Genomic DNA, 288,358 nt, shown 5'->3' with positions numbered 1-288,358 from the left:
GCTATCTGGTTGCTATTGCGTAAGTACCCTAGTAACTAGGCAGCAGATCAGAAGTCAAATGGAAGATATGCTTGAACAGGTAAATAAGTTATGAAAAATAAAAATATCAATAAAATGAAATCCTTTGTTTCTGGGTTCGGTGTCCCTGACAACAGGATAGTATTATTGCAATTGCAAACAGAAATAATTAAAAAAACATGAAAAGTAAAGAGTTAAGACCAACTGAAAAGTTGCTTATAACAGGCCATATATACCGTACTAAATGTTTATGTAAAGGTGTACTTATATTTTAAGTTAAAACTTCCATGCAAATAAAAATAAAGATAATATAAAAATGGCATATTAATTTCATAACTAAAAAAAATGCTAAATACAGTATACTTAATGGAAGGACTGATATAGATTTGGAAACCATAAAAGGTAATTACCAAAAAGTAACAACTCCAGGTATTAAATTCTTACCTCCTGCAGATCACAGTGAAAGTCAGATGGAATGTTTTTAAGCCTTATAGGAATGTGAGCTCCAAAGCTTCTAAATTATGAATGAGTCTAAATTAATTTTATCGTATTCTGCTTTAAAACGCCTTTAAAACTGAAGTGTGCCGGCTCATTTTTTATGATCAACCATTATAGTATACCATAAGCTCTCACCTTGCTTTGCTGCAAAATTCAAGTATTTAGCTAACATTCATATACAGTGTCAGACTGGCCCACCGGGATACCAGGAAAACTCCCAGTGGGCCCAGGTGTCAGTGGGCCCTCTTGCCTCTAACCATTTAGCCTATTTCATGGTCATTTCCAATTTCTTTATGGGGGGAAAAAAGCACAATAATGGAAGAACATAAATTAAATAAAGTAGATGTAAAATACTAGGAGAATAAAGAGGTTGCGTGAGGAGAGGAGGATTAATAGTTTGGAAAGTGGTCCTTGGTCTAAGGTTTTCCAGTGGGCCCTGGCATCCCAGTCCGACACTGTTCATATAACCCGCTTTTCAGTCAGTGACTATAAGGGGGCCCACATGGGACATAACTGTTCAGTGAGATTGCAATTGATCCATAGCATTCAGCTCAGATTCAAAAGCAACAGTTATGGCCCATGTGCCTCCACCTCAAGTCACTGGTTACTCCCTGGTAACCAATCAGTGGAAACCAAGCAGGATGTATTGTTCTGGCTATTATGTTACACATCCAGTCACTCCAGCCTTTATACATTACTTTTTTGGCTAACTAACTATATTAGAAGCATTTTTTATTTTGCATTGTCCATCTATTTACTCAGTTTTTATTTTTACACCGAACAGTTCCTTTAAAGCTATCTAATGTATCAGGCTGTATGACTGAATCAGGGAGAGAATTCCACATCTTTACAGCTCTCACTGTAAAAAACCCCTTCCCCCCCCTGATATATTTATATATAGTTATCATATCACCTCTTAAGCACCTCTTCTCCAGCTTCAACAACACCAACTTGGCCAGTCTTTCCTCATGGCTGAGATTTTCCATTCTTTTTACCAGCTTAGATGCCATTCTATGGACCCTCTCTAATTCAATAATGTCCTGTTTGAGCACTAGAGACCAAAACTGTATGGCATATTGTAGCTAGGGCCTTACCAGTGCTCTGTAAAGTGGAGAAATAAACCCCTCCTCGTACAAATCTATGCCCCTTGTAATACAGCTTAATACCTCATTTGCTCCAAAAAGAAACATCTTGGCACTTTGGATTCCTACTACAAACCAAGGCCAACCAACCCGAACAGACCTTCAAGCTGTTCTTTCAGGTGCATCTAGGCAAGCAAAGTAACATCCTCTCCAAATGTCCGGCAAACTTACATCAGGCTGGGAAGCCATTCCACTACTTCAAGTTCCCACAGGGAGGGCTGTTCCATAGTTGGAAGCCACTTCAGTAGACTATGTGGCTCATATAGGAACAATTGCCAAATTAGTCTCAATGCAGTTACTTATGGCAACCAAGCAACAATTATTTTTCATCAGTTTGCTGCAGGTACAATACTAAAACACACTAAGGAACTCCCCTACCCTCTCAACCACCCCAAAGTTGTATCTTAGGCTAACTATAAAATTATCGGGTTGGGGCCCCGCAGAGCCTGGGAAGGCAGCAGTTCTGGGTGTGCGGGGCCTATGAAGGTTGGGGCCCACCAGGTTTTCTTATGGTGTGCCAATGGCCCAGTTCAACTCTGAATCACGGTTTAATTGGCCTTCAATATAGGATCCCAGGAATACCCACTGACAAGATCATGCAAGGTGTGCCAGCCCACAGTTTGGGAACCACATGTGGTGTGAAACAGTGACCTCTAGTTGCTTGAAAATTCTTGCTTAAATTACCAATCACTAATATATTTCAAGCATGGGCATACAATCGTTTTGCTCAGCAGGAAAATACAAACATAAAGCTGTAATTACTCATTATAATGTTCTTTAAACACAACCTTTTAGCAGTTTTTAATAACTTTATAATAACTTTTTTAAACGTTGTCTCACATGTCTATATGCTGGAGCAAGGGTTAATTACTTTGTGGATTTAACATTCTGCTGCCAGCAAAAGCAATACAGAAGGAAGGGGTTAGATTAAAGTGCCCAAATTCCAGGGGGAATTATATTTAATGTGAATGACGTGCAGCGATTACACTGCTTTACTTTCTATGGGCAAAGTGGTTTGAAAGTTGCAATAGAGCACCCAGGATATGGACTGATGGAATGAAATAGTGCAGGGTGCAATAAAGTAATCTCCGAATCTGTGTATCTCCAAGATGCATCAGGGGAAACAATACACACCGGTGATCTGTTGCTTCATAAAGATGTCACAAGAGCGGGAGGTACCTGGGACAGGTAAATAGCTACAAGCAACATTATAGAGGCACTAACAGACAGGCAGTACAGTGTTGGGACTCATTTCAATAACGTCATATAGGTGACAGGTTAATCAGAAGCTGTCACACAGTGTGGAGGTGTTATAACGGCAATAAAGCAATGATAAGCTGCATGGGGATAGTAAAAGAGAGGAGATGGGTTGCACAACATAGGTAGGTTTTCCCTGACAAATGGCTGAGTAGGGGGGTATGTTTGATTTCTATTTTTCAGAGATAAGGCGGTCAAGGAGCATTTGGCTAATCAATTTGTTAGTGAATATTTAACCCCCCCCCCCAACCTCTACCCTCTCCCCCTTCCCTCTCACATTTTTACCTTACTTATTTGATTGTAGGACTATAAAGAGGACAGCCTAATATTAGATTCAGAGATTGGAAAATCAGAGAAGAACCCCAGGAGAAGGTACCGAGTGGAAAAGCCACAGCAAATGTTTAGTTTGAAGTGGCTAAACGGAGCACACAATGACCATGAGCTAAAGGCTACAGAAGAAGAAATATGTTATTTGCTGACACTGAGTTATACCACTAAGACACTCAAGAGACTGACGTTATCAAAATAAAAAAAGGGGTGTTTTGTACAAGAAGCAACAGCAACATGGCGTCTGTAGGCCTTCAGATGATGGGTTACTTCATGGGCATCCTGGGACTGATTGGCACTGTTGTGGCCACACTTCTACCCACCTGGAAGGTGAGCTCCTATGTTGGTGCCAGTATTGTAACAGCTGTGGGCTTCTCCAAAGGGCTGTGGATGGAATGTGCTTCCTATAGCACAGGCATCACGCAATGTGACATATACAACTCCATGCTGGGGTTACCATCTGATACCCAGGCTGCTCAAGCTCTCATGATCACATCTTGTGTTCTGTCCTCACTAGCCAGCTTCTTCTCAATCTTTGGCATGAAATGCACCATCTTCTCTCAGGATACCCCTGGGAAGGATAAAATAGCCATTGTTGGAGGGGTTTTATTTATCCTCGGAGGTATTCTATGCTTGGTGCCAATTTGCTGGAATCTACATTCTATCCTCAGAGACTTCTACAACCCTATCATCGCTGATTCAATGAGGTATGAAATTGGACCTGCTCTCTATCTGGGGATTATATCCTCAATTGTCTCAGTGCTTGGCGGCACCATTCTCTGTACTTCATGTCCCCCGAGAGAAGAGAATCAGGGGTTTTACAGCAGGTACCAGAGGAAACCTCTAGTAGCCAACAAGGGACTAAATACTACTGTCATAACAGAGACCTCCAAGCGTGAACAGAGTGGATACAATCTTACGGGTTATGTATAGGAGGTTAGTAAAATGGAAAGGCATTATCCTTGCTCACACTGACATCTTCTTTCCAGGATCATATATGCCATATGAACAGAATATGCAAGAAACTTTTACCCCATTGTACTGCTGGACTACTCCTTGTGCTAGAGAAACATTTGTGAAGAATGCACTGATACAAATACAGGCTCCAAAACTAAAGGTTGTGGGGAGCTGGGGGGGGAGGGAGGGGGGAAGGCGGCTAGGGGTGGAATTAAATTGAACCTGATTTAAAGATATCAGAGATTTATAGTTAAGGTAATTTATATGTACGGTTATGTCTTTATTATAGATTATTAAGTGCAACCTCAAAATGGTTTGGGTCCCTAACTGATATTCTTGTGTGTATTTGCAGATTATATGGAAATAAGATAGATTTTTGTAATGTATAGTGCCAGCTAGAGTGCAATTGGCAGATTCTATGCGTAACATGCAACAATTACTTATTTGGAGCACCATGAAATACTGCATTCCTGAACTATAACATGTATGGATGGAATTCTATCTGCAGGTTGTGAGTGTCAAACTCCAGTCAAGGAAACTGTTAACTAGGCAGCCTCCCTGTATTCCATTTTACTCTGCAGTGTATATATAATGTCAGACTTAATGGCACAATAAAACTGATTAATCTAAATAAGTACAATCAGCTCATTCTTTCATATCACAATATAAATACTCATTATCATTAAACAGCATGGTGCATTTGTTATAGGATTGGTAATAGAATATTGTCTTCATTATAAAGTAATGACGGATGATTTCTGGTAATGCAGAGCACTCTTTTTTTCCTTCTCTCTTTCTCACATTCCTCCTTTCACACTTAAATCTTACCTGAGGTTTAAATAATAGTCTGCTACCGCTTGGGTGTCGTTAGGCTCTGTAAAATGTTGCCTCTTATACAATGTAAAAGCACAAAGTATTTTCTATTTAATCACATCACCATTTTAGATCAGAGAATGTACAATAATGGGGAATACATAACAATATTTATGTTTCTTTAAATATAAAAAATAGAAAAAGTATAGCTTCAGCAATCTCTTGCAGACGAATTGAAAAACTTTCCTTCGGCGGCAGCGCCAGATAGGTTACCAGGGGCAACAAAAAAACACTCCTGGTACCTTTAAGAGCTGAATTTGTGGATTTTTAACTGGCTTTACCAGTGCGAGAGCACAATTGCGTTCTCTGCACTAGTGTTGTGACCTCCCCCCAAACAGATAAGTGAGCGAGGGGGGGAGGCCCATGCCTCAGAAATGCCGCTACAGACATAGGTGCATAGTTTTAAAATCTAACCAACAGCTGCAAGCTCATCGCGTGCTGCCCAAGGGCATTCAGTAAGGAATATACTTCAAATTTCATCCCAATTGCCATGCAAGCTGCCCCTCTTTCCATTTCTCTAAGTTTCTAAGAGGGTCCTGCCCCACTGTTTGGGAATTTCCAGTATAAGAACATTGAGAGCAAAAAAACATTCCCTCTCATTATATTTGCATTTATCCCCTATATACATACAGTATAGGTACATATACATAGTATTGTGAACTGCCTAATTACTTAATGCTTTGCATTCATTGTATACCTCAACAGAACAAGCTCTAGCCTCTCTAATGATAAGGTCTGTTTTAAAGCAAGCAGTGTGTTTAATATGTACAAAGTATCTAGTATAAATAAGGCTAGGGGCAAGAGCAGATGGAGTATTGGCTCTGCAGTTCTCAGTGTGCTTATTTTTTCAGACTGAAAGAAGCAAATCCACTCTGTGCCCCATCTCCATTCATTTGAACCGTTTCCTCTTGCATGCAGTCATCCTCAGCAGAGCGGAGCAAAAGCAGGCCTAAAATGTCTGCTTATGCTGAATCTGTCTGTGCACAAGTGGACGTCATTCAAATGAATGGAGATGGGTCTTGGAGCGGATCCGCTTCTCTCAGCCTGAAAGAAATAAGCAGGCATACAGCAGCATAGCCAATGCTTCATCTGCTCTTTGCTTAAAGCAGCTGGACTTTCTGATTTCTGTTGTATATCATGACTTGGATGAAAGAACGTTTTCATATAATATGCATATTAATGGGCAGACATTCTATCTATATTTAATTATTCTGTTTACTATTTATGCAGAGGAATTAAGAGATGAATGTTTAATTTCAAAAATATAAAAAATTCCCAGTGACACTGGTTATTTCCCGAGTCAGTAGCAGGTCTTTGATCTCCCTTTTATGTCACACATATCATAGCACTCCAAGGGGCAAATTCCCCAACCGGCGAAAATTCACTAACGGTGGCTTCGCAGCCATCACAACACTTCGCCATGCGTAAATTCGCTAGGACAACGGCAATTCACTAAGTGCGAAGTTGAGTCCAGGGCGCCAAACGCTGGTGAATTTTCGCTAGTGTTACTTCGGCTATCAAAGCGAATAAGCGATAGCGTTGCCTAATTTGCATACGGCGGGAAATGATAAAGTTACATGGACATATATGTTGTAGCAATTACATTACATTACACAAGTCCAGGGAACCATAATAAATAAAATAGAGTTGTTATAATGCCCTACACATGAGCCCAGTGTATAGTTTATGTTCCATATGTTAGAAAATGGAGGGGGGAACCTGGTTATCCAAAAAAAAAAAAATTAACGGACCTTTGTAGGCTATCACTCAGAAAAAAGTTTTTGGGACAAAAAATTTAGGAAGTCCTATGCACTCCATTGCACTTCGCCTGGTCTAAGCTGGCAAAGGCAAGTCTGGCGAATGAGGTAACATTCAGTAAAATCCACATCTTAGTGAATCTCCTTCGCTAGCGAGGTGATGCCTGCGCCAATTCGCCAGGAGTTGGAGAAGTTCCGAAATGACGTCACTCTAGTGAATTTTCGCTAGCGTTAGTCACTTTGCCATTTAGGGAATGCTATATATATATATATATATATATATATATATATATATATATATATATATATTCATATATACAACTGAATTAGGAACGCACAACCAAAAGAGTAGTCCAAATGCTGGGTGCCAGTCTGTAAACTTTTATAAATATCTCCATCGATGACGGCACTCATCAAAGAGATTTAGGTGATAAGACCTGTCGGGAGGTCGGTAATTCCCAGTCCAGCCTGTGCTAGGGCATAGCAGCTGTGAACCGGCAAAACCAGGCTGGACTGGGCATTACCAACCTCCCGACAGGTCTTATCACCTAAATCTCTTTTGACACGATGCGCATACACTATAAGGTAAGGGGGCACTTTAGGAACTTGCGTGTTTTATCTCTCTTTAGCACCTTACACCTCTTTTTTCTGACACATGGGTTGCTAGGCACCCTAGCAACGAGTATTTGGCGCCATTTTCTCAGTTTAAACTGGCTGTGTTTTGGCACTGTTCTCACCCTGTGCGGAATTGAAACGTTGGTCCACCAATAAACCTAAAAAAGACTTAATGATTTGTTCAGTTTGATTGATTATGGTGTGACGTCATCGATGGATATATATATATATATATATATATATATATATATATATATATATATATATATATATATATATATATATATACAGTATATATAGATACATAAAGGTATGGGATCCGTTTTCTGTAAACCTGTTATCCAGAAAGCTGTGAATTACGGGAAGACTGTCTCCCATAGACTCCAAATAATTCAAAACTTTAAAAATGATTTCCTTTTATCTCTGTAATACTACAGTAGTAGCTTGTCCATGATCCAAACTAAGATATAATTCATCTGTATTGTAGGCAAAACCAGTCTATTTCTTGTTTGCATGATTTTCTAGTAGACTTAAGGTATGACGATCCAAGATATCCAGAAAACCCCAGGTCCCAGGCATTCGGGATAACAGGTCCCATACCTGTATACATACAGTACATACATATACAGTCATATGAAAAAGTTTGGGAACCCCGCTTATTTCTTTGGAGTTTTGTTTATCATTAGCTGAGCTTTCAATGTAGCAACTTGCTATTTAATATTTTTTGGTATGACCAAATAACTAAATTTTTGTCTCATCCATCCAAAGCACTTTGTTCCAAAATGACTGTGGCTTGTCTAAATGAGCTTTTGCATACAAGTGACTCTGTCTTCTTTCTCATCACCCTGCCATACAGATGTTCTTTGTGCAAATTGCACTGAACTGTAGAAAGATTTACAGATACACCATCTACAACAAGATGTTCTTGCAGGTCTTTGGAGGTGATATTTGGGTTGTCTGTAACCATTCTCACAATTCTCCGCATATGCAGCTCCTGTATTTTTCTTGGCCTGCCAGACCTTGGCTTTACAGCAACTGTTCTTGTGGCCTTCTATTTCCTGATGGCATTCCTTACAGTTGAAACTAACAGTTTAAACCTCTGAAATAGCTTTTTGTAGCCTTCCCCTAAACCATGATACTGAACAATCTTTGCTTTGAGGATCCCATGCTTCAGAGGAGCGTCAAACAGAAGCACAACTTGCAATTGGCCACCTTAAATACATTTTCTCATGATTGGACACACTTGCCTATGAAGTTCAAGACTAATCAGTATTGAGCAGTTAAATGCATTTAAATTAGCAAAATATTTGCACAGCCAGTTTTTCACATTTGATATAATTTCATACAACTGAATATTGCTTCACTAAAAATCTTTGTTTAGAAAGCACTCCCGTACTCAGATGCTCCTGGGAAATGAAAGACATACCACTGTTATCTTTTTCGTTGAAAGTGGAGTCAATTATTATGCAGGCTGAGAGGGGTGCCCAAACTTTTTTATATTACTGTATATACACCATTCACAAAAATAATTTAGGACATAGTTTCCTTTAATAGTGCGTGCGTTCTTTTTTTAGGGAAATATGTACTCTATATATATATATATCTCTTCTTTCAAGTACTGAAATAGTGAGTGACGAAGACAGGTAATGGTTATGCTGCACTGTTTAATGACGTAGAACTTTAGAACTAGAAGAGCCCATACTGCTTCCTCAGTTAAGGTAAACCTAGTCAACTTACAACTACTGGCAAGATTTTGCACAAAATATTTGCTAATCAGGGATATAACTATAGATACAGGACGGACAAGACAATGTGTGTGCAAATCAGACCTTCTTTGCTGCGTGGCCTGTTTTTTCCCACTACTCTTATTTTTCTACATATTATAGAGATACAGACCAGAAATGCAGTCTTTTCTTACATCTATCCTAGCATTGTCTCTGCATGCTATTTATAATTTGGCCATAAAAGTATTTGCCTGATGCTTTTACATTACTTATCTTACCCCCATGTTCTTCCATATATGTGCAGCAGTAGTCTGTTAGCATTAGACTCTATAACTAACAGGCTGAGAAGGGACAGTCAGGTAGTCAAAACAGTCAGGTTTAGGAACTTCAAGTAGCAAATACTTACAAAAGCAAGTCTATTGGAAAAAAACGATCAACATGACCTATAGGCAATTTTTAATGTACATTAATATTGTGAAGAGTAGTTTTTTAGTGTCATTATCACTTTATGTACATAATACAGTATTGTAGTAATGTAACAAAAGGGTGCAATGTTTGATACTGGTCTAATAACCCATAGCAACCCATAGCAACCAACCTGCATGTACCATTTACTTTCAGTTGTTTTCAAACATCTGATTGGTTTCTAGGTGTTACTAGACCTTGGCAAACTTTAAGTGGCCTATTTATCAAAGGTTGGATTTTACCACAACCAAACTCTAAAACTACGAACGTCATGAGATTTTGTAAAAAATCTGAATCAATAAAGTAAGAACGGAAAATTACACTGAACAATGCACTAAAAAATGAATACATTGATTTGAAGTGTGTGCTAGAGAAGGGAATATTCCACACCAAGTCTCTATATTTTATAAGTTAATAAATAGCTTGAAATGCAAAGACCAACTTATGCACATCAATGGGAGGTTGAATTGGATACGACTTTTACTGATTCTGAGTGGGCCCATATTTACCAAACTAATTCCCGCTGTTCTATTAGTAATACATACAAGGAATACTTCTTTAAATTACTATCCAGGTGGTATAGAACCCCTGTGAGGCTGAAACAAATGGGTCTGTGTCCAGACGATCTATGTTGGAGGTGTAGGATGGAAACAGGAACTTTATCACATATCTGGCTTAATTGCTCGTGTTAAACTCTTTTTGGGTACATGTATTATCAGACTGTAAAAGAATAACTGGAATTCAACTATCTAAATCTCCGTCGACCCTACTATTGTTACATAATATTGATTCTTTTGACCCTTCAAGGACAAAATTATTAATACAGCTCCTGCTGGCAGCTAAGTCCTTAATTCCAATACATTGGCGGAGCTTACTGCCACCTACTAGAGAGGAGTGGTATAAAGTTGTGAGTGAAATATATCGAATGGAGGAATTGACGGCATCCTATATAATAAAGTTGAAGTGTCTCTGCGTCCAGTCCCTGTGTCCGTGGGATTGCACTACTGCGCATGTGCCCCACGGACCGTCTCTGGCGAATTTAAACTCTAAAATGGGTTTTTATAAATGTTTGACTACATATGTTCTAGCGCCCGGGCGCACGGGCTTAATGTCTAGTATATAAATAATACCCATGAGAAATTTGCGGCCAACTGGTTCTTGTGGATGCAATTTATAGAAAATAAAGTAGAAACAAGTACTCATTGACACGATGTAGCTTGAAAGTGTTGCTATATATTTTTCACTATTTTATATAGACATATTGCCTTGCCTTACTCATTTAGTTATTTTCTTTGTTTTTTGTTTTTTAATATTCATTCTTTCTATATTTTTACTTTTCTGTCCTGTATTTTACTTCTTTATATTGAAATGTATACCATCGACAGCTTTTGCATTTATTGAACTCTTGTTTATTGATGCAATGTGAAACATGTAACAAATAATGTTGACAATTTTATTTAAAAAAAATTGATTTGAAGCAGTCCAATAGGATCAGCGCAGCTCCCATTGACTTCTATAGGACCTTGACAAATTTTACCTGGAGAAGTTAGAGGTTTTGGTGGTTTTTACAGTTCCTAAATCTCAAATTTTTAGCTTTTTTCTTTTTAAAAAAATGAAAAAAAAACACACATTTTTAGAGATTCTTGAAAAAAAAATGAAATCTGATTTTTTTTTCTATAAATTTCTACATGGAGGTAGATAATGCTTTAGGGCAATGCCACAGGGTGATTCCAAATTCTGTGTCAACTATGTGTTTAGTAGCTATGGGGATAAGGGCTAAAATACTTGAAAGCTGTCTGCAGCTTTTCCATTGACATGAGAAGCCATACAAGTGAATGAAGGGTAATTTAAGCTTGTATCCTTGTCTAGAGAACTAGGTAATTGCTACAGGGACATAAAGCTTAGAATTAAAGCACTGCGTATCTTGACAGCGCTATATAAATAAATGATGATGATAGACCTGAGAATCGAGGATTCGTACGATTTTCGGATCGTGTGTGGAGAGTGCCGACATCTTTCGTCCGGCAGATATCCGTAGTTTGGTCGGTTGGACAGGTTTGATTTTGACCCGACTGATCCTGACGGAGCCGATTGCGCATCGTAATCGGATCATTCGGCCATAAGGCCCAACGTTCAGATTACCCCCCATATAGCCATGCTCGTTAATGGCATATCGGGGAAAGATCAGCTCATTTGGCGATGTAGCCAAATGAGCGGATCTTTGCATCTATGACTACCTTTAGACCTTTACCTAACACCTATTAGATAAGGAAGCACAGCAAGTCAAAGAAAACAAGTCTACAGTAGTTCATAGGCATACAATTTAATGGAAACTAAATATATTAAATAAAAACTGTCCATAAAAAAAAGCTAAAATATATTCCAAAATGTGACTTTTTGAAATGGTACAATCCATCTAAGCACCAATTTGTTGAATTTTAGAGTTTTTTTATACCACAAATTAACTCATAACTCAAATGGTTTCTAATTTAAGAAAAAACATGAATGGAAAAAACTTGAATCAGCGAGTTCAGGGTTAACAACCCAAAAACTCAAATTGATTGGTGGGAAAAACTTGAATTGCGTAAATTGATTGAGTTTTCGGGCAAAATCCGCAATAAAACTCGGGCATCATGAAGGCTATCAACATCTTCAAATGGATCAAGGGACCTCTGCCATTGACTTCTACATGATCTCGACAGGTTTTAGATGGTGTATTTTCAGATTCAAGCTATCTCCAGGGTCAGGGTATAATAAATCTCGAAAAATTCAAGTTTTTTTAACCCTGAAAAATTTCTTTTTGACCAAAAAAATAAGCTTGGAAACTCAATTTTTTGTGGAAAACGCAACTCGATTCTTAATAAATCTGCCCCTTAATCTGCATTTTAAAAATTGGATAACTTCCTTAGCACAGTCATTGAGCAGAGAGAGAGAGAGTAGTTGTAGCCCTCAGATCAATGACACAGGTTAGCAAAAGGGGAGAGGTATGGATGGATGGAGTCATGGGGCAAGAAATACAGAATGAGCAATTAAAAATTTATATAATCTGTATGTTTATTGTATACACCCATTTATTTTACAATTTTACATTTTCTGCAGAATAGGCTAGCACTTTAGAAAAATGTGTTTATTAATAATGATAACAATAATAATAATACCTATACTAATAAATATATATGAAACGAGTACATAAACATTTTTTTAACATAATAGCTGTATAAGGTTCTAATGAAAAGACAATGTGGCTAGCACGAGTGGAACAAACCATGCATGTAGCAGTTGTGCCAGGGGCAATTGTCTGTGCAGGTTGTTCTCTGCACTTTGGTTAAATAAAAATGGGGCTTAATGTGCTGTTCAGGAGCAGGGGAGTCCAATACTTTATACTTGGCATGGTAATTACAGGGTTCTCCTAGTCCTTGTGGGCACAAGTGTTTCCTAGTCAGCATGTCTGAATAATGTGCAGGTTGGAAGGTGATTATGCCCTCCAGAGTACAGTGCTGTATACAATAAAACACAGATTTGTGGAAAAATATACTTAAATCAACATACATCGAAATCTTTGGAGCCCTTGGTTAGACTTGGGGTAATACAATTCTGGGTGGTGGCTTTTGGATCACAAGCCTCAACTTGCATGTCCCTATTGTAGATATCTAGTTTAGTGGTGGGTAATCAGTATAGTTCTGCAGTACCTGATGTCGCCAATACCTGGGCTAATTATTTATCATTTTACAGCTCATAATAAATTAATTTGCTGCACAGAAACTCGGCATCACAATATGGATCATAAATTCATTCATCGGTATCTGAACACTCAGCAACCACTCTGTTCTGTTTCTCTCCCTGTATTGCGTACTCAGCATTACATGCTTATAACAACTGGCCACAAGGTGGTCTTTGTTGCTTTACCTTACATTTCATTTTGCAATTCCCCACCCTTCAATAACTTTGTGATAAGTTAGGCCTTTAATCTGGGCCCCGCTGGCCCAGACCCACTCCTCATCCTCGCAGCCTGGCAGGTGTGTGTGGGGGGATATAGCAGCCCAGTGAGCCCCATACCACCAATATGATGCTGGATGGGTCTCCTACTAGACTGGATGTCACTGGCTAGCAGGCCACTGGGCTGGACAGACAAAGCAGCATGAGCAGCCAGCCCTGGAAGATATGCCAGTATGAGGGGCCCAGTAGGTTCAACTGACTTAAAATGGGCCCTGAACACATTTGTAATTGATACTTAACAATACTGTTGAACAGAGGTATACAGGCCAACTTTCCATCAAATGGATATTAAAAGTAACTGTGGAGTTTGGAGATCATATAAAGGAATAGGGTGACAGTGTGAGTGTCTGTTATAAAAGGAGAAAGAAAAGTATCCCTTATTTACCAATCACGTTAATTCACTAACACGGTTTCTATAAAACAACTGGATGCTTGTACTTTCTATAAATTAACGTTCTATTATAATTAATAACAAATGAGATACATTGTAGGTGAAATTAAATTTCCTATAATCAATAAAGTGCTGGTGTACTGATATTGTGAGTTAAATTATGTCTTTATACGCACCTAAAGTGCATAAGTGCCAAGAATTATAAAGTGACTTGTTGCTTGATCAATCCATAAGGATTTTTCAAATTGATTAAAAATTCATTCTATCTGTTGTATTCAATTGTGTAAAAAATTATTTACAAATATAAAGTGATGAAGTGCTTAATAAAATCCCAATTAATCCAGAAAATTCCCATATTAGGTAAAGGATTTTTTTAGCAGAATAAAAAGGAAACCGTTTAAAAAGAATTTCACTAAAACACCCCCAAAGGAATTCAATAAAATGGTATAAACCGTCTATGTAAGGAAGCTGCCGACGCGCTTTTTCGCTAGTTAGCTTTCTCAAAGGCAAAAGAGTGTGAGTGTCTGTATATACATCACAGAACTATGTAATTCCTTCTATATATCCTTATAGTGTAAAATATGTTAAAATATGGGGAATGGAATTTATTATAATATAAAAGATTCATACTTTTGTCCTTACTAATGAATACACTGAACAAATGCACTTTTTAAAAATTTCATGAAATACACACGAGAGATGTATAAGAGACAATACATTAACAATGCTTGGAAATACTGCATAATAACTGAAATTTTAAATGGCAAAGGAAAACTCCAATCTAAGGGAAGTGCCAAATGTTAGGGCACCCCACAAGGATTGTAAACTATACTGGCACTTGCGAGTGATTAATACCCTTCCTCTGTTCTTTTTTCTTCAAAATCCAGTGGCCGACGCATGCCCAGTAGTGATCAAGACAGAAAATAAATAACAAGCACATCAACCCTAGACACATGAGTAAGATCACTGCAGAATGAATAGTGAACATATTTACCTCAGACATGGCAGTAGGATTCCTGCAGAAATGGATTATGAGCAAATTAACTACAACCAGACATGGCAGTAAGATCACAGCAAAGAATGAGCAATAAACACAGTAACCCCAGATATGTCAGGAAGATCACTGAAGAAAATGTATAGATTGAAAGCATTACCTGGCACAATGGCACAATCTTTATTCTTTCTTAGTGTTAATGTGCGGCTTGCCCAGCTTTGTCCCTACATAGCTGAAACTACCACATAGTGATTAAAGATGACCGTGCGTTCCACAGTGGAATCTTTCCATTTTTTCATCTTGTAAGAAGAAACAGGCAGCGTGTCACAACAGGGTCATAATAGAGGTAGGGAGTGGGCTGTCAGCTGCCTAGTAAGACAGCTAGTGAGCAGGGACTTCGGCCCCATTATTCAAAAATAATTCAAAATTTCAAGGGGGGCAAGTGCAGACTGTCATGTGCCACTGTGCCATCTGATCTTTTACACTACTTGGAATGGCCAGTTGTACAAAGTAGTGGTTGCTTTTGGACCTCACCAAATATAAATGAGGAGATTCTCATTCTACCCCAGACTGCCCTCAAGCAGGTAAGCTAAATATATTAAGGCAGACAATAAAGAAGTAGACTGTGATTACTAGAAGCAGAAGGGAGAACCTGCTGTGCTTTCTATAACATACAGAATTGGCACTTTGTCCTCTGATTATATTCTCATTTTTTATCCATTCAAAGACTTTATTAGCTTTTACAGCAGCTATCAGGATCTAAGTGCCGCTACCAAGTAATGCCTTTTCTATCTCTGATTGGCCTAAATATATCCCATTTATCTATTATTAGTTTTTTATTGCAACCTTACAACTACTCTCACCACATAACCTCATCACTATTCACACTGTGGCCGAACAAATCCTCCCTGCCTATACTCAGCAGTGCACAAATTTTCTGAAATAAGAAAATGGTCAGCGTAATGTTGTTAGAACTTCAGTTTCCTTTATACTCCTGAAGCAAAATTGACTTCTACAGAGGAACAAGTGTTACCAGATGAAGCAGAATGTGTGCATTTGAAACATACCAACTACAATCTACAATCAATACATACACGCATTGTACACCTAGCACTGTGGAATGAGTTGGCGCTTAGATGATAATAATAATCTAAGTAATTTACCATTCATGTGACCAAGACATAAAGGAATGAGAATGCTGCCCTTGTTATGGCTTTTTTGATAAAAAAATATTTTGAAGCCACACCTTTTTGAGATATAGATATATATATAGAGAGAGAGAGAGAGGTCCATCAAGGACTTATTTATCCTGAATAAATCGATTCAGGTTCCAAGTGTTCAGTGCCCCCTGCAAGATACAGTATGCGTGTTCTTTAGATCTCTTTAGTTTGCTGTGGTACAAATAACAAACAGATGAAGATATTGGATATGAACTGTTGCCTCTTGGCAAGGCCAGTGTGTATTCTTGCACTCAGGACCTTTAATCTGGGTGTGTGACTTTCTTCAATCTCAATGGAAAATGCCTTTCTTGGGGCCAGGGTTACAGGTGACAGGATATATGGTAGGGGCTCTAAATATGTGAAAAAGAAAAAAGGTTGTATCTGGTTTTTGCAAGGCACCGGGATTCATAGGATTTTCCAAATTCAGTTGAAATCCAGTCGTAAAAATACATGCTAAAATTTGAGCAGTTGTTTTGCAAATTGATGGCATTCAGGTACCAATTACATCAAAAATGTAGCAATTGCAGCTACGGAACCATTGAGCTACTATCACCTTATAGCTGGGATCCCCAAATTGTTACTGCCGCTTCGAGTCCTGCACACCCCACGGCCACCAGCCCCAGCCACAACCCCCCTCTGCCCTATGTCATACCCCCTGTGTACCTTTGTTTATCTTGTTGCAGCTGCTATCGGGGCCGGGGGTAGGTAAGGGTGCAGTGCCCAGGGAGCCGGTCTGGGTCGGGTGGACCGACAAGGGCAGGGTTTTTTTTGTTTTTTTTCCTGGTATCCCGATGGTCCAACCCTGCACGTGCCAGTATTGATTGTATCTGGTAAGACCAGTCGGTGTGATTTGTCTGGACACTTAGTACCAACTTTAGGTAGAGCTGTCATTAGCTTGCAAGGTAATTCATTCTTCTATCCATCTATAGTTAGAGACAGTGACCCATGACATCCAAGTCATTCCTGCTTTAACACTACCTGCTATAGCAATTACATGAAAACAACCCAGATCCCTGCCATCACATTCAGGCAATGCCCTATTCTTTGCCTAGCCACAAACCTCTGACTGCACTCCAACTGTTTCTGAAGATTGGGGTGACACATCTATGCATTTCAAAAGCAGGAGTAAGTGGGGATTACTTAGAGTGGGTACCTGGGTGAGGGGGTGTTAAATCAGAGTAAATCCTGAAAAATATGGGTATGACGTCTAAGATTGTTGCTTGGAAATGATTCCAAGGCATAATTGACAAGTATTTGTACAAGTACTTTCAGGTATGGCAATGGTGGCAATTCCTGGAGGTTTGCCATTCACCCTAGAGCTAAACATTGTGGGTGATCAAGAGTTTTGCCTGATGAGATTCTGGTAAATGACCAATATTTATTTAAATCCTGCAGATATGTGGTAGTGAGACTTGATAAATTAAATTATGGGGTATCCAGTATTCAAAATTCAACCTGTAGCGCTCAAGGCCTTACTTAATTATTACTCCCAGCATCCCCTGACAGCCACTAAGCAACAAAGGTTAATGTCACATGTGTTTTCTCTGTTGGTAGTATGTGCCAAGGCTAAAAGTATCTGTGAGAGGTTGCCAATCAGCCATTTATTTGTGTATACGGGGCAGTACTTACAGTAGAATGCACACTGGTTATGTTGTTGCCCCTTAACTCAAACCAATATTATGGTAAATTGATCAACAAAGTGTATTCAAAGGTATTTTAGGCCCAGAAGAAGTTTGCTTTGAGCCATGAGAAACAGGGAATACATGTTGCTAACCCTTCCCTTGGCCACTTCTGAACAAACTATGGCATATCATTTATAACTTCATATCTAGGCATTAGTTGTTTCTAACACTAATAACGCTCACACGCTGCAGTCTATTAGGCCAGTCCTAAGGACCAAAAGTTATTGGAATACAGCCCCCAGCCCAAAAGGGCACAAATGTAAGTTACAAAAAATTATACTCCAAAATGTTCTATTCAGTATTAAAAATCAATATTTATTCCATACAAAATTTAAAAAAGTAGGCATACAGACCCATTGATGCTCCGCCTTATGCGTTTCATACCCACTGGTACTTAATCATAGGCTCTAGTAATGCTACATTTGGCTCCAAAATTTAAACCCACGGAGATCCCTCCCCCAAAACCAATCACATGTTGCCACATCACTCTCTCATGTTAAAGCAACATTACATATAAGATCAATTAGGTCACATTTCCTTTTCGTATGCCCTTACTTTAAACACATTAGCAAAAAAATCCCTTTCAAGTTTGTAGAGAATATTCATATTACATATCAGTGCCAATAAGAACAGTAGAGTATATCATACATATCCAATGTCATTAATTAACAATGAAGAAAGACTAGTAGTACAATAAAATTTTTTGAATATTTTAACCCTGTATCCTCTGTGATCATATATTAAGTAAAACATGTTACGTCAAACTCATAGTTTAAACCAAGTGGCAATCTGGTATGCAGATAAAAAAATCCAAAATAATTCCCTCTTCATTAAAAGGCAGATCTCCTCCACTGCTTCCTAACCTTGCTTTTTCAATGCCCTGTGCAGAGCAATAACCTACATCACTACTGTTACATTGTGCAAAATGTCTTGTTATATTCCTTTTTTCCACTGCTTTTGCATTTTTAATCTGGCTCAGGTGCTCACGTATACGCTTTTTTAGTGTTCTATTTCTGCAGCCCACATATTGTTTTTGACATTTTAGGCATGTCACCAAATATATCACCATAGATGATTGTATTGTAATCCTAAAGTTCTTATTAGTTACAGTTGACCCTGTATCCTCTGTGATCATATATTAAAGGGATAATGTCATGGGAAAATTTTTTTTTTTCAAAATGAATCAGTTAATAGTGCTGCTCCAGCAGAATTCTGCACTGAAACCCAAAAGAGAAAACAGATTTTTTTAAATTCAGTTTTGAAATCTAACATGGGGCTAGACATATTGTCAATTTCCCAGCTGCCCCAAGTCATGTGACTTGTGCTCTGATAAACTTCAGTCACTCTTTACTGCTGTACTGCAAGTTGGAGTGAGATCACCCCCCTCCCTTCCCCCCCCCCAGCAGCCAAACAAAAGAACAATGGGAAGGTAACCAGATAGCAGCTCCCTAACACAAGATAACAGCTGCCTGGTAGATCTAAGAACAACACTCAATAGTAAAAACCCATGTCTCACTGAGACACATTCAGTTACATTGAGAAGGAAAAACAGCAGCCTGCCAGAAAGCATTTCTCTCCTAAAGTGCAGGCACAAGTCACATAACCAGGGGCAGCTGGGAAATTGACAAAATGTCTAGCTCCATGTCAGATTTCCAAATTGAATATAAAAAAATCTGTTTGCTCTTTTGAGAAATAGATTTCAGTGCAGAATTCTGCTGGAGTAGCACTATTAACTGATGCATTTTGAAAAAAACATGTTTTCCGATGACAGGATCCCTTTAAGTAAAACATGTTACGTCAAACTCATAGTTTAAACCAAGTGGCAATCTGGTATGCAGATAAAAAATCCAAAATAATTCCCTCTTCATTAAAAGGCAGATCTCCTCCACTGCTTCCTAACCTCACTTTTTCAATGCCCTGTGCAGAGAAATAACCTACATCACTTCTGTTACATTGTGCAAAATGTCTTGTTATATTCCTTTTTTCCACTGCTTTTGAATTTTTAATCTTGCTCAGGTGTTCACGTATATGCTCTTTTAGTGTTCTATTTCTGCAGCCCACATATTGTTTTTGACATTTTAGGCATGTCACCAAATATATCACCATAGATGTATTGCAATTTATATAGTCTCTAATCCTAAAGTTCTTATTAGTTACAGTTGACTTAAACTCCTTTGATATTTTTATATGTTGACATGTTATACATCTACGGCTGCCACACTTATAGCACTCCTCCACCCTTAAGAGGCCCATGTTCCCTACTCTATCTCCTTTATATGAATATTCTCTACAAACTTGAAAGGGATTTTTTTGCTAATATGTTTAAAGTAAGGGCATACGAAAAGGAAATGTGACCTAATTGATCTTATATGTAATGTTGCTTTAACATCAGAAAGTGATGTGGCAACATGTGATTGGTTTTAAGTTTTGGGGGAGGGATCTCCATGGGTTTAAATTTTGGAGCCAAATGTAGCATTACTAGTGCCTATGATTAAGTACCAGTGGGTATGAAATGCGTAAGGCGGAGCATCAATGGGTCTGTATGCCTACTTTTTTAAATTTTGTATGGAATAAATATTGATTTTTGATACTGAATAGAACATTTTGGAGTATAATTTTTTGTAACTTACATTAGTTGTTTCTAAACATTTTTAACACTCCTTTAAAAACACAAGCACAAGTTCAAAGTACAAAGTTGTCCTTGCAATTTGTGCCTTGCACCTTTGCACCAGTTTAGCTTGTTTTGATGAATTGTGCACAACCGCAGAGAACAAAAGAGCCCTGGAATTAACACCCAGCTTGAGGAGGTGAAACTTTCAAGGTGCCCTTTGCATGTTGCACCCACACAGGCAGATGACGTGCACCTAGTGAATTGCACCCGAATGACAGTTTTGCAGCAGTGCACATCAGCAAACCAGAAGAGATGCCATTTGCTACACTTTTCCTAAGGAACTTCATTGTGGAAATTGTGCACTACTACTGTAAGTAAGTTCTGTGGTGTAATATTTTACATTTGTTACATTTATTAATAGGGAAGCTTTGGGATGTTATTGGAACCCTTTAACTATGCATATTCCATGTTCTTTCCCCACACATATATTCAGAAGGAAAAAAAACAATTCAAAGCTCATGCCATAATTCATTTACTTTTATTGCCTGGTACAATAAGGAAATCATATCAGAGAATGAACTTACTGATCCTGGAAAACACTGGCACACTCATCTCAAAAACACATCAAAATAAATGTTATCCTCAATTTCACTTCCTTTATCAGACTTTATAGCAGTTATATATCTTCCTTGCCAAGCCAGAGTAAAGGGAACATTGCATTCTCTATCTGCTCTTAATCACTGAATCAACTGATTACACTACACTTTTATAAAGCAATGCCCCTGTTCTTTCCATACCTCCAAGGGCAATGGCACACGGGATGTTCTTAAGCAACTTTTAGTAGCAAGGGTGGGTGCTAAATCACCCAAAATTGCCCACATTGCCTGCTATGGTAATCTCTGGATTATGTTTGAGGAAGTTGCTGTGTTTACAAGAGACAATCACCTGACAACCACAATGGGGGGCTGATTTACTGCTGATCCCAAACTACTAAGGGCAGAAACACATGTGGAGATTCGGGGAGATTCAGGCGAATAATATACCCAAACTGCCTTCCCGCCAATTAGAATCTAAATTGCCGAAGTCGCCAGAAGTTTCCTCGTGAGTTTTCCAGTCTAGCAGACAGGAAGGCAGTTCGGGGAGTTTAGTAGCCCAAAGAAGCGATTTGTTGGTGGGCGACTAAATATCCCCAAATCTCCACGTGTCTCTGAGTGGAGGTAGAACCTGGAGAAAAATAAGATCTGTTTCCATTATTCTATATTCAACTTGCAGCTGTCAAGTATTACTGAAATAGTCTCAGCATCCCCAGACCAGCATCTCATAAGTAGTGGCAATGTCTTATTTGCTCCTCTGCTCTCACACTAGAATCCATATCCACATGTCACTCTGTAAGATTTTATAATATATTAATAATAATATATAACATCACCCCTAGGGTTTACAGTTCTTTTAAACACAAGCACACAAAGTATCCACACCAAATGTATTGAATAGTAAATCAATGGATTGTTATGACAATTTAAAAATTACAATTACAATCATTTACAGTTACATATGATTATATAAGTCTACATTATTACCACTAGGCCCATCATAGTTTCTTTCTGGTCATCTGTTGGTTCTTGCTCCCCTCATTCCAGTCTGGCCAGCTCCTGCTCTCTTTACACGCAAAAGGCTTCCCGTCACATGGCTCTGTCTCCCCCCAGGCTGCCTCCACAGTTCACCTCCCAACTGATTAGATGTAGAGCGAAAAAAAAAACAAATTGCCCAATTCCAGTTGAGCAAGTTTCTCACATACAGAAATTAGTTATTTGGCTCCATTATCACCATACATCCCCCTTCCATCCCCAAGAAATCCTTTGAGAAAGGCTTCTGATGGAGCCGAAACGTTAGTCTTATGCTGTTCTACAAATAAACTTACTTCACATTTTTAAGTCCTGTGAGTGCTGATCCACACACACACACACACACACACACACACACACACACACACACACACACACACACACATTTATATTTTAGGCAAGCCCTTGCAGTGTTAGGTCACCTTGTGTATTAGACCTTTTGTCTAACAAAATCCATTTATTTCCCCCCTAGTCTTTAGTAGCTAAATTATTTTCTGGGACGAGTATTTGAGATTCCTGCTAATCAACTTGTTTATTATCTGGGATTTGTCTGTTGCATAATGAATGAAATTTGTGTTTGGATGCTTTGCAGCCCCCCGAGGGACTTCTTTCAAATAATGCAGAAAAACTTTAAGATAGAAGAGACTTTTTTTTTGCTCAGTGGTAGCTGTGAGAAAAAAAAAGCAGTAAGAAGAGGACATACAGTAGCTTACAGGCAGAGCAAATGGCCCCCCAAATGCTATTAAAAAAAAATGGAATGTATATTTGATGCAGAAGACGACTTTAATGGACCTGGATTTCTTGAAACCTCAGAACTGCACAATATTTGCATAGGTATCTGCTTAAAGGAGTTGTTCACCTTTGAGTTATCTGTTAGTATGATGTAGAGAGTGATATTATGAGACAATTTGCAATTGTTTTTCATTTTTTATTATTTGAGGTTTTTGTGTTATTTCGATTTTTATTCAGCAGCTCTCTAGTTTACAATTTCAGCAATCTGGAAAAAAACATGCATCGGTTTGAATAAGTGACTGGAATAGAAAGAAGAGTAATAAAAAGTACCAGCGTGGCCAACAATGCTGAACTGAAAAGATGTGTTCCATCTCAGCTCCGTAACACAGGGGGGACATAGCCTGATTTCGGCTGATAATTAATCAGCCACTGGGGATTTCACGTCATAGCTAACCAACACGATGCCTAAAAGTGGGAAGCACAAAAAACAAGCGGCTCCCAATCGGTTTGTGTTCTCACCACCCTCATCTTCTCAACATGCGGCCTCACCCAAGATGGCTACCAGTGTGAGCTCCTCGCCGTCCCAAGGCACTCCACGCTCTGAACACAACACAGATCTGGGCGAAGAAGAGCTAGAGCCCGTGGAAGTACAGCAATATTCGGGTGATGCCACACTTATCAGCAGATTTAAACAAATGCTTCAAATGGAACTGCGGGAGGTAGCGGATACCACCATAGACACAAAGATTTGATCGTACGAATCAAGGATTTGTATGATTTTCGGACAGTGTGTGGAGAGTCCCAACATTTTTCGTCTGGCGGAGATCGGCCGTTTGGTCGATGGGACAGGTTAAAAGATTTCTGTCGGCTGCCGATTATATCTCTGCATGTATTGCCGATAGTACAATTATCAGAGGGAGACACTAGCTTTGGTCAGACATAACTTTCGTAGAATTGCTCTCAGGGGCAGAACATCGGCTGATCTGTTCTTTTACTACTTTATTTGATCTGAATGGTTAGTGGCAGGTCGGAAGATGGGAACGATCGGATCTTTGCGTCTATGGCCAGCTTAAGGCACCCACACGCTTCTATAGAGGACAAAGTAGACAAACTGGTCACTGAAACAACAGCACACGCGGACCTGCTCTCAGACCTCCAACAGCAAATTAAAGGTCTCCAAGACCGAATGGAGGATGCAGAGAATAGGTCCCGTAGGAATAATATCCGTATATGGGGCCTACCGGAGACTATTCTAAATCTACAGGATGAGATCCCATGCTGGCAGAATTGGTTCGGGACATACCACGAGACAAGCTGCTACTAGACAGTGAGTGAATTAGGCTCTGGGACCTAAACGTGACGGAGGACCCCCAAAAGATGTAATTGCCCGCTTGCATTATTACACCACCAAGAAGTAGCTTACTTTATGGTTTGTTTTCATGTTGTGAATTGTTTTTAATTTTTTATGAATCCAAGGGGTATATTCACTCATGTGAATGTTATCTAGAAAATGTGACTGGTTTAAGCTTTGTTTTCTATTGGTACTATGGCATTGACATGTGCATCTCACAATACTAAAGGGCTTAATTCTCTTCTCAAATGGGCAAAGGCCTTCCGCCAATATCATTCTAATGCAAGAGATACATTTCTCTCAAAATTCAGAACCAAAATTTTTTACCTTGAGTGTATACAGCTAATGCAATAAAAAACATTGTGGGATAGCAATATGCTTGCATAAAAGATTGAACAATCAAATTCAATCAACTGTAGGTGATAAAAAAGGGAGATACCTAATCATAACTGGTTTATTGCAGGATACTGTTGTAACTCTAGCAGTGGTTTATGGCCCGAATGATCACCAAAAAGTCTTTTCGCTATTCTTGAGAAACATCATATAGTTCATCTCATATTAGGAGGTGACTTTAATGAAGTGGTCAACCCAACAATGGATAGACAAGGCCCCAACCCAAACAGTCAGCAACGCCACCCCAATTACTTCTCTGTACTAATACAAAATTTATCTTTGGTGGACGTATGGAGGGAAACATTTAAAAGAGACTTTACTTTCTTTTCCCATCCCCATAAATCCTACTCGAGAATAGATATGATCCTTGTTAATAAACTTGGCCTCTGCTATATCTTATACCTCCATACATGTTTGCCCTTGGTCTGACCGTTCTATAGTTAAGCTTCAGCTAAAAGGTATGACACTAAGACCACAGCAATACACATGGAGGTTGGATGATACCTTATTATCTCACCCCCAACTAGTAAAGAAAAAAATCAGTCCTTTTTTCAAATAAATAAAACTCCTGATATCAAGACATCTACTGTACACTCTGGGCTACCCATAAGGCTTACACCGAGGCCTACTAATACAAGCCTCTGCAAAACGTAAAAGAACCAACAAAGAAAAAATGTCATCCTTGATGTCTCAGCTGACACAACTTGAAACAGCAAATAAAACTCGATCCACTACCATGATCAAGCGAGAGATTAAGAAAATAAGAACGGAATTTAATTTATTAATGACTGTACAGGAATATAAAAAGTTACTATGGGTGAAGCAGAAATACTTTTACAAGGCTAACGAAGCAGATACAATGTTAGCTCGGAAATTAAATAATACATGTTATCAAACCCCATTCACACAAATTAGAACTGGAGAAGGTGCCTTAACGGCCAATCCTGACAAAATTGTATCTGAATTTGCTTCTTTTTCTAAAACACTGTACGAGAAAAAAACAAACCCAACCCCGCAAGTTATTAATAACTTCCTTAACAGAATTCCTCTCCCTAAGTTAACACAATCCCAACAGGATAGTATTTCCAAACCAATTGAGGCAGACAAATAACAGAGGCTATCAAGGAACTCAAATTGGCTAAGGTTCCGGCCCTGATGGGTTCACTGCCAAATATTAAACTATATACCTCTACAATTGCCCCAATCTTAGTATCCTTATTCATTAATATAATGCAGGGTAAAGATAGCTTTGATCAAGACCTCAACTAGCCCATATAGCAGTAATACCTAAGCCTAATAGAGATAAGACACAATGTAAGAATTTCCGCCCCATATCGGTACTCAACATTGATCTTAAACTGCTAACCAAAATTCAAGAAGGCAGACTGAATGTTTTTATCAGTGACCTGATACATAAAGACCAAGCAGGCTTCATCCCTAAGGGTAAGGGCACACCTGGCGATTCAGGGAGATTTAGTCGCCTGGGGACTAATTGCCTCTTCTTTGGGGCGACTAATCTCCCCGAACAGCTTTCCCCTGTCTTCTGCTGTCTATAATGAAAAATCGCCTGAGGCATGGCACACACGATGCTTCATTTTCCAAAGTCGCCTCACGAGGAAACTTCGGCATCTTTGGAATACGAAGCACCTCGTGTACCATGCCGAAGGCAATTTTTCATTATAGCCAGTGGAAGACAGGGGGAAGCTGTCCGAGGAGATTAGTCGCCCCACATAAGAGGGGATTAGTCACCAGTCGACTAAATCTCCCCGAATCGCCAGGTGTGCACTTACCCTAATAAGCAAGTTACGGATAACATCTGCAGAGTTATCAATTTGATACACCTCAGAAAAAAAAAGAACATTCCATCCATGCTTTTGTCGCTGGACCTGGAAAAGGCCTTCGACACAGTCTCCTGGCAATACCTGACGCAAACTATACTAAAGTACCCCCACCTTCTTCCTAAATGTGATATGCTATTTCTATCCAAAAAATTTCAGATCAAGACAGGCACCCGTCAGGAGTGCCTCTCTCTCCCCTTTTGTTCGCCTTAATAATAGAACCACTGGCAACCCATATTCGTCAGAACAAGTAAGTATATGGCCTCCCAGTCAGGAATACACACCACAAATGTGTGCTATACGTGGATGATTTACGGATTTTGGTGTTATTTCAAGCCTGAAGGTTAACTCTCAAAAGTCAGAAGCATTAAATATTAATTTACCAATACATGTCCAAAAACTGCTAGAAATACATTTTGAGTTTCAGTGGCAGCCTAAAAGTATAAAATACCTGGGTGTCCAGATCACTCCTGACTATAATAATCTATCTGCAGCCAATTACCCAAAGACTTTTAAAATAATATTTGGTAAGCTTTGCTCCTGGGAGAATCTGAAATTATCTTGGCTGGGTAAAGTCCATGCCTTGATAATGTCCATCCTCACACTTCTCTTATGCCGATTTCGGACACTCCCATTTAATCCTCCTATGAATACGCTATCCAAGCTACAATCACAGTGTCAAAAATTTTTGGGGGAGGTAAGCAAGCAAGATTGAAAGCAAGTGTGAATCACAGGAAAATAAATAGAGGTGGCTTGGGAAACTAGCTCAGATGGTAGAATGACATGTCATAGACAGTTCACCTCTCTGGACAGAATTAGAACAATTCTCGGTGGGAAATATTCTCCTTAGCAACTTCTTGTGGTCCAAGGCTAACTCATATGCTTCTTTCTCTCCTATGGTGAATCATTCATTGCAAATATGGAAAAATACCAGAAACACACATCCATTGATCTCTCTTCATCACCCAGTACTTTCCCTGTTAAATAACCCAGAATTTCCCCCAGGACGAGAGAAGGGTGCCTTCAAATGGTGGCAACAGAACTACTTTCATACTATACATCGATTAACATAAGAACAAAGTTTCATTACTGTCCAAACCCTCATTGAAAGGTATCATATGCCCACCTCAGAAACTTTCAGATATGCCCAGATACGTAATTATTTCCTGACAATTACAGGGAACAGATCCCAAGGTCTACCTTCTCCCACTATTTCTGAACGCTTATGCTCGCATACCCTCCCATACAAAGGTGGTGTTTCTAGAATTTATGATATACTAGTTAACCAGCAGCCGCTGAAAGAATTATATTTTGTTACAGAATATAAACAAGCGTTACATACTACCTAGAGGAAGAAAGTGTGCTTGATAGGTTCCAGGATATGAGTAAGTGCTCCCCGAGTATTTAAATACAAGAAACATTCCAGAAAGTAATGACAAGGTGGTATCTGGTTCCTGAAAGAATCTCTAAATGGTACCCATCAGCGCCTTCCACTTGCTTTCGGGGGTTGTGGTCAGATTGGTTCTCAACTTCATATGTGGTGGTCCTGTCCTAAGGCAGTTAGATTCTGGACCAGAATCTACACAATGATTACAAGTATTACAGGGTTAAATTTAAAGAAATCACCCCAGAAACACTGCTTCATGGTAGAGTGTCAGGAAGCAACAAATATGGTAGGAGGTTAATAGGCCATATTTTCTCAAGCGCCAAGCAGACCATAGGTAAGGCTTGGAAAACACCTTTACTTGATTTCCAACAAGTAGACTTGATAATTACCTGGTGATGGAAAAACTTGCTTATGTAACTAGGAGAGAACTTGACATCTTCCATAAGACCTGGAATTTTGGACTCATTATAGAGGTTTAACAATGTGATAAATCATTAAAGTGGACCTGTCACCCAGACACACAAATCTGGGTGTCCAGATCACTCTTGACTATAATAAGCCTTAGGCATAGAGGCAGAGCAGTCACTTTCCATTCAGCATTTCCTAGATGTCACTGCTCTTCACATATACCCCTGTTTTCTTGTGTAACCAGTGCATGGGGTTGAACATCGGGTCCCCCATTCTGGCGCACAAACAAGATTTTGAGATGATGCAAGGCTTGCCTTAATGACAGTGTCCACAAAATAGCTCCTGCCTGCTTGCTGTAATTATGAATTCCCAGACTGAAGGAAACAAGATTCAAATATATCATATAGTTTAATTAAAGTTCATTTTGCTTGACTAATGTGACAAAATAGGATTTTGAATATTTTTTTTGGGTGATGGGCCCCTTTAATGAACCACATTTCAATGGCCAACACTATTACTCTTGATTGCCCGTAATGGCTTCGCCCAACCCACAGAAACAGCGACGGATTTGCAAAAAAGGCACCCCTAAGTTGGGCGACTCTTGTGCCCCCAACACACTCACACTACAACTGATGCGAAATCACACACTACCCCGACACGCATCACTGCACGCTCGCACATTCCTCCTACCCCAGCTCACAATGATAGCTCATCTCCTGCTGATTCCCACTGTAAATCCACTCCGGGTGTCCTGCTGCAACCCGGAAATATAAATGCAGCTGGGTGGAATGCCGCCCCTACAAATGTGCTGCCCTAGGCCTTGCCACGAAACCAGGTCTGCACAGAAATATATCAGAGTGTACCCTTATTTATACTGCTGTTACCCCAATGGATACAACCTTAACAATTTGATGGTTGAAAATGTTCTTTATTGTATTTATTTATTTTTTTTTCTTTTATGTTACAATTTTCTTTTTATTAACATTAAACATAGGATTAGTGACGGGCGAATTTATTCGTCAGGCACAAATTTGTGGCGAATTTGCGCGATTCACCGCCGGCAGATAAATTCACGAAACAGCCGCGAAAATTTGCTGGTGTAAGTTTGCTGGCTTAAAAAAAATGGACGCTGGCATCCATTTTTTGGACGCAGGCGCATTTTCGTCAAAAAACAGACGCCGGCATAAAAAAAACGGATGCCTGCGTAAAAAAAAATGAGACGGCTGTGCCGTTTCGAAAATTTTTCGCTGTTTCGAGAAATTTGCGAATTTTTATACCACTGTATGCAGCAGATACTTCCAGGGGTGATCCTGGGCAGCACCGGGCCACTCGATAGGCACGCATGCGCAAATACATGACAGCCAGATGGAAGAAAGGGGACTAGACTGGGGGCAGGAGGCAGAGAAGGTTCGTGCTTGCCCCCCCCCCAAATTTGCTCCCAGGCATGTGCCTACTCTGCCTACCCCTAGTTCCAGCCCTGATCCTGGGGCTGCTGCGGCCGGAGGCAGCAGCCCTATTGCCGACCCCTCTCCCAGTAGGCAGTTAAAGTCTTCAGAGATGGAGCAGGTCAAAGGGTCATTGCTAGTGCAATTGCAATGCTCTCTCTGCAATAGCAGAGACTAATTGTCAGGTTTTTGCCGCATCTTGTAACTGGCCGTTTACTGCCGCCTGAGGCAAGATTCTTACCCTGCCTCATGGCAGGAGCAGCCCTGGATACTTCAGTAATGCAGCTTAAAGGTCGATACTTTTAGATTATACACTCTATTGAGCATGGTCCTCTTTTTACCACTTGTAAAAGGCATATTTGTAGTGCATACAGGAAACAGAAAAAAAATCGCTGGCGCTCAGTCACATTGTGGTGTTGACCAGCTGCTATAAAAACCATTGTGCCAGCGTTCGGTCTAACCCGCATTCTGGAGTTGACCAGCTGCTATAAACAATAAAAAGCCAATATTTGTACATAAGAGAAAATAAGTCATTTGGCCAAAGTGTGGTACTTACACCCCATTTTCTCTTTTTCTTTGTGTACAAATATTTGTATATAGATGAAATATACAGGTTACATACAAAAATACACTGGATAACCAATTTATGTTAATAATAATAAAAAATAATAATGGCAATAGTTGCTTATAAAAGCTTGCTTTAAGCTGCCTTGAAGCCCTGCTTAAAGCTGGCCATAGATGTTGAGATTTTTAAAAGATCAGATCCTGACCGTGAGACCAGGATCTTTTACCATCAACTAAAAAGACCAATTTGCCAGGAAAACGAAGGGGAGCTGCCTGCTTGGCCCTGCAAACATAGATAGATTGCACTGGGACCGACAAAGATTTTTTGACCTGGCCGATCAATTTCCTGACAGATGTCGGCCGAAAAATCGTAAGATGTACGATCATTCGAATCCCACTAACCGCACGATAATTTTGAAGGATTGGTCGGGCTTCCCTAAAACCGGTCGTTCGGCAAGAGAAATCTTTGCATCTATGGGGACCTTTAGTCTCATACACGGTACAGTGCCTTTCCATGAATGTGCCATGGTAAGAGAGTGAATTAGCATGACAGGAACTGTGAACGTGTGGCTTTGTTTAGATGCAATTCCATTTATTCGGAGCCTCAAGCAGTGTGCCTGAACAGAATCTGTTGTGGCAGCTCACAAGGATAAGGCAGGCAAAATATAACATATAAGTTACATGGTGGTACTACACTTCCCAAGCAAGAGAATAGCAGTGTTCAGCAATGCCTTAGTCAGCATAAAACACGCTATGACTGGAAGGGATGGTGAGAGAGGGTAAAGTGGCAAGGGCCTCCTGCAGGTGTCCACCCATCACAGTGTATACATGTGGGGCAGGGGGATTGTGCTAGGCTGTTTGGGAGGCACTCTAAATCCCTGGTAGGACAACTGAAACAGGTGGATTATTGGGGGACATGTTGCATAGAACAATGATATAGCTGGTTCCTTTTTTTGAGTATTACTACACAAGCTGGGGCCACAAAAGCAGTAGCCTAGAAGATGATAGTACTGCAGATAATACTGGGCTAATCCAAGTGGATATGAATTTAAAACTGTTGACTATAATAATGTAATAAAAGGTGCAAAGTATGCCCTGATATAGTAACCGATCAGATGCTTCCTTAATAAAGGATATTAGACAGTAGAAAAATTAATAGATTATCCAACTAGAATCAGTTGTCATGGCTGTCATTTCACATCTGCAAAAAGAGCTGAAATCTTTCAAAAATGACTGGGGGCTGTTGTTAAACAATATCTGGCAGGCTGCAGATTGCCAAGCCTTATTTAATAGAATACTGTAAATAATTAACTGTAATTAAAGCAATAGAACATATTTCAATACATGTCCTGCAGATCAGGTTAAAGTTTCTATTATTCTTTTAAGGGCACCATTTAGTCCTCATGAAACTTGCTTTAGTTGAATTCAGTGAATGGAAGAAACCTGAGATAATAAGTAAGGAGATTATTGCAGCATTCACTATTCAGCACTGTATAAAGGAAAAAGAAAAACACAAACCTGTGAGCAGGCCTACTGTGCAAGAACATAATAAATGGAAAATGTGCTCTGATTTATAAAGCCATTCTCCATCATTCAGAGGAAAATTATGCACACTATTAAGTCCTGGGGAAATTCAAATTAACAGAAAAACCTTTACACCTTGTGCTCACCACTAATTATTAATATATTTAAGACATTGAGACATTGTGTGCATACAGCTACTAAAAAATGCCTTACCCTTTAAACAAAAGAGGGATTGTTTGTCCATATATTGCAATATATTTAAGCTGACTAACTGTCATAACTCACCCTGCAGCCCCCCTCGGCGGGGACCTTCGGCGTGCAACTTCGCTAGAACTGAGAACAGGGTGCTTAGCACTGTTTCTGAATTTAGGGTGCCGACCGTGACACTAACAACGTCAAGGTCATCCCATATCTGGCCAGTCCTCAATTTTCATCTGATTCATTAAGAATGCTTTTGTTTCATTATACATTTTACACTGGGACTAAGTTTTACCTGCAAATTACTTGCTGCTTTCAAGGTTGAAACTCCCAAACATGGTGGCCCTTTTATTGGCCACCACTGGGATCACCCTTTGTTTCAAGGGTAAGTAATTTTTTAGTAGCAGTATGCACAAAATGTCTCAATGTCTTACATATATTGATAATAGGTTGAGTGCAGAGGACCTCTTGTATTTGTATATATGTATTTTGTGGTCACAGCCTTATTGCACCCCCACCTAATGGTTTTTAAAAATGAGTGGCAAGCACAACTTTCCCTTGTTTGTTATAGTTTATACAGTAGCAGTGGCCAGCTCCATGTTGTAGCCCCCACCCTTCCCAGGTATAGTCAGGTGATCCCAGTGGTGGCCAATAAAAGGGCAACCATGTTTGGGAGTTTTAACCTTGAAAGCAGCAAGTAAGTTCCAGGTAAAACCTAGTCCCTGTGTAAAATATATAATGAAACAATAACATTATTAATGAATCAGATGAAAATTGAGTGTAGGACTGGCCAGATATGGGATGACTTTGACGTAGTTGGCCAGCTTAAATAAATTGCAATATATGGACAAACAATCCCTGTTTTCTTTAAAGAGTAAGGCATTTTTTAGTAGATGTATGCACAAAATGTCTCAATGTCTTAAATATATTCATAATGGGTTGAGTGCAGACCTCTTGTATTTGTATAGGAAGAGTTTTGAGAGAAGAATGTGTGAAACAGTAAACTGTGCAGGGAATGATTTTGCGTATTTTAAGAGAGCATTACATGGGCTGACACAATATATAGGGGCAAATTCACTAAGCGCCGAAGTGTCTAACGCTAGCGTCAATTCGCTAGCGTTAGGCATCGTTACTTCGCAAATTCACTAACGAACGCTGGTGTAACTTCGCTAGTGTTACTTCGCACCCTTACGCCTGGCGAATTTGCGCAATGGACATAACTACGCAAACTCACTAACACGCGCATTGTACTGAACGCTACCTTTTACGCTAGACTTCCTTCGCCATCTCAGACCAGGCGAAGCGCAATAGAGTAGATAGGGATTGCTTCAAAAAAAGTTAAAATTTTTTCTAAGTCCCAAAAAACGCTGGCGTTTTATTATGGGTGATAGGCTGAAAAAGATCGAAATTTTTTCTGGGGCTCCCCTCCTTCCCCCCTACATTTCCTAACTCATGGCAACTTAACTATACAGTGGGCACATGTGTAGGGCAAAATAAAAATTTTATTTGATGTTTTGAAGGTTTCCCAGGCATTTGTAGTGCTGCTACATATTCCTCCATTGAAATTTGAATTTGGTGCCGTATGCAAATTAACCATCGCTAGCGTAACTTCGCTTCGCTTAGCGAATCAATGCTAGCGCAACTTCGCAACCTTACGCTACCCCTGAGCACAACTTCGGATTTTAGTGAATTTGCGGAGCGCTGGCGAAACTACACCTGGCGAAGTGTGGCGAAGTGCGGCGAAGTTACGCCTGGCGCAACTACGAATCTTAGTGAATTTGCCCCATAGTGAGCATGTGCATGGGGTGAAGATGGCCTCAAGTATTTTAAATGATAACATGTGATAATGAGTAGAGAATGAGCAGAGAGCTATTGGCATTTAGCACAACTGATTCCGATACTGTATATAAGCTGCAATAAAAACACAAAAACCAAGAATAAACGGAGGCCCATTTATTGAAGGTCGAATGTTAGTGGTATTAGAGCTTTGCCATGAAGGTTATTCAAATATCCAAATATGCTGAACGATCTGAGAAAAAAATACAAAAACTTCTAAAAGTCTGAATGGATAATCCAATAGGATTAGCACGGACCTCGACTTCTGCATTTTTTGTGTTTTTTCCACTTCATAAAAATAAATAGAATAAAAATAGAAATAAAAACAACAATACATTGTTAGAGACAAAATACATAATGTGCAGGTCAACACCTGACCCTAACCGTTAATAAACCCACAACTGACCCGGCAAGCCATGTGTGTTTATAGACCCATGCCTGCCTCACCCAGGATATATCTGATTTGGATGTGTGGATGCTGGCTGCTAAACAGGGTTAGGGCAGGCCATGCTAATTTAGAGGTCATAGAAAGATAATCCTAGTCCATATTAGTACAATATATTCACCCTAAATAGGGTATGCAGATCTAAGTTTGGGTTCTAACCACGATAACTACATAGCTTTCTAGATAAATACTACATATACAGCAGATTGAGTGACTGTAGGGGGGACTTGGAGAGTGGGGTCTGCTGTATGTTATTCCCCCTCCCCAGCCCATTAAGTTTGCTGCATTCCACAAGCAGGTGAATGGAAAATTGGTCAAGGGGGTAGACCAGGTTTCAACATAAGTGAAATAGATTCTAAAAAAAACATTTTTAACATTATTAATACAGGTATGGGATCTGTTATCAGGAAACCCGTTACCCAGAAAGCTCAGAATTGTGGAAAGGCTGTCTCCCATAGACTCCATTTTAGCCAAGTAATCCAAATTTTTAAAAATGATTTCCTATTTCTCTGTAATAATAAAACAGTAGCTTGGACTTGTTCCAAACTAAGATATAATTGATCCTTATTGGAAGCAAAACCAGCCTATTGGGGTTTATTTAATATTTACATGATTTTCTGGTAGACTTAAAGTATGAAGATCCAAATTGCGGAAAAACCTGTTATCCAGAAAACCCTAAATCCCGAGCATTCTGAATAACAGGTCTCATACCTTTATAAGCTTCTACAACTATATAAAAAGCAATTGAGACAATGTAAAGCTATTCTAAGTGTTTATTAGTACAATCAGTGATGTGGGTATGTAAATGTATAGATGAATGGGCCATCGACCATTATCTGTCACAATATACACATATTGTCCCATATCAGTGTGATACATAACAGTGCCCGAACTTGGGTCTCCACACCACACCATTCTAAGCTTTCCTTTCTTCTGACAGGTTCTCTGCATTTTCAGTTAGTTTCCAAGTTCATGGTGCAGTTAATGGAAAAAATATAGCCATTATTTTATCAAAGTTTAAAGTTCGAGTATGGGATAATAGGTGAAAAATCTCTGCAGATCTAGTAACCAGTACCATCAGGCAACCATACACTGAACCTGTACAGTAGCCTAACTTTTGGCCTTTGGGCTAATTAGATAAATCACATATATGGGGACACAGTATTGATAAATTGATAATGTTCTGTTCACTCAGGCAGATCATAACAAAGGTGAATACGCCACATATATCGCCTTTTATGATATTCAGAACAGCACAGGTACTGACGTTGAGCTGCGGCTTTAAAGGGGTTAAGTTTTAAGTTAACTTTTAGGCGTTATTTATCAAAATCTGAATTTTTCAGATTTTTTAAATAAAAAAACTCAGACCAAACTAGAATCCACGATTTGACCGTATTTATTATTTAAAAAGCTCAAATTAATTGGTTTGAGGGAAACCCATAAAAATCATATTGTAAGTTTTTTGCGGGCTTTCCCCCCCGAATCGTATGATTTTTTCAGGTTTTTGCCTAAAAAACCCCAAATGATCGGATTTTCAGGCTAAACCCATCGCAGACCGCTTTAACTTCTAATTAGGATAGGGAACTCTCCCATTGACTTATATACAACCTCAGAAGGTCTGAGATGGCGGATTTTCTTAAATTCAGACTTTTTGCAGCATCGTGCTCTAATAAAAAACCCAAAACATTAGTGTTTTGCTTCAAAAAGCCCAACCAGAGTTTAGCAAATAACCCCTATTATGTTATAGAATGGCTAATGCTAGGCAACTTTTCAATTGGCCTTCATTTTTTGTTTTGATAATTGTTGAATTATTCGCCTTCTTCTGACTCTTCCCTGCTTTCAAATGGGGGTCACTGACCCAATCTATAAAACGAATACTCTAAGATTACAGATGTAGTGGTTTTTTTTATTGCTCATCTTTCTATTCAGGCCCTCTCCTCTTCATATTCCAGTCTCTTATTCAAATCAATGCAGGGTTGCTAGGGGAATTTGGACCCTAGCAACCAGATTGCTAAAATCACTGAATAAAAAGCGAAATAACTCAATAACAACAAATAATAAAAAATGAAAACAAATTGCAATTTGTCTCAGAATATCACTCTTTGCATCTTACTTAAAGTTAATTTAAATACAACCCTTTAAAGGAGAACCAAACCCTAAATAAGAATAAAATGCAAACGGTTCAGCATCTGTATAGTAGTAATGATCCAGGCCTTCAAAGTTGTCACAGGAGTTTCCCATATTGGATTTTGTTAGGAGTGTCTGCGACACGCACATGCTCAGTGTGCATTCAGCAGCTGTTAAGAAGCTCAGTTTAGGGATGGTCAGAAATCATCAAGCAGAAAATATATAAGCAGATGCTACAGGGCTGATTATTGCACTTGTATTAACTGTGCTGGTTTCTGAGCTGCCATGTACCAATAATCTGAATTATTTACTGATCAGATTTATATTGTGACATGTATATTAAATATATATTCAGTCATCTTGTGTGTCGGGCCCTAATCTCAGTAAGTGCCAGCAGCATAGAGCACGTGCTCTAATATTCTAATTAGGATGTTTCCATATATATATATATATATCTATATATATCTATATATATATATATATATATATATATATATATATATATATATATATATATATATATATATATATACACAAATATCTAAGTGGCATAAACACAGGAGTTGATAAAAGACTGTTTCAAAGTACAAAATCTAAACAGAAACAGGAAAGCAGGGAAATCAACACAATAAAACAATATACAAATGATACAGATGCACAATAATATGTAATACTCAACTCATCAAGGTCGTGCGATAAACAAGATCACTGCCCTTTGAATGTTTCACATGATAATTCAGTCATGAAAATGTCGTGCAAGGGTCCTTTCTGAGTACAAACATGATAAAAGTGCAAATTCTTTCCATAACCAATCCCACTAAGTGCTATGAACCTGGCACAGGTTTTATGTGAAAAATAAATTGACTCCTGTCTTACTTCTTCAAATGAAACACTAAACAGTAGGTACACATTAGTCATAAGTTCTACAAAACAGTATTTATCTAGATTTTTCTTATTGGCACTCTTTAATGTGCCAAGTACCTCATAAAATGTTAAAAAGAACACCAAACTGCTATTTCTTAAACGATTGTATTTAAAAGTACAGGAAAAGTAATCTTGGGAGGGAAACCCGATATAAATTCCAGATTGTTCTATAGTGCCAGATGCAATTCAGTAAGAAAAGTTTATGAAAACTTTGTTGTAGTCTCTGGATAAAGCTGGCCTTCAATTTTAAGTGCCCCTGACGAAGGACTCCTGATCATTTTTGGCCCTGCAATTTTCAGTTGCCCGGACGATGGCCTCCTGATAATTTTTGGTCCTGCAAATCTCAATTAACCTGACAAAGGCTTCCTGATAATTTTTATCAGGAAGTTTAAATAGTTTAAATTAAGGGGCACTGTTACAGCAAGTGTTATACTGGGTTTCGTGGCAACAGAAACCATGTGCAATACCGCCACCAGAGGCTTAACTTGTTACGAATTCCCTCTGTCGAGGTGTTGGCTGCGTTTTAATAACTATTATCAGGGCATTTTTACTGTTCACTTTGCACGGTGACTAGTATATGAATTGAGCACTTGACCAACAGAGTTTTGTGTACAATACACGGGGTAGATGATTGGCATCACGCATAGAAATGAATTAATGACACAGACAAGACTGATTATGTATGCTTTATTGATGGTGTATATATGATACACAAAAGCCATGAATATCTTGTAAATGATATCCTTATAAATGGTGAGTTCTGATGTCATCAGTTATAAACGGTGAGTTCTGATGTAATTTCTGTCACATGGCTCACTGAAATTTGTGTATTATAATAAATAAAGTACCCCCAGTTGCAAAATATGAGGATATTAGATGTTACCTCAGAGTTCCATGACCTGTATAAAAACACTCGGCCTTCGGCCTCGTGTTTTTATATGGTCATGAAACTGCTAAGTAACTTATAATATCCTTATAATTTACAAGAGGGGGTACTTTATTCATGATATAATCTCCAAAATGTAAATGATTTATTAAAACATCACTCATGTATATATATATATATATATATATATATATATATATATATATATATATATATATCCTGCACCTTACTTTCTGAATGTCTAAGCTGTTTTTCTTATCACAAGTGAGTTAGAATGGGGATTCCTGAAAAACATGAGATATAAAGGCAATCAGGGATCATTTAAACTGATAAAAGGCAGGATATATAGGTATTGAGCATATGGATCAAAGTTCACTACTGCCAGAGCATTATTTGTAATTTGCATTGCCAAAGACTCCTCGTTATTTGAAATCTGTATTACCAAAGAGGGGTTCATTTATAAACAGTGGGCAAATTTTCACCTGGGCAGTAACCCAAGCAAGCCAATCAAAACTATGCTTTCATTGTTCAACCTGCACTTAGCAGACAGAAGCCAGTCACTGATTGATTTATTAAAACTAAATCCCAATAAAGGCCAAACAAATCATAGTATGTTACTGTAATAGCCTCTGTTTGTAAGTATGAGTTTGATGTAAGTCAGGTGTATGTAAGCTGAGGACTCCCTGTAACATAATTAAGTGGTCAGTGCAAGGTATTAGGTGAATGGTGTCAAAACACATAAAAGGGGTGGTTCATCTGTAAGTTAACTTTTAGTATGTTTAGAATCGCCAATTCTAAGCAACTTTTCAATGGGCCTTCATTCTTTCTTTTGTATAGTTTTTAAATTCTCTGTCTTCTTCTACTGACTCTTCCCCAACTTTCAAATGGGGGTCACTGACCCCATCTAAAAAAAATATTTGCTCTGTAAGGCTACAAATGTATACTTACTGCTAAGCGTTCTAGTCAGGTTCCTTCCTATTCATATTCCAGTCTTATTATTATTCAAATCAATGCATGGTTGCTAGGGTTATTTGGCCCCATTCTGGAGTTGCAAACTGTAGAGCTGCTAAATAAAAAGCTAAAAAACTAAAAAAAAATTGCAGATTGTCTCAGAATATCGTGTTCTACATCATACTAAAAGTTAATTGAGAGGTGAACAAGCATTTTTAGATAAATGCAACAACAATTGACAAGTCATAATATCCCTAAATAAGATATTTGAAATGTAAATGAAAAGTATATTATTGAAATGAAAGTAACAACTTACATTGTTAAAAATAACATAAAATATTGGCTGGTTAATTTGTTTTAAAAGATGCTAGATAGAAAGAGCATTTTGAGGACCAACAACTATTTTGTATCATTGTGAACATGTAGAAAATCCATTCCTCATTATACCTTCAATTACAAGGGCTATTAGATTTCCATTAGGAGAAAGCGTAGATGCAGTGTAAATGTTTACAGGTATGGGATCCGTTAACCGGCAACCCGTTAATCAAAAAGCTCCAAATTATGGAAAGGTCATCTCCCGTAACTCCATTTTATCCAAAAAGTCCAGATATTCCATGCATTGCCATGTAAATCATATGATTTACAAGGCAATGCATGGAATAGTTTGTGAATCTAATGCAGATTTGTGAATCTAAAGCAGCCACATAAAATGGCTTGCACCATAGATTGTATATAGAATCTATGGTGCAAGCCATTTCATGTGGCTGCTTTAGATTCACAAATCAGCATGTTACCATATTATTTAATTTGTTCAATGAAAAGGGGTAATATGTTTGCTCATGTTCTTTGTTAGAAATGGGCCTCTTAGGGCCCTTCAGCAAACTTGACATAGAGGGCATCCCTCACAACAAGACCAAGGCAGTGCCAGCATTATAGCAGTGCCAGCATTATAGGTGTTATGGCTGTGGTAGAGATAAGAAATAGCAGAAGGGAACTATCCTAGGATGGGGTCCTCAAACTAAGCCTGCAGTATTCTGGCAGGTCAGTTTGAAACTGTACATACTGTAGTAATACATCACAAAATATTGCAGAAAACATTCTAGAAGTGGCAAATATTTGCTGTATTGCCAGCTGAAATTGGCTATGACTGGGGTTCAAAATGCATTTGGATAGGAGGAATTAGCAATTCTGTGTCCTCAAATAATACAAAGAGTTCTCATCAATGCATTTGAATCACTATGACAACACCCTCCTTTTGCTCTCTAAACAATTAGAAGAATAATTAAAGTGGTGATTTACCTTTAAGATGACTTTTAGTAATTTAGTTATAGAAAGACTAATTCTAAGCAAATTTTCATCTGGTCTTCATTATTTATTTTTTATAGTTTTTGAATTATTTGCCTTCTTCTGACTCTAAAAAACAAATTTGTAGGGCTACAAATGTATTGTTATTGTTTTGTTTACTCCAAATGTATTGAAACCAAATGTATTGCCACAATAAGCAGGAGAATCCAGGGCGACTGTAAATTATATATGGCTGGTGGGGGAGTGTAAATCTAAGAGTAAAGCTGGACATACATGGGCTGATATAAGATGCTAACAGACTAAGGGGCACTTTTACTAAAGGGTGAAGTGGCCTTCACTAGTGAAAATTCACCAAAATGATACTTCACAGGGACATCGCCAATATACTAAAAGGCGTAGAGGACAATTCGCTAGTGAAAGAGCTCAGCGCTAATTTTTGCGCACACGGATGATTGTTACTCTGCAAATTCATCAAAATGTGGACTTTCCACTACGTTACCCTTTTCATAAGATTGAACTACATCCTCAACATTATGTCAGTGACATCATATCCTGCATGCCGAAAAGTAAAAGAAAAGACAAAACGCTTTTTTTTTTCATATTCTAAAGTGAGATTATGTTTAAAAGTTGTAACTGTTCAACATATTTTTTTTAACCATTTGAAGGTCATGCCACATTCAGGGTGGGCTCATGTCTAGGACAATAGAGGAGCTCTTTTGTCTTTATTTTGCAGCAAGTTGTAAGATTCTATGGCACTGTTTCTCTACTAGTTCTTTTGACTCCCACTCTTAAAGACAGGTGGGCTACTCAGTTGGGATAACTGTGTCACTGGGAATCATGAAGCCAACTGGAGAAACTTCACAGGTTAGGGACAATCACATACAGTATCTATTTAATGTATCTATTGAATGCATATATACCTCGCACTTTACTATCTTTCTAAGAAAAACATGAATGTATAAGCTGTTATATTATAAGTGAGTCAGAGTACAGATTCCCCCACACAATGACAGATGTACCGGCAATCAGGAATCATTCACATTGATAAAAGGCATACATTGGCAGTCCTACATTATATATATATATATATATATATATATATATATATATATATATATATATATATATATATATATATATATATGGAACTTATGGAACTAACTTCACTATAAGCCAGTTTATTTGTAATCTTTATTGCCAAAGCCACTGCTCTGTGAGCGTTAAATAAGCCATTGAGTTTACAGCCGGTAAATCAGTAACCTCTGAAAATCCATATCTCGAAGTGCCTGGAACAGGATTAACGGGCAGGGTATGTTTATTTACTGGAAAGTATTTTAATAAATGGGTCAGTGCAGTGTATATCTCAAATGGTTTAATTCTAAATGGAAGAGCATTATGATGACCAGCTACTTCGACCTTCGACTACGACTTCGATTCGAACGATTCAAACTAAAAATCGTTTGACTATTTGACCATTCGATAGTCGAAGAACTGTCTCTTTAAAAAAAACTTCGACCCCCCACTTCGCCACCTAAAACCTACCGAGCATCAATGTTAGCCTATGGGAAAGGTCCCATGCAAGCTTTTTTTGATAAAGGAATTTCGTTGGATTGATGGATTAAAATCCTAAAATCCTTTGTTCGATTGTGCTAAATCCTTCGACTTCGATATTCGAAGGATTTAACTTCGACAGTCGAATATCGAGGGTCAATTAACCCTCGATATTCGACCCTAAGTAAATGTGCCCCTAAGTGTACAGATATTGGACCTTTAATCCAAATGCTTGGAAAATATTTTTTTCTGGATAAGGGGGTCTTTCCATAATTTGGAACTTCAGACTTGTGGCCAGATTCATCTCGTGGTTTCTCACGTGAAAACTCATGGATAAGATTTAATTCGAGGAGAGAAAACTTTTCTCCAAATTCAGTTTCAGTTTTTTCCATAGACTTCAATAGAGTTTTCACGTGATAAATAGTGAGATAAATTTTTCTGAATTGAATTGCATCTCAAATTGAATCTCATCCATGAGTTTCTGAAAACTTGATTTCATAGAGTTTTTACTGCAAAAGCAAAAACCCAAAATTCTTCGGATTGTCCAGTGCAGATCATGATGTCAGGAAACAACTTCAGGGACTTCTGTCAATGACTTTACATGACCTCGACAGGTTTGAAATTGCGTATTTTCGGATTCCAATTTTTAGCAGCTTTGGTGTATGATACATCTCTCAAAATGTTTGCCCATGAAAAATTCTAGTTTTCCCCCTTTAAACCATGACCAGAAAAAATTGAGGTTTAATAAATGGGCCCCTAAATAAACCCAACAGGCTGGTTTTGCTTCCAGTAAGGATTAATTATATCTTAGTTTGGATCAAGTACAAGGTTCTTGATCCAAAAGGAAATCATTTTTAAAAATGAGGATTATTTGGATAAAATGGAGTCTATGGAAGACAGCCTTTCTGCAATAAAGTATAACATAGAACTTATTCAGAAGGAACAGCACAACATTTCTTGTGGATTACATCATTTATTTAACAAACTTGTTAATCCAATGTTTTGGCCCATTAGAGCATTTATCAAGGTGAAAACTACAAAGATCTTAATTCCTTATTAGTCAATAATGGCTTGGTATCTCCCATATTTCATATACTTTATACCTTGCGCTTTAGTATCTGGCTTAGAAAAACATTAATGTCTAAGCTGTTATCACAAGTGAGTCAGAGTGCGGATTCCCCAAACCAATCTAAGATGTAAAGGCAATCAGGGATCACTTACATTGATAAAAGGCATAAATGAGGTTTATTGCAGGATATATATGGTACATAACTAAGTTCATTATTAGCCAGATCATTATTTGTAATCTTTATTGATGCCATTGCTACAGATTCAAGACCTTGTGACTCCTGTAAAGCCACTGCACTGTGAATATTAAAGAAGCAGTCACATTTGCAGCTGGTAATTAGCAGCGTGGAATCTATAATGGAGAACGTGCATAAAGAGACACAGTATAAGCCTACATAGTGAGCAGTACTGTCATTAATGATTATAGAAAGGTATTACGTGACACAGGTAATGACAGCTAACGCAATTTGATTCTAAATGGAAGAGCACCCATAGGCAACTATATTGTAGCATTTGATTGTGAGCATTTTGTGGCTGCTACATTTCCAGATCAGTGGGCGGCAAACTGCTTATAATAGCCTTGAATTGGAATCATTTGGACCCTGCTGGTGCAGAAGTGGATTGGGTAATTATCATCTGGAAACACTCACTTCTATGTTTGCGAGAAATATTTGCCTTACCTATAAGTGCATGGCTTGGGCACAGGAAGTTACCATTCTAGGCAAAGGAGGAAGGCGATTTCGAGCATTTTGCTACCTGCCTGCTGGTTGGTAGAAAAGACTTGCAATTTCCACAAGTGCAAAAACCTAAAGATGAAGAATTTCTTAAGGGTGGTTTGTGGGTTCTATAATTAGTATGAGCAAATTGTCTATTAGAGGCTTATCAGAAGTACTAGAGATTAGTGATGTGCAGGTCGCGAAAAACGCGACCTGCACCCCCCTCCTCCCCGCTATATATAGACTTGTGCCGTCCCGCCAATGTCCTCACAAACGGGACAGGGCGAGCAAGAAGGTATAAAAGAGAGTGGCAAAAGCAGGAAGCAGCTGTGTAAAGGGTGTATTGAATTCGACCCAATCAGGCCAGCCCCCACATCACTACTAGAGATCATTTCAAGAGAGGCTGGCTTTCCATATTGAAACTTTTGACCATGGGCACATAAACATAGCAGTATTCAATGTAATACATCAACTACTGAGTGGCCTGTAAAACACGTGTAATGGACTGGAAATTATGTAGAAGAGTCAGCAGCCCTCATTCCGAAATAAGTCAGTTAAAGGAACAGTAACACCAAAAAACTAAAGTGTTTTTTTTTTTTTAAGAAAACAATTTTTATTCGAGCAAAAGTTAGATACATTTTCTACAGCTCCGAAAGTGCACAATGATATTTTCGTTACAACAGTTGGCATAATATAGGTGTAGAGAATAACAGTGTCATACGACAAATAGAAACACAGGAAGCATTATGCATTGACATTGATGGTAGTTACTATCTTGTACAAATAAAGTTACCAAAACGTCAAGTAGAAATGGAGATGTAGGCAGTGGTACATGACATGAAGCCATGCGAATGGTCACCGCAAGTATTCATGGACTGTTCAACATATATAACATCTAAACCATTTTAACAACCAGTGTGGAAGTGATGACCAGTACCGGATCTCTATGTTTGTCGCTATGTCTCAGAAGTGCTAGGTGTCGCAGTGCCGGAGGTGCCAGTTACCCACGTTGTGGATGTTCGTCACAAGCTAATAGGAGGATCCCCACTTATAGTTCTCAAGGAAAACCATTCTGTGTGTTGGAAGCATTCTTGTAGCCTAACCTTTATTGCCTGTGGAATGATGTCAATAAACGTCTCCCACGTTTCGAAAAATCGTTGAACTATTGTGTTTTTATTTAAGGACGATTCTACCCAGTCCATATAAAAAACTCTGACTAATTTCTCCAGAAATATCTTGACAGTGGGCGGTGTATTCAATATCCAGACCTGAAGGATCGTTTTCTTAGCTACTGCGGATATAATTACTAAAGTGTTTTTAAAGTAATTAAAATATCATGTATTCTTGCCCTGCACTGGTAAAATAGACCTGCTTGCTTCAGAAACATTACTATAGTTCATATAAATAAGCTGCTGAATAACAATGGCGGAAATTAAAAAAAACGCTATATGGCACAGGATAAATATGGATAACAGATAACATTATGTTCTACAGAGCTACATCTGCTATCTGTATTGTTTCTGAAGCAAACAGCAGTTTTACCAGTGCAGGGCAACACTGTATTATATTTGTATTACTTTAAAACAATTTAATTTTTTGTTACTGTTCCTTTTATTTGCATCCAACATCCAAGGCCAAGGTACTCAATTATAGTGCCACTGTATTCCAGACTTTATAGATATTATATAGGACAGTGGTGGAAATAAGAAAAGCCTGATGGGAACTGTCTATGAGATCCTCTGAAGTGATGTGTGGGGTCAGCAGTGGGACAGGCATGTTTGGGACACAAAATGGGGTTGCTTGCTCTTCAACCCCTCAGCCCTCATAAAATCATTGCCATGGTCCCTCCCCAGTGATGTCACGTGAAGTTTTGTGTTTTATATTGAATAGGGTTGGGCTTGTATGTGTAGTTCAGTGTGTGGGAGTTACATAGTTACATACTGTACACACTGTAGTACTGTACCACAAAGTATGGTAAAAGGCAATTTGGAAGGGATAAACATTTGCATTTTTCAAGGGATAAACATTTGCTGTGCTAAGACCCAGTCCAAGAGCACAGAATGACTGGGGTTCAGAATGGGTTTTAATAGGTAGCAGAATCCATTACATTTTTGAATTTTTATGTATTTCATACCTTCTGGTAATTAATCACAGGCATTAATAATACCCAATTCAACCACGGTATTTAAACCCATAAAAATCCCTCCCTTAATATTTAAAACCAATCGCAAATTGCCTCTCTCTCAGAGCAAAGTTATACATATACATAGTTAAGGTTCTCTTTTTCAGTATGCCTATAATCAGCATAAATTATAACATAAAAAGAAGTCTATCAAAAGAAATTCTTTTTATAAGCAATATAAGTGATCTCTGGTTAAAACATTTAAAATGGCCAGTACCATAAAATGCAAGTATAAATCAGGGTAAATTGCTTCACTAGTAGTCATCTCCATAATAATTAAATCTACTCACATTGTTCAGCTACTCTCCAATACAGATCTAATCCACATATTCTTTTGAGCAAATTACTAAAATATCTTTGATTTATGAAAACATGTCACGTCAAATTCGTAATTAAGACCAAGTGGTAAGCAGAAGGCCTACCAGATCACCTCCTCTCATGCCTAACCTCATTCTTTCAATCCCTTGTACAGAGAAAAAGAGTGTATTGCTTCCATAACATTGTGCAAAATGTCTCCCCACATATTGCTTTTGACACTTGAGGCATGTCGCAAGATAGATCACTGTAGGCGTATTGCAGTTTATATCGTTCCTTATCTTGTAACTTGTATTTGTCACTGTCAACTTAAATTCCGTTGACACTGTTATATGCTGGCATGTTACACAACTCCGGCTACCACATTTATAGCTACACGTAAGTGCCAATGGGTACATCTCTCCTCCTTTTTCACCTCTTCCTTCTTCCCTAAACATACTTGGTGATAGTAAATCCTTCAATGTATGAGCCCTTCTAGGAACACTATTTATACCTGACTTCAACAAATTATAGAAATTGTCATCTGCATATATCTTAATAATATCGAAAATTGCATACAATTGCTCACTATATCTAGTTACAAAAGGGACCTTATCAAATTTCTCTATCTTTTTCCCATCTAGTTTTTTAACATTCAGTAGTTCCCTCCTCTGAGTTTTTTCTGCCCTATGATAGGCTTTTGCCACGTCTATATCCTCAATCTAGGAATCTCCTTTTCATGTCGTCCGCCTGCTCATGAAAGGCTTTATCCGTTGAACAGTTCCTACGGAGCCTCAGGAACTGTCCTACAGGTATTACACCAATCAAACCTTGATGATGCATGTAAAAGGGTATTCCCACTACAGGAATTTCAAGTTCAGTTCATTATGGTTTAACTAGTGAACAAAAGCCACAAAGCTTGTCTCATCTCCCTGCCAAATGAAAAGTAGGTAATCAATGTACCGTAGGTGCATTTTTAAGCAATCTCTCATACCTGCAGAGATGCGGGACTCCTCCCACTAACCCATATAAAGGTTGGCGTAGGATGGGGCAGGATGCCTGAAGATGGCCACCCACAGATGGAGCTTCCTCTAGGTGTAGAGGCCAGATTGCTTGTTCTTTATAGAAAAATATAAAAGATCTTCTGCACATGATCTGTTAGCCTGCACCTCTGGTAGGGGAACCAACTTTTAGGCGATAGGTACACTTTAAGCCTGTAATCACAGTATTTACTGAAATAAAAATGTAAAAAGAGATGTTAGACAGTCACATTGGTTCTGAAGATTCAGTGTCTATTAATACTTTTTTTTTTATTAACAATATGCAGCAAATGCAAGGAAGCAATAAAATGCATGGCTGCAAGTAACTATATAATTGCATGCATACATTTAACCAGGAAAGGACAAAGGTTGTCAGTTCAAGAAAGGCATGCTTCTCTTGTAGAGCCTGCAGCCCTAATTCAGCATATACATAATTACATAATAGTACAGGCATGGGACCTGTTATTCAAAATGCTGAGCACCTGAGGTTTTCATACCATACATACCATAAGTCTACTAAAAAATAATTTAAACTTTAAATAATTACAATTTTAAAAAATTCAAAATCATTTTAAAAAAATGTGAATTATTTGATTAAAATTGGCTATGAAAAGTTGGCTTTCCCGTAATTCTGAGCTTTCTGGATTATGAGTTCTGAATAATGGATCTCATACGTGTACAGTTTTATTATAACTTATTATTAATAAGTCATTAATTATTATAACAAAGTAACAACATTAAGGGGGTTATTTACTAAACCTCGATTTTTTCTGGTTGGGGTTTTTTTGGGCAAAACTCACATTTTTAAAGGGAAAAAAACTAGTAATCTTTAAAGATTTATTATACCCTGATGCTGCTAAAAGTCCAAATCTGAAAATCTGCCGAGGCCATGTAGACAGTAGATGCACCTTTTACAATTTGAACATATTGTGATCTGCGCTGGGTTTCATTCGATAATCCGAAAAATTACCCAAAAATAACCCAAAAAGATTGAGGGATTGAGTGTCAAACCCGAGGTTATGAGTTTTTGTTTTATTTTATCGAGTCTATTCCCGACACAACTTTATCGAGTTATTTTATTGATAAATAAGATAAAATCTTGGTTTGGGAGAGCTTGGTTTAATAAAAAGATGAGATAAATTCGAGTTTAGTAAACAAGTCTCAGGGTCAATAAGTTTCGTATAGTAATTTGTTATCAGACATTAGCAAAATCACCAAACTTGCTTTGTTTTCGTTTGAAAGGAAGTGACTGATTGTTCCGGTGCATAAATACTTTATAAAAACACATCCAAGGTCAGCAGAACAAATTCTCATGGGAACTATTTCTTCCCACGATCATGCAATTACCGCATGGCTGTGTCTAGTAACTAGAGGTGAGCAAGTTTCAGCAGCAGCAAAGTAAGGGCTGTTTGCAAATAGATAACTAAAGTTGGGGAATTCCTTGCACAGACAGGCTACAAAAGCTGATTATATTAATCAATGTAAGAATTTATTAAACAGTTGCATGGAAACATACTGTTTTTCAAGATTATGTCTGATTATAACACTGTGATTGATCCAGAATAAAACCTGGCTGGAATAATATTTTTTATTATTTTCTTGGCTAATGATATAGTGAATAAAGTACCCCCTCTTGTAAAATATAAGGATATTATTAGTTACCGAGGAGTTTCATGACCATATAAAAACACGAGGCCGAAGGCCGAGTGTTTTTATACAGGTCATGGAACTCCGAGGTAACTTCTAATATCCTCATATTTTACAACTGGGGGTACTTTATTTATTATAATACACAAATTTTAGTGAGTCATATGACAGAAATGACATCACTACTCACCGTTTATAACTGATGACATCACTACTCACCGTTTATAAGGATATAATTTACAGGATATTCATGGCTTTTGTGTATTATATATAATATAATAGATGTAAGAAAATAAAATCACTCTGCTGAGACAGTAAATAAACATTTCCCCCAAATCTAACTCTACAATCCATGGGGGAAATTTACTAAAGGGCAAATTTTTGCTTTGGAAGGCAATGCCACACTTCACGCAGCACATACGTTTATTTATCAAAATGCAAAGTTACATCTCGCCAGACGAACGCTGGTGAATCGTCACCAGCGAAAATGTTGTCATTTCATAGAGAACTATCGATATTGTAACTTTCTGCCTAGCGAAACTTCATTAACACGCTTACGCTTAGGTCAATTTGAATAGGGTGGGTACACATATACAGTATGTCATTATAAGTGATGTTGGCGAAATTGCTTGAAGGAGCCACTTATTATTAAAAATGTTCAAGGAAGCAAAATAAAGACAAAAGAGATGCTGTATTGTTCTAGACATGAGCCCACCCTAAAACAAATGTGGCATGACCTTCAAATGGTTAAAAAAATTGAAAAAATGTATATTATATCTATATATATATATTTAACAGTTACAACTTTTAAACATAATACCACTTTAAAATATAAAAAACACCAGCGTTTTGTCTTTTTTTTATATCTTTTCAGCATACAGGATATGATGTCACTGACATAAGTTGAGGAGGATGTAGCTTCATTTTATCAGTTCACCAGCTATAACCAGCAGACTCTTGCGAAATGGGGTAACATAGTGGAAACATCCACACACTGATAAAATGCCAGTTAAAATGCTTTCAATTGTAGCTCTATTAAACGTTATTCGTACCTTCTGGTTGACTCCACACCGCTTCTTCAATCTTCAAAGGAAATGAAGACGCTGATGAGCTTTTTGGATTATGACTTTGGTGTTGTTAAACCATTTTAATGTATTTGTGATGGGTAGACATGGAATTTGATGCCCTAAACCTGCTCAATTTTGAAATCTTCAATTTGTAGAGGTTCATGTTGACATAGTCGTTTTCTGAAATCTATGATTATCTCTTCAGTTTTTGCTGTATTATGAACCAGGTCATGTTTTCTGCTGTACTTAAAAATTTCACACATACAAGCTGTCTGTACCCTGTTTCATCATCGTTCTGGAGGCCGAGCACTGTTGTGTCATCTGCAAATTTGAAGACTTCTGCAGTCTTCTTCAGTTTTCTACAGGAGATGAATAGTCAGAAGTGTATAGTGAAAAAAGCTTGGGACTAAGTCAGCATGAAACCTTTACAAACTGTCATCTGTAAGTAAGAAAATCAAGAATCCACATTCTCTAAATTTTTTCCATATTTCACTGTTGAACCACGGTTTTTGGTTGAGGCAAGCTGTAATTTCTGTACAGGGAACACAGATGGAAGTACACCCGTTAATGTTACAGCTAACAGTGTCTGCATATTGGTGAATATTGTCAGCTGTGTCTTCAAACATGGACCATTCCGTGGACTGATCAATAGCACTGTGTGTCCACTTTTATACTATCCTGGTTTGGGACAATGCTGACTTCAGATGCCTTTTATAGACTGGACTCTATAAAAGGCATAAGCATTGCACAGTGATTAGACCTGCTCAAGTTGGGCTTAAGAGTGGCTTTATATTGTTTCTCTAAGTTGGTATAGCACTGGTAAAGTGGTTTTGTACTAGTCATAGGTGTTCGTGTGCTATCATATATACAGGAGCAGGGGCCAGATCCATGTTGTAGCTCCGATCACTCAATCAAGTGATACCAGTGGTGGCCAATATAAAGGGCAACTCCATATGGGAGTTTTAACCTACATGTATAAGGTTCCCCTGAGATCCAACAGTTTAAAAATCCTGCTCCACATATTGTTGTATAACTTTGGAAAGCAAGTTGCATGTAGATTTTTGTATACAATGTATAATATAGGCAGAATTCTTAAAGGGGAAGTTCACCTATAAGTTAACATTTAGTATGTTACAGAATAACCCAACTTTTGGATTGGTCTTCATTATTTATTTATGTTTTTTAGTTTTTGAATTATTTGCCTTCTTCTTCTGACTGTTTCCACCTTTCAAATTGGGGGTACTGACCCAATCTAAAAAACAAATGCTCTATAAAGCTACAAATGTATTGATATTGCTACTTTTTACTACTCATCTTTCAATTCAGGCCTCTCCTAGTCATATTCCAGCCTCTGATTCAAATCAGTGCATGGTTGCTAGGGTAATTTGGACCTTAGCAACCAGATTGCTGAAATTGCAAACTGGAGAGCTGCTGAATAAAAAGCTAAATAATTCAGAAACCACAAATAATAGAAACTATTTCATATTCTACACTTTGCTGTATTACAATGTTGTATTCAGCCTTATGTAATATTTGAGATTAATCTGTTTGTTTTATTATTACATATCTACTCCATTGATTATCATACTTTGCTTTTGAATGTTTATGGTAAAACCTCAGTAAAAATGTCCAAAACAATCTCTGTATTTTTGGTAAACTAATGCATAAAATATGCCCTTGATATATTGATAATGGGTGAGTGCCAAGGATTTCTTGTCTTTATATGAATTTGGTGGTCACAGCTTCATTGCACCCCTGTCTAATGGTTTCAAATGTTTTTTTTGCTATATGTACTAGTCGTTTTGTTTTGTTATAAACATTTTTTAATCTTTAAAGCTTGAATTAATTTCATAAATCCAGTAAAGAAACATCTGGGTATGTAGGTATAAAAAACTAATTAGATATTAACCTTCCCAAAAGCAAAATGAAATTATATTTCCTAAATAGAAGCTGTAAGAAGGGTTGTATCACCTCTTATAAAAATAAATTTGCTTCTCAAACTGAAGATGTTGTAGAGTTCTTTCAGCTGATTAAAATACACTATTGAAAATAGCTTAAAAGAATATGAAATTTCCAATTTTTCACCACACCAAGCAACTGCCCACTTCTTTCCCAAAGGGCAATAATAGAACCGTATCTTTTGGCTTCAGATAAAGCATTAAGGTTTGAAATGGAATACATTCCTCTCAGAAATTGGAGTTTTAATCAGTTAAAAGGATTTAATATAACACTTTTCATGAAAAATGCAACATAGCTCCATTAAACTATTACAGCTGTGAATGTATTCCCTTAGGAAAGAGATATAGAACATAAAGTCCCTGCCGATGTAGCTTAACTGAATTGTAAGGTACAACATTAACATAGTAAGTTAGGTTGAAAAAAAGACACACGTCCATCAAGTTCAAACTTTTAAACTCTATAACCTGCCTAACTACTAGTTGATCCAAAAGAAGGTAAAAAAAAACCCATTTGAAGCCTCTCCAATTTGCCTCAGAGAAGGAAAAAAATCCTTCCTGACTCCAAGATGGCAATCGGACTAGTCCCTGGATCAATTTGGATCAATTTGTACTATGAGCTATTTTCTAAAATAAATTGCTACATAAATTGTTACGACCCTTTAAGATTTAGCAATTTAGTTTCCAAGTTGAAAAGTCTCATACATGCACAGAATGTAACCTGTGAGCAACATTCAGAAGTAAAAGTAGTTGGGGAGCAACACTAGCATGAAAAATGTTCTTGGGGTGCCAAAGAAGTGCTGTGATTGGCCATTTGGTAGCCCCTATGTGGATTGTCAACCTAGATTGAGACTCTGTTGGGCAGTACACCTGGTTTTTATACTACCAAAACTTGCCTCCAAGGCTGGCATTCAAAAATAATCACCTGCTTTGAGGCCACTGGGAGCAACATCCAATGGGTTGGAGAGCAACATGTTGCTCACGAGCTACTGGTTGGGGATCACTGCTATAGAGCATAGACCCCACAGAGTAGTTACTTCACCTGTAGTAGTACAGAAGGCTTAGCACAAGTAGCCAATCTTTGATACAATCTTTGCCATTTTGGCCTAGGGCAAACATGGTGACAAAAGCCCCAAAAGGCTCAAATGTTGGTCTCCAGTAACATGAATGACAGGCTGCATGACAGTATACAAGTGATTCTCCACATACAAGTGATTCTCCACATGATATATGACTTGTGCAAAGAGTATTATAGTAAGGTTGCTTGGACTTGGACTAGTTATTTATAAGTGAAATAAAACAAACATCAGACTACAAACTAATTACAAGGACACAAAAGCTGGTATAAGTATACATCTTTATCAATTTATATATATTTGCCTACCTACAAGCCCAAATATACACCAGTACAACCATTAGACATCTATCCAGTGTCAAGTGGAACAGTGTTGGAATGAGGGAGGCAGGCCAACCAGACAACTGTGTTAATGGCCCCACTGCCCCATTACCCCAGATAAAAGGCCCACTGCCCACCCCCCAGCTAAAGGGTCACAACTCTAGGACACTGCCCACCCCCCATGATTACCTCTGCCACAAGTGCCAATAATTACAGGCGTATTTCCACAGTCCATGGCACTGCACTCCACTGCCTGCCCATGTGCCTGGGCCCATGGAGCCCAACAAAACTGGGGGTCACCAGATTTCTTCCTGGTGCCCTGGGGAGCCAGTCTCACCCTGGAGTGGAACAACACTCTAGATAATTTTCTATTAAACAAAAATCCAATAAAGTGAGCAATATCTCATAACTAAAGAATTGGACATAGAAGTGTTGTTAAAAGCATACAGCATTAACACATCCTACCCTATAGCATTTATAGGCAAATATTTCAAAATCTATTTCACAGAACTTAACTAACACCACAAATTCATTTTTAAAATGCAAAACAATGGCAGCAACTGCCCAAAATGTGAACAAACAAAAGCATACTTAAGTGGGCAATTTGGAGATGACCCCTGGTATTAATGCTAGAATGACAAAGGGAACTAAAAGGTACTAATATTAAGGGGCAGATTTATCAAGGGTCGAATTTCGAGGGTTAAAAAACCCTCGAATTCGACCCTCGAAGTTAAATCCTTTGAATTCGAATATCGAAGGATTTAGCGCTACTTTGATCGTACGATCGAATAAAATGATAAAATCCTTAGAATCAAACGATTTTAAGCGATCGATTTTTTATTCGATCAAAAAAAGGTTACAAAAGTGCTTTGGAAGGTCCCCGTAGGCTAACATTACAGCTCGGTAGGTTTAAAGTGGCGAAGTATGAAGTCGAAGTATTTTTTAAAGAGACAGTATTTTTTAACTTCGACTATCGAATGGTCGAATAGTCGAACGATTTTTACTTCGAATCGTTCTAATCATTCTATTCGATTGAATTTGATCGAATTTGACCAATTTTGATAGTCGAAGTACCCAAAAAAATACTTCGAAATTCGATTTTTTTTTTCATTCGATTTCTTCACTCGAGCTTAGTAAATCTTCCCCTACCTGTAGCCAAAAAAAACTGACTCTTTTGTAGAAATTGGTTAAGGTGTTCAACATGAACTGGGCGGAGGCATCTTATTTTTTGAAATGTGGGAAACGTGTACTGATATTATTCCACAGACAATGAAAAATAAAGTTCATGCATGCTTTCTATCAACTGCCTAGTACATACTACAGACACAACAATATCCTTGCATATTGGATAAATGCAGTGTGTCCACTGTAACTTAGCTAGGGAAGACCTCCAATACCAAGACAGGAAATTTTAATGAGCCCCAGAGAATTTATTGCAATTGTTTTTGTCTTTGTAATTATTGATGTTATTTATGGTTTACACAGGTATGGGACCTGTCATCCAGAATGCTTGGGACCTGGTGCTTTCCGGATAGTGGATCTTTCCGTAATTTCGACCTTAAGTCTATTAGAAAATTATTGAAACATTAACCCTTTCCCTGCCAGCTGATTTGTCATAAATGCGAACATCTACTGCCAAGCAGTTTTTAGACATTTTGTACTCTTTCCCTTTAAAGACCTTTCCTGGGGGTGTCTATTAGTTTACCCAGGAAAACAATATTGTTTTTTTCAGGACAACTTGAACTTTAAAAATATGCTTAAAATTTGGGGTATTTCCTTTGTAAAAAAAATATAGGTTAAGTGAAGTGAAGAGCCTAATAAAATGAAAAAAAAACATTTTTCACATATTACAATCACATATATCTGAAACATAACTAATTTAATGTATGAGAACACAGCAGATTTAGAAAGGTATATGTCTCCTGAACGCACCAATACCAAATATATATAGTTTTTTGGAGATTTCTCCCTCGTATAGATCAAAATCTCTAAGCAGTACACTACCAAATTTCTAAAGCACCGCTCCACAAAACAGCATACTTCTGATGTCAAGACCAAACACTCCACTAACAGTAGGTTTACCTTATAAAACAATGCATTATTAGAAAGAGCAGAATCTGGCAAATTATAAATGGGTAAATATATCTATGTACGCCAAACTACCAAGTTGCAATTCTTTCCTAAAGTTATAATTTTTTAAAGAAATTGGTGAATTTTTTGAAAAATTACCTCAAAGCTTCCAAACTACAGCATCATATTCCCCACACATCATTAGGTACTAATGTAAAACACCCTAAATATGATTGCCAGGAATCCACTGAACAGTTTGATGCCCACTATGTATAGGTTTACCTAAGTATGTGGCATATAGGGGCCCCAAAATATAATTCCAGATACTGCAAATCAACACATTTACATAGTTTGGGGTATACAAAGGTAGAAAAAAGTACATTCACCCCAGAAAACGTTATATTTTCAGAAAATACACATTCCCCCGAATCCAAATTGGGTATGCATGTCTTTCTACTCCAAAGCACCAAGCCGCAAACCATTCCTAAATTTGGTGATTTTTTTCGACATCTCAAAAATGTACCTCAAAATTTCCACCTGCAGCATCTTATTTCCACAAATACTTTTAGGTATCATGACAATTCACCCCAAATATGAAAGTGTGGGGTCCTCTGAACAGTTTTATGCCTAATGTGTATAGGTTTACCTAAGCAGGTGGCATAAAGGGGCCCCAAAATGAAGACACCCCATTTGGTCTGTCATTTCAGGTACTGCAAAATCAACACATTTACATAGTTTGGGGGGGGGGGCAAAGATAGAAAAAAGTACATTCACCCCAGAAAACCATATATTTTTGGAAAGTACACATTTCCCCGAATCCACATCTTTCTACTCAAAAGCACCAAACCGCAAACCTCTCCTAAATTTGGTGATAAAGGCAGCGGTTTTTACATTTCTGAAAATTGTGTAAAATATTGCAATTGGCCACATTTATCTCACCCAATTTCTTACATACAACTGGAAAACACCCTAAATATTGACACCAAGGGTCTACTGAACAGTTTGATGCCCACTATGCATAGATATACCAAAGCAGCTGGCATGAGCAGACCCCAAATAAAAATAGCGTATATGAATTTTCTTGGCTGCCGATTGGCCTATAAACAAAGGTTTTATGTGCCACAAGACCATCCTTGCACAAAGACCCCCAAAACTATATATTTTTGGAAAGTAAACATTCTGATGAATCCAACAAAGATAAAGACGTCTTTATACACCAAACTGCCAAACTGCAAAGCTTTGTAAACATAGAGGTTTTTACGACATTAAATCTCCTAAAAATGTAGCAATTTGCCGCATTTCTCTCACAATGTTTTACGAACAAAGAAAAATCACCCTAATTATGGACGTCACAGGTCTACTGAATAGTTTGATGCCCAATATGCATAGATTTACCAAAGTACAGAAAAGGCATATGTGCTAAATCAGTTCTTTTCTTCAGTGTATACAATAGAGGAGTCTGACTTCCCAGGCTCACTTTATAGCTGTACTGATGGCTCAGCTCAATCTAGTCAGTGGCTGACTCCGGATATGATCCATAAAGCTTTAATAAAAATGTATGTAAAAAAGGATCCAGGGCCTGATGACATAGACCCCCCATTTCTAAGAGAGCTTAGTTCAGTTTTAGACCAAGCCCCTATTTCTGATTTTCTCAGATTCACTTTCATCTGGTATGGTACCTATGGATTGGAGAAAAGCTGATGTCATTCCAATATTTAAAAAGGGATTACGATCTCAGCCTGGCAATTATAGGCCTGTCTGTTGCGCTTAATGAAGTCGTTTGCACATGGATCGGTAACTGGCTATAGGATCGGGTACATAGGGTGGTTATTAATGGTCCATTCTTTACTTGGAGTAAGGTTCTTAGTGGGGTCCCTCAGGGCTCAGTATTGGGTCCACTTTTATTTAACTTGTTTATCAATGACTATGGGGAGGGTATTGTAAGTAATGTATCAGTGTTTGCAGATGACACAAAGCTATCCAGCCCAATTAATTCCATCCAGGATGTGGCATCCTTGCAAAAGGATCCTGACAAACTGGCAATCTGGTAGCTAAGTGGCAAATGAGATTCAATGTTGATAAATGGAAAGTCATGCACCTGGGATGTAAAAATATCCAAGCCACTTATACCCTTAATGGGACTGCACTAGGCAAATACATTATGGAAAAGGACCTTGGAGTCCTTGTAGATGATAAACTTGGCTGTAGCAAGCAATGCCATCAAGGGCAAATAAGGTATTGAGCTGTATTAAAAGGGGCATTGATTTACGGCAGGAAGCGGTCATTCTTCCACTTTATAGAGCACTGGTAATACCCCATCTAGAAATTGGTCTACATCTTTCAAACAGGACATTTGTATTAGAGAAGGTCCAGAGAAGGGCAACTAAGCTGGTAAAAGGTATGGAAAATCTTAGGTATGAAGAAAGACTGACCAAATTGGGGATGTTCATGCTGGAGAAGAGGTGCTTAAGGGGAGATATGATAACTTTGTATGAATATATAAGGGGATCATATAATAATCTCTCTACTGCTTTATTTACCAGTAGTTCTTTCCAGCTAACACAAGGTCACCCATTCCTATTAGAAGAAAAGAGTTTCCGCCTAACTCTAACGTTTTTTACAGTGAGAACTGTGAATATGTGGAATTCTCTCCCTGAATCAGTGGTTCAGGCTGATACATTAGATAGCTTTAAGAAGGGGTTGGATGGCTTTTTAACAAGTGAGGGAATACAGGGTTATGGGAGATAGCTCATAGTACAAGTTGATCCAGGGAATAGACCGATAGCCAGTTTGGAGTCAGGAAGGAATTTTTTCCCCCTCTGAGGCAAATTGGAGAGGCTTCAGATGGTTTTTTTTTTGCCTTCCTCTGGATCAACTAGCAGTTAGGCAGGTTAAAAAAAAAAAAAGTTAAAATGCTGAACTTGATGGACGTGTGTCTTTTTTCAACTTATCTTACTATGTTACTATGTTACTTTGTATGTGGCATGTACAGACCCGAAAGTAATGATTGCAAGACCATCATTTTATTGTGTGTACTATACTGATATGATCAAAACTATTTTAATGATGCCGATATGATGATAGTTGTCTTGTTCTGGAGATGACTTAACAATGTACAATAAATGCTCAAAATAAATAAATAAATAAATATAAAAAAATTTGGATCCTCATACCTTAAATCAACTAGAAAATCAATAGGCTGCTTTTGCTTCCAATAAGGATTAATTAAATCTTAGTTGGGATCAAGTACAAGTTAGTGTTTTATTATTACAGAGAAAAGGGAAATCATTTTTAAAAAATTTGGATTATTTGGATAAAATGGAATCTATGAAAGATGGCATTTCTGTAATCTGGAGTTTTCACTCCAGATTCAATTTAAGTCCCCTATCGCATTCACACACACTAGGGTCAGTTTTATCAGGAATCAACTTGTTTGTCCACAAAAACCCACCTAGACACAGAAAAAACAAACAAACTCGTGGCAGATAATGCCTAAACTGGAATGAAAATCAGGCCGCCAGTGCTGCAAGGCAAAAGTACTTGAACTTGACAGACATATTTTTGTTCAACCTTAAACACTGTTACACGTATGTTAGGATGCCAATTCAGATTATTTTCAAAGCATGGGGCTGTTTAAAAAATTAAAAAGCTTCTTGACTGCTCCGGGTAACTGCACCAGTACAATATGGCACCCATGTTAATCAGCTCCTGTGTGCACATTCACATCTAATTTGCACTAGCCAGTCAGATTTTTTTTTACAATCTCAAGTTTGCACAAGTAAATTGTCCTTATTCACTGCCTTTTAATTAATGGCTCACATGGGCAAGCAGGTAGTTTATTTGTCCAATATTTATGCTTGCAAATGTCTCTGGTTACTGGTATACATATTAATGAGTTCATTAGCTGCCATATGCAGAGACATGTGTCTGGTTGACATAGAGCACAGGCTGGTAAGACTCTAACAACAAATGAAGCATCTCAAATTCATGACTTATGAATTGTATTTACCTTATTTTATTTAGTGCCGCCACCCATGTGCATCATATTTATAAACAAAAGTTAAGATTTCCCTGAACAGCAATAAAAATCTATTTAATTCTATTTATTTATGTGCCATTATAGTCAAATCCCTTTGTTTTAAATTGGCACAATAATACACTATCAGTAAGGTAGAAATCGAGAAAATGAAGAAACGGATGGATTGTATGGAGGTGCCAGTGAAGCTGATGATCTTTTGGCTAAAAATTAACTTTATTACCCTTGAGGCTGTTCCAGCTGGGACCAAGCTTGTCACTTCCAGTGAGACCAGGGACTGTAATGAAGGGCGATTATTACCCCCACCTCGCTAACATATCCTGCCAAGAAAGATTTAGCAAGATATACAGATGATCATCATGCAGCTTATTCTGCTAGTAATGCCCTTCTGTGGTATTTATGCTTCCAAACACCTTATTGGCCCTGTCAAATCTCTTTATGCTTACCGAGTTGCAAGGTGCCTGATGACCTCAGTTAAAAGTTTATTTTGTGTTATTAATGTATAAAGCCAAATACAGATTTTGTTTTTAACCTAAAACAATTTATTTATATATTATATAGAATGTTTCTCTCTAAAATTCAGCAATGGGCACATACAGAAAGACAATTATCTTTAGATAGCAGGTTATTTCTATTTACAATATGAGATTTATGTACAGCTTGAGGCCCATGGACTGTAAATAGAAACATCTTAATGGCCTTAATGGCTAAAAGTTTTTTAATTTTATCCCTTCTATCCCAAATACCTTTACTCTATTTACACCTTTACCAAAATCTAGACTTTGATTTGGAAGTTCTCATCACTTTTTGGACGATTTTAGAATTGCCAGGGACTGGCAACTACAAAAGCATTCACTGTTACATAGCGGGCCCTGAAGGGGACGTGTAGCCTCTTGTCACCCTCACCATGTAGACAATGCATAGAAAAGAAAACAAAGAAGTCCAGTGCTGCATCTGCACTCAATTTAAATTACCATCACCCCATCACAAAATCTAGTGAATTAGGGTTGTCCGGCGAATTTTCGCCTGGCGAAGTGTGGCGATGTGAGCAAAGCTGTCGCTGGCGAATTTATGGAGGTTAGTGAATTTGCCCCATTGTTTGAAGGAACTCAATCCACAATAAAGGTAATTGTAAAAGGAGCTTGTTTGGCTAGGTCGCCAAACAAGTGAATCTTCCCTCCGACAGACCTTGGGTGGGCGATATTGAGGTAATGCGATTGTTTGGCCTAGGGCCAAACAATTGCATTACAATGAAGGGGATAAGGAAAGTCAGAGAGAGGACCACATGAATGAGCTGATGCGGTCCTTGATCTGACAGAGAAAGCAAGCCTCCCTGATTGAGATCTCACCTATTGTTGGCCAAATATCGATTGGGGAGGCCTGTTGGCAGGCCCCATACATGTGCAGATAAACTGCCAAATCTGTCTAAAGGACCTGAATTGGCAGCTTAAATCTGCCTGTGTATGGCCACCTTAAGGGCTCTAGCATTCAAATAATCAGTTGTTTGTGTATTTTACCTTATTGTAAACACTTGAATCTCATAGCTGCATGCAGAACTCGGGCTTGTGAAACCAGCCCAGAAGCACAGAATATACTAGAATAATTACCCTACTGTCACTAACCTCTATTGATAACTCAAATAATCAAAATATATTTTTAAAACTAGTTCTTTGGTATTTTAGCACCACCTTCAGGAAACCACTGTGCACACTATTAAAGGCTGTGAATTCAAGAAGCACTTCATGTTATTGCACTGGAGTTCAAATCTCCCTGATCTTATGCTTTGCCAAGTTTATCCCTGAGCGGATGTGCAATTCATCACAAATATGAGGGACCCAATACTGCCTTCTTTTTCAAACAGAAATATGTCCTAAATCTTGTGCTGCAGCAGGAAAAGACAATCAAAAGGAACAAATTGTGTTAGACCAGCTAGTCTTTGATAGACCTTATTATTATTTATGGGAAACCTACACCTTAACCCCATTACTATAACTGTTTTTTTTCTCTATGATGTACCCCAGTATGGCTAAATATTCCTTGCCCAAGCCTAGCTTTCTAGTAGGGTTGCCACCTTTTAAAAACATTTTACCAGCCAGTGGGTGTCAGTGAGAATGGGCTGGATGTGATGTAAAGGGGGGTAATGCCACAAGGGAATGGGACCATAATGCAAAGGGGTGGTGTCATGACAAAATGGGGTGGAGTGATGCAACAGACATAGATTATAGAGATATTGGGGAAAGGTTAAAGTGGCCCAGTCTTTGGCAGGGCTTTTAATAGCTATATGGGTCAAATATGGCATACCATATTCAAGCCATTTTCTCTGTACTCTTAGTACACCCATATGTTCCCTGGCATAGATATATAGTATTTGTGATATTTTTGGAGTTGCTGTATGTTTAGATGCCATTAAGTACAATCAGTATATATACAGTATATATAAAAAGCCTCCTAACATTTCTAGAATATTGCAGTCTGTACCTTTTGATTACGTCTTGGGCCTACTATGTGGTTACACTGTGTCACATGTATATCTTATACAAGTTGTTACACTGTGTCAAATTAATATGCAAGGGCTGAAGGTGTTGGAGCTCCAGGCCTTTCTATTAAAACAGGCCAAATGAAAATCCTACGTTTGCAAATGTGGGTTTCCATTTACAGCAGGGCTACATAATTGGGTTGAAAAGGCACACCCAATTTATTTAAACATATATGGGACCTATTATCCAGAATGTTTGGGACCTAAGGTTTTCCTGATAACAGATCTTTCTGTAATTTGGATCTTCATACATTAAGCCTACTAAAAAATCATCTAAACATTAAATAAACCCAATAGGTATGGTTTGCCTCCAATAAGGATTAATTATATCTTAGTTGGGATCAAGTACAAGATACAGTTTTATTATTACAGAGGAAAAGGAAATAATGTTTAAAAATTGTTTAAAAATTGTAATTATTTGGATGAAATGGATGACAGCCTTCCTGTAATTCGGAGCTTTCTGCATAACGGATCCCATACCTGTATATGAAACCATATATAAATACCTATTATAAACTAACTAACTGTAGAACTTGAGCTCAAAATAGCTTTGGATATTATGCCTATCCAAAAAGACATTCATCCCACTCTTAAAGGCATTATTAGAATTTGCTATCACAACATAACCCAGTAAGGCATTCCACAACCTTGCTACCCTTACCATGAAAAGCCATTTGTATTTCTTTAAATGGAATTTCTTTTCTTTTCCAGTCTAAAGGGGTGGCCTCTTCGCAAGAACCTTTTCTTGAGAGAAAACAACCCCAAACTTGAAAGTCTACCCTTATAATTTAAATATTCCGTCCTTCTTAAAGGGATCCTGTCATCAGAAAACATGTTTTTTTCTCAACACATTAGTTAATACTCCAGCAGACTTCTGCACTGAAATCCATTTCTCAAAAGAGCAAACAGATTTTTTTATATTCAATTTTGAAATCTGACATGGGGCTAGACATTTTGTCAATTTCCCAGCTGCCCCCAGTCATGTGACTTGTGCCTGCACTTTAGGAGAGAAATGCTTTTTGGCAGGCTTCTGTTTTTCCTTCTCAATGTAACTGAATGTGTCTCAGTGAGACATGGGTTTTTACTATTAAGTGTTGTTCTTAGATCTACCAGGCAGTTGTTATCTTGTGTTAGGGAGCTGCTATCTGGTTACCTTCCCATTGTTCTTTTGTTTGGCTGCTGGGGGGGGAGGGGAGGAGGTGATATCACTCCAACTTGTAGTACAGCAGTAAAGAGTGATAGAAGTTTATCAGAGCACATGACTTGGGGCAGCTGGAATATTGACAATATGTCTAGCCCCATGTCAGATTTCAAAATTGAATGTAAAAAAATCTGTTTGCTCTTTGATAAATGGATTTCAGTGCAGAATTCTGCTGGATCACCACTATTCACTGATTGATTTTAGAATTTTTTTTTCTCCCATGACAGTATCCCTGGAGCCCAAATCTGCACTTCATACTCAAGGTCAGGCCTTCGGAGGGACCTATAAAGAGGTAAAATGTCTGTTGTTAAAGCCCTTTTTATGCAAGACAACACAAGACAAGACATTTAATTTAGTAACCACTGACTGACACGTTCCATCTCAATTTAAGATTCTTAAACCATTTAGTGATGCAGGTCACTATGGCATTGTCCTGCTGTGTATTACTGTGCTATTTTACACTGGGGGATTTGTACTGTACCATTTACTGCCATGAGTCTCTGATGTGGGTAAAGACACAGTCAAATTCCATGGGGATATTCCATGGAGTATTGTACTGTACGGGTGATATAGGGGTAAATTTATCAAAGAGTGAAGTTCCACCACTAGAGTGAAATTCCGCAGCTCTCAATTCATTTCTATGGGATTTTGAAAGGCGTATTTATCAATGGGTGAAAGTGAAAGTTCACCCTTTGATAAATACGCCTATAAAAATCCCATAGATATGAATGGAGAGTGGCGGAATTTCACTCTAGTGGCGGAACTTCACTCTTAACTTCACTCTTTGATAAATATACCCCATAGTGTTTACTGCTGCGGGTCATCGTACCATTTACTGTTGTGAATAAAGGCACAATTTAATTTTTTGGCTTACTGTGTCCCTTACTGCTATGGCTCATTGTACATTTTATGCTTTGGGTCACTGCCATTTACTGCTGGGAATTATTGTGCCATTTACAGCTGTGGGCCCTGTACTATTTTATGCGGTGGGACTACCATTTTCTACTGTGCATCACTGTGCTATTTATTTTATGATGCAGATTGCAGAGAGCATGCAAAGATCATGGGCATGCTCTCCATAAACCTCTAAAAGGGCAAAATTTCAAAGTACTTTACTTTCAGGGATCACAGCGAAATTTACAGATACACATCATTTAGGCACCTAATCTAGACCTAGGCTACACTTAGTCAGCTGTAGACATGGTTTAACCTATTAATCCATTCTGCCTCCTCCTGGCCTTCATCCACTGACAGATCCATCATTTCCATTCAAAGTAAAGATACAGGCCTGACACTGTGTATAGCTACTGAATCTGGCCTGTGTGCATGGAAGCTAATAGGAAAATGCTCACTAAGGTGGCTTTGAACAAAGTAAACTGCACATTGTTCTAACAGAGCTACTGTAACTAAAAGATGTTTGTTGATAATTGTACCTGTACAAGTGGAAGGAAATGTTATACAAGTATAGGATCGATTATCTGTAAACCCATTATCAAGAAGGCACTGAATTAAGGGAAGGCCATCTACCATAAACTCCATTAAACTCCATAATCAAATAATTCAAAAGTTTAAAACATGTTTCTCTTTCCTCTGTAATTGTCAGGACTGCCAGAAGCACCCGACGGCGCAGCTCACCTTCCCGGCGGTCGCAGTGAAAATCCAAGATTGAACACATGGGTGCAGCGTTGCTGCATGATGACGTCATCACTGGTGCCAATGAAAATCCAAGATGGTGGCGCCCATGTTGAACACATGGGTGCAGCGTCTCTGCATGATGATGTCATCACTGGTCCCGGGATTTTGTCATAAAAGGGCGTCCTGGACACTGAAACCCTGCCCAATTATAGGTATTCTTGCCTGCATTGTACCTGGGTGTTTCCTGTGAAGATTTCCTGTTTGTTCCCTGATCTTGATCCCTGTTTGTTCTGGACTTTGACCCTTCGCTGCCTGCCTGAAGAACTTTGCCTGTGACCGGACTATTCTCTTGTTTAACCCTTCGGATACCTCGATCTTGGACTCTTGTTCCTGGCTTCTTCCTTGGTCCATACTACTCCCTTTGGGAGCCGATAGGCCCCCTGACAGTAATTACTTGATCCCAACTAAATTATAATTAATCCTTATTGATTGTAAAATTCAATTGGTGTTATCTTATGTTAAAATGATTTTTAGTAGACTTAAAGTATGGAGATCCAAATTACAGAAAGATCTCTTGTCCGGAAAAAAATACAGGTCCCGAGTATTCTGAATAATAGATCCCATACCTGTAACACATTTAAAATTACCACCTGGTCTGTGCAGGTGGTAACAATGCCAACAGTACTATAACATCCTGCATGCTCTCACTTCTTCCCCAATAAAATGTTCTACCAACACCTTGCCCAAAGACGAGATGAGAAATAAACTGAGAGATAAGTAATTAATTCCCACCACAGAAGCAAAAGGTCCACAAACTTGTAGCATGTGTATACAGCAAATTTAAAATATGGAATATCAGGAGGGAGGGGTAGCTAAAACAAAACATATTGGTCTCACTGACTGTCTCAATGGGAACACCCGCACAAGGGAGCAGACTTCAAATTCCTCATTATTGTATTGCAACTGGCTTGAGGGAGCATATGCAGGGAATATCATAAGGCAACATGTGCATTGTGGAGGTGAAGAAAATGCTATTGTTCAAGAGGGTTCCTTTTTAAATTGATGATTACATTTAAAGTTTTAAACACTATGGCATTTCAATGGTATAGTTTTAACCTTGTTAAGCTTTTGTGTCTACTAAAACAGGGACAGATCCTTAAAATGTACAAAATAAAACATACTTTGTTGGTGGGCCTATAAAAAATATTTTGACATTTTGGGGGTTATTTATTAAAGTACGAATGGCAAAAATTCAAAAGATTCCAGTTTTTTTTCACTATAAAATCAGAATTTTTAGTAGATTTGTTATACCCTGAGGCTACAAAAAGTCTGAATCTCGAAAATCCACCAACTCAGACCTGCCGAGGTTGTATATAAGTCAATGGGAGAGGACCCTATCCTATTGGAAGTTTCTGTAGTCTACGCTGGAATTAGCCTGAAAATCCTTCTTTTTCTGGCTTTTTCCGAAAAATCTAAAAATCTTCCGAAAAAGCCTGAAGAAAATCGAGTGATTCGGGGAAAAAATCGGAAATGATCTTATGATTCCGATTTTTGCTCGATTTTGTTGATTTTTTCGCTGATCCAACTACATCTAGCCTTTTTAATAATAAATAAGGTCAAATCGTGGATTCTAGTTTGGTCTGACTTTATTTAATAAAATAATCCAAAAAATTTGGATTCTGATAAATAACCCCCTTTATGTCTTGACTCGTACAAGCACAATTAAAACAAATCAGTATCTCATTATACAGTAGCTTCTCAGTAGACTGCTGATTTGTTTGGTCATGGCATACTATGGCCTCTGCTTTCAATAAAAGCAAACCTTAAGGTTACAGTGTTTGATGAAATTCTTGACAATTCGGTGCTTCCTACTTTATGGCAACAGTTTGGAGAATGCTCTTTACTTTTTATGGGAGGAGTACTTGTAGGAAACTCATACAGAAGCAGGGGGAAAATAAAAGTTTTTACTGATATGCAGCCTAGAACTGAACCTGGGTTCCCATGCCACCTCAATACAACATTTATAAGAGACAATGCACCACTTGCTGTTATATATAAGGAGAGTAGCTGTCACTAATGATTTGCTACATAACTACTCAATGTTACAAATACACCTGTAAGATGCAGATTTATCACATATCTTCTAGCTGGCACCCAAATCAGCAACATCTTCAGTGCTTCTTTACACAGGTCAGGGCTGATCACCAATGGGGTGCACAAATTCTGACCCAAGCGTGGTATCATTAGCACACAGAATATAGTGATGCTCTGTAAATATATATATGCTCAGGTCTATATTCAGACACACTGGGGTAAAATTATCATAGAGTGAAGTTAGAGATCACCACTGTCCTCTAGAGTGAAATTCTGCCACTCTCCATTCATTTTTATGGGATTTTTGAACGACTATTTATCAATGGTTGAAAGTTCATCCTTTGATAAGTACGCCTTTCAAAATCCCATAGAAATGAATAGAGAGTGGCAGAATTTCACTCTAGAGGACTATGGTGATCTCTAACTTTGATAAATATACCCCATTGAGTCTACCTGGTCTGGCTCACCATGTTAAACCCCTGCTGCATGCATTGTCCCACTGTCTGTCTGACTTCGATCGTCCATTGCCTGCCAAGATGTCTGGATTTTCCTGGAACTCCTCCACTGGTTACAGTTCTGTCTCAGCCCTCAGACACTGTGTATCCTCTGTGAGGTGTAGTAGAGGCTTTATTTTCAAGGTACTGATAGAATGAGCCACCTTGATGGATTGTCCACCTTGATGTAGGTTTGGACCCAATTTGACTGAATGCTATGAAGCTCTCAGAGATGTCCTCTAAAAGTGGAGGAAGTCATCAAAGAGGTTTTGTGTAAAAACAGTGGGCTCCTACATGCAATACACCTGTGTATCTCAGATCCCTGACTTCAGTGTTACGAGAACTCATTCTTTTGTACACGGATAGCAAAAATATTTTTAAGGACCATCACCTTATCTGGAAGGAGGTGAATGACTCTTTTTTTAAAACAAAACACTGGTCATCAAAAATGGCAATTCAATCTAACTAATCCGGTTCTGGCATTCCATAGCTTACACCCACTTACAACAAACATATTTTAAGGTGTTTTCATAGGTGCTAAGCTTCAATTACAGTTTGTTTTCCCGAAAAATGCATGCTTACCCAATAGGATTGATTAATTTCATTATAGCGAATATCTATTCATCACATTGTTGCAAAGATGAAATATGTAAGGGGGTTTCAAGAGTGCTGAGCCTATTTATGCTGTGTGGTCCATTTGACTGAAAACCTGATTAGTTTCCAGGGCAATGCTGGGTAGAAGCCTAACTACCTACTTTGCAGAATTCCACAGGATTGTAAAATTCCACCTGTCTGTAAGAATTAGTAGCAGACACAATTCAGCTGATAAAATGGGGAGAGACAAGAAGCTAGTCTAATTTAGAGCTTCTCAGATAGTCTGCAGCAATAAACATATTTTCTGGAATTGTGCCTCTCTTTTCCTATAATGGTTGCACCTTTGGCAGATGCTTCTACTGCCTACCCCTACTCCAACCACCACATAATGGCCACGTTGCATTCTTTTCATCAGAGAACAGTGATTTGACAGCTCACTGAAGAACAAAAATGTAAAATCCTAGTGATGGTAAACAGATTCACATAGCTCTAAAAATATATATGTGACGTCAGTGATACACTGTCTGTTGCAGACCATAGTATGTAAAATAAACGAGCTTTTAAATCCTGAGTGAGAGACCTTAACGCTATGACATCGATGCTTTGCACATGGACAACCACTAATCAGATGATCTTTTTTTTTTTAAAGGAGAAGGAAAGGCTTGGTGCACTTGGGGGTGCCAAATGTTAGGCACCCCCAATTGATTGACTTACCTGAAACCCCCGGGCTGGTGCTCCTATCAGCAGAAAACTGCACCGGCCCGGATTTATACCAGTGAGCACCACGGAGTGATCTTCGGTCTTCCTCTGTCTTCGCGCGGCTGTGCATGCACAGTAGAACTTTAACTAACTCGGCTATTTCGTTCAACTGTGCATGCATGAAATTTGAAGAAAGAAGGTAAGGTAAGTCAATACAATCAATTGGGGGTGCCTTTCATTTGGCACCCCCAAGTGCACCAAGCCTTTCCATAGGCAGAGAAGTTTTTTTTTATTGTACTATATGGTACCGGAATACTTGGATGCCTGGAGTTCCATAGTCACAAGTGAGAATAATGATTTATTTTGTTAACAGGAAACTCATAGGGACAGGGAATCAATGAGATATGAGCAGCAGCACTTAGAACAATTGCTCACTGGCATTCAAAGACACAGCCTGCAGAACCACAGTCAATAAAATACATATCCAGCTGTGTTACCAGTCACCTAAGGTCTGCACTTCCATCAAGGCTTGCCAACAGTAGATTTCAGGCCACTTCCTATGTGTCACTGTGTTGTAATCCTCTGTGTGTCTTTAAAGACAATGGTGTTCAGCCATTTCTTTCATTGCATTCAGGGGTCCATCAGGGTCAGTCCAAGAAAGGAGTCCATGCTGTGTTTCAATCTTAATTTTGCCATTGCCAGATGTATGCTTGAAGAAAGCAAGAAACTGCCTGACTTTATCCGATTCGATTTTACATCAGAGGAGAATCATCTGACAAAATCGCAGGCTGTACATGACTTGATTTTGTGGAATAGACACGTCTCTCCAAATTCAGCCATTATTTTCAGTGTGACTGTTCTGCTCTACGAATGGTTTGAGTCTCTCCATGGCAAAAAAGCCCTAAGGATTGTTTAGAAACCACTAGGGGACTATATACAGTGGTAAACCCAAGGGATACACAAATATATACAGTTGTATGAAAACGTTTTCGAACCCCTCTCAGCCTGTATAATAATTTACTCCACTTTCAACAAAAAAGATAACATTGGTATGTCTTTCATTTCCCAGGAACATCTGAGTACTGGGGTGTTTTCTGAACAAAGATTTTTAGTGAAGCAGTATTCAGTTGCATGAAATTAAATCAAATGTGAAAAACTGGCTGTGCAAAAATTTGGGTACCCTTGTAATTTTGCTAATTTGAATTCATGTAACAGCTCAATACTGATTAATGGCAACACAAAATTGGTTGGATTAGCTCGTTAAGCCTTGAACTTCATAGGAAGGTGTATCCAATCATGAGAAAAGATATTTAAGGTGGCCAATTGCAAGTTGTGCTTCTGTTTGACTTTCCTCTGTAGAGTGACAGCATGGGATCCTCAAAGCAACTCTCAAAAGATCTGAAAACAAAGATTGTTCAGTATCATGGTTTAGGGGAAGGCTACAAAAAGCTATCTCAGAGGTTTAAACTGTCAGTTTCAACTGTAAGGAATGTAATCAGGAAATTGAAGGCCACAGGCACAGTTGCTGTAAAACCCAGGTCTGTGAGTTACAGACAACCCAAAGTCCACCTCCAAAGCCTTGCAAGAACATCTTGCTGCAGATGGTGTATCTGTTCATCATTCTACAATTCAATGCAATTTGCACAAAGAACATCTGTATGGCAGGGTGATGAGAAAGAAGCCCTTTCTGAACTCACGCCACAAACAGAGTCGCTTGTTGTATGCAAAAGCTCATTTAGACAAGCCACAGTCATTTTGGAACAAAGTGCTTTGGATTGATGTCAAATTTGGTGGAGGTTCCATCATGCTGTGGGGCTGTGTGGCTAGTTCAGGGACTGGGACACTTTTTAAATTCGAGGGTCGGATGAATTCAACCCAATATCAACAAATTCTTAAGGATAATGTTCAAGCATCAATCACAAAGTTGAAGTTACGCAGGGGTTGGATATTCCAACAAAACAATGACCCTAAACACACTTCGAAATCTACAAAGGCATTTATGCAGAGGGAGAAGTACAATATTCTGGAATGGCCGTCACAGTCCCCCGACTCTAATATCATGGAAAATCTATGGGATGATTTGAAGCAGGCTGTCCATGCTCGGCAGCCATCAGATTTAACTGAACTGGAGAGATTTTGTATGAACGAATGGGCAAAAATACCGCCATCCAGAATCCAGACACTCATCAAAGGCTATAGGAAGCATCTAGAGGCTGTTGCATTTGCATAAGGAAGCTTAACTAAGTATTGATGTAATATCTATGTTGGGGCACTGAATGCCGACAACATTTGTTGAATAATCTTAACTGTATACTGTATGTCATTTAGAGTAGACGATATGACACAATAACTTAACAAATCTTGGCTGCAAGAGGTGCAACAAGGTAGATACCCCAACCCTCACCAGTTCAGAAAATCTCTTCTGTTTTGCTGCTCTGACAGGCGCAAAGGGGATGCAGGTCTGGGTACAGTCGCACCCCCTGCTGTTTCATCACTGGTTTGAAGTGGACTAATGAATTCCCTGATAAATGAGTTTAAATCAATGAAGGCCATGCAGAGAAGGCAAAGTCTGCATACAATAAGGGATGGTTTGGGATGCATTTTAAACCAGGGTCCCTGTTAATAAGTGAATGAAATGGACCTTGAAACATTAAAGTCAATCACGTACAAGTACACCATTTCCCCTCCTTTTTTAATATATGGGCCTTTTGTATGATGCACAACCACGGTTATGTATAGACCCTGTATACAGCACATGAACACTGACAGTTACCAATGTTATAGAGGTAATCAGACTTTTCTGTTCAAGATCCCTTAGGAAAATCAACTCCTAGTCAGGACTCCCTTAGCTCTGCAACAGGTCTGGACTGGGAGTCAAAATAGGCCCTGGCATTCCAAGTACAGAGGGGCCCAATCAACTCCCCACCAGCCCACTTAATATTGACTTTCAATGGCATGTTATGGCAGCCCCTCTGGAATTTGCCATAACCCATAGATTGCCAGTCTGGGCCTGCTCTGCAAGGTTGCAGATATCTGAAAACATTGTTGAACCAGTTATTCAGCCATATTTCCAAGAATATCTAGGACAGCAAGTATGATTTTGCCTCAATTGTTACCCAAATTAACCTGTAACTGCACCCTAACTGCACAATAGTCTGAGCTCCCTACCCCCTCCAGTATTCCATGTCCCCTTTTGGAGACCAACCCCACAGTTTAGGAACCAATGTTCTAGACATTGCCGTAGGTATAAACCCTGCCAACATTGTATTAGCCTTTATAGCAGATGTCTTCTCCTTAAACATTTTTCATCTCTGTTCTGTCTAAATCAACTCACTTTAATGTAGAAGCAGAGTACTTATGTCACATAACACTAATCTCAATGGTCTCTTCCCTGTTCCCCAAGTAATACAAATGGGGTCCGTTTTAATCACATTTTAATCCTGCACTGATCTCCCCAACATGACTTTACTGATCAATATGCCTAAAACTCAAGGGGGGGGGTCATTTATAAAGTTTGCACAGCGCATATTTATTCACAAATGGTTGTATTTCCCATGCTTTTTCCTGAACTCAAAACTATTGCACTGCTGTGCCCGTCTTTCCGTTTTTTTGCAAATACGCATTGTGAATACATTTTTGCAAATGGCTTGCAAATGAGATGGGTGTTTGCGTGAGTGAGCCCAGTGTGCGAGGTTGTTGTTTGCGAAAATAGCATTGACAGTAACTGAAATTCGCAATTTGTGAAACTGTTTTGAGAATATTTTCTTCGCCACCAAAGTTTTGACTTAACTCAAACGCAATTTGCATTTTTTTGTCATATTTAAAAAAACTCTTATGGACATTCGCAGTACAAAAAAAAAATCCTCTTTGCACATTAAGTACACCACTCTTATCCAGCTTTATAAATATAACCATGCAGAGGGCAAATATTTTCGCTGTGCAAAACATTCTGCCCCTGCGCGAAGTTTATAAATGAGCCCCATTGTCTGTCCCACCCAATAATTCTTCAATTCTCCTTAAAGGTTCCATACAATTCATAAGAGGGGCCTGTTCTAATGCTTTTAATCAGCATGTAAAAGGATTGCCCTGTCCTCTAATTTCCATACGCACAGTAAAAACGGCCAAAGGACACTGTGCAGAGAGCAGTCATCAATGTTTCATTCCCTAATTGAAACAAAGTTAGAAGTGCTGTTCTGCAGGGCTCTGCCTTGGGACCGCTTTTATTTAATTTGTTTATTAATGACCTACAAGCAAGCATCGAAAGCAACGTCTGTGTTTGTAGAGGACTCTCCACATCATGCACAGCAATATATACTGTTCAAGTCGCCTCCTGTTTCGCAGGATAAGTCATAAAATCTGGAAATTTTTAGCATCTAAGTGGCAGATGAGATTTGAGGTAGGTAAATTCAAAGTTATGCATCTGAGGTATAAAACTTTCCATGCAATGAAATGAATGGCTGATGGAGACAGATCTAGCAGTGCTCACAGGCATAGCTGGATAGCAAGAAATGTCATTCTGCAGAGGTTTTCACTTTCAGTAATATCAAGTTTAAAGTTATTTAGGTTTTTACAATTGTATATGGAGATGGAGGGCAGCCATTCCACCTCCTCCCTTCCATAATGTGCCGTGTACATCCTCACAGGTGCATATGTCAAAAGAAAGTTGTCTACGTGGCAGTGCAAGCAGTGGTACCCCACCCTAATCGTTTTTTTGTAATGGAACACAAAGAGATTGGCCTGGGACTGTTTCCATGCAGAGTGGAAATAATGAACTGTCATTTGGCCCTCTAGATTTATCGTATTTCTGGGAAGGATCTGCAACCATCGGAAAGCCTTATGATGTCAGAGGAAGGGGCTCCTGTACAGGTATGGGATCTGTTATCTGGAAACCCGTTATTCAAAAAGCTCCAAATTGCAGGACTGCCAAAGACCCCTTATCCAGAAATCCCAAGGTCTGGCACATCCTGTATAACAGGCCCCATTCCTGTGTATGAGAGCTGACCTACAGGTTTGATTCAATAACAGCTTGGGAGATGAAGGGTGTGTTATAAATAATGGGGACCTTACAAAGGGTATTTTTCCCCACTATTGACAACACTAAAGACAGGCCTGAGTAAAAAATTTTGCTTGGCCTTTAACTATGACGAGCCGCTGTTTGCACTTTATCGGTTTACCCAGTGTGATATCGGCATGAATTTTCACATGGGAGAGAAGCGGGTGTGTGGGTGGAAAGGATGGATTAGACTTTAGCTGACACCAGTCAACCTTTGCCTATCGATTGAACAGCAAGTGAAAATTATCTGCAGGTGGGCGTTCTGTGCATTGGAAGTTCTTAAAGGCGTTACAGTGGAAAGTATTACTGGGTCTGCTTCACAGACTTGGAGTCAAAACATGATTATAATTATATTATAAGAGCCCATGCTAAATAGGAACTTAACTGGAATATCCAGAGGAGCACTCCTTTATGGACCTCTATTTGCTCTCTCTATTATTTGTGCCCTATACTCAATTTTAAAAAAAACAATATATAACCATTAATAGTTTATAGTCTATGTGTTGCTGTATTGTGTTATCAAAATCTTTCCAGCAGAAGTAGCAGACTATGTATTTGTATAAAGATGCACCCATATATTAACATATGGGCATGCACCCCACCCATAGTCTTTAACCAGTTTGTCAGATCACAACCTTCGCCTGCCCCGTCATAGTTTCCTCTCCGCCTTTCTCATTCCTTCTTCTCCCCCGTCCACATTCCTTCTTCTCCCTTTGTCCCCTCAGCCTTATTCTCCCCACATTCATTGTTTATTCCTCTAACACCAGTATACGCCAAATCCTCCCCCTCCCTCTGTCTGCCTCTTCTGCTATAACCTGAATGAATGAGTCTCTCCTCCATTTCTCTTCCTTGAATCCTCTCCACCCCTTTTTCTCTCCTTGTATTCTCTCCCTCTCTCTCCCTCCCTCCTTCCCTCCCTCTCCTCTGCACTGGCTCCCTTTCTAACCATCAGACCAAACACAGCCTGGACCCCCAACCCTGCACCAGCCATCAAACAGGTAACATTGTCTGAATAGGAATTGCTTTTTGCATATGTGTTTCTGCGTGTATGTATTAAATATAATTTCTTGTAGTTATGCCAGTACTTCCATTTTATATAATATAAATATACATATATATCTATATAGGCAAATCAGTATGTTCTGTGTGTTGATGTATGCTGACTATACAATTATTGTATGTGTGTTTGTGCTTTCTATGTGTAATTACCCAAACACCCACACACAGTGTATTGCAGTATAGTTTGTATGCCATCCCCATATTAATGGGTTCAGGTATCATTTAACCCCTGTGTTTCCCGTACTGCAATAAAATGCTTGGCAAGTGGACCTTTACATGAAGAATATACGGACAACCCTGCACTGTGCAGTGGGGTCTGTGCATGCAATGTTGTCACTGGAGCAATAAAGCATTGAGACGAGGAGCTGGGGTAGATGTGCAATAAAACAAGAGGAACTGTTTACCGGAAAATAAAATTTTCTGAGAGACAGGAGTGATACAGTGAGATATTGTACCTTCAAATTGATCACGGGCTGTAACAGCAGTAATGAGAGATTAGAGCTGGGTTACGGCTCAAGGCTACTGGCATGGCCAGGGGTTAAAAAGATAAAATGGCAAATTGTAGCCGGGAGGAATTATTCAAAAGGAAATGAAAGATTCAATAGGATCTAGGATATTATAGAATAAATAGGCCCATAGACACTGATCTATTAGGATGAGATATTATAGTTGGGGCTAGGGATTTGCATGGGCAGTGGGTTCAGAGCTGCTGCAGAAGGCCAAAAGACATGTTATATGGGCTATGATATACTAAGCAGCTAGACTTGCGCAGTGACATATTACATGGATTAATGCAAGGACATAATACATGGACAATAATGCACTAAGATGGATAAATGCAAGGGCATGTATACTGAGCAATGAGCAGCTGGAGAATGTAAGATATATAGTCACTGGACACTAAGTAGCTGGACATATGCAAGGCCATGTACTGTACATAGGCAGTAAGGCACTGAGAGGCTGCATTGGTGTGAGGTCCTGTACATGGGCAATAAGGCACTGACTGGCTGGAACAATGCAATGGTTTGTATGTGGGTTGGAGTGGTGCAAGACTTTCAACAATGGCAATATCGCGAGGCCTTGGATTTTCAGCTGTGCACAACTAAAAAACTGTTAAAATGTAGGCTTCCATCAAGCAGTTCAGCTTATCCAATGAACACAGGCAATAAGGCACCAACTGCCTGATAATATTGGGGATTTGTACATAATAATAAGGCACAGAGTGATTGTATATAGTTAACAAGGCATTATTATAATGGATTATTGTCAGTACTTGTACATGGGCATGGGTGGGTGGATTGATATGAGAACTTGGACTTAAGTAACATAGTAAGTAAGTAAGGTTGAAAAAAGACACACGTCCATCAAATTCAACCTTTTAGTTTTTTTTTTTTTAATCTGCCTAATCAGACTAGTCACTGGATTCCTTCCTGACTTCAGAATGGCAATCGGACTAGTCCCTGGATCAACTTGTACTATGAGCTATCTCCCATAACCCTGTATTCCCTCACTTGCTAAAAAGCCATCCAACCCCTTCTTAAAGCTATCTAATGTATCAGCCTGTACCACTGATTCAGGGAGAGAATTCCACATCTTCACAGCTCTCACTGTAAAAAACCCCTTCCGAATATTTAGGCGGAACCTCTTTTCTTCTAATCGGAATGGGTGACCTTGTGTCAGCTGGAAGGACCTACTGGTAAATAAAGCATTAGAGAGATTATTATATGATCCCCTTCTCTGTACTCTATCTAATACAATAATGTGCTGTTTGAGTGATGGAGACCAAAACTGTACGGCATATTCTAGATGGGGCCTTACAAGTGCTCTATACAGTGGAAGAATGACCCCTCCTCCCGTGACTCTATGCCCCTTTTAATACAGCTCAAGACCTTATTTGCCCTTGATGCTGCTGACTGGCATTGCTTGCTACAGCCAAGTTTATCATCTACAAGGACTCCAAGGTCCTTTTCCATAATGGATTTGCCTAGTGCAGTCCCATTAAGGGTGCATGACTTTTTATCAACATTAAATCTCATTTAGCTGCCCAGATTGCCAGTTTGTCAAGATCGTGTTGCAAGGATGCCACATCCTGGATGGAATTAATTGGACTGGATAGTTTTGTGTTATCTGCAAACACTGATACATTACTTACAACTACCTCCCCTAAGTCATTAATGAACAAGTTAAATAAAAGTGGACCCAATACCAAGCCCTGAGGGACTCCACTAAGAACCTTACTCCAAGTAGAGAATGTCCCATTAACAACCACCCTCTGTACCCGATCCTGTAGCCAGTTTCCTATCCACGTGCAAACGACTTCATTAAGCCCAACAGACCATAATTTAGAAAGCAGTCATTTGTGGGGCACAGTATCACTTTGTCAAAATCCAATAGAAGAATCAAATTTGTCTGACATGACCTATCCTTCATAAAGCCATACTGATTGCTGCTCATAACGCCATTCACTAGGACAAATTTTTGAATATTGGAATAACATCAGCTTTTCTCCAATCCATAGGCACCATTCCAGATGAAAGTGAATCTGAGAAAATCAGAAACAGGGGTGTTTGGATTGATATGAGAATTTGGTCATAGGTGATTAGATTGATATGATAACTTGGGCATAGGTGATTGGATTGATATAAAAACTTGGGCATATGTGGTTGGATTGATATGAGAACCCAATCAACAGGTCGAATTTACTGGTTATCTGTTTAAAAGCAAATGTCTTATTGGTTGCTACAGGTTACTGCTCCTGGGCAAACTTAGTGCCTTTAATATGTTAATATGGGGTAAGTGAATAGATACTTGCACATAAGTAATAAGACACTGAGTGGCGAGTACCAGTACGCATACATACAATAAGTCAATGGGTGAAGGTTTGGAACAAGGAGTTTTACTTGGACAGACCTGTACTTGGATAAAAAGACAATGTGGGGCTTGTTTGAGAACACTGAGCACATTAGCACCTGGGCAGTAACCTATAGAAACCAATCGAATATTAGTTTTCAATGTCTATCTACAGCTAACTCGAAATAAATTAATCAACTGATTGGTTGTTATGGGTTACTGCTTAGCTGCAAATTTGCCCAGTGTTTACAAATGAGTTGCTCTGCCTCTTGGTAGAGGTGAAAGTTAGTACATAGACAATAAAGCACTGGGGGTTATGTTTGCCCACGGGCAGTAACCCATAGCAACAGGTAGAGTTTGTTAGTCACCTGTTTAAATGAAAACATTTTATTGGTTGCCATAGGTTACTGCTCCATACATATGGGGATTAGTGGCTTGATAAGTGCCAGGACTGATGGTCAGATATTCACTATACAACCAGTTCTACAGGTATATCACACGCACTGAAGATCATTACAACCTGACATTTAAGACAGTAAACCATTAAAGATCAGACTAAAAGCACAGATGTACTGTAACATGCACATTCCTCCAGGGAACATCAGGAGAGGTGCACAGACATGTTACACGGCTAATAATTGTCTCAGGAGCCAGACCGCCTAGAGAGAAAGCAGAAGATTAGAGAAGACACAAGCCAGATGATGGCAAGGACAAAGGCAATAAATTAAACGTTTCCTCTGAGTGTTCTGTTTAAAGAATTCTCTGGAACAAAAATGGTTTAAAAATGGGAATATCACAGAGCATATATATGTCACAGTGGACCTGGGCTTCTGCAGGGAGTGTGGGCAGATCAATAAGAGATGTAGTGATGTAGGCTGTTGGAGCCATTAATGGGGGGGGGATTTTTACATGTACTTTGCCTTTAGTTCCTTCCACACATGGCTGATATTAAAATTAAGTGAACAGGGTGTATGCACTGGAACCCTATCAGATGGGGCCCCTTGTTCAGGGTGCAAGGTAGATAAACAGTACAAAATATAATTGGGGGGGTAGATGGGAGCTGTAATTCTGGAAGGCTGTAGGTTGAATATCCTTGATTAATAAAAATGCTACCCACCTCAGCTGTGAGCCCCCAACACTAGCAATGGTTGAATCTCTTAATAGTTTTTAACCTTATTAAGTATGACAGTGCTATCAACTGTTTTTCTACATCAGCACGGAAAGCTCTGGTAAAACTAGCAACCCTGACCCACTGTGCCTTCCATTTCCATGGTGCATTCTGGTAGACACTAGCTCTGTTGGATTGCTGTTAGCTATATTTATATATATACATTATATATATATCAGCCCATTTATTTAACTGATACCTAGTATTATCATCTAGCACCTGTAGTAACACTTCCTGAAGTGCTGGTGCCTCTGTAGTATAACAGTGTCTGCACCTGGTGTTTATATTGCAGAATCATTATCATTCACTGGGAGTGTTAGCTGTATGTGTTCCTTGGTGCGAGCTGTGCACTCGCTGGTGACATGTCTGTACGCCGCTTGTACTGTACCTCTCTGTAATTATGTGTTTGTTTAGCTCTGCCTACGTACACTTGTCTCCACACATTGCATCATCATGAGAGTGCCCTAGCTTATTCCCATGCTCATCTCTTCATCTAATCAATTTCTATGAAATACAGCGGCCGCTGTCTTTCTAGGAGCACTGTTTGAGTGTGAATACAGTAGATGCTGGTTATGGGCAAGTAAAGCTGTTTTAGTAGGCGTGTGTTACAGTATGTTCAGAGGACGCTAAGGTTGTTGTTGATCATTTGGGTAAAATTGCATTTTTTTGCAGTTTCTAATGCTGCTGTATTCTAGCAGACAGAGCAATCTTTACTGTTCACTGACAAAAGCAGTTTAAAGAGGCAGAAAAAAAAAGTGTTTTTTAATGAAATATAGGGGGCCTATTTAACGTACACTGGGTTTTGGGCCAAAAACTTACAGTTTCTGTAATTTTACTCAAATGGGCTTTTAGAATGAAGAAAAACTTCAGCAGAAAAATAAATTGCGGAGGTTTTTTGGCCCAAAACCTAGTGTTACGTTAGGAATCTCCTGCAGATTTGCACCCTGTCCAGCACAGCACAGATCTTTATGCTCCAGGATGGAAAACATTTTCTTTTATATCACAAACCAGAAGCCCAATTATTATTTCAAACCATAGATATGTGGGTGATAAGAACATAAATAAAAGTCTATCAGAGGGACTTCAGCTCAATGATAGCAGCTTGGCTGACCTGATAGGGAACTAAAGCCTCTTTTCTTGCATGACTGAGGCTGTGACTGGCTATCCTCTTCCTATTGTGCTTCTGGCAGAGACCGTTAGAACAAGCCCACCTCTCATTTGAAACAAACAGGGACCATAGCAGATCTATAGGGAGCTACAATATAGGGACTGTTTTTGAAGATAATATACACTTTTAGCCCAGAGTAAAACCAGCACCATATATTATTCATTATTGCCTACGAGATTAGTCGGTTTTTACTCATCCTATATGTCGCCTTTGAAGGACACAGTTATGGTGGGGAAGTTGTAAGAGATATGGTTGAGATGGAGGAGTGGGGACTGTGAGCTGGGCTTAAAACATATAACACAAAGTCCTGGAATAATGCAAACACACTGATCACTTACCAAATAAGAATACATTTCAAATGTAATGAATAAATAAGTTGACTCCCACATTTATGAAGGCTAATTGTTCATAGTTATACCAGATGTCTGCTACATCTATAGTTGTTGGAAATCTCCCTTCCCTAGCATGGTAGGGGATGCTGTGAGCACAGGGCCCCTCTGACAATTTGTTGGCGGGGGTGGTGTGTTGTAGTTACACCAATGAACATATTCATTACACTGCTCTAGGGCTAAAAGGCAACATTTCCGTAGCAACACATGACCACTCAGATGTGTGATTTAATATGAATAAACTGGATCAGTGAAAGCAAATATTTGATTGGGTACCATGGGCATCTGTTGTGTTCAGGTATAGGATCCATTATCTGGAAACCTGTTATCCAGAAAGCTCTGCATTACCAAAAGTCTCCCATAGACTCCATTTTATTCACATAATCCAGATTTTTTATTTATTTATTTATTTTTTAAAAAATGACTTTTTCTCTGTAATAATAAAACAGTAGCTTGTACTTGATCCCGACTAAGATATCATTAAACCTTATTGGAAGCAAAACCAGCATATTCGTTGTTTTAATGTTTACATTATTTTAGTAGGTATGAAGGTATGGAAAGATCCACTATCTGGAAAATCCTAGGTCCCAAACATTCTGGATAACAGGTCCTATATCTGTATAGTCATACTATATGATGTAATAGGAGTATTTGGTGGATTAATTACTATTAGCGGATCTATAGTGTGTAACTATTCTGTTAAACTGGTTTGTGCGGGTGAGGAACCAAATAAGTTGTATTAGTTCTCTTTGTTCCCTTCATCAGGCTAGTTTTCATGGACATACATTGGCCTTACAGGAACAAAAAGTCATATGTGCTATCTAATAGGTTGTCTCTATGCATGTTATTAGTAATCTGTGGAAATAGGTTTATTTATTTTTTTCAACCTATACGTGGGAATAGCACACTTTGATCTGTCTGGGTAATAACACTTTTTTTCTGGTAGATTTTGTAAGAACAGTATCACACATGAGCTTAATCTCCTTATGAAGAGATTCACCTGCCAAATGCATTGAGCCCAACACTTCTGGTCCTGTCATGCTGTTTAAGATAAATCCATTGCTGACCTCCTGTCTATTGATATATTGCAAAGATTTCATCCTGATGATATCCAGATGATGGCATCTGGATATATAGCATATACTGTGGTCATTTCTTTATATGCATGCATGTGGTTCATTATATCTTAGAATATACACAAGGCCCTTTTTATTAAGACTTCTTCTTGTTACTGTATTGCAAAGGGGACCCAAAATTATAGGACAGATGATTATGCCATTAGTCTTCTGAGACTATAGTGGTGATTTACAATAAACGTGGACATAAGTGCTTGATCACTATGGGGCCCAGAGCAAGACAGCCTTGTCCTTTTGGTTTAAAATTATCATATATAATTTATTGAAACCTTGTACGCAGCAGCTAATAATCAGAATGGCCATAGGAAATAAGATTGTACTCTGGGGCAACCCTGCCGTCAGTAAATAACCAATTACATACAGAAAACCATTCATAAAGCTTGTTTAGTTCTTTGCTAGGAAGAACATAGAACAAAAGAAGAGATATAAACAGCATGTCATGCAACATACTGGCAGAGTACTGTTTTTTTTCTTAATTAACCTAAATCCATATTATTTTAATATAAATATACCTTTAATTTACTAAAATCATTGCAGCAACAGGAGCTAATTCATCCCCATCAGAGCAGCCATAGGAAATAAGATTGCTGTCCTGACCAAGCCTTTGTGGTTAATTATCTGCAAGGTGCCTACATTTACTTCATTTTCTTATTTATATTCTACTCACAATGAAAACCCCACTAGACATTTTACTAAAGTCTTTTTTTTTTATTTCCACTTCTCCTCTTTGCAAATCCCTTTAAAATATGCCCCATTAATCAAAAATAACAATGAAAGCACCATGGTCTTTCCATTTACTGTCATTGCAGTACTGCTTTGGATAATATATGCTTTTATCTCTTAAAAGAGGAACATAACTTATTTATAGGAAGGGTGGATTTCTCATTACATTTCCCATAATGGGAACCTTTTGATCATAATTAACTGTATGCACAGAAGATTATTAATCTGGATATCTGCATTTCTACTCCTGAGCAGGTACTGTCATATTGCTTGCCTGGGGCATTCTTCATATACAGGTCAAGAAACTTAAATTTAATTGCTCATAAATCTTTTTTTTTCCATGGCAGAAGTGGTTAGGGCTTAGAAGTAAGGGCCCCCATTTACTGACCACCAAAGTAACAAGGGGCAGCAAGACACTGGCTTTTAGGGGTGCTCAACTGTGGGTCGGACAGGCCTTTCAGAGGATCTCCATGTGGGCCTCAGCCAAGGACAATTTCCATCAGCCCTTTCTTGCCTCCACCATATACCCATATCCACTATAAAACCATTTACAATCACCATTTTCTACATGTAACTGCTATGAGAGTGCGCTCTCAATGTCAGGTTCTTTGATGAGCTGTAGGAGATCCATTCTGACACTTGGGGGCCAATTTACTAACGTTTGATTTCCTTTTTTTCACGTCACAATAGTATTTTTTTTTTTTTTTTTTACAATTTCTCTAAGACTCTACATATTTGAGGTTTATTAAGTGTAAAAACCACAATAAGCTCTAATACAAAACTTCAAGTAAAAGCAGTCGAGGTCACATAGAAGTCAATGGGAGCTGCACTGATGCACTTGGCCATTCAGACTTTTTAGAGGTTTTCTGGGTTTTTTTGCTAGTAATTATCTAAAAAGAAACTAGAATTTTTAGGGGTTTTAGAGACATTCATATTTTTTCTGCATTTTTTCCTTTCGTACTTTTTATATTCAGATTTTCCAACAACTTTCATGGCATTTGTGGTTTTAGAGAAACAGAGTTTTAAAAGGCTCTACTACTACTAAAATTCGACCTTTAATACATGGGCTTTTTGGTGTTCAGCCTTAAATAAAAAATGATACAGGCATGGGACCTATAATCCAGAATGCTCTGGATCTGGGGTTTTCCAGGAAAAGGGGTCTTTCCGTAATTTAGATCCCCATACCTTAGAGAGGTGACTATCCTGTAATTGGGTGTTTTCTGGATAACTGGTTTCTGGAGAACAGATTCCATACCTTCTATTTTGGTAAATGTACAGAATGGCCCCAACTGATCCTTACAACATATATTTTATTTCAGAAGCCTCTCATTAATGCGCATTCACTAGATCTGGAATAAGGTATAAATAGTTGGCTTCATAACCTGCCCTTTGACCTTGGACTAATTAAATTGCTTTCTAAAGATTGCCAGAAGGCAATGCTAAGCGCATCAGCTATCTCACTGGTCTCTCATTTGTGCACCCAACGCAAGAAAAATCAGCTTTCTTATATGCATGTGCTGTTAACTGTTTCCTGTATGATTTATTAACCTGAATAAAACCCAAATAATGGTGTGAGAACACGGAAGCATTATACAGAGGTTTTCATTTAATTCTATCTATCATTGATAGAACTGATGTCTATGGGCTCCTGCACTAATGTTTGGTTTGACCTGAAACAATTCTGTTTTCTTGCAGTTAAATTAGTTGTAGTGATTATAAAGGAATACAGGTATGGGACCTGTTATCCAGAATGCTCAGGACCTGGCGTTTTCCGGATAAGCGATGTTTCTGTAATTTGAATCTCCATAACTTAAGTTTAATGTTAATTAAACCCAATAGGCTGGTTTTGCCTCCAATAAGGATTAACTATATCTTACTTTGGATCAAGTACAAGCTACTGTTTTATTATTAAAGAGAAAAGAGAAATCAATTAAAAATTTTTTTTAATTGTTTGATTAAAATGGAGTCTATGGGAGATGGTCTTTCCTGTAATTTGGAGCTTACTGGATAATGGGTTTCCAGATAACGGATCCCATACCTGTACAGGCTTTGATCTCACCAGAATTCCCAGCATTTAACTCAAGGGGTTACTTGCAGTAAAGTACTTAACCCTTGCTGTATCGTGGGTTTAGAGGCTTGGGCTAATAGCAGAGAAAAGGTGCTTGGCCTACAGGCCACTGAACATGACATTTGGAGGTGTATTTATCAAAATCCACATTTTTCTGATTATTTTATTTAAAAAAATCCAACCAAAGTAGAATCCACGATTTGACCTTATTTATTATTTAAAAAGTTTGATTTAATTGGATCAGGGAACAATCAGAATCATATGATTTTTTCCTGAATCGCCGGAATTTTCAGAATTCCAGCGCAGACTACAGAAATTTCCAAATAGGATAGGGACCTCTCCCCTTGACTTACAGTATATACAACCTCAGCAGGTCTGAGATGACAGATTTTCTGATTCATACTAGTTTTTTTTCCAATAATAATTTGGATTTTATAGTGAAAAAAAAATAAAATGTTTTAGAGTTTTTGGCATTTGGATTTAAATAAATAACACCCCCCCCCCATGTGAAAGCCATTTTGTATTTCTGTATACTACTGGAAATATATCAGGGTGAGAGCTGTGACAATTTCTTCATACTGTAGATCTGTTAACTTATTATTAGCTATGATAAGCATGTCAAATGTTGGACACTAAATGGGTATTCAGATCAAACTAGAGTATATCCATTCCAGACATAGCATCAATCTGGATAATCCTTCATCCACTCCATGATACACCCGATGGACCAATGTTCCAGAATTGAATGTGGTACATCCTGCACCATGCATTTAAATGAACTGCTAATTACCTGTGCAGCATTTGGTTTCTTTTAAAGGGATGACCTAGCGGCCCTCCTAGCTGTAATTACTGAAATGATCAGTAGTCTGAGGAATGATGTCCTACATTGACTCCTCTTATTGAGGCAATTGAACAGTTGCTTCTCTCCATGGGATTCTATACAGTCTGCATCGGAACAGCTGCCTGACTGGCAGGAAGGAAATAAAAATGTTTCTGGCCATTTCAACAAATCACAAGGAGGGGGAGAGCCGATCCTATGATATATCAAAAATAACAGACAATAAAGGTATTACCTTTAAATCACATCTAACCGCACATACAATGATTTCAATCCTTTATAACCCCAGGGCCCTTCTGTCTGTCACAATCCAGTATTCTAATTAGCTGGATGAAGGGGCCCTGGGGTCCAAGAAGATTGCATTTAGTTAGACAATGCAAAGAATTAATTGGAACCTCTTTTATTATTCTTTAATATAGCATGAGAACCTTCTACCCTCACATATACAGTGCTGTGCTTGAGTTAGTAAATCAATGGCAAAGCAAACAAGGTTTCTATCATTGTTCTTACTGCGTGTGCCATTCCAGGCCTATAATAGTAATGTCAATGTTAACATACCACCTTAGGAGCTCTTTATCCCTTTTATTGCTGCTTGTCTTTGATTATGCCAAGCATTGGCAGTAAACACACAGAGAGGCAGAGATCTACTGTAAGAGAAACCACAACTATAGCATCTACAGCAATGGCACTATGGTACTTTTATGACAGTGTAGATTCCATGGCAGGTGGCCTAAATAGGGGTCAATCCAAAATATTGTAAGGCCATATATTCTTTACACTATGGGGCAGATTTATCAAGGGTCGAATTTCAAGGGTTAAAAAACTCAATTTTTGAGATTTATTAAATTAAATTTAAAAATTAGCAAAACGCCTGAATCTGAAAATCCGCTATTTTAGACCTGTCGTGATTGTGTGTAAGTTAAAGGGGAGGTCCCTATCCTATCTTGAAATTTTTGTGGTCTGCGCTGGAATTAGCCAGAATATCTGACCTTTTCGGGCAAAGATCTGAAAAATGTGGGCTTTTTGGGAAAAAGCCCAAAAAATCAAGCTATTCTGGAAAAGACTGCATGATTCAAGTCTTCGCTTGATTTTATCAAGGTTTTACCCAAACCAATTAAATCAATCTTTTGTAACAATAAAAAGGTCAAATTGTGGATTCTAGTTTGGTCAGAATTTTTTTATTTAAAAAATAAAACCCTAAATGTAAGCATCTTTCAGAAACGCTTGTTGTGTTGCCATATTGTCATTTATCCACTCCCACAGCTGTTGGTCCTGGGCGGTACACACAGAGTTCATGGGGCAAATTTACTTCCGAAATACCTCAGAAAATTGCGCCAGCTGCGCTGACATCGCAACACTTCGACAGGCGTAGATTCGCCAGGACAGCGCTAATTCATGAAAATCTGAAGTTGTGTCTAGGGCGCCGAACGCTTGCGAAGTTGCGCTAGCGTTACTGCAGCAAGCAACGCAAAGTTATGCTAGCATTGGCTAATTTGCATACAGTGGGAAGTTAAAGTTAAATGGACGTATATGTTGCAGCCAATACATTACACTACACAAGCCCAGGGAACCTTAATAAAATAAACTAGAGTTGTTATATTGCCCTACACAAGTGCCCACTGTATAATTTACGTGCCATATGTTAGGAAATGTAGGGGGGAAGCTGGGTACCCCAAAAAAATTATGATCTTTTGCAGATCATAAAAAGTAAAAGACGCCAGCATTTTTTGGGACTTCGAAAAAATTTCAACTATTTTTTTGACCAAGTCCTATCTACTCTATTGCATTTCTACCTGGTCTGAGCTGGCGAAGGCAAGTCTGGTGCAAGAGGTAACATTCAGTCAAATCTCAGTCTTAATGAATTAGCGTAGTTACGTTCATTCGCCAGATCACAACTTCGACCTTGTGCGAAGTACCGCTAGAGTCTATATCTACTTCGCTAGCGAAGTTAAGCCAATTTCTAAAATTACGTCACATCGTTAGTCACTCCGCCCTTTAGTAAATTTCCCCCTCTGCTGCAGGAAGCAGAAAGTCTGCCTTATTATACTGAAGCCCGTTTACCTGAGGATACAAATTTATGGAGCAGTTGTCCCCATAAATGGAACCCATTGGTCCTAGGTCAATAAAGCAGCCCTGCCTAACTGCTAATTACCCAGGCAGCAGTAGCGTAACTGGAGGGGGGCGGGCCCTGGTGCGTGACGCGCAGCCAGGCCCCACCCCTCCGTACTGCCCGCATTTGTCAGTGGCGCACGGGCTGCCGGGGGGGCCCTGAGGGGGTGCTGGCCCTGGCCCGCTCGCACCCCCTGCTCCTCCGGTAGTTCTGCCACTGCCAGGCAGCATGTGGATTTTATATGTGTCATGTTTTTCAAAGCATGAGATGTCAACCCAGTTGTGGGGCTGCCATCTGAGATGTCCCACAGCTTTTGTCTCTCATGAGAGGCTGGCAATTGAGTCCAACAACATTTGGAGGGCTAACCTCACTGCAATATGCTGCAATGAATGTTATTCCATGAAAGAGATATAGAAGAATGGGAAACAAGAACATTATTGGCAGTAGCATTCCCCATACACATTAGATAGCAGACTAATTAAAGTCTTAGCACAGTGAAGGCCACTGTTACAATTAATCACTGGCGCTCACTAAGTACAATCCAGAACAGCTGGGAATTTGCTTCAAAAAAAGGAAAAAAAGCAGGAGAGAGATGTTTATGTCTCTTTATATGAACCAAGCCAGTGAAAACCATTTGCCGTTGGAATTAGAGGAAACGCTCAGCAGAATTGTGACAGTAGCTGTGTATTTGAAATAATCACGGGTGGATTGCATTATTTATCAGGAGTTAATGTCCATGTATGGTTTTGGATTCTCGGCCGCAACCTGAGCTTCCAGAAGAAACGCATACTTAAAGAAGATAGACATATTGTGTAAAACGCAAGACTGCCAGTGCATTATATTCCCCTAAAAATAGAAGGTATGTGCTTAAAAAAAGTTGTGTTTCATTTATTGAATATTTCTCCAAAAAGTGTACTAGTCCTGCCCATCTGTTACACTTTCTGTTGCCTCCATTCCCAGGCTGTACAGTGGAGCTGGCAGCACTCAGCACACTGCACTGTAGGATAGGAACCAATCAGCAGCTGGGCTGACCTGATTGAGAAGCCTGTCTTTGCTTGTGTGAATGCAGGGCTGTTATTGTCTGTCCCCTCCTATTGTGCTTCTGGCAGGGACCATTCGAACACCCCCACCCCTCATTGGTAACAGGGACAGGGACCATTACAGATCTATAGGGAGCTCTCTTAAAGGGGCCATTTTTAAAGAGAATGATCATTTTTAGCCCAAAGTGAAACCAGCACCATATATTATTTATTATTGCCTACAAGATTGGGGGGATTTTTAGTTATGCTATATGTCTTTAAAATCAAGGCAGACTTGGAACTCAGCAGAATGGCTTCAGTTAGTGCTTAGTGAAATGAAATTATAACTGCATTAATCTGCTGGGTTCCAAGTCACTCTGACTTTCCCTACTCTGTATTACTGTACATGGACAACTTGGTACCTGTGTTTTTTTTAACAGAAAACATACAAGCTCCTTGCAGATCCAGGTGCCTAGGTCAATACTGAACCTAAGTGAAAGGTACTGGAAAACTCCTCTCTGGCAGTGCCTCTACCTAATGGTGTCCCGGGAATACATTTGGAAACAAATCAATCACATGCTTTATTATATAAAAATATAAACTTTATACAAAGAAGTGCAATTTTATAGGGGAAGTAAACTGTAACATTATACACATAAATGCATTCAACGCATGCCCCACTACCCTAGGAACCTGTAGCAGTCCAGTCCTGATAATTCCCTGCCAGGAAAAGTCCTGCAACTCGATTTTGGCAGCCCAAGAGTCTCCATCCCTTGTCCCTAAAAAGTATCAGTCCTAGGTAGCGCTACCTGCCCAAATACCTTTCCCGATGGAAAGTATTTGCTCCCACGTGGCAGGCACACAAAAAGCCTGTTTCTCCAAACAGGAGATCGCTGAATCCTTATCCTTTCCTACCCCTTCCCTCAGGTAACACTCACCCCAAAGGAGTCACACAGACGGGTAGTCTTACAGAGCTGACAGCATCCACAGTGATGATCTTTTTATAGGCTCCAGACTCTCCCAGTCGAGCATATAACAAGGCTTGAATCCTTCGGGTATTTGCTCCCAACACTGTCTATAGTGTGAGCTCTCCTGACATCCATTGCTGAACTGCAGCTCTCAATACTCTCCATAGTGTGATCATACAAATCTGAATATACAAATCTGGAAATACAAACTCCAAACCCTCCTTGGTTGAGCTTTCAGGCTCTGGGGGATCCTGCCCAACCTTGGCAGGCCTATCGAAGCCCCTTTTGCCGTATAGGCTCAGCAAGGTTTAGCAGCAAAATTGTAAAACTGTAATCTGTAATGGCTGACTGAGCACATGGCATCTCCTTTTATATTGTTGCACAGCGACACCTTGTGGCTGCCTTTGGGATCAGCCATGCTGCACCAATCACAAGGGCTCTGCCCCTTAGGAAACCCTGTATATACCATGAGGCTCTGACTAAAGGGGAAATTAACCCTTAAGGTCCCTACATAGAGAAAAGAGTCTAGGAGAATAAAGAGGTTGAGTGAGGAGAGGAGATATAATAGTTTGGAAAGTGGACCCTCAGCCTAAGATTTTCTGGTGGGGCCCTGGCATCCCAGTCCGACACTGACTCTAATATACAAAACTTCTCCATTTAAAAGCTAGCAAGGTCAAGTAGAAGCCAATGGGAGCTGCCCTTTGCAAATCTTTTGAAAATTCTTTGGAAAAAGCCTCTAAAACTACACAAATTGGGAATTTGATAAATAGGCCTCCTAATGTCAAGCAAGGATTATAGGTCAATTCTGCAGCTGATACAGCCAATTTAGCTTTAACTTGCAAAGCTGTCTAGATACTGTGCCTGAACATAAACTCTATTTCTCACAATTCACCATGTTTTTTTTGCCCACAATACTATATTCTTTTCCAGAATTCCATCTTAATGGAGGTACTCACCACACACAAAGGAGTAAAATTTTGTGCCAGACACTAGGGGGCAGATTTATCAAGGGTCAAAGTGAATTTGAGGGAATTTTTGAAGTAAAAAAATTCGAAATTCAAAGTAATATTTTGGATACTTCGACCATCGAATAGGATACTACAACTTCCAATTTACTTCGAATTCGATTTGAAGTAAAAAAGTTTGAATATTCGATAATCGAAGTACTGTCTCTTTAAAAAAACTTCGACTTCAATACTTCGCAAAATTAAAGCTGCTGAAGTGCTATGTTAGCCTATGGGGAGCTTCTACAGCATTTTCCTAAGTCTTCACACATCAAAGTAAAATCGTTCAATCGTACGCTAAAATCCTTCAATCGTACGATTTTACTTTGATCGTTCGATGGCCTAATTCGGTGAAAAATACTTCGACTTTGATATTCGAAGTATTTTAATTCGATGGTCGAATTTCGAAGTATTTTACACTTCGCAATTCGACCCTTGATAAATCTGCCCCTAGGTATGTAACATGTAGATGGCATGCAAGGGGGCTATAGATGTGCACTCACATGTTCCATCAATGGCGTGTGCTTCAACTGGCAGCTACAGACTCAAACACATAAAATAAGCCTTGTATTCACCCCATTTACAGAGCAGTTATCTACAGTGCTCCTTACAATTCACACATTAAAGTAGATGCAAATAGGAAATTGATGCACCACTCTACATTAGCCTTTTTTTTTTTTATAAAAAAAGATGACTGGTTTCAAGCCAAAAACTTTTTTGCATTAGGAATGTAAGAAAAAGTACAGCCATTTTCAGCAACTTTCCAATATACATTAATTAAAGGAGCTGTTTACCTTTAAATCCACTTTTAGTATGATATAGAGCGAGAGATAGTCTGAGACAATTTGAAATTATTTAGCTCTCTTCAGCTTGCAATTTCAGCAACCTGGTTGCTGGGGAATTACTCTAGCAACTATGCACTGATAAGAATAAGAGACTGGAATATGAATCATCAATAGCAACGAATCTGTAGCCTTACAGAGCATCTGTTTATTTTAGATGGGGTCGGAGACCCCCATTTGTAACATGGAAAGAGGTAGAAGAAGGCAAATACGTCAAAAACTATAAAAATTAAACAATGAAGGCCAACTGAAGCTTTGCCCTGAGCATTCTGAATAAGTCCCATACCTATATATTATAAAGTAGCAGCTTGAAACTTCCATTAGTAAAAGAAAAAAAAAAAGAATTACATTTTTTAGAACATTCTTTTAAACAAGCTGCGAGTCCAGCAACAGAAATTGCCAGCAAGTAATAATGTGCAGGAGCATGCTGATTGCCTTAGAAACAAACCAAAATAAGGAACAGATTTTGCAGTACTGTGAATATGGACTCCCATGGCTCTCTGTTGAAATAAAGTAAGCGGGAATTGTTACACACTAGTTCTGTTTATATTTTGTCTCTGCCTTTCTACCAAGGGTAACATCACCAGACTCTCTTTAATAATTCTGTTTGATAAATCAGCTGTCTGGTGTGTTTGATGAGCTAAAGAGAACGCGGAACGGTGTGAGACATGCAATCGGGGAGATACCATAACATTGAGCTGTCACACTCGGCTTAGAGACTTCATTTTATATCCAAGATGACTTTGTGTCTTGTTAGCGCTATTAATAGCCATTCTGCTTCATTAGATCTCAAGGAAATTCTTTCAGATTTTGCATGTCATAGCAACTTGACTTTTCCGACACAAAATAAAGACCAAGGGTACAATTTAGCATGCTGAGTGAAATCTATCCCTGCCGCGTTCTCTCTCCACTTGTTCTGGTCACAAACTGTTCCTATGCAATTTGGGCTGCTGAGAAGAAGGGACTTGCTGAGGGCTACTGTGACCTGATATCTAACTGACAGAGTCACTCTCTGCTTCCGGAATGAGCTTCTAATGCTTTCTTAATTTTTATTTGTAAAACTCAGTTTTTTAACCAGGATCACATGATTTATTGAACAGGAAGGTACTTCTATTGCACACCACTATTGAAGGAAATCGGTAATTTTCACACTACATGTGTCTGTCCCCATTGCACCAGGGTCCTCACAGTGTGCCCCAAATTAATTCACTCCTATACCTAAGCCCTACCAACCTGAATCCTTTCAGTCTGCAGGATATCACCGAGGTAACTACCCCAATACTACAATCTCCTTGGTGGAGCACAAACTGCTCTACTAGCTAGTTCTGACTGTTAAAGGGTATTCTGTCAAAACACGTCAGTTAAAGGAACAGTATCACCAAAAAATGTAAGTGTTTTAAAGTAATGAAAATATCATGTACTGTTGCCCTGCACTGGTAAAACTGATCTGTTTATATAAACAACCTGCTGTGGAGCAATGGCGGAAATTGAAAAACGGCTATATGGCACAGGTTAACTAATGGATAATAGATAACACCATTAGACAGACAGAGCTTATTTGCCATCTGCTGTGTAACCTGAGCCTTTTCTCCTTTGAATGGCTGCCCCCATTGCTACACAGTTGCTTATTATATAAACAATAGTAGTGTTTCTTAAGCAAACACAGCAGTTTTACCAGTGCAGGGCAACACTGCATTATATTTTCATTACTTTAAAACACTTTCATTTTTTGACATTACTGTTCCTTTAATAGTGCTGTTTCAGCAGAACCCTACACTGAAATCCATTTTTCAAAAGAGCAAATATATTTTTTTATATTTTGCAATCTGACATGGGGCTAGACATATTGTTAGTTTCCCAGATGCCCTCAGCCATGTGACTTGTGCTCTGATAAACTTCAACCACTCTTTACTGCTGCACTACAAATTGGTGTGATATCACCTCCCCACCGCCTTTCCCCCCCAGCAGCCTATCAACAGAACAATGGGATGGTAACCAGACAATAGTTCCATGATACCTGCATTGCTAAAACACTCCCAAGCCCCATCTAGTGGTGATAATAGTATTAAATAGTAAAAAAAAAGTCCCGCTGAGACTCTGCCAGTAACATTGAGTAGGAAATACAAGGGAACTGCTTTCAGATAAGCATCTGTTAAGTGTTAGCTCTTTCTGAAATTACAGGATCAGGCAAAATGCACTGTAATATTAGAGCTAAAAAACTCAGATGTTCTAAATTGTTCTATTACATGTGCTATCCTGCAACTATCTTCACTTCATTCATGGAGTCCCTTATACCTGACTTTGCTAAGGCACCCAAGGGTTACCTTAGAGCACATTGTCTTACTGAGACCTCAGGCTCTCCAGCAGCATCCATCCCTTCTATAAAGAGCAGTCCAAAAAGTCAGAACCATGTGCTCCCTCCCCTTATATAGACTACAGAACAGAAACTAAGCACTACCACTGGACCTATGGGAACACATCCCTCCCCCTAGCCATAGACATACTTACATTAACATTAACAGGTAACTTGCCCTACAGTTCCAAATTAAGACTATATTATTAGGTTAGATAACTATCAATTCAATAAACATTTTTTGTCTAAATATAAATACATTTTTTTTAATAATACAAAATAATACCCAACCTGTCTGATTATTCTGAGCTCTACAGGTATTGACCTTTGCCTGCCTGACTATTCCCTGAACGCTGCCTGTACCAACCCCAGCCTGACTTCTTTTGTACCGACCAGTGCCTGTTTGAACTCTGCCTGTACTGACTCCTGCCTGCCTGACTACGCTTTTGGTCTATTCCCTGAACTGTTGCCTACTGTCCAAAACCTCTGTAATGATCGTGTCCTTTGCTTGTCCAGAGCTATTGCTCTTATTAAGACCTGGCGGCATCTGAGTAGCTGAGGGCTCCTCCCGAGGTGAAAGGCGGCTGTTAAAGGCGGAAGCAAGAGCTGAGAACAGGGTGCTTAGCATCGGTTCTGAATTTAGGGTGCCAACCGTGACATCCAGGGCCAGATGGTATTCATCCCAGGGTACTTAGAGAGCTAAGCTCTGTGACTTCAGGATTTTTTGGCGAATTGCTAATGTGGGGCCGCTAATCAAAAAGGGATCCTGTTCTCAGCCTCAAAACTATAGGTCAGTTAGTCTGACATCAGTGGTAGGAAGGCTTTTCGAGGGGTTAATAAAGGATAAGATACTGGACTTCATAGCAAATCATAATACTATGAGTTTGTGCCAGCATGGTTTTATGCATAATAGATCTTGCCAGACTAACTTAATTTCTTTTTATGTGAAGGTAAGTAGAGACCTCGATTCTGGGATGGCAGTGGATGTGATTTATTTAGACTTTGCTAAAGCATTTGATACAGTGCCACACAAAAGGTTACTGGTTAAATTAAGGAATGTTGGCCTGGAACATAGTATTTGTACCTGGATAGAGAACTGGCTAAATGATAGACTACAAAGAGTGGTGGTAAATGGAACATTTTCTAATTGGACCAGTGTTGTTAGTGGAGTACCGCAGGGCTCTGTACTAGGTCCCTTGCTTTTCAACTTGTTTATTAATGACCTGGAGGTGGGCATTGAAAGTACTGTTTCTATTTTTGCAGATGATACTAAATTGTGCAGAACTATAGGTTCCATGCAGGATGCTGCCACTTAGCAGAGTGATTTGTCTAAGTTGTAAAACTGGGCAGCAAACTGGAAAATGAGGTTCAATGTTGATAAATGCAAGGTTATGCACTTTGGCAAGAATAATATAAATGCAAGTTATACACTATATGGCAGTGTGTTGGGAGTTTCCTTAAATGAGAATGGGGTTTTTGTAGATAACAAGTTGTCTAATTTGAAAACATGAAAACATAATTATGCCTTTATAGGTCCCTGGTAAGGCCTCATCTGGAGTATGCAGTGCAGTTTTGGACACCAGTCCTTAAGAGGGATATAAATGAGCTGGAGAGAGAGCAACTAAACTGGTTAGGGGTGGAAGACTTAAATTATAAGGGTAGACTGTCAAGATTGGGGTTGTTTTCTCTGGTGTGGTTCTTTACAGTGAGGTCAGTGAGGTTGTGGAATGCATGTGATGTTGTGATGGCTGATTCTGTTAATGCCTTTAAGAGTGGCTTGTATGATTTCTTGGATAGACATGATATCAAAGGCTATTGTTATACTAAATTTTATAGTTAGTATAGATATGTGTTTCTATCATTTATCTGAGAGTAGGAAGGGGTGTGTGTGTATGGATGCTGGGTTTTCATTTGGAGTGGTTGAACTTGATGGACTTTGTCTTTTTTCAACCCGATTTAACTATGTAACTGCTTATTACTAATGGGGTCCTTTGAACCCATGCACAAGGCAGAGGCTAAATGGCAATTTGTAAGATGAATAGTAGAGGATGCAAAGTAAAGTACTGTATTATAATAATTAAATTTAAACTCTACTTTGCCCAGGTTCCCTGTCCTTACAACTTGAAACTTGGCTCTGTGATGGCTGGGGTCCTCCTAATAAGTCTACCCTTTACAGATAGTTCTTTAAAGGAAAACTATACCCCCAAAATGAATACTTGAGCAACAGATAGTTCATATCAAAATAAGTGGCATATTAAAGAATCTTATCAAACTGGAATATATATTTAAGTAAATATTGTCCATTTACATCTCTTGCTTCGAACCATCATTTTGTGGTCTGTATGCTGCCTCAGAGATCACCTGACCAGAAATACTGCAACTCTTATTGTAACAGGAAGAAGCGTGGATGCAAAAGACATAACTGTTAATTCGCTCATGTGACCTAAAATGTATGGTTTGTTTGTGTGCACCGTGAATCATACAATCCCGGGGGGCCGCCCTTATTTTTTAAAATGCCAATTTTCTATTTATGATTACCCAGTGGCACATACTACTAAAAGTATATTATTATGAAAATGGTTTATTTTCATGAAGCAGGGTTTTACATATGAGCGGTTTTATGCAATATATTTTTTTATAGCGACCTACATTGTTTTAGGGGTATAATTTTCCTTTAATAAATCTCTAGATTACGATCAGCTACAATATACAGTACATGACAGTGTTCCTTTAGCTCCCAGCTCTGTTTGGGAAAATCACTTAATGATGTAACACATGAGGTCCCACTCATTGCTAGTGTGGCAGGAAGCTACCTTCTCTACTGAATTTTGGGGGGGGGGGGTGGCTAGTAGCACAATTTACACAAGGGCCCAAAAGGTCCCAAGTTAACCACCATTGGTGTGAAAGATGCTGGCTGCTGTTGTCCTGGATACTGACACTGGACACAGAAAAAACAACTGGAGGCTTCTGTGCCCTATTGGTATTTGGTATATATTTGTGAATTCTCATAGTGAGACAAACCAATTTTGTATCTGTACTAATTCATCTCTGTGCAATCAGAAGTTGCTCTTGAGAGTTTATAATGATTTTGTGATTTATTAAGATCCTTTACCTTCTGCTGCATATAGCAGAAAAGATCTTTATTGCTGTATATGTGAGCTTACTCTTGTCTTAAAGACCTTTATTGCTGTGTATGTGAGCTTCCTCTTGTCCTAAAGACCTTTATTGCTGTGTTTGTGAGCTTCCTCTTGTCCTATGATTATGTATGCTCCTACTGTAAGTCTTCCTGTCCTCTGTGGCTCATACACATATAATACACAAAAGCCATGAATATTTTGTAAATTATATTCTTATAAACGGTGAGTTCTGATGTCATTAGTTATATACGGTGAGTTCTCATGTCATTTCCGTGACATGACTCACCGAAACTTGTGTATTATAATAAATAAAGTACCCCCAGTTGCAAAATATGAGGATATTAGAAGTTACCTCAGAGTTCCATGACCTGTATAAAAACACTCTGCCTTCGGCCTCGTGTTTTTATATGGTCATGAAACTTCTCGGTAACTTATAATATCCTTATATTTTACAAGAGGGGGTACTTTATTCACTATATAATATACATGCTAATTATAATTGATAGAAGTTTCTGCATGTCAGTCTTCTGATACTACTTACCCTTTGATTAAGTGATCCGACTATTTCAAACCTTTAGTAACCTGTCTCTGGGATGGTGACTAAAATGTCTTCCTTCCCTCGGTACTATAAAGAAATAACCAAAATGCCTGGGATTCATTGTTGGGCGATTTATATGCAGTAAAAGCTCTCTTGGATATGATGTCATCTAACAATTGGTAAAGGGTCACTATCATCTTTGTTTTTTTCCATTGATTCCTTTGCTTTTGACTATTTAGATATATTTTCCTTCTTTTTATATATTTGTAACCCCAACTAGATATATTTTCCTTCTTTTTATATATTTGTAACCCCAACTATAAATATTAATATCTATTGACAGATTCTTTATTATGCCACTAGGCGGTGTATGTATTTAAAACACTCAGCAGAGAACTTTCTTGGACAACTGCCTTGCTGCAAAGGCTCTAGATATTTAAATCAGCCCTCTTATCTAACAAGTGGGGTTGAATTGCACCCTGTTTCCTATTAACCTTTGCTGTATCACTCAAAAAACATACAAAAGGTTAATTGGCCCCTAAAACTGAATAAAGTATATGTGATAAGGACTTTGGTTGTCTTTAAGGCTTATGCCACAGAAGGCTAAAACTCTGAAACAGCCCCTACACAACAATAAGACCTTACCTTGCCCAAAATCATAGTGTCAGCCTGGGTGCAGGGCAGCACATGTGGCAGAGCTTGGTACAAAGATGCAAACTCTCACATTTTGCCACCAATATCCTCTGTGTGTGCCTGCACCCAAGTTGACACAATGGTTCAGGGTACAGTCAAGGTAAGGGGCTGAATGCTGTGTAGGGGTTGATTTAGCCCTTTGTGGCATTAGTCTAAAGCATTGTGGCATATGTTGGAGCAATGTAAGTTAAGGATAATAAAAATAATATTTACTTCCCCTAGATAAGTTACAATACCAGGCTGAATCTATGGAAGGAGAATGCTGTTAAACGAGATATAGATGGTCCAGAACTATGGTTAGGCAGGAGAGACATGTGCTTATGATGCAGCAGGGTAGGGGGGCACAATTGCCGCCCTGGGAGGATTGGGGGAACTATAACTGGGAGTACGTGTAAACCAAGAGGCAGGCCGGAATGACGTTAAGGACATGGTTTGAATAAACAATTGATCGGCACACACAAGAAACTATTTAATTCAGGGACCACCCCTGTCTTTATTCCGTCACAAACAACATTTTGGGTGGACAGGCCCCTTTGTTAGAGATACAGACATAGTAATAAGTAAGTTTAAATAAAGAGCTGATTCACAAGGTGTACTCTCACATGACACAATAATGCACTACAGCAAAGTTACAATTACAGAATAACACCATTCTGTCATTCATAGTGGTTCGACACTAAAAAAATTACAAAATCTCAATATGTTCATAAATAGTTGTTAGTGTCCATAAATTGCCCATACAGCTACTTAAAGTTGCTAGTGGGGTGCCAACCCTCCTAGACTGAGCGCCAGGCTGCACTGGATGAGGAGACAGGATGTGTAGTTGCAAACAGGAAAGGCTGACTGTCCTTTTGCATCCCTTATTTCTCCTGCACCAGAGGTATCTATAAATGAGCCCTGAAGTGGCCAAGGTTTGAAACCCCTCACTTGCTGGGATATATCAACTGATTATCAACCATCTCTGCAGTGTGGGGCTTTTATAGGTGTTGTGTTTGAAAAGAACAAAGACTTTGTTTCCTAAACATTGCCATAACTCAAAATGAAAAACACACAATGAGACTGTTGTTGAAACTCTTTGCCATTATGTTATTTGCCCAATGACTCTTTGGGGTATATTTATTAAAAAGTTAGATATCTCCACACTGGGAGGAAAAAGCAGCCCTAGCAAAAGTATCAAAGCAACCCATGTATTCACGCACATGATAAATATTTTTTACTGTTTATTAATAAATAGAGCTATATTTCCTGGACCAAGCCAGGGTCCATTAGCATAGAATTCCTAGCATTATTATATACCCTGAATATATGCTGAACCTGGCCCTTGCAACAAGTATCTCACCACAGTTTCTATCATGGCTATTCTTTTCATTGGATTAGTAGCCCTATACTTACAGTATATTCCCTCAGTCACTCTTAGAAAAAAACAGATTTTTTTTCAGCCACATAAACTAGCCTGTCTCTAAAGTTTGGCCCCAGTTCCATGCCTGTGTGATTGTGAAGCCAGATGAGGAAAATGAAACTGCATCAACTCAGCACTTAGCAGCAACTCACCCCATACAGCATGGACCCCAAAAATAATGCGTACATTCTGCTCTTTTCCAATTGGGTACTAAGGCTAAGGGGAAGGCAAAGCTGCACTGCTTGTTGGATCTTAGATAGGTAAGGGATGGGATTAGTCCTACTAAGTAGAGATTGGATAGCAGAGTTCCTGGTCCCACCCCATAGCACCTGCATATGCACTAACAAATACAGGCATCATCTTCACTGTGGGTGTATGTTACATACAACTCATTTACATTTCTAAAGCTATCAGCTCTTTTACATATTAAATATGGACCTTATTTGCATTTTAAGGTGAGCCTGAACAAATGTCTCATACAATTTGAGTTACAGCCCACACAATATGTGTCCAAATGGGGTACGTGATTACTCGCCTTGAAGGTAAAGCTTTAGAATAGGCATCACCCTTGTGGGAGAAGAATTTCCCACTAATTCAAGATGCCAAAGCTTTTCTCCAGTCATTCCACACAATCTTTGATGCCCCTGGTCGGGTTACTACCGCCTCTTCACTTCTGCTGCAGATTCGTCAAGGGAGTCAGAGTGCCAGACTTCCGTCCCCTTGCGACAGAAACAAATTGGAATAATGAGGCTTACCATGCTGCCTTTTAACAAGGACTTGGTCTCCTGTGATCTACCTGAACAGTTGGAAGATCTTGTCGCCCTGGTCATAAAGATAGATACCAGAGTGTGTCAGCATCAATCTGATAAAGAAAGAAGCAAGAAATTTCAACCCTTGCTGGCTCCACGTTTTCAGAGACTTTTCCTCCCCAGGAGACGTGCTGCCTGGTTATGCTTATACTGTATTGCGCAGGCAAAGCTCACTTCACTTTAGGGATGCTCCGAATCCACTATTTGGGATTCAGCCGAATACTGAACCGAATCCTAATTTGCATATGCAAATTAGGGTTAGGAAAGGAAAAAGTGGAAATAATTCTTCTTTTGTGACGAAAAGTCACGTGCTTTCCCTACCCGCCCCAAATTTACATATGCAAATTAGGATTCGGTTTGGCCAGGCACAAGGATTAAGCTGAATCCGAATCCTGCTGAAAAAGCCCAAATCCTAGCTGAATCCTGAACCGAATCCTGGATTTGGTGCAGCCATACTTCGCTTACAACTGTCCAGTTAAGCAGGGAAACTTCCAACCCTAGGTTAGTTTGGGGAGACTCACCTAGGCGGAATTGATCCCTTTCCCCACAAATCCTCTCACGGATTTCTGCTTCCTGTGCAGCTTCAAGTCTCGTTAAAGATGATCATGGCTCAAGCTTTCCTTTATTCCGGTGTGGATGGGACCTTCCTAGATCAGTCATTTGCTTAACTCCATGGTATTCCTCTGCAACCCTTGTCTGGCCCTCTACGGATTCTGGTGATTGACGATAGACCATTATCCATTGCCTTCCTCTCTCAAGATGGAATTACCAGTCACAGTTGGAGCTCTACATAATGAAAGGCTTTGCTCATCATCAATTGTCCTTCTACTCCTGTGGTCTTGGGGTTGCCCTTGCTTCATCTCTATAATCCAACCATCGATTGGTCCGAAAACCAGATATCACATTAGAGCCCTCACTGCCAGCGGAACTGTCTTGCATCCAATTCCTTACAGAAGATGACTTGTGCCTCAGTGGATCTTCGCTCTCTTCCCCTTGTTTGTGTTTTGTAAAAAGTCTGCAGAGACCCTTCCCCCTCATCGGCCCTACAATTGCCCCATTGACTTACTACCCGGCACTATGCCCCCTCGTGGTCGTACATATCCGCTTTCACCATCCAAAACAAAAGCAATGAAGGACTAAATCCAAGAAAATCTTCAGTGTGGATTTATTTGTCCTTCTTCTTCTCCAGCTGGGGCCAGATTCTTTTAAGTGGAGAAAAAGGATGGCAGTCTATGACTTTGCATTGATTATAGAGACCTCAATAAAATTACCTTGAAAAATCGTTACCCTCTACCCCTCGTTTCTGAACTTTTTGATCAACTCAAAGGGGCTTGTCTATTCACAAAATTAGACCTCAGGGGTGAATATAATTTAATCTGAATCCGGAAACGTGAGGAGTGGAAAATCTTCCACTCGTCGTGTTTCCGGATTCAGATTAAATTATAATATAAATTATATATTGAATACATTTCAATACTCGTGATGGACATTATGAGTACCTTGTAACGCCATTGGGCTCTGCAATGCGCCCACAGTCTTTCAAGAGTATGTCAACGACATCTTTAGAGACTTGCTTGGACTTGGACTGTGTTGTAGTTTATCTGGACGATATTCTCATCTTCAAGAATTTGGATGAACACCAAGTCCATGTTCGGGAGGTCCTCTCTCATCTAAGGAAGAATGCACTCTTCGCCAAATTGGAAAAATGCAATTTTGATCCCTTTTCTGGGTTACATCATATCCAAAGTAGGCTTTGAGATGGCTCCAGCCAAAATCTCCGCAATTCAAGAGTGGCCACTTCTCACTAGTACCAGAGCCATACAAAGATTCATCGGCTTTGCCAATTATTACAGACAATTCATCAAAGGCTTCTCTTCTAGAATTTCCCCAATATTGGCCCTTATCTGCAAAGGAGGGAAGCCTAACTGCTGGACCCTGCAAGCTTTGGAAGCATTTGAGTCCTTCTGCCTCTGTTCTCAAACATCCGGATCCTCTTCTTCCATTCTTTATTGAAGTTGACGCCTCCGATGTGGATGCCGGTGCAGTTCTAACCCATAGACAACTCAGTGATGGAAAACTTCACTCTTGTGCCTTCTTCTGTAAGAAATTCTCTCCGCTACAAAGGACAAAACTATGATGTTAGCAACTGTAAGCTGCAGGATCCACAACAGACACTTTTTCTTCTCTTTAAGGCAGTTTATTTACACACAGGGGTGACCATTTCAGGATACAAAACAAACCATAAAAATAAATCATGCCCACTGGGCTCTACCTTCACACATGAAGAGTTCCCTTACTAAACTGGGCCCCTTGCGGACTACCAGTAAGCAAACACATAAGTAGGGGTCACCCCTGTACTCATGAATCTCCTGGGGGATTGCTCAGCCTCCTGGCTTTTCTCAGACAGACTCTGTGTGACTAGGTCTCGTCTCTCTCTGCACCTTGCAGTGGCAAATGGCACCCCAGCCCCTCTGGGAGTTCCTCACACAGGCAGTATACTTCCTTCTCTGTGATCTGCTCTGAGAGAGATTCCTAACAGGCCCACTAGAACTAAATACCTTTCCACTGGACAGCCTTCCTGTGGAAGGTGAGCTCTAATCCATGAGCTGGACTTCTGGATCGGAGTACCTGGCTTGCCTGTTCTTTCCAGAATACTCCAGCTTCCAGGACCTGGCCGCCAAAGCCTTTAAACAGAGAACCTATTCTCTCTTTAAGAACACCCTTCCTGGTGCCTACCTCTCCCACTAAGGAGAACTTAAAGGGAAAATACACATTTTCCCACATTGTTATGGTCACTCTCCAGGCGTCAAGTTTCTACTGGAGGAATGGAGGTATCTTCTGGAAAGTTCTACGATACCAGTACAATCTTTATGGATCACAAAAACCTAGAGTACATTCAAGCTCTTAAACGTCTTAACCCCAGACAAGTTTGATGGGCACTCTTCTTTTCCCAGTTCAATTTCATCATCACATTCTGACCTGGTTCTAGCAATAGAAAGGCTGATGCATAATCTAGGAGTTTCATTCCTGTGTATCCTTGCCCTAAAAATAATCACCCTATTGTTCCTCCAGCTAAAATTGTGGCTACATTGTTTCTTTCAATGGCCCAATCTTCTGCACCACCCAATACCCCGATTGGAGTGGCTTATGTACCGCCTGATCTTCGTCACACTGTTCTTTGCCTGTAACACAATTCCAAACAAGCAGGCCATCCTGGCATCAAGAAAACTACTGATTTGTTGTCTCGTCTTGTTTGGTGGTCTTCAATATGGAAAGATGGCAGAGACTTTGTATCTTCTTGCTCTATTGGTGCAGCTCCCAAATTCTGTCACTCCTCTCCCAAAAGACTGCTTCTGCTACTACCCATTCCCTCACAACCCTGGACCCATCTGGCCATGGACTTTATTGTAGATCTTCCTTCTTCTTGGGGCTACATGGTCATTTGGGTAGTAATTGAAAGATTCAGTAAAATGGCTCATTTTATTCCCCTCCGTAAATTACCTTCAGCGACTGAACTCTCAAAATTATTCATTCAACATATTTTCCACCTCCATGGCTTTCCTGCTGAAATTGTTTCAGAGAGAGGCTCTCAGTTCATTTCGAAATTTTGGAGATCCTTATGCAAATCTCTCAATATCTCACTTCAATCATCCTCAATATAACGGAGCCACAGAACAAGTTAATCAAGCACTAGATCAATTTTTAAGATGCCATATATCGCTGTGTCAAGATGACTGTGCTAATCTCCTTCCTTGGGCTGAATCTGCTCATAATAATTCGCTACATACCTCTTCCGAGATATCTTCTTTTTTTTGTGTATATGGTCAACATCCTTTGGCATTCCCTAAAGATTTACTCCTCACCAATGATCAAGTGTCCCACATGTCTGCAATTAGGCAAGCTACTAAGTCCAACCTAGAGTTCTGTTTCTCAAAAATGTTATGCCGAAAAGAAACGTTCTTCTCCTCCTCAGTACTCTCTTGAGGACAAAGTTTGGCTTTCTACCAAGAACATTCACCTCAAAATTTAATCTCCTAAATTGGACCCCAAATTCATTGGTCCTTTTCCTATAATTGAACAGAGATCTGGATTCTGAACGTGTTTCATGTATCCCTCATTAAACCTGCAATGTTGAGTCATTCTTCATCTTCTCCTGCTCTTGTAATTGTAGATGGTCATCAAGAGTATTAAGTGGAGAAGATCTTGGACTCTTGAATTTCCAGAGGTTCCCTTCAATACTCCATGGAGAAGGGAGTACTATAAAGAGCACTAATCGGTGCTTCTTACTGCTTCGGCGTGTTTGGCAAGATGGTGTGCCCAGGGGAGCAACGTGGACAATGTGACGTTCTTACGCTGATTTGTCAAAACGTGCGATTCATCATGACAACGGCGTCAAAATAGCAACAGCAACACGCAACGTCAGCGTGTGATGTCATGACACACGTTTTTTGACCGAAAATCTGCCTTTAAAAGGGCACCTGAGGCCTACAGAAATTTCGAGATAATAGTTTCTACTTTTTTGTGTTCCTGGGTGCGTTATATTGATATTCTACTGATTCTGATCCTGACCTTAGCCTGTTATTTTGTCTATTGAACCCTTGCTGCCTGAACTCACCTTTTTGCCTTGATTTGACTTCTTTATTCTCTTTAACCATTGGATACTTTGAACTGTGTTTGGTGCCAACTGCTTCCTCCTTGGTCCGTAATACCAACCTGAGCCTTCAGGCCCTGACAATGTTATAATGTTCTCCAGACTGGGCACAAAACCATATGTTTTACTGTATAACTTAAGAGGATACAATTGTTTTGAATGCAATTGGTGTATATTTTCAGCAAATATAAGAAAACTATATACCGGCTTATTATCCAGAATACTCAGAACCTTTTTTGGATAATGGATCTTTCCGTAATTTGAATCTTCATACCTTAAAGGGGACCCGTCACACAAAAAAATTATTTCAAATCCTATTTTATCATGTTAGTCAAGCAAAATGAACTTTAATTACACTGTATAAATTATTTGAATCTTGTTTCCATCAGTCTGGGACACTGTTATAAAGACAAGTCTTACATCATCTCAGAGTCTTGTTTGTGCACCAGAATGGGGGACCCAATGTCCATCCCCATGCCCTGGCTACACAATTAAATGGTTAAGAGAACTGGGGGAATGTAGGGAGAGCAGTGACACTTAGGAAGTGCTGAATGGAAAGTGAAAGTAATTGCTTGCCCCGCCTCTATGCCTAGGCAAAGAGGAGGGGCAGGCAATATTTGATTGACAGCTGATATTTTTAAATGAGTTTACAACAGCTATGAATGCTTTAATAAAAAAAGAAATTGGATTTCATATTTAATTTGAAAAGGACTTGTATTATACAGATTTTTATGTCTGGGTGATGGGTCCACTTTAAATCTACTAAAATATTTTAACATGAATTTAACCCAGTAGGATTGTTTCGGTTGCAATAAGGATTCATTATATCTTACTTTGTTTCAAGTACAATGTCCTGTTCTATAATTACAGAGAAAATGGAAACCATTTTGAATAAATCGGATTATTTGGGTAAAATGGAGTCTATTGAAAATGGCTTTTCCATAATTTTGGAGCTTTCTGGATAATGGGTTTCCGGATAACAGATCCCATACCTGTAACTTGCACCCCTAGCTATACAAGAGTCCATATTTGCAGGCGACACTGATATAAGAGCATTAAGGGGGTGTACAAACAGTATACTGAAAGCTCCTGCAAAGTCTTGTAAAACAGAGCCCTGGATAAGAAGGGGAATTGATTTAACCTTCCTTAGAAATATAGAATAGACTGTGAATTGAGTAAGGTGCCACAGAGGATCTGGAAAAGGGTCAGAAAATGGCACACATATTTATTTATAAAAGAAGGGTCTGACAAAACTGCATTGTTAAGATTAGAAAAAATGTGCCTGTTCAATTTATGGAAAGCACAAGCCAGAGATGATGGCGACTGAAAATAGAAGAAAATCAGTTTACAAGTTCTATAAGAAGGAGTCAATTGAAATGGTTACTATGAGTGACTGGAAGGGGTAAACGTCCCCTTGGTAACACATAATCCCCTGAAAACACTGGAAGGCAATGTCTGGACTGATATAGAAATACCTAAGTAAGTGCAGAAGCAGGTGATCCTGTATGATCCCAGTAAGTCAGGAAACAGACAGACCAAGCCAGCACTCAGTCACGTCCCACACCAGCGTCTTTCCTAGAGCCCTTCCCATGAGCATGTGGATCAATCACCGACTTGCTCCGTTTGACAGATTCACAGGGTAATAAAGTACATCTGCTCTCCCCAGGACTTCCCCAGCCATAAAATGTGTAGCTTACTTCAGCTGTCTGATCAGCTTGTTTGGCGAGGGCTACAGTCTCTGCGGCACTAATCTGAAGAAATTTATTTTAGCCACTGGTGGTTTAGACTTTGTGCCTGATGTATATAAAAATGCATTTATTAGTAGACAGCTGCTATGAAAATGTAAAAGCTCAGTAGACAGTACCTACATGCAACATGGCCTGCAGCCAACACAAATAGACTTATAAATAAAGGTGTTTCCCTGTTAAATGTTATTCACAGAAGACACTTCCTCTACTAATAACTGCAGTAGACCAACCAAAGCTAACTGCTGATTTCTACCGCTGTTACTACTGGTTACTGCAATACGGCAAAAAGGGCACCTTAGTTCATGCATTTCCACGTCAATGTTCGCCTTGAAAGGAAATTGATGCATCTGTAGCTCAGTGTTATTGCGAGCACAAACTTTTGAGTATTGTGCAGTGTTGTAATGGTCCAACCTAAAGTCAGTGCAGTCCAGACCATTAAATAACAGCACAATGCTGATATAAGAGAAGGTTGAGCTTGAGTTGCTGCATCTTTCCACCCCGTTTAACCATAGTGCCATCCTGTGACCATGCACACCACACCCTGACCATATATCACAGCAGGGGGTAGCTGCAAACATCATTGTGACCTTTTTACAGTGATCCTTCAAATACGAGTAAGCTTAATCAATTGGCCAGGGCTGCATTTTAATATATAATAAATGATATCAGTAGGCATGGCTTTAGCTATGTAAATAGGGTGAAAGCCCTCACACTAAGACATTAACTGATTCTCATTCAGTGTTGGATTGGGCTGGCGGGACATCAGGAAAAAACAGTGGGCTCCAGCCTTCATAGGCCCTGTTGACATAGACCCACTCACCTGCCTGGACTGTCCCTTCTCCTCTCCCATGGCCAGACCTGATCACAGGGGAGGAGGTAAGTATGTGCCACCACTGCAGTCACACATAGAGGAGCTGGAAGTGGTGCAAGGTTGAGCTCTGGAAGGAGGACCCTTATGTTTGCAGGGAGGGCCCTGACAGTTGCACTCCCTATGGGCCCCGGATGCACCAGTCCGACCCTGTATTCATTAGGGGGCAAATCTGTCCATATGCACCAAGCTATGCAGTCACTAAGCAAAGGAAAATACTTTGGCTTGTGAGTGGGTAGCAAGAATTGGATGATACAACAGTAATTTGCATTTACCGACAGGACAGCAGTTTTAATCTGGCCAGTGCCCAAGCAATAACCTTGGCAATCACTCTCTGGCTTTGCAGTTGCTCATTGGTGACATTTACTACTCAACCACTCTTACCTGAGGGACCTCATTAAACTCTATTTTATGTAAGATTAAATCCTCAGTGAATATACTGCATGTGAGCAATTGTGCAAACCCTTAGCCTTAGCTGAAAAAATTAGTTAAGGGAGCTCTTTTAGGTTGAATCGCAGAGCTACAAGGATTTAAGTCCACTTCATTAACCTCAAGTAATGGCTTAATTTGAGAGCAGCAGCTTTGTAAAGCAGACTTTTTAAAGAGCCCTCACTGAAATCAATCTATAATCAACACAAAAACCGTATTGTTGGTCAATTATTAGGAAGAGTATTGACTTACTCAAAAATAGCCACCTGCTGTTGTTTCATTTTGCTTACTATTGTTGAAAAACAACAGACAGAGATTGTTCCAGTGCAGGTTACTTAATGCAGGGAGGGTCTATTGTTGCTTAGCAATGTGATGTCATATTTGACCTGTAACCCTGTGTGATTTCTTCTTCCTCTTCCTGTGTATGCTCTCTATGAAAAGTTCCTGTTGCAGACATGTTATGCTGAGTTCTATAAAGCAACCAAGTTAAGGAGGCCATACACGGGCAGATAAAGCTGCCGATATCGGTCGTTTGGACCGATTTGACAGCTTATCTGCCCGTGTATGGGGGCTTCCGATGAGTCTTCCCGATCGATATCTGGCCACGATATCGATCGGGAAGGTTGGATTTTTAACCGACCCGTCGGAGCCCCTTGGCGCATACGGCCGAACGTTCGAATTACCCCCGATATAGCCATGCTGTTTAGTGGCATATCGGGGAAAGATCCGCTCGTTTGGCGATGTCGCCAAACGAGCGGATCTTTGAGTCTATGGCCACCTTTACTGTTCACACAGAAGTTGGTGTGTCTGTCTTCACTTACACTCTGCTAACAGGTTATGGGCCCAGATCACAGCACCACTGGTATCTGATCTTGAGAATCTCTGGAGAGACAGACAGAAGCTGAGCAAATGGTAAAATGGCAGCTAGTCTGGAGTTCAGTTCAGGCATAGCAAAGCTGAATAACAGCTAAGGAAATTTAAGGTGGAAATGCTTTTATGTAAGGATGACCTGTGGGAGGTACTCAGCACAGAGAAACCAGAAAACAATCCTTAGGATTGGGATAAAAGAAACAGACAGGCTAAAGCAGTTATTAGCCTACTGTTGGAAGATGATCAACTGATTGCACTGCAGGCACTCCATGAGAGATCAAACTTAAACAGTAAACTGTACCTGCCGCGTAAGCTATACAGCATGAGACTGCAGGAAAATCAGGAAATGCAGGAACATTTAAACAGCTCAGAGGAATTGGAGAGGTAATTAAAGACCGCCATTTAGCAGCTCTCCTTCTATGCAGCATTCATGAATCATATAGCCCTCTGATAAATGCCATTGAAGTCAGACCAGAGTCAGAAATAACTCTAGAATATGTCAGAGGCAAGTTAATTGATGAATATAATCGCAGAAAAGAAAACAAAGCTGTGAAAGAAACTAGCACCAGAAACAGCTCTTAAAGCTGGAAAAATTGCAAAAGGAGATGAACAGAGCAGAGTATGTTTTCGCTGTAAAAATCTAGGCCATTTAAAGAAAGACTGCTTTATATGGAAAAATGAACAAAAACAGGCAGTGGCAAAAAGAAATTTCAAAGGGTGTTGCACATAAAACATAAAAAATATTATAGATAAACAGTGGAGTGGATGTTTCAAGCTTACTCAAGATAACTGCTCATCAAACTGGTGTATTGACTCAGGTGCAACGAGTCACATGACAAGTGATAAGCATTTCTTTGATCACAATAGACTGTGATACTGTGAGAAAGTGTTCCTTGCAAATGGGGACAGCATCACTGTGAAAGGAATTGGTCAAGGCTATGTGAACTGTATCACAAGCACAGGACAAAGACATAATATACTTGTAAAGGATGTACTGTATGTTCCAGAATTAGAGAGGAGCCTCCTGAAATGTTTAACAAATGCAGGGTGCTCTGTTCATTTTAATAGCAAAGTATGCACAATTCAGAATGGTTCAGAAATAATAGCTGAGGGAACAGCAGTGTCAGGAGTTTACCGGTGATCCGGTATCGGGTCGGCGGGTTCAGTGCAGGGTGGCAGTGTGGTGCTTTCAAGTGACATCATGACGTGGGCGTCATGGTGCCGGCTCCAGTGATCCGGGTGGCACAGCGTGATGACGCAGGCGACACTACTTCATCCAGCGCAGAGATTCTCCCAGTGCTTGGACATTGTTTTCCTGGCTACACTTTGAGTTAAGTGACTTTCTGATTTTAATTGGACCTGGTTTTTGACCCTACTTGCCTTTTGACTACTCTATTGCATTAATCCCTTAAAACTTTGCTTGGACTTGATTCACTATTGCCAACCCTGCTTGCCATTTGACTACTCAATTGCATTAACCCTTGGAACTTTGCTTGGACTTGATTCACTGTTGCCGACTCTGCTTGCCTGACTGATTATGCTCCGGATTAACCCTTGGTATCCTGCTTCCGTGATCTTCCATTTACAACTGGGACATCTGCCTGACCTCTCTGTGTTGCGGAGATACGTGGCCTACTTTTATCACCAGTGCTGACCTTCATATCTGCCAGCTCACACTCCAAGATCTGCTAGCGGCTGGCGCTAAGGTGCTTACTGAAACCTTCCTTCTGTGTCTCCAGTTTCCTGCTCTCTGCTGCTTTCACCGCTAATCTTGCATTTCCTGTACTCATTTGCAGCCATGTTTCCCGGGACCTAAAGCACACCACAGGTCGGTACAGCTTCTAAGATTTGCAGGCTCCCATCCTCGCCTTCACTAGCCTCCCTCTGTACCTAATTGAGGGTGTACTTGTGGGGGCTGTAAGGGTTGTCTTCCTCAACATCAGTGGTTCCCCCCGGTTCGGTAAGTTTGACAAGCAGACAGACACCTTTATGAGCTCAAATGTGGAGAAAACAAGGCTAAAATTGCCACTCAATTGCCTCATCAAAAATGCATTCATACATGGCACAGATGTCTGGGACACAGACATCCAGATGCAATACATGAACTGTTAAACAAAAATATGACTTCTGATATGGATAACTCACCATGCAATACAATCATGAAATGCTTCTGCTGTATCAAAGCAAAGGCAACAAGATTATCACTACCTAAAACAAGTCAGAGCAGGGCAAGTCAACCCTTAGAGTTGATCCACAGTGATGTGTGTGGACCAATGAGAACACAGACCCCAGCTGGAAACAAGTATTTTGTGACTTTCATAAATGATTACTCCAGATACACAAAAGTATATCTAATGAAGCGTAAAAGTGAAACACTGGATAAACTCAAGGAGTATATAGCAGAATCCACAAACAAAATCCTGTGACACTAAGAACTGACAATGGAGGGGAGTACACAAGCATTGAAATTAAAGCATATCTAAAGGAACAAGGCATTCAACATCAAACAAGTGCTCCATACACTCCAGAATAGAGTAGCAAAAAGAAAGAAACGCACATTTGTAGTGATGACAAGGTGTATGCTAAATGATATCAACCTCTCAAACACATTCTGCCAACCTCTCAAAGCAATAAGCACAACATACCTACAAAACTATCTATCAACAAAATCTATAGCCGCTACCCCTTACGAGCTGTGGAATGTTAAGAAACCTAGTGTAAATCACTTGAGAAGATTTGGTTGCAAGGCATATGTGCACATTCCAAATGAAAAATGCCACAAACTGGGAGACAGAGCTACAGAAGGTGTATTGGTTGGATACAGTGAGCAAAGTAAAGCTTAAAACCTGCAAAGTGACAGTAAGCCACAAAAACCATGATGCCTGAATCCTCTGAAGAAACAGCAACAGTGTCTGTTGAACCACTTGCCAAAACAGGTGACTTTATGAAGCACATGATGGAAAATTCACAAAGTACACCTCAACAACCAAATGTCATAGAGGAAACTGAACTGCGAAGGTCAACTCGCACCACAAAAGGGATACCAGCTCCCAGATACTCCCAATAAATATTTGAACCAAATAGAGATCAATCAGCTACCAAAAAGTGAAGCCAAAAAATGGCAAGTTTCAGCACAAGAGGAAATTGATTGCTTGAACAAAAATGTAACATGGACTTTGACTCAGTTACCTCAGGGTTGCAAAGAAATAGGTTATAAGTGGATATTTAAAGTGAAATGCAATGCAAATGGAGAAGTTGAGTGTTACAAAGCTAGATTAGTCACCAAAGGTTACTCACAAAAATTTGGTCAGGACTATGATGAAACTTTTGCTCTAGTAGTGAAACATACAACTGTGAGAACACTCTTAGGTATGGCAGTCAGCAAAGCTATGCAAGTAAGACACCTTGTGTCAGATTTCACAGTGAGTCTGAAGGTATTAGCCTCCCCCACGGTTCCCACTGAGCTGCGCCCTGGAGATGAGACAGAATGATCCCAGCTAAGGAATAGCAGGAGTGCCGGTGAGCCCACGGAATAATAACAGTCTATGGAATAAGGACTCAGCACTAAACTGCAGGCAAAGACGGAGTCAGGAACAGGTCGGTCATACACAGGTAATTCAGGAATCAAGCGTCAAACCAGGGGTAATCAGAAAGAGTAGTCAGGAGTAAGCCGAAGTCGTAATCAGAAGTCTCTCAGAAGATTCTCAGAAGTAACAACACTCTCAGGGGCAGATTTACATAGGGTCGAATATCGAGGGTTAATTAACCCTCGATATTCGACTGCCAAATGTAAATCCTTCGACTTCGAATATCGAAGTCAAAGGATTTACCGCAATTAGTTTGATCGAACTAAAAATCAAAGGATTTTAATCCATCGATCATTTTTCTACGACTAAAAAAACCTTAGAAAGCCTATGGGGACCTTCCCCATAGGCTAACATTGCATTGGTTTTAAGTGTCGAAGTTTCTTTTAAAGAGACAGTACTTCGATTATCGAATGGTCGAATATTCGAACGACTTTTAGTTCGAATCGTTCGATTCGAAGTTGAAGTTGTAGTCAAAGGTCAAAGTAGCCAATTTGATGGTCAAAGTAGCCAAAAAAAACATTCGAAATTCTACGTTTTTTTATTCTATTCCTTCACACGAGCTAAATAAATGGGCTCCTCAGTGTCAGTAAGACGATCACCTCGCATTGAGCCTAGGCCTGAACGTCTCTTTAACCAGAACGTGCGTCTGCGTCCGAACGTGCATGTGCGTCAAAGCGCACGTGCCCACCAGCAATTAGCGCGGGCCATCATACACGCGCACCTGCGCTGGCACACTCTGCACTTGTCCCACTAAGTCCTGACACCTTGATGTGAAAACTGCATTTCTTTATAGTGAAATTGATGAAAACTAGTCTGTTATGAGCAAGAAGGGGACAGTGATGATAGTGTTCAAAGACTAAAGGCAAACTTTGAAATGAAGGATTTGGGAAATGTCACATATTACCTTGGAATACAAATTGAGAGAGATGAGGATGGAAGTTTCCTACTTAATCAGAAAAATAAAATTCAAGATCTGATAACCTATTGTGGAATGGAGGAAGCAAAGGAAGTGAAAACGCCTATGGAAGTTGAATATCTGAAAGGCGACAATGGTGAGCGATTGTTGAAAGACAACCAACAATATCGAAAGGTTATTGGCAAATTTTTGTTCATTACGCAACAGTGACAAGACCAGATATTGCAGCAGCAGTAGGAATATTTTGTAGAAAGGTTTCAGCTCTATCACATCGTGATTGGAATGCGGTAAAGCGTATCATAAAATACCTGAAAGGGACTATCAATAAGAAGTTGAAATTTCCAGCAGTACACATAGCAAAGTTAACTGGTTATGTAGACTGGGCAGATCGCAAGTCAAGCACAGCATTTTTGTTTCAACTTGGAAAAGGCACCATATGAAGTAGAAAACAAGCCACAGTAGCCTTATCATCAACAAAAGCACAAGCTTATCAAGAAATGATCTGGTTACATCAACTCTTGAAGGACTTAGGTATGGACATACACGAACCAACCCTACTCTTGGAAGACAACCAAGTATGTATTAAGTTGTCACAAACAGAAAAGGTGAACCAGCGTACTAAACACACTGATGTGAAATATCACCTTTTGAGGGACTCTAAAGACTAGGGCATCATTGAATTGCAGCAATGTCCAACAGAGACTATGGTGGCAGATGCATTAACCAAATCATTATCCAAGGATCATTTTGAGAAACTGATTGAAAGAATGAATCTTGTGTAATAATCTCCATACTGTTGAGAAGGGGTGTTGAAAAACAACAGACAGAGATTGTTCCAGTACTTAATGCAGAGAGGTCTATTGTTGCTTAGCAATGTGATGTCATGTTTGACCTGTAACCCTGTGTGATTTTCTTCTTCCTCTTCCTGTGTATACTCTCTTTGAATAGTTCATGTTGCACACATGTTATGCTGAGTTCTATAAAGCAACCAAGTTACTGTTCACACAGAAGTTGGTGTGTCTGTCCTCACTTACAGAGAAGCTGCATATGCAGTTCAGATCAGCTCTCTGCTAACAACTATATGAATAGCTTGAAGGAATCATCACATGTTATTTTGAATAACATACAGTAATGTGAGTGATGATCTAGCAAAAATCACATGAAAATCATATGTCCTGCCACACTGAAACACATATGCACCCAGCTATTAACGGGACAGCGTAACATAGACCTCCTGGAACTGAAATACTTGGATAAACGTATAGGTGTTCCAAGGACAATGGTTGTTTTTCACACAGGAGAGTAATTGCTTTGGTTAGCTGGGGTCTGTTTTTTTCCTGCTACTTTATGTCTTTGTGTTATAAATTACAGTCTGCCCAAATCAAATTATAAGCCCATACCAAATCACATGTATTTGGAGGGAAGAACAGCTGTTGTTCAGCCACCAAGCCAACTCGCTCAATCAGCCATAGAGTCCTGCAGATTTGTGATTTGATCAAATGGAAAGCTAGTGGAATTTCTGATTAACCCTGTAGTGGCTATTGGGCAGTGGTGTAATTTTCATATTTTAAAGCAGTGGTCCCAACCAGTGGCATGTGAGCAACATGTTGCCCACAACCCCTTGGATGTTGCTTCCAGTAGCCTCAGAGCAGGTGCTTACCTTTGAATTCTTGGCTTGGAGGCAAGTTTTGTGCATAAAAACCAGGTGCACTGCTAAACAGAGCCTCCTGTAGGCTGCCAGTCCACAAAGAGCAACTGAATAGTCAATCACATCCCTTTTTAATGCTTATTTTGCTCCCCAACTTATACATTTGGCTCACTGTGATAAAGGTTTGGGATACCATGCCTTAAAGTGTAGCTCAAACCTGTAATCTAGTGATGTGCGGGTTGGGTTTTTCTTGACCCGCACCAACCAGACCCCACCTACACTCCTCCGTCCTATTTATAGGCCTGCACCGACCCGTCGATGATCCCACAAAAGGGGTGGGGTGAGCGTGCGCCTATAAAGACAAAAGCCGGAAACAGTCAGTCTAAGGGAGCGTGTAGATGCAGGTTGCAGGTAAGACATTTGGGTGCTGGTATAGATGTGGGTTGGTAGATCTCCAGGTCTGCGGGTCTTATCTATAGCAATTTTTACTCCTTTACAAACTTTCTAAAATGTTTTTTTCTACCCCTACCCACTTATCATGATGTTACTTCCATTTTGCAGGAACAGCACTGCCTGTTTAATGGTGGTCAGCGGTTTGTGGATCAGGTTGCAGATAAGGCAGTTGCGGGCAAGGTTGGTGGCAGGTGCAAGCAGGAAAAATGTGGGTTGTGGGTCCAGGTTTCAAAAATCAGCTCTGCACAGGACTCTATGTAGGGACGAAGTCCAAAAGTACTAGGGAATGTAAAAGCATATCCCTTAGTGCTCATTCAGGCAGCACTTCTTCCCTTGATCTGGCTGTGGTCTGTACCTCCTGGCAGCCCTGTCCTTACTGCCTGCCACCCCTGCCCTCATGAATACAAAGCTTGTGAAGGCAGGTAGCAAGTATTTATGGGGTGGCTGTAGGTCCCAGCTCCAATTCTTTATTCAAAAAAAAAAAAGGCAGTGTGCACAACTTTGCACATTGCCTTCCCAATAATATAGGACCCCTTTTGTTCTGGCCATTGTCTATTTAGGGTCCAAATCTTGGGTTTGACGTGCAGCTGTATAATACAGTAACTTTATGGACAATATTACATAGCACACATGTATATTGAAGCTTTTACTTTCTCTTTAAAACACATTTTTTTAAATCAATTTTTAATTTCAATATGACAATGAATTCATTTAATTCTTTAGAACAAAACAGACCTCCAAAAATTTACAAGTGTGTCAATAAGGTTTCCCACTTTGCTTGGCTATCACGAACTTGATTCAAACAAACCAATACAAGGTTAAAGCATCTTACTATGAGCACAGGAGTCATCAGAGTGTGTCAGCCCAGATGTACATCTGCCTGGGCCATAAAAATCTGACATGTACAAATACAGCTAAATCGGCCTTGGGTACATAATGTACATTTTTATATTGCCTCATTTAGTCGACGGTGCACATTTTTAAAGGCAGTTGACTAGACTCCACATTCTTTTTAATTTGAATATAGAAAATAACACAAGGAACTAATAGAAAGGCAGGTCAATTGACATGGTTTATTGTTGTAATAAAATGTCTGTAAAAATCGGCTTATATCTGCTGAACAGTGCTATAAAAAATCAGGTCCGTATTTGCTTTGACTAATGAGGATCTTCTTCTGTTAATTTATTGTGGCCATGGACGTCATTTAAAGTGATAACATTTTCCCAATAAGATGGTGAGAAGATGATAAGATGCTTTTATTGGTCCATGCTCCAGTGGAGCTTACAATCGAAGGCTCCATCACATCAAAGCCATGCACTAGGGTCAAGTTCATCAATTTCACCATAGCAAACAAGCAGTCCTGTAAACATCATACCACCCCTATAGCACAATCTGAATTCTGACAGCACTTCCCTTTGATTACACTGCTCCGGTGCAGGGTAATGGCGGTGCAACATTTAAATATCAAAGGCCCTTTAACACCAATAAATGCTGCATATGGTAGGTACTCCTGTTGCTCTTGAATTTTCTATTGTTATTGATCATCTGGTATTGTCTTGGGCCTGCTCTGACCCTGCCTTCATCACTACCTGCCTTGAACCATTGCTGAACTTGGACTTGAGTTTGTTAACCTCACTGTGTGCCTTGCTGTGAACTTTGCATATCCATACCTACCTGCCTTGAGTTACATCATCTATCCCTGCTGTACCCATCTTGCATTGCAAGTTAACCCTGCAGGCCTTTTGTTTTGCTGCAGTAAAGAGGTACCTGCCTGCATGTGTTCCCAGTTCAGCTTCCTCTTGTCCTCACTAAACTCTTAGAAGGACCATGGATGGACCCTGGCAATCAATTGAGGCTCCTGGTTTTGGACATTGTCCGCAGCTGTCAAAACCCCTGGAAAGCAATATAATGTAACCCAAAAAAGATGATGCCAGCAACCACAAAATTAGCCTGCGCAGTGTTGTGGATCCAGCACTGAGTTTTACTAGCTGTTATAGTTGCTTGGGAGTAAGGTTCATCAGTTTATTATTCTGCATGAAATATTTGTCCTTCTACAGAAGTTTATGCCATTTCAATACCTGTTTTCTATAGCCCTTCTTATTCAGTACTATTAAACTATTCTCTTGAAAATCCCCATTTAGGAGCATCTGCTCATTAATAGTTGTTTTACTCTTAATGCATATTGCATAGCTTTTGGTTTAGTGCATCCTATAATACTTTATGCACAATGGTCAGAACAATTACATTCTCTTGAAGTCAAGTTCTGAATGTGGATATTTACTGCTGACTGTGTCTTAGGCAGTATCACATGGATACTTTGTAAATTACGGAAGTGATTCTCCTTAGCCATTTTAAGCACAAATTAATTATATTTTATTCTCCCTCTGCAGACACTGGTATAAATTACTTTTATAATTTCATCAAGTTCTTGTGGGCATGTGTATTGTAGTACCAGCCATGTTTCCAAAGCCATATTATCAGTTGAGACATCAGCAAACTGACTGTCCTTTCAGAGATAATGTTCCAGGTTTGGTTGTTGGGAGTCTTTATTATATATACTGGTGGCATGGAGTTTGTTGCTGCATTTGCATAAGGGGATACATTTTCATTGCACAGAAATAAGAATATTTCATGCTGATCAATGACCAAAATCCCTCTATCCCTTAATATTACCAACAAATCCTCAAAACCTGGAACTCACAAATGGATAACATAGGTGGCTCATGTTTGTAAGTGTCTGGACATATCTTCAGTACCCCAAGCTTACTCTATAAACATTTCTGTCTATAACAACCTCTTCAACCTAGTCCTTCTAGTAGAAGAGTGTCAGGGAGCCGGGAGCTCCCTCCAGGGAGGTAGTCAGGATCAAGGAGGAAGCCCTCTTGAGGGCGCAAGGTCACGGTATCCAAAGGGTTAAGCAAAATACAAGGTCAAAGTCCAGGCAAGAGTTCAAAGGCAGGCAGATCAGGATCAAATAACAAGAGTCCAGGCAAGGGATCAAAACCAAGGCAGGAGCAGGAATCAGGATAACAGAAACCCAGGTTCAGGGTAGCAGAACCTATTCTTGGGCGCCCTTCTGGCGTCCTGGGCGCCCTTTTATAGTTGAACTTGGCGCCATAGTGACGTCACTGGCGTGCTTGCGCCGGCGTCGGCGTTGCGGCGCTGGCGTCTCAGCGTCCACGTGGGCCGACTGGGCGCCGCCATCTTGGATCCTTCGCCGCCGGGAGCAGACGCGTCTCTCCATGCTCCCGGCGGCCTTGACAAAGAGGTCACCAGTCCCCAGTTCAAATCACATTTATGGCATAAATATATATGTACAGGTATGGGATCTGTTATCTGGAAACCCGTTATCCAGAAAAGTCCAAATTATGGGAAGGCCATCTCCCATAGACTCCATTATAATCAAATAATCCCATTTTTAAAAACGACTTCCTTTTTCTTTGTAATAATAAATCAGTACCTTGAACTTGATCCAAACTAACATATAATTAATCCATATTGGAGCCTGCTTATTGGATTTATCTAGGGGCAGATTTATTAAGCCTCGAGTTGTTTTTCACGAAAATTCTAAATTTCAAGGTTTTTTTTGGTCATAAATCAATTTTTGGGCTAAAAAAAAAAAACTAACATTCAAGATTTATTATACCCTGACCCTGGAAATCCAACAATACGCCTTCTAAAACCTGCCAAGGTCAGGGCCGGATTTACATAGTGGGTGCCCCTAGGCCCACTGCCGTTCGTCGCCCCTGTCCTCTCCCCTTTATTTGTCCCCCTAAAATCCTGCCACCATAGGCCCAGTCTAGGTGGCCTTTCCAGAAATCCGGGCCTGGTCAAGGTCATGTAGAAGTCAGAGCGAAAGCAGAGGTCCCCAAATCAATTTGAAGGTGTGAATAGCCTTCATGAGGTTTGGTTTTTTTTCTGAGGGTTTTGCCCAAAACCTAGATAAATTTGAGCAATTCAAGTTTTTTTCGCCAAAAACTTGATTAATCGCCGAAACCTGAGTTTTTGGGTTTCACAACTCAAACTCATTGAATTGAGCTTTTTCCATACAAGTTTTTGCTTAAATAAGAAACCATTTGAGTTGTGAGTTCATTCAAGATATAAAACAAATTAGACCTTTGATAAATAATCCCCCTAATGTTTACATGATTTTTTAGTAGACTTAAGCTACGAAGACCCAAATTCTGAAAAACCTGTGATCCAGAAAACCCCAGGTCCCGAGGAAAATAGGTCCCATACCTGTATTGCAAAATGTTTTGGAGTAGAAGGAGCTTAACAACATCCAATAATTGTGCAGTTGTATAGTTTTGTATCATGAGACTTTAAATACTAATTCATTGCTATCAGTACAAACTACTGCAAAAGATAAGTTCACTGACAAGTCAGTAATCCATTTTTCTCCACTTTATTAAGAGTGGAACAGGAGTATTAGTGTGAGCCGCCTATTTATTTTCCATCTATTATAGTTATTATGGGTTCATTCATGAGCCATTGCTGCTTGATTTAGATTCCTCTGGGAGCTTCAAGATGTATTGCATTCATGGTGATAAGACAGAAATTTTTAATTACGTTGCTGAAGAACAACTTATCCGCAGATCTTTATCTCTGCATTTATGTTTTAACTGACATTATGTTCATGGCCAGTCCTATAGATGAATATAGTACTTATTTTGTTTCGATTCCCCACAGGGATCTTCGTCAGGAGTATACAAACAAACATGTTTGTTTATATATATATATATATTATGTGACTATATATATTATGTGACTATTTCTATGTCTATATATTGGTATCTTCACATAAAAGTTTTAAAACTGACTTTTGGGTTTTAGTGAGGCAGTTCTCTGGCATGTCGCCATGCTTATTTACAAATATGAATTCTGCAGCCTTCACATGCAATGTTAAACTAGAATATTTAAGATTGCACTAGGCCCTTTTTACTTCTTATATTAGTTGTTTTTTGAATGTAAACTGTATGTTCAATGTATATATATATATATATATAACAGTCTAATTATGGTTTATTCTGTAATTTCTGATATTGTTAATACATCACTAACTCAGGGTTGGCAGCCTGTCCACCATGGGCCACTCCTCTATTTCTAAAAACCCTCTACATGTATGCGACCAGTTATCCAGAATGCTCGGGCCTGGGGTTTTCCGGATAATGATCTTTACATAATTTGGATTTTCATACCTTAAGTCTACAAGAAAATCATTTAAATATTAAATAAATCCAATAGGATTAATTATAACTTAGTTTTCGTACTTAGAGACACTCTGATATCTGTACTAGCTGGAGCCATGTTGTCTTGTCTCACTGTGTATTCGTATACTGCTGAGATGACAATAAAGTTTACTTTGACTTTGGATCAAGAACATAGTACTGTTATATTATTACTGAGAAAAAGGAAATAATTTTGTGTTCTATTGTGTTCATAATGTGTGGAATTTATTAGATTGACTTGTGAATGAGTGAGTCATGTGTGTGGAAATCCCAAATTGTGTGTTTTGTAGATTTCTTTTCTGATTGGCCAATCTTAGTGTACAATGTCAGTGGTTACTTTCTTTTTTTCCCAGAGGAGACCGTAACAGCTTTGAGACCTATCTGATGCTTATATAAAAAACTTATATAACGGAGAAGCTTATATAAAGGAGGAGGTTATGTTAGAAAATGAGGGGGCAGAAGTCTTATGGGTGGAGTTAATCACCAATTGTAAAGAGTCCAGCAAATTAATTGTAGGCGTATGCTATAGACCCCCTAATGTAAGTGAGGAGGAGGAGGCTAAGCTCCTGATGCAAATAGAAAAGGCTGCTAGTTTGGGTAAAGTAATAATAATGGATGATTTTAATTACCCAGATATTGACTGGAGCAGCAGTACTGCCAGATCAGTTAATGGGAACAAGTTTATAAACTTGTTGCATAACAATTTTATGGCACAGGTTGTTGAGGAGCCTAACAGAAAAAATGCTATTCTGGATTTAGTGATCTCAAATGACCCAGAATTTATAGCAAATGTGCAAGTCATTGAACCCCTGGGTAATAGTGACCGTTATATCATATAGGGGCAGATTCACTAAGGGTCGAATTTCGAAGTTAAAAATACTTCGAAATTCGACCCTCGAATTGAAATTCTTCGACTTCGAATATCGAAGTCGAAGGATTTAGCGCTAAACGTTCGTTCGATCGATCGAAGGATTTTTCGTTCGATCGAACGATTAAATCCTTCGAATCGAACGATTCGAAGGATTTTAATCCAACGATCGAAGGAAAATCCTTCGATCAAAAAAAGTTTAGCAAGCCTATGGGGACCTTCCCCATAGGCTAACATTGACTTCGGTAGGTTTTATCTGCCGAAGTAGGGGGTCGAAGTTTTTTTTAAAGGGAAAGTACTTCGACTATCGAATGGTCGAATAGTCGAACGATTTTTCGTTCGATTCGTTCGATTTCGTTCGAATTCGAACGAATTTAACCAATTCGATGGTCGAAGTACCCAAAAAATACTTCGAAATTCGAATTTTTTTCATTCGAATCCTTCACTCGAGCTTAGTGAATCGGCCCCTTAATGTCTGTTGCAAAAAACAAATATATACTGGGGCAACAAAAAACATGAATTTTGGAAAAGCTAATTTTAGTGCCTTGAGGGCTGCCCTACAGAGTATTGATTGGGGCATTAAGTTTTCAGCTAAAAACACAGAACAGAAATGGCTGTCAATTAAAATGATATTAAATCTACTGTTCTCAATTTATTCCCTTAAGGAGTAAATGTAGAAGCTCTAAGCAGGGTCGGACTGGGAGGCATGGGGCCCACCGGGGCTACTGCCCCAGGGCCCCCTCCAGCCGCCACTGCCGCTCCGGAGTGCTGCAGGCGGCTAGTGCGCATGCGCGCGACGCCGCGTTTGTGCGCATGCGCGCGGCGCCGCGTCTGTTCGCATGCGCGCGGCGCCGCGTTTGTGCGCATGCGCAGCCCTTCTATTCTACCGCGACCCCAAACAAAGTGGGGTCGCGCCGCCCCACTAAGTAGCGGATCTGGGCCGGCGGGGCCCACAAGAGCCCGGGGCCCACCGGGGTTTTTCCCGGTGTCCCGCCGGCCCAGTCCGACACTGGCTCTAAGAATCACCCTATGTGACTTAATACAGAAGTAAAGAAGTTAATAGGAAAGAAGAGAGAGAGGCATTTAAAAACTACAAATTTGTTGGAACAGAAGCTGCATTTAATGAATATAAACACTGGAATAAATGTTGTAAATCAGCAATCCGGAAGGCAAAGAAAGGAAATACAGAGTTAATTGCAGTGGAGATGAAAACTAACCCTAAAAAGTTTTTTAAATATATTAATAGTAAAAAGATGCAGATTGAGAGTGTTGCTCCATTAAATAATGGTACCAGTATGGTTGTAACAGATACAGAAAAGGCAAATATTGGTCTCCATCACTCAAATAGGACATTATTGTATTAGAGAGGGTACAATGAAGGGCAACTAAGCTGGTAAAAGGTATGGAAAATGTTAGCTATGAGGAAAGACTGGCCAAATTGGGAATGTTCATGCTGGAGAGGAGGTGCTTAAGGGGAGATATGATAACTATGTATAAATATATAAGGGGATCATATAATAATCTCTTTAATGCTTTATTTATCAGTAGGTCTTTCCTGCTGACACAAGGTCACCCATTCCGATTAGAAGAAAAGAGGTTACGCCTAAATATTCGGAAGGGTTTTTTTACAGTGAGAGCTGTGAAGATGTGGAATTCTCTACCTTAATCAGTTGTACAGGCTGATATATTAGATAGCTTTAAGAAGGGGTTGGATGGCTTTTTAGCAAGTGAGGGAATACAGGGTTATGGGAGATAACTCATAGTACAAGTTGATCCAGGGACTAGTCTGAATGTCATTTTGGAGTCAGGAAGGAATTTTTTTACCCCTCTGAGGCAAATTGGAGAGGCTTCAAATGGGGTTTTTTTGCCTTCTTCTGGATCAACTAGCAGTTAGGCAGATTAAAAAAAATGTTGAATTTGATGGATGTGTGTCTTTTTTCACCCTTACTTACTATGTTACATGATCAGCAGTGCATCATGCAACCCTCCATGAATTTATACGGCACAAAGATTGTAAACCATTCACATCCATACCGGCTCCAGTGGAACTTACAATCTAAGGTCCCTATGAGATTCACACAGAGCCAGTTTAATTTATCAGAAGCCAGTTAACCTGTACATTTTTGAAAGGAGGCAGAAATTCCCAGAGGAAACCCACATATTGTAGGCACAGGGAGAACTCAGGACCCCAGTACTACATGGAGAACATACAAGCTCCTTGCAGATAGTGCCCTGGCTTAACTAAGGACCCCAGCACTTCAAGGCAACAGTGCTATCCACTGTGCCATCTTGTTCTCCCAATATCTGATGAAAAAGCTGCCAAATATCCATTAGGCAAGTTTAAAAAAAAAACATCTTGAGCAATTTGAAGCAATTTGGCCTATTGATGCACTCCACTCCAGACAGATCTGCATAGGACCCTATAATAACGTAATGATGTGATGGACCCAACAATTGGATCAGTCCAATATGATCCATCATGGAGGTCACCAAAGCAGGCAAATATCAACAGTGACATTGCCCCATGTGCAGATCTCTACAGAAACAAGCAACACTACCAGACCAAGGGGTATATTTATCAAAGAGTGAAGTTAAAGATCACCACAGTCCGCTAGAGTGAAATACTCTCCATTCATTTCTATGGGATTTTTAAAGTTATATTTATCAAAGAGTGAAAGTGAAAGTTCACCATTTGATAAATATGCATTTTAAAATCCAATGGAACTTCACTCTTTGATAAATATACCCTTAAGAATAAATGTCTCTCTCCTTTTAGCAAGCAAAAAAAACACTGCCAAGATGCAATGTGGCCCCTGCCTCTTTCAAGCAGCATAAGGCATAGTAACCATGTGCTTATAGCAGCTGGAGGGAGTGGGTGTTATAGTGTCATATTAGGTAAATTAAGATTATCCAGCAGCTTTTACCATTTTATATCAGACCAGACTATACATATTGTCAACCCACTTAACTGAGACAATCAGTTAAATGGCTTACCCTCAATACAAAACAGCCTGTGCTATTGTCTATTTCTGCTGGTTTCTATTTACCAGTATGTCTTTTCTTGGGCTTATCAACAAGACACGTCTCTACTTTAACCACAATGGGTGCATTAGATGGCATTTGTGCACTGTGAATATGAACAAAAGGCTGTATTTATAAAGCTTCAAAATAGTAAAATCTGTCAAAGTTTGCAGATTTTGCCAATTTCTTCTATTTATAAAACTTTAAGGATGACAGGAGTTTTCATGCCAGTACAACTTCTAGGCAGCTTTGACTATTTCTTTTTTACTTTGCCTTTTTTGTTTCAGCTTCCATTTCAGCTAAAATATCTTTGACAGTTGTTTGCTGGCTCAGACCGTACAAAATTCCATTATTTTACACAAAGAAGTCCTTTTCTACAGAATGGGAGTCATAGTACTGTATTACACATCGTTGTTTTCATCATTGCTATTAAACTTATGGGATTTTGGTAAATTTTAGTTCTGCGACTAATCTCCATCTCTAGTTTAGTTTACAAAGTAATGAAAACACTTAAACTCACATCTTTTAATTTCGTTATACCACCAAAAAAATTAATTTTAAAGGAAAACTAAAACCTAACAGCGAATATAGTTAGAAATGGTGTATTTTAAATAAACACATGCTGACATGTAAGCACTGTAAGCTTTGATCTGACCTCCAGAGGAAGCGTGTTTGGAAACCTGAGAAACGCATAGAGCAGAGCTCTTTTTTGGACTTTTAAGATTTTAACCATACAGGTATAAGATCCATTATCCGGAAACAAAAAGTTCAGAATTACGGAAAGGCTGTCTCCCATAGACTCCATTCTAATCAAATAATCCAGATTTTTAAAAATGATTTCCTTTTTCTCTGTAATAACGAAACAGTAGCTTGTTCTTGATCCAAACTAAGATATAATTAATCCTTTTTGGAAGCAAAACCAGTTTATTGGGTTTACTGATGGTTTACGTGATTTTCTAGTTGACTTAAGCTATGAAGATCCGGATCCCTTATCTGGAAAACCCCATGACCCAAGCATTCTGAATAACAGATCCCATACCTGTATTGCACTACATGGACTTCTGATGAACAATTTAAAACACATATGACTTTCATGGAGAATGTGAGCAGCCACTTTTAAACTTTTGTATTGTTACAGCTAATAAAACAGTATTACGCGATTTTACTTTCTGCACATTTATGTTTGGCTGAAAGAAGTACCAGGAAAAGCACATTCATTCAGTGAGAGAACAACTGCTGGGTAAGAAGTCTGCAACCCTGATTAATGCTATTGACTTACCCAAGAGTGGGTGGATCCCCAAAAATAATCTCGCTAATGTTTTATTTACCATTAGGTTTTTCTATCTGACACAAGGTCATCCATTCTGATTAGAAGGAAGGAGGCCCTGTGTAAATATTTTGAGGGGGCTTTTTACAGTGAGTCGTACTGGCTAGTAAATTAGATAGCTTTAAAGTGGACCTTTGCAAATTAAACATGGACCACAGTCTTTTTTTCATTAAAACATCCATACCTGTTAAAAAGGTGTTTAAATATCAGAGCTGTCAATCATATATTGCTTGCCCTGCCTCTATGCCTGAGGCATAGAGGTGGAGCAGTCAATTACTTTCACTTTCCATTCAGCAATTTCTACATGTCACATTCTCACATTGCCCCTTCCCTCCTCAGGCTCTGTAATTGTGTAGGACATTGTGCATGGGCATTATGTCCCCCATTCTGGTAACATACACAAGATTTTGGGGTGATACACAATTTGTCTTAATAACAGTGTTCACAAAATGGCTCCTGCCTGTGTGCTGTGATAATGTGTGTGTGTAATTCCAAGACTAAAGGAAGAAAAATGTAAATAATAAATATAGTGTAAGTAAAGTTTATTTTGCTCAACTAACATGATAGAAATGAATTTGGAAATATTTTTTAGGGTGACAGGTCCCCTTTAAGAAGGTGTTGGATGGCTTTTTAGCAAGTGAGACAATAAAACGTTATGGAAGATAGCTCATAGAACAAGTTGATCCAGGGACTGGACCAATTGCCATCTTGGGTCAGGAAGGATTTTTTGCCTTCCTCTGGATCAACTAGCAGTTAGGCAGGTTATATAAAGACTTAAGGTTGAACTTGATGGATGTGTGTCTTTTTTCAACCTAACTTATTATGTTACCATATGTATGTAGGGTGTTGTTGACCTCCACATTCCCACATGGTGGTTTCTTGGTTCCCCCAAGGGATTCCTTACTTTTTACCATATATAGATGGTGCTCCACTATCAGTTTTCTTTTAAGCGCTTCCTTTTAGATACTTTTTTTTAGATACTTGGACATTTATTTGGAGGTACAGAGGAAGACATGCCAATCTGAGGAGTCTGTAACACAGACTTTGAAACCCTTTTGCGCTTGGCTTTTTGTTTTTTCGAATATATATACTGAACCTACTTCGCCAATCTAAAGGTTCAGCATCTCTTTAACAGTAAGGAGTTCAAAGTTATGCACAGGAGCTCCCATTCTTGGATTTTGCTAGGAGTGTCTGTGACACTCATATGCTCAGTGTGTTTGGAGCAGCTGTTGAGAAGCTAAGCTTAGGGGTCATCACAAATAATCAAGCAGAAAATGAGGTTTGTCTGTAATAGAAACTGATACTACAGGCGTGATTATTGAATTTTGATGCTAATTTCACTCATTTGTGAGCTGCCATGTAAGGGTAATCTGATTTATTAATCAGCCTTGTATTGTGATATTTATGTGGTCCCTAAGAACAGCAGCACAGAGGATGTACACTGAAACAGCAGAAAAGAATTTGGGGGACATATTCAGAGGCACAGTTCTTCACTGCTAATGGGCTGTGGTTGCCTTGGGCTGGTACAGAAATCCAGAACACAATGTGCAGTATTTCTACTCCTTTGTGGAGCTTAGTTCTCCTTTAACTCAGTTCAAAGAATGCCAACTCTTCTCTAACTTGTTGGGTTCACTTGAAAGAAACATATTTATGTTCAGGTCCCTTAAATATTAGCAACCCAAACACCCATGAAAAGCATTCTAACACAGGGGGGCCCATTTACTTAGTCCGAGTGAAGGAATAGAATAAAAAAAACTGCGAATTTCGAATGATTTTTTTTGGCTACTTCGACCATCGATTTGGCTACTTCAACCTTTGATTCAATTAGGGAAGGGAGACAGGGGCGCTCCAACCCCCCGCCGTGTGTTTGATATTATATATTGGAATCCTTTTCTGTCTAGCGGTTAATTGTTACATTCATCAAAACTTGCTCACCGCTGTTCTAAAATGGTTCGGGTGCACTTGCCCCGAACCCTCCGATTTAAACTTTCCAATATAGTAAATTGTGGGTCACTCACCGCTCCTGTTCAGTGGCCCGGGTGCTGCGCCCCGAACCCTCAGCATGGGGGAGACATCAAGACCTGGAAATTAGCATCTTGGCACGCACTCAGCAGGACTTTCGACACCACCTGTCTGCTACATACAATGCTGTTCTAACATCTGTAAACCAGCAGTTTTATAACACAACCATTCATGCAACTCTCACAAGTAACACCTCTGTCTAGGAGTTGCATGACACATTGGATAATCCTATCACAGTAACTACACAGAATCAACAACTCTGTGAATTTCTTCAAATGTCACCTCTTTGAAGAGCAACAATGGGCCGTTGATTGGATTAGTGGAAGAGTTTATATGCTGAGAACTTCCCACACCAGTCAGTTGAATTGAAGAAGCTGCTCGGATGAGTAGTGAAATGTCTTCATTGATTACTCAACAAGTCCAGTTGTTTTTAGATTTACCTATACTAGATATACCATGACCTGGATGAATAAATATCTTCATAGTCATATAAATTTTAAGGTCGAAGAAAAATCGTTCGATCGATGGATTAAAATCCTTCGAAATGAACGATTCAAAGGATTTAATTGTTCGATCAAATGATTTTTGCGGTAAATCCTTCGACTTCGATATTCGAAGTCGAAGGATTTACATTCGGCAGTCGAATATCGAGGGTTAATTAACCCTCAATATTCGACCCTATGTAAATCTGCCCCTTGATGTGAATAAATCTGTCATGTTATTTATATGGCAAATCATTTTGTCTAAATCTAATACCCATTAAAAATTGACCACCAGTTACAACTCATATCTGAATCGCATGCAGAACTGCTGTGATGCTTATTGTAAATCAATTCAGATTGATCTGCAAATTTATTTGAATGTCATGGGTCACAGTGGCTCATACATTATTTCAATCATACTGAAAATACTTGCTTATCTCTGTCTGGCCACCCATGGATGTTGAAGCAGTGAATTGTAGTGTTTCTATGGAATGTCACTGTATAGTAAGTGAGCCCAGAATGTTCATACAAGTGTTTTTTATTTATTATGATTTATCACAAACAGCCCGAGGATTTGAGCAAACTCCATTAGTGTTTCAGTATATGGCTTTGTATCATTTTATATTAGAGTTATGCTACTTTAGCATTAGCCTAGTTAAATGACAAAACAATGCTCATTTTGCATGACAAATAATCGGGTTCTGCTTCACAAAAGTAGTAGAGGTATGGGACCTGTTATACAGAATGCTCGGGACCCGGGGTTTTCCAGATAAGGGATATTTCCCTAATTTGGATCTTCATACTTTAAGTCTACTAGAAAATCATTTAAACATTAAAAAAAACCCAATAGGCTTAATTATATATTAGTTGGAATCAAGTACAAGCCACTGTTTGGATAACGGATCCCATACCTGTACTTGTATATATGATGGATAAATAAAAAAATATAAATATAATTTGAGATTTTTTTTATTTATCCATCATATATATAAGTTGTGAGTAAAATACTGTATGCCCTTGTTTATAGGGGATGGGTTCGCTTAGTTAGTAGTCTTGTAATCAGAATGGGCAGATCTCCCTTTGTTTGGAACGGCCTGATCTAGAACAAGGAACCTAGGTTGCACTGGCTGCTACTCCTCCAGGTTGAGCCACAAAATGCAGTGTGATTTAGGCCCAGTGGATTATGTCAAGGACTTTCCCTCTGCCCCTGTATTCTTTGGGTGACACCTGTGATCCAGTTGCAGACAATTGCCCATTTAAGGGTCTATTTAAACTTGCTTCCTTCCTATACCCTGTGTAAATCTGTTTCTGCCCTGACCTTGTACCCCAAATTTTCGACTCCCTGATTTGTGATCACTGGCCTGTTACTTAGATTTTTGCTAGAATGTTGCCTGCCCAGACCTCCTGCCTGTCTCACAGACACTGTTTGACTGCTGCCTGCCCTGACCACTGCCTGTAAACTTGTTTTTCTGCCTGCTTCTTCTGCCTTTGTCATTCACTCACTTTGTCTCGCACAGTTTTTCATTAAAGCTTTTAATTAAAACATAGTTGTTTTTGAAGCCTCAATAGGTCTGTTAGTACTGACATGGCACTCAGACTTCTTACAACCGAGTTCGAACAGCATCTTTTTTCTCGCCATAAACTCCTTCAGGTCATATTGCTCCAGTTTATTGTAGTTGTTTAAAAGAGAGTAATAATAATGCTAAGAGGTTTTGGTGATATCTGAAGCCATTCGAACAATGCCATTTTTAGCAGAAAGTTTGTTTCTGATGTCTTCACGATTAGAGAACAATATTGTCAGCCATAATTGTAAGTCAATATTTGTTTTAATAATAAGAACAACAATCCCATGTCTTTATAAAAGCAACCTGCCTGGTGGCAGAACTTCACATTCCTACTGCCCCCAACGTAATTTTTCCTCACCTCCCCTCCCCCGGGGAATGGATGCAATAAGTAGGGCTGCAGGCAGAAGGAGGGAGGTTTTGCTGAAATGTGGTTACACAACTGATCTTGCCTGTTCTTCAGTGGCTCCAATTCAAAAACATGCTAATTATCAAAACATTCACAAAATAGTAGAGTAGTGTACATTTCTAGTCTGAAGAAATGTTACACACACACACAGTCTAGACACCTAATTTAGTTTGCAGTGGTCCACTGAATCTAGGAGCATTAATATAATTGAAATAAATACCAGTGACTGACCTATATTATTATAGAGTTATATTGTATGATGAAACTCACTCAAAAACCTTTGTGAACATAAAAGGTATTATATATGGGGTCTCTTTGCTGCCAAATTTAATTGAATTATGTTCATGTGTGGGAACTTAGTTTTAAACTAAAATTCTTCAAAACTGTTTGTGGATGCTGAGGAGTGTCTCTCAACTAGGAATGCACAGATTTGGTTCAGGCTTCTGCAAATCCAAGCCCTTTTTTAGCAGGATTTGGGCAAATCCAAGAGCCTGGCCAAATCGAATCCGAACCGTACATAGCTGTAAAAATTAGCTTTGTGCACACCGGCTTTTTCTGGCTGTGCACCGGGAATTTCCCGTGCTGCAGAAAGTTTGGATTTGATTCAGGCAATTTGCTCCAAGTTATTGTAGTTGTTTAGAAGAGTAATAATACTGCTGCAGAAAGTTTGGATTTGATTCAGGCAATTTGCTCCAAGTTATTGTAGTTGTTTAGAGTAATAATACTGCTAAGAGGTTTTAGTGATACCTGGAGCCATTTGAACAATGCAATTTTTAGCAAAAAGTTTGTTTTTGGTTCAGTATTTAGGACGAATCCATTACCAGGAATTCAGGAGTTCAGCTGACCCCTGACTACAGGGTTTGGTGCATGCCTACTCCAGAGCTGTCACCTCCCCCACACATTTTTTGAACTGATTTTGTCCCTTGCCCCTAGTCTCCCGTCATCCTATGTCATTCTCCTGAATTTTAAGCATTCTCCTGATTATGTGCAGTAAGCATACAGAATGCCTTTTGGAGTGTGCGGGTACAAATGAGCAGCTTCAGGAGAGTGATTTGAGCATGTACATGAAATCACTTCCAGGGATGGGTGGATGGGTGACATCACTTCCCCATCTACCATCCACAGAAGTTGAGCTATTACGTAATAAAATGTAAAGATACATATATATATGCTTTATACATATATATACGTATATATATATATATATATATATATATATATATATATATATATATATATATGTATATATATATATATATTTTGTTTTAACTGTCTAGGCAGTCTGTATAAAGTCAGATCTACAGAGCCTGTGAACAAAGGTCAAGGGCATATCTATCAAGAAATAATATCATCAGCTTTGCTAGTTATAAGGTTGGATAATATTAAAAACAAAAGATCTCAAACCTTGGAATTTAATTTCTTCTATCCTTCCGGCTTCCGCAGAGCAGATGTATTGCATTAACTGACAGTCACACTGGTAACAAAGGAGTTAATTCACACATCTGCCACTTTAATTAGTTATTCTAATGCCCAAGTGAGAGAGCACTGAGCTCAGAGCAGATTGTCTGTTCTGCATGTGCTATAAAAATCTGGCTACTACCTGTGCCTTGATTATTCATGTACTATGCCTTATATAAATATAAAGGTATACATATTAATATAACAGCAGGAAAGGTTGTAAGAAGATACACACCCCAAGGTTCCTGTAATATCTCTAAATGCAGGTTCTGGATATAAGCCGCTAATTTGTTGCACTCATGAAGGGAATGAGTTTGAGCTCTTGCTGCTGGGTGACTGAAATTGCATATGCACCAGACTATAGATCATTTAGTGCAGGAATGCAGAGCAGGGTGCAAAATGCAAAAAATAGCCACAATCTGCCATCTTTTATATGCTTTTGCTGACCTTAGTGCTCTTGCAAAAGCATCCCGGATCACAGTACATGGCCCCTTGTAAATGAAGAGGTTAAAGGCTTTTTGTGATACTATGGGGCAAACTCACTAAGCCGTGAAGCGAATTAACGCTAGCGTTCGGCATTTTCGCTACTGCTCAAATTCACTAACGAACGCTGGCGTAGTTTCACTAGTGTTACTTCGCAACCTTACGCCAGGCGAATGTTCGCTAGCGACGAAACTACACAAATTCACTAACTTGCGCAGTGTACTGAACGCTACCTTTTACGCTAGACTTCCTTCGCCACCTCAGACCTGGCGAAGCGCAATAGAGTAGATAGGGATTGTTAAAAAAAAAGTCAATTTTTTTTCTAAGTCCCAAAAAAACGCTGGCGTGTTTTCTACATGATGGCTGATAGGCTGGAAAAGATCGAAAAATTTTTGGGGCTCCCCTTCCTCCCCCCTACATTTCCTGACTCATGGCAACTAACCTAGACAGTGGGCACATGTGTAGGGCAAAATAAAATTTTTATTTGCTGATTTGAAGGTTTTCTAGGCATTTGTAGTGCAGATACGTGTTTCTCCATTGAAATTTGAATTTCGCGCCGTATGCAAATTAGCCTTCGCTAGCGTAACTTCGCTTTATATAGCGAATCAACGTTAGCGCAACTTCGCAACCTTACGCTACCCCTGTGCGCAACTTCGGATTTTAGTGAATTTGCGGAGCCCTGGCGAAACTACGCCTGGTGAAGTGCGGCGAAGTGCGGCGAAGTTGCGCCTGGCGCAACTTTGCATCTTAGTGAATTTGCCCCTATGATACAGGTGGTGTCAGGTTTAACCCCCCAGACTCGTAGCTAGGAAGCTGCTGTGCCAGACTTGGCAATGGTCTGTTTTTTCTACATTTCCTTTTTTTACCCTCATGTATGCTGTTTTCCTTACCTACAGACTAGGGGGCAAATTAGGGTGAATTTTCGATAGCGGCCGATTCGCCACTTCACTAGGCGCAAATTCTTTACCACTATGCTAATTCCCTAAAATTTCTCTTACGCTTAGGTTAATTTTAATAGCGTGGGTACCTAAAAGTCGTATGGACGTCTTTAATAGTAATGCTGGTGCAAATGCTTGAAGTGGCTACTTTTTCACATGTCCAATGAGCTATAATAAAGACAGAAGAGATCCAATAATTCCCTAGACGTGAGCCCACCCTTAAACAAATGTGGCATGCCCCTCAGATTAGTTTAAAAAAAATTCTTACATAAATCTTTAAAAAAAAAAAAGTCACCAGCGTTTTTTACAACTTGAATGCATTTCCGGCACAAAGAATATGATGTCACTTTGTTTTATCATTTTGCCTGGTCTGAGGTAGCGATGTAAACTCTGGCAAATGAGGTAACGTTCAGTAAAATTTGCATCTTGAATTTGCGAAGTAACGACCGCTCGTCAGAGCGGTAGGGTGCGAACAAACGCTAGCGATGGTCTCATTCGTTAGTGAATTGTCCTCTACTTCTGTTAGTTAATTGGCCATGTCTCTGCGGATGGGATTTCTGGCAAAATGTCGCTTACGTCGGCCACGTCGCACTTTAGTGAATCTGCCCCTAAGAGTGCATTTACGAAAAATACGTTGGAGTAAACTCACATCACCAGTTTATCTCCATTATTCTGAATATGACTTTCCTAACTTCCATTTCCTGGAGTTAATAATGCCAAAAACTTACATAGACTTCAGATAGCATAAGTTGATAGCATTGTATTGCTAATGTGGTGCCACTATTCAAAAAGGGATCATGTTCTCAGCCTCAAAACTATAGGCCAGTTAGTCAGTGTTGACATCAGTGGTAGGAAAGTTTTTGAAGGAGTATTGGGATAATATACTTGACTTCATTGCAAATCATAATACTGTGAGTTTGTGCCAGCATGGTTTTATGAGTAATTGATCTTGCCAGACTGATTTAATTTCTTTTTATGAGGAGGTGAGCAGGGACCTCGATTCCGGGAAGGAAGTTGACTTTATTAAGTATTTCATACAGTGCCACACAGAAAGTTACTGGTTAAATTAAGGAATTAAGGAATGTTAGCCTGGAACAGTGATCCTAAACCAGTAGCTTGTGAGCAACATGTTGCTCCTCAACCCTTTGGATGTTGCTCTCAGTTTCCTCAAATCAGGTTCAATGGAGGAAATTTGCATAAAAAACAGGTGTCCGACAAAACAGAGGCTCCTGTAGGCTGCCAGTCCACATAGGGGCTACCAATAGTCAATCACAAAACTTATTTGGCACCACCCAGGAACATTTTTCATGCTTGTGTTGCTCCCCAATTCTTTTTACATCTGAATGTTGCTCAATGGTGGAAAAAGGTTGGGGACCCCTGGCCTGGGGGTACATAGATAGAGAACTGGCTGAAGAATAGATTACAAAGAGTGATGGTAAATGGAACATTTTCTAATTGGACTAATGTTGTTATTGGAGTCCTTGCTCCTTTGTTTTTCAATTTGTTTATTAATAACCTGGAGGAGGGCATTGAAAGTACCGTTTCTATTTTTGCTGATGATACTAAATTGTGCAGAACTATAAGTTCCATGCAGGATGCTGCCACTTTGCAGAGTGATTTGACTAAATTGGAAAACTGGGCAGCAAAACGGAAAATAAGGTTCAATGTTGATAATTGCAAGGTTATTCACTTTGGCAAAAATAATATAAATTTGAGTTATACACTAAACAGTAGTGTGTTGGGGGTTTCCTTAATTGAGAGGGATCTATGGGTTTTTGTAGATAACCAGTTGTCTAATTCCAGGCAGTGTCATTCTGTGGCTACTAAAGCAAATAAAGTTCTGTCTTGCATAAAAAGGGCATTAACAAGGGATAAAAACATAATTTTGCCTCTTTACAGGTCCATGGTAAAGCCCCATCTGGAGTATGCAGTGTAACTCCAGTCCTTAAGAAGGATATAAATGAGCTGGAGGGAGTGCAGAGACGTGCAACTAAACTGTTTAGAGGGATGGAATAGCAGGGGACCTTTTTACCTATAAAGTGGATCTCCACTCCAGAGGCCACCCCTACAGACTAGAGGAACAGAACTTTAATTTGAAACAGCATAGGTGGTTCTTCACAGTGAGGACAGTGAGGTTGTGCAATGCACTGCCAGATGATGCTGTGATGGCTGATTCTGTTAATGCTTTTAAGAGGGGCTTGAATGTTTTCTTGGACAAGCATAATATTATAGCCTATTGTGATATTACATTTTAGAATTAGAATAGATTAGTATATATAGTTTATATGAGTGTAGAAAGGTTGGTGCGAGTGTGTCTGCGTATGTGCATTGGGTTTCTGTCACGTATGGTTTCCCAAACCCAGAACATACGTCAAGGTTCCAGTCACAGTTCCGTATTCTGTTTCGGGATGCTACTCGGATGCCGCCAGGTCTTAAAGTCAGAGAACCAAGGCGAGAGTTCAGGACAGGCCAGGGAACTGTAATATGCAACAGGAGGAACAGGAATAGGGCAAATCGCATTCGTAGAACAGGTCGGGGTCAAAACCAAACAGTGCAGTCAGGAATCGGTAGCCAAAAGCATAGTTGAGGATACAAGCGGGGTCAAACCGATCTGTAAATGCAGTACAAAGTCAGGATCCGGAAGAATAATCAAATGCAGGCAAAGGTCGTTCAGGCAGAAATACAAGAGTAGTCAAGAACAGGCAGGGGTCAAGAACAGATAAACAGACTAGAATCACATCCAGGAACTATCAGAAACAGCATGATGATGTCACGTGGTGTGCCAAGCGTGATGACATCATGTGGCACGCCAAGCATGATGAAGTCACACGCACACCAAATGAAAAGACCGGGGCGTCAACATGCCCACTGCCTCCCAGGTATTCTTACAGTTTCATTTGGAGGGGGTTGAACTGGGTTTTTTTCAACCCAACTTAACTATGTAACTAACTATACTAAGAAATGTGGTACTCAGAATTGCAGTTCTGGAAATCTCCAAAGTTAAATGGAATAAGACTTTTGTGCCATTTTTTTAACCCCAGTGATATTTTTTAATCCAATTTCAGTATAGTCAACTTTTGTGAATCGACCCCCAAGTCTACAGACTTAAGAGAACCCTGAACTACAGTCCCTCTGCTATGCTTAGAAGCAAAAATACATTTGTAGCCTCTAAAACCACAAATCAAAGAAAGATCATCCAGTTGTAAAAACAACATCTGCCATTGGGGCAAATTCACTAAGATCCGAAGCTGAGCCAGCGACAGTTTCACCACACTTCGCCAGGCGTAGTTTCGCCATCGCTATGCAAATTCACTAAAATGCGAAGTTGCGTTCAGGGAGGCAAACAGTAGCGAAGTTGCACTACCGTTACTTCGTTAGGCAAAGCGAAGTTACGCTAGCAATGCCATGGGGCAGATTTATCAAGGGTCAAAGTGAATTAGAGGGAATTTTCGAAGTAAAAAAATTAGAAATTCAAAGTAATATTTTTCCCTACAAATGTGCCCACTGTGTCGTTGAGTTGCCATATGTTAGGAAATGTAGGAGGGAAAAAAAATTACGCTATTTTTCATACTATCACCCTTAAAAAAGTAAAAGACGCCAGCGTTTTTTGGGACTTAGAAAAAATGTCAACAATTTTTGGACAAACTCTTATCTATTGTATTGAACTTTGCCTGGTCTGACCTGGCAAAGTAAAGTCTGGCACAAGGGGTAACGATCAGTAAAATGCGCATCTTAGTGAATTAGCGTAGTTACGCTAGGGACCTTAAGTAAATCGGCGGATTTCCAAAATGACGTCACACTGGCGAATTTGCGCTAGCATTAGCTGCTTCGCGCTTTAGTGAATTTGCCCCATTGACTTTTACATAAATTCGACAGGTTTTTGCTGGAGTATTTTTGTATTTGGAATTGTCGCAATTTTGACACGTAATAAATCTACTGCTTTTTCAGATTTTTGGCATCAAAAAGCCCAATCTAAAAAAAAGTTGGAGCCTATTTGTAAATCTAGTTGTAGTATACTGTTCATATATATAAATCTATGTTCGATATACAGTATTTGTTGTAATTTTAAAGAAAATATAGGATTTAATTTAATAGAAAAGGGGATATAGGCTTCTTTTCAGGCTATTGTTGGAGTTCACTAAGACCTACTGCATATAAGGTTGTATAAAGTATAAAATATGAAAATAACTAATAGTTATTTCACAAAGTTATTCTATACTTATAGACTAATTTTAATATCAAATGAGGGGGCAGATTTATTCATTTCCACAGTGTGTAATATGATTGGCCAGATACCTACATATTTTAGTATTTAAAGTACAATGTAAATCCATATATTTCTTCCTTCAACAGTACTCGCCTTAGCTGGATAAAAGTATACAATGGAGATCTGACCACAACTTGAGTTTGGGATTTCATTGTAGACTCTTATAGCAATACATGTTAAAAATATAATAATGTATATTTAATAATACAAATTATATTACTACTAAAGGTATTGGATCTGTTATCCAGAATGATCAGGACCTGGGGTATTCCGGATGTGGCATCTTTCCACAACTTAAACCTCCATACCTTAAGTCTACTTAAATAATTTAAACATAAATTAAACCCAATAGTATTGTTTACCTCCAATAAAGGTTAATTATGTTAAGTACAGTATTGTTTTCTCCAACAGAGGAAAAATAACTCATTTTTACAATTTTTAATTATTTGATTAAAATGGAGTATATGGGAGATGGTCTTCCTATGATTTGGAGCTTAGTAAATTATACCTCTGATCTTTATCTTCTTTGAAGTAAAGTGTTTTCTCTCTCATAAAAGTTGTGTTCTACTTGTTGGCAGAATGAGTACAAGCAGTAAATTACATTTACAGTACCCTTTATCAAATAAATATTATGCCATTTCAAAGACAGGTAGTGTGATGATCCAGAGAGAGATTTTATTGCCCTTTTGGGAAGGAACATTTTTATGGAAAATACACAAGCTTCTATTTGCAGTTCATATTGGGAGTGACCAAAGATGAGCAGAATGCTAATTTTCTTTTGGTAGATTTTTAAGTTCTGATATCTGTATTGCACAGGGCACAAGGAGTATGTGGTCTATGAGGAGTATAGACCAGATAGCATTGTAACTTCCAAAAGTCAATGGCAAGTAGAAAGAACATCTCACTCCAAAGAGCATCTAGGCAAGGCATTAGTAAAGATAAATAGTGAGCCCCATGGCCCTAAAAAAATAATGGGAGACATTTATGAACACTGGGCAAATTTGCCTGTGGGAAATAACCCACAGCAACCAATCAGTGATTGTCTTTTTTTCGCGAGCTGCAGCAAGTGCAAAAATTATATGGGTTGCCATGGGCTACTACTAGCCAGGGCAAATTTGCTCAATATTGATAAATGACACCCAATGTATTTTGCATTAATATATAGAAACTGGGCATCATTCTGCACCCCCACTAGGCTTTTATAATTTGGGGCCCACTTGCAACTGCTGGTTCAGCTGTCTTCATTGTTATGCAACTGCAAGTAATATTTATTAAACATGTCAACAGAAAAATATCATTTAATTGTATCCCTTACGCACTTCCAATGTACAGGCTGACCTACCTGAGTAGAGGTTGTCCAGACAAATTTGCTAAAATTTGGAATGCCTGGACCTCATGTCAAGACACCAACACCGAAATGGACTAACTCATTTGGCATAATATGACTCCTGGACTGTCCAACGGGTGGCCCAACCACCAATTCCCCCTCCCCCAACCATTTATTAATTCCCCCCCCTTTTTAATTTCTTTCCCACTGTATGCTTTGTGTTATTGTTAATGCAAAAATAAAAGCTATAAAAAATTGTATCCCTTGCTTGAACAGATTTCCTTTCTAGCAGAATGGAGGAGCTGTAGTCCCAAAATATTCACTATTACTTGTGTAACTCTAGTTTTTCTCAACTTGATTACGTTGGCTCACTATTGTGGGTTTGGCTGACTGTGACTGTGAAAGCAGGAAAGATGGCCCAGTAGGCAAGAAATACAACAGGTGATTTTATTTCTATGGTAAACACAACAAGTGTGTTGTCATTCAAGGGACAACTAACACTAATTAGTTTAATTCAACGTTCATAATGCTAAAAATCATGTATTTAACTAATTACTCTAAACCACAAAAAAATCTATATTTATTAAGTGTAAAAATCGTGAAAAACTATAATACAAAAATTTCCATCTAAAAGCTGGTCAATGGAAACTGTCTAAAAACCACGAAAACCTCTTTACAAAACGTTGCCAGGTAAAAGTTGTCAAGGTCCTATGGAAGTCAATGGGAGCTAACGTTTTAAATAAATTCGGACTTTTAGAGGTTTTTGGATTTTTTTGCTGCTAGGAACTGTCCAAAAAACTAGAATGTTTAGAGTAATTTATATTTTTTGGCACATCATTGAGTGTTATTTTCCATTCCTACTTTTTTTATTTGGATATTTTAATAAATTTCATGACATTTGTCATTTTCGAGAGAGTGAGTTTAGCCGTAGTTTCAAAAACCTCTAAAATCAGACATTTGATAAATAGGCCTCCAAAACTACACACATTTGAATTTTGATGAATAGGCCTCTAACAAACATTTTCTAATGACTTTCAATTACTATTTTATCAGTCACCCTGGAAAACATGCACTCAATTTGGATGGGATTTATAAAAATGTATGAATGCCCATAGGGAGGTCATGTAGAAGTCAATGGGAGCTGTTTATATCTTTATTTACTTCAATGTTTCAGTGTTTTTATGCACCGAATCCAGGATTCGGTTCAGGATTCGCCCAGGATTTGGCCTTTTTCAGCAAGAACCGGATTCGGCTGAATCCTTCTGTCTGGCCGAACTGAATCCTAATTTGCATATGCAAATTAGGGGCAGAGAGGGAAATAGCGTGATGCATTCAGTGCATCCCTATTTTTTTCACTTGTAATCACACAACATTTCTTTAAAAAATGAGGATTTTGAGGTTTTTGTTGTCGTATTTCTATCGCTTTTGATGTTTTATAATCTGAATTTTTTATTAAAAAGAAAGGAGGCAGTCATGCTTTTTTAAAATGTGAGTTTAGTAGAGTTTGAAAAAACTCTAAAACTAGACAAATCATGAGTTTTCGAATATATAGCATGGGTAAATGACATGAAAAACTGATCTGCTGCATCCCTGTGCTCTGACAGGCACGAGGTCTGTCTGTCAGTGCTCACACAGAGGCAAATTTCGAGCAGAAAACAACTATGAGGTAAAAAGAGTCACAATGGTCTCTAAAAGGTCAAATATTGTGAACATGGAAACCAGTAATGTGATTTATTTGGACTGCATCCCGCCCCAAGATACAAAGTAACACAGAGGGCAGTTTATCAGCTGTCTCCCTTTGCTTGTTTATTAGAAGTTGTGAAACTTGCAGGAAATTTTCAAGGTGGGAAACTGGGATATATATTGTGGGCATTCTTCAGATTCTATATACATCCATATACAACAGGAACTGTGGAGTAGAATTTCATTTGGAGGGGTCAAAGTTTGGGTGCATCCCACCAACCGGCCTGCATAAAAATTGGAACGGGGGGGGGGGGTAAAAATTCTGTGGATTCCACAGGCCTGGCTAATTTGTAAAGACTTTGTGATAAGGCCCATTGTTACCCCAGCTTACAGGAATATTGTGCAGTAGGCAAATAGAACATAAGCAAAGCAGTAGGGTCTGAGGAAATATAGGCAGGCAAAGTAACGAGAAACTAGGGCCTACAAAAGTGCTTGGTGGACCACAAATACTTTCTGGAGAAGTAGCGGGTTAAAATCTGAACAATATTTGATCCAGAATAAAGAAAGATTATAAAGGAAAAGGAGGAAAGATTAAAAAGGGAGTCAAATGAAGGAAAATTTAAATAGGAAAGCAAAGGAAGAAAGGTTAAAAGGGAGGCAAAGGGAGGCAGAGGAAGGAAAGGTTAAAGAGGGAGGCAGAGGAAGGAAAGGCTAAAGAGTGAGGAAGAGCTAAACTTTAATTGCCAACCATGAGGAAAAGTTGCAAGGAATGGAATGGTTCTCACAGGACAAAACAGTGAATGCTTAAGAAAGATTAGGTAGGCAATATTTCTGGCAGTGTTAACAAGTTAAGCAAGCATAAAGAAATGAGTTCATGGACACAGTAACAAAACCTGAATGAATGATATGAGTGTGTGAGAAAAGGGGGGTGTTTTATTGTGGGGGGAAAACAACAGTAGTTAGTTACAAAAGGCCTTCAGAGGAATGACAGCAAAATAAAGTATGAAGAGGACGATTCAAAAACATACACTGAAACTAATAGGATTAAAACATAAGTTGAAGAGGTGGTTCATCTTTTCATTAACTATTAGTATGTTATAGAATGACCAGTTCTAAGCAACATTTTAATTGGCCTTCATTTTTTTTTATATAGTTTTTGAATTATTTGCCTTCTTCTGACTCTTTCCAGCTTTCAAATGGGGGTCACTGACCCCATCTAAAAAACATGCTCAGTGAAGCTACGCATTTATTGTTATTGCTAATTATTATTACTCATCTTTCTATGCAGGCCCTCTCCTATTAACATTCCAGTCTCGTATTCAGATCAGAGCATGGTTGCCAGGATTATTTGGAACCTAGCAAATAGATTTTTAAATAACTCAAAAACAAATAAAAAATAAAAACCAACAGCAAATTGTCTAAGAATATCTCTACATCATACTAAAAGTTCATTTAAAGGCAAACCCCCCTTTAAGTGGAAATAAATGTTTAGGATTGTAACCGTCCGCCTGAATTTTACAGAAGCATTTACTGTTCAGTCAAAGGCATGACTTAAGTATGACTCAATATCGTTCCAACTCTTTATCAACCCCACCAAATAATTACCATAAGACTTAGTTTGGGTGAAAAAGGCCGCAGCTTGTTTTATTCCATAACCTTATTCAAACTTGGTAAAATATCCACCAACAAACCATCTTTATTCTTATTATAAAACAAATGAGTAATAATTTGACATGTGTAAAATACAAGCCGCTGAAGGCTGAATACAACATTTAACAATATCTTTGAAATAACTTAACAGTATTCCTATTAACCTACATGTTTTCCAGCCTAAGGCTAATCCACCATCACTTGTTTTCATACCTGCTGTGCCTCCTTGCCCCTAGGCCTAGCCCCGGGCCAACTCACCTTGGCACTACCACCCCCTTTTGGCTACCCAGTAGGGCAGCCCCACTACGCCAAGCTGCGACTGAAATCCCCCCCCCACACACCCTGTCAGGCGGGCGGGAGGGAAACACTGTTGCCCCTTGTGGTCCTTGCGGTAAGAATGCCTTTTCCCGCCTCACTCACCTCTATTTAACACCTAAGTTCCTCCCCTTTATCCTTGCTTATCTTTTCCTACAATTCCCAGAATGCCTAGCATACAAAGCACCCCTCACTATTGTCCTACTCATCCCTCAGTCATGCCCCTTCTCCGCTTCACCTGTCCCAGGGTCGCTCTATGGGCTTCTAGACATATATTTATATATTGTTGTGTGTTGTTAGTTTAATGTAGTGTTGCTACATTAATGTAGATTAATGTATAGGGGTGATATCTTTTCTCCCTCAAACCATAAAAATTGGCAGTCTAAAAGTTCACTTCAGCAAGTCCCTTCCACCTGTTGCCAAAAATTTTACTTTTATATAGATGTTGATCACATCATTTCTCTCTCTGCTAATAACATCATTACCAAGGCATTGTCACTTGATGACAAAATGTTATGCGTAAACACATAAATGTACTTATATAAATTGAAGGCAATTATGCTCCCCCTTTGCATGAGGACGTGAATGCAGTCTGCAGCTACACCAGCCTCACCTTGTATGTATAAAAGTGGAAGTGGTTGCCATATACATTTGAAGGAACTAGAGATTTCTGTCAAATCTTTCCTTTTAGACAGATGAAGAAACCACTTTGAATTGAAATGACTCTATTTGTGATTCTATGTGTAATTTTATAGGAAGAAATGTCTAAATGTGAAAATGGAGTAAATCTGGTGCCTGCTATGCATTAAATCGCTGTTGCAATTATCAGCAGAAAAAGGATTCTTTTACAAATACAGAGCAATCACTCATATTTATCTCTACAGTCTCATATCCAGTCTAAGGGGGTTAATTTACTAAAAGACTAATGGTTCCTGCAAGAAGCACAATAGGAGGGGGACAGCCAATCACAGGGCTGGAATCACTCAAGCGAAGACAGGCTTCAGTTCCCTATCAGGTCCACCCAGCTGCTGATTGGTTCCTATCCTACAGTGCAGTGTGCTGAGTGCCATGGGCTGACCTGCACAGCCTGGGAAAGGTGGCAGCAGGAAATGGAACAGATGGGCAGGGCTAGTTTTCATCTTGAATAAATCAACCAGAAATATCTTTTATAAGCACTTTCTTTCTATATTTAAAAGATTATGTTGTTTTTCCACAACATTTCCATTAACTCATAAGGTTACAGATACAGGAATACATTGCTATATTAGCCATTTAACCACAGGACAGCTAATACATTTTCACTCCAAATCTTTCTCTATTTGACCTCTAAATTAGGCTTTCAGGTGTATCAAGGAGAGCAAAGAATCATTATCACCAAGTAAGACCCTCACTGGCCTTCAGGTTGAATCCACCCTGCAACTGATCCAGGTCTCACAAAGGGAGGCAGCTCCATAGTTCGGGAACTACTGCCTTAACTTGTGGATGTTCAGCTGCTTCTGAAATATAATTTAAATAATTCCTTTGATAAAATAAGTCAATGAAAAACATCTTGGTTATACCAGCATCCATCCAAAATAATTTGGCATAGCACAACACACCATTTTCCCTTTAAAATAAATGTCAATCAGGGTGTCCCTTCTTTGGGTCAATGCAACATATTTTACCCTGAGAGGCATGTTTATTTTAAAGTATTACAAGATACTGTAAAGATGAATTAATATTTGATAGCACTGCATGGATGCCTGGCTGGCTATTAAGCTGATGTTGTCATGTTTTCATATTTATTTGATGACAGCACAATGTAGAATGTGTGTGCTAATATAAATACCAATCTGTTTATTTTAGTTACAAACTAAGGCATCCAGTACCACTTAAATGACCCTCAACTGGTCAAGCTTGGCTGCTAGACATCCTTTGAGTTTGGGAATGGCCTAGGCTGGATTCAAAGCCCCAACGTCAATCAATTATTTCACTGTTCTGGCAGAGGCAAAGTGTATGGTAAGCATAATGCCCTTTTCTAGTTTATGGGTGTGTTTGTGTATGTTTGTAGATGTATACATAAAATATACAAATATATGTTGTTTATACAGATCTAAGAACAGCCACATAAGAGGTCTGAGGAGGAACATACTATCCAAAATTCACACCTGGACATCAAGCATCTTGTGAGAGCAGCAGAGACTGAGCCTGATCCTAGTTTTATCCAGGTACAACTTTACATGATAGAAACAACACAGTACCAGCGTAAGATGTAGGTGGCATATATTTAAACAGAAATTTTGATCTTTGATAAGGACCCACAATTAGGTTCCTGTGCTGTTTATGATTTTAGTAAAGTGATATTCCTTTCTGAAATAGGCAATAGTAATTAAACATTTATTACAGGAAACAGTTCAGAGCCTAGGGGCAAGAGAAATTTGTAGAATTTGTGAAGACTTGGCAAAACATATCTAAAAAACATGGGCTGTTTTCCATTGGTTTGTTGGTATCAGTATTCATTATTCTCACAGTAATAATCTTACATAATGTCCTTCTGGTGCCTAGTAAAAACTATGAAGTGGATCTACAGACTGAGTACATGTACTGTATCTGGCACACAATTTCGGTGTTAGGAAGGTGCCTGCATGTTAAATTATATTCTCATCACAGTAAGGCTCAGCTCCTTCCTAAATATTGAACTAAAATATTTTCAAACCTTTACTTCTGCAGATATTAAATAATTTGTTTTCTATTCTGACTTCCAAACTGCTATCTGGTTGGCAGAGCAAATAAGCCTTAGCAACCAATGCCACAGTTGAAAACCAAATGAATTGGTTTCTATATTATTTTAGTATGCAAACCCCCACACTCGCAAAAGCCAATTTTGAAAACATCTGCCTCCTCATGTCTTTAGAAAAAGACATATATTGAACCATGTACCTATTAACTATATTTGTTCAATATGTCTGTGCAGTTGATTAATTACAGTTACAGAAATTATACAATGGTTAATACCGTTAGTACGCTGGGACACTCATCCAGCACCGCTGTAACATCTAAATTACATGAATGAAGCATGACTCCCAGGGCATCTCCTCTCTGTTAGTATCATTATCTTAAAACAAAACAGCTAAACCATCATACAGGTCTCACATATTAATAATTCAACAAATTAAAGCAGGACCTTTCTTTTTTTATACAGGAATGGAATCTGTTATATAGAATGCTCAGGACCTGGGGTTTTCCAGATAAGGGGTCTTTCCGTATTTTAGATTTTCATACTTTAATGGGTAGATTTATCAAAATGTGAGATTAAAACTCACTTTCTATTCATTTCTATGGGAGTTTGAGAATCGGATTCATCAATGGGTGAAAGTTCAACATTTGTCAAAAACAATTCCATAGGAATAACAATCAAGGGAACAGCACTGAGGGGAGTAGGTGAGGGAGATCTGTAATGCTCAGTTGCACCAGTGGGACAAGAAACACTGCATCGACATCAAGACAAAAACCATTAATCAACTGTCATCAGCCAAGCAGAACCAAAAAATACTGAAAACTTCATATATTTGCTTATTATTGTATCTTCTGGCTACAGATGATACAACTTTACAAATCGATTTCTACTCAAGCCTATTTCTCATTCTTTTTATTACTCCATGTAATCTTGGCTCACCTGTCATGAGGTTCAGACAAAATTTAATTTCCCATGCTCTTAGTCTTGGTGGAGACAGAATATCAGAAATATGAGGTCTGTTCATTCTGACACTAAGGATTCCTCTGGCTTTTTTGACCTCATGTTTAATAAAAGGCAAAATGTCTCAGTAACCATGTTTGCTTTTAAACAGGGGACTGGTATATTCTACTTGCTGTTTGGTTGCTAGACCTGTAGCAAATTTGCACCTTTCATTAAATAGCTCAACCTTTACCTTCCAAAACTTAATTCCTTTTCCAAAGCTCCCTATGAACAATTTGAACTGATCCCTGATTTTTCCATTATGTAATTCTATGGTGGTCGTGCTTCTTTAATAGACAGGTGGTGCAGTTAGCAACATGGTCCTCATTTGATACTTTTTTCAAAGTTTGCCATAGTCTTCATTTGCCATGCTCTCCATCTCTACTTTTGTCTGTTGATCTATTACAGCCATCGTCTATGAAACAATAAAACTAATTTACAAATCATATGCTTTCAGCTGTTCAGTTTCTAAACCTTGTTATTTGGCTTCTCTTGTCCTTGGCTTCTATTGATCAACAGTCCATCACTCTTGCTGACTTTGCCATCCCCATTGACCCAGCTAGCGCTCTCTTTTAACTCTTTTAATTAACCTATTATTTTGCCTTTCCTAGAGGAAATGATCTCTTACACTCCTAAGATTAATATAATTTTCTTACTTCTGGAACAGAGAACATCAGCTTCTCAGTCCCTGTTTCTTGACAAAAATCTTCCAGCATGCCTGCTTACCAAACCCCTCCCACGCCCTCCATCAACTGCTTGCTCTTATAGGAAATTTCTTGGGCTTAATCAATTGTAATTCTCTTATTCACAATATATTTTCCCATCTGTCACATCAGCATTCTTGTTCCCAGTGTAATCTATCTTTATAATGATGTGCACTAGATAAGAAATTTCTTGCATAACGCCAGTGTCCAGATGATATGGAAATGAAGCCCATAGACTTCTATGGCGTTGTGTGTCAAAAAAAAAAGACGCGCGTGAAAAAATTTTTTTGATGCCCATAGACTGTAATGGGCGTTGGCGACATTTCGCCGGTGGTGAATTTTTGGCAAAACGGGTCAAATTCGTCCATCCCTACTGCTGAATAATGTTGAAAATAATCCTGCTTTTCTATACATTCAATTTGTTTCATCCCACTTATTTATATCTGATTGTGTAAACTAGCTACATTCTTATGGCATTTAGACTTTTTATATGGAAAATGTACATTAAGCCGATTAACAATTACAGATAGTTGTATGACAGCTTTCCCATTTGAGTCAGATTTGAAGCTTTTATTGTTCAATTGTAATTGTCATTCCGTAACTTGGAACTCCATACCTTAAGGGGCCTATTTACTAACATTGAAATTTCTATTTTTTTTATGAATCATTTTTTTTCAAAAAATGTGTTTTTTAATACTTCTCTAAAACACTAAAAATGCAAGATTTATGAAGTGTAAAAACCACGAAAAAACTAATGAAAAACTTAAAAGCAGTTGAGGTACCACAGAACTTAATTGGGGCTGTGCTGATCCTATTGGACCTTTCTTTAACCATTTGGCTTTTTTTTTCTTCTTGTAATTGTCTGAAAAACTCACATTTTAGAGGTTTTAGAGATATTAAATTTTTTTCAGATCGTTCAGCACTTTTCTAAAATATGACCTTTAATAAATGGTCCTCTAAGTCTACAAAAAAAATCCTTTAAAGGGGAACTATCATGAAATTCATAATCATTAAACAACATCCTTGGGTAAAGTTTTTGAAATATTTACATTCTTTATCTCTGACACTGCATTGAGCTTCCCCTCTCCTGCAGCCTCAGCATCTGAGTTATATGCAAACGAGTACAGGTACAGCTCCTGTCTTATTGGCTAGTCTGCTGTCACTCAAAATCAAGGTTGCTAAATTGTATTTCATACATAATGTTACCACCAAATGCCCACTGAAATTATTTGCCTTCTGCTACCTGCCTTCTAACATCGCACTAACATCGCTTTTACAATGATTTGTGTAAAAAAATTAACTTTGATCATCATAAAGGCGTAGTTAAAAGATAGCGTAAAAACAATGAGTGATCAAAGCAGAGTTTCACTCTGGCTGTCCTAACCAGAAACGTTAATTTATACAACTTGTAAAATCTTTATACTTTTGGGCATGTGTAGTCAGTTTATGGTTAATAAGTATTTATGGAAGTCCAGTAAAAATAACGTGCGTGCCAGCAGTATGGCTCCCAGCAGGACTACACAGGGAGTACCTCCCTACAAAGCAGGAAGAGTTTGAAAGCCTGCTGCTGAGAGCTGTCTAATTCATGTAATGACACAGTTACGTATAATATTTCCCAGAGCAACGCAGAAGGGGCAAGTCCATTCACTGATCTTGGCTGTATGGCTGGTAACTAGGCCTCTGAACTTAAGTGCAGGGGAGTTTGTCCTCATCCATTCAAGACACTGACAGAAATTCTTAAGAGTTTTGGAGATCAGCAAACTATTTGTTTTCTTTACTTGTAAAAGGTTTTGAAAAACTCTGAATGAAGGCTGGTTGTGATGAACTCTTTTACAAAGATGTTTTGGTTATTGAATAAAAGGGCTCCTTTTCAAATGTCATCATAGACCAAGTAAAAGAACCTTTGCATTATCCCAGGTTTATAGCTCATATGCACAGTGGAGCTCTAGGAGTTGTGCCAAATTTATTTTGTGGTGCTCTCTGTGCTTGGCAAAATAATGGTGGGGGCCACTAGGGGTCAGACATGGGTTTTCTCTGTAATGCACCTAACTTTTGTTACACTTTTCTGGTCCATTCTCACCCCTCCCATCTAAGGTATTCTCTGACAGGCATGGTATCAGCCTGTCTACACATAGGGTGGATTTAGGCACAAAAAAGTATGCATTTTTGTCACCAAATGCCCTTCGGTACATACTCAAAATGGAGCAGACTGTGACACTTCCCTAAACTCTTGCTTAAGGTAGTAAGTATAGGGCTCAATTGTGCCTGTCAGTGTTGTACTAAATTGCACTGTGCAAGGGCAACACACAAGGACTGTGCTTATTGGTCCTTAATGTGGTTGCAGTCTCTCTGTACAGTACTGTCACAAGTCACAACATTCTGATTTGCCACCTGTCTGTTTCATATGTGCAGCGGTGGATTAATGAGATATGGGCTCCTATGCTACATCTTTATTTAATTTAACCCTCTGCCTGCCAAGTACTATGTACGTCCTTGCGGAAATCACTGATTCTCTCTGCATCAGTGGCTTTAGCCGCCTCTGCAGAGAGTGGGCAGCATTGACAGCCCTGGGCAACGAGGCTGGGGGGCTGTCATGTTGGGCCTGCGACAGGATTGTCGCAGGGCTAACCTAAAAGCAGCAGACACAGTGGATTGTGTGTCTGCTGAGCTGCCCTGCTTCCTCCTTCAAAATGAGACCACACACTTCCTGCTTGCCAGACTCTGCAAATAGCTGCTCCACGACCCCATCAGATCATCCAAGAACAGTAAGTGGCCTTTATTTACACACTTGCATACAGTCACGGTCGGCACACTAAATTCCGAACCAATGCTAAGCACCCTGTTCTCGGCTCTTGCTTACGCCTTTAACAGCCGCCTTTCACCTCGGGAGGAGCCCTCGGCTAATTGGATGCCACCAGGTCTTATTAAGAGAGATGCCAAGCAAAAGGTTCTGAATAAGCAAAGGGGCACGACGGTAATGCAAAGTCTTTAGGGCAGAAGGTCGCGGTACAAGGCGTAGGCAGAAACCGTAGTCAAATCAGGCCGGGTCGGGGCAAGCAGAGTACAAACGGAGTCAGGCAGGCAAGGGTCAAGCTAGGAGATCAATCAGAAGGGATACGGAATAAGCAGAGTCGGTTACCAGGCAAGTGTCAGGATACAGAATTCAGAATCGTCCAAAAACAGGCAGGGGTCACAACAGGAAACAGATCACAGAAGCTATACAGCACAGAGGCACGAGGAAACTCACGAGGAACAAATCGGCAAACTGATTCCCCTTTTAAGGCATTTGAATTTCACACCAATGCGCGTTGGCGTCATCACGCCAGCGAGACTGCGCCTTTAATTCTAGCAGAGGCACGCCGCGCACGTATTAGAGATCCAGCGCATGAGAGGCGGAAGATCGGCGTGGCGGGCGTCCCCGCCGGCCCACTAGACCACCAGGGTGAATAGCCCTAACACACATATATTTATACACTCTTACACACATTTTAGTTAAGATTCTTTTTTTTGCATAATTTATTTTGCACACTTATGTACACACTGTCACACAACTTTTAGAAGTGTACACACATGTACACACAAAAAACTCACAAAGAGGTTTTTTTTTTTACTTTTTCATTTTATAATTTTGTGATTTTCTTACCCCTAAAAACTGTTTATTTTGGCAGCACGGCTATTAGATATATTTTGTTATTTCATTGATTTACATCATTTTTGTGGTTCTATTGCAATTTAATATTTTTATATTTTATAGTTTTGCTGTTTGGTGCTTTGGTTTAAAAAGATGTATTTTACTTTGTTTGATCCATCAGAATATGTGCTTTCCAAAAATATATGGTTTTCTGGTGGTCTCTTTACAGTTTGGGGTTAAGTCCATATTTAGGGCCATTTATCTTTGTACGTAAAACAATTTGTGAGATAAATGCGGCAAACTGCAACAGGCAATTTTCAGAAATGTCCCAACAACTTCTAAGTTGGATTCATCAGAATGTGTACTTTCCAAAAATATATGGGTTTGGGGGGTCTTTGTATTGTTAGGAGGGTCTTGTGGCACATAATACGCAGTCAGGGGCTTTGTTTACATATGCAAATCAGCAGCGGAGAAAAATTCATATGCACTATTTTTATTTGGGGTCTGTACATGCCAGCTATTTTGTTTATCTATACATATTGGGCATTAAACTGTTCAGTAGACACTGGCGTCAATATTCATGGTGTTTTCCAATTTTCCAATTAGGGTGTTGTACTTAATGATGTGTGGGATATATGATGCTGTAGATTGGAAGCTTTGAGGTGATTTTTCAAAAAATTCACCAATTTCTAAAAAAAATTATATATAACTTTAGGAAATAATTGCAACTTGGTAGTTTGCCATACATAGTTATATTTACCAATTTTTGATTTGCCAGAATATGCTCTTTCTAATAATGCATAGTTTTCTAGGGTAAACCTACTGTTAGTGGAATGTCTGCCCTTGAAATCAGAAGTATGCAGTTTTGTGGAGTGGTGCTATGGAGATTTGGTAGTGTAATGCTTGGAGATTTTGATCTATACAAGTGAGAAATCTCCATAAAACTAAATATATATTTGGTATTGGTGCGTTCAGGAGACATATAACTTTCAAAATCAGCTGTGTTTTTGTACATAAAATAAATTATTATAGCATATTTTGAAATCTTAGGTTGTCCAGAAAAAAACAATACACATTTATACACAAAAATTTACTGGGAGACTAAATTAAACACACTGAACAGGCATTAAAACAAAAATAGACACAGAAAGGTTGAGGGGTGTTGCAAGCTTTTGTGCTTGTTAGTAACAGTCCATGTGACTAGAACTGTTGGGTGGTGGAAGAGGGCTATCGGATCTTAGGGGGGCTCATATGGAATACATGAAGTCTGTGCATATTCAGGCCTAGTGTTGACACAAAAAACTATACAAATATAATTATAATTGCAAATATTTATCTTCCCTTTTTCTGCCTATGTACCTATACACAGCTGAAACCATAAGGCGGTAGCATAAAATAATGAACTACATCATTAGAATTTATGATTCACAAAGAAAAAAAAACACTCCAAACCAGGCATGTCCAAAGTGCGGCCCGGGGGCCAATTGCGGCCCTTTTTCAAATTTACACTGGCCCTCAGCCTCCATCGTGAAATTAATAATAATGTGGCCCCCAGCACAGTGCAATCAGAAATAGCATAGCCATAACAGTAATATTTGGGCACATTAGTGAAATGATCTGCCACTTGGTCTATACTGCTGCCTGTGTGCTGAAGGTGTTAGCAATAGACACGTACAGGAACGTAGAGACGAGCTGTTTTCGAATACTTCTTTAGGGCTGGAGGTGTCAATAGATGTACTGACGTGCCAGTACAGTAAACTAATGAAGTATGGCGTCACTACGTTCCAGTATGTGTCTATTACTAACACCTTCAGCACACAGGCAGCAGTATAGACCAAGTGGCAGATCATTTCACTAATGTGCCCAAGTATTACTGCTACGATTACTCGATTCATGTAATTTAATGTTAATGGTTCAAAGAATGTCGTGCTGAATGGTCGGCCCCCACACATTTTCACCTCACCAAATCTGGCCCTCGGTGCAAAAAGTTTGGGCACCCCTGCTCCAAACCTTATATTGATATCTGTACAATATTTACCAAGCTCTCTCCTGCCTTTGATCTGGGAGTGCGAAAACCTAATTCTGCCAATAAAATCAGCAATTTCACAGTATAAAAGAATAACAGCCTTACTGTTCTCAGAATGAGATTTTTAGAAAACGCAGTTGGCGTGTGGATGCTTTGAATTCAGCATAAAGACTTTGCTAGTTGCTATGTGACATCACAGTAGGGGTATAGCCACTCCCATTCAGAAATTGCTTGAACTGGCTCTCAGAGAAAGCATTCTAACTGACTGTAATATTATTGAATGTCTTTCAAAAAGTAAGCATTTCTCTTAAATTAATATATTTGAGAATATTATCATTTTCATCCTATCTATCCACTGGGAAAATTAGATTTTCGCGACAGTTCCCCTTTATACATTAAATAAACCCAATACCATTCTTCTGCCATGAATAAGGATTAATTATCTTAGTCTGGATCAAGTACAAGATACTTTTTATTTTTACAGAGAAAAAGGACATACTTTTTAATAATTTGAATTATTTGCTTAAAATGGAACCTATGGAAGATGGCCTTTACGTAATTCAGAGATTTCTGGGTTTCCGGATAACAAATACCATACCTGTACAAGAATTACAAGGAATCAGGGCAGGTTTTTGTAATTTTAATTTATACAAAACCTGAACACCAACTGAAAATCTGGTGAATAAATAATAAATGTCCTGCTAGACTCCCAAATGCCATTGCTGCCTTTATCAATCAAGTGCAATTGTGATTAACAGTAATAATACTAACACTTGCGCTTTTTCTGCTAGAAAGGTATCCGTCTCAATCATTTACCACCCCCAACGAGTCATTAGTTAACTCTCTCTTGATCCAAATTAATCTTCACTTTTTTCCTATAGCTCTCTATAAAGTGTATTTTCACTTGAGCCTGTGATTTCTATTGCTTGTTGTGTCAAGGATATTGTTCCACATGGCAATGTATTTAAAAAAAATAAATCAGATAAAAAATTGAATTGTAAAAAAAAAAGTATAATTTTTATCCTCCCAAATTAGGCCAATTATAATGATATTTTGAAGGAGACTTTATCAGTAGAGCAGGATCTTGATATTCTCCTAGGCTGAACCACTATCGCTAAATCCAGGGAAGGCTAGTTTCTTCCCGACTGCTTTATTCTCCCTAACACTAATTGAAACTCATATTTCATTTTCACTCAGTGATTTTAATCAGTTGTTCTCCTGAGGGTAACCAGACATAAAACAAACTTTTTTGGAGAAGATATACAATGATATTATATAATACCTCTCCCAACAGACTATTCAGACATCAGCAAAACTTTCTATTCAACAAAACTGGCTGATTTTGCTGTCAAGATTGAGAAAACTGAGCGGAAACATTGGGCTCGGTGGGAGGGAAACGTTTCTTGCCAGATCCAAATTGTGACCCAGATTTGTAAAGGATCAAACGCTGAGCCACAGTGTTTGACAGGAGAAAAGCTTTTAAATGACTTGCTCATAAAATTCTACTTTCCCCCGAAATAACATAGTAAGTCAGGTTTAAAAAAGACCATTTGAAGCCTCTCCAATTTGCCTCAGAGGGGGAAAAAATTCCTTCCTGACTCGGACTAGTCCCTGGATCAACCTGTACTATGAACTATCTTCCATAACGCTGTATTCCCTCACTTGCTTAAAAGCCATCCAACCCCTTCTTAAAGCTATCTAATGTATCAGCCTGTACAGCTCTCACTGTAAAAAACCCATTCCGAATATTTAGGCAGAACATCTTTTCTTCTAAACTGAATGGGTGACCTTGTGTCAGCTGGAAAGACTAGTCCGATAATACATACAACAATGTCCTGTTTGAGTGATGGAGACCAAAACTGTATGGCATAATCTAGATGGGGCCTTACCAATGCTCTATAAAGTGGAAGAATGACCTCTTCCTGCTGTGAATCAATGCCCCTTTTAATACAGCTCAAGACCTTATTTGTCCTTGATGCTGCTGACTGGCATTGCTTGCTACAGCCAAGTTTATCATCTACAAGATAATAATGGTTTTGCCTATTGCAGTCCCATTAAGGGTATAAGTGGCTTGGATATTTTTATATCCCATGTGCATGACTGTCATGACCGACTCCCAAAATCCAGAACAGTTGCTAGGCTCCCTGGTCTCGGCTCTGCTTCTGCCTGTAGCAGCCGCCTTTCACTTCGGGAGGAGCCCTCCACTAATTGAATGCTGCCAGGAGAGGAGCCAAGCAAAAGTTCTGGACGAGCATAGGGGCACGGTTGTTATAAAGCCTTTGGACGGAAGGCACGACGTAGTCAGACAGGTCGTGGTCGGTGCAGGCAGCGTTCCAGGATAGTCAGGCAGGCAAGGGTCAATATCGGTAGAATCAGAATAGTTAGGCAGGCAAGGGTAAGTATAATCAGAGTTCAGAATAGTCAGGCAGGTGTCAAAACAGGAATAAAAACAGGACAAAAATAGCACCCAGGAATTAACAAATTAGACCTAACAACGGGCAATTAGTTTGTATCAAAAGCCCATTTAAATATTCAAACGTTCACGCCAAAACGCGATGATGTCATGACACCGGCGACGTTCGCAACACACAAAACCTGGAAGTGCACACACCATAGGAGAACCGGCGAGGGAGAGCAGAGTATCAACGTGGCGGGCATCCCCGCTGGCCCGCTAGACCACCAGGGCAAGTCCTCACATTACCCCCCTCGAAGGAGGGGCCACCGGACCCCCAGGTTTGTCAGGAAATTTGAGATGGAATTGTTTCCTGAGACGATCAGCCCTGACATCACAAACAGGAACCCAAGCATTTTCCTCAGGACTATACCCCATCCACTGTACTAAATATTTTAACTTACCCCGCACAAGGCGAGAGTCAATTAGTCTCTGGGTTAAAAATTCGGGCTGACCTTCTACCAACACTGGAGGAGGAAAAGATTGCTGTCGTACCTGTATGGCTGGTTTTACAAGAGAAACATGAAAAAGAGTTAGAAATTTTGAAATTATCAGGTAGTTTAAGACGAACACAGGAAGCATTAATAATTTCCACAATAGGGAAAGGACCAATAAACCTGGCTGGGACCCAACTTGAGAGAAGGAACCTTAAAGGACCAGTAACACAAAATTTTTTTCCCCAAAATTCGTTAGTATAGAACGAAAAATAAACACCAAGGCAAATAAAACTTTTAAGTTGCAAAGCCTTTATTAAGAGATAACTTACCAAAACTCCACTTCCTGTCCTGTTCTAAAACGGCGAAAGGGCGACCATCCATGCAGCGGCGTTCAACTTCTCCTCCCTGGCTATTCTAGTGACGGTATGTGAAGAGGAGGCAGTGGTCCGCTCTGCAGCGCTTCCCCTATTCCCAGCAGTCAGACTTTGACTCCAGCCTTTCCTCCTCCGACGAGGAAGAAGAAGAGGAGGAGGGCAGCCTCTGCCTCTCCAGCGGCAACCAGTCACTTGCTCACACGGGGGGTTGTAGGATGGGTCGGTACAAGAGGTCGGGAGCTGGGGGTGTACAATGTACTTCTCGAATCACATGGGACAAACTCCTCGCCTGCTGGAGCTCGATACAAGTGTGACCAACCTCATTCCCTCCAGTCTGCGCTAACTTGCGTCCGACCCCGACCCGGCAACCCCAGGAGGACGGACAGGAGCTGAGGGGGATTCAGTCGGGGAGATCAGATCTGCTGCATCAGATCTGCTGTAGCGCATCGACGGGTAGCAAGTGGTTCAGCGCTCCCACCTCATCCATGGATTCTGCAGCAACCGGAGTCTAAAATCGCCGGCTTCTTCTGCAGCAGCTGGGACTGCCAGCCCCAGGCACACTCAGATTGGCACATCGACGGGGAACAAGTGGGGTCGCCGGGTCGGGGTCGGACGCAAGTTAGCGCAGACTGGAGGGAATGAGGTCGGTCACACTTGTATCGAGCTCCAGCAGGCGAGGAGTTTGTCCCATGTGATTCGAGAAGTACATTGTACACCCCCAGCTCCCGACCTCTTGTACCGACCCATCCTACAACCCCCCGTGTGAGCAAGTGACTGGGTGCCGCTGGAGAGGCAGAGGCTGCCCTCCTCCTCTTCTTCTTCCTCGTCGGAGGAGGAAAGGCTGGAGTCAAAGTCTGACTGCTGGGAATAGGGGAAGCGCTGCAGAGCGGACCACTGCCTCCTCTTCACATACTGTCACTAGAATAGCCAGGGAGGAGAAGTTGAACGCCGCTGCATGGATGGTCGCCCTTTCGCCGTTTTAGAACAGGACAGGAAGTGGAGTTTTGGTAAGTTATCTCTTAATAAAGGCTTTGCAATCTAAAAGTTTTATTTGCCTTGGTGTTTATTTTTCGTTCTATACTAACGAATTTTGGGGAAAAAAAATTTAGTGTTACTGGTCCTTTAAGTTTAATATTCTTTGTGGATAACCAGACCAAATTTCCCAACTGGTGTTTCGGTGCCTCTTTTTTGAGAGAGAATGAAAGAGAATCATGCACCCCAGACCAAATCTTAGAAAAATTAGTTATGGAAGTATTAACAGAAGGTACAGAGGATAAACGACCACAGTATGAAAAGAGCCTTCGGATGCAAACCATTAACAATAAAAAAAAACAGAGATTGACCAGTGGATGCATGAGATGCATTATTATAGGCAAATTCTGCCCAAGGCAACAACTCAGCCCATGAAGATTGATTATCCGCAACATAGCATCTTAAAAATTGTTCAAGGGATTGGTTAACTCTCTCCGTTTGACCATTGGTTTGAGGATGATATGCAGTGGAAAATGATAAATTGATCCCCACTAGAGAGCAGAAGGCTTGCAAAAACTTAGAAATGAATTGTACTCCTCTGTCAGATACAATATTGATCAGAAAACCATGCAATTTAAAAATGTTAGAAATGAACAATTCAGCCAGAGTTTTAGCAGACTGAAAGGTGTGGGAGAGGGACAAAGTGACTCATTTTGCTGAACCTGTCAACCACTACCCAGATCACAGTTTTCCCCTAAGAGGGAGGAAGATCCACTATAAAATCCATAGACAGATGGGACCAGGGTCTATCAGGAATAGGCAAAGACTTTAACAAGCCTTATGATAAATTTCTAGAAGATTTTGACATTTGACAAACATTAATAACATTTTGTAAGTCTTGTTTAAATGAGGGCCACCAAACATTTCTGGATAACAAATCAGCATTTTTGGTAATACAAGGATGCCCTGCCATTTTAGAATTGTGAGCTTCACCGAGTACCTGCTCCCTCAAATTTTCTGGAACAAAAAATCTCCCAGAAGGAATATTCCCAGGAGCTGAAGTTTGTACCTGAAATAAGAGTGTGGCAAGATCTGTCCCTAAAGCTGACACAATAATCTCCTTAGGAATGATAGAAACACACTCTAAAGGTTCAGACAGGCTTGATTCAAAACTCCTATGAGTCAGCTTTAGTATTCTTGGAACCAGGCCTGTAAGTTAAAGAAAAATTAAACCTGGTTAAAGAATACAGCCCATCCGGCCTGTCTTGGGTTCAAACGCTTTGCTGACTCAATGTATAAAAGATTTTTATGTTCAGTATAAACTGCAATAGTATGTTTAGCCCCTCCAACAGGTGTCTCCATTCCTCAAAGGTCCATTTGATAGCCAACAATTCTCTATTACCAATATCATAACTGGCCTCAGCAGACGAGAATTTCCTGGAAAAAAAAGCACAGGGATGCACCTTGTTGATTATTGGGTGTCTTTGGGAAAGAACTGCCCCAACTTCTGAGGCATCTACCTCTACAATAAATGTGAGGGTTGTATCAGGATAACAAAGAATAGGCGCAGACACAAATTCTTTTTTTTAAAGGAAAACTATACCCCCCCAAACAATGTAGGTCTCTATAAAAAGATATTGCATAAAACAGCTCATATGTAAAATCCTGCTTAATGTAAATAAACCATTTTCATAATAATATACTTTTCAGTAGTATGTGCCATTGGGTAATCATAAATAGAAAATTGCCATTTTAAAAAATAAGGGCCGCCCCCTGGGATCGTAGGATTCACTGTACTCACAAACATACCAACAAACCATACATTTTAGGTCACATGAGCCAATTAACAGAGTTGTGTCTTTTGCTTCCACACTTCTTCCTGTTACAGTTAGAGTTGAAGTATTTCTGATCAGGTGATCTGAGACAGCACAGACACCATCACGAAATGGTGGCTCAAGGCAAGAGCTGTAAAAGGGCAATATTTACTTAAATATATATATTCCAGTTTGTTCAGATTCTTTAATATGCCACTAAATATAATATGAACTATCTGTTGCTTAAGTGTTCATTTTGGGGGTATAGTTTTCCTTTAAGAACTCCAAGGCCTCAGGAGGCCACATACTGGGATCCGCACCCTTTTTGGTCAGAGCCATAATTGGAGACACAACCAGAGAATTTTTTTTAATGAATTGTCTGTAGTAGTTTGCAAAACCTAAAAACCTTTGGTTGCACATAATATGAGGGGTTAAGCCCAGTTTAATACAGCCTTGACTTTACCGGGATCCATCTCTAGCCCCTTCCCAGAAATATTGAACCCCAAAAACTGTACCAAAGAAACCTCAAAGGTACATTTCTCTAATTTTGCGAACAAATTAGTCCTTTTCAACCTGAGTAAAACCTCGAGTACATTTTGTCGGTCATCACCCAAGTTAGAAGAAAAAATTCGAATGTCGTCAAGATATACCACTACAAATAGCCCAAGTAAATCCCGGAAAATGTCGATGACAAATTCTTGAAACACTGCAGGGGCGTTGCATAGGCCAAACGGCACAACCAAATACTCATAGTGGCCATCCCTGGTGTTAAAGGCTGTCTTCCACTCATCCCCTTTCCTAATGCGAATGAGGTTATATGCACCGCTATAATAATGTAGATGGTAGCATTCTTAACATGATCAAACAACTCAGAAATTAGCGGAAGAGGATAACGATTTTTGGTTGTAATTTTGTTAAGGCCACGATAATCAATACATGGGCGAAGGCCCCCATCCTTTTTGCCCACAAAAAAGAACCCAGCACCTGCAGGAGAATTGGAGGATCTAATAAAACCTCTTTTTTCTTTTTAATATAATCTTTCATAGCCTGGGCTTCAGGCAAGGAAAGAGGATATGTTCTCCCTCTAGGAGAAGCAGATTGTGGAATGAGGTCAATAGGGCAGTTGTAGCGCCTATGTGAGGGTAGTGTTTCAGAGGCTTTTTCTGAAAACACATCCGCAAAATCGGCATAGGCCAGGGTAACCCTTCTAAGGAGGTAACTGCCACCATTTGAGGAGAAATTAGACAAGAATCAACACACTTAGATCCCCACTGAAGTATCTCCCCAGTTACCCAATCAATGTGGGTTGTGTACCTGTAACCAGGGTAACCCCAAAATTAGAGGAGAGGAGGAAGAACCCTTAATGATGTGAAAAGATAACTCTTCAACATGCATTTTGTTGGTACACATGGTTAATACCATAGATTTTTGGGTAACTATACCTGATCCAAGTGGACTTTCATAGGAGGAATAAGGGGAAACAGGGGTATATTATACCTTACTGCGAAAGGCAGCATCTAAGAAGTTCCCCGCTGCCCCAGAATCCAAGAAGGCAAAAATGTCAACAGAACCCCCAGGCCAGGATAAACTGACTGGTACCAAAATCCTAGAGAAAAATGGGGGAGAGGAAACTTCTCTACCTAAATGGAGCTCCCCTTCTCAATTTAGGCTCTGACGTTTCCCAGCCTCTTAGGACACTGGTTGAGAAAATGGCCTTTATCCCCACAATACATGCAAAGACCTTGCGCTCGTCTTCGAGCCTTTTCCTCAGAGGATAGGTAAGTGACCCCTAATTGCATGGGTTCATCCTAAGGAAGAGGCAACAAAGGAATGGGTGTTTTATCAGCACTAAAAGCTGGGGATATATATATACCTCTTTCAGCCCGCCTTTCCCTTAGTCTCTGATCAATCTGGATGGCAAACCTCATAAGGCCATCCAGAGTGGACGGAAGAAGGGTAATTTACCAAACTGTCCTTGACAGACTCAGAGAGCCCCACCCGCAATTGGCTACGAAGAGCAGTGTCATTCCACCCAGTCTCAACAGACCAGCGGCGGAATTCTGTACAGTACTCCTCTATTACCCTTTTCCCTTGGCGGAAGTTACGAATTGCAGTATCTCCAGAGGTAGCACGATCTAGGTCATCGTACAATAATGCCATGATACTAAAGAATACCTCTAGGGAAAAGCGGGCAGAGTCAGAGGGGGGTAACCTTATGGTCCAAACATGTGGGTCACCTTGTAGTAAGGTCATCACAAACCTTACTTTTTCTTCTCCGGTAGGGAAGCAATGAGGGAAAAAAGCTAAGCCTCCTGAAAAATATAGAATCTACTCCTATCCCAACTAAATTTGTCGAGGAAGGGGGCGTGTCCTGCATGGCGACGGAGTAAGACGTGCTGACTGTGAGCTCCGCCATAATTTCTCCTGATATCATCCTGAGCCCTTCTAAAACGACGGTCTGGGACTATCCTCGGTTTTCTGAACATCTTGAGCATGGGGAAATCTGGACCGAAGCAGAAAACTATTGAACAATTTGCTAAAAAAGGTGATCAACCCAGTGGCACTCCACCGCGGCCTACCAGTGATGATGGTGACGCAGATCCACCCGAGTTGCAGCAACCAGACCCGGGACTCCAAATCCTCCTGGCGGCTATTGCCGAATCCCGTGCTGCCCTATCTACCCAAATTGAGGAGCTGAAGGTAGACTTCTCGCTGCTGCGTGCGGATGTCCAAGCGATCCGCGAAAGGCAGAGGGAAATGGAGAACCGGATCTCCAACATGGAGGACGTACAAGGCCCAATTCCAGCCCAACTCAGCAGCCTGACGCAGCAAATTAAGCAACAAGCAGAGCTGCTTGAGGATTACGAAAACCGACAGCGCCGCAATAACATTCGGATTGTTGGCTTGCCTGAACGAGCTGAAGGAGATAATCCGGTGATTTTTATTGAAACATGGCTCCGTGACAAATTTGGGCCTGACATCCTGTCGCAACACTTCGTGGTGGAACGGGCGCATCGTGTGCCGGGAAGACCCCCTAGACCTGGGGCCCCACCGAGGCCCTTCCTGCTATGTCTGCTAAATTTCCGGGACAGAGATGCCATACTGAATGCGGCACGCCACAAGGCTGAAATACAACATGACAGGGCCAAAATTATGTTGTTCCCGGATTATTCCACGGCTCTACAGAAGAAAAGGAGCACCTTTATTGCTGTCAAGAAACGTCTGAGGGATTTACAGTACAAGTATGCTGTCTTATATCCTGCCAAGCTCAAGATCGTGGATGGCACTCAGTCCTACTTTTTCAATTCTCCAGAGGAGGCTGCATCCTGGCTTGACGGTAAACACCAGCCGAACCCACGCAACAGCCCTAGGCACTAATCACTGATGGTTTGTCCCCACTTTTTTGGCTTCCTTTCGGGGTCACTACAACGCCATTTATTGGGCGATTGCTCCATTTCTGGGCTCCTTATGCAGAGTCCGCTGGCGGAGTCTTCTCAAGACCTAGAAGACACAGTTCTTGATCTTCCGGGGCTTGGACTACACCCCACAGTTGGTATTTACGGGTAATAGGTCTACCTAGTTTTAAGGATAGACAGGGAGGGAGGGTTATTGTTTGGTCTGTATATGGTTATACAATGCGAGTGTATTTTACTAGAATTGTATGTTTTCTTTTATTTTCCCCACCCCCACCCTTCCCCCTTGGGCCACCTTGGTTTAAGCATGTTACATTTCGTATGACTATGCATGTTTATCTTCCCAAATTTACGATATGGAGTCGATCGATGTAACCTCTTGGAATACCAGAGGCCTCAATTCCAAGATTTAAAGGGGCCTGGTATTCCAATATCTCAAAAAGTACCGCCCACACCTGGTTTTCCTGCAAGAAACGCATCTTACAGGTGGCCGTATTCTAGCTTTGAAAAAAGCGTGGGTTGCTAGAGTGTATCACGCTGAACTCTCAAATTACTCTAGAGGAGTGGCAATCCTAGTGAGTAAAAAAACGAATCTCACTATAGTGGAGTTACATACTGATCGACTTGGTAGATATATTGTTGTGCAATGCTCAATGCAACAGCAGTTACTTAATCTGGTTTGTGTGTATTTGCCCCCACCAGCCGACATCGCTATACTTGATGAGGTCATGGGGAAAATATTGAATATGGGTCCAGCCCCCACACTGCTAATGGGTGATCTCAATATGGTTTTGAAACCAGAGATAGACCGTTGCCCCCCAGGTAACCCAGGCTCGACCCCCTTGCTTAATTGGTGTCACGCTTATAACTTTATCAACATCTGGAGGCAGGCCCATCCGGTAGGACGAGCATACTCTTGCTATTCAGCCACCCATAAGACGGCATCGCGAATAGATTTAGCACTGGCATCACCAATTCTGCAAGCCAAAATTACTAACGCCCGTTACTTACCGGGGGGTATTTCAGACCATGCCCCACTTTCCATATCCATCAGATCAGATCATGACTGTACTACACCTATGTGGCGCCTTAATCCTAAATGGCTTACTGTGCCTGGAGTGTCTGATAGGGTGGCACAAGAACAGGAGAGTTACTGGTTGGAGAATGTAAACTCCGCCGACCCTCTAATTGTTTGGGAAGCCTCAAAAGCCTGTCTTAGGGGATCCTTTATTGGCAACATAGCAGTGTATAGACGCCAGTTAGATACAGAACTGAATAATCTAAATGCTGAGGTCACAAAAGCGCAAACTCAATTCACGACAGATCCATCCCCTGCCATTTATGCTAAGGTTGCACAAGCCCAAAGAGATCTCCAACTTCACATTCTTGACAAAACCAAAAAAAGACTATTATGTACCTCGCATGTCGTGTTTGAGAAAGGTAATAAAGCTGGCAAACTCTTAGCGTACCTCTCCAGAGAACAAAAACCGATAACAGTTATCCCTAGGGTTCGGCAAGCCAATGGCAATCTCGTTGACTCCCCTACAGGTATCAACGATGCCTTTAGAGAATTCTATACTCAACTCTACAACACAGCACTTCCTACCCATGATACTTGCCCGCTGCAAATTCTTAGCAATGCTAAACTTCCCAATCTCTCCGCTACTGAACAACAATTACTGGAAAGCCCTATCTCATTAGATGAGATCAAGGTAGCAATTTCTGCATTCCCTTCTGGAAAGACCCCAGGGCTAGATGGGATTCCTATTGAGCTATACAAAACCCAACTGGATAGTATGGCACCCAGGTTACTAAACATGTACCAAGAGGCTCTTCTTAAAGGTCACCTCCCACCAACGACTCAGGAAGCGTTAATTGTCCTAATCCCAAAACCTGGTGGAGATGTTGAGGATTGTGCTGCTTATAGGCCTATCTCCTTACTCACGTGTGATAATAAGATATTAGCTAAAATTCTAGCGCTGCGATTAGTACGAGTAATAGAGACGTTGATTCATCCAGACCAAACTGGGTTTATGCCCGGGAAGGCCACATCCATCAACATACGTAGGCTCTACACCAATATGGAGTATTTAGCACTAAGCAAAAATCATGGGGCGATTGTCGCTTTAGACATCAGGAAAGCTTTTGACTCCCTACACTGGGACTTCCTATGGGCAACTATGGAACACATGGGCTTTGGACCCAATTTCCTCAACTGGGTTAAACTATTATATACAAATCCCACAGCTCGAATTCAAACTAACCGTAGGATATCCCCCTCCTTGACGCTAAGCAGAGGTACGAGGCAGTGCTGTCCCTTGTCCCCATACTTATTTGCTATCGCCATAGAACCATTAGCTGGCCTGATTCGTAATGACCCGGGTATTCTTGGTTGGAAAGTAGAGGCATTGGAAGTGAAAATTTCTCTATATGCTGACGACACCCTAATCTATTTAAGAGATACACGCCATTCACTTGATAGAATGCTTCAGGTTGTTGACCAGTTTGGGAAAGCATCGGGTCTCACGGTTAATTGGTCCAAATCCACACTTCTACACCTGGGTACATCCCTGCAGCGACCTCTAACTCAGGCACAGGCATTAACACAGGTAGATCACTTCAAGTACCTAGGTATAGTCATTCATCCGGACCTCTCCCGGTATACCGCCCTAAACGTAGACCCAGTAGTAGCCGATACTGGTCACAAATTCTCCCTATGGTCCCCACTCCCACTTAATCTAATAGGCAGGGTTAATATGATAAAAATGATTATCCTTCCTAAGTTGTTGTATATGTTCCAGAACACCTACTGTTCTGCCGGCAGCACTGTTTTCAAGGTTGGACTCCATGGTGTCGTCATTTATTTGGGCAAACAAACAACCTCGAATCAAACTAGCATCGCTAACTGCACCTAAGGCACTTGGGGGCCTAGCTCTGCCTCACTTTTTTATTAACTATCTAGCATCTCAATTTACTCATGTGGCAGGGTGGCTCAACCCTTTGGCTGATGACACTGCTAGCATAACTGCTGCTGCGGTGGCGGGTTCCTTTGAGTCACTGGCTAATCTGACATTTCGTGGCATCTCTCAAAACGGATGGCCACTTTCCACATTCTGTACAGGCATACTTGCTTGGAAAAAAGCTTCGGCTTTACGTAAACCCACCACCCCACAAGTATCACCCAATATGCCACTGTGGCTGAATCCAGCCCTGCCACATTTAAGAACGATACCGGACCCGCAATTATGGGTGACCTATAACATCAAATATTTGGGCCAGTTGTATCACAACCAGACACTTAAGTCATTTACTGACTTGTCCCAAGAATTTCAGTTACCACGTACTATGTTCTACAGGTATCTCCAGGTTCGACATGCTCTGAATGCCCAATTCTCTAATGCACCTCTACTGGAAACCCCAGCCTTGGAAACTTTGCTTAAGGTACCTGAAAAGAAGAAACGACTGTCTAATGTGTATAATCTGTTAAATTCTCAAAGAGGTAACCCGTACGCAAAATGTTATACTAAATGGGCCCAAGATATCCCTACCTTGGAGTTGGATGATTGGGATGATATCACATCGACCTTTGTTTCCACGGTGATTAGTAGCGGGGATAGGCTTATACAGCATAAAATGATTCATAGGTTGTATTATACCCCAGTACGTTTGTTTCATATGAGATTGATCCCAGATAATTTGTGTTATAAGTGTGGGCTGGAACCAGGTACCTTTATGCATGCTTTTTGGTCCTGTACGGTTATCAATACTTACTGGAAGAACCTTGCCATATATTTACAAACTTATCTGGACTTACCTCTGGTTCTGGTGCCGGAAATTTTTCTACTAGGTCATTTAGACCAATTAATTCCGCAACAAGCTGCACGACAACTGTTCCGTTTACTACTCTTTTATGCACGGAAGGCCATTGCACTAAAGTGGAAGCTCCGAGACCCCCCTACGGTACCACTGTGGAAGAAATTGGTTAATGATGCTCTTCCTATGTACAGGCTGACCTACCTGAGTAGAGGTTGCCCAGACAAATTTGCTAAAATTTGGGATCCCTGGACCTCATGTCAAGACACCAACACAGACATGGACTAATTCTTTTGCCATAATATGTCTCCTGGACTGTCCAACGGGTGGCCCAACCACCAATTCCCCCTCCCCCAACCCTTTTTCCTTTTTAATTTCCTTCCCACTGTATGCTTTGTGTTATTGTTAATGCAAAAATAAAAGCTTTAAAAAAAAAAAAATTTGTTGAGGAAGGAAATTTTCGGTTCTTGAAGATTACTCATCCAGAACAGCTGAAGTAGAAGGACTCATGGGAGCTGCAACAGGGGGTTGAACGGCAGGGTTTGGCATCTGTTGCACAGCTTCCAACCTGAGAGATAGGTTGTGCAGAGCTTGAAACAGATAGTCCTGTTTCCGCTCTTGTTCCTCCAAGTGCTGCAGAAGGGTAGTGTGGAGAGCTTCAGTGGTAGGAGGAGCAGTGGCAGCATGGCCTTCGGCGTCCATCTTGGGCCCATTGTACTGTCATGACCGGCTCCCAAAATCCAGAACAGGTGCTAGGTTCCCTGGTCTCGGCTCTGCTTCTGCCTGTAGCAGCCGCCTTTCACTTCAGGAGGAGCCCTCTGCCAATTGGATGCCGCCAGGTCTTAAAAGGGGAGGAGCCAAGCAAAAGTTCTGGACGAGCAAAGAGGCACGGTTGTTATAAAGTCTTTGGAATAGGCAAAGATGTAGTCACACAGGCTGGGGTCGGTGGGGACAGAGTTCAAGCAGGGTCAGACAGGCAGTGGTTGGTGCAGGCAGAGTTCAAGAGAGGTCAGACAAGCCGGGTCGGTGCAGGCAGCGTTCAAGGATAGTCAGGCAGGCAAGGGTCAAAATCGGTATAATCAGAATAGTCAGGCAGGCAAGGGTCAGGATAATCAGAGTTAAGAGTAGTCAGGCAGGCAAGGGTCAGACTTGGCAAAGTTCAGAATAGTTAGGCAGGCAAGGGTCAAAACAGGACAAAATCGCACCCAGGAACTAACAAATTAGACCTAACAACGGCAATTAGTTTGTATGAAAAGCCCCTTTAAATTTTTAAACATTCACGGCAAAACGCGATGATGTCATGATGCCAGCGACGTTCGCAACACGCAAAACCCGGAAGTGTGTGCCACGCGCGCCATAGAAGAACCGGCGAGGGAGAGCAGAGGATCAATGCGGTGGGGGTCCCAGCTGGCCCGCTAGACCACCACAGAAAGTACTCACAATGACTTTACATTTTTCAACATTGAATCTCATTTGCCAGTTTGTCAAGATCCTGTTGCAAGAATGCCACATCCTGGATGGAATTTAATGGGCTGGATAGTTTTGTGTCATCTGCAAACACTGATACATCACTTACAATACCCTCCCCCAAGTCATTAATAAACAAATTAAATAAAAGTGGACCCAATGCCAAGCCCTGAGGGACCCCACTAAGTACCTTACTCCAAGTAGAGAATCTACCATTAACAACCACCCCGATCCTGTAGCCAGTTTCCTATCCATGTGCAAACGACTTCATTAAGCCCAACAGACCTTAGTTTAGAAAGCAGTCGTTTGTGGGGCACGGTATCAAACGCTTTGGCAAAATCCAAATAGTTAACATCTACTGCCCCCCCACTGTCCAGCATCTTACTTACCTCATCATAAAAAGCAATCAAATTTGTCTGACATGACCTATCCTTCATAAAGCCATTGTCAAGGATTAGGTAGTTGGCACTGTGGAGATTGATGAGGGAAGGGTGAGTCCTTGAGGAAGGAGCTGTATGTGCCTAGGGAACAGGGAAGGCAAGAACAGGTGGATGAGGGACAATGAGTCAGACTGGATCAGGTGCAGAGCAGAATGGGACAGAGAGGGCGAAGATCAGGACTGAACTAGACAGGATGAAGAGGGCGATGACTCAGGACAGGAACAGACTGGATGGATCAGGAGTGGAACAGGAACAGACTGGATAAGACAGGACGGTGCGGGGTAGATCAGATCAAACTGGGAGTGTGCAGAAGGAGACTTGAGCAGAATGGCAAGAGGAGCGGATAGCAGGAGAGGACTGGAGCGAATAGCATGAGAGGACTGGAGCAGATAGCAGGAGAGGACTAGAGCAGATAGCAGGAGAGGACTGGAGCGGAGGGAGACTGGAGCAGAGGGAGACTAGAGAAGAAGGAGACTAGAGCATAATAGCAAGAGGAGCGGATAGCAGGAGAGGACTGGAGCAGAGCAGGAAGGGCTAGGTACAAGGCAGAACAGGAAGCATAAACAGGCAAGGCAAGGTCGGTTCAAGGTGAAGTCAGGGAAAGGTACAAGGTAGGCAGGAAGCAGAAATCAGGCAAGGCAGGGGTCAGGTCAAGGTCAAGGCTGAGAAAGTACACTGTAAGGTAAAGCCAGGCAAGGACAAGGCAGAATCAAGGGAAACCGGGCTAGAGTGGGAACAGCCTAGCTAGGGGCGCTGCCACAGTACTAGGAAGCCAAATAATGCTCCAGCATGGAGTGTTCAGAGGGCTGGCCTTCAATAGAGCAGAGTCAGCCCTGATTGGCTGATTGCAAACCAATCGTGCTGCAGCTGGGCTGGGGCTGCAGAGGCCAGGTAACATATAACGAGCAACCCTACAGGCTGCTCACCTGGCCAAACAGATATGGCATCGAGCCAGAAACCCAAAGGTCCCTGGCTTGAATCCCAGCAGAGCCTGACAGCCATGCTGATTGCTGCTCATAATAATGCCATTCACTAGGACAAAATTTTGAATTTGATCCCTTAACAAACCTTCAAATGATTTGCCCATCACAGATGTCAAAGGGATTGTAATCCCTTTTTAAATATTGGAATGACATAAGTATTTCTCCTATCCATAGGTACCATACCAGATGAAAGCGAATCTGAGAAAATCAGAAATAGGGACTGGTCTAAAACTGAACTAAGCTCTCTTAGAACCTGGGGGTTATGAAGTGAGCCTGGGAACTCAGACTCCTCTATTGTATACACTGAAGAAAAGAATTGATTTAGCACATTTACCTTTTCTGTATCTGTTACAACCATACTGGCACCATTATTTAATGGAGCAACACCCTCAACCTACATCTTTTTACTATTAATATATTTAAAAAACTTTTTGGGGTTAGTCTTCCGCCTCCGCCGCAATGCACTCTTCATTTCCTTTCTTTGCCTTCCAGATTGCTGATTTACAACATTTATTATAGTGTTTATATTCATTAAATGCAGCTTCTGTCCCAACAGACTTGTAGTTTTTAAATGCCTTTCTCTTCTTTCCTATTAACTTCTTTACTTCTGTATTAAGCCACATAGGGTGATTCTTAGAGCTTCTACATTTACTCCTTAAGGGAAAAAAATTGAGAACAGTAATGATTAATATCATTTTAAATGACAACCATTTCTGTTCTGTGTTGAAAACTTAATGCCCCAATCAATGCTCTGAAGGGCAGCCTCAAGGCACTAAAATTAGCTTTTCTCAAATTCATATTTTTTGTTGCCCCAGTGTATATTTGTTTTTTGCACCAGAAATTAAATGATATAACATTATGGCCACTATTACCCAGGAGTTCAATGACTTGCACATTTGCTGCAAATTCTGGGTCATTTGAGATCACTAGATCCAGAAGAGCATTTTTTCTGGAAGCTCCTCAACAACCTGTGCCATAAAATTGTCATGCAACAAGTTTATAAACTTGTTCCCATTAACTGATCTGGCAGTACTGTTGCTCCAGTCAATATCTGGGTAATTAAAATCCCTTATTATCATTACATTACCCAAACTAGCAGCCTTTTCCATTTGCATCAGGAGCTTAGCCTCCTTCTCCTCACTTATTACATTAGTGGGTCTATAGTTATACTCCGACAATTAATTTGCTGAACTCTACCCATAAGACTTCTGCCCCCTCATTTTCTAACATAACCTCCTCCTTTATATAAGCTTTTAAATCCTGCCTAAAAACAGACATACCCCTCCTCCTCCTTTGTCCCTCCTCAACAAAGTATAGCCGCTGATATTAACTGCCCAGTCATGCGACTCATTCAGATGTGTTACGGCCACACCAATCACATCACATTTTCACTCCAGCACCTCCAGCTCTCCCATTTTGCCAGTCAGACTCCTTGCATATGCAAACATACAATTAATGCAGGTACCATATTGAACAAATGACATGTGGTCCTCCCTATAGTCCAATTTCAACTTAAATGACTGGCCGATGGATACACAGAAGCTTATTGATATAAATTGTAGTAGTGTTTTTTACACAACAAACATTATTTGTGGTCGATTCATTTATACTTGGAGAAAGAACTTAAGAAAAATAAAAATGTGGGTTTATTTCCAGGTTGAGGAGACAGCAGAGCTATTAAAATACCCCATCATTCATGAAATATGTTTCTTCTCTCTACGTAGTCATGTAATGCGGAGGTGTGCTATGGAATGTGGTCAGCTGACCTCTCAGTCAGTACGTCAAGTCACCATAATACGACACCCTGGAGCTGGCTTTGGATTTGTAGCTGGAAGTGCACGGCCAGTCGTGGTTCGATCAGTCATTGCAGGTGATATTGAAAGAGCCATAAATGTCCACATGCACCTTTCAATATATTCATTCCAGGACATCAAATTTAATTTGTTTATATATACGTATATATATATATTTTTTTTTTTTTCCATTTATTCCCCTTAGGCAAGATTCAGCCAGGCAACTTTTCTGAGCCGAATATACCTAAATAGACTGAAATGTGTCTTGTGGATGAATTTTGCTACATTTAATCTTAAATTTCAGATGCATTTGCTTCTGTTTATCTCCATCAAACAAGAAACATGTTCACAATTATATCCCAAAGCTGATTTTTTTCATAAAATATACAGTAGACAAAAGAAAAAAAGGAAGACAGGGGGTGGAGCTGAAGGAGTCAAATTAACGTAGCAGGAATTTAATCTTTGTCGGGTCACACGTGTTTTTGCTCATGTATAAATAGCCAAATTGCACTGAGCTGGGAGTTTGCCCAGTGGTATCTCTCCATGTCTGAACAATTTCAGTCTTTCAGATAATAAGGTATTGATTTTCTTGTGACTCTTGCTCCATTATATAGACAGCACGTCGTTTAACTTTTCCTTTAATAGCAAGGAAATAGATATAGCCAGATAACAACTAGAAAAACACTTCTCCGTACAAGCAGAGAGAATCCCTCTCTATATTTATATAATATTTTATAATATATTTGAGCAATTTAACTTACTGTCATTGGTAAAAACTGCTCTGGTTCAGTAATTAATAGCAAATAATTAGATAATGCTTTCTCTAAAAAGGCAACGGGCAACGCAATGATATGTATACAAATATATAAATCTATATTTATGGCCTAAGCTAATGCCATCCTCTGGGAGTTTACTGTTGGTGAAATAAGGCCATTAAGTGGCAAATAGATGTATACCCACTGTATTTATAGATATATAGCAGCACATAACTCCCTATTCTTACCACATACATATTTCTGTTCTATCCAGCACTGTATTTAGGTCTGGTGTTGCCCTAGACACCTGACCTCAGAGCGCCTTCAAGTTGTGGAAGAGGCATTGTGGGGCCAAAGTATGACTTCACTTCCTCTGCCAATCATGAAAATTGAGCTCCTAATCCCTCATCCCTCTAGTTTAGCCACCCGGCGGCAGCTGTGGAGATTTTCTTTATATCTATTTTTTTTCAAAATTAATGTTATATAGGCACCTGAGGGCCACCCCATTAAAGCTGCCACCCTAGGCACAGGCCCTAGGGTGCCTATATATAAACACAGCCCTGTTTTAATTATTAATAGGCCAAATAATAAATGCAGAGGTTGCTGGAAGGTCCAGGACTATAGGGAGCCAGGAAAAGATCCTTACTGGTCAGCAATTTCAATCTATGTTTGACACTTGGGTTATTTATCAAACGTCAAGTTTGTGAGGTTTTTTCTACCTTGAATAAACTCACAACTAGAATGTTTGCTTATTTGTGGAAAAAAACTTGAATCAATGCAATCGGGGGGGAAAACTCGAATACTCTGATCGAGTTATTGGTTATTGGTTTAGGTTTTCAAGGGTAAACCACAAAAAAAACAAAAATCAGGAAGGCTACAAACACCTTCAAATGATTCAAAGGACCTCTGCCATTGATTTCTACATGACCTCAACAGGTTTTAGCTGGAGTATTTTCAGATTCAATCTAGCTTTGGAGCATAAAAAAGCTTGAGAAATGCAAGGTTTTTTTTATCTTGAAAAATTTTAGTTTTTACTTAACTAACCCTCAAAACTAAACCTCGAAACTCAAATTCTTCAGGAAAAACTCTACCTTTGATAAATAAGCTCCGTGAAGCTTTGGAGGGGAGTGAAAGGGCCCTAAAATACTTTGCCGTGGAACACAATAATCTCTAGTTTTAGCAACATTTTTACCTCCCCTTTAGATTAATCCTCATATGGCAAGAAGGCCAATGACAAACTGTCTATGGATATATTTCAAATATCAGCAGCTATAAATATATATTTCAAATAAAAGCAGCTATAAAATTCTTCAGTCTGACTCATAACGACATATCCTCATATCAGGCTACAGCTCCACAAAGGATTTCCCTCACACTTTCACTCATCCTATACCTTTTTCAGACTAAGTCTAAATTAATCTAATATCCCTGCCACTCAATTACCATTTCTAATTTGCATTGTTCTCTCTGTCTTTTTCCAGGAGGTCCCTCAGAAAATAAACTACTTGCTGGAGATCAGATCTTGGCCATTAATCAAGAAGATGTGAGTGATGCTTCCCGGGAGAGATTCATAGAACTGGTCAGGTAAAGTGTCGCTAAATTAACACAGATTTTGTAAATCTAGTGGAACAATATGAAGGCCATTTTGAGAAAACTAGGCTTTTTTCACCTTAGTTGGGTCAGAATGAATGAAGATATATCAATAGAATAATATGGTCCAGAGTGTGGATTTGCCTTACTAAAAACCCCTTTCACATATACAGAAGATGTAATACTTTTGTTACATTATGTGCTCTCCCTATGTTTAATGTGCTGTATATTCATAATATCCCTTTGGGTGCACTTTGGTTGCTAATGCCCACATAAAAGCAGGGCTTGGGGCAAGTCACACCTACTGTAGAAGTATTTTTCTTAAAGGCAAATTAAAACCTATAACAAGATTCTCTATATTTCATATACAGAACTAACTGTACCTGGTGCCATATAGTCTGGGACTTTCAGACTGTAACTGCTTGTCAAACTACAACAGCATCTCACTGTTTAATGTATTTATACCAAGGCCAAAAAATGTACTGTACTTAATATTACAAACATATATCTATGGATTCTATTTATTATTCTTTATTTTATCTTAAGAGACATATGCAAAGGCCAACCATATTATCTTTATACATCAGTTTAAAAACAATATATATATACATCTCTCATAGACTACATTTAAATCAAATAATTTAGATTTTTAAAAATGATTAAATGATTTCCTGTTTCTCTGTAATAATAAAACAATACCTTGTACTAATTAATCCTTAGTGGAGGCAAAACAATCTATTGGGATTGATTCATAGACTTATATTGAGGCATGGCTATCCAAATTATGTAAAAGACCCATTATCTGGAAAATCATGGCCCCCAAGCATTCAGTATAATATAACTTATACTTTATATAGTTTATTTTTTTCCCATATTCTTCACCCCCTGACCATTTAATAGCACAAGTTGGCAGAATGACTCATTTTACATAGGTCACAGACCGCCAAGGTGACTTTTAAAGTCTTGCATTTAACTGTATTGGGTACATTATCTTTCCTAATATATAAGGTTTTCTGGTGTACGGATGTGCTAGGTGAAGGTGCACTGTGCACATCATGCACAACAGCCATTGGCTGATAAGGTGGAAAGATTTTCATCACTATTAATGGATAAATGTTAGAGGATAAAGACCAAAACCACACACTTTTTACACAGAGGCACATCTGAGAGTATTTCAGAGGAATCTGTATGTGGAGAATATGGGTGGCAGTTAAGTTTAGGAGATAGGGCTGACTGCTTAGATGATAACCTTGTACTTTCGAAATATGTTATTTTCTGTGTACCAATAATATTATCTTTTACACTACAGGTATGGGATCCATTATCCGGAAACAAGTTTAGAATTACTGGGAATGCCATCTCCCATAGCCTCCATTTTAATCAATTAATTCAAAAAAACTTTTATTCTATGTAATAATAACACAGTACCCTGTACTTCATCGCAAATTAATCCTTATTGGTGGCAAAGCAATTTATTTGGGTTTAACTCATGCTTTAATTATTATTTTAGTAGACTTAAGGTATGGAGATTGGAAATATGGAAAGATTCCTTATGCAGAAAACCCCAGGTTCCAAAAATTCTGGATAATGGTCCCATGCCTATATATGTGTATATATATATATATATAGACAAACACTCGCACTCTGATCCAGTCTTGGAGATACCTGTACTGTGGGTGCTGGGTCAAAGCTTCAGCATACAATCATTGGATAACACTTGTATTTTATCCTTGATAAAGGCCCAGGCATGGGCCGAAACGTTGGATGCACAAGTTAAAATAAAAACCTTTTTTCACGAAACATTGGAGTGCGGGTCCTTATCCAATGTATATATATATATATATATATATATATATACACACACATCTATTTTACAGTGCTGCGTAATATGTTGATACATGTTAATAAAAAATAATAATTATTTGGTCATTAAGATGTTATAACCAATAATCAGTCATTTTGGGGCAGGAAGACGTTCTACGTAGATAATTTCAGTTTTGGTATACAGATTTAAAGTTCTGCTGCCTTTAAAACATGTTGCGTAAAACAATCAAATAGTTTAGCGATTTATGATGTTTGAGTGTGTTAATATGTTAATATGTAACATATTACATTACACAAAAAACCCTGTATAACCTATTAACTATATCCTTATATGTATATGGTGCCTAGTGATGTCATTGGTTATATATGGTGATTAGTGATGAATGCCACTGGGAATGGCTCATTGAAACTGGTGCATTATAAGCAAATTACCTTCTACATTGAAATATAAGAATAAAATAAGTAACCGTGGTGTTCATGACCATTATAAAATCACTCGTCCTGCAGCCTTGTGCCTCATACACATTGATTCCTAATCTATTTGGTGGGCCACGTTAGGGGAGCCCAAAGCATTGTGAGTTTGGGCCCAACTTGAAGGCCAAATGGAACAGAGACAAGGGTGACTGTTATAATGATGCTTTTATATTTTTGTAACTATACTGTAAAGTCGGGCTTGGGACCAAAAAAAACTTAAACCTGTATGGTCACAGAGCTTCTCTCTAACTCTCCTTATATTTTACAGTATATATATTGGCACACACTCATACATAGCTATGCAACAGTGTGACATATAGAAAGCAGCTCTGACAAAGGATGTGTCCCTTCCCCTCACAGGATGGCACAGTGAGAGGCAAGGGGAAGCTGTAGGAGATGGAGTGGGTCCCTCTCTCTGCAGAATGGGACAAAAGAAGTAATCTATGGGACAGTCTGTCCTCAACACCATGGGGTGATACAGTAGCAGAAAGAAGATAAATATAGGACATGTTGGCTGCCCAACACCTGGAGCAGGGTGACACTGTAACCCAGAGAGGAGGGAGATATGGAACATGGAGTCTGTTTCACCGCTTAACAGGGTGACACAGACAGAATGGAGCTATGGGACACAGAATCAACCTCTCTCCCTGGAGGAGGACACAATGGCACATTCAGAAGGGAACTATAGGACACTAAGGGGGTATGTATTAAAAAAAGACACAGCATTAAATACGTTATTTAACTGTGCCTTTTTTTGATTTGCACTTGCGCCTTTGTAGGTTGGGATGGCCCATGTCTACTTGGACACTTAAAGTGCTGTCTATATTTAGCTGTTAGAGGAAACTGCCCTTATTATTATTTAATTCCAATGCACGTCGTAAGCATTCCCTGGCACCTTCCTGATGCATGCTCGCTTTGCACAGCTTGATATCTTACTGGCATGGCTGCTGCGCAAAGTGCGCAGATGGACCATGTTCTGTTGCAAAGTGATGAATTTCACTGGCAAATATGGTGGAAATTTCACCAAAATAATGACAGAGAAATGGTTTAATATTATTCACACCGCCACTAAGAACTCGTTCCCCAGGTTGACAAATATACAACAATACAATTTGCATGGATGTTGCAAAAAATGCTCAGTATTTTGCTGTATGTCGTTAGTTTCAGGGTTTAATGTTGGTGGTTAAAAATACTTTTTTTATGCTCACTACAGATTTCTATATGCAGAGTGTGCTTTCTGCTCTGTAGTATGTCAGGCAGGTGTGGAATCTCCCCTGGTGCAGTCATTTCAAAGAGATGCTCTATCCAATGGTATATCCAATACAAACCTGCTTAATAAAGACTCTCCCATACAGGAAAACGAGTGAGAAGCAGTGCTACAACTAAACAAGTTCATTAATCCATTAAAGATACAAATGAATACAACTTTAAACAGGGTAAATGAAATGTAGACCTAAAAGGAGAACTAAACCCCCCCCAATAAGAAAAGTCCCTACCTACTACCCTAGATAGCCCCCCCTCCCTGCCTTCCCCTCAGTTCATTAACCCCGAAAGTGTCTTGAATATATTGCTTGCGTATTGGTGCAGAGTAAGCGCAGTGGAGCTCATGGGCCCCATCTTTGGATCTTCAGTCTTCTTTGGGTTCTTTTCCTTCCCTTCAGCAATACACAGCACTTTTGGCACATACGCTTATACAGCACTCCCTTACAGTCTACTTCAACTGCGCATACGCTAATATGGCGCTCCCTTACAGATGAAGATTGATGATCCAGAAGATGGCGCCCATGAGCTCCTCTGCGCTTACTCTGCACTGATACGTGAACAATGTATTCGGGACACTTCAGGGGTTATGAACTATGTGGGGGGAAGCAGAGTGGGGGGACTTTCTAGGGTACTAGGTAGGGGCTTGTCTTATTGGGGGTTTAGTTCTCCTATGAAGGGTGATGTATCACAAATAGAGGGTGCTTATCTTGTATAGCAGGGCTGTCCAACTGGCGGCCCCCCCTTCTGTGGCCCCCACCTACCTGCTGTGTTTTCTTACCATGTGTAAACTTTAAAAAGTATCACTACAGAGATTACCTGGCCCCTGCATTGTTTAAACCTCATATTCACACCTGTGATTCCCCTCTGTTGTTCACACCACTAAAGCCCTGTACTGTTCACACCTGAGACCCAGACTGAAACTGCCCACATTGTTCACACTTTATACAAAATACTAATGCGACACCAGAACTGTGTCACTGTATGTAGTAAACATTAGAGTGGTCCTGATAGGTTTCCCTGTCTCTTGCTCTGTTCTGCCTTCCATATGCTCTCTGCGTGTGCCATGCTCTGCCCTTTGCTCCCTGTGTGTCACCCTGTTCTGCCTGCGTGTGCCATGCTCTGCCTGCTTTGCCCTGCTCTGCCTGTGTGTGACATACTCTGCCTGTGTGTGCCCTACTCTGCCTGTGTGTGACATACTCTGCCTGTGTGTAACATATTCTGCCTGTGTGTGACATACTCTGCCTGTGTGTGCTCTGCTCTGCCTGTGTGTGCCATACTCTGCCTGTGTGTGCCATACTCTGCCTGTGTGTGCCATACTCTGCCTGTGTGTGACATATTCTGCCTGTGTGTGTGACATACTGCGTGTGTGTGCTCTGCTCTGCCTATGTGTGCCCTGCTCTGCCTGTGTGTGCCATAATCTGCCTGTGTGCCCTGCTCTGCCTGTGTGTGCCCTGCTCTGCCTGTGTGTGCCATACTCTGCCTACATGTACCCTGCTCTGTTTGTGCCATACTCTGCCTGAATGTGCCTTGCTCTGCCTTTGTGTGCCCTGCTCTCTCTGTGTGTGGCATGCTCTGCCTGTGTGTGCCCTGCTCTGCCTGTGTGTGCTATACTCTGCCTGTTTGTGCCATGCTCTACCCGTGTGTGCCCTGATCTGCCTGTGTGCCATGCTCTGCCTGTGTGTGCCCTGCTCTGCCTGTGTGTGCCATGCTCTGCCTGTTTGTGCCATACTCTGCCTGTGTGTGCCCTGCTCGGCCCGGTGTGTGCCTGCTCTGCCTGTGTGTGACATACTCTGCCTGTGTGTGCCCTGCTCTGCCTGTGTGTGCCATGCTCTGCCTGTTTGTGCCATGCTCTGCCTGTGTGTGCCCTGCTCGGCCGGTGTGTGCCTGCTCTGCCTGTGTGTGACATGCTCTTACTGTGTGTGCCCTGCACTGCCTGTGGAACATAAGCCTATTATTTGTTCTGGGGGTTTGAAAATAAATTATTGTTAGGGGCCCATAAGGTGTTTAATCATGTGCTGGGAGTGCTGTGTTATCCAAGGGGAAGAGGAGGCATATAGATTTAAGGGTATGTCTTAATATGACAACTTTTTTCACATATGAGTGATAAGTGATATCCCTGCAGTGAGCACCAACCATCTGGTCTTTTGGTGTACTACCACAATTAATGTGGACATGATCTTGTGGTAACATGGGTGTGGTTTAAAGTGGGTGTGGTTTTAAAACAGGGAGTGATCAACACTGGCTTCCATTATTGGCCCTCCACTATATAGGCCGGAAAAATTTCAGCCCTCTGTACCACAGAAGTTGGACAGCACTGTTGTATAGGGTTAATTCTGTGCATAATACAGTACACAAGTATTCTACAACTTTTCTCTCTTGTTGCTTCAGGAATGCCAAAGAATCCATCACTCTGACAGTGCTGCACCCTCATCAGGTAACAGTCTCAACAATTAATTCAATCGGATCTTCTGCTTCTCTTTTTCCATTCCATGTTCATTGTTGTAAGTAGAGCCAAGGTCCCCTCCTTGCTGCCGAATCACGCCTGCCCTATTGCCACACCACCTATGCACTTGGCCATTCAAACAATTTTTTTTTCATTTTTGGTTTGCAATAATTGTTCCACTGGAGACTTTAGCAAGTGGAAGTTTGTGCAACATTTTGCATTTACACTGCAACAAGGTTTCTAGTGTGGCTGGAGTGTGCAAAATTAAAGTTAATTTTACACAAGTGAATTTCTCTGTCTGTGTAGGGAGGCTGCAAGGGTTGCACCTCTATATCATGTGTAGTTACTCCCTTATGGACCATTACAGCAAATGTTTAATTGTATGTAGAGTTGTTCTGCAGTTCTGTACCCTTAGAGAATGATCCCATGTACCAGCTGTAGGCTGTATTCACAATATCCCACCCACAGTGAGCAGGATTCAGGGTAATGATCTCAAATCCTTTTTCACACATTGAATAGAGCTTCATGCTTTAGACAGCAGCCTACAAGGTCTGCTTGCTCATGTTAGTAATCAAAGTGTACTGAGAATGAAACCATAAAAGAACCATTCTATCCAATATGCCCTTAGTTTAAGGAAAATAAAGAGAGAGAGAGAAAAAGCAAATAGAGCTTGAAAGCAAACACATTCTAATCTAAAGTGTTTCTCGAATGATTATCTTGATGTGCAAAGCAGCAGTTCTCCTAACCAAGTAGGCATTTTCTTTAAACAAAAGGACCTTCACTCATATCTGTAAACCAGGCAGCACAGCAGGGCAACCATGCCAATTAAGTAAAATACAGACAAAGGATACTTAAATTTTACAACACTGTTAAGCCCCCCCAGTCAGGAGCATTATATACTGTAAATCATGCCCAACAAACACTGTTCACATTCAGCCAATAGACCTCTTTTCCCCATCACTCTCCCCTTGTACAATTTTCTTTCATTACTCTCTTCCCCTCATACACCAGTCTCTTCCCCATATCTTTTTTTCAGTTTGTATTAGAACATGAATTATTTCTCTCACTCTTTCCACTTCTTCTTCCCTTCAGTCTCCCAAATCAGCATTTATTAGCGCAGCCAAGAAGGAAAAACTACGTTCAAACCCAGGGAGGGTTCGATTCTCTGAGCTGGTCACTGTAGGGGAGGCAGAAGCAGTAAGTATCTTTCATGAAACACTGGCAATTAACCTTCAGCATTCTATTGCAAGACGTTTTATAATACAGTGGGGTTCATTTAAAAACAGTATGCAAATTGGCACCTGAGCAGTTTTCAATTTCTCTCTTTTATGTTAGGAAACATTTTTTCATTCATTTTTTTAAAACCCCAACATACATACAGGTGTGTTTGTTCTATGTTCCACCACAGAGGTACACAAGACTTAACACAACCTGTTCTTTTTAATGAGCCTGTACCTAATCTTCCTGCAGGGAAGCACCAAATGCAAGTGGACTGGTTGCACCCTACAATAGTGAACTTACCATAAGTAGGATAAATTGAATAAAGTCAACTGATTTTCATATTTCACTTATACTGAGGTTAACACAACCTGTTCTTCTCAATAAGCCTGTATCCGCTCTACTGCAGGAAAGCAGCAAATACAGGTGAAACAGTTGCACTTTACAAATATTTATAGCATAAAAGTACTATAAGTAGGATAAAGTAACTAAAGTCAACTGACTTTCCTATTTCAACAATATATTAGTAGGACATATAACATATAATATTTTGAATGATAAGGTGGTTATTTTATCGGATAGTCCTTTAATTAGGAGTTTCACACAGTGTAATCTGCCTTTACATAGTTTTATACAAATACATAATTTAATTATAGCAAACAGGGTTCTGAACAACACATTAACAGAGGTTACAGTAGGATTAGCCATGGAATTTGTCCCAAACACCATTTAAAAAAAAATATAGGCTCACAATTAAAATGCTTATGCCAAAAGTTACATGGGAATTTGGGGCAAATATGGATTCGGTTCGGCCGGACAGAAGGATTCAGCCGAATCCTGCTGAAAAAGGCTGAATCCCGAATCTTGGATTCGGTGCATCCCTAGTTGAAAAAAGACACACGTCCATAAAGTTTAACCTTTTAAGTTTTTTTAACCTGCCTAACTGCCAGTTGATCCAGAGGAAGGCAAAAAACCACATCTGAAGCCCCTCCAATTTGCCTCAGACGGGGAAAAAATTCCTTCCTGACTCCAAAATGGCAATCGCACTAGTCCCTGGATCAACTTGTACTATGAGCTATCGTCCATAACCCTGTATTCCCTCTCTTGCTAAAAAGCCATCCAACCGCTTCTTAAAGCTATTTAATGTATCAGCAACCCCTTCCGAATATTTATGCAGAATCTCTTTTCTTCTAAACGGAATGGGTGACCTTGTGTAAGCTGCAAAGACCTACTGGTAAATAAAGTATTAGAGAGATTATTATATGATCCCCTTATATATTTATACATAGTTATCATATCACCCCTTAAATGCCTCTTCTCCAGCGTGAACATCCCCAATTTGGCCAGTCTTTCTTCATAGCTAAGATTTTCCATAACTTTTACCAGCTTAGTTGCCCTTCTCTGCACCCTCTCTAATACAATAAAGTCCTGTTTGAGTGATGTAGACCAAAACTGTATGGCATATTCTAGATGGGGCCTTACCAGTGCTCTATAAAGTTGAAGAATGACCGCTTCCTGCCATAAATTGATGCCCCTTTTAATACAGCTCTATACCATATTTGCCCTTGATGCTGCTGACTGGTATTGCTTGCTACAGCCAAGTTTATCATCTGCAAGGACTCCAAGGTACTTTTCCATAATGGTTTTGCCTAGTGTAGTCCCATTAAGGGTATAAGTGGCTTGGATATTTTTACATCCCCGGTGCATGACTATCATGACCGGCTCCCAAAATCCAGAACAGGTGCTAGGCTCCCTGGTCTCGGCTCCGCTTTTGCCTGTAGCAGCCACCTTTCACTTCGAGAGGAGCCCTCCACTAATTGGATGCTGCCAGGTCTTAATAGGAGAAGACCAAGCAAAAGTTCTGGATGAGCAAAGGGGCACGGTTGTTATAAAGTCTTTGGACTGAAGGCACAGTACTAGGCATAGGCAAAGACTTAGTCAGACAGGACGGGGTCGGTGCAGGCAGCGTTCAAGGATAGTCAGGCAGGCAAGTGTCAATATCGGTAGAATCAGAATAGTCAGGCAGGCAAGAGTCAAAACAGGAATCAAAACAGGACAAAATCGCACCCAGGAACTAACAAATTAGAACTTGGATATTTTCACATCCCAGGTGCATGACTTTAGATTTATCAACATTGAATCTCATTTGCCACTTAGCTGCCCAGATTGCCAGTTTGTCAAGATCGTGTTGCAAGGATGCCACATCCTGGAATTAATTGGGCTGGATAGTTTTGTGCCATTTGCAAAACTGATACATTACTTACAATACCCTTCCCTAAGTCATTAATAAACAAGTTAAGTAAAAGTGAACCCAATACCGAGCCCTGAGGGCAGGGCAGCCATCGGGGGGGACAGGGGGTACAAGTGTCCCGGGCCTGAAGGGGGGCCTGGCAGTGCTGCACTTTCGAAAGAGCCAAAGCCATGTGGCCATTTCCGAAGTCCCAAACAGCCGAAATGCGTAAGCGCCAAAATCCCGAAGAGGTGAAAAGACCAAAGCCACGAAAACAGCTGAAGCCAAACTCCTGAGGTGGTTGAAAAGACCGAAGTCACTAAAACAGCCGAAACTGAAGTCCTGAAGCGGCGAAAAGACCCAAATTCACGAAAGGAGGTGAAGTTGAAGTCCTGAAGCCATGAGTTCAATTCTACTGAATACCAACTAGTTTTTTTATTTTTTTAATCCCCTGGCCACCAATGTATTATTTTAATACTCTATAGGCCCCTGCCACCAATGTTTTTTTAAAACATATTCTTTGGGGCCCAATTTTTTTAAACTTATATGGGGGGCCCTGGTGCCAATACTTTTTAAAAAAATATTCTTTGGGACCCCAATTTTTTTTAACTTGTAAGGGGGTCCTGGCGCCATTGTTTTTTTTTTAACTTATAGGGGCCCTGGTCACCAATTATTTTTTTAACTTGTAGTGGGGCCCTGACCACCAATATTTTAAAAAACTTTTAAGGAGGGCCCTGGCGCCAATGTTATATTTTTAACTTATATGGGGGCCCTGGTCACCAATTATTTTTTTTAACTTGTAGTGGGGCCTGACCACCAATATTTTAAAAAAACTTATAAGGGGTCCCTGACCATCAATAGCTTTTTATAACTTGTGTGTGTTGGGGGGTTACCTTTTTTAGCACTGATGTCTGTGTGGTCTTTTAACTGTTGTGTGGAGTGGGCAGGATCTGGGGTGGGGCTTGGGGGCTAGGGTGCGCGGGCCCCAGAAATTTTGTTGTACGGGTGGGCGGGCCCCAGAAATTTTGTTGTACGGGGCCCCGTGATTTCTAATGGCGGCCCTGCCTAAGGGACCCCACTAAGAACCTTACTCCAAGTAGAGAATGTACCATTAACAACCACCCTCTGTACCCGATCCTGTAGCCAGTTTCCTATTCAAGTGCAAACAGACCTTAGTTTAGAAAGCAGTCGTTTGTGGGGCACTGTATCAAATGCTTTGGCAAAATCCAAATAGATCACAACTACTGCCCCCCTACTGTCCAGCATCCTATTTACCTCATCATAAAAAGCAATTAAATTTGTCTGACATGACCTATCCTTCATAAAGCCATGCTGATTGCTGCTCATAATGCCATTCACTAGGACAAAATTATGAATGTGATCCCTTAACATGCCTTCAAATAATTACTTCCGGCCTATAATTGCCAGGCTGAGATCATAATCCCTTTTTAAATATTGGAATGACATCAGCTTTTCTCCAATCCATAGGTACCATACCAGATGAAAGCGAATCTGAGAAAAAACTGAACTAAGCTCTCTTAGAATCCGGGGGTGTATGCCATCAGGCCCTGGAGCCTTGTTTACATTAATTTTTATTAAAGCTTTATGGATCATATCATGAGTCAAGTAGAAGATTGAACAGCACCACCAGCTCTTCAAGTAATTAAAAAGCCTTTATTTGTGCTTAGGCCGCATGGCCTGAAACGTTGCGGTGATGCCCACAAAAGCACAAATAAAGGCTTTTTAATTACTTGAAGAGTTGGTGGTGGCCATTGTAGAAAGTGCACCATCTCCAAAGAATACTGAGAATCGATGTGCTGACTACTCTTTTTCTTCATATCCTAAGTCAGTCACTGACTAGATTGAGCTGAGCCATCAGTGCAGCTATGAAGTGAGCCTGGGAAGCCAGACTCCTCTATTGTATACACTGAAGAAAATAACTGATTTTGACTTTTCTTTATCTGTTACAACCATACTGGTACCATTATTTAATGGAGCAATACTCTGCATATTTTTATATATTTAAAAAACTTTTTGGGGTTAGTTTTATCCTCCACCGCAATGCACTCTTCATTCCATTTCTTTGCCTTCTGGATTGCTGATTTACAACATTTATTATAGTGTTTATATTCATTAAATGCAGCTTCTGTCTGTCAGGCCCGAAGGCTCAGTTTGAAGTGTCGGACCAAGGAGGAAGCAAGCAGTTTACACACCAAAGTTTGCGGTACAGGAAGAGATCAAGAGAAAGAGTAGTCAGCCAGGCAGGAGATCAGTTCAGGCAGCAGGTAGTCGTAAACAGGAACAGGCAGAGGTCAAATAACAAGAATCTAAACACGATAATAGCACCCAGGAACACAATGAAGTTGAACCTATTCACGGGCAAAGGCAGAGAGTCACAAATGGCCTTTTAAACATTTCTTTGGCGCCAAAACGTGCGCAGTGACGTCATGCGTTGCGTGCTGACGCTGCGTGTTGATGCTGTACGTTATGGCGCTGGCGTCTTCGTGCAGGCGCAAATCCGCCGCGTCCAACAGACTTGAAGTTTTTAAATGCCTTTCTCTTCTTTCCTATTAACTTTTTACTTCTATAGTAAGCCACATAGGGTGATTCTTAGAGCTTCTACATTTACTCCTTAAGGGAATAAATTGAGAACAGTAATGATTTAATATCATTTAAAATGACAACCATTTCTGTTCTGTGTTTTTAGCTGAAAACTTAATGCCCCAATCAATGCTCTGAAGGGCAGCCCTCAAGGCACTAAAATTAGCTTTTCTGAAATTCAAGGTTTTTGTTGCCCCAGTGTATTTTTGTTTCTTGCACCAGACATTAAGGGGCATATTTATCAAGGGTCGAATTTGGAAGTAATAAATACTTCGAAATTCGACCCTCGCATTGAAATACTTCGATTTCGAATATCGAACTTAAAGTATTTTTCACGATCAAAGTAAAATTGTTCAATCGAACGATTAAAAAAATTATCCAAAAAATTACTTTGAATTTCGATTTTTTTTACTTAAAAAATTCCCTCGAATTCACATCGACCCTTGATAAATCTGCCCCTTAATGATATAACATTATGGTCACTATTACCCAGGGGTTCAGGGGCTATAAGTTCTGGGTCATTTGAGATCACTAGATCCAGAATAACATTTTTTCTGGTTGGCTCCTCAACAACCCATAAAATTGTCATGCAACAAGTTTATAAACTTGTTCCCATTAACTGATCTAGCAGTGCTGTTGCTCCAGTCAATATCTGGGTAATTAAAATCCCCCATTATCATTACTTTACCCAAACTAGCAGCCTTTTCCTCCTCTTACATTAGGTTAGGGGGTCTATAGCATACTCCTACAACTAATTTGCTGGACTCTTTACAATTGGTGAAGAACTCTACCCATAAGACTTTTGCCCCCACATTTTCTAACATAACATCCTCCTTTATATAAGCTTTTAAATCCTGCCTAACAAACAGACATACCCCTCCTCCTTTTCTATTGCCTCTGTCCCTCTGAAACAAAGTATAGCCGCTGATATTACCTGCCCAGTCATGCGACTCATTCAGCCATGGTTCGGCCACACCAATCACATCATATTTTCCCTCCAGCACCAGCATATCCAGCTTTCCCATTTTACCAGTCAGACTCCTTGCATTTGCAAACATACATTTAATAGTGGTACTATATTGAACAAATGACATGTGGTCCTCCCTATCCTTAACAGTACCCCCAACCAAATCTCCTCCCCGTTTTCCCTTCCTTTGCCCACTATCTCATATAACATGACTATGAAGATTTTCATTCATCCAGGTCATGGTATATCTAGTATAGGTCAATCTAAAAACAACTGGACTTGCTGAGTAATCAATGAAGACGTTTCACTACTCATCCGAGCAGCTTCTTCAGTTCAGTTCATCTAACCTGTCTTCCACTGAATCTTTTACTGAACCCTACCCCCCACACCTAGTTTAAAATCTCCTCCAACGTCTAGCCATCTTCTCCTCCAAAACAGCTGCACCATCATCATTGAGGTGCAGCCCATCCCTAGCAAAGAGCCTGTAGCCGACTAAGAAATCAGCCCTGTTCTCCAAAAGCCCAAAACCCTCCTCCCTACACCAATCTCTCAGTCACGCATTAATGTCTCTAAGATCCCGTTGTCTTCTTATCATTGCTCGTGGCACAGGTAATATCTCTGAGAAAATTAGCATGGAAGTCCTCGTTCTCAACTTTACACCTAGTTTTTTAAAATTGTTGTTAAGGACTTTACCTCCTCCTTTAACTTTGTCATTGGTACCTATGTCTACCAAGACTGCCGGGTCTTCCCCAGCCCCTCCCAATAATCTGTCTGCTTGTTCCACCACATGCCGAACCTAGTTATGGTTCTTCCTACGCAAGTTTACTAGACTTGTTCTTGTTTCTACTCTATTTATGTTTCACAGCTGCTATGATGGGTTATAGTAAACATGTTGCTTTCTCTACACTCTATGTATGGATACACCCATCATGTCTGACGTTTAGCATTATTTACTTAACATATTACATCTGCTGCACTGTCTTGTCCTGTCTCTGCACTATGCTGTCCTGCCTTGCAGGAGTTGCATATTTTTGCACTTGCAAGTTTTGTCTGTTGTCCGGTACATTTTTGTTGTGTGTAGCACCATGGTTCTAGAAGAACGTTGTTTTGTTTCAATGTGTACTGTACAAACATATATGGATGAAATGACAATAAACTCACTCTTGACTCTTGTATGCCACAGAGAAATGAATGTGGGACAACTGGAGATGATTTTAACCATTTCAAAGCCTAATTTTTACTGCAGACAATGTAAGGTTATTATTACAGGGATATTGTAGTACTACAGGTGATAGAATTAAAGATACGTTCTACAGTAAAACAGAGAACTGTAATACTGAAAGTATACGGCATGACTTCAAAGTGTAAGTGTTGTATTTGAGAAACCTGAGCCACATAACTATTTTAGATTGCTGTTGCTTTACCTCTTTTCACCTAGATACCTGATTTAAAGGTGGGTGTCAGTGGGTGATTTGACCATACTTATTTACTAGGGATGCACCAAATTTACTATTTTGGGATTCGGACGAATCCTAAATCCTTTGTGATAGACAAATACAGAACAAAATCTGAACCCTAATTTACATATGCAAATGAGGGAAAGGAAATGAGAAAAAGTCATGTGAATTTAAGGATTCGGTTTGGTCAGGCACTTGGATTTGCTTGGATCAGAATCCTGCTGAAAAAGACCAAAGTCTGGCAGAATCCTGAACCAAATACTGGACTCCCTATAAATAATAGGGAGTCCAGTATTTGGTTCAGGATTCTCAGACAAGCTCAGACCTGTGAGCCAAATCTAAATCTACAGGCATAGCTCTGTATGTGCTGCCCTCTCTTTATGATGGTAAATAAATAACAGGGGTAGAACATTTTTACACAAGGGCATGAGTGGCGTTAGCTCAGAATGTGACCCCAGACTCTATCACATGATACACGTTATTGCTTTTCATGCTCTTGAGGTGATGTTGCCGTGTACACCTTGTAATTGTAATGCCAGCTAAGAATAACTGAAGAATGCTTACAAGGGTAACTAAAGTACAAAAGGCAAACATAAAGAATTTTCTATAGTCTCTTAAAAATAAAAGCAAATTAAGCCACTAGGGAAGGCTGGGAATAATGAAAAATCTCTATAATGCTCAATGAAAATGTATTCACTGCTATATAAATAAAGGATAATAATAAAAACACTGTATTAAGAATAGATTGTCCCTTTAATCATAAAGCCAGAGTTTGATGCTGGGTTGGGGAAGAGATTGTTAGCTGTAGAATGTGTACAAATTGGAGAGTATCACTGTATGTTCATAAGTTTCCAGTCAGATGAACTACATAGCCATTAAACTAATTACAAGGCATCTGTTAATGTGATTAATCAAGCCCTTCCCCTAGAGCTTGTTGATGGCACTGTAAATTCCGATGCCTGCGGAGCTTTGGGTCCTCTAGCAGATATAAATGTCTGGGATATTAAATGCGAGTTAAAGGAAAGCTATAGCTAAAGGACATGAGCTCAGTCAAGCGTGCATCTTGCTCACAGAGGACAGCGGCAGGCCATAAGACAATGAGATAATGTTTAATATTGCTTGCACCTCCTGCCTTTATTACAATGGTGGAACTATACACAGTGGTCAGCATTGTGGCCCAGAAATTTTAGAAGGCCCATTGGGCCTAAAACATGGAAAGATTGTGTTTTTTAATGGCGGGACAATGTATTAGTGGTGTATCTCTGCTTAACCTGTATTATACAGAACTAGATTTTTTCATCATGAGTAGCGTGAGGTATAACAGAGGTTCCTCCCATTGTAGATATTGGAAAGTCCCAGGTAACTGTTTTGTGTTTTGTGCATTCTCATGGCACCAGGTGGAGGTTCAGGTGAGCAAATTATGAGTGAGATCTCTATGGTATATGGCAGGGTCCGCACATTCAATTGTAAAAAGAGTTGCAGAGAAACACAAGCATGAAAACAGTTCTTAGAGATGCCAAATAAGGGCTGTGATTGGCTATTTGTTAGCCTCTATGTGGACTGGCAGCCACATGAGGCTCTATTTGGCAGTACATCTGGTTGTTCTACAACCAAAACTTGCCTCCAAGCCAGGAATTCAAAAAGAAGCACCTGCTTTGAGGCCACTGGGAGCAACATTCAAAGGGTTGGCGGTCAACATTTTGCTTGTGAGTTACTGGTTGGGAATCACTGGCATATGGCTTACATTGGGGAGCCCATTTATCAAAATTCAGTTTAGTATGAATTTAGAGGCTTTTGAATCCACTAAAAAAAAAAAAAAAAAATTCTGAAATCAGGAATCCGAAAACGACAGCCTTGAAATACTTGTTTAAATAATTATTTTCATGAGCTAATAAATGACTAAGAATCCAAAACCTCTAAAACCGGGAATCAACGAAAGATTTTACAGTTGAATAAGGACAATTCCCTTTGACTCCTGCATGACCTTGACAGCTTTTAGTTGGCTAAGTTTTATATTAAGAGTTTTTCATGGTTAATACACTTGGGGGCAGATGTATCAAGGGTCGAATATCGAGGGTTAATTAACCCTCGATATTCGACTGCCGAATTAAAATCCTTCGACTTCGAATATTGAAGTAGAAGGATTTTGTGCAATTCGTTCGATCGAACGATTCGAAGGATTTTAATCCATCGATCGAAGGATTATCCTTCGATCATAAAATTGTTAGCAAGCCTATGGGGAACTACCCCATAGTCTAACATTGGCCTCAGTAGGTTTTAGGTGGCAAACTAGGGGGTGAAGAAATTTTTAAAGAGACAGTACTTAGACTATCGAATAGTCGAAGGTCGTAGACGAAGGTCGAAGTAGCCAATTCGATGGTCGAAGTAGCCAAAAAAAACATTCGAAATTCAAACTATTTTTCCTCTATTCCTTCACTCGAACTTAGTGTATGGGCCCCTTACAGTACTGGTTAAAAATTTTCAATTGTCATATGTTAAATACATGATTTTTAGAGCTGAAAAGCAAGATTCGGGGAAACGCAAAGGAAAGTAAATGGGCCCTTTAGTTATTACATGTCACCTTTGCCTACAGCATTTAGCTTTAAGCCTCACATAACTATACACTCTTTTAGCCATTCTTACAATAATTAAAAATGGGTCCTGCTGTATTAGTTAAATGCATAATATAAGCCAGTTTGATTTGCATATCTACCACTACTTAAGTAATGACACTTTAGAGGATTTCTAGTGTTTTGTCACCCAAGAGGTTCGTGGAACAATGTGGGGGGGAGGGCTGGACATCACTCCCAATTCAAAATCAAAGGGAATTGCTGTTTGCAGTGGGTCCTGCTTAGTGACAGGCTGGAAAATGAGGCACCACACATTTTAAACAGAAAAAAATGTAAGCCCAAAAGCATCAGAAAACATTCCGACTTCAAAAACTGATTTACATTATTGATATGGTAGCAGGAAAAAATTAAGAGTTTAAAACAAGTGTATGTTATTAATGGGGAAGGTAGTATGCCAAAAAATGATAGCACATTTAAGCCCAAAAGACTATGAATCCTCCCTATTTTATTATTCCATGTGATAAATGTTCAGTAAAATTACTAACCTGAGGCCCCAATGATCGTTAAGCAGTTATTTCACATGCCTAACTTAGAACAGAATTAAAACCTTCCTGCGTCAGCAGTTCAGAATGAATGAAGCATCGCTGGATAGATTAGAATGCAGACACTACTACCCTCGCACTATCCATATTTTTATCTTGCAAGCAATTAAGCGTGCCTTCTCCTAGGCCACTCTTACTGCCATCTCTAACAATAAATCCTTAAAGGAATTGTTCAGTATGACAAATAAACTGGCTTAATAGATAGCCCATGCAAAATAAAAAATGTTTATAATATAGTTAGTTAGCCTAAATTGTATAAAGGCTAGAAAGACTGGGTGTCTAACATAACAACCAGAACTACTTCCTGCTTCGTAGCTTCCTTGGTTTCCACTGATTGGTTACCAGTCAGTAACCAATCAATAATTGGGGGGGGGGGCACATGGGCCATAACTTTTGCTTTTGAATCTGAGCTGAATGCTGAGGATCAATTTAGAGCTGAAAAGCACTGAACTGTTCCTTTAAGTACAGGCCTAATTAAAAAAAAATCTTGTTAACTGAATTATGATCTTTCAGGTCCTTACAAAAATGAAGGTTCTCTGACTTGTGCTTTTTAATTTTTTTAGGCCCTCTCCTATTCATATTTCAGACTCCTCAAATCAATGTCTTGTTGCTAGGGTAATTTAAACTCTACCAACCAGATAGCGGACGTAAATAACTCAAAAACCACTAATAGTAAAAAAATAAAAAAACAATTGCAGGTTGTCTCAAAATATCATTCTCTACATTATACTAAAAGTTAACACAGAGGTGAACAGCCCCTTTAAGAATTATCTGGTTTTGTTGTGAGATCTCATTCCATTTAAACTATATACTTTTTAATTTGTATATTTCTTTATTACTGACCCACTCGGGGATCCTATCCTGTTATTTTATGTAGTTTCAAAGCCATAGAAAAACAGAAAATATATTCACAGTACAGATACAGGGGCTGTTATCCAGAATGCTTGAGACCTGGGGTTTTCTGGATTAGGGATCTTTCTGTAATTTGGATCTCCATACCTTTAATCTGCTAAAAACAATTTCAACATTAATTACACCCAATAGGATTGTTTTACCTCCAATATCTTAGTATGGATCAAGTACAAGGTACTGTTATTAATACAGAGAAAAGGTAATTTTTAAAAATTCGAATTACATAGTAACATAGTAACATAGTAAGTAAGGTTGAAAAAAGACACATGTCCATCGAGTTCAACCTTTTTTTTTTGTTTGTTTATTAACTACCTATCTGCCAGTTGATCCAGAGGAAGGCAAAAAACCCATCTGAAGCCTCTCCAATTTGCCTTAGAGGGGGAAAAATTCCTTCCTGACTCCAAAATGGCAATCGGACTAGTCCCTGGATCAACTTGGACTATGAGCTATTTCCCATAACCCTGTATTCCCTCACTTGCTAAAAAGCCATCCAACCCCTTCTTAAAGCTATCTAATGTATCAGCCTGTACAACTGATTCAGGGAGAGAATTCCACATCTTCACAGCTCTCACTGTAAAAAACCCCTTCCGAATATTTAGGCGGAACCTCTTTTCTTCTAATCGGAATGGGTGACCTCGTGTCAGCTGGAAAGACCTACTGGTAAATAAAGCATTAGAGAGATTGTTATATGATCCCCTTATATATTTATACATAGTCATCATATCACCCCTTAAGCACCTCTTCTCCAGCGTGAACATCTCCAATTTGGCCAGTCTTTCCTCATAGCTAAGATTTTCAATACCTTTTACCAGCTTAGTTGCCCTTCTCTGTACCCTCTCTAATACAATAATGTCCTGTTTGAGTGATGGAGACCAAAACTGTACGGCATATTCTAGATGGGGCCTTACAAGTGCTCTATACAGTGGAAGAATGACCCCCTCCTCCCGTGACTCTATGCCCCTTTTAATACAGCTCAAGACCTTATTTGCCCTTGATGCTGCTGACTGGCATTGCTTGCTACAGCCAAGTTTATCGTCTACAAGGACTCCAAGGTCCTTTTCCATAATGGATTTGCCTAGTGCAGTCCCATTAAGGGTATAAGTGGCTTGGATATTTTTACATCCCAGGTGCATGACTTTACATTTATCAACATTGAATCTCATTTGCCACTTAGCTGCCCAGATTGCCAGTTTGTCAAGATCTTGTTGCAAGGATGCCACATCCTGGATGGAATTAATTGGGCTGGATAATTTTGTGTCATCTGCAAACACTGATACATTACTTACAACACCCTCCCCTAAGTCATTAATGAACAAGTTAAATAAAAGTGGACCCAATACTGAGCCCTGGGGGACCCCACTAAGAACCTTACTCCAAGTAGAGAATGTCCCATTAACAACCACCCTCTGTACCCGATCCTGTAGCCAGTTTCCTATCCACGTGCAAACGACTTCATTAAGCCCAACAGACCTTAGTTTAGAAAGCAGTCGTTTGTGGGGCACAGTATCAAACGCTTTGGCAAAATCCAAATAGATCACATCTACTGCCCCCCCCACTATCCAGAATCTTACTTACCACATCATAAAATGCAATCAAATTCGTCTGACATGACCTATCCTTCATAAAGCCATGCTGATTGTTGCTCATAATGCCATTCATTAGGACAAAATTTTGAATGTGATCCCTTAACAAGCCTTCAAATAATTTGCCCACCACAGATGTCAAGCTTACTGGCCTATAATTGCCAGGCTGAGATCGTAATCCCTTTTTAAATATTGGAATAACATCAGCTTTTCTCCAATCCATAGGCACCATACCAGATGACAGTGCATCTGAGAAAATCAGAAATAAGGGCTGGTCTAAAACTGAACTAAGCTCTCTTAGAACCCGGGGGTGTATGCCATCAGGCCCTGGAGCCTTGTTTACATTAATTTGTATTAAAGATTTTTGAATCATATCCTGAGTCAGCCACTGACTAGATTGAGCTGAACCATTCGTGCAGTTATTAAATGAGCCTGTGAACCCAGACTCCTCTATTGTATACACTGAAGAAAAGAACTGATTTAACACATTTGCCTCATCTGTATCTGTTACAACCATACTGGTACCATTATTTAATGGAGCAACACTCTCAACCTGCATCTTTTTACTATTAATATATTTAAAAAACTTTTTAGGGTTAGTTTTCACCTCCACCGCAATTAACTCTTCATTTCTTTTCTTAGCCTTCCGGATTGCTGATTTACAACATTTATTACAGTGTTTATATTCATTAAATGCAGCTTCTGTCCCTACAGATTTGTAGTTTTTAAATGCCTTTCTCTTCTTTCCCATTAACATCTTTACCTCTGTATTAAGCCACACAGGATGATTCTTAGAGCTTCTACGTTTAGTCCTTAAGGGAATAAATTGAATTGTTTGGTTAAAATGTAGTCTATGAGATGGCCTTCCAGTAATTCGGAGCTTTCTGGATAAAGGGTTTCCAGATAACAGATCTTATGCCAGTACAATGTTTGACTGGCCCACCGGAATACCAGGAAAATTCCCATTGGGCCCAGGTGTCAATGGGCTTCTAAACATTTTTCCTATTTCATGGTCATTACTAATTTCTGTATGGGAACAAAAACACTAAGGGGGCGATTCAATAACTTCGAGTGAAGGATTCGAAGGTAAAAAACTTAGAATTTCGAAGTTTTTTTTGGGCTACTTCGATCATCGAATGGGCTACTTCGACCTTTGACTACGAATCGAAGGATTCGTAGTAAAAATCATTCGACTATTCGACCATTCGATAGTCGAAGTACTGTCTCTTTAACTCTTTAAAAAAAACTTCGACCCCCTAGTTCGCCATCTAAAAGCTATCAAAGTCAATGTTAGCCTATGGGGAAGGTCCCCATAGGCTTGGCTAACTTTTTTTGATCGAAGGATATTCCTTCGATCGTTGGATTTAAATCCTTTGAATCGTTCGATTCAAAGGATTTTATCGTTCGATCGAAGGAATTATCCTCCGATCCTTCGATCGAACTATCTGCGCTAAATCCTTCGACTTCGATATTCGAAGTATTTTAATTCCTAGTCGAATATCGAGGGTTAATTAACCCTCGATATTCGACCCTTAGTGAATGTTCCCCAATGTTCAAGTCTATCTTTGCAGTAAACATGCCAAATGCTTTCAGTTGACACTCTACAGAGATAATTATTAAAGGGGTGGTTCACCTTTAAGATACTTTTTAACTTTTATTATGTTATAGAGCGACCAATTATAAGCAACTTTTCAATGGTTTTCATTATTTATTTGTTATAGTTTTATAGTTATTCGTCTTTTTCTTCTGATTCTTTGCTGCTTTCAAATGGGCGTCCCCATCTAAAAGACAAATGCTCTGTAAGGCTACGAATCTATTGTTATTGCTACTTTTTATTACTAATCCTTCTATTCAGGCCTCTCCTATTCATATTCCAGTCTCTTATTCAAATTAATGTATGGTTGCTAGGGTAATTTGGGCCCTAGTTACCAGATTGCTTAAAATGCAAATTGAAGTGCTGCTGAATAAAAAGCCAAATAACTCAAAAACCAAAAAATAACAAAAAATTAAAATAAATTGCAAATTATCTCAGAATATCACTCTCTACATCATACTAAAAGTTATCCCAAAGGTGAACAACCCCTTTAAGCCTGGCTATCACCCACTGCACTTTGCCTATAATAAATGCTTATGTATAAACAACTTAACAAACTGGCTAATTACAGCTTTCCCCCACTGACATGCTGCATCTGTATCAGAGGAACGGGTTCCTTCTCTTGCTGGCTTCCGAAAAGAATTGGAAAGCAGTCAAAACAAATTAAGTCTTCCCAAACAAGCTCACGCGGAATAGTAACAGCCAAAACAAAAATTTGACTTCTCTGCGAAAAGCTCCATTTCATCAACATTGAGGACCCTATTATTAGATCAAAACGCAATAGGGGAAAAGTTGATATTGATTTGGAACCTCAAATTACTAAGCACTTTCAGTCCTTAGTTTATTGGACAAATCTTCAAAGAATCCATATTTACAGTCAGCACAAAATAACATTCACAAAAGGGCAGTTTATCTTTAAGTTAAATGTTATAGAATGACCTATTCATAGCAAATTTTCAATTGGTCTTCATTTTTTATAGTTCTTTTTTTACCTTTTAAAGCTTTCAAATGGGGGTTACTGATCTTGCAAGCCCAAAAAAGTAGCACTCTGTATTGTCATTTTTTTTACTTATTCTATTTAGACCTTTCCTATTCATCTTCTAGTTTCTAATTCAAAGAAATGCTAAATAAAGTACAGGTATGGGATCATTGATTCCATTTTATCCAAATAATATAATTTTTTTTAAATTTCCTTTTTCTCTGTAATAATAAAACAGTAGCTTGTACTTGGTCCAAACTAAGATATAATTAATCCTTATTGGAAGCAAAACCAGCCTATTGGGTTAATTTAATGTTTACATGATTTTCTAGTAGATCCCAGGTACCGAGCATTCTGGATATCAGGTCCCATACTTGTACATACAAAAAAATGAAGACCAATTACAAATTGTCTTAGTATATCATAAGCTTCATAAAGAGAAGCTCAACACCTTTGTGCCATCTTGTGGATAAAATGTTGAAGAGTTTGTGAGCAATGTAACATCTATATCCCAAGTCGTTACTTGCTTGATTTTGAGGTTATTATTATATTTACTTAATTACAAGTTTGCGGGTTGACACAACGTCTGTGACTAATTGTCTCAATTTTCCAAGTGATTTTGATGGTTATTAATAGTTAATATATTTCTCAAAGTAGTACAACAAAAGAAGGGTGTATGAAAAGGGGCCTGCTGCTTAGCAGTTTAGAAACTATAAGGGCAAAGGGCCCAGATACTGAATGTGTGAGTTTAAGCAAGAAAAGTATGCAGAAAATGTGGCATTTTGTATTGAATTTTAGAAGGAGACAGTGGTAGTGTGTCTGGCAACATGTGGCAAGATCAAAGGCACCAGCAGCAATTGGGTTACAACTTTCAGTATTTATTTATTTATTACTTTGTACATTAAAACATTAAATATATTCAATAGGATCTCTTATCTGGAAATTCGGTATCCAGAAAGCTCCGAATTAGTAGAGCAAATAATTACAATTTTTTCAATGATTTCCCTTTTTTGTGGTTATAACTTTGTACTTGATGGTAACTAAGCTGCATGAATCCATATTGGTGGCAAAACAATCCTATTGTGTTTATTTAATGTTCACATTTTTATGCTAATATATTGAGATTTAAAGTGCAGAAATAAAATCCCTGGTCCTAAGCAAGCAAGATTTAAAGTCCAGATAATTGATCGAAGGCCTGTTCAAGTGAATTTTTTCACATATGGTTCTTTATGGCTCTTACTTGCCCTAATTTGCAATTAATATTAAGGGCCTAGTATCCATTTAATGGACCTTTTCCGTAGAAAAACTATGCTCCAATGCATATGCAAATTAAGGTTTGGATTTGGTTTGGGATTCACCCAAAACCTTTATAAACGGTTTGGGATTTAACCCAAATCCCAAAATAGTGGGTTTAGTGCATCCCCAACTAATAAAGAACAACCACTATGTCCTGATGAATAAACCTATATTAACCCAGAGCTACCTCTACTATAACATTTTCCGGACCTACCAAAAACAACAATATACAGCACACATTTCAGCAATCTACAAAAAAAGTTTATTCAGTCCAAAGAACCCTAAGGGGTTATTTACTAAACTCCAAATGCAAAAATCACGAAAAATTTATGATTTTTTTTTTAATAAAATTGGACTATTAAAAAATCACAAATCTTTCGGAATGTATTAAACCCTGAGAATGGGGGAAGTCCGAATCTAAAAATACGACATCTCAGACCTGTCGAGCTTGCATATAAGTCAATGATTTTTTGATGGACGCTGGGTTTTGTGCAATACCCCTACGTTTTCGGGTGAAAATCCGAAAAAAATCGTGAAAATCTGATTTTTTTTTACCGCAAGGCAAATTTTCGGTAAAATATAATAATAAATAAGCGTAAAAACTCGACTGGATTTGTTCAGAGTTTGTAGCAGAAAATAGTGAGATAAATAACCCCCTAAGTATCTGCTGCGCTCGTGCGTGCCACCATTTTGTGTTGGGGAATGCAATTATCGCTCTTGGTTCAAAGCACTGAATGAGATGTTCTCTTATATAAACCCCACAGTCATTAAAATTTGGCTGTCAATCTACATTAAATTGTTTCATTGTCTTCATTGGATTATCCAACAGCCCTCCAAAGCATTCCTCTATCTATTGTCTCGCTCCCTTGGAAATGATGGGAGTTTTCAAGCTGTCTGCAATCTGTACATGATCTGATATAAAGCAACTTGTCAGCCAGTGGTGCCTCTTGCCATTGTAATGAATTTGTGCAGATGGGCCCTGAACAGGTTGGAAATAATTCTGTGAGAGGACACAGTCCTTCTGTTCCAAACTGCTTTTTAAGCAGGTTCTGTGCTGCATTAATTATATTATCATCTGGTTAGTCATTACCCTGAAGTTCTTTTTTTGTGCTGTAATGTCAGCTTCAGAACATGCAGCCAGTTATCATTAATTTTTGAGGCGGAGTCCCCTTGGGGCATTGTCTGCTTCTTCTTGTGTTGTACAAGGTTGGCATGTTTCTTCCACAATCAAAATAATTCTCTCTCTTCATTTTCTTACATTTCTTGAAAATATTCCATTTTGACTTACAACATACTGTACACAGAGTTCCGATTCACTCTCACCTTGTCAGTCTACTCCCATTTTGCAAAGGATTATTCACATCAGTCACTGTAGCAGAACACTTTTTTATTGATTTGCCTATTGCGTGGGGCACTGTGCATATATCTGCAGACCTCTGTGCTCCAATTTGGGGGGATCAATTTGGCATCATCCCCTTCCTTGGCATTATTTATATATGCAAGGTAGGGATCAGAAGGAGGTGCGATTTGCAACTTCAACCAGCAGGTGGTAAGGACGGGGCTGGGCTGCGTCTCCAGATGCTGCTCTCTGCATGTAGCGCATGATTTAAAATACAGAGCTTTGTGCAAAGAGAGACAACCCAAGGGGGGTATAAGTGCTGTTAAATGAGCACTAAGCATACTACTGAATATACAGGCAAGCGTGCACCGCTCAGTGCTCTTGCACTTGCTCCCCCAGGGTTGTAAATGACCCCAATAATGTAAAACACACCATATCTCAACTATACGGATAAATGTACCTGTATATCAGATTGGTTTTTCATTTCAACAGTTATGCTAAAGACCTCTCAAATCCCTGTACCAACTACGTGACCCTGGACAGGTCACTTAATTCTGGTGTCCATGTTTTATGTAAATTACTTTTTGTCTATAGAGGAACAGTACTATATTAATTATTCCATTCATGGAGAACACATTCTAAATACGTAATAAGAACAGAATGCACCATCTAGTGGTTGCACCTTCCATACTTCGCCAAATTAAACCTGCTGAAGTGCTATGTTAGCCTATGGGGACCTTCTACAGCATTTTTCTAATTTTTTGAAGTTGAAGTAAAATCGTATGATCGAACGATTTTACGTCGACCGCAGAATACCCAAATTCAATGAAAAAAGTTCGAATTCTAAGTATTTAAATTCGATGGTCAAATTTCAAAGTATTTTTTAGTTCGAAATTCGACCCTTGATAAATCTGCCCCTAAGAGAAGTATTATTTTTAGGAGTGTACATTTGCCATAGGCCATCTGTGCTCTTTATGCTTGCAAATGTCAGACTGACTCTTGTTTATAAAAACACTTACACTTAGAGGTCCATTTATCAATATTCTGATTTGTGTGGATTTAGAGATTTTCACTAAAACCACAATATAACCAAATTTTTAAAAATGATTTCCTTTTTCTATTTAATAATAAAAAAGTACCCTGTACAGGTATAGTATCTGTTATCTAGAAATCCATTATCCAGAAAGCTCTGAATTACAGAAAGGCGGTCTCTTATATACTTAATTTTATCCAAATTGTTTAAAAATTATTTCATTTTTCTCTATAGTAATAAACAGAAACTTGTACTTGATCCAAACTACGATATAATTAATCCTTATTGGAGACAAAACTATCCTGTTGGGTGTTTAAATGATATTTACGTAGACTTAAGGTATAGAGATCCAAATTACAGACTCCTTATCCGGAAAACCCCAGATCCAGAGTATTCTGGATAACAGATCACATACCTGTATACTTTTAGTGGAATATTTATCGCTATTCACCTCTGTTTGACAGACAAGAACTTGTATACAAATACTGTAAATAGGTTGTAAGCTGTTGGGTAGAAGTTAAGTGCTTGCATTAAAAGAGGGAAATGTTCTAGCCTCACTAAATTGCTATTTGTTCTATAAATAGAGATTGTTTGTGCCTACACTCACTACTACTGGCCCTCAAATCTATTATTACCGAAAACCAGTGTTACAGTGAGGTACAAAAACATATATTAAATAGTCAGCAGGGCTGAAAGATTACATTAGTTCATAAAGTTCAACCTTTCCCCAACCCTCTACAATGCAACTCGAAGTAACTAAATAAAATCTCCAGCAGGCCTGCTAGCAAAGCAGCTTCATAGGTGAAAAACAATATTTTTCCCTGACCCTATAACATTAGTACACATTAATTATTATGAACATGGTCTTTTAAATCAAGCTAGAACTTTCATCATCTTACAACAGCTCTTGCAGAGGAAGAAGTGGGGAGTGCAAGGAGGTCCCTAAGTAGGCCTCACAGCTACTTAGGTTTATATTTGTGATGGGTGCTTGTTTGCAGGTTTAGAATTGTGATGGAAGCTTATTTTCTGTACTAAATGCTTCTGAAAGCTATATGTCAGCTAGGGTGGCATCTGCGGAGGAACCGGACCAAATGTTGGCAGAAACAGGGGCCTCAACCAAAAATATCAGAAAACTATTTGCATATAGAGATGGTGGAGACTTTATAGGGCAAATTCACTAACCTCCGCAACGGCTTCGCTCACAGTGCAACACTTCGCCAGGAGTAGACTTGCCAGGACAACGCTAATTCACTAAAATCCGAAGTTGCGTCCAGTTCGCCGAAAGCGGGCAAAGTTGAGATAGTGTTACTGCACCAAGCGAAGCAAAGTTGCGCTATCGTTGCCTAATTTGCATACGGCCGGAAGTTCAATGGACGTATATGTTGCAGCAAATACATTACACTACACAAGCCCGGGAAACCGTAATAAAAGAAAATAAATTTGTTATATTGCCCTACACATGAGCCGAATGTGTATAGCTTATATGCCATATGTTAGGAAATGTAGGAGGAAGCCGGTTACCCAAAAAAAAAATTACGCTCTTTTGCAGCCTATCACCCTGAAAAAAAGGAAAAGACTCTAGCGTTTTTTGTGACTATTTTTTTGGAACTCTTATCTACTCTATTGCACTTCGCCTGGTCTGAAGTGGCGAAGGCAAGTCTGGCGCAAGAGGTAACGTTCAGTAAAATCCGCATCTTAGTGAATTTGCATTGTTACGTCCATTCGCCAGAGCGCAAATTCGCCAGGCATTAGGGAGCGAAGTACCGCTACAGTCTATCTACTTCGCTAGCGAAGTTACAAAAACGACCATTAGTAAGTACCGAAATGACGTCACCCTGGCGAATTTTCACCCGCATTAGTCACTTCGCCCTTTAGTAAGTTTGCCCCTATGTGCCTAGATGACAAGGAACACTATTTGTTTCTCTAGGTAAAGGGGAACTGTGCTTTGAATGCTTAAAGGGATTGTTCACCTTTGAGTTAACATTTAATATGATGTAAAGATTGATAATTTGAGTCAATTTGCTATTGGTCATAATTTTCTATTATTTGTGTTTTTTTAGTTTACTTTTTATTTAGCAGCTCTCTAGCCTGCAATTTCAGCAATTTGGTTGCAACCATGCATTTATTTTAGCAAGAGATTGGAATATGAATAGGAGAGGGCCTGAATAGAAAGATGAGTGATAAAAAGTAGCAATAATAAATTTGTAGCTTTACAGAGCATAAGTTTTTTTAGATGGAGTCAGTGACCCCCATTGGAAAGCTGGAAAGAGTCAGAGGGCAGCAACAAATAATTCAAAAACAATAAAAAAAAAATGAAGACCATTAAAAAGTTGCTTAGAATTGGTCATTCTATAACATACTAAAACTTAACAGGTGAACCACCCCTTTAAATTTGCTTGCTCAATCTAATAATGCAAATGGAACACAAGTGCTAAAACACATATGTGGGGGAATGTAATAAAAGTCGGTACCGGAAAAAATATTCGCAATGCAAAAAGTTATGCCTCTGTGCGAACAAATTTACCTTTGTGCGAATTTAATATAGTTTTTGCGAACACGGAAAATGTTTAGCGACCACTTCCGAAGAAGGTTCGCAAATTTTATAGTTAGCGCCAGTGCGCAGTGAATGTAATAAAACTTCTTACTGAAAAAGTTGTTATGTTTGCTCCAAAAGATTACGACACCTTTAAGAACTTCTTAAAAGTGGGCAAATTTAATGAATATAAACACTGTAATAAATGTTGTAAATCAGCAATCCGTAAGACAAAGAAAGGAAATGAAGAGATAATTGTGGTGGAGGTGAAAACTAAGCCTAAAAAGTTTTTTAAATATATTAATAGTAAAAAGATGCAGGTTGAGAGTTTTGCTTCATTAAATAATGGTACCAGTATGGTTGTAACAGATACAGAAAAGGCAAATGTGCTAAATCAGTTCTTTTCTTCAGTGTATACAATAGAGGAGTCTGAGTTCCCAGGCTCACTTCATAGCTGCACTAATGGCTCAGCTCAATCGAGTCAATGGTTTACTCAGGATATGATTCATAAAGCTTTAATAAAAATGAATGGAAACTATGCTCCAGGGCCTGATGGCATACACCCCTGGGTTCTAAGAGAGCTCAGTTCAGTTTTAGACCAGCCCCTATTTCTGATTTTTTCAGATTCACTTTCATCTGGTATGGTGCCTATGGATTGGAGAAAAACTGATGCTATTCCGAAATTTAAAAAGGGATTATGATCTCAGCCTGGCAATTATAGGCCAGTAAATTTGACATCTGTGGTGGGCAAATTATTTGAAGGCTTGTTAAGGGATCACATTCAAAATTTTGTAAGTAATGTGTCAGTGTTTGCAGACGACACAAAACTATCCAGCCCAATTAATTCCATCCAAGATCTGGCATCCTTGCAACACAATCTTGACAAACTGGCAATCTGGGCAGCTAAGTGGCAAATAAGATTCAATGTTGATAAATGTAAAGTCATGCACCTAGGATGTAAAAATATCCAAGCCACTTAAACCCTTAATGGGGCTGCACTAGGCAAATCCATTATGGAAAAGGATCTTGGAGTCCTTGTAGATGATAAATTTGGCTGTAGCAAGCAATGCCAGTCAGCAGCATCAAGGGCAAATAAGATCTTGAGCTGTATTAAAAGGGGCATAGAGTCACAGGAGGAGGGGGTCATTCTTCCCCTGTATAGAGCACTTGTAAGGCCCCATCTAGAATATGCCGTACAGTTTTGGTCTCCATCACTCAAACAGGACATTATTGTATTAAAGAGGGTACAAAGAAGGGCAACTAAGCTGGTAAAAGGTATTAAAATTTTAGATATGAGACACGCTGGAGAAGGGGCGCTTAAGGGGTGATATGATAGCTATGTATAAATATATAAGGGGATCATATAATAATCTCTCTAATGCTTTATTTACCAGTAGGTCTTTCCAGCTGACACGAGGTCACCCATTCCGATTAGAAGAAAAGAGGTTCCGCCTAAATATTCTGAAGGGTTTTTTTTACAGTGTGAGCTGTGAAATGTGGAATTCTCTACTTGAATCAGTTGTACAGGCTGATACATTAGATAGCTTTAAGAAGGGGTTGGATGGTGTTTAGCAAGTGAGGGAATACAGGGTTATGGAAGATGGCTCATAGTACAAGTTGATCCAGGGACTAGTCCGATTGCCATTTTGGAGTCAGGAAGGAATTTTTTTCCCCCTCTGAGGCAAATTGGAGAGGCTTCAGATGGGATTTTTTTGCTTTCCACTGGATCAACTGGAAGTTAGGCAGATTTAAAAAAAACAAAAACTAAAAGATTGAACTTGATGGATGTGTTTCTTTTTTCAACCTTACTTACTATGTTACTATGTTAGTTACTAGTGAAGGGCAACATTGCATTATATTTTTGTTACTTTAAAACAATTTCATTTTTTGATGTTACTGGTCCTTTAAATGCCTTTAAAATAAAGAGAAACAAGGGAGCCCAGAGTAGAATTGAATGGTACACTAATCCCTGCCTTCAAACTGTTCTGTTATTGTACAATGGCATATTCTCTATGCAGCACCCATCATGTATAAAAAAATATAATAACATAATATTTTCTACAATGTTTCACAATATATATTTGCTACAATGTTTCCCTCTTCCATAGGACATGCTTAAGATGAAGGACTCACCTCCTCTTCTCCTTATTCCAAATGTCCTAAAAGTCTTTCTGGAGAATGGACAGATTAAATCATTCACGTTTGATGGTCGTACTACAGTCAAGGTGAGATATTTTACCCAGTTCTTCCATATCAACCCTGCTCAAACATTATTATGACAGCTATGTTAATGATAGTTTCAGCAGGTAGGTGAAAAGAAAAAGGAATGTCCAATTTGGAGTTACACACTAGTAGCCAAATATAGGCCATAATCTTCTTCAACAGTTACCCAGCCTAAAAACTGTCTATTTTGGAGCTGATCCCAAAGGAATATTTTGAATCCAAAGGCCATATTTACCGACATTATCTGCACTTGTTCATCTTGCTTTTGACTTAAGGACAAGCTGTAAGTGTTGTTTGTACAAACACAGACATGATGGAATATTTACACTGATTAGAATGTTTCTTTCTACAATGGAGAGCTAATTACCTTCCACAATCAAAGAAACGTAATGGAGTGCTTGATGACAGATAAGCAATTTTAAGTAGTAATTGGCAGAAAACCAAATATTTTCAATTAGTGATACTTCATGTTGTTAATAGTTCATCTCTTTAATTCAAATGAATTATTGTTTGTTTTTCAATCCCACACATGCAATTATGGTAATAGGAGTTATTCTATTTGCCAGGGGCCACATATTTAGGTTGCCCATAGCATTTTAGGGGTTTTTAGCAGCATTAAAGTAGCAATCAAAATATGCTATGCATTTATAAGGAGGTTTATGTTTTATGACTGTATTTTATACCCCAGCTCTTCAGTTTATTTCTGGTTGTTAGGGTCCAATATACCTTAGGAACCAGGCAGTCATTTGAAAGAAAGACTCGAATATGAAGAGAGATGCCTGAATACAAAGATAAATAATACAAAGTAACAATAACAATAGAATAGTAGAATCACAAAGCAATTTTTTGGCTGCCCGGGTCAGCAATAGTGTGCGGGTTGAGAAATTCCCGACCAGCCCCCTCCCAACCCGGCATTCCCCCTCTATTTATAGCAAGTCTATAAATTTAGAGGCTGGAAGCCAGCAGTTCTAGGTCACAGGCAGGGAGAGCAGGAGAATAGCTAAACTAGACCCGCCCATGACCGGAAGATTTTGTGCAGGAGCCAGCCCGAACCCGCCTGACGCGCGGGGTTTGGGCCAGCCCGCACATCACTAGTCAGCAAGCCCTTTGAAAGCTGGAAAGAGGAAGAAAAGGATGGCAAATATCTAAAAAAAATTTAAAAAACCAACTGAAAAGTTGTTGTAGGATATTCCGTAACATACTACAAGTTAATGTATAGATGAACCACCTATTTAATAAAAGATAATGGGGGAGATCTGGGAACAATTCCTATTTGCAGTTCCAGATACATGTGAAACCACAGATTGAAGGTAAATTATGTAAGGTTTGGAATTGAAAATATATTTACTGATGTTCTTGAAACTATGGCCGAATGACTGATGTTTTCCTGTATCAGAAACCTTGTTATAATTTTCGGACATTGTTTTTTTACTTTTCTTGGTCAAAATATCTTCCAATGGTTGTCATTAGTAACTATGTCAAACTGCCAGCATGGACGAGCTTTATATTATTTGTGCTGAAAAGACATTTTGAGGGTAAAAATAAACTGGACAAAACTGTTGCTGTTAGCCATAGTTCCTCAGGCACTGCCTTAAATCAATTTACGTTTTTTTTACAGGATGTCATGGTCACTCTACAGGACAGACTATCTCTACGCCATCGTGATCACTTCTCCCTTGTTCTGGAGTATTCTTCATCAGAGCAGTTCCGCAAATTTCTGCTCTTACAGGACAAACTGCCGCTAGCTCATGTGAGAATAAAGAGTGGAAAGGGAACAGGCAAATGGCAGAAAAGTTGGATAATGTAAAGACAGAATTAGAGACTAAATCTAGATAAATTGGATGATAATTACATGGAACTTAACAATATTTAATGACACCATATTTTGGATTTGACTAGCCTCCATAGATTGAGTGGGTTTCTCGAAGACTGCGAGGCCCATTTACTCACTTTCGAGGTTGAGGAATAAAAATGCATGTGCCAAAAAAATGCAACATATTTTGAGCAACTTTTTATCTCGCAATTGGAAAAGAAATAGTTGTTGTTGTTGGAGAAAAATCCCATTGACTACTATTGAATCTTGCCAGCTCTTACAAGTTCTTTCTTGTTCCAAAAAATATTCTTGAGTATATTCGCGTTTGCATTTTTTCGCAATATTTTTCCATGAATAGTGAAAAAAACACAAACTCCAATTTATATATATATCTATATATTTTATATATATATATATATATATATATCTATATCTATATATATATATATACAATATCAACCCCTTAATGTGTATCATCATCCAGAAAATAATACATACCTGTATTTCAAGATGTACAAGCTGACCTACTGAATTAAGAGATGTATTTGTCTAGGGAGATGCAAAACCATTTGAATTTGGGGTGGGCTGTATTGGTGGGGAGAATAACGCACATAGGAGACTGATGCATTCATACACTGGGGATAAAGAGTGCTGCTGCTTTTTCATGGGCATTGACTATAACATTTTGTCCTCCTCTTTTTCTAAATGAAAAGACCTCTTGGGTCCATTAGGTTGTCCTTTAATTCTAAGGTAGAATATTGCATTCATATTGTTATGGTCTTTTTTTATTATAAGGCAAAGTAAAACTGTGCTTACATGTAACTCTATGGGGCAAATTCACTAAAGTGCGAAGTGGCTAACGCTAGCGCAAAATCGCCAGTGTGACGTCATTTCGTTTCTTTGCCGATTTACTAACGGGCGCTGGCGTAAATTCGATAGCGAAGTGGACCTACTCTAGCGCTACTTCGCATCCTTACGCCAGGTGAAGTTGCGCTATGGTGAACGGACGTTACTACGCTAATTCACTAACTTGTGGATTTTCATGAACGTTAACTCTTGCGCCAGACTTGCCTTCGCCAACTGAGACCAGGCGAAGTGCAATAGAGTAGATAGGGCTTGCTTCAAAAAAAGTTTAAATTTTTTCTAAGTCCCAAAAAACGCTGGCGTCTTTTCCTTTTTTAAGGGTGATAGGCTGAAAAAGATTGTACATTTTTTTGGGGTACCCTCCTTCCCCCTACATTTCCTAACATATGGCACTATACATGTGGGCACATGTATAGGGCAAAATAACAACTCTATTTTATTTTACGAAGCTTTCCCAGCTTGTGTAGTGTAATGTATGTGGTGCTACATATACGTCCATTGTACTTTAACTTGGCACCGTATGCAAATTAGGCATCGCTAGTGTAACTTTGCTACTGTTCGCCTCCCTGAACGCAACTTCGCATTTTCGTGAATTTGCGTAGCGCTGGCAAAACTAAGCCTGGCGAAGTGCGACGGAGTGTGGCGAAGCTGTCACTGGCGCAACTTCAGGTCTTAGTGAATTTGCCCCTATATGTCTGAGGGTCCCAAATATTAGTTTAAACAAAATGATGATGAATGATGATCACGATAAGGTTTAAGTGGCCTCGAATGGCATAGAATTGGCATGTGGTCCATGCCTTCAAGAAACCCAGTTCTTTCCAGTGAGCCAGATTATTCAAAATGATTATGACAAATATACCTGGTTTTAAAGCCCATAGACAGACAGGAAGCCATAAAAATTTGTGGATGTACCTAAGTACTTATAGTGAGGGTTTGGTTAATTAAATGGAACTAAAGCTGTGCCAAACGGCTTTGCTATTATATTTAAGCCAAAACAAATAAAACCTGGACCTGTACATTATTTGCAAAGCTAAAAAGTTCAGTTTGGTGAAACGAAAAACATATGAATGTTAATTAATGTTAATTGGTGCATATGTGAAAGTTCTTATCTCCATCAGATTTCATCCAGTTCCAGTTGGAATGATTTGGTTCTATAACCTCAATTTTACATTTTATATATTTTCCCATATTCCTTAATTCTGTCAAGATATAAAGAGCAGAATCATTGGCCTCTGCATAGTTATAGTCAGTAGAAATGCTTCAAAGAGTCAATCAAAGATCAGTTTACCCACACCCACTTTGCATACATAATATTCCATGCCTGTGTAATCTATGCATATAACTGAAGTGCATTGAATATATAGACATTGAATGAATTAAATTAATGCATTTATTTCCAGACAGTAAGGGCCTTATTTATTAAACTTCAAATTTATGTGATTTTGGATTTTTTGTCTGCTTTAAATAAACTCACAATTTAAAAAAAAACACAAATGTTACCTTATTTATTAAAAAAATCCAAATATGAAAAACTCATTAAAACTTGAATACCAAGCATTTGTGAGTTTACAAGCTCCTAAAAAAGATGTAATCTTGTAAGCTTTTAGATGATCAATTTTTAGCTTAAGAAATACTTGATTCAAAGTTATAATGTGAGTATTAGCAAAGAAACACGAATCAGAGTAAAAACCCCAGCTGTGAATGTTAATAAATCATCCCCTAAGAACAGAATTCTCCTTTTTGTTTCCTACAGGTTGTGCATCGAACACACTATCAAGGTATGAGATGTCTGTTTCGAGTCTGTTTCTTCCCAAAAGAACCTGCAGAAATGCTGCACACTGATCCAGCTGCATTTGAATATTTGTATATACAGGTACAATTGATCTTTTTACAGGTATAAAATTAAATATGTACAGGAATAATGTTATTCCTGCTTTAGCATAAATATTAGTTACTGTATGAACAAGAGAGAGGCCTCATCTGGACTCTGTTATTCTGATTTCAGAGCCGAAATGATGTAATCAGAGAACGACTTGGCACAGAGTTAAAGAATGAACTGCTCCTAGTTCTCACTGCCCTCCATATATACATAAGTGTCAGCTCTTCTCGCCCGGGACAGAAGATTTCACTGCGTGCTGTCGAGTGAGGGAAAACCCTTTTCCTAACCATTTGCTTGATATTTATCTGCAGTCCCCTTTCACACACTTGTCGGATGTGGCATACATTCTCCTATAGATTTATAGATTCTCCAAAGCTATCTCTAGATACCATGCTAACTCTAACATATGCATCTACATTTCCACTACCATCCATGTAACCAATACTTGAGGCATACCTACTAAGCATCCGTCCTTAAATCTAATTTTTTCATACCGTAACTGCCAATCAAAATATGAAAATGCCCACTGATGGCAGTTGTACCTTCTTGCAACCATCAACTAAACCCCAAGATAATAGCATTTATATTAGCTGCACTGCCATATTTGCTCTTATGGACTTTTCATTACTGATTACATCTAAACTAACCTCAGTACTTTCCACCTGTTTTCCTTGATAACCCTGCCACCCAGTGTATTGTTTGTTATCTCCTCGCTTAATACACTCATACCACTATGTGCCACCATAAAACTCTTTAATTCTCTGTGTCAGTTTATGTGGCTATTGGGGTAATTTACTACCTCACCGCAGTTATGCTTGTTGCAACAACATGTGATCCTTGCAGTTTGATAACATTGCCACTGCCTTATTCCTAACTCCTGTTCAGAATTGAATGCAGTTGCACAAATTGATGCAGGCCACTAAGATAACCTGGGAGCTAGCGGTTCCTCTTAACCAAGCAATATCTCCAGGGTGGCCTGTCTCATTGCTGCAGCACAATTACATAGTTAAGTTTGGTTGAAAAAGGTCCAAAGTCCATCAAGTTCAACCCCTTAAACCCAGAGCAAATATAAGTTGTGGAATTCTCTCTCTATACCAGTCGTACTGGCTAATACATAAGATCAGTGATCCCTAACCAGTTTCTTGTGAGCAACATGTTGCTCAAGCTTTGGTTGTATAAAAAACAGGTGTACTACCAAAGAAAGTCTCTGGTAGGATGCCAGTCCACTTCAAATAGCCAATCACAGCCCTTATTTGGCGTTCCCTGGAGCTACCTTAATGCTTGATTTGCTCCTCGATTCTTTTTTAATTTGAATGTAGTTCACGGGTAAAAAATGTTGGGGACCCCTGCATTAGATATCCTCAAGAAAGAGCTGGATGGCTTTTCAGCAAGACATAAAAATCAGAGCTTGATCCAGGGACTGGTTCGATTGCTATCTTGGAACCAAGAAGGAACTTTTTCCCCCTCTGCAATTGGAGGAGCTTCAGATTGGCTGGATCAACTAGCAGTTAGGCAGGTTGTATTTATATATATATATATATATATATATATATATATATATATATATATATATATATATATATATATATATATATATATATATATTATATACACATAAAAGGTTGAACCTGTAGGACATGTGTCTTTTTCAACCTAACTTACTGTGCTACTGTGTATGTTAAATACCAATCTATACTCACATACATAAATATATACCTGTATATCAACTCCCCCTGGTGACCAAACTGGAATTAATGCAAAAAACTCATAGTGCATAGTGGGTAAAAAAACATGTTGACTGCATCCAAAATTGCACTTTGCACATTGCGGTGCGGTAAGTGAATGACCACTTATGTGTTTCTTCTGTTTCATCTTTTGCAGCTGTTGCCTTCTTTCTTCTTTTCTTTATATGGAATTAGTATTTTCTCTAATTAATTGTAGGCCATGTGTGCAAATACTTTTTGTGGGCACTTTCATAGCCCTGTATGTAGCTGGTGATCAGATAAGTTATAGGGCACTGTATTCAGAATAAATAGGGTTTTCATATACCTGAAAACAGAGTTTAGTATTTTTATAACTAGATTAGTGCTGAAAAAGGAAATTCATATTATAAAAATATAGCCAGTTTTCTTGCACTGAAAAATACATTTCAAGCTGCCTTTCAGTTGGAGTCAAGCTATTTGTATGGCACAAAATAACACCATATGAGTTGCTTTTAGCTGAAAGACCGGCTCCTATTGTTTTGCAACCCTGCAGTTATAAGAATTTTTTTTAGAAGCAAAAACTGAAAATGCACCTATGTGCATAATTAGGCGATAACTGTGAAAATCCCTCGTTTTAGCATTTTTGGCAATTCTCATAGGCAGCACTGAAAATGACTTTGAGAAATATGTCCCTGCATTTTTGTAATGGCAGCACTCACAACCATTATGAGTGTCAAGAACCTAGAAGTGAGTAATGGAAAGCAGCAGCAGCAGTGTTGATCTTAAGCTCATATTTAATGGCATAAATATATTTCTAGATGTAATTTTAGTTTTATCGGAAAGTTCCCCAACTGCAGATGATCAAAAATAGAGGGATTCCTAATGAAGGCAGTCAAACCAGTCCATATCATTGCCCTCTTCTTGGAACTTTCTCTACTCTGCTCTGTTGACATTTGTCATGTGCCTGAAGTCTTATATTTATCATACAATGTGAAAGAAAACAATGACATTCCCCTACAAAAGTTTTACGTGTGTTATGGTATGCTACACCTGGATTCAGCAAGACGTGAAAAGAATAATTAAGGTCTATTTAAAATGATCTAAGGGGGAAACAATAATGGAAAAGTATTTGTTGAGCACTTTTTCAAAAACAAAACACAAAGAAACCATATGTATTTTTGGTTACCTACTGACACTTTATTTTTTTAGAGAATTATTTATAATTCTATAATTATAATCACATACCATAATAAAGGGGTCTGATCTCGTGTTTGAAGAGTGAGTTCCTGTTTGATAAATGATGTACTTGTCTTTCTGTTTTACCCTTTATTTTCTCATACTTGTCTTCCCTTTCCCACCTGACACTTCCTCACTGTTTTCTGTTCACCCTCTTTTTGCCCTGTCTTATGCCAAATCTCCCTCTAGAAAAGAGTGGGGTTTGGATCCGTTCCTCCCACCCTCCCTCTTACAGGGTTACAAAGAGAAGTCTCTCCGGAAGGCATTGGCTCAGCACCTTAAAATTCACCAGAACCAGCTCTCTGGCAGCAAGGTAAAACATAACAAAAAAAGATCACATAAATACATTTTCAGGCAACACTCTAATTCTCTTTTTATATTTGCAGGCATCTGTGTTACAGGCAAAACTACGTTACCTACGCATTCTTAATGAGTTGCCAACATTTGCCGGTGTCCTGTTCAACACTGTGGCCATGGTAATATAAACAAGCAGTGTACACTGCAGTGTTCTTTCTAGAAGAAAATCAAAAATGTAAACACAGCTCTGATCTATAGAGAAACTATCATTACTATTAAAATGACACTATTCCCTAAATTATTATATTTCTTTAGAGTGCTCCCCTTATCACTTAACCTCCAAGATTTAAAAAATTTTGAATCTAAGATACTCAAATTTGTATGGAACGATAAATTTCCCAGGGTAAATAAGAATATACTATATAGATCTTTATCTAACGGTGGCTTAGGCTTGCCTAATGTCAGATACTATCACTGGTCGGCACAGTTATGTCAACTCCCAACTTTAAACTGCACCTCAGACCCTCCTCAGTGGGTTGCTATTGAGAACGCTTTTGTTGCCCCCTATGATGCCTTCTCATTTCTTTGGCTACCCAGGAAATCTCGACCTAAAACTATGAGCCCTTGCTTAGCTTGTTCCCTACGTGTCTGGGATATAGTATCTCGTAAACACCCATTTATTACCCCTCACACTCCTGCAGCACCTATATTGGGTAACCCAGCTTTCTCAGCTGGATTGCACAAGCACCTCTTTCACTGGTGGATCCTAAATGGGCTGGTTTCCGTTAAATCCCTCATAAACTCCAGAGGTCCCTACACTATCCAATATCTCTTAGAACATTATCAACTTCCAGATTCGGAGAGATTCAGAGCTTATCAGGTTTTACATTTTATACAGAAATGTTGGAATTCCACCAAAACTCATGATCTGTCTAGCTCGTTCTATGAACGTTGGTGTACAAAAGGTGCAGCTAAATTTTATCCAGATTGCAACAATACATGTTACAGGGGTTGTCCTGCGTCAGGATCCATGTTCCATATCTGGTGGACTTGTCCCATAGCTGGGAAATTCTGGATACGGATTTATACCCTTATTTTTTCTGTGTTACATCTCAACTTAAAAAGAGACCCATACGTTGCCTTATTGGGAGCTGCCCCCCATGACATCCCCAGGAAACAGGTTATTGCTAAGGCGTGGAAATCTCCTTCTCTACAATATAACATGGTGAAAGCGAAACTGGATTGGATTCTCATTAATGAAAAGCTAACCAGTATCCACCTGGATAAATATCAGACCTTTGTAGATATCTGGCAACCTTGGATAGATTACAGATTCCACGGTACTCTACCGGTCTCTACTCTTTCCTTATAAGATCTTTGGCAGACAACCCTTTTAACATGGGACCAACCATAGTATTTAATACCATAATCTGACCATAATTGACATGGCTCCTTTATATTGAAACTGCTTAAAGTTACTATGCTGATATCTGATTTTGCTCGAACTCCCTATGTGTATGCTGTAATCCACATTTGATACACCTGACTGTTTGACATGTGTATTTACTTATTGGTCTAACCTTTTGTTTTCCTTTTTTTTCTTTCTTTTTTGTTAACACCTGTCTTCCATTTCTTTGTTTCATGTTAAATGATATATGCAATGTAGTTTTGCTCTGTTTCGACACACACTGATAGACAGATATTTGATCTATGCAAATCCTTTTGTTTTTCTATTTGTATCATCTTCTCGCTGTATTGTACTACCGGTATCTGATTGTGAATACACATCGGTGTTGTCAATCCTTTTGATCTGTCTGTTGCACAATTTTCCTTTTTATTTCTGTCAATAAAAATATTGAAACAGAGAAACTATCATTACATTGTCACCAAGTTACAGCATTGGCCTTCAGTAAAGAAACACCTAAAAGTAAGACCTGTAGAATGGAGATATTATAAGAACTTATAATCTTATAAGATCTTACTTTTTTAACCTTCAGTTTAGACCATTAGCGTATCAATCATCGAACAATAGCATTTAACTGATCATTATTTGGGTTAACATTGATAGGTATAACACCTTTGTTCGCATGTTTCAATATTCAGTCAGTCAGTTGAACTGGACAAAAATGTGGCATGTTTTATATATATATTTATATATGGGCCAAGTAAGCTTTTTACAGTAAAACTTAGAATAAAATTCTAAACTTTGGGACTGTTTTGCTTACTTATTTTGGTCTCCTACTCATTTTCTTCATGTAAATTGTGAGCCTTCATTTAAAACCTTTTTCAGGTGAGAGGGAATGGAAGCAGAAGTGAAAAAAGGCATTGAAAATACCCAATGATTGGGCCACAAATTTTATTGTACACATTGGTTGTGGGTATCATGTCCATATGGAATATCAGTACTTTCCTCCCATTTGTCCTTATTTATAATAAGAGCTGCCTAGAGATTTACATCTTCAAGTTCAACTTGACCACATGGGTCCTAGGATAACTATGTCCCTTGCTAAACATTTCTTTGCTTATTAAGAAATGGTAGGCAGCTCTTATTATAAAGACACAGTTTTAGTCTAAACTAAAAAACTTAATAGTAATGGCGTAAATGGTGTGAGTCAGCATGACATTGATGACGCTTAATATACTCCTTCCATTAATTAAAGGAGAAAAAAAGCTACAGAGGCATTTTATTGCCAATAGATTAGCTGCAATAGTGTAAGCTAGAATGCTATATTTATTCTGTAAAATATTTTACCATTCCTGATTAAAAAGCTCAAGAAGCTCTCTGTTAATTTAGGATAGCAGCTACAGTATTAGCTTGGTGTGACATCACTTCCTGCCTGAGTCTCTCCCTGCTCACTTATAGCTCTGGGCTCAGATTACAGCAGAGAAGGGAGCGGTGGGTGGAAGAGGAGAAAATTCAGCATGCTCTTGCCCAGGGTAATGAGGTGTAAGCTGAAGGCAGGAAGTCTGATACAGAAGTCCATGTGAATACAATAGAAGGAAAGAAATGCAGTATTTATTTTGACAGGGGACTTAGAGCAGCACTACTTTGAGAGTTTACTGGTATATTTAGGTGGACCTTTCTGATAAGGCTTACTTAGTTTTAAAACTTTTCCTTCTCCTTTAAACCAACATTTAGGACCTACAAAATTCACAAGGCTCTAGAGTATGTGGATACTGATGTAAAATACATATAATTACCTATTTTAATTACATTGATTTGCCTGTGGTTGGTTGACCTTGGGGCAAAGTCTTGACATTTCTGTAAATGACTATACTTAGCTCTATGACTATTTACCTTGATCTGATTTAACTTATTCACAAAGTTGCAATAATATTTCATTATGCGAGTCATAGAAAAGGGTTTACAGTGGCTGTCTGCATTTTTTATCTAGTGCAGATGCACAGGTTACACATACATCATTCCATATGCCCCTGGAACACACCATTTTCTAGATGTACTTTATGACTATAACTTTATATTATTAGCTGTGCAAGAATGAAAAGAAGGAATTCTGGCACAAAGCAAGTTGAATTATTGGAGATATATCACAATGCTTTGAAAGTTAGATCTTGTATTAAATGTTGGCATTGCACCACCATTGTAAATTATAGGCAGAAGGGAAGTGAAACTGACTATATACAATTTATTTGCAATTAAACTAATTATTGGATGTGTACAGAAAAAACAGCTGACAAGCAATTCATTTGACTTCATTCATATACTTGACATTGGGCACATGAGAATCATGGTTTCACCAATAAGAAAAGTAGAGTCCAGGTCCTTTTTTTTTTTTCTTTTAGTTTTTTTGTTTTTAGCTAAAACATATAAAATTAGACTTAGTCGATATTTATTAATCACCAAAAAAAACTTAAAAACTGTAAAATTACGGCATCTAAAATCTGGTGAGTTCAATGGAAGTTGTTCTAGTAAAATCCAGTAATCAGGTTTCTGAGATTTACATTTTTTACTATATAAGCACACACACGAGTTTGGTGAGTTTTTGAGTCTTATTTTTTAAAACAAATTCAAATTTGAATTTTGATAAATAGGCCTCAAAGTGTATACCTTCAGTCTTGCAATGAATCCTGACAGTTTCACTAAACAAATTACAGTATATATGCATGTTATCCAGTATATTCATAATTGTCTAAAGTTGTCTTTGCTGTGGCCAAAACTGTAATAAATTGGGGATCCGATATGTGTCATCAAAGGTATTTTGATGACACAAAGGCATTTCAGAAGAGTTGGATTAAGGTTGTTATTACAGAAATGTTTCCTTGCTAATTCCTGAATTTACCGTAAATCCGGAAGGTCACATCATGTGTTATCATGTCTGGAAGAAAATAATTTTTTACAATTAGCCTCTACAATATTTCAAAAGAATGCATTGAAAGCTAGCCTGGGAATAAGTTAAGTTGTGGTAGGAAGAAGTAATTAATATGCTGCCTATCTTTTCTTTTTTCTCACTTCTCCTCAGGATGAGAAGACTCCAGCAACTACACTTCTAGTTGGCCCTCGCCATGGAATTAGCCATGTCATTGATCTGAGAACCAATCTTACTACAGTTCTATTTGAGTTCAGTCAGGTGTCAAAAGTTCAACTTTTTCGTGAATCCCAAGGGGTGGCACGAGTGGAGATTAGTGTCACTGACACCAAGGTAGAGGAAAATCTTGATGTTATATTGTCTTTGCTGACATGAATAAAAATACTGTGAAGTACAGGTATGGGATCCGTTATCCGGAAAGCTCTTATCCAGAAAGATCCAAATTACAGAAAAGCTATCTCCCAAAGACTCCATTTATCATAATAATCCAAATTTTTGAAAATTATTTCCCTTTTCTCTGTAATAATAAAATAATACCTTGTACTTGACCTAAACTAAGATATAATTAATCCTTACTGGAAGCAAAAACCAGGCTGTTGGCTTTAGTTAATGTTTACATGATTTTCTAGTAGACTTAAGGTAAGAGGATAAATGCTTTATTTATCACTAGGTCTTTCCAGCTGACACAAGGTCACCAATTTCATTTAGAAGAAAAGAGGTTTCGCCTAAATATTCGGAAGGGGTTTTTTACAGTGAGAGCTGTGAAGATATGGAATTCTGTCCCTGAATCAGTTGTACTGGCTGATACATTAGATAGCTTTAAAGGATAAGTAAACATATAAAATAAGTGAATGTAAAATTGATGAGAGTGCTATTGTAAGCACTTTTGTAATTTACATTCATTATTTATTTTCTTTTTATTCCAAGATATTAAGGGATACATGTACTGTTAATATGAATGAATTTTGTTCCAACAGCTCCACCTGCTGGTCAGTTTCTGACCAGTCTGACCACCAAGTAGTCAAGGAGTTGTCAGGAGAAAGAAAGAGGCTGCTCTGATGTTCTTCTGCTTAGGAAAACAATTAGAAACCTTTCTCAAATCTTTCCTAAGCAGAAGAACATCAGAACAGCCTCTTTCTTTCAACAAAATTCATTCATATTAACAGTACATGTATCCCTTAATATCTTGGAATAGAAAGAAAATAAATAATGATTGTAAATGACAAAAGTGCTTAGAATATCACTCTTCTTGATTTTACATTCACTTATTTTAAAGGTGTTGGGTGGCTTTTTAGTAAGTGAGGGAATACAGGGTTATGGAAGATAGCTCATAGTACAAATTGATCCAGGGACTAGTCCAATTGCCATTTTGGAGTAAGGAAGGACCCTCTGAGGCAAATTGGAGAGGCTTAAGATGGGTTTTGCCTTCCTCTGGATCAACTAGCAGATAGGCAGGTTAAAAAAAAGTTAAAAAGTTGAACTTCATGGACGTGTGTCTTTTTTCAACCTTACTTACTATGTTACTATGAGGATCCAAATTACAGAAAGATCTGTTATCCGAAAACCCCCAGATCCCGAGCATTCTAGACTATTATTATATTGTAGATGATCAATGCCCATACCGCCTGATCTCAGGATTAAATTAGAACAGGAACAAAACCAGCATATGCGTTTAGTTAACAGGGAGATAAGTAGATGATGGTAGATACATTTTATTGAGCGCAAAACATTTCACATTAAGGGATTTTTGTCAAGCAAAGGAACAAAAATGGTTAGATAGAGAAGGAACATTTAAGTTAACAAGAGAACCAGAATGTAGCTTGATTATGGATACCAATGAAATGAAGAATTTCAATAGTCAAATGTGTCAAATGTCTATGAAAATTAGAACAGAGAAGTGACCTTTGGCTACACAAGGCTGTAGAGTATACAGGTCAAAAGACAGATTGCATAATGTAGGCAGTTGAGTGATGATGATGCTGAGTAAACTGTGAGGGTAAACTAGGGTTTATATGTGAATAGCAGTGTTTTCTGAATTAGGACAGTGGCAGAATTAGTAGATGAAGGACAGCAGGGACCAGAATTAGCAGAAATATACCCTGCGACAAGTCAAAGCAGAAGATATGACAACGGAAGGGACAAAGAACAATACTTCCTTAGGAAGCATTGTGCAGGCAACCAGAACATATACAAGTAATTCTGTATGCTCTGGTTGCAGTTTTGGAGCAGGCAACTTCATAGTTAAATAGTTAAATTGGGTTGAAAAAAGAAAAGTCCATCAAGTTCAACCCCTACAAATGAAAACCCAGCATCCATACACACATCCCTCCCTACTTTCACATAAAATCTATATACCCATACCTATATTAACTAAAGAGCTTAGTATCACAATAGCCTTTGATATTATGTCTGTCCAAAAAAATCATCCAAGCCATTCTTAAAAGCATTAACAGAATCAGCCATCACAACATCACCTGGCAGTGCATTCCACAACCTCACTGTTCTGACTGAGAAGAACTCCCTACGTTGCTTCAAATGAAAGTTCTTTTCTTCTAGTCTAAAAGGGTGGCCTCTGGTACGGTGATCCACTTTATGGGTAAAAAGGTCTCCTGCTATTTGTCTATAATGTCCTCTAATGTACTTGTAAAGTGTAATCATGTCCCCTCGCAAGCGCCTTTTTTCCAGAGAAAACAACCCCAACCTTGACAGTCTACCCTCATAATTTAAGTCTTCCATCCCCCTAACCAATTTAGTTGCACATCTCTGCACTCTCTCCAGCTTATTTATATCCCTCTTAAGTACTGGAGTCCAAAACTGCACTGCATACTCCAGATGAGGCCTCACCAGGGACCTATAAAGAGGCATAATTATGTTTTCATCCCTTGAGTTAATGCCCTTTTTTATGCAAGACAGAACTTGTTTTGCTTTAGTAACCACAGAATGACACTGCCCAGAATTAGATAACTTGTTATCTACAAAAACCCCTAGATCCTTCTCATTTAAGGAAACTCCCAACACACTGCCATTTAGTGTATTTATACTATGCATGTATCAACATTGAACTTCATTTTCCAGTTTGCTGCCCAGTTTTCCAACTTAGACAAATCACTCTGCAAAGTGGCAGCATCCTGCATGGAACCTATAGTTCTGCACAATTTAGTATCATCTGTAAAAATAGAAACAGTACTTTCAATGCCCACCTCCAGGTCATTAATAAACAAGTTGAAAAGCAAGAGACCTAGTACAGAGCATGCTGGATGGCATCTGATTGTGCAAGTGTGCATATTTTAATAGTACGCAGGCATGTTGCCACCTTGCAGCGCTATTATGCTGGAAAAGTGGAAGAAAACCTGCTTTGTGGGTAATAAACATGGCAATTTGCTGCAAAGAAATTAATTTGCACACTGCACTTCCACACAAAAATGAGCCCATTAATGTTCAATAATCTTAATTGTTTCAGTGTCCAAAAATGGTACATGCAAATACCTTAACCTTTACCTGTTAATCTTATTTTTCTTCTCTCAAAGGCCCTTGTATTGCTTATGGAATGGCCTGAAGCTACTACTTTTTCCTGTTTGGTTGCTGGATATTATCGACTCTTGGTAGACTCCAAAAAAGGGATCTCATACAGAGCAGCAGGTCACTTACCTCCTCAGATTATCAAGGCAGGTATGGTTCTCGTCACACTTTTCCCCCTCCTTAACCCTATATGAAATCTCTATCCAAAACGTAGCACAGTTCTCTACTAGGATGCTCTTTTAATAAGTTGCTACTGAAGCTTAAATGCCTAAACCTGATATCATGCTAAAGAATGAAGAATCAAGAAGCTTTTACCTCTTTAAAGCCCCAGAGTGAAATTCTAATTGTGTTTCATCAGTTCAATTAAACATGGAATCATTTCAGAGTTGGTCAGGCTGCTTATCTGAACTAATTTAAAATTATAATACTTTATAAAAGGTTTAGAATTTCACAAAATGCCATTTGGCCAAAGATTTCATTCATGCAGTTTACTATTATATCAGTGGTGATAATAAATATACGTTGCAGTCATTAAAACACAACATATTTCCATTCTAGCCTTTCAATATAAACGTTTGCTTTTTAAGTTTCAAGGCCCACCATAAGTAAAAATAACCTAATAATCACCAGGTCAAATTAATGAGACCTGACCCAAACCCATCAGGCGTTAGACGTTTGGATTTTTTTTTTAAATCTGTGTGAAGCCAACTTCAATTTTATTCTTTTAATTTTATAAAACCTGAAATAGCTAAAGAAGAGGTTGTATAATAAGTGGCCCACAGCCTATAAGCAGAATCATAAATGACCAGTTACAGTGGCACTATGTATATGATTATACACATACACATATGATTTTAAATGCAGCCCTTTCACTGTCTACATCCATAGAGCTGAAGTCATTTTGAAATTAAAACTGCCATACTCTATACTTAAGTCATGGATTATGACAGGTGGCTTGCAGGCTGCAAATTTTGGGCTTAGGTAAAATTGTGGGCATATTTATTAATGGGTTCTAAAAATAATAATTGATTAAAAAGGGTCCACAGAAATAAAGCAATTAAAAAATAAATAAATAAGAAAAAACTAGTGAAATAAAAGCAGGGAATTAACCTGGTGGCATTCAAAATGTTTCTGGCTGCAGGTCCATTAGACAATCACAAGAGAGAACCACCACTCTGATTGGCTGTACATATTTATTTCTCAGCAGGATTCCTAGGGATTGGACTCCATTTGCAGTAAGAGATTAGGGTCCACTCAAAGATGATGCTTTTTATTTTTTGAATTGCAATTAACTTGTATTTCTGCTCCCTTTTCAGATCGCCTCAGTTTGCCCACAGTGTCACGCATGCCCTCATCCATCAAGGTCCCTCCATCTTCCAGCCCCTCTACAGAATCCCGCTATTCGAAGGGACCCACACCTACTTCCTCTGTCCCATTGGAGGACCCGGAGCCTGTCAGTCTGTGCTACCTCAACTTGCGTGGAAAGGAAGGAAGAGATGTCAACCAGAATCTTGTCACAGAGGAGGGTCGGCCCAGAACAAAATCTGACCCAACCCCTAAGGTGTCATCCAGCCAGCCTGTCATGGAGGAGCATGGGGAACCGTCCGAGGTCAGCAGGTCCCGTTCCTTCACAATGGACACACAGGTGAAAATAGAGAATCCTCAATTCTTCTGTGATTCATGTAAGGCCAAGATGAAGAGCCGGCTGGGGGGAGGCGGTGGGGGTGTGAAGTGTGCAAACACATGTGGATCCCGCAAATGCAGGGACAACACAGTTGACCTTATGTCCTTACCGCCTCCTGAACTTGAGAAAGGGGAAGAAGAGCAGGAAGAGGAAGAAGGCAAGATAGGTGCAACAGAGAGGGAGGTGACAAGCACATCATCCCTTCTTCCAGCTGCAGCTCCCCCTCCTCCAGGGTTTGGGGATAATAGTTCAGATGAAGATGAGCCCAAGCAAAGGGCAGGAAGAGTGCAGGAGAAAATCAAGGGCCCGGAGAAGAGTAGTGATACTCTACAACCTGGATATGAGGATCTGCCAGTGACCTTGATAGACAGTGTCCAGACAAGAACTGTCCGGGACCATGCAAGAGAACTGGATGATGCATTGGTATCTACCCTGCAAGCACTGGAGGCTCTTGCTGCTTCTGAGGACTTCCCCACCCCAGCACCCCAGCCAACAACAGGTAATCTGTGGATCATACCAAAATATCTATAGTGCATTCTGTTAAACCCATATCACTTATGCCACAAGTGGGAATACAGAGAGTATGTCTCTACATCATACGTTACACAATGTAGCCTTTTACTGATATGACTGACTTAATTCCATACCAGTACTGTATATGATAATTCCTCTCACTTATATTATAATGTCGTTTTCACTTTCTTTTTCAGGTCTCATTGTTTTAGCTGCCATCACCCCTGAGTCTTCCCTGGACTCTGGTCATGAAACCAATTCTTCAGAGCTCACTGATGTTTCAGAGATGGTGACAGCAATGAAGCAACATCATAATACTGCATATATCTTGGCCCATCATCTTAATAAGGAAAGCCTTCTTTCCAGAAAGGATCTACCCTTTCGCATTCAGACATGTGCTGCCCAAGCTGTCCTTGCCTCTCCTTATACCCTAGGCTGTCAAGAAACCAGCCCTCTTGTTAAGTCCACAATTCTCCAGCAGAGCATTACAACAGCTGTATCCAAGCAGGAGTCCATTGTTAGATCACCAAGTCCATTAACTAATCTAAATGATGATATATCAAAACTGACATCTCCTGTCGAATCTAAGGAAGAAAATGTCGGCTCTGCTCTCATTCAGACACAAAAACCATCACAATCCCCTGGAAAGAAAAGCACCAGATTCATGCAAACTTCTAATGAAGGCACTCCTGAGCCAGTCTCATCTTCCTCTAACCCCAAGATGTCCAGCAATGGAAATTCACAGTGCAAGGAGAAAGATGTTGCAGAAAATGCAAAGCCCACTGACAGTCCATGTCAATGTCGCCTTCCTCAAGGAGAGACACCTTTCGATACATTGGAAGAGGCTAGGAGTGGAGGACATGATGTTCTGCATTTGTCTCCTACAGATGATGAGAGACTTCATGCTAAAGCTTGCTCTGCACGCAATTTGGAGGAACAATGCCAAAGCCTTAAGCCTGTTGAAAAACAGGAGATGGTAAAAGTTCAGATGGTGGCAGCAGCCTCACCCAACTTTAAGGATCAAAAGGAAGTTACTGAGAAGAGTGTCAAAGCAGATAAGAAATTAGATATGCCTGATAAGTGTATCAAAGTAGAACAAAAGTCCCCTGTGCCTAGTAGCATCCTGCTTGTAGCAGAAAGTGCTAAGATTACTTTAAAAACAGACACACAAACAAACACAGCGCCAAAAAGCTCTGAAAGGGTTCTTACTCCAATTGAACTAGATGAGTGTGATGCACCAGCCAAGCCAAGGGCCCGGGCACCATTTAGGCTAAGAAAACTTTTTTCTGCCACATTCCCTACCCGTATGAGGAGAGAAACAGATGAGCGTCAGGCCCAACTACGCAAAGTCAAACAGTATGAGATGGAATTCCTGGAAGAACTTCTAAAGCCCCATGGCAAAATGGGTACCCAGCGCAAAGAAATCCAATATCCTTTGGTGCCTGGTCGATGCTCCTGCCAAGTACGCAGCAGTCCTTTACAGAAAGTGCCAGGTATGTCTCGCGAGCAGCGACGTAGCTGTGACTGTAAACGCATCATAAGAGGTATTAGGATCCCACCTAACCCTTCTCTGGATCTGGAAACCAAAAACAAGCCAAAAGTACATGATTCAGATCCCCCAAGACTTCGCCTTGTACGTTCCTCCAGTCTTGAGTCCCGTAGTACTGAGAAAATGGAATCATTTCTGAACACATGTACACCGCACACTGATGACAGTATTAGATATAAAAAGCTACCACCAAAATCTGCAACTGATGAAGTTGAAAAGAATGAATTATCCATTAGCACTTTCAGCAAGGTGCATAAAAAAGAGAGTGAGTCTAATCTGAAGACCAAAACACAAGATGTACCAGAAGTTAGGGAGGAGAAGAAGATGCTAGCTGTTCCCCCACGACAAGAAGAACTGTTTTCTGTCCAGACCAAATTACCTGAAGAAGAGGGGGCAGTGCCAGGAGATAAATGTTGCTCTATTCGACATTGTTTCAATTGTCGAAGGTGTTCATCCACAGAGGATGGCAGTGAGAGGGATGAATTATCCTATTCGATCCCCATGCAAATCCTACCAGGGATGAGAATGAATGCAGAGACAACCCCTGTGGTAAGTCAGGCCCTTCAGGTACTGGATGCTACTGTTTGTACTGGCCCTGCAGAAAGTCAAACTCAAGAGATTGATCTTCGAACAGCAACCTTTGAGGGTAGCCTGGCAAAAGTCAGTGCCTTACGTGGCCGTTCCTATTCCCTCCCTGATGGTTTCACATCTGTCCAACTTGACACTACTGAGCTGCTGACTGTTTTACGCCAGTGCCTGGTCAGCAGTGAAGCCGGAGACCCCAAAACAGACACAGTGAATTTAAGCCAGCGGAAACAAGAGTTGACTATGCGCTTCAAAGAATTCCGGGCATCATGCAGAAGAGTGGCTGGTGTTGACAAGAGCCCAGAACACATGCTAACTGCAATAACGAGCAGTTTTCAAGTTCTCTGTGGTCTGATTGAAACTTTTGTAAAACTTGTGTTTGTTGTCAGGTCAGAAGTACAGCGGCAGGAATTACTTGCAAAGGTAGAGGAAGTAGTCAGAAATTATACTTTCCTCATTAGGGCAGCAGAAGAGTCCAGTGCACGGACAGTTGGACTAAGCCGGACTGTAGTTGGTCAGCTAGCAAAGCAGTCAGCTACTGTAGCCACAGCAGTCAGCACTTTCTCCCGTTCCATAAAGACTTTGATGAGCAAATAGAGAAACTGAGATGTGTTAACCCTGTGAGATGCACTTTTACAGCTGTGAGACGCAAGTCTGATTTGAATGGTGCTGCACAGTTTGAACTCTGCATTCATTAGAGAGAACACAAACAATGATATATTGAATATTATAGTAAAAGTGGAAGTGTATACCTGTGAGTGTAGTAACAATATGGCAGCACTGTGCACACAAACCATTGCAGGGCTCTTTTGCTTGAGAAGAACACAATGTAAATAGGCTCCTCCATATGTAGATGGAAAGGAACTAAAAAGATGCTGGAAACTTCAGTATCAGGTAATCCTTGTATATAAAGCTACCAGTTCCACTGTGATCATATATGCTCTTTACCTACCCCTGTCTCACATGTGAGGGAGACAAATGCAAGGTGAGAGCATGATGAAGCAAACAAGAATTCCCCTGGCTGGCAGAGGATAATGCGAAGTGCTGTGGTTTCTGCAGAAGCAGAGCCCATAGATCTATGGCAGGCAATGGGAAACCGCCAATTTGCCATATAATATCTTACTGTTAGAATCATATTTTACATCGCAGATCTGCCATTTGTTCGTGCCTATTTTGCCCATTATGTGCCAAGTCGTTAACAATTTCTCAGACAAAATGCCATGAACATTTGGATAGATGATAGATAGATTTGATAGTGAATTGCAGCTTGGACAACTGATATTACCTTTCATTGAAGGAGCAGGAACGTTTCAAAACAACATTATCTAAAAATCTCAGCCTTAATATAGTCAGAAACATATTCCCCTAGCTCAGCCTCCTGTTGCTTAGTTTGCCTATGAAATGGCAAAGTGGTGTCACTGAATGCAGTACCTGTTCCAATCCTGTGCAGCTTCCTTTTCTCCCTGGGGCCATGGGCAAAGACATGCGCACTGCACAGCAGTTTTGAGCTTGTATGTCCAGAAATGATTGATCCTGTTAGCCCCGCCCACTTAATCATATTGTTCAATCGAAAGGCTCTTATACTGTTTCTAGGCCAACACAATAAACAAAGTCCTGCACAGCCCCTATAGTTGCAGAGTTGAGATCGTGTTTGAAAGGAAAGGAGCTGTATAGGAGCAGAGTTGTGCCAGCTTTAAACTGCATTATACATATATGCAGTGTAAGTTAGATGAAATTTATTGTCTAATATTTGTGCTTGTTACACAAATATTGAGGAGCTGCGGGGGGAAGTGACAACAGCGCTTTTAAAATGGCGTCGGCAATCTCGGCAGAAAGAGGGAACTTAGAAGACTCATAACTTCATAATAGATGACTAATACAGCGGATCAGGAGGCACATATATGGTAACATTTATACTATTTCTTTCTAGAACCTTTCCTTGTCCTTTTAAGGAGAATTCAAAACATTTGTAAAAAAAAACCCCCAGGCTAACTGCCCCCCCCAGGGAAATGCCCCATACTTTAAACGCAGATTCTGCCAGCGGAGTTCCACACATCTATCTTCCAGGTCCTTGGAAAGCTGACTGGGAGATCAGCAATTTTCGTGCAATTCCTTGCATGTGCAGTTGTCGCAAACCGGCAAACTGCTCCAACATTCGCAGAAATACCGATCGCCCAGTCAGCTTACCGAGGACCCGAAAGATGGCTGCGCGGAAATCTGCTGACAGAATCTGCGCCGAGGGGTAAGTATAAAGTATGGTGCATTTAACCAGGGGGGGGAACTAAGCCTGGGGGGAGGAGGGAGGGAGGTCTACCTGGTGTGGGGGGTACTCGGTTTTTTACAAATGGGTTGAATTCTCCTTTAAAGGAGAACTAAACCCTAAAATTAATATGGCTAAAAATATCATATTTTATATACTGACCTTATTGCACCAGCCTACAGTTTGTCAATAGCAGCAATGATCCAGGACTTGTCACAGGGGGTCACCATCTTGGAAAGTGTCTGTGACCCTCATATGCTCAGTGGGCTCTGAGCAGTTGTTGAGAAGCTGAGCTTAGGGGTCGTCACAAATTATCAAGCAAAAAATGAGGTTGGTCTGTAATAAAAGCTGATGCTACAGGGCTGATTATTAAATTCTGATCTGTATTATCTGTATTAATTACTAATCAGCCATATATTGTGACATTTCTATTCTATGGGGCAAATTCACTATGCGCCGAAGCACCTAACGCGAGCGTCAATTCGCTAGCGTTGGCCATTTTCGTTACTTCGCAAATTCACTAACGGACGCTAGCATAACTTCGCTAGCGTAACTTCGCACCCTTACGCCTGGCGAATTTGCGCAACGGACGTAACTACGCAAATTCAGTAACGCGCGCATTGTTCTGAACGCTACCTTTTATGCTAGGCTTCCTTCGCCACCTCAGACCAGGCGAAGCGCAATAGAGTAGATAGGGATTTCTTCAAAAAAAGTTAAAATTTTTTCTAAGTCCCAAAAAACACTGGCGTTTTTTCTATATTATGGGTGATAGGCTGAAAAAGATCGAAAAAATTTTTTGGGGCTCCCCTCCTTCCCCCCTACATTTCCTAACTCATGGCAACTTAACTATACAGTGGGCACATGTGTAGGGCAAAATAAAAAATTTATTTGATGTTTTGAAGGTTTCCCAGGTATTTGTAGTGCTACTACATATTCCTCCAATGAAATTTGAATTTGGCGCCGTATGCAAATTAAACATCGCTAGCGTAACTTCGCTTCGCTTAGCGAATCAACGCTAGCGCAGCTTCGCGACCTTATGCTACCCCTGAGTGCAACTTCGGATTTTAGTGAATTTGAGAAGCGCTGGCGAAACTACGCCTGGCGAAGTGTGGCGAAGTGCGGCGAAGCTACGCCTGGCGCAACTACGAATCTTAGTGAATTTGCCCCTATGTCTACTGTATATTGTGAGTGGGTCCCTTATCTCAGTAAGTGACAGCAGCACAGAGCATGTCCAGTGAATAAGCAGAACAGAAGATGGGGAGCTACTGGTGCATCTTTGGAGACACAGATCCATGTGGCTGTGGTTACCTTGGGCTGGTACAGAAGCCCAAAACATAATGTACAACATTTCCAGGCTACTTTTTAGTTAGGCTTTAGTTCTCCTTTAAAGAAGCCACAAAGTTTTTCATTGAAAGAAGCAGTTAGCATATAAGATTGTTCAAAAGATTCATAGGGTGCAACCCCAAGTATAATGTCTATGAGGTGATGCAGAAATATCAGTTTGTTCTTGCAGTTTAAAGGGGGTGTCCACTTAAAATTGTTTTTTTCCCAATATATATTGATTTTTTTTAAAAATGTCAGTGATTTGTAAATTACATTGCAGTTCCCTATCCTTTTATATTGCCTTCTCAATATACAGAAAAAATGTATCAGAGATAAACTTTTCTCCAGCCAATACTCCAAGTGTGTCAGATTGTAAAATATCTTCTTTATTACAATGAAACTCGTGTATGGCCTTGTGTAACTGAATCACAAATAAATACTGCTGTATAACTCCCTTATAATTGGAAGTCAAGATGACCCAGCAATCCCATGATATGATGAGCGTGAAGCTGACATTTTCCAAAGTGGGGTTGAGCATTTGTGTAGCATGTATTAAGATAACCCAGCAGCAGTTTTTTACTCATTTCCTGTGCCTCATTTCCTTTTACTCCTTCTTTACTGTGCTCAGCAAGTCTAAGTTGTTTAATAATAATCAAAATATATGTATATTAAAAAAGAAACCTATAAGTAAAATGTTCACATTTATACTTTACCTTAAACCGACAAATTCAGGTATAAAAGTAAAAGAATGCAATAAGTGCTATTAATCAATTGTCACATGTCTCTAGCACCATGTCAGAATTTGGCAATGTCTGGTGGGTGATTGAACAGGATTGACATATTTCCAGCTTTTATCCTTTACTTTTCCAATCTAACCCTTCTGACATATTTTTCCTGCAGTTGTTAAAATCTCATTGGTGCTCATGCATGGTTATTTGCTCAGAAAGGCATTGCTTAAAGGGAAACTATTTGAAGATCTCGTTTTGATTTGCATTGCTATGAGAAATGTGTGGCACAGAATAGGGTTTATTAATAACGTATGAATTTTTTGTCACCTTCAAATCCCTAGGGGCCAATTCATATTCCCCTCCTTGATTTCATCCAATTAATAAAATATTAATATGGTCTAATAAAATTCTGGAAATGGGAACAATGACAACAAAGTGATTTTTAAAGATGTGTTTTTATTCCTTATAAATGAATTATGCTAGTCACTCTGGAAAAAAAACAAAAAAATATTCATATGTTTTCACCTTTTACACCAAGTAGATTGTTTATTGCATGCAAGATCAAAAGTATTCAACATCTAGATGTGAGTTAGGAAAGTAACGTAGCTTTTAGCTATGTAATGCATAATAAGGCCCTACTGATATCCAAGAAGGACTCCCAACCCTCTAGTTGTATCCTAAGAACAGCAACTCAAATGTCCAGCCATAAACAAGGAGTGCCACTGGGGGAGCGCAATTAATTTTTTCAATGTAACAGAATAATGAATGCCCATTTATTTAAAGCTGGGACATATCATTTATTTCAAAGGAGGGGGTGTAATGGACTTTTGTTAAATCATGTGTAAGGAAAATCCTCTGTATTAACCAACACTTCCAAAACTCTCGGCTACCCAAAAAGAGTAAATTTTATTACTGACAAACTCTGTGATCCGCTACCTATAAACATGTCCGGGGCGGACTTTCTTGTAAATTGTATAGATCGACAGATATATAAATATTAAAAATATATATATATAAATATACATATACAGATTATATACATATATATTTCACTTATATAGAGAAATTTTATTTCTTGTTCTGCTAAAAAGAATAAACTATAAAAATGTGCCAAACTGTTGTTAACCAGAAACTATTGTATAGTGTGGTTATTTTGTGTGTGGGTGTCTTTTGTTGAAACAAACTACAGGATCAATATTATTACTGTGGTTATTATATGTGTTTCTTTTATTAAAACAGAAAAAAACAAGATCAATCTTATCTCTTCTTTCTCAGCCTCATGTCCATCCTGTTAATATACCGTAGAACAGCACACGTTGAAGGATCTTCGGGATGTAGAAAGGGTTCATTCTTCTAGGGAGTACTTTTGTGCTAATTTAGAACTTACTGGAAACACTTTGCATTAATCCTAAAGAAGAAAGACCTTTAGTACTTTAGATCCAGAGACAGAAGTCAGTTTCTCTTTGTTCTCCAGAACTTCCCATGAAGGTTCAGTAATGTTCAGATCTTAGGAATGGGTAGGCCAGGGAGAATCTAAAGAAAAAGAAAGCAAAGATTGAGTGCTTGACTGGATGTCCCTAGCAGCCTAAATAGCTTTAAGTTAGTAGACTGTAATTATACCATGCACCATTACAATTGGACAGTAACTTGTAATTGAACAAGATAGTGGTCCATACTAAAAAACAGATCCAACTCTTAATTAACAATGATTAACATACAAGTGGGTTAAAGGTTTTTTGCTTGTTGGATTTATTTTTTGTTTAAATTGAGTTATTTTCACAGATGAAATTAAAATTCACAGATTAATTCTCACTTTTAGCTATTGAAATTAATATGAAACACCTTGAAAGAATCATCTTTATTTGTGATGTAATGTTAATAGATGCAAATCCTTTGTCTTGACTTATCACCAAACGGTCCCCAAAATTAAAAAGACAACCCTAAAAAGATTTTGCTCTGAAGTTCAGTAAATTCCAGTTATGCCACATGAATGTGGAACAATATCACATATTAAATTATATAATAATTATGAATTGTAAATACTTTTAGAATCCTTTCTAAATCCAACTGGCTTTATAAAATATTTTAGCTTTAGGGCTAAAATATAAAAGTTTTTTACATTGAGCAACAAGTCACAGTCTACAAAGTATTTTGAAACATTCTGTTCAAAACTGGTTTCATTGGGTGATCACAAAAAAAACATGTAGAATTCAGTATTTAGTGTGACATAATTTTTAGCAATGTCTATCGTGATTTTCTTACAGACATTCATTCGGGTGGACATCAAGAATGACTGGATATCTTAGTAATAAAAGAGTTAAAAGTAAAATATGCCCTTCAGGTTCAACACTTCCTCCTACAACTTTTCTTTGGTATTGCATTTAGAACACCATCTTATGCCATCATGTCATCCTCTCTCAAACCTGGTCTGCCACATCTATGATCAAAGCAGCCACAGACTGACTCTTTTACCACTTAGAACATATTTAAGCAGAATTAGCTATGGGTAGCTACAAGTTTCAGGTGTTTAACAGAACATAATATACAGAGCTTGGATCACGGATGAGTACAAAAACAGATCAGACTTCGCAATTGTTAATACACACAATGGCTAATGCCAGTGGAAGGTAATCAGAATCAAGAAGTCACTGTGTGGAAATGTATACATCTACAGACTTGTGGATGCTCCAAAATGTATTTTTAATGAAATATCTTCTTGTTTTGGGTTTAGTAGCCACTATATTTAGTAGAAGGAATTTCTAATATCACTTTTCTTAAAATAAAGTTGAAGTATTCTGCTTTTGCTTTAAAATTTTAAAATATTCCATTCTCACTTCCAAACTGTCCCAATACTATGTGCAATACATATTAACAGTTTTAATCTGATTTTCTAAGAAACCATACAAAACATTCTGCAGTATAGCCCTTGAGCAAATACATTCAGCAACTTTATTAGTCTTACAGTATAAAACCCTTGCCACAGCTTAACATAGTGAATTATTTCATTTAATCACAAGGGATGCCCTGTTATCTGGACCATTTTGTTAAGTTCATAGACATGACATGACCATGCCAAACATATAGATATCAGATCCACTGTACAACTAGGAGAAAAAAACATTACTTTAGTAAATTTGTCTCCCCATTATCTCTAGCAATCAATATATTCTTTTTTTTAAAAAAAAAAACCAAATCAGCACACTAAGATATTAGTTAATTAAAAGTTCTGGGGGTAATAGGATTTTTTTCTAAATTTGGTGATCATCTTATCATTTTGTAACTCAACTAGCACCATTTACTTTGTATTCTGACAGTATCCATTAAACATAAAAAAAAGCTAATACAATTGTGTTGCCACTAAAATGGGTTTCTGCTAGCTTAGCTAAAACAACGTAAAAGGTTATGCTAGAGACTCCATAGTATTGTCATGTTACAATGCACAACAATGTAAATGTTGTTCATAACTCAATAAACCAGGCACACCTCTGTCCTATGGCTGCCCAAACACGTTGTCCATATTAGTGCCTCCCAGTATGACTAACATCTGCCAAGAATAAGCCCATAGCAGAATTTAAAAGTAATCATATGGGCAAATTCTAAAACAACAAAAAGTGTGTTTCAATACTTGATTACAATGAACATCAATTTAGTCAGGTGGGTGTCTCCATAAATTCACTCGACACAACTAAACAGGCAAAAGGAGACTTTTCAAATATAACAGGAAATATAACTGGAAGGAACTGATAACTAACAAGTGAACAATGAATAGTATTCTTTATTCCAATGATATATGGTCACATTACACAATAGAGTATGATACACAATAGCGTTTGATACACAATACAACATGTATGATCTTGCAGGGGAGTATAGGCAAAGCGGCATCCAAATGGTAGGTCATACTTGTAGATACAGTTGAATTGAATTGCCCATTTTCAATGGACCAGAAAAAAAGGTATAAAACCCAGGAAAATTTGAAGGTACAGCATGATAATTTGTGCTCTCGTATTGCAGTTTCATTGGATGCAACTGGGAATATCTATAGGCGTCAATGCAGGCATTTGGTATAGGCCCAAATTTTATCTCCTGGGTGAATATGCCATATAGAGATTCAGTTGCAAAAATCAGAGTGAATACGTTTTCAGAGAGTTTCCCTCTTAGAAGAGGAACTAGGCAGGGTTGTTCTCTTTCTCCACCGCTGTTTGCTTTGGAAGTTGAACCGTTGGCAGAAGCAATAAGTACATTAAATAAAGTCATTGGTCTGCGATATAGACATAGAAGAACATACACTATATGCATATGATATTTTACTTTTTTGTCAAATCCAAGTACTGTGCTACAATCAGCAATGCCTGTAGTGGAAACATTTGGCTATTATTCAGGCCTTAAATTGAATTGTGAAAAATCAATTATTATTCCAATAGATGAAGTGGGTAAGTGAATTTAAAGGGGACTTGTGACCCAAAAAAATTATTCAAAAATCTATTTTATTACATTAGTCAAGCAAAATTAACTTTAATTACACTATATCAATTATTTGAATCTTGTTTCCTTCAGTCTGGGAACTCATAATATAGCAAGCAAGTAGGAGCCATTTTGTGGACACTGTTATTACGGCAAGCCTTGCATCATCTCAGAATCTTGTTTGTGCACCAGAATGGGGGACCTGATGTCCAGCCCCATGTCCTAGCTACACAATTAAACTATGAAGAGAACGGGGGAATGTGTGGGAGAGCAGCGACATCTAAGAAATGCTGAATGGAAAGTGAAAGTAATTGTCTACCCCGACTCTATGCCTAGGGCATAGAGGAGGGGCAGATAATATTTGATTGACAGCTGATATTTTTAAATGAGCTTACAACAGCTATGAATGCTTTAATAAAAAATAGAAATTGTTTTTTATGTTTAATTTGAAAAGGACTTTTACTATACAGATTTTTGTGTCTGGGTGGCCCACTTTAAGTATTTAGGAGTTAAGATATTGATGCAGACTGAGATGTTTGTGGCATTAAATCTAGATCCTCCTTTGGAAAGATTTAAAGTATCATCTATTTGGGGCAGAATTCATTTGTTCAAAATGGTTTATGTACCAAAGTTCCTATATTTCTAAACTCTTCAGGTATAATTAACACATGGTGGCTGAACAATTACAAATAGTTATTACTGATTATGTATGGGCAGGAAAACAACCTACAATAACAGTAGGACATTAATGACACCAGCTGAATTAGGCATCTTAACCCATCCTGATATAAAAAGGTATTACATTGGTTCACGGTTATCATATATTCAAAGTTGGTTTCATTTAGATAAAAATGATCAAGTGAATAAAATATGTGCAGCATTGGTTGGTTTATTTGACCTTGTTAGTAATAGACCCCGTGGGGCAAATTTACTAAAGGGCGAAGTGACTTAAGTTGGTGAAAATTCATCGATTTACTAACGGGCACTGGCGTAAATTCACTAGCGAAGGAGATAGACTCTAGCGCTACATTGCAGTCTAACGCCAGATGGATTTTCACTCTTGCGAATGGACATAAGTACACAATTTCACTAAGATGCCCAGTACCCAGCTTCCCCCCTACATTTCCTTACATATGGCACATAAACTATACACTGGGCTGTGTAGGGTATTATAACAACTTTTTTTTTTTTTTTCTTTTATTAAGGTTCCCTGGGCTTGTGTAGTGTAATGCATTTGCTGCAATATGTACGCCCATTAAAATTTAACTTCCCGCCGTATGCAAATTAGCCAACGATATCGCAACTTCGTTTTGCTTGGCGAATTAACGCTAGCGCAACTTCGCATTTTAGTGAATTAGCGTTGTCCTGGCGAATTTTTGCCTGGCGAAGTGTTGCGTTGTGAGTGAAGCCATCGCTGGCGGGTTGTTGGATTTGCCCCTATATGTCCTACAAGAATTCCTCTCCTATGCCACGGGTCTTCTTGTCAATTCTTGAGGCATGGGAATATGTTATTAAATTATATACCAGACATAGCTCCTGTCTTTTAGATCGAATGCCACTGTGGAAGAATATTCATTTTAAACAACTATATAAGTGGACGGAGTTACTATACTGGTAAGGAGAGGATTTATTTATTTATTAAACATTACTAGAGAGGAGAAATCTTTATCGTATGACATGGTTAAAAATCTCCATCTATATGAATGTATGTACTTCGATATTTGTAGTTGAGAAGTGTGTCAGGATCAGTTCGGGAGGGATCTGTTAATATCAGCACAGTCACTAGAATTTGAGAAAATACTTCAATGGCTTGGTATCGAGACTATACAAATCTATCATTAAGGTTTATGAATCTCCTCGCCTAAAATTGTATGTTTTTGATTTTACATTGGATAATGCATTTACTGGCTTTTTATATACCCTTGTAATTCCAGGGTATATGCCTCATGCTTTTCTGATATTTCTAAAACACACGTATGAACATGGAGACAAGTGTGGGCATTAAGGCCTACAGCACAAAGGTAAGTTTGAATGCAGTGGCAGTCAAATTGCCCCTATCCCTTGTCACAACTGAGATGCATTGGAAGCTGGCTGACTATAGCAAACCTGGTGGAAACAAGTGGCTTTCACTTTTGCCGTTTTCTGAAAAGGCACAATGGTGACCAAAATATGCCATGTGTCATTTGCCTAAGAATAAAGAGTGCAAATATCAAACCACTGAAATTAAACAACACTCAGGGAGCACAAAAACTTCTGGGACCACAGAATAATTTGTATTCTTTCAAAATACTACAACATAACACCAGGGGGGTTGTTTACTATTGTGTCTTTCGAATTACCTTCAGAGTTAACCAGTCAGCAATGGTTAAATTATTAGAACTGGTTCTATTAAAAAGGAAACCTTCATTAGTTGGCTCTTTAGTTGTGTAAACAGACGAGATGCAACGGTTCCAAATCTCTTATTGTTCCCTATTCTCATCAACCAATTTGCCTCCCTCTGATACGAAGGGTCCCATCAATTCTTGCTTTATTGCTTTACTATTTACATATTTAAAAAAATATTTTGGATTCATTTCACTCATTGCTGTCATTTCCTTTTCATTTGTCTGCTTTTTTGCATGCATTATTGGCCTCTATGTATATAAGTTTCAGTTGTTCCATCTAACTTGAATGCATGTTTATTCTTACCAACCGCAACACTAACCTTTTTATTTAATTATAATGTTTTGGTATTTTGTATTTGCTTGCTTACAAGGGGAATATACTGACAGGTATATTTGTTAGCAGCATTTTAAAGACATTTTATTTTCCTTCTATGTTCAACCTTGTGAAGTCTTTCCCAGTTAACATTTTCCTGAGATGCCCTTATACTGCCAATGTCTAAAATTTTGAATCTTAGTTACTCTCTTATACAGTTGTCTTGACTAGTGATGGGCGAATTTGTGCCGTTTCGCTTCGCCGAAAAATTCGCGAAATTCGCGAAACGGCGAAAAATTCGCGAAACGGCGCCGGCGTCTCGTTTTTGACGCCGGCGCCCGTTTTTTCGACGCCGGCGCCCGTTTTTTCGACGCCGGCGCCCGTTTTTGACGCCGGCGTCCATTTTTCGGGAAAATTTTTTTTTGACGCCGGCGAATTTTTTCGGCGAATTTTCGCGGGCGTTTCGCGAATTTATTCGCTGGACGCGAATCGCGCAAATTCGCCGCGAATTCGCGCCTGGCGAATAAATTCGCCCATCACTAGTCTTGACAACATAATATCAAAGAAGTGCTGTAGAATACCAGGCTATGTGCTTAAATATACATCTCTACAATCAGTGTCAGTTACTTAAACTAGAAGGGTTATCTTGATATTTTTGGTCATATTATTTATCGATGGATGGTTAATTCTGACAGATCTACTTGTGTGTTTCTTACTGAAGTGTGTTTTCAGCAGCAGAATGCACAAAGATTAGATAAAGACACTGAACTTTACATGCTGAGTGCTTATAAAACACAGCATGGTCTTGACCACAAAAATAATTCACAAAACTTTATGTACATAGCCGCCTCTGAACAGAAATACTTTTACCAAGTTAAAATCTAATTTTACAATCTCCAAACAATCTTCATTGATAGGGTGGGTTATGTGTTTAGACAGTCCTCTCCTCTAGTGATGAAATACCAGGTGATGTCCCCTGTTTACCATTCTTGCAGCATAGGGGCAAGTTTTAATGATAGATCAATAATATCTTTACAGATTACAAATTGATGTAATGAACTGTCTACATGCGAGTTTGGAACCTGGCACTTGAGCATTTCAAGTCTCAGGTAGATGAAATTCCAGCCAGAAATTTTGATTGAGCATTTCTTCTTACCAAATAAAGTAATTTTAAAAAAATGTAAAAACTACTGTGGAATTTATTTAGTTTTTTTTCTTTACTTTTGTACATATTGTCTCTACCCATCCAGACAAGTAAGTAGTACAAAGGGGCCCTTAATGAAGCTTCATGGCACAACTTCAAACAGTGGTTGGATCCCTAATAAAAAAAAAACATTCAAGGCCCCAGAGCACTTTTGTACATTAAAAATCATTTCTATATATGATTGTTTCACAGCTCAGGATATCACCCAGTTTACCCTCATCTAACCTAGTATTCCTTTAGAATAGACTCTAGCCTACTACCACCTGAATAGTAATGCCACATCTCTCACTTTGCCGACTCCTGATCTTGCCCATCCCCACACAGTGTCTCACACACCCTTCTCCTTTTAAATTGTAATCTCTTTTGGGCAGGGCCCCTTTACCTCTTGTATCAGTAAACACTTGCAATGTTATATGTAATCTGTAAGTTCAGTATACATATTTATAATATAGCCTGCACCATATGCTGGCAATTTATAAAAAATATTATTAATAATAACAGTAACGCAATATTTGTGACCTGGGGACTCCCATTTTGGAGTGGGGAAGGGTGTTTACCAAACTAGAAAAAAACTTTTTTTTGTTTTTCATTATTATGAAGTAGATCTGTCAGCCCCTGACAAATAACTCCTGCCAACAACAATCAAATTGTGTAAAAGAGGTTCTTGTTCTATTGGTGTACAGAGCCACAAATTTGACTTGTTTAATTACTCAGCCTCAAAACTATAGGCCAGTTAGTCTGGGGTAATAAAGGATAAGATACTGGACTTCACAGCAAATCATTATACTATGAGTTTGTGCCAGCATGGTTTTATGCGTAATAGATCTTGCCAGACTAACTTAATTTCTTTTTATGAGAAGGTAAGTAGAGACCTCGATTCTGGGATGGCAGTGGATGTGATTTACTTTAGCCAGTTCTCTTTCCAAATACTATGTTCCAGGCCAACATTCCTTAATTTAGCCAGTAACCTTTTGTGTGGCACTGTATCAAATGTTTTCGCAAAGTCTAAGTCAGGGGTCAGCAACCTTTACTATCAAAAGAGCCATTTTGCCCCCTCTTCCACTGAGGAAAAATAGTCTAGAGCCGCAAAACATAACACAGCTTAAAAACCTTTAAAAGTTTTAACCGTTTTTTAATTTTAACTGTTACAGAATACAACAAACAGAAGTGCTGTGTGTATATGTAGGCTGACTTTGAAATAAATTAAACACTGAATAGCCCTATTAAATGCTAGTGTTCTCATCTGTTTAATGTGACTTGTTTCTGAAGCTCCATGCTGATCTTCCTGCTCTTGTCTTGAGTGTATGACCGCAGTAAAGCCCATGATGAATCATCTTGATGAGGCTCGGTCGTGCCTGTCACTCCTGGGACATCTATACAGCCCTCGCACATGCTGGAGGCTTCCTGAATGTGCGACCATGGTAAGCTAACCATTAGCTTACCGCGGTCGCAAACTCAAGAAGCCGCCACCAGGTGTGAGGGCTTTTTTTTACTTTGTAAAATGAAAAATGAAGCAATAGAATTCTTAATGAATCAGATGAAAATTGAGCATAGGACTGGCCAGATATGTGATGACTTTGACGTAGTTGGCCAGCTTAAATATATTGCATCATATGGAAAAACAATCCCTGTTTTGTTTAAAGGGTAAGGCATTTTTCAGTAGCAGTATGCACAAAATGTCTGTCTTAAATATATTGATAATGGGTTGAGTGCAGAGGACCTCTTGTATTTGTCTATATGTATAGACGACGTGCCAGGCAAAGCCGCAAGACCGAGCAGCAGCAAGAAGGATGAAGAGCCGCATTAGACTCCGGAGCCGCAGGTTGCCCCTGAACTAGCCGATGCAATCCTGGATCAAAGAAAAAAATCAAACTTGCTCGATCTATATCTGCCCGATTTTTGGCCTGATATAGATTGGGGACCTGTTGGGAGTCCCCACACGCAGGCACATAAGCTACCGAATCGGTCTAAAGGACCCATATCAGCATCTTTTTAATCTGGCCGTGTTTGGCCACCTTAACTCAGAGTTGGAGAGCTGAAAAGCAGGAAGTTGGGCCTTTATACATTACATTTTTGGCTAACTATATTGAAAACATTCTTTGTTTTTTGCACAGTCTTATCTATTTACCCAGTGTTTTAATTTTACACTGAACTGTTCCTATATGCTCACAATATTACTCACAAAGCTGTCTGAAGGAAAAGAAACAGACAATTGAACTGCAGATGCTTAAAAAAAAAAAAAAGCTTAGGTGCTTTAGGTCATCCATGTGAAGCTGACTTTTGGTTCAGCACACAGAGGAATTCAAGCAGCCGTCACCTTTTCACATTCTGTTATGAAGCACTTTGGAAGTCAGATTGAAGCTCAAGATTTAAAAAGAAAACCAAAGGGGAGAGTAAGCCTGACTTATATAGAAGTTTGGGGGGAATTAAGGGGCCGATTCATCAAGAGTCAAATATCGAGGGTTAATTAACCCTCGATATTCGACTAGGAACTAAAATCCTTCGACTCCGAATATCGAAGTCGAAGGATTTAGCGCAAATGCTGCGATCGTACGATCGAAGGATTATTCCTTCAATCGAACGATTAAATCCTTCGAATCGAACGATTCGAAGGATTTAAATCCAACGATCGAAGGAATATCCTTCGATCAAAAAAACTTAGGCAAGCCTATGGGGACCTTCCCCATAGGCTAACATTGACTTCGGAAGCTTTTATCTGCCAAAGTAGGGGTCGAAGTTTTTTTTAAAGAGACAGTACTTCGACTATCGAATGGTCGAATAGTCGAACGATTTTTACTTCGAATCCTTCGATTCGTAGTCGTAGGTCGAAGTAGCCCATTCGATTGTCGAAGTAGCCCAAAAAATGCTTCGAAATTCGAAGTTTTTTTACTTCGAATCCTTCACTCGAATTTAGTGAATCGGCCCCTAAGTGTTAAGCTAACTTGGTGTTACTGGTCCTTTAAAAAGGTTTAGGAGCAATGATCCTCTCCTTAAATAGAAGTCCCTCTCATGACCGTAATCCCATGTTCTATTACTTGATTGGGCGCTCCACATTTTCCATCAGCTCATGAAGCACCAAGGCAACAGTTTCTATACAATTTATTGTTCCAAAATTGTCCATTACATTATTCTCCATTAAAGGAGACTTTCAGTGCATGGCAGAAAAGCAAACCTGTTTATGGTTAATGAATATAATATTATCATGGCTGTGTCAGTATGTCTTGCCTTTCATTTTTATATTGCCATCGTTGCACCGTAATTGTGCGAGAGTAAAAAAAAAAAAAAAAAACCCAGCTCCAACAACAATATTGTAGCTGCATTTGGGTGTCTAAATATTGAATACAGTCTAGCTGACATTAATTCACTGTGATCCCCCCTCACCCCACAGAAATTCAGAGGCAGTGATCCCTCCAAACATCCAGCAACACAATGAACTGCCCCAAAACCTGAGGTAGAGGTTGCAACCTGTACTAAACCTACAATACAAGTTGGCAACCCTGGGAATTTAGTTGCAGGTCAAGAGTCTGCAGACCGCCACTAGAACCCATTACCAATTTCCAATGTTTGAATTTGCACTGGAGCGGCCACATGGTAGGATCACATGACCGTGACGTCAGGTCCTTTCCTAGGATAGGAACTAGCCGCTACCCTCACTAATGAGTAATCCGCAGTGGAGCGGTCACATGGTAGATTACATGCCGTGACGTCAGGTCCTTTCCGAGGATAGGGACTAGCCGCTACCGTCCCCCTCCCTAAACAGGCGCGGCAGCATTAAGGTTACATCCATTACATTGCGCACTTCCATGGAACACCGAGCATCCTGACAGAAAGGAAGTGATAGTTCGATATAAAAATTAACCATCATCCTTTACGCCTAAACCCCGCCGCACCACCACCGTCTGCTCCTTTGAGAACGCGCTAATGACGAACGGGGACCGTCACCTATCTATTTCTCTTCAGTGAGTGAGGGTGACGCAGCCCGAGGGGCGTGGCGAAGATGCTACCCTATTGGACCAAGGGCCATCACGGGCAAGGAGGCGGGGACTCGCTCTCCGTTAACTAACAAAACACCCAACATCCTATCCCCTGGTCCCTCCGCCGCCTGACTGACGCGTCTCGTGCAACAACAGGGAAGCGATGCCCAACATCAAGATTTTCAGCGGCAGCTCCCATCAAGATTTATCTCAAAAGATCGCAGACCGGCTCGGACTTGAGCTGGGCCGCGTTGTCACCAAGAAGTTCAGCAACCAGGAGACCTGGTAAGAGAGTCAGTCACAGATGGAACAAGGGGCTAAGCAGGAGTTTATATGGCAAGCACCCCCCTATTCTGCCGGCATTAGAAGATTCTATTCCTGGTTTATCAGCGGGCGCCAGAAGTGTGCTCGAACACGGTTCTGGGATTTGTAGTTTGCAAGCAGTTCCGGTATGTGGCAGTAGGCGAGGCATGGGACTACATATACCGGCATGCACTTGCCGGCTCTCGTATGAAGCAGAGAGGGCAATAGAACCACGTGGTTTAAATTATGGACAGCGACTTTAGGTGATGCTAAGCGGAAAAGTATTTTAAAAATGGGGTTACGGTGCTACGTGTTGCGCTGTTAGCGGCCAGACATTTCCTGTTGCGTCACAGGGAATCGTCATGTGTATTTTATTGATATTATAAAGTTATTTATTCCCAACTCTCAGTGTGGTCGAGTTTATTAACGTTAACGCGTTTTGTGGCGACTCCAGTTCGTTTGATTGATTTGGCAGCTCAAGAGTTGGAGTTTATGTTAAAAGGAGATTGGAATGGAGATGTGCAAATACCCCCACCCCCTATGGCTGAGGGCAGGAGGCCTTTAAAGGGAAACTGGATGTTTAAAAATAACTACTGTGTGTTTGCAGAGACACAAACATTGGAACATACATTGGTCTGCCTAGAAAGGTATACATACTCCGTGACCCTTGGGTTACTGATCTGCTAATTTCAGCCTTGTTTAGCATTTCCTTCTTCTTACACAGTGACCCCCAACTTGTAGCTCGTGAGCAACATGTTGCTCTCCAACCCCTTGGATGTTGCTCTTTGTCCTCAAAGCAGGTGCTTTATTTTTTAATTCCAAGCTTGGAATCAAGTTTTAATTGCATAAAAACTAAGTATAGTGCCAAGTAGAGCATCCTGTAGGCAAGTCCAAATAGGGGCTACCAAATAGCCAATCACAGCCCTTATTTGGCACACCAAGGGACATATTTGTTTTGCTCCCCAACTCATTTTACATTTGAATGTGGCTCACCGTAAAAAAAAAAAAGGTTGGGGGGGCCCCCCTGCTCTAGCGAATGCATGGTCACAGATCGCAAACTCTTAGCTCACAGAACAAGTTTATCCAGGGACTGGTCTGATTGCCATCTTGTGTTGAGGATCTTTCAGCATATTGAGCTGAAAGATAGGAACCAATCAGCAGCCAGGCCGACCTGACTGGGAATTGCAGTCTATCTTTACCTGTGTGAATGCAGAGTTGTGTTCTTCTACTGTGCTTCTAACAAGGAGTGTGTGTGTGTGTGTGTATACACACACACACACACTCTCACTCACTCTTTTGGGTGAAACATTCATTATCTGTATGCAGTGAAAAGGAGGGCACCAATGCATTTATAACATCTCTCCATAAACTGCAGTGCTTACTGTGAATAGTTGTTGTGAGCTTCACTGTGCAGCAGAATACTTCTATATGCCAGTGACTCTGTACCATTATTATTTATATTGTGGGTTAAATGCAAATTGTTTGGCAGTTGACTGCACATGGGGCAGTGCTCTGTTCAATGAAGTAGATTTGATCACCAAACACAATCGGTTCAATTCCAAGCAGATGCTTTTGTTTGTTTTGGCAGGACATGCTGGAAATTGTAACCTCATTTAACCAAACCAGCTGGTGTCTCGCTGTGTGCCCAACTGTGGCTTATATGGTTTATAGGGTATTTCAGTTAGTGGGAGACCCGGGCCACTCTTGAGTTTAGCTTATGACCTTTCTTCAACAGTGGGAAGAAAAGCATTTTAAGATTATAAAAGGAGAGGCTTTTTTTGTAGATTAGATTTTTCTTTCTGTTTCAGGAGTTGATCTGATTTTAATTTTGCAGTCAATCATTGCCTCAACAGTACTCTATTTTTAAACCTGTCTGGTGGATATCTGCATTCGTTAATAGCGTTCATCCAGTATAATCCAGTATTAAAAAAACAATTTTCAAAAGAGCTTTCATTTTCCTTTTGAAATCTGACACGGGGCTTGACATGTTGTTGGTATCCCAGGTGCCCTCAGCCATGTGACTTGTGGTCTGATAAACTTTAGTCACTCTTTACTGCTGCACTGCAAGTTGAAGTGATATCACCCCCCCCCCTTCCAGTAGCCTAGTAACAGAACAGTTAGCAGGTAACACAATAAGGGTGGTGGCTAATCGGGGAGACTAGTCGCCCAGCAACAAATCTCCTCTTCTTCGGTGGACTAATCTCCCGGGAAAAGCCTTCCCGCCAGCTAGAATGTGAATCTCCAGTGGGATGGCACTCGGACTGCTTCGTTTTTCTGAAGTTGCCCCACAAGGAAACTTCGGGCAACTTTAGAAAAATGAAGCGATCAGAGTGCCGTCCCACCGCCGATTCACATTCTAGTCGGCAGGAAAGCATTTCGGGAGATTAGTCGCCTGAAGAAGAGATTTGTCACTAGGCAACTAATCTCCCCGAATACCATGTGTGCCAACACCCGCATTGCTAAAAATGCTCCCATATTTATGAAAATAGCACTCAATAGTAAAAATCCAGCTAATCCAAGTCATGACTAAGTTACATTGAGGAGAAACAAAAGCTTATCTGAAAGAAGTTCCACTGTGCAGTGCTGGATCTTATCAAAAAAATATTTATTGGTTCAAGAATACAATTTTACATGGTAGACTGAATTACTTGCCATTGTACACAGTGTAATTTAGTGATATAAACTATACCATAATCACGACTGAATCCCTTTAGGGCAGAGACACACGCTGCGATTCGGGGAGATTAGTCACCTGGCAACAAATCTCTTCTTCAGGGCGAATAATCTCCCCGAATTAGTCACCCCGAAAGAAGAGGAGATTTGTCGCCGGGCGACTAATCTCCCTGAATCGCAGCGTGTCTCTGCCCTTAGGTTATCTAGATATTTTATATAGATGGTTGTTACTTTGTTGTCTGGTTGTCTGGATTAGGGCATGTATGGGCACTACAAGTCTGGAGTCTGGGTGGACTGGTCTGTGTTTACATTGTATAATTATCTGACACTTAAGTCCTCCTGCAACTTTCTTGCATAATAATTAACTAGTAACTTGTGGACAGTGTGTTTTTCATGCTCAGGGTCACACTGAGTAGAACTGAAGTGCAGAAAACTATTAGAAAATTGAATTTAGGAGCTGTTCACCTTTAAAATAACTTTTGGTATATTGTAGAAAGTGATACTCTGAGACAATTGATTTTCGTTTTTTTTTTTTTTATTATTATTTATAGTTTTTGTGTTATTTAGCTTTTTTGTTCAGCTGCTCTCCAGTTTCTGCAATCTGGTTGCTAGGGTCCGAAGTACTCTGGCAACCATGCATTGCTTTAAATAAGAGCCTGGAATAGGAGAGGCCTAAATAGAAAGCTAAATAGAAAGACAAGTAATAGAAAGTAGCAATAACAATAAACGTATACCTTTTATAAAGCATTTGTTTTCAGATGCAGTATGTTGACCCCCATTCTAAGCTGGAAAGAGTCTAAAGGCTTATCATTCAAAAGCTATATAAAAGTAAAAAATCAAGACCAACTTGTATACTAAGCCCAAAACTCAAAGGTGTTCTGTTCCCTGGGTAACAAGTTTCTTGTACTTTGCAGTGTGGAAATTGGGGAGAGTGTACGAGGTGAGGATGTATACATTGTGCAAAGTGGCTGTGGGGAGATAAACGACAACCTGATGGAACTCCTTATCATGATTAATGCTTGCAAGATAGCTTCCGCCTGCCGTGTCACTGCAGTAATACCTTGCTTTCCATACGCACGTCAGGACAAGAAGGATAAGGTAATACTTATTTTTCTTTTCATTCTTGTGTTTGGGGCTATATTATCATAAACTAGTTGGTTGTTGTGCAAGTGATACTGTATAACCAATTTCTTCTTCTCTTCTAGTCCCGTGCTCCGATCTCTGCTAAACTTGTTGCCAACATGCTGTCAGTGGCTGGCGCTGATCATATTATTACTATGGATCTCCACGCTTCTCAAATCCAGGTTATTATTTCTTGGGATTAGCACTTCAATTTCAGTAATGGACTAAACTGTTGATTTTCCCAAAATTCAATTGCAAACAATAAGAGGACACCGGCCAAGCAGACATCTGTTCATTGGAAGTGAATCTGGCTGCATGGAAATAAACAAAACTGTTGGATAACCGCATTGAAATTAATGTAGCCATCTTTATTTGTTTTTACCCTTGGTCCTCTTGGTTCCCATTCCCTCTTAGGTTGTTGAATGTATTCAGAACCAGTGTGGAAGTGATGACTATGGGTGGTGCTTAATTACTATGGCCATATTTTATGGTTTTGGCATCAAATACTGAAGAATGTAAAATATTATGTTTGATTAATACAAGGAATGCTATATGAAACAGAATTTTATTTTACAAATTGTAGATTGACAGTCAGAGTAACATCATGAATCAACATAGCACATATTCTATAGCAAATGTTCTTATGGGTAGTCATATATTCAGCACCAAAGAATTCAAAACTCAAACTAAATTAAAATGTTTTTTTACCCTTATAGACAAGGCTGCCTAGCTTCTTCTATGTAATGGGCCAGGTATGATCCAGCCCATGACATATAGGGGTTAAACGAAATTATAATGAAAAGAATGGTTAGGGGTCTCCTGTAGAGAGACTGGTGCCATAAACACTGGGAGGGCTGGAACAAGCCTGCAGCAGGACAGTGAAAAAAACTTGCATAAGAACAGACAAAACAAAATCCTGGGAAAAATATACTATGACCTTAGTTAGTATTAATCTTACTGTTTATGCTCTGTTTTTCAGCCAGGTTTTATCTCTCTGTATTCTTGTATGTTTCAAACAAAATCCCTTGTATTTAGACTTATAAGATGCCAAATATGTTGGTGCTGTTTATATTTAAAGGGGTGGTTCCCCCTATTAGTTATCATTTAGTATGTTCTAGAATAACCAATTATGAGCAGCTTTTCAATTGGTCTTCATTATTTTTTTAATTATTTGCCTTCTGACTCTTTCCATCTTTCAAATGGGGGTCACTGACCCATTCTAAAAACAAATGCTCGGTAAAGCTACACATTTATTGTTACTTTTTATTAACCATCTTTCTATTCCGTCCCTCTCTTTTACATATTCCAATCTCTTGTTCAAATGAATGCATGATTGCTAGGGTAATTTGGACCCTAGCAACCAGATTTATGAAACTGCAAACTGGAGAGCTGCTGAATAAACCGCTAAATAGCCCAAAAACCACAAATAATAAAATATGAAAACCAATTGCAAATTATCTTAGAATATCACCCTCTATATCCTAGAAGTTAACTCAATGTTAACAACCACTGTTAGCAACTACCAAGTTAATCAACTCAGAGTTAACACCCACCACGTTATACACCTTCACTATCCTTAGATCATGCCAATTGGGGTTTGAGAAAGGCCAGTTATATTGAATGATCTCTGTAATTGCTGTGTCCCGTTTGGCACATTCTATAGAGTGAGTTAAGAAAAGTGACATCTGGCATGGCTGTCCAGTGCTATTTATAATCGCCACTTTAAAAATGCAGTCCCTGCTGCTAAACATTAGTAGTTAGAGGCAGCTGCGTTAATGTATTTGTACACAAGTCTAGATATCAGCTGTGGTCACACCTTGTGGTCTCTCCCAGGGGTAAAAGGTTGAGAGCTATTAGTACGGCCACCTGTGAATGATAGATGATCTTTCTACACAGACCAGAAAAAGCAATTGGCATATTGCACTTTAATTTACTGTGAGAAAAAAAAAAAAATATATATATATATATATATATATATATTTAATATTCAGTATTAGGTGTAGCAGAGATATAAAATACCCATTAGTATAATGTAGACAATTTCTGTAGCTATCTGGATGCTAGGGTCTTATTTACTTTAGCAACAAGGCAGTTCATTTGCAAGCTGGAAAAAGACAGAAGAGGAAGGCAAATAATACAAAGACTAAGGGGCAGATTCACTAAGGGTCGAATTTCGAAGTAAAAAATACTTCGAAATTCGACCCTCGAATTGAAATCCTTCGACTTCGAATATCGAAGTCGAAGGATTTAGCGCTAAACGTTCGTTCGATCAAAGGATTTTTCGTTCGATCGAACGATTCGAAGGATTTTAATCCAACGATCGAAGGAAAATCCTTCGATCAAAAAAAGTTTAGCAAGCCTATGGGGACCTTCCCCATAGGCTAACATCGACTTCAGTAGGTTTTATCTGCCGAAGTAGGGGGTCGAAGTTTTTTTTAAAGGGAAAGTACTTCGACTATCGAATGGTCGAATAGTCGAACGATTTTTCGTTCAAATCGAGGTCGTAGTCGAAGGTCGAAGTAGCCCATTCGATGGTCGAAGTACCCAAAAAATACTTCGAAATTCGAAGTATTTTTCATTCGAATCCTTCACTCGAGCTTAGTGAATCGGCCCCTAATTGTTAGGATTACATACAATTTAATTTAAATGTGAACCACCCCTTTAACGCTTATATAAAGCAGCAACATGTTCTGCTGTGCTGTAAAATAAAATGCTATGAATGTCCACTTTCACACCACAGACTACTTAACTAATTGGTCTCTCTGCGTGGGTGTATATTCCCCCCATACTTATGTTTGGATGACTGGTAACCCCAGAGACTTGCTGTTTAAAGAGATACTGAACCCAGAAAATAAACTTTTTTTAATATCCATCATAACATTATTTTTGAATGCTATTTATAATTTTGCCATAAAAGTATTTGCCTGCTGCTTTTACATTAATTTTCTTACCCCCCTTTTTCCCTATGAAGGGGCTGCCATATTTGTGCAGCAATAGTCTGTTCGCATTAGAAACTCTAACTGACAAGTTGAGAAAGGATAGTCAGGTTGGCAAACCAGTCAGGTTTAGGAACTTCAAGTAACAATTACAAAAACAGAAATATCGGTGAAGAATAATTAACATGAGCTATAGGTAACTTTTTATGTAGATCAATATTTTGAAATAAAAATTTGTCAGTATCACTTTAAGGTTATCAACATACCAGATTTAAATTGCATGATTTATATGAAATGCCTGCTTAGGAGCTACACCCTTAAACAAACAATCTTGCATATTTGGCTGCAAATAACTGCATTACATGACCAGTTTGATGCTGCTAATGGTAGTTACCTTTTTTTTTTACGCTCTCTCTTTGGGGATATACACACTCGGAGAGACATCAGATTAGTCTGTGGTGTGAGTGTGGACAGTACATGGCAATCTTAATCCTTTTTAAGGTCGTTCACCTTTTAAACAAACTGACTCTTAACGCAACTCTCTAAGTATATAATTCTGTTGGTCATTTAAGAGAAAATGCCTTACATTATTTTACATAAAGCTTTTTAGGTTTCTAACAAAATCGAAATCACATCTTTAGTTGAAGATCATTCTTGTATGGATAGGTGTTTGACTTCAATTTGCTTGTTGCAGGGCTTTTTTGACATCCCTGTGGACAATCTGTATGCTGAACCTGCAGTTCTAAAGTGGATTCGCGAGAACATTCCAGAGTGGAAGACCTGTACAATAGTGTCACCAGATGCTGGTGGAGCAAAGAGGCAAGGAATTTGCCATCTCTATTTTTACATGAACCTTGGTTCCTTTCGTTTATACCCACCCATCATGTCTCTGCTTACTCTTTCTCTAGCTGTCTTTTTCCATTACTTGCCCTCTCATATTGCATTTTCTTTTTGTTTTTACACCCAAATTTGCTGATAATCTTGTCAATCGCTGATAATCTTGTCAGGTTTATTATGCATTCTCTATGCTAAATGTGAAATGCCCCTAGGTCTTATTGTGCATCTGAGCATTATATGGCAATGAATACTGAATTCTATGTGAGACCCATGCATGCCCTTGTGATCTAAAAACAAAAAAGTGGTATAATGCAGCTAAAATGGAAATTGAATGATTACTGCGCTCTGGAGGTGTCCTATTTGATGATAAAAGCTAAGGCATATATGTTCCTTTTTTATTTTGTTTTCTGTATTTGGCTTTGTTTTTTTTTTTATTCTGCATTTGAACAGAAAATGCATCTTCTACACCTGTGGTGTTGCTGGACAGAGCAATGGCTCCCTTCAGTGTTTCTGTATTTGAGTATTTAAAGACCAAAGATTTTTTTAATTCTAGGTATTATTTTGGTTCTTCTAGAGATTATATCAAAGGAAAATCTCATACACAGTCTATAGAGTCAATAGACAGGCCAAGAGGGCCATAAATAAACATTGAAGCACCGTATCCAGTTCTTACACAAAGGTTTAAAGGCTTGTCCAGATTAATATAGCCAGTAGCTCACTTAGCTAATTAAAACAAGAGGCCTGCCACATCTTGGAAATGCTTTGTTTAAAAGGCTTCACTGAAAATATATTGAAATAAAATACTTTAATATTTCCTACCATGGAACAGCAATGGCACTGTGCTACATACAAGATGCTGATGGTTTCAAAATGAGTAACTGCTTTCTTTCTGCTTTCATTTCAATCCCTATAATTTTTATCACCTGTGCTTGTACCTGTTCGTCCTCTTATCTTATCAAGCTCCTGCCCTTGTGTCTCTCTCAGGGTGACCTCCATCGCCGACCGATTAAATGTTGACTTTGCTTTAATCCATAAGGAGAGGAAAAAGGCCAATGAAGTAGATCGGATGGTGCTTGTGGGTGACGTAAAAGACAAAGTTGCTATTCTTGTGGATGACATGGCAGATACTTGTGGTACCATCTGTCATGCAGCAGAAAAGTACGTTTTGGAAGAGGTTGTTATGATACTGTATAAGGAAAATGTTGGTACAGCGTATTCTTGCGTTTAGTAAGATGTAGCTGTAGTGAAATTCTGAGAGAATTTGCAATTCATTTTAATTTTTTAGCATTTGTGGTGTTTAAGCTTTTTAATCAAAAGCTCTCCAGTTGGCAATTTCAGCAATCTCGTTGCTAGGTTCCAAATTACTCTAGCAACCATGCACTGACTTAAATAAGAGACTTGAATATGAATAGGAGAGTGTATGGATAGAAAGATGAGTAATAAAAAGTAGCAATAACAATAAATGTGTAGCTTTACAGAGCATTTGTATTTTAGATGGGGTCCGTGACCCCCACTTGAAAGCTGAAAAGGGTCAGAAGAAGAAGGCAGATAATTCAAAAACTTTAAAAAATAAACAATGAAGCGTTGGTCATTCTATAAAATACTAAAAGTTATCTTAAAGGTGAACTACCCCTTTTTAACTCTTAACATACAGACACCATATACTGTAGGTTTTAATTTCCCCACTCTCTTCTAGACTTCTATCTGCCGGAGCTACCAAGGTATATGCTATTTTAACACATGGTATATTCTCCGGCCCTGCCATCTCCCGGATTAATAATGCTTGTTTCGAAGCCGTAGTGGTGACCAACACAATCCCCCAGGAGGAGAAGATCAGACATTGCTCCAAAATACAGGTGTGTGTCCATGGGCTCAATTTGATCATTTCCTTTACTGTAACACAAGGTTAAGAAGTTATTTTATTACTTGCAGGATGTTATTAATGTAATCTGTCCCTCAAACATAATCCATTCAATAACCCCTCAGCACATCATTTTGCTGACTGCTGCAGGTAGAATACTGAAAGCTGATATGGGTTGTTCTACTGAGGCAGTTGAATTCAAAGATATAGGGGCCTATTTTATCATGCTATGTAAAACTTGGAGGAAACTATCACTGGTGTTGTTGCCCACAGCAACCAATCAGGTCTTTGCTTTTGTTTTCTAACTTGTAGGTGACTGTTGAAATGTAATTGCTGGTTGCTACTGGTTGCTATGGGCAATATTACCAGTGATGTTTTCATAAAAAAATTTACACGGCATAACTAGGCCCCATAACTAGTATAAACAAACCCCTTCTATACTTAAAGCTGCAGCCTTTTTGAGGTTGAGATCAGGAGCAGCTCATTATACAGAGATCATATCTGTGGACTGAAATTTGTTTTATGAACCTCTCCTTTGCCATTATGTTCAGTACAATGCCCATTCAGGGGTATAGTGCCCGCTAACCGTTTATTCTGGTAATTGCTCCTAATAGTACCTGTTGTTAACAGGGCAGTGAAAATGAGCCACCATACCATCGATGTTTATGACTGGGTTTGTGGGTGGAGCCTTATGCTCTCCACAGGCTACAGGGGTGGGCTTAGAGCTGACTGCAATGAATTTCTGCTGTAGACATACTCGGGCTCTATTTCTTTCTTGCATGGCCATTTGTGGCTGTCTTGTCATGTATCATGCTCCACAGCACTCTGTGCACAGCTCTGGGCAAAAGGGAAATTAGTTCTAGTGGATAGCGAGAGCTGTGCTTTACAGCTGTAGATCAGACAGAAGGCCTGGGACCTAACGGCTTCCTCAATACACCGCATGTGGAAGCAAGACATTTTATTATTTACATGAGAACAGAGGATCTTCTATACCATATGAGAGCTGCTCAGCCTTTTTCAACTCATAGAAAGCCAAGCACTCCAGAAGTAATTTAACTGCTGCATGTAACAGGGTAGGCTTTTCCCCTTTACTTGGCAGAAAGCGGAAGTCTTCACCTGTGGGGCAGCCATCACTAGGGTTTCATTGCATTGAGATACTTTGCAGTGCAGCTGTCTGCATTTCCACAAAATCAATGCTTCTAGTGCCAGACTAATTATTAGTCTCTAATATCTGACACTGTTCATGTAAAGATATTGGGTGAAGTTACAACTTTTAAGCAGGTTGGGTGTAAATCAAAACATTAACTCATGCTCGTACCAATGTATTTGTTTACCAGGTCATCGATATATCCATGATCTTGGCGGAAGCAATTCGTCGGACACACAACGGAGAGTCTGTTTCTTATCTCTTCAGCCACGTTCCACTGTAACAACTTCTAAAATAAAGAGGACACCAAGTTTTGCTCCATCAGTATCCCTTCTATACATCCTAATCCAGCAGGGATGCTAAGGGATCAGGGCACGATCTTGTCCCTCCCACCCAAAGTGGAAATATTTATGTGCTAGTGTTTCCCCAAACCCACCTAGTGGCTTCCTAGTGAGATTGGTAGCATCCGTCCATTTCATTTTGTGTTGTATGTTTTTATGGACTGAGACGAAAAAAAAAAATGACTGCACTAAAGGGAAAAGAGGAGTGAGAGGCAAAACTGCTGTGTTTGTGTTTTTTTTATTTTTGTTTTTTTTTTATTATTATCATTATTTTTAAATAAAGGTTGCCCCTTCACAATGGCCATACAAGCCATGGGATTTTTTTGGCGCTGTGCAAGAGGCATTGTGCATTACCATGGCCCAAATGTTAGTGCTGTTACACGGGTACTTCCCCTACCATTAATCTTTCATGGGGACCACAGGATGTGTTACACCTGCATTCAGCACTTATATGCAGGGGTCCTCCGCCAATGAGGCAAGTTGAGTAACTCATAGTAAACAAAAATCAATTATGGGGTAGCTGCTGTCTATACAGCGAGTACTGTGCACAGGTCCAGTTAAACCACAGTAAATATCAAAGACATGCACAGTTTCTCGCTTAAAAACATTTATTGGTGCATATTTACCACAAAAAATGACATATCAATGTTCAAATCACACACACCACGAAGCAGTGTCTCCCCCCCCAGTCTGCCTACCTGTTGTTAACCACACCCTCCTGACGCGTTTCGCGCTATTGGGCGCTTCATCAGAGGAGGTGTGGCTAATGCTGGTCATGTCCCTTAAGTACCTGCTGGATTACTTAATGCAGGTTCTAGGGTTGGATACGTGCACAATAGTTACCAGCAGAATTATTTTCTACAGGTTCAAGGGTGACATATGTGTTACATACCAATCCAAAAGTCTATTCAATTTGCCACTGTGTGCCCATTAGCCCCAGTTATTCTACTTATATTTCATTTCAATCCACATTGTAACATTATCTTTATACAAATCACTTAACAGTTCACTAATATCGGAGACATGACCATATAATTGCAGTGACTAAGTGAATAAAGTGCAATTGTGCAAAAAATTAATTAATTAATAATAAATCACTAATCAAAATACAATAAAAACATTTTTTATATAAAAATTCATTCACTTTAATCCCATACTGATGTAAGAAACGGTTTTAGTTCAAAATGGCTATTCATTCCCTCAGGTATAATTGTTCCTAACTTAAAGATCCAGTTAGATTCTAATCTTAGTAATTTTGTAGTTAAATTGCCCCCACTATTTTCATGTATTTTATCTATACCAAACATCCTTATTTTCTGGGGTATGCCATCATGGGCCATTATAAAATGTTTCAGAATGGGATTGTCGACATCTTTATTGTCAATACCTCTTAGATGTTCTCCCAGTCTGACCCGTAGCTGTCTGATTGTGCGACCAATGTATAAAGCACCACATTCACACTGCACTGTATATGTATATGCAGTGCAGTGTGAATGTGGTGCTTTATACATTGGTCGCACAATCAGACAGCTACGGGTCAGACTGGGAGAACATCTAAGAGGTATTGACAATAAAGATGTCGACAATCCCATTCTGAAACATTTTATAATGGCCCATGATGGCATACCCCAGAAAATAAGGATGTTTGGTATAGATAAAATACATGAAAATAGTGGGGGCAATTTAACTACAAAATTACTAAGATTAGAATCTAACTGGATCTTTAAGTTAGGAACAATTATACCTGAGGGAATGAATAGCCATTTTGAACTAAAACCGTTTCTTACATCAGTATGGGATTAAAGTGAATGAATTTTTATATAAAAAATGTTTTTATTGTATTTTGATTAGTGATTTATTATTAATTAATTAATTTTTTGCACAATTGCACTTTATTCACTTAGTCACTGCAATTATATGGTCATGTCTCCGATATTAGTGAACTGTTAAGTGATTTGTATAAAGATAATGTTACAATGTGGATTGAAATGAAATATAAGTAGAATAACTGGGGCTAATGGGCACACAGTGGCAAATTGAATAGACTTTTGGATTGGTATGTAACACATATGTCACCCTTGAACCTGTAGAAAATAATTCTGCTGGTAACTATTGTGCACGTATCCAACCCTAGAACCTGCATTAAGTAATCCAGCAGGTACTTAAGGGACATGACCAGCATTAGCCACACCTCCTCTGATGAAGCGCCCAATAGCGCGAAACGCGTCAGGAGGGTGTGGTTAACAACAGGTAGGCAGACTGGGGGGGAGACACTGCTTCGTGGTGTGTGTGATTTGAACATTGATATGTCATTTTTTGTGGTAAATATGCACCAATAAATGTTTTTAAGCGAGAAGTTGAGTAACTCGCCTCAGGCGGCAAAGCCTCACTAGGTACCAGGGGCAACAAAAATGACGCTCCTGGTACTTTGAGCCGAATTTACAGTTTTCAAACTCTCCTAGTGCAGAGAGCCGCCCTTGTGAACCCCCCCCCCCCTGGACCAAAAAGGTGAGCACACCAGGGGGGGCAGCTACACCCAGCTGGGCCAGGATCGCCCCTGCTTATATGCGCCTCAATGTGTACAGCCCAATCAAGAAGCATGGGCTTAATTTGTTCCTGTGGTCCCCAGCCGTGGAATGCCTGAAGGAACAAATGCCCATGTGTTAAGGTCAATAAAAAAAAAAAAAATATATATATATATATCATCTATTTAAAGGGACTGTTATAGTGTTTTTATGGTTATTTCCATTCATAAATAAGGATATATTTTTCATTTAATTGTCCGCTCAGACATGATTCCCCCCCCCCCCCCCATAAGAATCAGCAGTACCGGTTTACCCGAGAGTAAAGTGTATTCTGTCCTATCCATTTTGTGGACTGTCTGCGTTGCATTTATTTATTCTGTTCATATATAATATTGAACCCATCTAGGCAGGGTAAAGTGCAAATAGGGAACAAAAGGTCCAGCACTTTGGTGCTAATTAGGAAGTGAGGGCAGTCCGAGCCTGTCGCAGGGACGGCATAAGGAATGGAAATGGCAAAACGTGAAAACCCCTAGGTCCCTAGCATTTCAAAATAACCCTACACGTGTGAATAATGGAAAAATATGTTGTTATTCTAAGTATGCTATATTGATAATTAGGGCAGCGATTATGATTTTTTTTTTTCATCGTTCAGTCATGGATTGCTGTAATTTTTTTGCCATAGAGATAAGCAGGAGCTGCTGTACTGCTTACCTCGTCTGCACAGCCTAGAAATACCCGCTTATGCGATAAAAATCACTGTTTGCCCAGGAGCAGTTACCCATCGCATCCATTGTCAATTAACATGATTTCATATATGCAGTTTATTGTTAGCTGAATGCTTCTCTTTGCTGTTTCTCTTTCCACTCACCTTAGCACTGTGCTCATTCAGCCACACTTCAACCTCCCAGAAGCTGTTGGCCTTGGTATAATTTAGGAATGCACCGAATCCACTATTTTGGATTTGGCCAAACCCCCGAATCCTTCGCAAAAGATTCGGCCGAATACCGAACCAAATATTAATTTGCATATGCAAATTAAGGGTGGGAAGGGGAAAACTTTTACTTGTTTTGTGACAAGTAAATTTGCATATGCAAGTTAGGGTTCGGCCGGGCAAAAGGAATCTGCCGAAACCGAATCCCAAACTGAATTCTGGATTCGGTGCATCCCTAGTATAATTTGATATCCCTTGCCCCTCCTCACTCCATTTTTCTCCCAATCCCCCAACAGTAAGGTTGACCTTTGGGCACTCGGAAGGTAAATGGTCACCCTATCAGTCTGGATTATGCCCTTACAAATAAGACAAGGTCAGCGTTGATCTGTCATCCCTTCTGATAAACCTCCAGCCAGCTTGTTATTTGAAGACTCTCCAGGCTTCATTCATCAGAAGCGGACCTACCCCTCCTTCCTCTATGTCTATCCGTTTAGTTCAATGATAGTTCAATGACCCCCTTTAAAGTTAAGCTACTTCCACAAAATTTTTTTAAATATGTTGAAAAGTATTCTAGCTATTTTTATCAAGAACCATTGCAATTTGCTGCGTACACCAGGCTGCCTCAATCCTAAAGGAACAATAAAACCAAAAAAAGCAAGGTTATTTAAATATAGGCACATTTATCAAGGGTCGAATTTCAAATTCATGTGAGGGGTTTTGTTTTTTTTAAATTCGATTAAATTTGACTTGGGGAAATTTTTTGATAATTTTTTTTAAAATTCTGATGAATGTAAGCATCCCAAAAGCTCAAATCTGATTCGATTAAACTCGATTGAGTTTTTTTTCTCCGAAAATCGAATGTCAGGAAAATCGAATGTCAGGAAGGCTACAAACCTCTCCAAATTGGTCACTGGACCTCTCCCATTGATTTATACAGGAATTGGGCAGGTTATAGATGGCAAATAATAAAGGGCCAGTATATGATAAATCTCAAAAATCAAATTCAAATGTTTTAAAAGAAAAACAACTTGAATCGAGTTTAGATAATTCCCTAGTTGAATTTGATGGATTTGACCATAAAGAAAATTTTAATTTTCAATTCAACCCTAATAAATCTGCCCCATAATTTAGTGTTGCCCTGCACTGATAAAACTGTTGTGTTTGCTTCAGAAACACTACTATAGTTATATAATGGTATATTAATAAGCTGTTATGTAGCTGGGGGGGGCAGCAAGGAGAAAAGACGGGTTACATTGAAAATAGCTTGGTAGAATATAATGCTATTATACAGAACTTATCCATTATCTGCTATTTATCCCTATTTCATTTGCCTTCTTTTTTACGCAGCAGCTTGTTTATATAAACTATACGTTTCTGAAGAAAACAGATCTGTTTTACCAGTACATCATATTTTATTTGCTTTCAAACACTTTTTTGATGTAGCTGTTCCTTTTAACAGCTGTGATAGTTAAACATTGCAGCAAGGATATAGCTTGTGTATTTTTATGTTTTGTTAGACTCATTGTATAACAAATTCATTGTCTGTTTTGAGCATGTACTGTATTTCTGTAAGTAAAACACATGCACCACCCACATGCAGACAGGCAATACACCTTATTAAAGATGCAACTTTTTTTCTTTCTTTGTTTCATTTGTATTATATTTTATTACACTGTATTATAATTTTTTTTTTTTTTAACTATTTAACGGTAACTGATGGCGTCATGGGAAAGAGGATGATGGTTATCCTCAAAATACAAAAAGTGTCCCCATAAGGGGTAGTTCACCTTTAATTCCCTATTATTGGCTACTTTTCATTTTATTTAAATTTTTTATTATTTTGTAGGTTATAAATTACTTGCCTTCTGCTTCCAACTTGCTCCAGCTTTCCAATGGGGCGGTCAATAACTAACAGCAGCCAAAAAAATCATGCACTGAGACACTCATTTTGTTATTGTTAATTGAATTACTTATCTTTATATTTAGGACCTGTCCTATTCAAAATTCAGTACCTATTTTACACCACTGTCTGGTTGTTTGTGTAAAATGAACCATAGCAACCAGAAGCTAAAAATTCCAAAACGGAGAGGTGTTGAACAAAAAAAAATCACAAACTAGTACAGGTATGAAACCTGTTATATGGAATGCTTGAGGCCTGGGGTTTTATGGATAATGGATCTTAACAAAATTTGGATCTTCATACCTAAAATCTACTTTAAAATCATTTAAACATTAAACTCAATAGGCTGGTTTTGCTTCCTATGAGGATTAATTATATCTTCGTTTGGATTAAGTATTAATTAAGTTTATTATTACAGGGAAAACATAAATATATATATATTTTAAATGTGGATTATTTGAATAAAATTTAGTCTATGGGAAATGGCCTTCCTTTCGTTTGGAGCTTTCTGGATAATGGGTTTCCGGTTAACTGATCCCCTACCAGCAATAAAAAGTAATTTAAAAAATGTAAAAAAAAGACCCAACTGCAAAATTGCCCCAGATTACCACTGTCTGCATCATACTATAAGGTATTTTAAAGGTGAGCTATTTCTTTATCAAAGAAATTAATCGGCCTGTCAGAATTCATACAAGTTTTAGAAACAAATCAGCCATATTCCCCAAACCCTGGTTATTCTCAGATACCCTGAGCCCTGTATTCCTCCTAGGACACCAACCGGTTTCTGCCACCGGCCCAGTGCATTCACTTCCATAGATACTCAATACTTAAACCATATACCCATACCATAACTTCCACCATACTCTAGGTGTACCCCTAAGCTTAGCATCTGCTCAGAGCCCTCAATCACAGACACTTTCCAAGATGGTGACCCCCCTCTGACAAGTTTGAAGTCCTGGATCATTGCTGCTATTGACAAGCTGAAACTTTAGGCTGGTGCAATAAGTGCAGTATATAAAATATGGCATTTTTAGCTACATTCATTCTTGGGGTTTAGTTCTCCTTTTAAGTGATAGTTGTGAAACTCATTCCCTGAAACAGTCATACAGGCAGATACATTAGATAGCTTCAAGAAGGGATTGGATGGCTTTTTAGCAAGTGAGGAAAAACGACTATTTAGTGCCAGTTGATGTAGGGGCTGGTCCAATTGCCATCTTGGAGTCAGAAAGAATTTTTTTTCCTTCTGAGGCAAATTAGAGAAGGATTTTTGCCTCATCTGGATCAGCTAACAGTTAAGATGGTCATAGAAGTGGAGATTTTATTCTTACGTATATATATCCTACGAATGATTGTGCTTTGCAATCTCCCAACCTATCACTAACAATTCAGATTAAATAAAGTAGTAAAAAGAAGCAATCAGACGATGTTCAGGCCATTACATCACAGACCAATCATACGAAAGTTATGTCAGACAAATAGTAGTGACAGCTACCCATTGACATCGTCAGATAGGCTATACATGCAGACATATTATCGTTAGCCGACAGGAATCTTCTAACTTGTTTGATCGACTAAACAACTTATCTGCATGGCACGTGTGTGTCTTTTTTTTCAACCTAAGTTGCTATGTCACTATGTCCGTTCCTGGTATTCCTTTATTTGTGGTTGTGACTTGAACCATGCTGTTAACTTGTGGGGGAGTATTGTGAGCATGCAAATAAAAGCAGGTGAGAATTTGAGCTGGCAGGCAGCCATCCTGCTGTCCGTTGCATACATGTATTTATTGCTCAGATTTCATGCACTGAGAAAATGATTGCCTGGAATCCCAGGGGTTGTCTTTCACAAGCTGCAGGAGTACAGGATCACATAGAACCATAGAAAGTAGAGGGCTGCCCTGTACTATATAGGAAAAAACATCACATTAAAACGTGAGAAGCGTGAGCTCCCATTTAGTTTGTCCTAGAAGAAGATGCAGTGCATAAGAGTAACTTGCAGGGCCTGACTGGCAAATGCCAGAGGGACAGTCACTATTGAATAGGCTGGGGTGTGATGTTAGGGCCTCTTTGCTCTTGAAATGGCAGCGCTTTTCTGATTCCCAAGCCTGATGAGGTGCATCACTTATCAAGCAATGCTGGAAGAAGTGTGATTCTGTGTGAAAGTGAGTTGACTTTGGACATGAATGCTTGTCATGGCTAGCATACGTGAGTGTGATATTTGCTTTTTGTACGGGTATGGGACCTGCAGAATGCTGTGGAACAGGGTTTTCCACATAAGGAGTATTTCCATAATTTGGATAACCATACTTTGTCTTCTAAAGAATCCTTAAAACATTAACTAAACCCAATAGGGTTGTTTTGCCTCCAATGATGATGTATTATATATTAGTTGGGATCAAGTAAAAGGTACTGTTTTATTACTACAGAGAAAAAATAAATATGCTTTACATTTTTGAATTGTATGATAAAAATGGAGTCTATGGAAGATATCCTTCCCGCAATTCAAAGCTTTCTGGATAACTGGTTTCCAGATAATGGATCCTATACCTGTACTGGAAGCAGCTCTTTCTAGCATGCCCTCCCCTTAATGACTTTTAAAGCTATACATCTGCAAATTTGTATATGCTTCAGTATGTTGTCATTGTATAAACTAGCTTTGTGTGTGTATACCTTGTACGCTGTAGAAGCTCTGCAGGAGACAATAGTACTATATAAGTAATCATGACGAGTAAGATTTAGGGGCTGATTCACTATGGGTCGAATATCGAGGGTTAATTAACCCTCGATATTCGACTAGGAATTGAAATCCTTCAACTTCGAATATCGAAGTCGAAGGATTTAGTGCAGAAAATTCGACCAAAGGATTATTCCTTCAATCGAACGATTAAATCCTTCGAATCGAACGATTCGAAGGATTTTAATCCAACGATCGAAGGAATATCCTTCGATCAAAAAAACTTAGGCAAGCCTATGGGGACCTTCCCCATAGGCTAACATTGACTTCGGTAGCTTTTATCTGCCGGACTAGGGGGTCGAAGTTTTTTTTAAAGAGACAGTACTTCGACTATCGAATGGTCGAATAGTCGAACGATTTTTAGTTCGAATCCTTCGATTCGAAGGTCGAAGTAGCCCATTCGATGGTCGAAGTAGCCCAAAAAATACTTCGAAATTCGAAGTTTTTTTACTTCGAATCCTTCACTCGAATTTAGTGAATCGGCCCCTGGGTGTCCTAGGTTTATGAATGGCAGTGACAATGGCTGGAGAAGTGCTCAAGTGTGATCATGGGACTGGACTCAATAGTTATGTGGCACTACAGGTGGTTGCCCAAAATTGCACATTCTTTCAGTCCTATCACAAGTGTACTGGAAAGTGAGTGGGATTTACATGGAACGGGAAAATTGCTAAGAATAAAGTCATGCTTTTTGAATCTAGAATGTTATGGGTTACACAATGATATTGCCATTAAGGGGAAGAATAGTTTACTTTTGTGTAGGAGTATTATTTTAAGACTGAACATATCAAATGGCAGAATATGAGATCTTTTACTGACAACTTTCAAATATTTTGTTATCATCTTTCTTTAGCATCTATTTCTTTAATTATCATCTGTATGCTGATGATACCCAAATATATTTATCCACCCCTTCATTAACACCTGAAACAGATACTCAAATCTCTAACTGCCTCCTGGCTATCTCAAATTGGATGAACCAGCGCCACCTCAAACTCAACCTAACAAAAACTGAACTAATCATCTTTCCACCTAAGCCTGGTCCTACTCCCCTTTTTACTATCTCTATTGATGGCATGCTCATTAACCCTGTCAACTCAGCACGCAGTCTGGGGGTAATCTTTGACTCTCCTTCTCTGATCACGTTAAACACCACTGTCAAAACCTGTCACTTTTTCTTACGCAATATTGCCAAAAACAAATACAACGCTGGACTGATGACTTTGTCCTTCTCAAGCTTTTCAAGCATCTATAACTGTTTTCTTGTAGCTGCTTGTAGGGTCCCTCTTAAGTTGTTCATATATATTGGACTCACTGAGCAGTGTGGCCACTTTAGAGTGGTAGTCTGAAGTGTTCAGTGAATGAAAATCATGGTACCACTGTGACTGTATCATACTTTCACACATCTGTGGGTTTCAGCACCTTACTGAAGTTAAATAGAACCAGTGTGATTGGATGTCTATGACTTTACTACCCTCAATGGTTTAAATGCCAGGGAATTCCCTACCACTTCAGTTGAACTGAAGAAGCCTCTCGGATGAGTGGTGAAACATTTTCAAAGAAGGGATGTCAGATTTCAAAATTGAATATAAAAAAATCTGTTTGCTCTTTTGAGAAATGGATTTCAGTGCAGAATTCTGCTGGAGCAGCACTATTAACTGATTCATTTTGAAAAAAAATTTTTTTCCCATGACAGTATCCCGTTAATGCAAAATGAATAAATATGTATTTCTACTACAAGTTCTACACTAAAGTTTTTTAATAACATTTCTAAAATTTGCCTTAAAATTTGCACATTACATAACATCTCTCTCACAGAATAGATAAAACATCATGATTATAAAAAATAACAACCCTCTTAATAGTTTGATCCCCACTATGAATAGAATTACCATACTCTGTATCATGAAAAAACCCAAAATGAAAACCCTGCTCATAAAGATTTTCATGGACAAAAACCATAGTAATCAAGGAGAATGCAGTATACAATAAATTTGCTAAAAAAAAAAAACAATACAAGCATTCAAAGGAATTAAATATAAATAAATAACTACACAGATCGGTGAACAAAATCTCACTTTCACTAGCCTTGTTGGGCACAAGCAAGGAATCAAGATCAAAGTGAGCCTGAAAATGCAATAAATATATTAAAAATGAAATAAAATTTCTAGCAATGCAGTAAAAAAACACCGGTCATGAGCACCTTTTATGTTCATATACACTCAATCATAAGAGTCATTTATGCCTGCAAGTCAAAGTGCAATTTTGGATACAATTTGCTAATTTAAATGCTTAAAATTTGGGATGCCATATTCTAGTGCTCACTAGGGATGGGCGAATTTCTTCGCCTTGTTGCGTCACAGGAATGATGCCCATAGACTTGTATGGCGTCGTGCTACAAAAATTTTTTGTCGCCCATAGACTTTAATGGGCGTCTGCAACATTTCGTCGGGGGCTAATTTTTTACGAAACGGGTCAAATTCGCCCATCCCTAGTGCTTATCTCCAATATTACATCTGCTCGTGATTCTTTAGGTGCAAGTCCTTAAAATCATGTGACTTTTCGTCACAAAACTTAGAGGCACGGTTCCCTTTTTCCCTTCCCAGCCCTGATATGCATATGCAAATCAGGGTTTGTTTCCGTAATTGGCTAATCTTCACAAAGGCTTCGGGGGTTAAAATGGATTTGGTGCATCCTTAAGTTTAACATTCTTACAAGACTGGATAGAAAACTGGATAGAAAAACATTACATCTGTGTCATGCTTACACTTCCATCCTGCTTATGTCCCAGCGTATAAACATATGTACGTGCCCATGTATGAAATGTTGTGCTTATTCGTGGGATTGGCTAATTCTAAGCAACTTTTCAGTTGGCCTTCATTTTTTATTCTTTATAGTTTTTTTAAATTATTTTCCTTCTTATTCTGACCCTTTCCAGCTTTCAAATGGGTGTCACTGACCCCATTTAAAAAACAAATGCTCTGTAAGGCTACAAATATTTTTTTATTGCTTCTTGTATTACTCATATTCATATTCCAGTCTCTCATTCAAATCGGTGTATGGTTTCTAGGGTAATTTGGACCCCAGCAAACAGATGGCTGCAATTGCAAACAATTGCAAGAACTGCTGAATAAAAAGCCAAATAACTCAAAAACCACAAATAATAAAAAATGAAGTTCAGTTGCAAGTTGTGTCAGAATATTACTCTCTACATCATACTAAGGGGCAGATTTACTAAGGGTCGAATATCGAGGGTTAATTAACCCTCGATATTCGACTAGGAACTAAAATCGTTCGACTTCGAATATCGAAGTCAAACGATTTAGCGCTAATCCTACGATCGTACGATCGAAGGATTATTCGTTCGATCGAATGATTAAATCCTTCGAATCGAATGATTCGAAGGATTTTAATCCAACGATCGAAGGAATATCCTTCGATCAAAAAAACGCTGGCAAGCCTATGGGGACCTTCCCCATAGGCTAACATTGACTTCGGTAGCTTTTAGCTGCCGAAGTAGGGGGTCGAAGTTTTTCTTAAAGAGACAGTACTTCGATTATCGAATGGTCGAATAGTCGAACGATTTTTAGTTCGAATCGTTCGATTCGAAGTCGAAGTAGTAGTCGAAGGTCGAAGTAGCCCATTCGATGGTCGAAGTAGCCAAAAAAACACTTCGAAATTCAAAGTTTTTTTAATTCGAATCCTTCACTCGAGCTTCGTAAATGTGCCCCTAAATGTTAACTTAAAGGTGAACAACCCCTTTAAGTGTGTAAATCATGGCAGTTAGGTGTAAAAGATACAGGAACCACCTTAAAGAATTTGCACACAAATCCGTTGCAGCTAGAGACAGGCTTTCTGTAATGAAAAAAAAACTGACTGTATTGTCAACAACAATACATGCATATGGGTGTTTTAAGCATCAAACAATAAACAAAAAATATATTATGTGAAGGTTTGCTCTGAGGTTTAGCAGTGAAATGTATTATTGTTGGGTTCTCTTACTGAGCAGTACAGTGTACAACAAAAGGATGACAGACCTGCCCCCTTTGTTGGTTGAGAGGGGGGATTGGAAATGAAGCTGGGAGGGGGGATTGGAAATGATGCTGACATGCTCCACCAATCAAAACAGAGAATAGCTGGTTTGCTAGAATTAAATCTATTTCAAGAGGAGCTGCTTGCAAAGAGGAAGGAGGATGCTGAAGATGATAGCCCCCACCTTTGTTGGTTGAGGGGGGGGTTGAGAAACATGCTGACATGCTCCACCAATCGAAACTGAGAATAAGGGCTAGTTTGCTAGAATGGAATCTATTTCAAGAGGAACTGCTTGCAAAAAGGAAGGATGACGTTGAAGACACACAGAGGTGAAAGCATTTAAATTCAATGATTATTCTATTTATATGAAGAAGGCTTTCTTTAATAGACTTATCTGGTTTCTCCAGAAGCTACTGCAGTTTTATAGAAAGCTAGCAGAACGACTGTGTAACAGGGGTGTTGGGAACCTAGCATTGTGACAGTAATAGTAACCTAGCAAAAGGGAACAGTGTTTTGGATTCATCATAGAAATTGAACTGGTTTTATGCAAGGGGGTGTCCTAATGAAAACAAATAAAAAGGGTTACTCAATATCACTATGAATAAAATGCCAAATTACTTAATCTAAACATTGCATATGGGTCAGTTAACAGCAGCATGTCATTGCCCTACCCTGGAATTGACCTGTTTACATGTTAGAAATTTGCCTGTGCATGTAAAAAAGATTAAATGGGAAAATAATGTTCTTAACTTTTACGTTAAAGTAACCCCCTTCCTGTTTAAAATGAAGGTTACATTCTAGTTTCCTTTTGCATTGAGAAAACCACAGTACTATAATGACAGGGCGTGCAGTTACACAAGAATAATTCTATGAAGCAGGATCCGATGCCCATCAATGGTATGGTGCATTCAGTCCAGGAAAGGGTTAACTGTGTGCAGGCTTTTGTCAGCTGACTGACTATAAATCCCAGCATCCTCTAAAAGCCAGTTAGGGATAGCTGCCTTAGTAGCTCTCTGTGAAGTACAGAAGGTTCTTTGTATCCCAGAAACAGGGCATTTTTATAGAATGTTCTTTGAGGGCTGTACTTATTATACTGTTGTGGGGTTAAACTGATTTTATTGAGATATACATTTTTATGGCGAGTGTGTGTACTGAGACAACATTTCTGTATGAATAATAAAATTACAATGGTAGATAGAAATGGATGACAATGGGCGGTGTAACACCACAACAAAGGAACGGCACACAGTACAGTAAATCTGTTTAATGACATGTAGAAAACTAGGATGGGAATATTCAGGAATAGGCACCATAGTGACTGGTAACAGAGGTGGGGTCAGTAATCCCAGAGGACAGAGTTAAAAAGTGGTGGGGGCTAAATGCACTTAGTGAAGATGGAAAGGCTATTTCTAACCCAGGCAGAAAGCAGACACAGTTAAAAGCAATATATATTTCCAATCCATGCTGTTTACTAATTTATACCTGATAGGAAGTGCCTACCTGTTGAAGTCTGCACATTATAACAACATAGTTTGGGTTATTTAATAAAAATAGCACAGTTTGCACTGGGTCTAGTAATTAACTATAGCAAACAATCAGAGTTTGTCTTGAAACAGGTGACCAGTAAATGCTGCCCACTGGGTGTAACATGCTGCCTGGATTTGAACCAGTAACCTACATGTTTTATGCAGTGTGTTATATATTTAATCTATATAAGCAGACAGCTAGGTCCTGCTTCACTCCCTTTAGAATGTTTGAATTTACAAGTAGCCATGGCTTGTTTCAGATGCCGTTAATCTGGCCACAGGGACATTAGCCATCATTCTGGCTATAAACCCCCCAGCTCTGCACTCATTGCTGCCTGTTATAGAGTCCTGCTTCCCTTGTCCCCTCTTTCCTGGTCCCCCCTTCTCTGGTCCCTTCAGTTGACTTCCTGGTTCAGACCACAGCTTGCCCCTAACTTTAAGCGGGTTAATTACTAAAACTCAAATTTATCTTATATTTTTATTAAACCAAGCTTGACCAAACTCCCATCCACAATTTTTTCTAATTTACCTTTGGATTCTTGGGCGGCAGGGGCGCTCCACCAATGAGGCAAGTTGAGACACTCGCCTCAGGCGGCAGCGCCCCCCTGGTTACCAGGGGCGGCAAAAATGCCGCTCCTGGTAACTAAGACCCGAATTTCCGGTTTTCAACCCGGAAATTCGGCTCTTCTAGTGCAGAGAGCGCAATTGCGCTCTCTGCACTAGCGTCGTGCAGCGCCCCGACCCCCTCCTGCGCAGAAAATGTGAGCGCCGTGAGGAGGGGTCGGGGCGGCAATGGAAGGTCGCCTCAGGCGGCATAAAGGCGCCGATCGGCGCTGTTGGGCGGTAAATCCTGGCGCCACCTGAATGGCTGAGGGCCAGGTCCTAAACCAAAGATGGATGGTATTGGCAGGAATCCATAGACATACAATATGTTACTAGATCTGGTACATGCTTATTGGCCCATTATCCAGAAACCTGTTATCCAGAAAGCTCCCATAGACTCCATTTTATCCAAATGATCAAATTTTTTTCCTTTTTCTCTGTTGTACTTGATTCAAATTATGACATAATTAAGCCTTATTGGAAGTAAACCAGCCCACTGAGCTTTATGTAATGTTTACATGATTTTCTAGTAGGCTTAATGTATGAATATCCAAATTATGGAAAGATTCAGGTCCTGAGCATTCTGGATAACAGGTCCCATAAATGTACTGATATTTATTACTTCCAGTCATAAGCAGACAATAGCGCTTTAGGGAGGCCCCTTTTCTCAATCTCCTGCTGTTCTTAACTTATGAGTCCAACTATGCTTCCTCCACAACATCAGGCAAGTACCCGCATTGCAAAAAAAAAAAAAAAAAAAGATCGGAGTTTTATGTCCCCTGCATGAAATAAATGGTACAGATTGTCTTAATATTGACATCAACATGGTCTTCCCAATTGGTGTTTTTCAAAGTTCATGATGTTAATATAACTTTAAAGGCTGGATTTACATAAAGGACACCCCTAGACCACTGCTTGTTGCCACTGCCCCCTCCCCTTCACCTCTGAATCAATGTGGATGCAGCTAGGTGGCATGCTGCCCCTAAAATCCTGCAACCATAGGCCTGGGCTTTTGTGGCCTTTCTACAAATCCAGGCCTAATAACTTTTACATGACATTGCTTGTGGTTTCTGGCTATCGAGAGAAAATAGAATTTGTGCATTGCATATTTTGGCCCTGTTCTCCCACATTTCTTCAAGTCCAAAAATATATATATTTTTGTGGGATCACCTAAACGGGACTGGGCATATGTTTTTAGCCCTAATTAAACTAACTGTGCAGAGCAGCTGCAAATCCAACCCAGCCAATAACTCAAACAAACTTGTCAGGGATTAAGATGGGTACAAACAGGCCCTGATCCAATTGTACATACATTCGTCAGCAATTAGATCACATGGTGGTGCCTGTGAACCTGAGAGATGATTTTAAATACATGTCAATATAATCAGCAGTTGGGTAAATTTACCAATTTTTTTATCTGTGTTACCCCAAGCAGAGTCTGATCAGAATTAGGGATGCATGGATTTGCACAAAAGGGCATAAGTCAACCAAATGTTCGCTGTGCCCTTTACCAAAACCAGGGCACTGAAACACATTTATTTGGGTTATTTTTACAACCATTAGTTAATGAGGGTTTTCCCAAAACGGCAGGTTCCCTGGTGATCCCAGTTTCTATATTTAGGCATTGCCCTACCTCTTCCTTTTTTTCCAACTAGCATAGAAAAACTGCACAATATTATGTCATCTCCCCAAAAACATACAAATGTATGTATGGTTTGATGTTTTCACCACCTCTGTTTTTATGTTTGAAGGAGTATACTCCACTTGCATCATTAGTCTTAAAATGACCCCCTGAGGCAAAGTTGTCATCTTCCCTTATGGCAGAACCAACACAGGATCCTGAGGGTTTATAGAATAAAGTTAATTTCTTCCCTCCCCATTTTATATACCTTAGAATTTAACCTGTATTGGAAACATATTACACAATTGGAATGGAGTCTCCCTGTCTTTTTACCAGCTTTAAGAAAAGAATTAATGTCTGATTCTACAGAAAATGTATGAACTGGCGGTCATTTATCACCACTGGGCAAATATTCGCCTGGGCAGTAACACATAGCAACCAGCCAGTGATTAGCTTTCAGACAGCTGCAGGTATTTCATTGGTTGTTGCCATGGGGTTACTCCCCAGGTGCTAGAGAACTAAGGGACACAAAAGCATTTGCACCCTGGGGAATACTGCATTCTGCACCTAGTTACATAGTTAAATCGGGATGAAAAAACGACAAAGTCTATCAAGTTCAAACCCTCCAAATGAAAACCCAGCCTCCATACACACACGCTTCCATACTTTCACATAAATTATATATTCCCATATTTATACTAACTATAGAGTTTAGTATCACAATAGCCTTTTATATTATGTTTTTCCAAGAAATCATCCAAGCCAGTGCATTTCACAATACAGAGGGTAGAAACAGGGGCATAGTCCAACCTGTCCTTACCACTTGTTCACCTTTAGTAAGAGAACTAGTCTATATTCAACATGAAACTGTACCTAATCCAAATATACTATCAATGTTTTTGTAACCAACGTAATTAACAAACAATGCAGGTTTTAATTCATTGTGTTCCTTTTCCTTACAGTCTCAAACAGAGTTGATGGTATGCTCTGAAAAAATGATGATCTGCTAACAGTCTTAGTAGATTCTTGTGCTGACAGAATCCAGGCAAAATACCTCAGAATACCTTCAGAAACTTGGTGTTTTGAAATGGAGGATGGGAATCCCCCTCCCAGTAGCACTTGGCATGGCAGTGGCTATTCAGTTGGGGCGACCTCCACTTTCCTATCCACTGTTCTCACTTTTCCCATATATAAGACTATTTTCCGTCAGCAGCTTCACACGATGACCATCAGGGCAGCTTCCCAGCAGTTGCTAAAAGAAGGATTTGCCCAGCTCTACCGTGGTCTACCACCACCACTTGTTGCAAAAACTGTACAGGGCACCTTGCTATTTGGCACCCAAGGTACATTCCAGAGGTTGCTGTCTGGCAATGGAAAAGCTGGCCATTGGGATCGCTGCCTTTCAGGACTCATGTCTGGAGCTTTGGAGGCTGTACTATTAGTACCTTTTGAACGTGTACAGAACATCTTGCAGGATGGGCGCAACAACACACGATTCCCCTCTGCTGGTTCTATTCTACAGGAATTCCAGTCTTACAGTGCTCGAAACCGATTTACATTTGGGGTTTACCGAGGATTCGCTGTCATTCTTGCAAGAAATGCCCTGGGCAGTGCCCTCTATTTCTCCTTCAAGGAGCCACTGAGAGATGCACTAAGTTTAGATGGTGTCCCAGGTTGGGTGCCCTCCTTGGTATCTGGATCTGTTAATGGAGCTTTCACCTCATTAATTCTTTATCCCCTTAGTGTTTTGGTATCTAACATGCAGGCAGGGGTGGGGAAGGAGTTGCCAAAGACAAGGGAGGTGGCAGGGGAAGTGTGGTTAAAGTGTGGGGGGAAGGTCTCACTCCTATACCGTGGCGCATCCCTCATCATCCTGCGCTCTTGTATCACCTGGGGTGTGACAACTGCCATTCATGATGTTTTGCGTGGACAGCACTAATGAGAGAAATGCTGCTTCACAGCACTATATGACAAAGTGGTGTCAGTCTCATATGTTCCCCGACTTTGCCCTTTCTGGGACAGAAAGCATTAAATCATTTCTACTTTTTCCATGTTCTGCTTGTGTTTTCATTTATTTCAAGCAGTAAGAAGTATAGGAAAGAGTCAGTTACCTTTGATCAATGAATGTCTCAAACATAAAAAAAATTGTTTTTGTCAGCAAGAAAAGAAGATTTTAGGGCTGTGACTGGTGAGTCCATGATATCAGATTCTCTGATGGCTCCTCCTCTGCCAGACACTGTGAACTGTACTCTGCCATTTATGTGTTTTAAAGGATTGTTTTTATTAATGCTAGGTGCAAATATGTCTGTAGATTACTGTTGTGCAACATTGTTTCTAGAGTTCCAGACAGGCACCCATAAATCAGCATCTGAAAGTGATGCCTTCACACACTGACTAATAAAAAAAATCACACTGCACCATATGCTCCATTTACCAAGATAGATGCCTAATTGCGCTGCATGCAGTAGTGCATTCATGCAAATTTTTAAGAGTGTGTTTAGGCACAAGTACCTTTAAGAACTGTATTTAAGCACATGCACTTCTCTGAGTGCAATTTTGCACTTTGTCTTGTATTAGTAAATGAACCTTGTGGAGGGTGCGGCAATGCATGCAACAATGTGACAGTAATGTAAAACATAAGATGGATGCAAAGTTGTGTACTGTATATAGTCCCACTCAAATACAATCAATTACCTTTATTGGGTGCTCTTCATCAGTCCACTTAATTATACTATTACCACCCACCCCCAGACTTTTGTTGACAGCCATTTTCCCTCTCTAATAGTAGTGGCAATGTTTTCTGTCACCATGGTAGAATTCCTGCCAGGATTCTTCTTATGAATTAGATACCTCCAAGTGACCTCCTAAAATGTTACTCCTAGTACATTTTCTGTCAGTTGCTGTGTTTTTATATGCCTCTTCCCTTTCTTTCTTCTTGTCATAAACATGATAGTTCTTAAGATAAATTGGCGACATTGGGGAGAGTAGGTATTAAAAAAGGGTCACGTGGGATATACTGTTGCCAGAGCAACTACCTGAATGCAATAAAATGGGATATTGGAATGCCATTTTTTGCTGAAAGTCACTGATCCTGGAGTAACATTTCCATTTTTTTAACTGCAGTATGCTGGGTGTTATAGTGCTTTTCTACCAAGAGATTGCTGGGAGTCACAGTGCTATTCTATGCTATGCTAATGCTCAAAGTGTCATTTTATTTTGGAAGTCACAATGCTGTTTTATTTTGGGGGCTGCCTGGGATTTATCTGTTCCATCTGGGTAGTTATTTTTCTTTCCTGTTCATCCCTGGCAGCATAATAATAACCTTTGGGTATGCTCTCTCCCTCTTTGATGAACAGAAGAAAACAATACTCCCTTACCCATAAGTACCTCCTCCTCCAACTCCCCTCGTCTTTGTTTTCATCTGTGGGTAAGTAAAGCAGTTGCAGGTAGGGCACTCATGGTTTCTGGTTCTTCAGCTCCCTCTACCCGAAGGCCCCTGCATCTGGGGCAGGCTTGTTTGTATACATACCTTTTTGGTGCTCTGGTACCACCTGCAGTCGCATATCGGAAGTGATGTCACTGGCGGGTCTTTTGGTTTAAACAGGATGGCTTCAGCTTTCTGTGCCCTATGGAGTCCTTACAGTGCCACAACATGGATCAGACTGCTAGCAATCGTGCTGCCTTACAATCTACTGGGTGAGTGCCCTACCAGCATACTTTTACTTTTTTTTAGGGTTCTGCGAAAAGAGCTGTTCATAGTGACCCTGTTCCTGCTGCTTCTAATAAACGGCACAGGAGGGAGGAGAGTGCAGATTTCAGACCCTGTAGGGTAGGGATCCCCAAATAGTAGCTGGTGAGAAACATGTTGCCCTTCAACCCCTTGGATGTTGCTCACAGTGTCCTCAAAGCAGGTGTTTCTTTTTTAATGCCAGGCTTGGAGGCAAGATTTGGCTGCATTACAACCAGGTGTACTGCCAAACAGAGCCTCATTGTAGGTTGACAATCCACATAGGGGCTACTAAATGGCCAATCACAGCCTGTATTTGGTGCCCCAGGAACATTTTTCATGCTAGTGTTGCTCCCCAACTCCTTTTACTTCTGAATGTTGCTCACGGGTTCTAAAGGGTTCTAAAGGTTGGGGATACCTGCTGTAGGGCATGCGTCAATCCTGCTAAGAGACTTTGCATAAGAGACTTTGCAGACATGCTTTCAGGAATTTGCTGTGCATGATAAAGAAAGAGAGTCTGCATCCACTTCTACTATATCCTTCAATCGGGAGTCTATTATGCAGTGGATCAAGGACGCTGTAGCAGATACATTAAGGCAACCTATGGTTTCCTTCTACCTCTGTTGTTTAAGATTCCTTATTTTCAGAGGATTATGAATCCCATTCCTCTGAGGAGGAAACTGAAAGTTCAGAATATTTTGAGATTAATTAGGGTCAATGCTTGATGCTAAGGCACCAAATTTGAATCGTTGGCGCCAAAACAACTTTCTTTTTCGTCCAGAAAAAAGATGGCATGCATCAACTACCGTGCTTTAAATAAAATAACGATTAAGAACTGTTAACCCTAGCCATAGATTCCTGAATTGTTTGACCGATTAAGGGGAGCCAAAGTTTTTACTAAATTAGACTTACGAGGGGCGTACAAACTTATTCGTCAGGGGGATGAGTGGAAGACGGCCTTCAACACCCGCGATGGCCATTATGCCATTTGGTTTGTGCAATGCCCCCGCTGTCTTTCAAGACCTCATCAATGATGTTCTTCGGGAATTCCTGCAGACCTGTGTCATAGTCTATTTGGACGATATCTTGGTTTATTCTTCCTCGATGTCTGATCATCTTTTCCAAGTGAAACAGGTTTTACTCAAGTTAAGAGAGAATTGTCTCTACGCCAAGCTTGAAAAGTGTCAATTTCACAAATTCACAATCTTTTTTTGGTTCTTCCAGGTTGCGATGGATCCTATTAAAGTCTCTGCTGTTCTTGATTGGCCTGTTCCCACTGGTATTAAAAGTTATTCAATGTTTTTTGGGATTTGCCAATTTTTATCATAAATTCATCAAGAATTTTTTCCAGACTGTGGCTCCTATTACGGCTTTCACAAGGAAACCTTTTAATCCTTCTTGCACCCCACAAGCACAGGAGGTGTTTTTGCCTCTTAAGAAATTGTTTAGTTCTGCTCCAATTCTTCTTCATACTGATCCTGCTCGGCCATTTTTTTCTGGAGGTCGATGCTTGGTGGGAGTTGGGGCTGTTTTGTCTCAACGTGCAGAGTTTCAGGGGACTCTTCATCCCTGTGCTTATTTTTCTCACAGACTCCTGCCAAGAGGAATTATGATGTGGGTAACCGCAAACTTTTGGCAGTCAAGCTTGCACTGGAGGAGTGGTGACATCTGTTAGAAGGGGCTAAGGAGCCTATTAATATCTTGACTTGACTGAAAAGTCCTTACCATGTTGCCTTCTACAACCCTTCTCATACTCACTCAACCCTGGCTAGATGTTGCCATGGACTTTATTGTGGATTTGCCGAAGTCTTCGGATATGACTACTATTCTTGTAGTCTTTGACAGATTCTCTAAGATGGCTCATTTTATCCCTCTGAAAAAACTTCCATTTGCTGCTGGGTTGGTTCAAGTTTTCATTAAGTTTTCGTTTGCATGGTGTTCCACAGTCCATTGTGTCGGAACGAGGGGTACAGTTTGTATCCAGATTCTGGCGTGCTTTTTCTAAACATTTGGGGATCAAATGAAACTTTTCCTCAGCTTACCATCCTCAAAGCAATGGTCAGACTGAAAGGACCAATCAAATCCTGGAACAGTTGATACAATACTTTATTTCCAAAAACCAAGATGATTGGGTTGGACTTCTTCCCTGGGCTGAGTTTGCTCACAATAACCTACAACATGACTTGCTGGGATCTTCTCAGTTTTTCACTGTGTTCGGCTAAAATCCTTCTGCTCTTTCGTCTGAGGTTTTCAAGACTGAGATTCCTGCAGCAGATACAATTGTTCGTGATTTCAGAACCATTTGGTCCCAAGCCCACCAATCTCTTTTAAAAGCTTTGTCTTCTCACAAAATTGCAGCCAACAAACACTGTTGTGCTAATCCTCCATACCAAATTGGAGATTTTGTTTGGCTTTCCACAAAGCACATGTAACACCTACCTGCCCTGGTGGACTAGTGGGGCGGTGGGGACGCCCGTCGCGTGGTCCTCTTCCTGCGCCATCTTGCCTTCCTTAGGGTGCGTGTGGCGCGCCTCCGTGTTGTTTATAAGCGCAGGCACGCTGTCGTGTTTGCGCCAGCGCGCTTTAGCGTGAAATTACACGTTTTTTTTGCCCGAATTCTTTCCCCTATAAAAGGTCCATTCTGACTGCAGACAGGTGCCGTGATAGAACTTGGTTTCTAGTGGTTTCCTGAGCCTTGTTTATCTGATCCTGAATCTGTTTGTCCTGATTATCCGGTTTTGACTCCTGCCTGTTCCCTGACTATTCTGCATTCTGTATCCTGAACCTTGCCTGCCTACGACAACTCTTCCAGCTTAACCCCTTGATTGACAACCCGGTTTTGACCCTTGCCTGCCTGACGATTCTGATATCCGCCTGCCTCGACCCAGCCTGTCTGACCATCCTTCTGCCTAATCCTTTTGTACCGTGACCTTCAGCCCAAAAGACTCTGCTAACAGCCGTGCCCCTTTGCCAGCCAGAACATCTCGCCTTGTACCCCTCGTTAAGTCCAGGTGGCACCCAAGTAAGCTGAGGGCTCCTCCCGAAGCCCAAAGGTGGTCACACTACTGGTGAAGCCGAGACCAGGGTGCTTGGCACTTGTTCTGGTATTGGGTGCCGGCCGTGACAGCACATCAAACTTCATCTCCCTTCTCCCAAGTTTGGACCTCGTCATGTGGGACCCTTCAAGTTTAAATAAGTGATTAATCCTTTGCTTTTCGTTTAGAACTTCCTTCTACCATGAACATCTCGTTTAGAACTTCCTTCTACCATGAACATCTCCAATTCTTTTCATGTTTCTTTGCTTAAGCCTTTTGTTAAGAATAATTTTTCTGGTTGATCAACATCATCCTGCTCCCATTATTCTTCATGATCACCAAGAGTTCAAGGTTCAAGAGATTCTAGATTACAGGAGGGTGAGAGGCAAGATCCAATATTTGGTTCATTGGAGGGGTTTTGGCCCTGAAGAGAGATGTTGGGTAAGAGCAGCTGACACTCATGGTCCTCGACTGATCAGGGCCTTTCACAGGAAGTTTCCAGACAAGTTTTGGGAGTCCCCGGAGGGTACTCCTGAAGGGGGGGTACTGTAAGACGCACCAGGAGATTGCCTAGATCTCTTACCTCTCGGCATGTCTCTCCAAGATTGCTTGTGCGCAGCTGCGCACTTCTGGGTTTAGGGTCAAAGTGACGCTTGCATTGTGACATAACATTAAGGCGCCAAATTCGAATTCTTCAACGGTGAGACAGATTTTAAAGGCCAGTCCTCCATTTTGAGAGTGCCCAAGCTGGCTTCAGTTTACTGATCCTGCCAAAGCATTGACATTGTGATTTAAATTCCTGGTTTTTGACTTCTGCCTGACCCTTGACTCTGATTCCTGCTGCCTGCCTGCCACCCATTGCCTGTTTCTCGACCTCGTCTTGTCTTATCCTGCCGGTACATCGTTTACGGACATTTACTATTATACGCAATTATTCCTTGTCGGTTTCCGCAGCAGAAAGCCAGGGTCCCAAAAGGGGGTCTGTGAACATCATCCACGGGGATTCCTTGTGCATGAGAGTGTACCCATCACCATTCAAGGTTCCAGATTACAAGAACATTACAGTATGCTGCAGTGGCCCGTCTGGTTAAAAGTCTGCACTTCTGACTAACGACTTTTCAGCTTTAAAGCATCCAATGGACAGACGGAATTAAAAAAACATTTTTAACAGCAGGAGCTGCTTGTAAACTGCAGTTGCAGCTATTTCTGTTTTTAAAGTGATGTCTGTTTGGGCAGAGAACATTCAACAGGAGAATTCTCCTAAGGAGGCGGTCTGTGAAGCCATTTCTGATTTGAAGAAAGCAGAAGAATTTTGTCTAGATTACTGTTGGTGGGGTCAACTCTTATCCGTTTTGGTTGGGTTCTGAATAAAGAGAAGAGTCAACCAGAACCCACACAGAGGATGATATTCCTTGGGGCTCTCTTCGAAACCAGGCTGGGATTGGTTTCTTTACCCAAGCAGAGAATTTCTCAATTTACCTTGGAGGCAAAGAGTCTCCAAAATCTCAATTCTTTGCAAGCCAGGGAACTCATGAGTTTCTGGGTCCTCTAAATTCTACTATAAGTCTTGTGAAGTGGGCGAGGTGGAGAATGAGGCCTGTTCAGAGGTGGTTCCTGGCTCATTGGAATCAGTATCACAAGGATTGATCACAGAAAATCTATCTATCTCTAGCCTTCAAGTCTCGTCTGGTGTGCTGGGAGGACCCAGTGAATTTTCGCAGGGGTTTTCCCCTGGTGGAACCTCAATGGATAGAGGTTTTTACTGATGCATTGGGCACAGGCTGGGGGAGCCCATACAGAAGGAGTACAAGTCCAGGTGGTGTGTAAGAAAGTTTTGTCACACCTGCCATCAAACATTTTAGAATTGAGAACAATTCAGGAAGCCTTGATTGTTCATTGTCCTTGAACTATCAGGCAGATGTTCTGAGTTGGACAATCATAGACAAGGGGGAATGAGAGCTGAACCCAAAGGTATTTCAGTGGATTGTGGCTCACTGGTGCCTTCCCCAGATAGATCTGATGGTCTCAGATTTCAAGACCATTTTCGACCGTTTTCCATCGATAAGAGCGGTGGATGCTCTATCACAGATTTGGGAAAATCTCTGGGTGTACATATTTCCATGCCAGTGGCGTAACTAGTTGTTACTGGGCCCCATAGCAAATTCAATTTAGGGCCCCAAAATATTTATAAGTTGGCCTATTTTACCAAGATATATTAAAATTGCTAATTAATTAGGGTCTCACTGGGCCCCCTACACTCCTGGGCCCCCCTGCAACCACAGGGTCTGCTTCCTCTATAGTTACGCCCCTGTTCCATGCTTTCCACGAATTTCCTGAAGAAGATACTTTTTGTCTCGGATAGATGCCATAGCAATTTTCCCACATTGGCCACAAAGGCCATGAGATCCATTATTGAGGTGTCTGATGATCCAATCACCTTTAAAATTGCCAGTGGTGAAAGATTTATTAATTCAGGGATTGTGCCTTACTTCAATCTAGCTTGGCAGCAGAGGTTCTATTTGGACAGCTTTTGTTGATTAAAGCATATTCAGCATGTTATATTCCCCTCCCTTTGTGTTTTATTGTTTGGGTATTACCCAAAGGTTATTATTATGCTGCCAGGGATGACCAGGAAAGAAGAAAATTGTTTCATACTTACCATAATTTTCTTTTCCTGGTCATCCCTATGGCAGCATACACACCCTAGCTTGTTTGTGCTTAGTACTAAGAAGAGGGTAAGGGGGGGGGTGTTGTTTTCTTCTGCTTATCCAAAAGGAAGAGAGCATACCCAAAGGTTTTTATTATGCTGCCATAGGGATGACCAGGAAAAGAAAATTACGAGGATGGCAGAGAGGGCCAGTATGCTAGCGCAGAGAGACTAACTGCGCTCTCTGTGCTAGAAGAGCCAAATTTCCTGTTTGAAAACTGGAAATTCGGCTCTTAAAGTACCAGGGGCGGCATTTTTGCTGCCCCTGGTACCTAGTGGGGCGCTGCCACCTGAGGTGACAGCCTCAACTCGCCTCATTGGCGAAGCTCCCCTGTCTGGGTTTGCTAGTGCCATTATACATTGTGGGCTACGTCATTATTTCCTGTGCCTGATATATATACTTCTGGTATATATAACTGCTGCTTGTAGGACAAAGTCTTTTTTTCAAGTCTTTTTTCACGAGCAGTATGTACAGGTTTGAGACCTGTTATATAGAATACCCTTGTCCTGGTTTTTCTGGATAATGGATCTTTCCATAATTTGTTTCTTAATAACTAATTTGTTCTAAGAGAGCTTAGTTCAGTTTTAGACCAGCCCCTATTTCTGATATTGTCAGATTCGCTTTCATCTGGTATGATGCCTATGAATCGGAGAAAAGATGATGTTATTCCAATATTTAAAAAGGGACTACGATCTCAGCCTGACAATTATAGGCCAGTAAGTTTGACATCTGTGGTAGGCAAATTATTTGAAGGCTTGTTAAGGGATCAACTTCAATATTTTGTCCTAGTGAATGGCATTATGAGCAGCAATCAGCATGGCTTTATGAAGGATATGTCATGTCAGACAAATTTGATTGCTTTTTATGATGAGATAAGTAAGATTCTGGACAGTGGGGGGGCAGTAGATGTGATCTATTTGGATTTTGCCAAAGCGTTTGATACCCCACAAACGACTGCTTTCTAAACTAAGGTCTGTTGGGCTTAATGAAGTCGTTTGCACATGGATAGGAAACTGGCTACAGGATCGGGTACAGAGGGTGGTTGTTAATGGGACATTCTCTACTTGGAGTAAGGTTCTTAGTGGGGTCCCTTAGGCCTCGGTATTGGGTCCACTTTTATTTAACTTGTTCATTAATGACTTAGAGGGTGTTGTAAGTAATGTATCAGTGTTTGCAGATGACACAAAACTATCCAGCCCAATTAATTCCATCCAGGATGTGGCATCCTTGCAACAGGATCTTGACAAACTGGCAATCTGGGCAGCTAAGTGGCAAATGAGATTCAATGTTGATAAATGTAAAGTCATGCACATGGGATGTAAAAATATGCAAGCCACTTATATCCTTAATGGGACTGCACTAGGCAAATCCATTATGGAAAAGGGCCTTGGAGTCCTTGTAGATGATAAATTTGGCTGTAGCAAGCAATGCCAGTCAGCAGCAAGGGCAAATAAGGTCTTGAGCTGTATTAAAAGGGGCATAGAGTCACGGGAGGAGGGGATCATTCTTCCACTGTATAGAGCACTTGTAAGGCCCCATCTAAAATATGCCGTACAGTTTTGGTCTTCATCACACAAACAGGACATTATTGTATTAGAGAGGGTACAGAGAAGGGTAACTAAGCTGGTAAAAGGTATGGAAAATCTTAGCTATGAGGAAAGACTGGCCAAATTGGGGATGTTCCCACTGGAGAAGAGGCGCATAAGGGGAGATATGGTAACTATGTATAAATATTTAAGGGGATCATATAATAATCTCTCTAATGCTTTATTTACCAGTAGGTCTTTCCAGCTGACATGAGGTCACACATTCCGATTAGAAGAAAAGAGATTCCGCCTAAATATTCTGAAGGGTTTTTTACAGTGAGAGCTGTGAAGATGTGGAATTCTCTCCCTGAATCAGTTGTACAGGCTGATACATTAGATAGCTTTAAGATGGACTTTGATTGCTTTTTAGCAAGTGAGGGAATACAGGGTTATGGAAGATAGCTCATAGTACAAGTTGATCCAGGGACTAGTCCGATTGCCATTTTGAAGTCAGGAAGGAATTTTTTCCCCCTCTGAGGCAAATTGGTGAGGCTTCAGATGGGTTTTTTGCCTTCCTCTGGATCAACTGGCGGATAGGCAGAAATAATAATAACAAAAAAAAGAGGTTGAACTTGATGGACGTGTGTCCTTTTTCAACCTTACTTACTATGTTACTATGTTAGTAGTACAAGTTGATCAAGGGACTAGTCCGATTGCCATTTTGGAGTCAGGAATTAATTTTTTACTCCTCTGAGGGAAATTGGAGAGGCTTCAGATGGGGTTTTTTTTTTGCCTTCCTCTGGATCAACTGGCAGTTAGGCAGATTAAAAAAAAAACTAAAAGGTTGAACTTGATGGATGTGTGTCTTACTTACTATGTTACCTTAAGTCTACTAGAAATCATGTAAACATGAAATATTTATGCCTCAGATTTGTTTTATAATAATAATGTGTAATAAGATGATGATGCTGGTTGTGTTCACTTCTGTAGCAAGTTCTCTTCCAGGTGCTTTGAATGAAAAAACAGACTGCTTCAAAAATGTTTATTTCACAGGAACAGATGTAGTGTGCAATAAATTAGGTGCAAGTAATTTCTGCCTTGCATCCATTTTCCCTGTTCTTCGAGCATTATGTGGAGTTCATTAAAACAGGCTGGCACATTGGCAAGTGTGTGTTTATGTGCAAGTGCTTTGCACTTTGTCACTTACATTCATAACTGAGCTTTTATTTGAGAACTTGTATTATAAAATAACCACTTTGGTGTCCCACAGGCTGGGTCCTCACAAGCAAAGTGAATAAATACGTTTAACAGGAGACAAAGAGAGGAAACTAACAAGGTCATTGCAATACAAAGATATTTTTCATCTGCACTGGAAAAACAGATTGCCTTCAGACCTCTGAAACTATAGCCCTACTGAAAGAACCTATATGTAATAGCTACATACTGTGTGATACGTGTGATACTGAAATATGATTGACATCATATTTCTTTTTCAATGCCACTACACAAAGACCTCCTGTCACATGGACACAATTCCTTTAACTCCCAGCAGCACCTCCCCACTCTGTACTTTTCAGGTACCACCTGGTGTTGCCTCCCTTTATCAGTTTTGAGGGCCACACAATTCATCAATATTCTTCCTTCTCCCTCTGTGTAGTTGTGATATGTTGTCCTCCAGGGCCTTTATCTCGGTTACCATATAACTTTGCAGCTTGCACTTCTTTGTGTGTTTCTACTCAAGTTTAAGGTGTGGGGGGCGGGCACCTGTACTGATGTGGTGAGGCTCCTTTTGAATTGTTCAAAGAACAATCTTATATTTGCTTTGCAGCTTGGCTCTGATACTGTTAACCCTCATATCTGCTTTCTATTATTGTAAAATATATCAATATTCCACTTGGCAATCACAAAAGCTCAGCAGCATCTCATCTGCTGTCTCTTACACTCAGCAGGCTCAATTCCAAACACACTCTGAAGGACACTGTCTGGACCTGGTATTCACTCAGCAAAATTGCTAATCCCTCAAACTCTGCCTTTGCTTTTTCTGTTGACCACCTTTTGTCTTTTGATGCTTTGCACTCTCCACAAACATCACAAGCCATCTCAATCCCAGTTATCTTTCCAATTCTCTGTCCTCATCACTGTCTGATAATTTCTACCATTCCTGCCTAAACACAGCAGTTACTCATAATAACCAGGGGTGTACCTAAAGGCCTGTGCCAAGGACAGCAGATTTTGGGGTTGGCCCTCAGGTTATGTTGGGGGGTGCTGGACAGTCCGGTGCCACCCTAGCAGGCCCGGACTGACAATCTGTAGGTTCTGGCAAATGCCAGAGGGGCTGCTCTAAGATGCAATAGAAAGTGACTATTAAGTGGGCGGATGGGGGCTGTTTGGGCCTCTATGTACTAGGAATGCCAGGGCCTATTTTTAATCCCAGTCCAGTCCTGCACCCTAGGCTGGCACTGGACCTAAATACAACCCTGATAAAAACACTACACTATCCAACACACTTGACAAAATAGCACCTTTCACTGCTTACGATAGACAACCAAAAACTGGGGGGAGGAATTCTCTGTTTCAAACTGTCAATTGTGTTCTCTGCCTACCACTGCCTGACTTTCCTTCCTCTCTTACATTCCAAGATTTTGCTGTATACAAGAGAAATGTGGAATGTGGTTTGAATACCTCACATCCAACCATCTGCCCCTTTGACCCAACTCCTTCAAAATGTATCACTCACTACCATCTACCCACTGCCCAGCTCTTACCCATGTTTAATCCCCAATGGCACTTTCCCCTCTGACTCTGGACCAGTTATACCTACTCAAATTCTCAATTGATTCTATGTCTTCTTCTTCCAATTACTGTCCTATCTCTCATCTTTCCTAGCCCTCTAAACTTTTAGAATGTGCAGTTATCACCCGCCTAACCAACTTTCTCTCTACAAACGCTATACTTGACACACTTCTTGGCCCCACTTCAATCTGGTTTCTGCCCACTACATTCAACTGAGACGGCACCAAAGTCTCCAATGAGCTCCTGTCTGCTAAATCCAAAGGACAATTATCTATACTAATACTCCTTGAACTCTCTACTTGCTCCTCTGTGGCATTATTATCTTCCTTGGCATACAGAGTACAGCACTCTCCTGGATCCACTGCTCCTTCTCAGTCTGTATCTTGGATAAAACCTCCTCATGACTCATACTCTTTTTGTGTCCCTTAAGGCTCTGTCCTTGGACCACTCCTGGACGACAGATTACCCTATCCACTTTCCTAACAATTGAATCAAATGTAATGGGTGGTAATCTTTTTGTCTTACCCGTCTTTTAGGTAGTTAATCCTTTCTTAGAATAACCTATTTCTATAAATATTTCTATTAGTGTGTCATTTTTGTTGCATAGACATCATCAGAACTAGTAACAACCCTGATTCCTTTTATCGGGAAATGTATTTTTAGCTGACGGTTGCTAGCAAAATGACCAGCAGGTGGTGCTGTTGTTTCACATTTATTATATTAGATTAAAAACGAAGTTCTGAAATGTCTGGCTGCATGCAAGAATATACACATTTGAAATGCTGAATAATATACAGAAGTGCCGGTACTGGTACTGGCCTTGCTGCCAGCAATATATGTTATGAAGAATTAGACACCAATACCTGGATTTGTGCATCAAATGGGGTGTTCACCCCATTTGATGCACAAATCCATGCATTTGAGATGCGGCAAATCAGCTTTGAACATTGAGTGGAGGCATTAACTGCTATCCAATGCTGCTTTAAGTATAAGTAAACCTTTAAAATAAGTAAATGTAACACTGATGAGGGTGCTATTCTATTCTAAGAACTTTTGCAATGTACATTCATGTAAGAAAATGCATTCATGTTAACAGTACGTGTATTCTTTAATATCTTGGAATTAAAAATATATATATTTCTAGGGGGCTGCGGACGGCCCCTAAATGGGATGTTCGCCCTTGGCCTACCAGTGCCTTAAAGCTGTCCTATCTATGCACTTCTTGCATTTTTTTTTAATATTCCCCACTAGTAACCACAAAGTTTACTTTGTAAAGTACAAACAAAACATGTGGAAGGGACACCGGTCACATCCCATTACAGACTCCTGGAGTTGCCACAAAATTCCAGAGATCACTTTTAAAGCAGGTGATTTTATTTAAGTTGAAATTAAAGTAATGGGACACAACAATACACTATATTGTGATTAAATCCCATTCAATGCACATATCTAAATATAATACACAAAAGCCATGAATATATTGAAATGAAATCCTTATCGTGATGTAATCAGTTATAAACGGTGAGTTCGGATGTCATTTCTGTCACATGACTCACTGAAACTTGTGTATTGTAATAAATAAAGTACCCCCCAGTTGCAAAATATGAGGATATTAGAAGTTACCTTGGAGTTCCATGACCTGTATAAAAACACTTGGCCTTCGGCCTTGTGTTTTTATATGGTCATGGAACTCCTCAGTAACTTATAATATCCTTATAATTTACAAGAGGGGGTACTTTATTCACTATATAAATGCATATATCCTATGTATATTATGCAATATTCCCATGCAGTTTTGCATAGCAAACCACAAGTGAATGAATGTAAAAAAAGAATGATTAGCATTTAAGGACGTTGAGCCCAATGGTGCTCCTACACACTCCTTCAGTAAAATACAACTATTTTTCGGTAGGGAGCCTTCCCAAGCACGACGCATCTCATTAATACATTATTAAGGCTGTGCCCAATTTCGATTATAGGGAGGTGGCGGTAACGTCTGTATGGAGCATTATGACAACCTCTGACCACCACTCACAACAAAGGCTTTACCGCATACCGATACGAACCCCCCTCCCCCCTTTCTTATTATAGGAATGGTTTCTCCCTTTCGTGTTTCCCCCCCCCCCCTCACTTCAAACCGCGGAGCTGCGCTATTAATGGGTGGAGCTTAAGCGGGTGTGTGCACCTGAGCGCAATCGAAAGGGGGGGATGGGCGTCTCCTAATGGAAGTATATAATAGCACCGCCCACTGGTGTTCTTTCAGAGCTGGTTCGGCTGGTCAGTTGTTGCTGCTGTTGTTGTGAGGCTACGAAACAGGTTAGTGTTGTGACAGATGTTACGAATTGGCTTTAACAGTTAATAGCAAGATGTTAACTCTGAGTCTGTAACCATCAAGCCATTACTGCAGTGTTTACTCGCCATGCAACTTAATGCTCATTAATGTCTGTTGGGGGAACCACTTGGTTAGCACCAGTCACCCTTAAATGTTTGTGGGCACCGATCTCAGAATTTGGGTAGGAGAGCCAGGTTAGTGCCAGTGTTGGATGTTTTATGGCTCATTGCAGTTTGCTTGTTTAAGTATTCGTGTCCGCTTGGAGCCTTGCTGGGGACTTCAATTCTTTCTCCCTATCGTGGGTCCCCTTTAAAGCAAGTGTGGCTGCTGTAACATGCATAATGTGGCAGCCACACCCATCCATAGGCCTGCATGTCCTGATACGTTTCCCCCAAGGGCTACCAGTATGGGCAGGGAGAAGCTGAAAGGGCTGTTTGCAATACTCCTACTAGGATGCCCACAGGCATAATGGCAGCTGCCCAATTTCTCTTTATAAACCATTGCGGTACATACTTTTATTGGAGCACTTACAGCCAAAACCCTTCTACAATCCTCATTCTCTGGTTACTGCAGTAAATCTAAAACTTAACTGGTGATCCAGTCCCTGCATAGTTTGTGTTTGTAGGTTTTTTTTTTTTTTTTTTTGGTTTTTTTCTTCGGTCTGTTGTATTTTATATTATGCTATGTTGGTGATATTAAACTGTACAGATGGCTGGAACCGAGTCCCTGTCTATGGCTACTGACTCTTTAATTATTGTCATACCCAGTAATCATGTCTGATAAGCCCGACCTGTCAGAGGTGGAGAAATTTGATCACCGCAAACTGCGGAAAACTAACACGGAGGAGAAGAACCCATTGCCTTCGAAGGAAGGTAAGTGCGCTTATTTCAGATCATGGCATGTGGGTAGTGGTTGTTGGCTCTGTTACCAGAACACGTTCGGTGGCATCAGTTGCTTCTTCTCATATCGGCTTGACTGTCTGCTCTGCTGTGAAGACCCTAAAACGTACATTGTGTAAATTGCTCAATTGTGCTACTTTTTACTTTAATAAATATACTTTTTATTTATTTCTTTGCAAACTACGCATTCTCCTTTAGAATAAAAACGGCTGTAGTTCAGCAATGACTTTGGGTTTTTATGCTTGACTTGTGCACTCTGTACAGGAATAGTTAACAAATCTTCTGTGCTTCATAGGCAGGGACTTGGCAGAAACTTTCCCTTTTTTTATTTATACTTGAATAAACATTGTATGAAATCAGGGGGAGGGGATCTGGCACAGAGCTAGTGTTGAGCTGGAATTCAGGGTCAGTGCAGCCTTCCAGCAGGGCTGGTAAAGGAGTAGCCTCCGTTCTATGTAAACAGCTTAAAAAATCACAATGTTTAATTTGCCCACTGGTCTAAAAGTTGAATACCCTATTGAAGTCATTTTGGCAGTGTTTTAAGTTTGCCAACTGTACAGAGTTTACCCTGTAAACAATAAATATTAAAAGGGGGTTAACTTAGGGCTAGTGGTATGCAAAAGGAAATGTCTTTGATTCATGCATTTGCTGTGCATTGTCCCCTCGACTGCTGCTTCCGTATATACAAAAACTTAGTTGCCCTGAAGGTTCCCATTTAGGCCCTGTGAGGTCCCACTTTGTGTTGTATGACAAACCTCAATAAATCCAAGTGGCGAGGAGTAGTGGTTAAACAGTGCATACATATAGGTTGTGTTTGTGGTCTACTGGGTCCATTTACTACTTTATATTAAACACTCCTACTATCATGATACCTAAAAGGTGAGCATTAAGGAACCCTAGATAAGTATTAAGGCAAAAATGTGTAAGTTTCATTTGTACACAGTGACCCTTTCTTTCGTGTATTCAAAAGTGTGCAGGAATGTACAAGTCGTTTTATTTTATATATAATTTTTTTAACTGATATGAATTTGTCCGATTAATGCTTTGTCATTTTCCTTGCAGATATTGAACAAGAGAAAGCGGAGGGTAAAAAATGTTGACTGGAATGGTTTACTCCGGTTTTCAGATCAGATTTCCTCTGGCTGCGGCACGGTCTGGCAATGACTGATTCTACTCTCTGCAGAATGATTTTGTTGTAAAAAAAAAAGTCATAATGTTTAAAAGATTAAAATCACATATTTTCTTCATTGTGTCCCTTCCTTTGTGTTTGCAATGGATCTCGAAGGAGGCTATGGTGTAGGATACTTGCTAAAAGGGAGGAACTCCACGGTGCGGCTCGAGCCGACATGTGGCCATGTGACGAAACGCATGGGACGTGTCGGATGTTCTGAAGATACAGGAAGTGAAAGAAATCGCAGGTTAAGAACTACATTTATCAGACTGTCGTATGAAAACTCCGCTTTTTCATCCAACATTCGGATAAATGTAGTTCTTACCTGCGATTTCTCCGTCACTTCCTGTATCTTCAGAACATTCGACACGTGTTGGCTCGAGCCGCTCTGTGGAGTTCCTCCCAAACTCTTAAAACAAGAGTGCATTGTGTTCAATGTGTGCCATAACTTGAGAACTAATGTCTGGCGAATGGGTGCCAAAATGGCAGGCTCCCCACGATTATACTCTCTTACCCAACTTTCCCAGACTAGTGCTCCTATTTAATGAAAAACTGCAAAGGCCCTAGGTATTTCTGTAGAAGATCTTTGCCACTAGCTTTTTCAGTCATCATTTTTTTTTTTTGGTCCAACTAGGCACAAGTAGAGTAAAAGCTAACTGGCTTTTGCATGCTACTATGTCTACCCATGTCTGGGGAAAAAGACAGAAGAGGAGGGGAGATTTTTCTTAACAAACGAGGCAGATTTCTGCTAACCGGAGCACTGTTTGTGTAGTGATTATCACATGGTCTTCTTAATGAATTGACATAATCTCTGCTTCTATAGAGCAAAGTGTGCAATTTCCTCTCCAATGGCACACCGCTATAAATTCTAACTCCATAAGTGAGTGGAATACTTTAACTTTGGTTAAATTGGTCACTGCCTCTGTACTCCTACCTTGATTTTATTATAGAGGGATGTTAAAAATGAATCTAAAAATACTGCTTTGCTGCAGTTTCAGTCGGGCTGCACGTGAAGCTCTAGTGTTTCTAATAAGGATGCAATTCTATCTGAGGTTGCAATATTTTAACAGTTCTGGGGTTTTTTTTTGACAATCTATTGGAGTTCAATATAACTGGTGCATCCCTCATGCTATGCTTTAAGCTACAAGCATTGTTCTTATGTGAAAGCATTGTGTTCCTTTAAAAAAAAATAAAAGGAAGTGGGTGACTTGCAAAATAACCGAAATTGGTTACTTAATCTTACCACATCTATTGTATGGTTAAAATACAACATATGGAAGCTTATTGTTCATGAGGAGTATGACTATGAAGATTTTCATTCATCCAGGTCATGGTATAGCTGCTATAAATAATTCTAAAACAACTCAATTGCTGCGTAATCGTTAAAGACGTTTCACTACTCATCTGAGTAGCGTCTTCAGTTCAACTGACTGTCTTGGCATATGAACTCTTTCACTAATCCAATCACAATGGCACATTTACTCTTCAGAGAGGTGTTGATTCTGTGTAGTTACTGTGATAGGATTACCAATGTATCATGCAACTCCTAGAAACGTGTTTCTTGTGAGAGTTGCATGAATGGATGTGTGAAGGAAAGTGTTTGGAAACTGCTGGGGTACAGATGTGAGAATAGCATTGTATGTAGCAGACAGATGGTGTTCAAAGGAATTGCCTCTTTCAAGCCTTCTATATCCAATTCGCTGGCATCAAAATGGGTGCCAGCGTCGATGCCTGTGCCCATTAAAGTCAATGGGCGACCGTTAATCGCCGCGGCATTAAAAAAAACTGCCGCTGGTGAATAAATTCACTACTCTCTACACTGGACCGCATATACCACATTGCTTTGTTTTTCTTTCGGTGTTGGATCCTTTGGGAGTACCAGTTTTTGTATTAGTGTGTTGCTAGGTTTGAAAAACAAAGGGACGTGGTGTTTGTTAAAAATCCTCCAGAGTTTCTCCGGCACTCCACCTACATATGGGATGACTGTTTTGCCTACTATGTGTCTCCAGGCAGTTATTTCTTTTGGTGTTCCTATTAGGCTTGTTTGCTGCTGTTTTGACAAAGGCCCAGTCTGGGTAGCCACACGCTTTTAAAGTTCCTCTGAGATGTTTATGCTCCTTGGACTCTGTATCAGTTGCTGCACATTCTGCCCTGTGTTGCAAAGTTCTGATGACACCCAGTTTGTGTTCCAGCGGATGGTGGGAATCAAACACCAGATATTGATCCATATGACCACCACACCAGTCTAACTAAAGAAGCTGCTCGGATGAGTAGTGAAACGTCTTCAATGATTACTCAGCAAGTCCAGTTGTTTTTGTAATTACTTAGATATTCATGAGGAGGCATGCTATCAAAGACTCTAACCTGGAAAATTTAATACCAGTAGATTGGTAGTCTTAGGTATTTTCTCCTCGACAACAAAGCAAGAGCATAGCTTATATGGCCACTCAAAATTTGATAGGCTTTATTTAAAAATCCAATTTAAAATCTGAATGCAAATTTTTATTTACCCACTATTTTCCAATGTTCCACTTTAAAATTGCAAGTGCCCACTAATATGTAGAATCCAAGATACTAATTAATAGGTCCATGCATGCATTTTTAATAGTTGTTTACATTCATTTAATATGATATGTAACCTTGTTTAGTGATGCAGTGTTGACTTTT

General features: G+C 39.5%; 5 protein-coding genes across 6 annotated transcripts; all 5 read left to right on the top strand.

Moving 5' to 3' along the window:
• Positions 1-2,718: 2,718 nt before the first annotated feature.
• On the top strand, positions 2,719-4,830 carry cldn2.L (claudin 2 L homeolog). Its single transcript, XM_018231623.2, has 2 exons — positions 2,719-2,846; positions 3,220-4,830. The coding sequence occupies exon 2, from the start codon at positions 3,480-3,482 to the stop codon at positions 4,173-4,175; it is 696 nt and encodes a 231-aa protein (XP_018087112.1). The 5' UTR covers positions 2,719-2,846; positions 3,220-3,479; the 3' UTR covers positions 4,176-4,830.
• A 69,690-nt stretch (positions 4,831-74,520) lies between these two features.
• On the top strand, positions 74,521-225,797 carry frmpd3.L (FERM and PDZ domain containing 3 L homeolog). The gene is made up of 17 exons (XM_018229633.2): positions 74,521-74,792; positions 144,121-144,273; positions 144,366-144,482; positions 170,241-170,386; positions 172,546-172,648; positions 178,604-178,649; positions 179,751-179,855; positions 203,681-203,797; positions 205,414-205,545; positions 208,226-208,345; positions 208,478-208,614; positions 211,480-211,603; positions 211,677-211,766; positions 216,069-216,248; positions 219,443-219,584; positions 220,751-221,617; positions 221,829-225,797. The coding sequence occupies exons 4-17, from the start codon at positions 170,248-170,250 to the stop codon at positions 224,360-224,362; spliced, it is 4,836 nt and encodes a 1,611-aa protein (XP_018085122.1). The 5' UTR covers positions 74,521-74,792; positions 144,121-144,273; positions 144,366-144,482; positions 170,241-170,247; the 3' UTR covers positions 224,363-225,797.
• Positions 225,798-240,106: 14,309 nt separating this feature from the next.
• Positions 240,107-256,731, top strand: prps1.L (phosphoribosyl pyrophosphate synthetase 1 L homeolog). 2 transcript variants are annotated; one of them, XM_041571967.1, is made up of 8 exons: positions 240,107-240,700; positions 244,306-244,489; positions 244,597-244,695; positions 248,144-248,268; positions 249,271-249,444; positions 249,983-250,142; positions 251,485-252,115; positions 253,993-256,731. In XM_041571967.1, the coding sequence occupies exons 1-7, from the start codon at positions 240,579-240,581 to the stop codon at positions 251,575-251,577; spliced, it is 957 nt and encodes a 318-aa protein (XP_041427901.1). In that variant the 5' UTR covers positions 240,107-240,578; the 3' UTR covers positions 251,578-252,115; positions 253,993-256,731. The 2 variants fall into 2 exon arrangements, with proteins under 2 accessions (XP_041427901.1, NP_001083991.1); NM_001090522.1 differs by lacking the exon at positions 253,993-256,731 and having other exon boundaries at positions 240,542-240,700; positions 251,485-251,853.
• A 7,060-nt stretch (positions 256,732-263,791) lies between these two features.
• Positions 263,792-269,547, top strand: slc25a53.L (solute carrier family 25 member 53 L homeolog). The gene is made up of 2 exons (XM_018229634.2): positions 263,792-264,079; positions 268,463-269,547. The coding sequence occupies exon 2, from the start codon at positions 268,588-268,590 to the stop codon at positions 269,437-269,439; it is 852 nt and encodes a 283-aa protein (XP_018085123.1). The 5' UTR covers positions 263,792-264,079; positions 268,463-268,587; the 3' UTR covers positions 269,440-269,547.
• A 13,901-nt stretch (positions 269,548-283,448) lies between these two features.
• On the top strand, positions 283,449-285,767 carry LOC108698272 (thymosin beta-4). The gene is made up of 3 exons (XM_018229635.2): positions 283,449-283,605; positions 284,389-284,493; positions 285,583-285,767. The coding sequence occupies exons 2-3, from the start codon at positions 284,394-284,396 to the stop codon at positions 285,618-285,620; spliced, it is 138 nt and encodes a 45-aa protein (XP_018085124.1). The 5' UTR covers positions 283,449-283,605; positions 284,389-284,393; the 3' UTR covers positions 285,621-285,767.
• Positions 285,768-288,358: the final 2,591 nt, after the last annotated feature.

This window comes from Xenopus laevis, chromosome 8L (genome assembly GCF_017654675.1).
Source record: "Xenopus laevis strain J_2021 chromosome 8L, Xenopus_laevis_v10.1, whole genome shotgun sequence".
In the NCBI taxonomy this organism is placed as follows: domain Eukaryota; kingdom Metazoa; phylum Chordata; class Amphibia; order Anura; family Pipidae; genus Xenopus; species Xenopus laevis.
This window is presented reverse-complemented; position numbering and strand designations above follow the sequence as displayed.

Excerpts from the sequence above, each read along its gene's own strand:
- cldn2.L (XM_018231623.2), top strand. The coding sequence starts at position 3,480 with ATGGCGTCTGTAGGCCTTCAGATGATGGGTTACTTCATGGGCATCCTG.
- frmpd3.L (XM_018229633.2), top strand. The coding sequence starts at position 170,248 with ATGCGGAGGTGTGCTATGGAATGTGGTCAGCTGACCTCTCAGTCAGTA. Across the intron at positions 179,856-203,680 it reads CTGTAGGGGAGGCAGAAGCA|GACATGCTTAAGATGAAGGA; the intron begins GTAAGTATCTTT and ends CCTCTTCCATAG. Across the intron at positions 208,346-208,477 it reads TTGAATATTTGTATATACAG|AGCCGAAATGATGTAATCAG; the intron begins GTACAATTGATC and ends TTCTGATTTCAG.
- prps1.L (XM_041571967.1), top strand. The coding sequence starts at position 240,579 with ATGCCCAACATCAAGATTTTCAGCGGCAGCTCCCATCAAGATTTATCT. Across the intron at positions 244,490-244,596 it reads GTCAGGACAAGAAGGATAAG|TCCCGTGCTCCGATCTCTGC; the intron begins GTAATACTTATT and ends CTTCTCTTCTAG. Across the intron at positions 244,696-248,143 it reads TCCACGCTTCTCAAATCCAG|GGCTTTTTTGACATCCCTGT; the intron begins GTTATTATTTCT and ends TGCTTGTTGCAG.
- slc25a53.L (XM_018229634.2), top strand. The coding sequence starts at position 268,588 with ATGGAGGATGGGAATCCCCCTCCCAGTAGCACTTGGCATGGCAGTGGC.
- LOC108698272 (XM_018229635.2), top strand. The coding sequence starts at position 284,394 with ATGTCTGATAAGCCCGACCTGTCAGAGGTGGAGAAATTTGATCACCGC. Across the intron at positions 284,494-285,582 it reads CCCATTGCCTTCGAAGGAAG|ATATTGAACAAGAGAAAGCG; the intron begins GTAAGTGCGCTT and ends TTTTCCTTGCAG.